Source organism: Gymnogyps californianus, chromosome 16, assembly GCF_018139145.2.
Source record: "Gymnogyps californianus isolate 813 chromosome 16, ASM1813914v2, whole genome shotgun sequence".
Taxonomy (NCBI): domain Eukaryota; kingdom Metazoa; phylum Chordata; class Aves; order Accipitriformes; family Cathartidae; genus Gymnogyps; species Gymnogyps californianus.
The window spans coordinates 7,525,426-7,813,783 of NC_059486.1; the positions used below are offsets into that span (position 1 = coordinate 7,525,426).

Below are 288,358 nucleotides of genomic sequence, written 5' to 3' on the forward strand. Positions count from 1 at the left end.
GTCCAGAACCTTCACTGATATTCAATGTCCTGTTTTTCACCCTCTGAAACTGCACATCCCTTTGTAACAGGCATGGTGAGAGGTGGGCTGTCACAGCCCCTTCCAAAGGTGCAGTGCACAGACTGAAAGTTGAAATCTCTGAGAAAGTGTTTTGAAGTAAGCCTCTCCCTTCCACGAGGTATTACAGGCAACATGTGATGTTGCTTCGGATTCCTGTGGCTAAGATATATTCAGCATTGAGAGCAGGCGCTAGGGATCGGGTCCCAGAGAAGAGGGCTTCCTCAACCAAAATGGCGGAGCAGGGCCCATGCTACACAGGTCAGTGAACTAGACCGGCACAAACAGCTTTAACACATGGTTTAACTGTGGTGGTACAGATATCTGCACAGGACAGCCTGTCAGAGCACCTCCGACGCTTCACAGCCTTCGGCAGCATTTCCTATGCCTGTGCCACATGCCAGCTGTTGATTAAACAAGGGCGATGCTGCTGACCTACTTCGGATGGGAGATGTGAGAGTTATTAATGCTTGTAATGTATTCTGGCAGCCTAAGGTAAAAGGCCTCAAACAATCAACAATTGATCAATTGATCAAAACAATACCACAGGGAACAAGGTCTTTCTCATTCAGAAGTGCTGGCTGTTGGCCTTTACTGAAGCACAGTAGTGACCCTGCCTGCTGCTGTATGTAGTGAGTGGTATGTGGTAAATACCACCATAGCCAAATCAGAGTTTGGGACAAAGAATCAGCTGCTTTTTCTTGGGGAGAGGGAGCTGGTGACAGAAAAAAGTTTCAGGCAGTCATGGTTCAGCTGGCTCCAGAGCAAGGGCCTGGCTCACAAGGGGGCAGCATCCAACAATTTTGTTTCAGAAACTGTCAATCATCTGGTCCACAGTTGAGGAGAAATGGCAGGAAATTAAAATACTCAAAAGACAGTTTTGTAGAACTAACATCACCTCCAATGTAGGTCTGATTAATGTTTTTCACTCTATTAATGTTTGAAAATACATGAAACAGGAATTAGTATCACTTTAGTAAATGGATTGATGACTTGTCCAGTATCACTGCTGTTAAAAAAAAAAAGAAAGCCAAACCCCTCTGTTGCCTCCTGCAGCACTAATCAATAAATCACTAGAAACACTCTTACCCACTGCAGCAGCAGTAGAAAGACATGACTAGAGCTTACTGAGAGGCTTTGGAATTAAAGAAGCCTCAAGCATATTCAGATACTAATCTTTTATGCTTTTCAGGTACATGCATGCAAAGTTGTTTTAGCTGTTCATTTTAGCCACTATCCTGAATTGAATCAGGCAGTGTTGAGCATGTGCTCTTCACACAGCATTTAGTTCAGATGCATAGGATCAAGGGTAGAATTAAATCTCCCCAAACACAAAACAAGTTTATGTGAAGAAGTGTCTCTGCAGCATTATGGTATTTTGCTAATAAGGAAAGGCCTTAAATGTAGCAAAGCTGTTGATAGAAAACATTACCTTGCAACAGCACCTACAGTGGCAATTTAGGAAAGAATTGATGATAAATTTGGAGTAACGCTTCTAAACTCTTTTAAGGATAGGATCTTGGCCAAGTGCCCATTGTAACAGCCACATCGTACACTAGCATTACTGATTGCTTTCATTATTTTAGAGCTCAGAGTCTAAGTGAACCACAGCCTACGCAGCAGTGATTAGATTGTAGCTTCTTTTAGATGTTTGTGTGTTCCTAAACACATCAGCACACCAGCACACCCTCTCTTTTCTAGCTTGAAAATGAGTCAGTTGCTTTCACTTGACATCCTTCTTAAGTCATCTGGGAACCAGAACTATCCATAGCTGCCGCTGTGCCACTGGCAGACCATGTGAAGCTGGGGTGTCACCAGCCCTCTGGCTGTATCTCACAGCTAATGATAAAGAACTGTGCAGTTCCACAGGCTAAGGCTTTCCCATAAGGACCGCCATCTTCAGAAGAAAGTACGAAGTCTGTGTAACGCCACTCTGCTTGTTCTTGCGCATTCTCACAAGCTTGATCATTGAGACCAGTAGAGGTATCAGCAATGAGGAGTAGGTTTTGCCCATGGTGGCAATATCAATAAGAGGAGTAGCCACTGATATTTGCTGCAGTCAGCACTGAGCAGGTGTGTCTGCACTACACTTCAAAAATCTTTCTCAGGGACCAGAGACAGATTGTGGTTATCAGGTGTGATTTCTAATGTGTCTTTGGCTCATATCCTATAGCTTTCTTCTCTCTTATTTTAATTCTTTTGTGGTTAGCATTAAGCTGATCAGAATAATTTTACATATATATACTATCTATATATCTCTCTTAATTTCTTTTAAGAAAGCAAGCATTAAGTCCTTTAGTGGCAAATACATTCTAGTATCAGGAATCATTTACATGAAGCGTTGTCTTTCTGCAGTGAAAGCATGTTTTTTCAAAACTTGGGATTAAAAAAAACTTCTTACAAGATAGCTATCAGACTTAACATCATATTTCCACAGAATTTTGTCAGTTGTAGCTAGTCATATGTAAAGTCATAAATTAACTTAATACATTAGATGTGGTTTGGTTTATTTCCAGGGGGAGATGTTTATTCAATGTACTGTAAACAGTGTGATATTAAAAGGGCAAAGGAGACACCACTGTAATATGTTTCAGAAATGTATATAAAACCATTCAACAAAAATAGGGGTTTTGCAAGGCATGAATTGGTTCTGTTAATGAGCAGACTTTCTCCTTCTGAATTTATTGTAAGGACAGCTTGGAATTCTGTACTTTTTTTCTTCATATGAAATGCCTTTTGTGACATTTATCAATGGCTTACTTAAATTCTTCCTCATGAAGACAACAAGGACCAAATACCTTTTCTACCTTCATTTTAGAAATACCTTCATTTTAGAAATTTTGACTTTTCAAACACATCTTCTTGTCTTTCCTGTTTTTCTGGCATGGTTTCCTTTATGTCTTATGTTCCCAGATTAGCGACCTGGCAGGGTAGGGGAGAGAAGAGACGTGTCAGGTAGATACCATCTTTGGAAGTCATCATATTGCTTCTTTTTTAGTGGGTGGGGTTATATCAAAAGTTGCATTTTGTGGCATGACCTAATTAATAATTTACAGCAGTGTCAGTGAACTGTACTGGATCACTGATTGAACGAAGAGGTGTCTGCATGAGGTAGGACTTTTTGGTTTCTTACCACATCTCTTGTGATTGATTGTACTTTTTTTTCTTTTTTTTTTCTTTTTCTTCTCTTGTTGTTCCTCTGCTAGCGTGTAGTGTGATGTCCTTAGCATTAAGGAGGAGGGAAAGAAAAAGCATGTGGAAGAAAGGCATGTCAAATGATGAATACAAAAGTGGAAATATTGACAAGTCCCTGACAATTGAGAGAACCATATCCCTGAGCTACAAAAAGGACAGAATAAATGGTAGCAGGGGAGGGGTGGTTACCAGTTTTTTTTCAAAGAAGGGTAAAGCCTTCTCAGGATTCAAATTGCTAAATATATGGATAGTATTCTAACGTAGGGGTTATGCTGACAAGTGAAGACCCTTGTTCGAAGACACAGATCCTAGGTAAACCAGAGAAGTATTTTTACCACTTTTATTTGAGGCTTACCTGACTTGTGTAGCATGAATTTTCTAATATTACTTTTTGTTGGATATTGCTTTACATTGGCATGAAGGAATCTGTGGCTGTTTGCTTACAATCAAACTCTGCTGTATTTTTCTGCATTTTTGATATCTGCTTTTAAGAGCTTTGACAAATCAATCTTTAGGAGAGTTAAAAGTCAAACTGCTAAGGGAAGAAAGTGACTAATTTTGGTTTATGGGATTGAGGTGGTGATCAGATTGCCATGTGAAGTCTACAAAGTTTACAACATTTTGTTAAGATGGGACAAATGTATCCCATTAACTAATAATTTTTTTAATGTAAAGTCTGTAAATGTATCTAAAACAACTACATTGAAAAAGCTAAGAAAAGTACATGCATCGCAGAATTACTCTAAATCAGGTCATAATTTAAATTCCATTTAAAAATATAATTCTAAAAGAAAACCAACTGTTCTAATATTTGCGAAGTGCCCCTAAAGAACATCTTGTTACAAAGAATACATCCTTCAGCTAACAGTGTTTCCTCTGCTGGAAACATTTGTGCATAAGTTCATAAACCAACAAAAATGGTTTAACATTTCAGCTTTGTTGCTATTTCTCCCTTTGTTTGCTTTTTTTTATTTTCAGAAATTTGTTTGAAAGTAGGACTCGTTGTTCAGAATTTAATCTATGCCATTTTATTCCTTCCTTCCTTAACACAGAATCTTCTGTTCATAGTTTGTCCTAAACAACTAATTGATTGCAAGTGAGGGAAAAAAACAGCAGAAACAGATGGAGCTTCAAGTAACACAAGTTCTTGACTTCATTCAAATGCTTCAACATATATTACCAAAAAAGTGAGGGAAGAAAAGACAGAAATATGTTAGACTTCACTGAGCTTCAAAGTTTTCATGAGGAGTTATAAAGTCTTTGAAAGCAGGAAGTTTTTTTCAGTCTACATGATAACCTTTTAAGATGCACAGTAAACACAAAATAGTCTCACTGCTTGTATAATCTCTTAAATGTTAGAGTACAACTTTGCTGGCCATCTTTATTCTCTTTTAGCTGTGTCCTATTTTAGATATCTCCAGGCAGTTTCCTGATTCATACATGAGTGGTGCTTCCTTTCTCAAAATTCCTTTTTTGCATGTTTCTCAGCAAGAGAAACTAATTTGACTGTTGAAAACAGCAAATTCACATAAAAGAAAATCCCTCCTGCTATTCTGAAAATGCAAGCTCAAAAGAATTTTCTTCCATTCAGTGTTTCACATGATCTGTGGGGTTTATGATAATGTGCTAGCTCTCCTGTCTCCCTTTGTTTAGGATTTTAAAAACCAGTCTTTGGCCAGGATCATTAGAAGAAGGGAATGCCATTTGTTGTTATGCCAGGCATGGATTTACTGAGAAAGCTTTAGCTCCGTGCTATGCACGGCAAGTGGTGATAGCACTGCCACGTTGCATCATGTGATTGCAGCTGTATAGCCTCCATTTGAGACTGGGAGCTCTGTACATGAGCAAGTCTACTCAAGTTTGTGCAGACAGATCTGAGCTTAACTCTGTCAACTGTCAGAGAGAGTTAGTCTGAACTAGCCAGTTACTCTGACCCGTTGCCATTCATATGATATTGCTCCCAATCTAAGACAACCTGAGCCCACATCTTTCCCATAGATGTGCCCTGTGAATGCAGTATCCTGATGTTCTGCAATACCAAATCAGTCTTTTAAGATCTTGTCTCTACATAAAAATTGTATTACAGCAATACATTTACAGCTCTCCACAGTTCTCTAACCTGGGTGTACTAATATCAGGGTAGATTTTTACTATCCAGACAAGGATAATTCATGTGAATAGCATATAAATGTATGCACTCTAGAGTTTGTAGCATTGTTATTATGTCAGTAAAAACCTACAGAAATATCCATACCTATATAGGCCCTGTCTTGGGCAAAAAGGTAAATTAAAGAAAGGCAGAAGCCAATGTCTAACAGCCTACCAAAGAAACTTCTCTTGGAGAAAAAAATACCCCATAATAACATATTACAAGATTTCAACTTTCTATTAACTTGGAAGCAACTTATGGACATTATCACACAGTTTGGGTCGTTTAACTAACTGAACCTCTGGCTTTATCTAATTTGCAGTTATTGCCATTCACCATTTTTACTTACATAATGAAATATCTAGACAACAGAAAGGGTTACTTTGCAGGCATAGCCTTTATGATACAAGTAAACAGTTGTGGGCAGGCAGAAGCAAGTTTGCTCCTCCCACGCTTCTAGCCTGAAGAATATGGTTCAGCTCAAAGTTAGAAGTCCTTTAGAAGCGTTGTCATGGAACGCTGCTCGATTTGTTAAGTCTTGGCACTAATTTATGCTGCTAAGCAGAAGCTGGGCTGATACCACCCACCAGTTCACAACTAGCTATAGTTAACTGCAAGGACATCTTCAAACAATAGCTGTATGCTTACAGAACCAGGTCAGTGCATAGAATAAGTTTTACTGTTTTAAGCTCTTTTCTTCACAGCCCAGCAGTAAAAGAAATTCTCAGTTAATTTTAACTGTGTGTGGCATCAGGGATCATGCAGACACAATCTGTCATGGTTTCACAACCAGCTTTTGACCAGGCAGGAAATTACTGTCAGTGAAGCTGGAGTGCAGTATTGCTTATTTCATTCTTTGTTCTGCTTGATGTCTGGATTACAAGAAAATATTTATTGAGCTAAAGCTCTGTTATACATGGAAGGGATACTTCAAAGTTTTTCTGTATTGACATTGAGTACTGTGCTATATTGCAGGGTCTTAGTTATGTTTTGTTTAGAGTTACTAAAACCACTTTGATCTTCACCTACATCTTTTTTCCACAATTCTTTATTCAAGTCATCCACTTAAAATTTTTTATTCTTCTCTTGTCATGCTCTCAGGTAGTCCCTAATTCTTTCAAGGACCTCCCCCCTCATGTGACAAAGCCTGTTTTCAGTTCTTCAGCTCCTGTTTCTGCCACATTTGATACAAACTCTCTCTTTGAATCTTTAAAAAGTTTCTAGGCTAGAGCTTCAAACACTCACTGACTAGGTCTGAGTTTTGTAGTGAGAATACAGCAGAGAACTACTACCACGTTGTGTTTGGGTTTTGGGTTTTCTTATTATTTTCTTTTATGGTGCAATTTAGTTGCAGCTTATAGACAGTCAAGCCAAGAACAAGGTTTATTGGAATAAGCCTCTTCTTTCATCTTAGAGCTGTTTGTAGCAGAATATTTTTCCAACTAGAAGCTATAGAAATTCAAATGTACTATTTATAATCTATTGATTGTGCTTCCTTCTGTAGTTGCTGTTAAGCAATTTGCTATACGTACCTCCCCTCCCTCCAGCAGCACTCTTTATTTAACCCACATGCCTAGGTCTTGTTTCTACGACTTCTGCACTGGCTGTAGCATGCCAAATTCATTCCTGGAGTTGCTTGATTGAACACAGTGCATTTACACTCAGCACAGATTTGGCTCATACCTGACTTTGTCAGCATTCACTGTGCTGTAACTAAGTAACAAGAACACTGTCATTAGGGGACAGATGAATAGCTTTCTCTAAGGTTATTAGAGCACTGAGTACCTTTAAGGAGTGCAGAAATCTGCGAAAGGAGGAGTTGGGGAAAAGGACACCGCTCCTTTTAGAGTCTGTGTAACAGAACTGATAAGCTATTCCTGTGATGTGATCGAATGTGACTGAATACTGCAGGCTCTTGGACTCTTATTCTATAAAATCCACATTAGAGCAGCACAGGAAAAGATCGGAGGGAACAGCTTCTGCTGTACTGAGAAAGGTACATATTTATATTTTCTTATTTCTCAGACTTGACATGATTTGTTATCTTAGATAATGTCACTATTTTAAACAGTGGTGAATCTGAAAGAAGCTGTGTTTTCCACATACTGACTGGTACTCATTGTCAGGAAGCCAGTCCATGGGCAGCAACAGCTTTCACAGAGAAAGAGTAGGACATATTTGTGTGTAATGCATTTGTACTGCATTGTAAACCTTGACAGTTGAAAGAAGTGAGATAACCCTGACTAAATTGAAAATGTAATATATGGCTATAAGTATGCTGGAATTTGGTACTCATTTGTATTCAAGAAAAAGCTGAACGCAAGTCAAGCTTCAGTTCAGTCATATTTGTCTGAATAGCTGCTTTTATAAATGTGTTGCTGCAGCTGTATTTTATGGGGGTTTTCATTCTCAAGAGAGAGTTCTGCTACAGCAAAATATCTGTGAAGAACAGACAAAAAGCTAGTACTTTTGCTTACTAGCCTTGTTGCTGCTTATAGAGTATCTTTCTGATGGCCTTTACAGGCATTCTTTACCTTCTGTCCTTTAAAAACAAACTCATATTTACCAATGCTGTCAACCACATAGCATATCAGTGATCTCCGTAAACAACCTTTACTTCATCTCTGCACTTGAACTTACTTTTTTCTGCTTACTCAGCCATGGACTCTGACAAAGCCCTCAGGTTCAGAATCTCATGCATTTGCGCAGCACTGCAGTATTTAAATGCAAAAGAAAAATTTCCTGATTTACAGCTTTAGTTTGCATCAGTGGAAAAGGAGTTTAACCACATTAACACTGCAAACAATTTACTTGTCACTCAAGTTTAGCAATATTTCTTAGCAGCCTGCAGCTGGTATCAGGTTTATCTCTGCCAGTCCCACACTGTTGTCTTTCAGCATTCCTTCAGGATCACTGGAATTAGAACTGACTGGGAATTTTCTGAAAAAACACAATTTTGGCAGCAGTCATCGAAACCAGATCTTAATGTGTGAGGCCATCCATACTAGTTTTGCTAAAACTCTCTCAGAACAGATTTCTCAGAAAGCAATTTCTAGCTAAAGTAAGAGACACTCTATGCCCACTCCAGCTACTTTTCTGGGGAAGGCATTCACTCAGGATTTGAGACCAAGGTCACATGCCCTGCTCTGTCTCAGTTAGGCTGCCTCTTCCCACACAGTGCTTTGGTTACCTGCTGTGCTGAGGTGGATCCCACCTTGCCTGGCCTGTTAGAGCTGTTCATTTCCATAGAAATAAGCCATCATTTCAGCAGCGATTTCCTTCCTACTCTTTCAGATCCCTCAGTGGGTGTCCTCACTACCAAGTTTCAGTCGTGCACTCCCCCTGGCCTGAAGAGCAGCTTGTGGAGAGCAGAAAGCTGTGCTGGGAGAGAGACAGATTTACACTAGATTAGCTGGTAGCCTTGGAAGCAGGGCAGGAGCATGCAGTGGGGATTTGGGACACTGAGGATTCAGCCCTTGATCTTTGTAATGTAAAGAGAGAATGTGAAATAGGTCTGTCACAGGTGGTTATGCTGAGGACAACTAGCCATTTTGGTCTTTCCTCTTCCAGCCCTTTCTCCCTACCTCCATTTGGGGCAAAATTATGCAACAGGAGCTTGTTTTACCCCCCTAGGGAACATGAAAATCTCAGCTGAGAAAACTTTTTACAGACCAGCTCCCAGTGTGCTGACAGGGCAGAGCACTTTCTACTTTTAGCAGTCCACTGCCTCCCAGGTGGGATTTGTACAATTCAGCTGAGCGACGCCAACCAGCCACTGGCCTCAAACACTAGTACAAATGCATCTAGAGTTCTGGAGGGGGAATAAAGACTATTAGAAACAAATGCTTCCTAGGGGTGCCTGAAAGGATCTTATTCCCGAAAAGCTGTCTTTGCTCAAGGCCCGGTAAAGTGCATTTCTTATCCTTGAAGAATTCTCTCACCCCAGGCTCTGGTTTTAATCATGCAGTGTGTTCACTAGGCCAGTCTGGATCAGAACGCTCCAGATCCATGCGGACCTGCTTGTTGAATGGAGATGAGGCCTGTGTGGCCAGTTTATTCTAAACCCCACTCCTCTTTATGGGGCACATAACCATTATATAAACCTTTTCCTTTGGGTGATAGCACTGAATACCACTTAGACAATGGCTACTGTGAAGGGAGTTTTAAGCGGGTAGCAATTATCCTAATTGAAATCTATCTGGGGAGAATGGATTTAAACAATCTTATGAAGTTTAGTTGATGGGGCTCCCTAGTAGGCAATAGGCACTTTTCTGTTCTTTTCCTTTCATTCAGTAAGAAGAAACCTGTATTTGTTTCCTTTCAACCTGAGAAGAGGGAAAAAGAAAAGACAAAATGCTGGGGAGAGGGGGAGCGGGGGGAGGCAGAATCAGAATTTTGCATTTATAGAAATCTGAATTTTTGTAGTCACGGTAGTGAAGCTAAATTGTAGTAATTTGAAAAAACCTAGGAAGAGGGAAATTTAGATTTCATGCAAGAAATAGTGAAAAATTATATAAAGTCTGTTCAGCTTGTTTTCATGATGTCAGTGGAAACTCTGAATGTCAAACTCCCAGACTAAGTTTCCATTGAAATACAAGCTATTCACATTTGGCAATATACTGATTATTCTTCACAGTGTTGCACTCGTTTGAAATGCATAAACAATAATGAAAGAATAGGAGGTAAAAAGATTTTTTTTGACCTTTAGAAGTACTAAAATATGAAGCTGTTGAATTGTGTTGCCTACAGCAACAGGATACAATATGTTTGGCAGAAGTTAGTTTAGACTTTCTGACCAAAATACTCTGCCTTTCTTGCTCTGGGAAAAGAGCAAGAAAAGCAAAATGCCACAAAACAGATTGCCTCATTCAAGACAGCATAGGACAAAGAGTCAGGAACTCCAGTCCCAGTCATGGCAAAGCACAGATCTCCTCTGGCCTAGTACAGAGCAACAGACATTGTTAAAATATGTGTAGAAGTGTGCTGACTCTTCTACATTGTTTTTGCAATGCTTCTTAAACAGCTAATATATCCTTACTAATATGCAAATCCTCTGCATACTTTAGTGCATGAGATACTTAAAGGCATAATTTCAGCAGAAGCTTTTAAAAAGTTTGAACTTAAACCTTTTTAACCCTTTTCTAAAAATAGGGGGTACACTTACCTCCTTCACACAGATACCTGTATGGGAGGGTTTAATCTGTTAATTTGTACGGCCTTTGTAAAAAAACTCTAGAAAATTGTTTGCATTATAACATTCTTCTCTCTGCAGACTTAGCAGCAGTGTCTCTGCAATGAGTTAGGCCCTGTTGTCCCCAGGCACTCTACTATTGTAGACCATTTCTATTATCCTCAATACCATCAGACCAATGGAGAGATTCTTTTGTGTAAAAAGGTTGAACGCTATAAATTTACCAAGCACTCCCCATTCACCAGGTTATGTGAGCTAATAAAGTCTAAATTAGATTCTAAACCCTTTAGCATCAGAATGCTAAAGTACTGTCTGGATGCTTGGAGACTTGTAATAAACTCTTACACAACCAACCAGTACTTGGCAGTTAGGCTAAATGCATGAAAAATTATACCAAGATTGGATGTAACATCATCTTTCCTCAAAGGCCTGATTTGTCAGCAGGCTGAAATCACTTAAGGAAAGTGTTTGAAGCACTGTTTGTCTCCACATTTTCCCTGTTGTTCATAAACTCAAGAATAATAATGTCACATAGGCATTTGCTGTCTTGGTATCCCAAAATTGATCTCTTTTGTTAATGCAGATAAAATCACTTTGCCTTTCCTCAGGTGTTAACCATATATCCACAGCAGGAACTTTTCTGACAAAGATTAATTCAGCTTTACAACACCTTGAAAGTTACAGAAGTAGCAGTGACTTTTACTTACTCTTGTGGCAACAAAGATGTAGGTAAGACAGCTCACCCAAGATCAGATCAGAAAAATACTGCCAAAATGAGACTCAAACCTAAGTCCCCTGACTCAGGATCACAATGTTTACTCTCATTCCAGTCCTGGAGAACAACAGTCTAATGTACATGCTGTCTTTGTAGAAGAGATTTTTTTGTGATTATGTTTAGGACTTCAGTACAAAGCAAAGCAATATCAGTTTATCCAAGCTAAAATTGTAATGAGCGGTTCTGTAATTAGGCTTATAAGGATTCACCTCTATTAGAAAAATGTTCTATCCAACAGTTTTCAACCTCCCAAGTATGTTAATACCTGTCATCTCTTATTTTTGCATCTGTAGGAAATGAGATCTTGTTAATTACTCATAAGATAATGAACTAAGCTTCAGAACAGTTAAATAATCGAATTTGGTACTTTTTTAATCTACTAAGTGTGAAACTCACTAAGGCATATGTCCTTATTAAAACTCAGAGCATTTAAAGGTGCTTACTTTCAACATGTGTATTTTTCTTCTCAGTAAATATCAGTTTTTAGCAGAGGGAGGTTGTTTTGGAATCTGAAACAGTAGCAATCAGTAGTTTAGATCAAATCTCCATACACCTTCCTCTAACAGTGTTGTGAAAACTTCATACAGTTTTTATGAAACACTGAGAAAAATCTCAGTTTGAATTCATTTGGTTACTCAGAGTTACCTTAAAAATTGATGTTACCAATTGTTCTAATCCTTATTTTTTCACTTCAGGGAATTCTAAGACCAATTGTTTTTTAACAGTACTTGGAAAAATTTACCAGAAGGACTGATAAACAGCATTAGTGAAAGATCCTTATTGTAACCTTTGGTGAAATGGCTGGAGTCACCTGTACAAGAATAAAGAACAGGATGTATTGTTTTGTGCTCCATCACACGACCATTTTTATGTTTGTAGAAAAACTAGAGATCATATAATAGTAGGGGGGTAGTGAATCCCCTAACTTAACAACTATTGCCATAATAATAGATCCCTAAGTCTGAGCCAGTCTCTTGAGGTTTCTTTTATAGCCATTGGAACGACTTGGGTATTTTATCTTCAAGGGCAGGTAAGTTGGGGCAGCAGATTCCCACAATTTGTGTTTACTTCTCTCTTAGAAAGTGTCTTTTAAAATCTCTGTAAGCTGAAACAGAGGTACTCCCATTCAAATGCTGATTGTTTGATTATGGTTTGCATCAGGGGAAAACTGCTGAACTGCGTTATGAAGTTATGATTTGGTCTTACAAAACCTGCCAAAATGAGTAAGATTAGATGCATAAGAAAATAACCCAGTGCTTTAGAAAGACTCATCATTGGTTTGACAGGTTGGGGCATGAAATTTGAATGTGTTTTCTTTTAAACTCTGTCTTCTCAAAAACAGATTTAGTGATATGTGTTATTCATTCCTTTCCATAATGTTATCCCTCCAGTTTTCTGTTTATTCTGTTGCAGAATTTTTCATTTTGCCTACTATTTTCCACTTCAAATTTTAGCTTTCAAAGAAAAGGCTCACTTTATCATGGTGTTGCTAATACACAGAAGAGGTTGCAGTGCTAACCTGTGTATTTGGAACCTCAGTACAAGCATTAAATAATAAGAGCAACTGCCTTGTAATACATGGTTATGGGAAACTTGACTATGTGCAAGTTCAGTTTTATTGCATATTTAATGAATCTCATGAATCCACATTAAAGCTAAAATTACAGTTGCATTTTCTAAAGCTGTCATAACATGACTGTCTCTTAGGTAGTGGTAGTTTTACATTGGTTGAATTACGGACTTAATTTTCATATCAAATATTTTCCAGCTAAGAATATGAAAGCAATTACCTATTTTGGTGCAGATTTTTTTTCCCTCTGGGTACATGACCATCACCGATGCATCTTGCTCTTGGCAGGCTGCTTTTACAGTCTACTGCTATCACTAAATTTATTTTCACATCTAAGACAGCAGAAATTAAGAGGCACAAACTTTGAAAAAGAAACTGTGTTTTAAGAAAGAAAAAAGGAAAAGAAGAGAAAAACAAGATATGCCTGTTTTGCTCCTTTTAAAAGTTACCTTCTCTGGAAAGTGGTTTTCAGGATAATTGCCTCCTAAAGGAGCTCTGCTAAGAACAACCCATACTGCCAGTTTATGAAGGTGCTGGGGTGTTATACAGCAATAATAATAATTAAAAAAACCCCAATAGTTGAAAAACATTCCTTAATACAGCAAAACCAAGTGAACTTGTCTAGGAATGGAAAAAAGCAGCATGTACTATATAGGTTGTTGCTACCCGTGAGCAATGTCTAAGGATCTGTGGAGGCAGGTGGGCTCTGCTGTTACGTATGGTAGCATTCATGTGGGACTCAGAAGTGCAAAGATCTAACTGAGGCACTGTAAGAAATGGATCCCTCTGAGCACTTGATCATAGGAATGGCCAAGCTGAATTGCTTCCTTGCTTAAGTTTTAGATCTAAGACCATCCCCAAATCACACACATTTGAGCTTAAATGTATAGCTTTTTTTGTCTTCTTGACAAATATGTTACACAAAAAGTGTAAACAAACCAGTGCTAAAAGCCACTCACCAGTCCAGATCCGAAGAAACACGAAGAGAAATGAAGGTCAGTATTTTGCCTTCAGAGGGGATTCTTGCATAAATTTGAAGCAATAAGATTTCATAGCTGAAGATCAAAAAATCTGTTTCCCAGGTGGCCCAGCAGAACTATTAGTTGTTGCCCTTCCAGACAAGCTAAAGGACTGTCAGCCTGCTCATGCTTTTGCATAAGGAATGGCTAGAAGAGACAGAAGGCTATCGCTGTCTGTGTGGTTCAGAAGCATATCCCACTTTACACCTTTTTGTCAAGCTAGTTGCATCTCAGCATCAGGATGTCACACTGCAGTACCTGCCATGGGTAGCAGCAGCCTAAATACAATCTATGCCTTTGAAAAGATAGGGCATGTACATCTCAAACAAGGCGTCTTTCTCTGCACAAAGTACACTCTGTTAGAAAACCAAAATCTTTAGAAGAATACTGATGTCCAAGTAAGGATGAGGGTGAAGTATTTGTTTGAGATCAGCTGAAGTTACTAAAAATCAGCAGGTCTAATCTGAATTGAGTGTTTTTCTCTGCTCTGGCTAACAGACACGATAAGAAATAGCATTTCATGGTCTGCAGACAATGAAGAAGCTGTCCTTCTTTAATACATGGGCTTTTGAGCGTGTGATGTCTTGTAATTTTGGTGTATAAAGCCTGTAGCAGCATGGGAAAATAAGACAATGGAAATCAGGTTTGCTGACATACCCTTCCATGCCTGGGAAGCAATGTGAAAATGGAGGGGCAGGATTGCACTGTCAAGCAGGTCCTTTTTGTTAAGGTATAAAAAGAAGTCTTCACAGTCTGTTCTCTGTCCAAAAAAGAAGTCTCAGCATTCCTGCAGGACAGGGAGTGTGGCTGAGTTAGCATACAGATGCTATCTCTCCCTGTTTTGAGCAATCTCACCAAATGGTCTCATATCTATACTAGGCAATAAAGGAGGAAAGCTGTTCCTTAAAAAATACACCACCTAATTTATCCTGCAGCTATCATCCATTCTTGCTGTCTGACAGATCTTTGAAGGGCAGCCCCAAACACGCTGGCAGAATCTCGTAGTGCCAAAGCAACAGCCTACAGCAAGTTCTACTGAGAGGATGCCAAAGTATCCATTGTAACCAGAGGATTATGTCTGGCAGTAGTCTGAAATAATTTTAAATGCCAACGGTCTTCAGTCCTAGAGGGACCTGAATATGGCTGGACTGTCACCAAGTGAGTCACTGGTATGCAGGCCTCATGCAGTTTCCCTTAGTCCAGAGGCAGGAAGGTTAGATACCTGCTGGCATCAGTAAATGGTTTCTGGGCTCCATCCATTCATTGCAGTTCAGAATAATTAATTCTCAACTATGTCAGTAATCCAAATCCATCAACAATGACCATACAATCAACTAAGCCATGAAAGCCAAGTGAAGACAAGCCAAGCGAAGCTAGAGAGATATTTTTCTGTTAAACCAATGATATATAGCCTAATCCAAGTTCTCAGTGGACAGATAATGTGGAACATCTTCTGCTCTTTCTAGTTGTTCTACATGAAGTCCCATCTGGAAGGTGCAGAACAATTGGGACTGATCAGTAGAACTACTAGAGCATAGAAGAGAAGAAGAAAAATTGACATCCAGGCCTTCGTGATACTGTTGAGGTAAAGAAGCAGGTTCTTATTAACTAGGAAACAAAATTCAGAAAGCCCAAGCAGCAAGATTTTCATGTGCTGATGATGCTGGCGAGCCCTGAAAGGAAATGTCTCAGGTCAGACTTTGCAAGGAAAGCATTAAAGTATTAACATTGGTGACTACTTAAAAGCAAGAGAAATAGACTTTTAACTGCTCCAAACAAATCATACTTGCTGTGCAACTAAGATAAGTGGATGGGTGAATGAACATCGGCTGTATGTAGGTTGAGCATATCTCCATGGAAACTCACTCATCTTCTGAACTCAAAATGTGTTCTGCATGATGATTCAAAATTTAAAGCAGTAGGATAGATTTTTCCCATGTGTAGTGTGTATGTGCCAAATCCCACTACAGAATGGAGGTCTGACCAGCCATAAAATTTAGGATTTTCCTAGGACAATTTGGGGGGAAACAAACGAAAAATGGAAACAAGAACAGGTAGGAAGAGATCTGAGGGAATATTTGGCTAATCATATAGCCCCTTTACCTCTGGTCTTGGGCAACTTAAGCAAAATTTTTGAGGATGTTGTAGCTCCTGTTGGAGAAATGGTTTTGCTGAACTCCAGGTAGGTGGAACATTAATACAAGTGCAAGTGTAAGCTGTTCACCATTTTTAGCAAGCTGGAAGAGAAAAAGACTTAATAGAAAGAATCAGAGACTAGAAAGAGTTGAGTGTCATGTTCTTAAAAATAACAGTTTAAAAACCAGCGCAACTCAAGCCAGCCTGCTGAGGTTAAGAAATTGGTTCCAAATCCTTTAGACCTGTGTTCAAATGCCTAATTAGACTTAAAGAACAAATGAACTTAGCATTCATTCATCCCAATACTAACTGGAGCACATTCCAATCTGTGCTCTCCTCCCAATGTGCAACTGTCAGCTCCCGCTTGTGGGAAGCAGAGGTGGAAAAGTGGAGGTATTATAAGCTACATCATCAGAAATGAGGTGTGTTTTGGGTTGTACGAGAGGAGCTTCATATGCAGAGAATCCTCAGGCAAATCACAACCCTTAGTTTGGCACCCTCTCAAAGGCTAAATCAATTCCTTAAAATTAAGAACCCTTTCTTTCTCAGATCTTTTGTGCTGTGACTCCTGCATGGAAGTAAATGCACCTTCCTGTATACTGGCTTGTCTGAAATCCATCAGAGTAAATGGCTTTGATGGGATTTATTGCTTGAGCTGTACAGGGTGACATGCATCCCATCTGCTGAGCTTTATGTTCAGATGCCCTAAACTCTCAAACAGAGAGGCACCTGCAGCTATGACACTGAATTTCAGGGGTAGAAAAGGCACAATCCCATCAGATAATTTGAGCTGGCACATCAGAGAAGTACAACGTGCCCTTTTGTTACATCTCTTCAATTTCATGAGCCTGGACTCTTCTCTGATTCAGGGATTCAGTTTTATGTTTTTATAACCAGTGAGAAAGCATCCCTACTTTATAAAAGGAAATGTATCTTTTGTTCTCAAAAGTACCAGATTGATGGCTCATGTCAAAAGTTTTATAAGCAGGAAAAAGGCTACTATCTTCTGTAAACCTTTCCACCTGGGTACCTCTGCTGCAGGCTCTGAAAGGAAGGAGGCAGGTCGAGTCCAACTGAAACATCAAGCTCAGCTTCTCTGCAGAGCATGCAAGAAGGGCGGGTGCTAGCAAAGAGGTCTGCATGCAAGGTAGTAACTTAGGACCTGCAGGCTGATTTGAAAAAGAATGTTACCTAACAGTGCCCAGTTTCTGCTGATATTGTGCTCAGAATTAAAGGGTGAGACGTTCCATGTTTTCTTACCAAGGCCAGCTTAGAAGTTTCCCAGTGCTCAGAAATTAGGAGAGTGGGATCACATGCAGGCTCTAATTTAAGATTTTTAAATCCTTTGAAAAACGGTTAGAACAGCTTTGATGCTGAGAGGCTCCTTGTGCAGCGGCATACTTGGAGCCAGGACTGAGCAGCTGTGTGGGGCAGGGACCAGAGCATTAAATAAAGCTACTTGTTGACTGCCTGTAAAATTGGCTTCTAAAGGGAGTGCCACAGAGCACCATCCATTACCAAGTGACAGAGAGTCATTCTCAGCTACTCTGGACAATATCATAATTAAACTCTGTGTGTTCCTGTTCAGTATGGTTAGTTGTGGGTTATTCAGCTTAATATTTACAAAAAAGATAGCTCTCTCCCGTGCCACCTTAACCCTGGGCTGTTTTTCTCTTTCCTTCCAGATGCTGGAGAGCTCTTCAGTCCTTTTGTTCATTGTCTTCCTCCTGCTTTTCATTTTGCTGCTCTTTGTGGTGCTCATCAGGAAAAACGGCACTGCTGCCCTTATCTGGAATGAAATAATCCGGGAGAAAATAACCAATTTCATCATGAGTCAGAGCAAAGAACAGAGGATTTTAAATTTCGTGCTGCAGAACGCAGTCCGAGGAGACCCCTGTAGTGTGCTGGACACTATAGATAAGTACTGCTCCCAGAAAGAGTGGGCCATGAATGTGGGTGATGAGAAAGGTAATTGCAGCATGGATCAGCACTTGAAAGATCCTTCAAGACTAGCATAGTACAGGACATCTTATTGTATTCACATGGTAACTTCCATCTGCTGCCAAAAAAAAAAAAAAATCCATGACAGCCTTGTGGTCAGCAGAGTAGTTCTGTAAACAGTAATGCATGCTTGTGTACATGTCTTTGAGGAGGGGTATACAGTGAGTAATCTAGGAAGTCATAGGACCAAATCTGGGTTTGTATGTTGTGTACATTGCAAGTGTGTAAGCAGAGGGTGACAATTTATGGGAAAAATCTAGGGTTGTGTTATACCTCAGTTCCTATACAGGGTGGCCTTAAGGCATAACTCATTATGTTAAGTACTTTCAGATCCTTAACTGAAAGACAGTAAATTAAAAAAAAAAAGTATTTTAGACTATATGAATTTTGTATACGCAAGCATAAGTTATAAGTTACTGTTGAGGGGAGAAATCCTACCCATGTAGTACCCAAAAGCAGCTATCACACATTGCTACTTAGCAAGTAAATCATCTTGTTCTTGCCTCCTAAAGGAAAATATGTGGACAAAACATTTTTTTCTTAGCTGCAGGAAAGTGACAGTCTTTCCAAAAAACTGTAATGGAAAAATGTTAACCTGATCCCTTATGAATTAGACACAAAAGTACCTCTTGCTGGGAAATTGCAGGGGAAATTTGCTTAGTCTGGGATTAACACAGCTAATGAAATATGACTGTAAGCATTGTAATAAAAATGCTTCTCTGTCATGGGTACCTTTTGTGGAACTAGCTCCTCTGCATACGAGGCTGGGGTGCTTAGGGCAACAGAACAGTAGGTAGTGGCTGAGTAGGAATTCTTAAAGCTCTAAACTTTGATCATTTGGGATTATATTCTTAAAAATTTCACTCTAGTTTTGCTCTGGCAAGATGACCTTTCCTCGGATAAGAGCCGTCAAAACTAATGCATCTTTAATTCCTAAGATTTTGAGAGTGACCACATGATCTCAAGATGCAAGCATCATCATCACACTATTCATAAACAAATGAGACCCAGGAAAATACCATGTAATGAAATGCATATATACATTGAAAAATTCCATGGCTCAGTGTAAAATCCCTTCAAATACTTTTTCAGATTAGTTACCTAGTTTCTAGCCATACAAGTAAGAGGAGACAGTTTTCTCACAAATAAATCCTTTTCTTCAGAAGGACTGAATGTAGTACACTGGCACTTCTTTTTGGGAACATTTTTTTGTTGTTAACAATTGACTAGTGTTTTCCATCCCACATATTCATCTAGGGAATCCAAATACTTTGCAACTTTATAACTAGACTTTTTCCCTTTAAAAACAAGTATTTAGGATAAGAAATGTTGTATCAGACTACTGCATGTAACGTTTGCAACAAACATGAGCACTCAAAATTCAGGAGTTGCATATTTCACAAATATGGCCAGTTGTCATGGTTTAACCCCAGTCAGCAACTAAGCACCATGCAGCCGTTTCCCCCTCCCCCCTCCCAGTGGGGTGAGGAGGAGGAAAGGAAAGAAAAAAAAAAGTAAAACTCATGGGTTGAGATAAGAACAGTTTAATAACTAAAGTAAAATAGAATACTAACAATAGTAATAATGAAATATAATAATAATAGTAATGAAAAGGAATACAACAGAAAAAGGAAGGGGGGGGAGAGAAAAAAAAACCAGTGATGCACAATGCAATTGCTCACCACCCGCTGACCGATGCTCAGTTAGTTCCTGAGCCGCGATCCGCGCCTCCCGGCCAACTCCCCCCTGTTTATATACTGGGCATGACGTTCCATGGTATGGAATACCCCTTTGGCTAGTTCAGGTCAGCTGCCCCGGCTATGCTCCCTCCCAGCTTCTTGTGCACCTGCTTGCTGGCAGAGCATGGGAAACTGAAAAGTCCTTGGCTTAAGATAAGCGCTACTTAGCAACAACTAAAACATTAGAGTGTTATCAACATTATTCTCACACTAAATCCAAAACACAGCACTGTACCAGCTACTAAAAAGAAAGTTAACTCTGTCCCAGCTGAAACCAGGACACCAGTTTTTGCAATAAGTTCTTGGAAAAAACCACTGCATTTTTCCCTTGTAACACTATAAATATTCTATTTAATTCAGGCACTTCCTTACTCAGAAATGGTTATATTGTGAAAGTAAGAAAGATTTTTTTTTTTAGTTAAAAGTTTGCATTTTGAAACTTAGAATGTCCATGATCAACTTGAGCACAGATAAGCCAATTTGCAAAGGATACAGTATATAATTTGACATCAACCCTTAATTTTTTGATGTCCTGAGCAACTGAGTACACAGACTTTGTAAGTTTCTTGTCACTAACTTGCTCTTCTGTATGTGAACCAGTTTGATTTTGTCAAAAGCTAACCTATTTCCATTTTATTCAGGTTTAATTCTAGACAAGACAGTGGAAGAGGTCAATCCTTCAGTTGCACTGGAGCTGGGAACATACTGTGGCTACTCAGCAGTTAGGATTGCTCGGCTACTGAAGGCAGGAGCTCGTCTTCTCACTGTGGAGTTCAACCCAGAATTTGCTGCTATAGCTAAACAGATGATTGAGTTTGCTGGAGTACAAGATAAGGTAAATACCATTTGTCTCTGGTTGGTAAGAGGAAGCAATAGACGGAGAGTGGGACTTTATCCATAGAAACAACAATAATAGGTTTAAATTTGTTTTTTACTTGTCAAGCAAGTACGACACCCTAAATGTTTGGGAACATGCAGAGTTTAACCATCAGGCTTGATAGCAGGAAAAAGCTACCAGTGTCCATGCAGAGGGCCAAGGTCGTCTGCTCTTTTGTATATACAGTGCAAGTGAGCTGAATTTGTTAGCATCAGTCAGGGCTCCAAGTACAATGCAGATTCAGCTGAGAGTCAGGGTAGAGTTTGAGGCTTGTCAAGATGTGTGTGTGACCAAAACAATCAGGGCTGTTCTCCAAAGTTCTTTGCTATGTGAGTCAGGATGAAGATTTGGAGGGGCAAGACCAGAAACAATCATATACATCCATATCTCCTTAACATTTTGAAAGCATTTAGACTTCATCTTCCAGTTTGGCCTCTTCACTATTCACTGGTTAGTACCGTAGACAGGCCATTTGCTGAGAGCTATTTTCAAAACCCATAGTGATTGTAAGAATAATACAGACCTGGAGGGACACTCCAGAGTCAGTTATTTCACTTATTATAGTCACAGGACATCAGCACACACAGTCCTTTTCATGAAATTAGTAACCACTATTGCAAAACTGGTTAAATTTACTGCCATTATTGAACTGCAAGACTGCCTCACAAATTCCTCCTCCTGATTATCAGAAGCCTTCCTATGATTTCTGTCTGACATTTATTCATAGACATTTTGTATTCTTTTTTTCCTTGCACCCACAGTCCTTATTAATTTAATTAGCTCCGTGCCTAGTTACAGTCCCTGACCTCTCACAGCAGTACAGCTGAGGAATTCACTACGTTACCTCCCAAAATCTAGACTAGAATATTGGTTTCCTCTGTATAAACTGAAAGGTTCAAATCAGTGTCAAGACTGAGTACAACAGAAAACTGAACCCTAGTCTAATTTGTTACAAAAGCTCACAAGAAGCAGTTGCATTATGTGCAATAGGCTTCAGATGAGATGTACTTACCCAAATCTAGTTGGTCACAACATATATACCTAAATTTTGTGCAGTCTGACTCTCTGTACAGTTGGTTGAGATGCAGGTATTTCCAGTCTATAATCCATCTCAGCCCAAGGCAGACATCGACAGCAGGTCAGGGGATTCATGCCCGAGAAGTGCCTGTCTATTCGACCAGACAACTCACTTCAACGTAGGTGATAAAACTAGAGGAAATAAATCCCACCATGAGATCTTCTAATGCGTTTCTTAACTTCTTGAAGAGAACCTCAAGTACTAGTGACATCTTAAATTGCACTTTCTCCTTCTGATTTAATCTCCTGATCAGCTATGAGTCATAAACCAGACAGATTTCCTTACCACTTTTTCCCTCCACTCACAGTATATGGCACTTGCTTAACAAATCAATGTGCAGCAGCTTCTTTCAGTTTAACAGTACTTATGCCAATAAACCTGTGAGGAAGATGTAATAGCCTCTGTCCTGCCTCCTCCCTCTACTGGCCATATCAATTTTACATCCTGTAGCCTCCAGCTTTATTCTAAACTAACTTGTTCTCTGTATTTTTTGCTTCCCTTGGACTACAAGATTCAACTGAGATGTAACTAAAAAAGTAATTAAAAGTACTGTTTTCAACAGGAGATTCCCATGTTTCCCATAAAGAATCACATTATCCAACAGAAATAACAGGTCACTTTTTCTGCTATTATTAAAAAAAAACCCCACAAAACCACCCAAACCTGTATTTTGGAACATAACTGAGCTGATTTGTCAAAAAGAAAAAAGTACGCTTGATCTAACTCTATGAAATAATTAAACTGGGGCAGTATTGAGCTATAAACAGGATCGCTGATGTCTGGCCACAATTTAAAATGAGCTAGAGGCATGTGCTTTTTCTTAAGGGTTCGCAATTCATCAGACGGATTTGCATTTCAGGTAAAACTCCTAGAAGGCCCTTCAGAGGAAATTATCCCCCAGCTGAAGAAAAAATATGAAGTGGATACTCTGGATTTTGTCTTCCTGGACCACTGGAAAGACAGATACGCACCGGACACCATCCTGCTTCAGGTCAGTTTGCACAATTCCAGTCTTAAAAGTAAAGTCGCAAATGCCTTGATGTCTGTGAGGCCTATATTCTTTATGAAGGACCTCATCCTCTGTAAAATGAAGAATGGCAGCCAAAATAGCAACCTTGCAAGAAAAGAGGATTTAGGGGACAGGATCCCAAACTTTTGTTAGGGACAACTGCCAACACTACATAGCTCAGGACTTGGCAAATACTGTTGAACCATTTTGTTTCCTGAACAAACGGGTCTGCAGTAGCAATCCTAGCTGGCGGAGTGCATGGTCTGGGTCTTACACTCCCTAGGAAGGAGTGTCTGCATGGTCACTAACCGGAACACTTGACCCAAAAACATCCTGATCCTGGGAGCAGGTGAGACTTAGGGCCTGCATATCTCAGCTCCACCTCTCCAGTTTCCTGAGTACCCCTTTTCTTGCCTGGGTCTGTGGTGCCAGCGGAGCCTTTTGATGAAATACTATTTTGGTAGCACAGCTGGGTACCATCTTTCTGTGAGTCTTTACTCCACCTAATTAATTGGCTGCAAAGGCCAAATTAAGTCAGGCACTTGCTAGGGAAGTGCTGTCTAACTATCTCCATCCCCAAATGTGGAAAAATTATACTAATTTCTTCCCAACCTGCCTTAACCATTACTGTTAGTACTACAAAACAAGTTGGCTGTAACAGCAGTAGGCAATGATAGGGGAGGTAACTACTACAGGACTTCTGGATAGGAAGGTATTTTCAGGTGTTAAATAACCGAGATGGACAACATCTGTATCTATCAACACAGCACATACAGATACTCTCCTAGCTTTGGAGCTGCAGGCTGATAAAATTTTCTACAACTGCCTACCTATTTGTATGGAAGTGTAATTTTTCAATTATTTTCTTCACAAAGAAATCCAGCTTTTTTGAGGCTGCCTCTTACATTGAGAACCTGCCAACTACTTCCTGACCCCTGCTTGAGGACTAAAACATTATTTTCTCATTCAGGCTCCCCTGTTTTTTAATTTCAGTCCTGTCCTCCAGATAGCTGTTTGAAAAGGAAATTTGTTTGGGGTTATGAACAGCCGGTATTGAATTTACACAGCAGTGGCTGAAGAAAATGTTCCCTACCTACAGTTATTTTGTACCCAGAGAATGTTTTCTTTTAAACTGGCTGTGTAAGGATGACTGATCTCTTTCCACTGGGAAGAGCTAGCACATCCTTATCAAGCTTAACCTTCACAACACAGACAAAACAAACAGGCAGTTTAGTTCCATCGTAGTGGTCAGTCTGATGCAACTGTGACACCAAGTTGCTTTGCTTAAAAAAAATTTATGAAATTAAGAGGAGAAAGATGAAGAAAAGATCCCCACATTTTCTCAGATGTTACAAACCTTCTAACATGCAATTTTGGCATGTATTGCAATATGAACAGTGAATATGAAATATGAATATAAAATATTCAGATGAAATATATATTGGAAGTGGCCCAGACAGCATTCCTTTTCATGCACTTCTAGAAAAGCCTGACATGAAGACCATCTGAAATCCTTATGACCAGTGGAAAATACAGCATGTTGTCACTTGTAGCCTTCTATAGGCTGTGCAATAGAAACAGACCGGAGGATATTTGCCATGTCTCTAAAATTGCTTCTACTGTGCTGACTGGTGTTCAGGCACCAGAGGCAAGAGCAGTAAGCTAAACAGCCTCCACAGCACACTCATCAATAGGACTTCTCTAATATACTGGGAGCGACAAAAAACACCCCATGTTTTGGCTACAACTGCTGCCTGTAACCACAAGATAACACCCAGCCTGATTAACTACAGACTGTTTTAGAACAGCTGGTAAGCTCAGATAAGCAACTTCTACTAGACAAAAATACCAGTAAAAATTAGGTTTGCAGCTTTACTAACGATAAACATTGCACTTGAAGTGAATACTGCAAGTTAGTTATGCCTTGTGGGAATTTGTCAGAGTGATCTTCATTGTGCACAAACCCTGCTTCATGCCCAACTCCTGAATAAAGTGGCAGGAAGTTGTACAAGATGAAAGGAAAACAAGTGCAGAAAATCTCTTTTGTTCATTTAGTGGTTTTGGAGTTTGACAGAGACTGGCCAAAGCAGACTGGTACATGCCAGTCTCTCAGGTGACCTTAAGAGCTGCTACAACATTTTAATGCCATATTAAAAAAGTTTTCAAACAGTAGGCAAGAGAACCAAAACAAAACCATCTTACTGATCACATAGACATAGTTGGAAACAATCTGAGCAGCAAACTGCACACCTCCACTGAACTTGATTTGCTATTTCAGAACCTGAATAACCCAACATGTTATCAGCATCTTTAATGTTCTACTGATTGTATTAACAGAAAAAGTCAGCATATTAAACATGACCACAAAGGATCGGAGAGTCACTCAGCTTCTCCCATGTCTTTTCTTCCCTCCACACCCGTAGTACAATGGGTTTTTGGATGCAGGCAGTTGAGTATGACATGGTTAACATGAAAGCACATTACATGCCAGCCAATGTCTGCTTAACAGCCACCATGAAGCAATTTCTCTTCTTTCTAGGAATGCAACTTGCTGAGGAAGGGCTCGGTTCTTCTGGCTGACAATATCATCTTCCCAGGAGCTCCAGAATTCCTTAGCTATATCCGCAACAACCCCCGTTTCCAATGCACTAACTACCCATCTCATCTGGAATATATGAAAGTGGAGGATGCTATGGAAAAGGCTGTGTTTTTGGGATAAAGAGAGCCATTAATACTCAACCTTTGTTTCAAATGATGTAAAAGCAACTGCACAGGTTAACTTGTCCATGCTTTATATTTTGGGTTTTTTTGTATTTTGGAGCCTGTAATTAAAGCAAGCGCTAGTGGAGATCATTTTAGACCAGGTGGAAACCAAGATCGGGAGTAAGTAGGGTAACTGCTCAAAGGTCTGTCCCATTGTTTCACATAATTCAGCAAACCCAAGGTGATGCACATTGCCTTGACCAACACATCATTGAACAACACAGTCTGTTATTTTGAGCTCAAACCCGAACGACCACAGTTTGGGCTTAGGGTGAGTTGGAGAAAGTCACTGCAACTTCTGAAGACTTGTGTCCCGGAGCTAAACTGATTAATCGTTATCAAGAGTGGAAAAAAGCATGTGTGTTGCAAGAAAGACCATTTCAGGAGTCCTCATTTTGCTAAATTACTAGCATGCCACTGAATGCAGTGAAGGCTCCTATTGTGATATCAGATACATTTTTGCATAGTGACTGCACAAGTTAATCAGCTCTATGTGAGACAAAAGGGCATGCACTGAAAGAAGAAAGACCCATGCAGTGATGAGAAAATAAAACTGAATTTTGCAGAAGACAAACAAATGAAATTATTAATCTGCCCATACAGAGGCAGGGAAAACTAAAGTAGTAAATAGATTAAAATAAACACAGTAACAGACAGATAACAAAAAGAGCAGGCTCTTTCCAAAAGAACACCAAAACTACATAATATCAGAGACCTTAAGAAGATGCTGTTTATCCCCTCATATTTACTTATCCCCTCATTATATTGTATATGCATAGTATGTGCTTTTTAGGGGCAGGGCAAGCTGCTTACTCTGAAGTGCTGTGTACGTTTAAGATGCTGTATAAAAATAAAGACCAGAGAGAATGGGTGTTACCAGGTGGGTCCTGCACACCCTGGGTTAACCTCAGTGCTGTTAACACTACGTGAATAGTGAGGGTTGTCACTGAGAAGATACAAAGCCAAATCTGAAGTCTCTAACTCACCTGAACAATGCAAAAATCCACTGGCATTTCCTGGTATGTCCTGCTGTGCTTATATAATGAGGCAATGGTCACATTTATAAATAAAAACTAAAAAACAATAGAGCAGGCATGTGACTTCCTTTGTTTCCCATGAATTCTGCACTGCACTTGGAACAGCCACAGAAAGATCCAACAGCTGAAAATCAGAATGAAAATCAGGGATAACCATTCTCATCCCTCCCATTATGGATTCTTTCAGACCCGTTATCAGCTTCTTCCTTTTATAGCCCACCTTACTGAAGTGGTATCTACCCTGGCCTGTGTGCTACAGCAAATCCATCTCCAGGACACCAATAATAAGCATAGCAAAGAATTGCCGCCAGTATAAAAGAAAACCAGAACAGGCTAAGGTGACAGAGTCAGTTTAGAAAAGGACCAAGCAAACCACAGTGACCCAGCCAGCTTGTAATGTGTGCACTTCACAGGGATTTGAGAAGGCAACATTACCAGAGTTTCTTTAACAATTTAAACTCTGTCACATTGAGAAAGACACAAGATTTACTATACTGGATTAGATTATGCAGAAGCAGCCACTTGTGACTCTTGTGCTGTCCTACGTAGGAGCAGACCCTGAGTTCTAACACTTCCATCTCACACTGTGAATGTCAATGATTTATTCTGTAAGCTTGCTTAGCAGCATGTCCTCTTGGTATTCAGGCTCAACTCAAAGTCACTAGGCCAAAGTCCTTCAGGTGATTCCAAGCAATTTTTGCAAAATTTGCAATAGAAAATAATCTTCAAGCCCATTTACTGGCATACACGAGTTTCTAGAGTACACTGGAAAATCTGGATACAAACAGTTGACCAGAAATTTCTCCTGTACACCTAAGGTCATGACTCCAAAGAATCCTCTTTTGTTTCTAGCTTTAAACACCTTTGCACCTAAACAGACACTCCTGCCATAGCAGGGCACTTAACACATACCGATAAACAAACCAAAGTCTCAGATACATGCTGAAGGATGTGTAAGAGTAAGCAGGTAGACTGTTCTCCACTTCACAAGAGAGGATCAGAAAAATTACATTCCTACTGCTAGTTAATGGCCAAAATTACCGTCCGAGAGACTGTCAGGAAAATTAGGGAAGGAGGGAACCTGTAGAGTTAGCATGGATATTTCAAAAGATGCATTAGTGAATAATGCATGTGTAATATATATGCAAATATAACAGGCACCTTTTAGTATAAAAAAGGTATTTTAATTCATTAGAAAGGATCTCCTCCATGGCAAATTGTAAAAATAAACACAGAGTATGTATCATCAGATTATTTACAGAATTCCATATGCAAGAAAAAATTTTCTACTTGACCACACTTCTGAAACGCTCTTAATTATTGGTGGCAAGGGATGAAAAAGAAAAAGCCTGACTCAGTTTGCATGACTGACAATTAGAAAAAAAGGCTTTTGGTCAGCTGAGCAAATATGATCTGGGGTCACTCACACATAACTCTGAAATCTCCCAGGAAGAAGAGTTACTTTTCAAAATAAAGTCATGCTTTGAATTCTGGAAGAAGCAAAAGGTAGGCAATGAATCTTCTAATTCAAATATATTCTAAAAACCTACTGAGTGTTACTGCAACATCAGCCTATCGCAATTAGAAGACACAACCTATTCTTCCACAGGTATGGAACTGTGCATCTGGAAGCATGTGTTTGAAGACTGCCCACTGAGAGCGTACCACTGATAGAAAGCTCCCAATGGAAAGAACTCCCCTAAAATAACACACAGCTTTCAGCCAATTCTCACAACTCACGTCACAAATGGTTGATCTCACCAAATACTGCTAATTGAGATCTATTCTCCAAAGGACAGCTGCTCTCTCAATTGTCTTAGTGATTCAGGCAACATGTGAAAGTGAGGTCTTGTTTCTGCCAGAGCCTCTGTTACCTCAAAGGGACACGATGGTGTCTTTGAAAATACTGAACTGAGTCCTTAAATCGGTGTACAGGAGAGGAGGAGGATGTACAAGGAAGTCAAACCCAGCACTAGTCCTTTTTGCTTCCTAATTTAATATCAAATTGAGCATAACAGCACCAATGTAGCAATCCTTACAGCATAAATTACTCAGAGCAAACAGCAGTCATCATACGTTCGTACAGGAGCTAGTGCTTCCTCCCATTGGTACGAGGAAGTGAAAAGCACCCCCCTGAAGAATTTTGAGCAATAAGTCAAGCATTAGATGCAGCGAAGAGAACATACAGAAACCCCTACAGGAGAAGCAAGGGAGAGACCACCGAGATCCCAACTCTCCCTCCAAAGGTGACACCCCCAGGGCAGTGATGCGTGCTTATTTGGTTGAGTAGTCAATCAATTAGGAATCAATTACAAGGTAGCTAGCTGTTATTCATGTTTGCTGTGCATGCATATTAAACGTAGTAAAAGAGTTTTAGTCTTCGTCTCTACAGCTCAGTTAACGGTCCCATTATAAAACAACGTCCCATTGTAAAAAATCCCCTATGTTAGCTCGTACCAGAATGAGATTCTGCCATTGCTGTGCTTCAGTGGCACAGAGACCTTCACAGTAAGACACTGGGGAAGAGACCCATGAGGACAGAATATTCCCCCAAGACACTGCTGAAACCTGAAACAGATGAGAGCTGTGATATTTCTTGCCCATTGTTACCAGGTTAACCTTTCACCTGCAGGACTCATTGCTTCCATTTGCCCAACCTGTGATAAGCTGGAAATGAAATCACTTTGACAGCTATAAAAGGTCAGTTGTAGAAACAACATATTTCTTTTAGCTCAGTACCTTACCTACAGCATTTGCTATTCATTGCCATATTAGTGCATCCACAAAGAAAAAATCAGATTCCTCATTGCAGCGGAACACCGATGATACCTAGGAGCAATATGCTAAGCCCAGGAGCCCCCATCTTACCACAGCACTTGTGAAACTAGATCCTCCAGCTGCATGAACAGAATCTGGAGATCATTTTACAAAACTCCTGGGGATGCATTCAGGACATCTGAAATAAGGAGGGAAGGCAAGCTGAAGATGACCTCCAAGTGCTGCAAGCATTCGGAAGTAAATGGAACCTTATAGTGCTGTGAATGGTATAATCAGGGATTAACATATGGTAAACTGTTACTGGCAATGATTCATCAACCTTTCACTCACAGAAAACCTGACCTCCACTCTATCTGTAAGACCTTGCAGAGCACTCATGTGAAGATTTACTGGGTTTTGTCATACTTCATGAAGGCATGGGGGTCACTACAATGCTTTTAGGTGCATCAGTCTCCCTCCTGATCTTACTAACACAGATGAACGTGCCAGGGAGAGGCAGTCCTCGAGAGAATTAAGATCTGTCGGTAACTGGCTGTTACTTAAGATACATGGCTGACTTTTCAGTATCGGGATTTTTCTCCCCCACACAGCAACAAATGTAAATTATTTGGCGCATCCCCAAAATAACAATTTCTCATGTCAACCAAACCTCATACATCGCTACAATAAACTTAAAGATTTTCTGTTATTCTTACACACTTGTATTTATGAGAATACTTGCACACATTTCAGAAATATGAAATCTTTGTAGAGTTACATGGATTTTATGACTAAAATGGGAAAGTTTAATAACTTCCCAAATGGAAAAGCCATCAGCAAGTTAGGCTTGTGGTCCTGAATGTGCAGGCCTTTGAACAGTGACGCAGATGTCTTTCCCACAGAAATACGCTTGTATATTAAAAAGGAAAAAAACCCCATTATCTACAGTCCAGGGTCCTTACAGGACTTTGTGCTACAACTCCAGCATATGGCAATGCATCAAAAATTTTCAGCTATACCAGTTTAAAGGATAGTCCAATTGCCCTCCTTACTACTGACCTTTTACTGAGTGCTGACCTGAGCTAGGGTTAAATAATCCCCTGCCACAGAAAACTGCTGTTGCAAAGCCAAAGAATATTTGAGATACCTGACGTAACAAAAAGATAACCAATGGCGCATGTATTCTTTCCAGGCACGGTTTATTGAAAACACACCAAATTGTTATCCTACATACCTGGTTTCTAACAAGCATTCTACTTGTCTGCATTATGGAAAGATCCTAGAATAATAATACATTCTGTCACGGTAACATTTGTTCTATGAAAAGCATAATCCACCTTTTTTTTCCTCTCCATACTTGTAAAATCAAACCGTTCTAAGTGTTTCAGTTTATAGTACAGTGTAAATACAATGCAAAATCCCACCAGTCTAAACTACAGAGAATGTTGAGCAGTATTACAGAAAACACATTGTTGATTTTTTTTTATTCTCCTACCATGAAAATTTTAAGGCACATGATAGTTACAAACACATTAGCTACTAATTACCAGTAAGCTTCTTAGTCTAGTTATTTTGTTTTTGTGAACAGTAAGAACCAGATTGGCAGGCCTTGTAGTATCTGCACTACCTTCCTCCTCATCTTGGACTTCAGAACATCCTCCCCTGATGTAAAACTTAAGACAGAAAAAAAAGGTTCATAATACCTTCCCCTTAAATGCACTAGATTAGTTAATGTACCAGTAAATCAGAGAATTTCTCTGTCAAAGATAAGGAAACACCAGATTTTAGGGCATCAAAACCCCCCATCAAATCAGAAATTTTGCGAGAAACTATGCCTATATAAACATCTTCAAAAACTGTGAGAGCATGACTCCACCCCAACAGCACAAAAATGCTGGCTGAAATTATTGGCACACTATAGTTTTCACTGAGCGGGCAGTCGGACAGCAGAAGAGGCTGTAACCACTCTCATGTGCCCATTTGCCTTCTGAAGCTTTGCTTACTCAAAGGGTTTAAGATGTGCGCCTCTCACAGGTAGCTGAGCCTATACACTCAACTTTAAGGCAAGTAACAGAAGGTAACTCACCACCTTCAATCTCATGGAACTACTTTAGGAGTAAAAACTGCTTTGCTGAGCATAAGCCTTGCATGCTAGAAAGCATTACTGAAAACTGCTCCTCAGAGTTGGTAAGAACATACTCATCTGCTGTAACAAACCTGCCACCCCCTGCTTTCTTGATGTGTCACTTAAAGCAAGTCAGTTCCTAGTCCCCAAGTCAGTCCCTTTTGTGATCTCTTGGCAACAGAGACAAGATTTGCTTTCCTGATACAGATGCATTCAGAATCAGCATGTCTGAGTGCACAAGAGTACAACTAGGATAGGCAGGTGTTTTGCCCAGAAGACACTGAAGATCAGGACCTGTGGCTGCCCAAGCTGTTCCGTGGGGAGCATTTCAAGCTGGCAAAACATCTTGAGTTGTCAAGTTACACTTATGGCTGAACTGCTACTTAACTCCAAGACAGAAACAAAACGTCCTAAAGCCTTGCCTTTCCACTTTCCTCCTCACATTCTGCAGACAGACCGACCAACCTGGGAAGCTGTAAGCACAAGTACAATTGCTCACACACTCAACAGTCAAACTTGATGCTTCTCCAGGGCAGTCTTGACACACAATGTTTTTTTTTAAACCTCCGCAGCTTAGTGAAGATGCTTGGGAGATGTGCAAGCCACCTCCCTGGGCAGAAAGTTCTGTAGTAATTACTTGCTATCAGAAGTCTCCCTCTCCCCTATGTTATCTCAGCCCTCGCTGGGCCAACAAATTTCCTCCTCTTCTTTAGCAGGAGTCTTGCAACACCCATTGCTTCTTTCCACAACCATCTCTCCCACTAGAACTTCTGCAGGTAGAAATCTCTTCTACCCCAGGCCTTTGCAGGCAGATTCCCTCCAGTTTTCACAGTGGAGCCAACAGGAAAAGAGGAGGTCACATACCTGAGCCCTAAAAAGCACTGCCTGCCTTTTAGCAGGAGACACTAGACCCTACTGCAGCTTTAGTCACACACACTGCCGCTTTCCCTTCTTTACATACAGTCCCTGCTGCCAAAATACAACAATTACGGGTTCATCCACCCACATCCCAGAACAGCTCAAACAGCCAGTCACACTTGTGCCAACAAGGGGAGAGGTAAGGGCAGGTGTGGGCACACATCCCAACAGCACTTTCCACAAGTGAGCTTGTGGCCATAGATAAAAAGGACATTAAATCACCAGACCTGGTTCAAAGTATCTTGCTTTGGACTTCAGCTGGTGGGCGGATAATACAAGGTAATAATCTCACATGCAAGTCACCCCCCAATCCATTTTCCTTCCTCAATATCCAAACAACAGTTTGGTGAGAAAAAAAAAAACCCACAGTAATGTAAATGATGAGTTATTGCTACACACTTGGGAATTTGTCATTATTGTAAGGCATGAGAAGGGCAGGGGTAAGACATGTGATTCCCAGGGGAAGTCTTGGCCCATGGACTTGGTATTTGACTTCTTAATATACCATCCTTTGCTTTTCTGTAGCAATAAACCATGTTGTCAGCTCACAACTACACTGGCTGCCACGAACACTTACCCCCAGGAAAACAAAGAACGGTTTGCTACAATGACCCTGGACAGCCAATGCCATCTAACCTGACAGGGAGGTTTGCTTATCACAGGATGCAGTTTAAATATGAAAAGGACTTTTGGGGGAAAGTGGGACAGGGTCGAAATTTGCTTCTCAAATACACCTTGGTGGTGTTAACCCACTAATGACAGAGACCAAAGTAGATTCCAATCTGAATTTTGAGTGTCCCTGTAGTGCCCCACTGAGAGCCATGGGATATCTGGGACAGGAGGTCATGGACATAATTGGCCCCTAGTCACTTCACTTCCCCTTTCCTGCAGTTTTCTCTGTTAACCTCTTGCTGGCTTTGAAATATCTGTACAATAACTAAATCACAAGTCTTAGCAGAGACTCCTTTCAACAGTCAGGTCTTTATTTTAAGTGAACTTTTGCTCAGACTCCTTTGGTAAATATATGGTTTGAAGTAGATCAGGGACAGACTGACAGCACGGCCCTTCTCTTACACTGTTCTAATCAGCTACAAAGCAGGTTCCATTGCTAATTACTGAACGTTTTTAAAAAAATCCTTTCATATACAAAAAGAATACACCAAGTACATAACCAAAAGTGATATAAAACTCTTCTGTGTAGCTTGGTTAAAAGGGTCTCCGCGTATTGGCAGAACAAGTATGAAAAGAGCACCATTGATATAATATACAGTCAGACTATGTATCTGGTTTCATTGCCACACTTTATGTCTACACAGAGAGAGACACTGCCCCGACACAGATAATCACAGATGCATCTCTTTGCTTCCCTTGATCCGCTGAGCATCTTTGGCCCAACAGGACTCTCATGCAGGTGAAAAAACAAACCTTTGCTATCTTAATTTGCTCCAAGCAACTTCGCCTTCCCCGGGATCCAGAAGTGACCACTGCAACATACGTGGAAGATGAGGGTCAAAACGGGAGGGTGCGAAGGAGTACATGTATCATCCAAATCACTGACAGCTTCTGGCATCAGTCTTTTTCCCTGAATCAACAAATGCTTCCCTCTCCTGCAAACTACTTTACATGGTTTTGTTAACCTATCCTCTGCACAACAATATATATATATAGATATATAGATTTTTTATTTATATATATGTATTCATGTCAAATTTTTAATATACTCAAGAAGATACAAAGCTCTTGGTACTTGCTTTTTTTTTTAAAGTTTTTAAATTTTTTTTTTACAAAAATTTTAGATGTTTACTATTACAGTAATATTTTCGGGGAGGTGAGGTTGTTGGATATTTCCCCTTTTTAATTACAAAGGAAACGGCAGGCACTGAAAACCACAAATGATGTTTGCTAGATTCAAAAATGTGCTTTCCAGTCACACCATTTTTAGGAGCTTGTTTAAAACTAAATGTGGCAATCAAAGAACAGTGGCAACCAAATAAAATCAGCAAAAGTCCTCTGATGCTACTAGTGAGACATTTGCTTCCTGTTCTCATCTGCTGCCCTCCCTTGACCAATGCCTGGAGAAAATCAGTGATCTGAAGTCATTTAGTTCACTGCATTACCAGACACCATATATGCAGAGTACGTTCTTGTGAGGTAAAAATTCCCCCTTACACAAAGCAGGCCTTGGCATCTTAGAGGAGAACTGTTGCACATGGGTGATTTTCACACCAAATGAAATATGTAATCTCAAAGCAAAACCAAAGGAACACTGAAATCATGATGATGATTTAAAAAAGGCCACACCAGTTCCCTTTGTGGCATTTTTCATCAGTATCTATAGCCCAAAGCAAACATGGATCCAACAGTGATAAATTTACCATCAAATATAAGTGACAGACCCATCTAAAATTTATAGCGTGTTCAAAATAAGACATCCTACAAAAAAGCTCCTATTTTCTTCCAATGTGTTAACAGCTATGGCAAAAGAAATTGTTAACCATCATCAATGCAACACTGGTACATTTAAAATGTAAAAGCTCCTTATTGCAATCTTTGAGAACAAGAAAATAAAAAGCCAGCCAACTCCATTTCTCAGCATAGATTTCTGAACCAGGGACACTGAAACCTTCAATAAACTGCTTTTCAGTATGTGGAAATAAAAACAGAGCCATTACAGAATTCAAAGGCAGAAGTATTGTACACCAGATTATAATGATAATACAGCACTGTGATTGATATAGCTTACTCTAAAAGCAGATTATACAGCTTGCATCAATTTTGTCATCTACTCTCCAGTTCATTTGACCAGTGTTTAATAGTTTTTGTTCTGCATTTTCTCCCTTCATTGAAATCCAATAAACCCACTCAACATTCCTGCACTTTCTGTGGAAATAATAAAGAAAACCTAAACATTCTTCAAAAAGCCTTTAAAAATGTTAGATTCACAGTTCAAAAGAAATCCCCCAAAACAAAAAACAAAACAGTGAGCCCCAAACCAGAAAAGTGCTATTATCTTCATGGCTACACCTATGATATTATTTCAAATATTCTGTAGTTTCTCTTTCACTTGTGAAGCTGTCTTCTTTGCTGCTGCACGACCTTCACTTCTCATACTTGGCACCATCCACACGTAAGAGTCACCTAAGAACGCAGCCAGCTAGATGGAAGCTTGGATTCTCTTTTCTTGCTTGCTTCTTGTAGGAGCGGGAGGGAGGGGGAGGTGGTGGCAATTTCTGGTGGGAATGTAACTGAGTTAAAAAGCAAATTGTCTCGCTGTAAGGCATGGTGCTCCGGGGTTGGCAATGGCAGTCAGTTGTGTTTTCTCCCCACATCCTCCTAGAATCTGCAGCCTGGTCAGTGATGCAGCGCCCTCCAAATTTGAATGGCAGTAGTGACTGATGAGATCCTCTGTGTCGATTCAATGTTTGTTTCTCCCCCTCAATTAAAAAAAATGTGGTTGGACTCTAGCCCTGCAAAATAAAGTCAAAACTGATTAATATCAGCAAGTAACATGACCTTGGTGATCTCCATCACCCAGTGGTAGGACAGTGACCGGAAACGCCAACCTATCCCCAATATATGGGTTCTTTGAAGGGTATGACTGGGAGAAAACGAGCACAGACTTCATTTTTCAAAGTCTGTACCCCACCTGTAAGCCTTCATTGCTCAGAGGAAGAGTGCAGGAGTGAAGCATATGGGTAGTACACACATATGTTTAGCCCAGCCCTTTGGCTGGGCCAACAAGGCTGATGACCCAGTGCTGGCCAGCTGTGGGAAGCCAAGGGTGCCAGGGTCTGCTCCATGGCTACATAAGAGCACCTAGCAGTGCTGAAAGACTGCTCTGGGCAGGTGCTTCCAACCCAGGAACAGAAACAATCTGTAAACACTTAGCACTCATACTAGACTCTTAAATGAAGAAGGGGCGGGGGGGGGGGGGGAAACGCAACACCACCACCCAAACACATACAGGAGTCTTCTCTCCCACTAATGCAAGTGTTTTCCACGTAGAATTATGGGAGTGAATGATGTTTTGGAATTTGGGCCTTAAAGGCCTATTGTCCACTCTGATGGGAAAGTTGCCCAGTGCCTTCACAACAGTCACTAAGATTTTCCTTTAGTCATAGCCAAGGGCACAAAACCTGCTGTTCCAAATGTAGCATCACATCTGATGGAGTGCCAGAAGGTATAACTGGGGTAGAGGGCTGTCTAGCAATTCAGCAGGAGACAGATTAGCAGTGGCAGGAGCAAAGAAAGGCCAGTGACATTACTGAGGAACTTGGCACATGGCGAAGGCAGAGAACTAGAAAGCGACAAAAAGACACCTTTCTTTAGCAACAGAAAAAAAAAAAAGGAATTGAGAAGCAGGAGTTGTGGGTCAATGTTTATTGTGTAATCAAAATCATCTCTCCTTGCAAAGTAACTTGTGTACAGCCAGCAGCTTTCCCGCAGGTGGGCAGGGCTGTGTAATTCATGGGAACCTCAGGGGACATCCATAAATAGCCAAGGATATGCTTTTCCTTAAGTCTCAGGCTAATCCTTATAATGAGCATGGGGGGGGGGGGGGGGGGAACGGTTGGGAGCAGGAACACACTACTCAAATTCATTCCCATGGCGTAACAGCAGAAATCTTTCACATTTCAGCTGACAACCAATCATTCCCGATATTAATTTTCTGTCTGGTTATTTGGCAGGTTATTTTTTAATCAAACAGTGGTGTCTGATTGCATTTCATTAAAGATACACTGAATAATATAAACACTGCTTTTTTTCAAATGCATTTTCATTTGTCTGAAAGGATGCAGTTAGCAGTTAGCCTTGAAGAGATTCCACAGTGATACGGATCATGCATGAGACAAGTTAATCACTAGCACCGATTACCATTAAAAGGACCTACCATGCATGCAAATTAGACCCAGGAGTCAACAGGTTGGGGTTTAATGTCACGGGCATCCACCAGATTCACCGAAGCCCTGTTACTCCTGTTAATGTTTTTCCTATTTGTGTCATTCTGCAGCACAGGGTGAGGAGTTAAAGGCAAAACAGAGCAGATTAATCAAATAAAACCACCAAACAAGTCAGCTTAAAGGAGCACAAGGGAAAATTAGTGGTAGAGAAAGAAACAAGATCAGCAAAGGCACAATACTGACAAAAGCATCTGCAACAGCCAAAAGGCTGCACTACCCTGCCATCATTACTCGCAGTTGTTGGCCACTCTTGAGTCTCAGAGCCATGGTTATCAAACAGTTCACAAGCCAGAAGACCCCACAGGTATATTTGTTTCACAGCATAGCGAGAAGGATGAGTAGCAGCTACTCAGCTCTGCCCAACTGAGGGCATGGCAGCGCATACCTTTGATGTGTACAACAGGCTGAATTCAGGTTACCCTCTGTCCTTAAAACCAAGAGGCAGCACAGGCTATGGGAGACACATTGTTGAGGTGAAATGTTTTTCCTCTTTTTCTCATGAAAGCAAAGCAGCTACTCACTGAACTCTGGGTTGTGCTTCACTTCAGACATACATTGGAGTTTGGGCTGCTTGATGTGATTTTGAGGGTTGCATCAGACTAATGAATTTTGAGTGGCAAAAATAACAAGTATTTGTTAATTTTCCTGCCTTAGCCTATTTTCCTTAGACATTTTCTGTCAAGCTCCTATTGATCAACATTCTTACATCACTTAGTGCATCCATTCCCACTGCATCCTTGCAAAACATATTAGAACTGTGATGAAGGAACTAGAAAGTTTATTTTGCTGACACTGGTTCAAGCAGGGCCATCTCTTGCCACACTGGAGCAGGGGGGCACACTGCATGACTTGAGTAATGAGCTCAGTTTTATCCGTTTCAAAAAAACAAATGGAGGAGCACAACCACCTCTACCAAAAAGTCTAACTGGGCAGCCTCCAACAGGGTGCAGCTATACCCAGAACTGGCAAACTGAAGAGAGTGATCTGTACTTAAAAAAATGTCCAGCTGGATTGAAGCCATTCTCCAGGGTATACCTTCACGGAAAGGCAAGACACAGCAGGAAATGCCTGACCAGGCAAGTTAGTATAGGCAGACTGATGCAGCAGGACATCTTCCTCATTCATGATCTATGGAAATATTTTCCTCCAAATCACATTTTTATTTCCCTTGTTCAATAATAGCGGGTTTTCCTTTCAATTGACTGAAATTTAATTGTTTCCACTCAACATGAATCACCTGGATTTTCTAATATTATCAGCAACATGCTGAAGGTTATTAAGGACAGCCTTCTGCAGACTAACAATAGTGTTTCCTACCACTGACTCTTGTTTCAATGAATCCTCCTCTTCCTCCCCTTCCTCCTTGAAATTACTTCCGCAGGGGAAAACACAAGCTTGTTTTGAGGCCAGGGAGAACTGATGGCCACAGCATTAATCGACTTTTTAAAAGGTCTACTGAAAAGGTACAGCAATGCAACAGAAATTACGCAGAGCCTACTATGCCACATTTGCACACAACCCACAATACAAAGAGGTTTGCGAAGTAAGATTTTTTTTTTAATTAGAAAGTTGTCTAAATTTGTTTTTAGAGGGCACACATATAACTATGCATGTCTTTCCCTCCCTCTCCATCTCCTTGGCCCACGCCCATAGTCCACCATGAGGACCGCAAATGAGTGTTGCAGAAACAAATACTGTTCACCATACTGCTGTACACAGACACACAAGATCACACCTACTTCTCGTGGTGAAAACAATAAAGCAGTGTGACAGTCTGAAGCAACTATTCTCGGAACAAAGTCTGAGCACAGTTATACACCTTAGGGCTAGGGAATGCTGCCTGGACAAGGGCGACAGAACAAACACTTTCTATTTTTACAACCTCATCCATTTACAAGAATACAGTGATTGCCTGCATTTGCTCCTGCACTGGAAAGCAGCATTTTGGTTTTGTTTCTAGGTAGCCAAGTGCTAAGTTACAAAATAGTGCCTTTATCTAAAAAACCCCCAAAACACAAACCCTTTACAGCCCCCTGGTGAGTAACTACCCTATATTTCTTGCTGAGGACACTAGGCTTCCTTTCTTTTAAAGGCACTAGCTAGCATTCAGCAGTAAGAGGAAGCTCACTTTTAAAGGTTCTTTCTCCGACGCATCCCCTGTGTTATCACTGGTCTTGTATTTGCGCTCCTTGTCCCGGTGATCGATGGTGGAGTACCCATCTGAGGAGAAATAACATGACAGTCAGACATGAAGCACAAATAAGAGCAGAAACAGAGCTGATGCAAGCAGAATTCTTCAGCAAAGAAACAGGAAAATAAACCATCACAACCCAAAGATGCTGGCAGCCTGCTTTTCACATGCGCTCCAGCTCTGAAATTTCATTTTTACCAGCTTAAAAGAAAACAGAAAAGCCCTCTTTTTGTATCACTGCCAGATGCTGGCACTCATTAGCAAGCAGCACTGTTTTCATCCCAGCCTGCTGCACTTTTTAGTGTGCCCAAGGAAAGCAGCAAGTTGTCATCTCGCGCCCTGTGGCTAATGAGCTCCAAATTCAGCCCAAATCTTGTGTTCCTTGCTTAGCAGCCTGATTAATTGGCTGTGTTCATTCTCTGAATGCTCTGCAGTACGTTCCCGCTCTTCCTGAGCCTGACTACTAGCAGGACATGACAATAATTTGGAAGAGTCCCCTTCAGAGCAGTGAGAAAAAGGGCTTGTCGAGTTGGAAGAAATCTTGATGCAAACCCTGCTGTGCTTGGACTGTCTTTCATTACAAAGTAGCATCTGTTGGTGCTTTTTCTCCTAACAACTAAGAAACAATATGAAAGCATGATGAACACAAAAGAAGAAAAGTGAGAGGGTTTTATAAAGAAATGGCTCTGATTATTTCAGAGCCTTTGCTTTGAATCATTGTCAGCCAATGCAAATCTTAATTTATTTTCCTCATGCATCAAATTTCCCTCATTATCAGTGACAAATAGATCCTCTCCTGCTCTGCTTTGACAGCATTGTAATCTGGAGTAAATGACACTCAAATTTATAGCTCCCTGTAGGCTTTTGTTTTCCCCTATGTAATCGAGGGATCATTAATGTTTTCATGTCCTGACAAACTGGGTTCTTAGAATACCACAAAAAGGTTTCACATAAACTGTCAAAATGCTCCTCTCTTGGTTTATTACTTGCCCACAACAGGTCATTAAGAAAAAATAAGTCATGTTTTTTGAGGGGTTCCGGTGGCATAAAGAGGTACTGTTGGCCCACATGACAAAAGCACACGCAGCTAAAGTGACTTCTACCACACACAGTCACAGAGCAGGGCCCTAAATGATGTTTATGCTGGCCACAACCAGGTTAGTTTTAAAAGAGCTGTAGTTTTCCTCTGTATCTCATGAATCAAAGTGCACACAGACCTGCAACAAGCACCTGAAGTAGCATATATTTATGACATCATGGATAGTAACAGATTACTTAACCACGCTGCCTAAAAATAACTAAAGAATTTTGGAGTTATACATGTAGTACACAGATCTTAAAGCATGAAAATAATTGCTACACAGAGCTTTACTTACAATTATTTGTTGACAATAAAGATGCCTAACATTCTTGGCTATTCCTTTCAAACAAAAAAGAAAAAAACCTAAAGCCTACCAGTTGCATCCAGCTACCCAGCTAGCATTTGTGGAGGAACGCCTGACCAATAATTCTTTTTCAAATGACAGGCATGAATACTGCTAGTAAGTCATATCCTAATCTAGAGATTCATCATTTATTTAGGAGTAAATAGTTCACATAGGTATGTATTTAAATGATGGAAACATGCTGACTCCCAAAAAAAAAAAATCAAACTCTCAACAACTAAGTGGTAGCTTTTTACAATCTAAGATTAATTATACTCACAATGATGTAACGGATCACTTTGCATTTTTGTAGTGCCATCATCATGGGTGATCCATAAAAATTTTTAAATGAATTGCCAAGATACAAAGGAAACCTTTAACCTACCCCCAGAAAGCAACAGCTACTAAGTGAAGTATGGCAGCTGCGATACTTCCCAGGGAGCAAGATCAGAAGGACTGTAATCACAAAAAATTAAAAGCACAACAGATCTTTAATACTACTAAAAAATTAAAAAAACATGCTTAGCCAAGACAGCAGCAACAGGAAGATCAAGCTTTTGCACAGTGACAGTAACGTAACAAAGAACGGTCAAGAACTTTGTTCTTCATATCTAAGTTCCAACATACTTTGCAATTCATACTGTCAGCCCACTGTTGTGCGGTCTGCATGCCAACGGTGCCGCACACATCAGCGCTCGTGGATTATGTGTTTCTAAAAAACACACACTGTGCTATGACTCTGTCAAGATAAGCAGCAGCAGAGATAGGAAGTTCATGATTTGACCCAATAAAATATCTCGACGGAGGCTGCATCAGAGAAGTAATACCTCAGTGCCCCAAGGACCACAGCTCTCCAAAGAAATTAGAAAGTACTGCTTCTCCCATGCTTCAGATTCATTCTAAAAAGTGATCAGAATTAACTCTGTTTCTGTGGCATAAAGGAGACCTATACAGATCTTACTGCTCCAAAGTATAAGTGCATTATTCTGAGTTAACACAATCCAATGTATAGACAAAAGTTATATTGGTCAATAGAGGAATGTCCCATTCTTGGCTTGTTTATTCCTCTCTCAACTTTCTGCTTGTCTTCTGTATTGCTTCACTGAATATCTCCCATTCACTCTGCAGCAACATTTCTATGTCATCACAGATTACAGGACCAAACGCCTGCTGAGTGTCAGTCCATTCGTGCCCTCACACAGCTCTCAACTTATAAAGATCAAACCTCCAGACCCATCAAAAAGGAGGAGGAGGAGGAGAAAGGAAAAGTTATGCCTGAAGATGAGCATGTAGGACAGGGGCATCTGAACTACGTGTCTCTGGTCTGAACAATTCTCAGCTCACAGATGCTCTTGTCCGACTGACTGTAGGTTAATTGAGGCACAGATACAGTTTTAGAGAACTCACAAATTTGGCATACAGCCTTGAGATCACAGTTTTGCTGCTTCTACAGCCAGCTGAGGGTCACAGCCACCCTCAGGCAGCACTGTGACAATAAGCATTGATGATCTTCAGATTACTCGGTGCAGAACCACTTGTCTGGAGCTGATGAGGTCTGACAGACCTCAGCTATCTCTGCACTGGGCTGTTGAGTGCATCCCACAGTAACTCATAATGCATGTTTTCTTCCATCTCCCAGGACATCCACACTGTACCCATTGCCCCAGACAACAGGAATCTGACTGGTCTAGTACTGCCAGCTGATGGGGAACATCTCTTTCTGCCTCCCTAGCCACGCTGATAGTCAATTTCCTTTATAGAGAAGGATGACCCCCACAGTATTAGCAAACAAGCTGAGATACCAATAGCAATTTTCTTTTTGCAATCTTGAAAAAGAGTCAGATGGGTTAACAGTAAAGGCCCAGGCACCAAGACAGCTGAACCCTGACAAAAAGAGGCAATAGATGAGCGGCAGACAGGCAGTGATGTTCTGGAACAAGCAGTCTTGTACACTGCAGGGGAGCAGGATGAACACTCCGGGCTGGAAGGACCTGGCTGAACGGATGGGTACCTCTAACGTGTGCGGCATGAAACTCACCGAGTTCTGCACCGGCACACTCTAATGTGTTTGAGGCAACTACAGTTCAGTACCAAAGCAGTACAGCAGAAAGATAACTATGCAACCTGGAAGCATCTGAATTAAATGAAATGGACAACGTAAAGCTGGAGACAGATAAGAATTCTCTAAAAGACAGTGAACAAAGTAGAAAGATCTTAGGACAAGTGAAGTCAGAAAGAGAGGAAGGCAAGGGAAAAACACACAACTGAAACCAGGGCACAGGACTTTCTGCAATAAAAAGAAATAAAAAGATAAGCTGGGATGCTAAACAACTTTCTCTGGTACTCTGTCATGCATTTTCTTTGCAAACGTAAGTGAGGTCAGTCTCTCCTGGAGGCTCAACATAGACTGGTGTGGAGTATGTGGGGATACAACCAAACTGCTTACTGGAGGTACAAACCCAGAGGACTGCATGTTGATGTTCTGCTCCATATATCTGCCAGTTCACTCCAGAGTGGAAAAAGAACAAAGTCTCCAGAAGACAACAGTCCACAATGAAGTTAAAATCAGAAAATATAGTCTAGAGCAGCTCCTCATGTAAGTATGCCCGTAAGACAAAAACATATGGCACTTGGAAGAGTCTGAAGGAAAGAGATGAAGTACTAAGATGTTATTCCAGTTCCTTGGAATTACGGATAGTAAGCTGGATAAATTAATTTAGTCCCTTCTCAGTTGACCTCTGAAACAGCACAAAGTTATAGTCATATTGGAGTTAAAAAGCACTCAAGAGCTGGGGTCAGGAAAACTTGACAGATTTCATCTTCTAATAGTGGTAAAAAGACTGGAGAACAGAACAACCCAGAGAATCTGCATGATGTTGTACATATGCTGTTAATTTGGATTTAATTTTGTACTCAGAGCTGTACCAGCAACTTCTGAAAGCGTAAGGCAACAATTAATATTGAGACTATAAACAATCAGCACTGCCCATACTGCAGCACCTGCTAGCACATAGCTATCCTGCCAGGCAATCTTTTCTGAAGTTATTTTCTTCCATTGTGAGAACAAATGTTTCAGTGTTCCCTTAGGCAAAATACATATGGACAGTTGATTCATGGCAGGTGGCATCTCATTTTTCTAAGAATACCAAAGGTAACATATACCTGTTATTTTAACTTCTGAACATGCTTGGCTTTCAGCTTCGTTCTAACTTCCTATTTTTTTCAGCGACAATCACAAACAGCAGTATATCGAACTGTTTGATTTGGAGGCATTAATATAAGTACTTAAATAAAAATAACGTCAACTGGAAGTAAAGCAAATTCCCAAGAGATCGCACAGCACCTTTATCTACCTCAGTAAAGAAAAAAACCCCTCTATGAGTCTTAAACTACAGAGCTTATCAATCTCAAAGCACTTCACTGACAGTAGGTGGCTGTTCTCAGTCTATACGAAAAGCCAGACCTGGCTAGATGCAGGTAAATGAAAGGTAGAGCCAGGAATATCATACATACTAGCTTATTTTTGGTGTTACCTACAGAAAACAAAGGCAGAACGGATTTAAACACAAGCGTTACATTGAAGTAAATTTTCAACTCTTTTTTTCCCTCTGAATCCCCAGACTTCCAGATCTGTAATAGGGAATGCAGCTGCCTCAAGGGCCAGAGACTAGAATGAAAGCTAGGTCAGTATATCTCCATTATATGCTTAAAGGAGTGGAGAAATTGGTGTGTACGCTCTACGTGTATTTAAAAAAAAAAAAAAAAGACAAAAAAAAAGACAACGACCAATCTTTTGTAAGGTAACATTCTGTTTTTAAATGTCAGCTTTATCCATCTGAAAGAATATCACCTAGAGAAATAGCTGAACTTTCCCATGAGTGACAGTGTGCTCTATTGAAACAGACAGAGGGTTTAATCTATGACTGAATTTACCTGGGCCAAGTTCATCCATAGGTATCATATCACGACTCCCAGCCTTCTCGTTATCTATAAAACAGAAACATTGAAATGACTTGAGTTACATTTGCTTTTCTCAACACCTGGTAGTTTTAAATTAGTCACAGGACCAGAGAGGTCCATAAAGTACTGAATGCAGAGACTATTGTAAAAAAAACCCAAACTATTCAACTGTTATCCATTCAGAAACGGAACTTCGATTCAAGCACGTGTAATCCTTCTATGTTCTGCTTTGGCACTGTAATATAGAACTCCCTCTCTCCAAGTGATAACAGAAACTGCAATTCTGCTTTTGACTACCTACCGCTATTAAGAAGCTTCTCTCTGGTCTCTCCAGAAGAGAAGAGAAAGAAAATAAGTAAGGGTGCAGCTTCACATGGCACACAATCCAATCTAGCAGCCTGCTGAGCCAACAGAAAGGTAACCCACAAAGAAAACGAGAAGTTTATTGTCAGATCAGCAAACTGACCCGAGTCATCCTCTGTCTGCATAATCTGCCAGATTTGATCAAAGACAGGGAAGGTGGAAACAGGCAAGGCAGCGTGGGGCTGTCTTTTCTGCAGTAATCTGCAGTTAAACCAGGTAAAGTGCAACATGGCAAACTCTGCTGTAGGAGGCTAAAGATTTCTGAAAAGAAATTTTGACATCCGAGTGTTAGAAATCAGAACCAGATTCAGACAAAGCAATCACAATGAAACTAAAGCTGGAGCTACACCAGTGTTGGTACAGCTGCATCAGGCCTGATGAACAAGCACAGGCAGGTTTAGCTAGCATTTGGATAAACCATCTCCAATGAAAAAAACTGCACAGCAGAGGAAGAAGCACTGCCAAAACAGGCACGTTTATCTAGAAAGGAAAAGACTCCAGTACTGAGTAGGGGTAAGGCCAAGCCCACTGCCTAGCTGAAGGCTAGATTTATTGATATATAACATCGTCAAACAAGGCTGTTCTCCTCTTTCAAAGTTCCAACTCACGTCTATGCCAAATTCTCCCAGGAAGATTTAACTGATTATGTTGCATACAAGTTGAGAAAACATCATCAGTAGTGTACATTTCACAAGGGAAGGAATGCTATCCGTATCCAGCTAATAGGATTGATCATTTTGGAACTGTGGGGTAAAAAGCAAAACATAAATAATACATTTTTACCCCCTCACTCCTGGCTCTATCACTCCCATACCACAGATGTGGCAAATTCAGAAAACAAGCAAACAAAGCACAATAGAAAAAGTGATAAAGAGCAGAACTGACCTTGACTTTTATCCACCAGAGGCAAAGTGCTGTCGTCGTAGCCAGACCTGCCAGCAGTACCTTTGGCACCCTTTGGAGTTGCAGAAACAGACTATGAGACAAAAATCACATAAATATGAAATGCTACTCAGGGAAATTGAACAAGAAAAATAAACAAACCAACAGTATGGAGAGAGGTTACACAATGCTGCTAAGCCCCCCTTCTGTTGATAATATGGCACTGGAGTATTTTTTATTCTCATATAGATTTGTTGGCAGAATATTTTTCCTGTTACCTAAATGGCAGCATTGTTGGTCTGTAAAAGGAGCTCAACCTTTCCACAAGGAAAGATGAGGAGGCTGCATGTCAAGAACAGGTGGCTGCCCTGCACTGCTAGATGGAATGTTTCAAATGAGAGACAACTGAGAAAAGACATGCTAATTCTTCCTCCAGTAAAGCATGGGCATTTGGCCTATACGAGGTGGCACAGCTCCAAAACCTAAAGAGCTACATTTCACAGACCACTGAAAAACATACCCAGCAAGTACCTGCATGATGCTGTGACTGAACAGATTACAATACATTGTTCTATCACCTAGAACAGAACCAAAGCCCGCAATCTATCAGACTGTAGTATTGGACTAAATTAGGACATCTTCCACTCAGGCATTTCCATAACTAACAACTAAATCTAAGACCCAGCATCTTTACCTGGAAGTGTGATTTGTTCCACCCATCCTTCTGCAGGGCATTTCGTAATTCTTTATAGCTCCAGATCATCTGAAGAACGTGAGATGCTGCTTTTGTTTCTCTGGGAGACTGGCTGATTTGCAAGATAAAATTAGAGCTTAAGTATCAAGCAATATAAGACTATTCATAGGTTGACTTCTTTGCACCAAAACAATATCCAGGAGATACCTAGTACTCCATACAGCTATTCTTTGAACCTATAAGCTATAGGATATATATGAAATCATTCAGTGACTTCTTCGTATCTGTAGGTATTTGCTGACAAAAAAAAAAAATCCAAACAAAGTTGTAAATCGTGCAGATTTCTGGGTTTTCACGTGTATTCCTGGGCAAGCACTGAGGCCAGAGTGACTCTTTTGTCTTGTAGCTGTCATTAACAAAAGACAGATGGATTCCATCCTGCCTGGATTTATTTAAAAAAAAAAAAAACCAAAAAAAAACCAAACAAAAAACCAAAACCAACCCCAAACCAAGTTCTAAGCCACTTTTCAGACCTTCACCCCAACTTACATACACTCCTCACAATTCAATGAAGTTGCTTCATGGTTTAGAATACCTTACAAAGCAATTTGGGTCAGCAAAAAATAAGCTATTTTTAAACAGAAAATTAAATTGTATCCATTCCTTACTAAGTCAGTACACAAGCATTCTCTATAAAATAATACTAGATTCTTGGTTGGCTCTCATATTTCATAACAATACAACCCAGCAAAGTCTTCACCTACTGTCCCAAAAGTTTGCTGAAGACACACCTATAAAGAAGCTCATGTCTAACTGGCTGAACTACACAAAACAAACTTTTCTCTGAAGCAGCCAGAACACTGTTTTCAACAGAACTGCAGAGTGAAAATTTGTCACTTCAAATCACCACCACCAGCCCTTCAGCCAGAATGATTACTGCACATCACTAACCATTTTACTTAAAAGAAACAGATTTCATCACTGGCATTCCAGGAATGGAACGCTGCCACAGGAAAAAGGCCTCCCACACTAAAAATAAAGATCATGGTTTCACTGCAAATGATGTCTGCTAAATGCATACATGGGGCTAAGATGTATCTGACAAGGAGAGAGCATGTCTTAACATGACTGAAGCGACTACTCAATTAACTTTTTTTTAATCAAGTAAACCTATTAAAGGTGCTGACTGTTTTTACTGTGTATATATTAATTGCTCTGAAATTAAAGGCTCTGAAAGGTTAGGATGCTTGAGAACTTTCACAAAGCAAAAACTGCTGTTCATAGCAGACATAGTGACATTTTCGTGTTTGCAGTGAGTTCTTATGCATTTGGCTTTCAACTGTCACTTACCTTGACTTGCTGATAGCTACCAGCTTCTGAATGCCCTGTGTCTGGATCAGAGACCTCGCATTTTCTGAGCTGTCAGTAATGATTTCATGGATGGTATTCAACACCGCAACCACTGTATCCTCTTCCAGGTTCTTTGCAGATCTCTGCTGCCTGCTGGGCAAATTTCTTACCAGTTCACCCATGGCATAACTACCTAGATAAGGGGAAAAGACACCATTAGTCAGCCCTAATAATCATTTCAGCTTCCTGTTCTGAATGATAAAACTCAAGGGTGTTTGCCTATGTCGAAAAACTTTATAACGCACGTGTTTTGAACCTCAAGACTGTAACTTAACAGTGTGTTTATCGTTCATTGTTTCAAGGTGATTGAGAGGTGATACCCAAGACAAAGTCCTTCATCACGAACACTAAAAGGTATTGAGGGGGAAAAAAAAAAAGCAATCTTTATTGAGAATTTTACAGCCAGCATCTATCATACTTCGCAATGCCTGAGGCAAAAAGCATCCAGTAGCTGCTGCTGCTGCCACATATTCATGCTAATACACACACGGCTTACTCAACTTAGCCTTGTAATAGGCCTTCTGGGGCAAGGTGTACAGCCATGCATTTATTAACCTTCCCCCAACAAAGGTAAGAATATTTCCTCCTGGGTGCCGTTAGCCTTCTCCATGTATACTACTGGAGAAAAAACAAGGAGTCTGGACTTTATCACTCCCAGGTGTCCGTCTGTACCATTTGCCTAGCTACACCTCTGAACTATTAAAAAAAAGAACCTGATGTATTAAGGCAGAATCCGACCTTGCTATTTGTTAGTATCAACTTCAATGATGGCCCTAAACGTGTGACCAGTATTTCCTGGCCTGACAAGGTTATAGTTTAAACAAATACATCAGTTAAATGTAGAGGCATCCAGAGGAAAACTCAACTCACAGCTGAATCTTTCAAGATTCCTGCTTATGGGCAGGTGAATGCTTATTTACCCCCTTGGATAGGAGCTAGGAGCACTGCTGAAGAACTAACTCAAAGAAGAGTAAGTTGTTTGGTGTCCAGCTTCTACAAGCACCTACCACACAAAAGGATGAGAAGGGAAGGAGGAAGTGAGAGAAAAAAGGGAGAGCTTTAGAGCACTTCCCCAGGTTAGCTCAGCATGCCAAGGGCAAGACTCCGACTCTAATCTAAAAAGCAGACCTAAGGAGCAACGTCTCTGTAACCACCATGCGTGACTAGGAGCACAAGTGCCATGTCACCCAGAGATAAGGAAGAGACAAGAAACCTCTTAACCCATCCAATCCTCTGTACACCTACACACGCTCCCCTCTCCTGCAAAAATCTACATCTGTTTTCACTCCTGAATTAGAGATTTCCCTCAAACCACAGCTTATTTGAATGGGCTGGAAATACACTCTGAGATGACAGCCCTCCACTTGGTGGCTACAGAGTAATCTTAGATACCATGGATGGAAACTGCAGACAAAATGAATCCTCAGCACAAGTGACAGAAAATGTGAGGTGTCTCAAGGGTATCCAAGATCGCAGCCTGGTTAGAAAAGTTCAGAAGATACCTATAAGATCTTTATTGCGACGATCCATGGAAAGGTTTCTCAGGGCAATTGACACAGCCCTCACAACCTTGTCAGAGTCGGACTGGAGCAGCTCCACAAGCACTGGTAAGCCTCTCTCCTTTCGCACTGTTGCACGGATGTACGTGGACCACTGATCAGAACACACAAGGGAAAAGAAACAACACAAAGTATTGAGAGTTCATATACCTGCCCTTTCCTTCCCTCTGGCATTTCTTTCAGTGCTGTAATTAATTTTTTTTTCCCTGCAAAGACTAGTTAGGTTGTGTGTGCTGATGCATCTATAACTTAACCCATCATTCAAGTTCATCAAGCACCCAGGAAGAAAGGATGTAGAAGTTCATCCTACAGCTTAGCAAGCTGCTGGGGAAAGAGGACAGAAATAGAAGGAAGGAGCATCATCTGCCAGCATCTGTTCTGTAAACACCTCAGTGTGAAAACACATCCTTCTGCATGAGGAAAAAAGAGGTCATTTGGAGGGAGCAGTAAAGCATCCAAAGCATCTGTTATCTTCCCCCACCTCCAATTTCACACTTTCATTCTGTTTCATGATTGATTTTAAAATAAATTGTATTCAAGACAGCTGTGAAACACCACCCTGCTGATCCTCAGGCTCCTGATCCGTCCCACTTTGCCATGTGGTTCTAAAAGTGATCAGGCATACCTTTGAGAGAACTGCCTGATTAGTGCTCAGGATGCTTCAGAGAGGATATCAGAGGACACTTTAGAGTCCAGTTTCCTGAGCAATCTGACAATCCAATGAATTAAGTATTCAGGACACTTAATCATCTAACAACAGGCTTTTCTGAATGGATGAAGCAATGGTTAAGTGGTTTAAGTGGTAAAACCTGCTCATGGTTAAATCGTCATGAGCTCAGTGACACTTCCACTATGTAAATATCATCTGTCCAGAAGATGCAAAACATCTTAAGTGGGCAAATAAGATGGGAATTTCTTTGGAGTTCCCACCTCCTTCATTTTTAAAGGAGATGTAAATGCCCAAAGTAACAGCACACTTATAATGGGACATAGCTTTGTTCTTTAATTACACAAAGGAAACAAAAGAGACTAAAGAGAAGACTGCACTCACCATCCAGTTGCCAGCACTGAGGTTCTGCAAAGCTCCCGCTGCAGCTTCCAGAGTGTTGAAGTTCTGACTTTCAGTGAGGATGGAGAGGTACAGTCGGACCACATCTGGCTGGTACAGTAATTCAAAGCCTGCAGGTGGAAGAAGAGGAAAACAGAAGCAAGAGAAGCAGAGGAGGCAACGTATGAATAACACATAACATACCTTTATTTAATCACATAAGACAACAGCCAAGAGAAAACTACACCACAGGAAGAAGGGCTTCTGCCACATCCAGAACATTTTATCCACAGTTGCTGAAAATGGTGCACACGGGAACTCATGTGCAGGACATTCATCTGGCCTGAAGGTCCCTTTGCTTCTCTTCAGGTTGACAATTCTTTTTGAAATCTGTGCTATGCTATATACTGCCTAGCAGGCTGAGTATATGCGTGTAATAACAAGGTGACAAGAGACAATTTTTGCCTGCAACAATTCTTACTTTGCATCTCTAGACTGGATTGCAAATTCACCTTGCACTCCCGTTTTCATTCAAATCTCTCTCAGTACTTTTACAGACACAAACAACAGGGCCAAAGAGAGCAAGCTACACAATAATATCAGCCACCCCCTTCTCACACCTAGGTGACAAAAGAAAGATGCAAGATGTCAAAGTGACTAGAATCCCCAACTGGTAGGGGCAGGGAGAAATGCTGACTCCAGTTCAAATATTAGGTAAAGAAATACACCAGCATCGTACCACACTGGGAGACTGCGACAGACACATATGTTAACTAAATATCCCGAGAGTCACTGTATCAGCTTTGCAGTTTAAGCATGACAGGAATGAGAACTATTCCCAGCTCTGCCAGGGATTTCCTTTTGTGATGCTGAGTAACTGACAGTAGCATCCGTGTCTTGACTTCCTCATCCATAGGATTAGGATTTATCCATCTACCCACATTAAAAAGGAGGTCTTAGGGAAGAACTCCATCATTCCAAGTTGTTGCATATTTTGAAGCCATTTTTATCTTTCTTCACTAAGTGTGGCATGACACACTGCATCAATGAGGGAAGAGTATGCAGGCATCCAGTTAAAGGACTTGCCAGACAAACAGGATCTCAAAGATCACGGTGCGGTTCAGATTATGTGACCAAAAAAACCCTAAATCCCCTACAGTGTTTTGGTTGAGTGCAGGAAGACACAAGCAACCTACGGTCAAGATAGACTCATCTACAGTGACTGTAGCTGGAAGATATTTCTGGATTGGTGGCTTTTGGGGTGTTTGCAATAAGTAAAGTTCAGCAGGCATTACCTAGGAAAGGATTTCTGGAAAAACGACATGAAAGAAAGCATAAAGGTGTGAATGAGCTTGGGCAAAGAGGAAATTTGAAGCTTGTTTTGAGAGCAGAAGAATTTTTTTTTTTAATTATTTATACACACGAAAAGAATGTTTTTCACATTACAAGATGCTGTCCTAGAAGTGTAGCATAATTCAAAGCAAGTTTTCCACTAGCAAGACAGGAAACCTACAAACACAAATCACTTCCTCTCTTCAGTACTTTCTCTTCAAAATCACTCATCTCTCATATACATATTTTTCAGCACATATCACAGATTATCGTATTTCAGGCACCTCAGATCAAACCTAGAAGCAAGAAAACTGAACAATGCTATCCTATCCAGTGGATATCCTACCAGTTTTTTTCTTTTTAAAACTCTCTGTTGCTAAAGGCTTTCTGAAATTAAAGGCTTACATTTCAAATCTGTCTGTCTCTCCATATTTTTCATACTAGTTATTGCGGTGGGGCTATGTGAGTCGATCTCAGAGCTCAGTACTTTAAACCTTGTATAACACTACCCATAAACACAGGCTACGTTAACCCTCTGGATATACAGGGCTTATTTATCCCATTGAAAGCAAGAAAACACACTTCATCAGCCAAGGGTTTCTTTGCTCCATACCAAAAAACTGATCTATGCATGAGGATCCACGAGCTCCCATGTGCTGGCTCATACTTTCCCTGCTCAGCTTCTCACGTGCATCCCAGCACTCCTGCATTCTTCTCAAACGACTGGATAGTTAATCTGCTCCAAATCTGTGACTGGTTTTAATGCCACCACTTGCATGCTACATGACACCCTACAGATACGTGCAAGCCGCAACAGATGGCAATCCCCAAAGGCATCCTGCCAATCCATACCACTTACTTTCCTCTTCTCCAATGTCGTCTCCTTGTGTTGGGATCATTGCCCTCTATACTGAATGCTGAGAAAAACTGTAGTTACTTAATACATGAAGCATGAACAGTTGTATAGCTTTTCTCCATTCCTCGAATAAGTTTGTGATTATCTGACCTCAGTATGACCTTCATATCACCTTTTTCCTCTGCCACTTCACAAGGTGAATTGGCAATCTAAGAACTCCTCAAGAAAAAACACCACTGCCTGATAAGCATGCAGTATTCCTTTCCTGAACACTAATACTTAAAAAATCTCTTAGGATAGCTTACTGGAATCTTGACACTGTGTTATCTTTTAAGGAAGCTTTGCTGAAATGTAAATCAGATGAGCAAAAGAGATGAAGGCAGGTTCATTAACAGATAATGTTCATACAGAACATTTACCGCTTCTGTATTTGAGCTCAGACTTGCCTGTGGTTCCATAATATGCAATTGTTCAGCCAGTCTTCTCTGATGGCTTTGTTTTAAAGTGCCTAGTTATAATTTCAGCATACTTGGAAACAGCCCCACACGTTCACCCTCTCCTGCAGTCTACAATGTGCCCTTTCTATCAGTCTGTACGTTCCTTTTTGGCTGGACGCTCTTCCTTCTTTGCAGCACCTCACTGTGTATCAATACTAAGATGCAACAACCCTCTCACCTCTGCTTACCTCCTGTGGACAGAGCTGCATTCCAGTCACGCACCTGCCACCCGCTTTCTGTCATTACTTCTCTTCATGCATGAAAGCCTCTCCTTTTTCCTACTTACTAATGTAAGAGCACCTCAAAAAAGTCTTCACCTTCTCTCTTCAATAACGCACAGCATTTCCTCTACCAATTACCGGTACATTCCTGCTTTGGGGCATAACCCCTTAGCTAGTTTCGTGGATGATTCCCACCTCACTCCATGCATCCCCACCTTCCAACTACATTTATGCCTCTGCCCTATTAGCATCTGTTTTAAACAGAGTTAGCAAGTGCTACACACCATACGTGAAACTCTGTCCTCCCACATGTCTCCCCTGCTCCCCTCAACTGCTGCATGCTTCCAGCACTGCAGCACTTGTGTCAGCCTGGTTATGCCACAAAAAGGCAGGCAGGAGTTGCTAAAACAAAGTATTATGAATGCCCCTCATGGACGGCTGCTCATTAGCAGAGATGAGAACCTAATAGTGAGAAAGTTACTACTGCACCGGAGGGTTTTTCCCTCATATGACAGCTGACACTTTTCATAAGCGTTATAGTCCCTTAAAAAGAAACAAACAAGTTTTGTATTTTCTCCATCTGCCTCCTGTCCTAATGAATCCAGCTCTGCTATTTATAGGATGCAATTTGTCTGAATTATTAAAAATTTCCTTCCAGTGTTGCGTGGAGGCCTTGCACATTTTTCCATGAAATGCTTCAAGCACATTCCTGGGAAGCACAGCTGGTCTCACCTCCATTAAGCACCTGCTTCTCTTCAAAACTGATTTCCTTAATTTCAAGATCATCTTAATTATTTTTTCAGGTAATGCTACTTTTGTGCAATATACGGCTAATTGCTTATATCCATTTTTTAAATGGAAATGAGAAAAGAGGGTCATTAGCGATAGGTAATATATCAAACGAGAAAAACATCCACTGTTTTTCTTTTTCTTTAAAAAGCTGTTTTAATTATAGCCCAGATTCAGCACTACCCTTAAAAAGATAATTTCTCCTGGAATAAATGAGACTTTTCCATTGGCTACGGATTTGTGCTGAGTTGCAATCTACACTGTTTCCTCCTGGAAAAGCATGGGGGAAAAGCAAAGTCATTTATTGCTTTTTTTCATTGCAGAAAGCAAAGTAAACAAATTCACTATATTAGCTTTTGCCCTTCAGAGAAACAGAAAATGCCTCAGACACTGATGTCATTGTGAGCGTCAGACATTTTACAGCATCTAAGCATTCCCTCCAGCTGATGACACGAATGTGTATACAAAGGAAGATCTTGCACATTAGACTCATCTTCACCAACATGCTGTAGTCTCATCTTTCTGAAAGAAAAGGAAGATGAGCTTCTTTGCAGCAGAGTTCCTCAAAATTGGCAAATGGATTAGTTCTGTGTGAAGTTCACGCTACCAGGAGGTGCCAAGTGGATTATCCTTCATTTGTCCACAGAACAGTGACAGCACAGACAGCAATTTCAATCCTGAATGGAAAACACCTGAAGAATTAACTGGGGCTGATTAGCCATCTCAATCCATTCAACCCTCAGTCCCTGTGCTGAGAACGATGCAGCAGTTCCTGGATTATCTCCTCCACAAACCTATTTGCTTTCATCTTGGCAATGCTGATCCTGTGCCTATACTTAGCTACATTCCGGCAATACTGCACCAGGTGCCTATCTCTGATACACCAGCTTAATCCCAAATTCAGACAACTCTCTTTGGAGCAAGGTTGCCAAATCTATTTCCTTTCACCACCCACCCCACTTAGGATTTATCCTCCCCCTACAGGCATGGGAAATTTTACACATGTGGATACTGGTCAGATGAGAGTTCTCCTACTGCTGTAGCAAAATGTGCTGCTTCATTTTCTATCCATACAAACACTCTCGGTTGCTGTTTAAAAAGAGAGGTAAATTTCATACGAAGCTGGAAGGACGCTGGCAACACTGTAGGAAAATGGAAAAAAAAAAATCACTAAAATGAACTCTGATAGCTACTCATTGTTGCAGTGTCCACAGGTATGTTTACATTAGTGTTTTGATTCGGACCACTTTTGAAGCAAATTTCCCACTTACTGCGCTTTGGTTCCCAACACAGCGAAGTCGCAGCACCACCTGGACTCCTTTGGGATGACACTAAACCAAGAGATGCACTCCAGGACCACACTGAGGGTCTGCCGACCAGGAATGGAAGCTCAAGGGCTGATCTGCTCGCCCTGAGTCACATTCACTGTGCTGGCCAATTCTGAGCGCAAGATGTGACAGCTACCGGCAGATGGAGCGAGAGGAGCCCAAACTGCAACTTCTCCACAAGGTCATATACTAACAGACTTTGTAGAATAAGAAAGCAGGTCCCTAAGCAACTAGGAAGCTATGAGCCAAAAGAAAAAAAAAAAAGTAAAGATAAAGAAAAAATAAAGAATCATGTCAGTGAAAGAAATGAACAATTTGATTCTGCAAGAAAGAAAAGCTCCACAGATCTTGGACTCCTGCCCTCTGCTGACAACAGGATGGTAACTTCATTACAGCCTGTGCAGTTCATTGTTTGCAAGTTAAACAGTTGTAAACCAGAGTTCAGAATTATTTGCGACAGAAAGGTTTTCAGAACATGTAAGCAGCAAATCAGTCCAGCAGTTCAACCCTCCCCTTCCAGGAACGCCTCGCCCCACAGTATGGTTTTATAGTAGACTACATGAAAAACTCCATAGAAGGCCGGGGGGAGGCAGCTGGTTACTTTTATAAAAACAGTAATCAGATCCTTAAAAAAAAACGACCCATCAGCTCCATGCCATTTGTATGCTGTGCTTCAGCACCCGGTGCACAAAGCAGCTTGAATGCCAACATAAACTTGCAAGATTCTTCTAATTGAAAGGCTTAACAGTAGCGAAAGCGCAGCCAGCTCCAACAGAGCCAAATGCTTGGCATAATCGATGGAGAATGCAGCTCGATGCAGATACATGTAGAATACTGAGTGTCATACAACAGAGGCATAGCAAACTTCTGCAAGGAATGAAGAAGAAATAATAGGTGGAAAGTTCTGAATAGTCCCTATAGCTTTCACGTCAAGGTACAGTACAAGTTAGGACAGGTATTACGCTTACTGCAGAGATGCAATCATGAATGCAGCATCCACCACTGAGCAGAAGCTCTGACAACAGACAGAACAGCCTTTGAATAGTATTGAAAAAAACAACCAGAATAATATGGGACACACGAGACTCAAATCAGGCTTGAGGGAATGTTTAAGACGAGATTTTCTATTTAGAAAATGAACACCATAGTGTGTGACCTTTCCAACGAATCTACTAAGTCACACACCAGTTCTAAAATTACGTAAACTCTTCCCAGCTTCCCATGTACTCTCACAATGAAAGAAGCAATGGCAGGCTAGTTAAAAAGGGAAGCAAGCAACCCCCCACCCCAAAGGATGTAACAGGAATGTTACCAGCACTACCAAACGTGGAGCTATGCAAAAAAAACAACACAAGGAGCTAGGCTGACTGCAGGGAAGACAGAAAGGCAGCAAGGAAAGGAAACGGGAGGGCAAGGCAGTGCAGGAGAAATAAGGATGCCTGGGAAAGCAAACTGTCTTTTGCTATTTCTATTATTCTTTACATTTCCCAAGCTCCACAAGCTGTCAAAGTAACTTCTCTTACAGAGAGTGCTTTCTAAGAGGTTGGTTATATTCCACTTCATATCCAAAGAATATGCAATTCAACAAAGAGATGACTCAATTAAACACAACGCATTTTGACCTTGTGTGAGTTCCAGCACTTGTTTTCTGTGAGCAGACATTTTAAAGCTAATACAGTTTTCCCTTTCCAAAGGACCTGCAAGCAGCGTTTCTCCCAACAGTGTTTGACACACTGCCCAATAACAAAGGCTTTTTTCAAGCATATGCAGCTAAGTCTCTTGGCAACTGGAGATGTTCCGTTAACAACCAATAAGTAGCAAAGGCTCTGGAGGACCAATACTTAATAAGGATCTGAAAGTTGCTGCAGATAACTAGAGCACTACCCAAGCTACTAGTTCAAAAGGGGAATGTGCTGTCCCCACAGGCCTGTTACTGAAGGGCAGGACATACCTGGCAGCCAGGCTGATGCAGAGAAGGGAGAGTTGCTACAGGTCTTCATCAAAAGGGAGAGGAGGCATGTGGGTGAATTGCAGCACATTTAAGCATTTGTAGGTCACCTTTGGCAGTGGTTTTTGTTTGTTACAAGCAACAACGCTTTGGACCCGAAGTTAACATTGAGCCCTTTGGCTGAATGATTAAAATGGATGGTTCATGTAAACAGCTTCCTTTACCGCAGTCCCAGAAGACTTGCATCTGACCTCGGAGACTTTAAGTACAGTACATGAAATGTTAACACTTGCTCCCTCACCAGTTTCTCTGATTCAAAGTTGTTTTTATTTACTTCACAGTGATAACTGAATGCATTTTCTTTTAAAGGGAACAGGACAATCATGTTATTCTAACAGCAAGTCTGTTTTGAAATGCAATTTGTATCTAAAAATTGAACAACATTCTCTCCCTCTCTCACACACACACACACAGAAGACACATTGGAGTCTCTGCTTTGTGAGCTACATATCAAACATGATCTGTTTGGAAGTACAGGTTCCCCTTTTCCCATAACCAGCTTACCACGGCATCACCACTGCAAAATCTCAAAATGGGACTTGGTTCAAAATCCTGGCTCACATATGCAAGTGAATAGGAAGCTAATTCACACCAAAGGTCTGCCAGCTCTGCAGGGTTTCACAGCATGACATTACTAGCCGTGCAAGGGTACTGTCCTCCTGGTAGCTCAGGCACACCTGAGACTCTAAGCTAGGAGTGAACACTCTTGTCTGGAGAAATTCTGTGTCTGCGGTAGTCTTACGGGTTGTCTCTTACTCGTCTCAACCACTAGAGTATTTCAAGACAAAGGACAGATTAGGCTTATCAGGCTGGTGATCTCACTGACAGTGGATCAATATGCCAGGAGAGCAGCAATGCAAATGCTCCTAGATGCGGGAAGTCTTGCCTGCTGCCTCCAGGGAAGCTTCTTCCTGAAGCTTTCAGGTTGGACACATGCCTCTAACAGCTGATACCAAACGGACACTGGGCACAGTGATGATGCGCATTGCACTGGGGACTTCTTAAACAGACAGCAATTTGGCCCACACATACAAGATCAATACCAAGCGTGCCATCAATCATGTTATGTTTCCCTGGGAGAGAAAACTTGAATTTCCAGATGCTGTCTGCTACATAACAGGAATATTAGAACAACAGTGGACAAGGTCAAATGTCCATGCTTATTCTTTTAGATCTCAGTGCTGCTGCGGCTACTATTGACCACGGGTGCTTCTGACACGTCTGTTCCTGTCTCTGCAAGGGTCCACAATTACACAACTGACTTGTTTACTTTCTCTTCTCTGAAAGGACCCAGATGGTAGCGCTTGGTGACCACTCACATGCCCTCAGGGGTGTCTCGTTGTGCATGGCACCAAACAGCTCTATTTTGTCACCCCTCCTTTTCAGCCACAGATAGCAATTGCAAGAACTGCACAATTCATGCTAGAAATAAGAACATTGCCCAGCCCGTCTGGCTTGTCTGGCTTCTGACATTTGGGCCAGTTACACCAGTAGAAAATGCGGCAGCTCAGGGAGGTGTCGACTTACTGTCCTCAGAGCTGCAAGCACAAGCCAAGAATATGTGGGGACACCACAATATCCAAATCCATAGCACAGCCAAAGATGGTTCTGTATTTGCAACTCTGGAAAGACGCAGTGACAAGGTGATGCTACAGAAAGCCTCATTTGATACAAGCGGGTGTGAAGATGGACCTCTCTTCTCAATGGGGAAAGCTTTTAAATGGAGGAATCTCTAGGCTGGAACTTGCTTACTCTCTGCCTTGGTAGGGCTTGCATTCGCTGCTTTTTGGAGCATATTGCAAGCCTTTTCCATTCAGCTAAGCTTTCCCAAAGGAACAAAAGAAACAGACGGCTGGCAAAGCTAATGAGGATTGGGAACTTGAGGAAAATTATTACTTTTCACATTATATAAACAAATGTGTTTTTACAACTGTACATTCATGTATACATGCCAGATCATGTGTGTTTTCAGAGACTTTTCCTTAAACTGAAAAAAAACCAAAACCAGGTAAAAACATTTTCCTTACAAAACCCACATACAGCTCAGTAAAGCATGCTACTGCTTTTCTGATCATAGCTGCCATGTGATGCAGCTGAACAGACCTGAGATCTGAGACACTCTTTTCACTGCCATTACTAGTGCAGATGACTAATTGTCCAGCCCAACCGTCGGAAGGTTTGAGCTTCCTGTATAAAATGTGTTTATTAAAGAGAGATACTCAGTGATTCCCTGAAGGAAAGCCCATTAAAAAAAAAAAAAAAAAAAAAAGACACCACAGCTACGTCCAGTAATAAAATACAATGTGTTGCTGTTAGTATCTTATCAACAAGTCCAAGAGCCTCATAACACAAAAATGTCTCAGAACTAGAGTCATCACTGAAAATCAACAGCACTGTTAAGGGACTCCTTCCTTCGACTTGTGGCTGCCTGAACCTACCATTTTCTTTCCTCTGGTCTTTTGTGTGTGTTTAACTAAAGATCATGTGTTCCAAATTGCCCTTTTTTGGCCTCAAGCCCCTGTAAAACTCAGCTTTGCAGTTCCAGATGCCAATCAGCTGCTTTGACTCCAGGAAGATAACAAGCTTTTAGCTTCCTCCCAGCTCAGTAGTAGAAACCTGTCTGCAGAGAAAAGCTTATTGCAAAAGGAATCATGCATTAGTCCTTGGGTCCAGATGCCACTTAAGTAAATTTATTTTATTAAAAAGATTCTGACATTGTTCAGAACTGTTTAGATGTTGAACAGCTTTATAAACTTACTGTCAGAAAACTCCAGCAAGTAGGGAAGCACAGAAGAGGGGAAGAAACACTACAGAAGACAGCTGCACAGCAAAATAAAAACACCTACTTGGCAATACTTATTTAGTTGAAATATCCACACATCCTCAGACATTAAGTACCGAGTTATGTAAGAAAGGCGGAAAAAGCACAGAAAACACTTTCTTACCTCTGCAGACCTCTTAAGTATCTTCCTTCCTGTCTCCAAGAGAGACTGTATGAAACGCACTGGATCATGAGGCTTGGTATGGTTCCACTAAGTGCCCTCCCCTGCTGTATGACTTGTATTGGACATAGCAGGCCAGTACATCAAAGCTCATAAGGGGCTGCGGAGTGGAAGAGAGGCCACAGTGCTATATAGTGCAAAGCTGTAAGATCCAGCATCAGGTAGGAACCAGCTGTCAGACTGGAGAGCTCTGCGCTTACCCACCCACGAAGTGGTACTCGCAGAGCTGGCAGCTAAGAAAAGGCAGCAGCCAGCGGTTCTGGCCGCCTGGCTGGTGTCGGGGGGGCAACTGCAGCAAGTGGCCACTGCTTTGCCTGGATGCAGCGGCCACACTCCTCCAGACCTCCATGGATGCTATTTCTCTCCACCAGGCCTGCGGTGAGTCAGGGTGTGGGGGGACCCACAGCACCTTGTGGGCTCAGCCCTCCCTCTGCCTTTATGCACTGGGGTGCTGGCACTGAGCCTTAACCAGCAAGGCAAACCCAAGTCCTCCATCACTTGGGAATTTACAGAAGCAGGACTGCTTTGTCAGGTATGGGACTATGGGGGTTTCCACTGACTGCACTTCAAAACACTGTCCTGCTGCTGAGGGACTTTCTGCTCTGGCTTGAAAGCCCGCACACTCCTGACAAGCATTTGGATGTATCAGCAATGGGCGCTGCTTAGAGCTGTGACAGACAAGGATCGACAGACAGTATTTCCACTCGGGCTGGCACCTGTCAGGTTCTCCCCTTCGCAGCCTGTCTGAGTTTTATCTTCAGTGCCAAGGGAAAAAACAACTTCAAGAAAAAACCCAAATCTTTCAGAGCTCATGCACACTGAACTACGCTGGGAAGTGAATTTGAAAGCTTCTTTCTGGGTTACTCATGCTTCACCGAGTCTACTTATACTTCCACTTCTCATCATGATTTTTATGTAAAGTCTCATAAATGGTCATAAGCCATTACACAGGTATTTGGTTATTCATATCAATTCAGTTGCTTGTTAGACGCCCATCTGCTTAAGGCAGTGAAGGGCAGCAGAACTCCACAGCTTAAATCCTTGAATAACAAGGAAGAACAAATCTGTCTATTCTCCAGTGGATCTACCCTCACGGAAACATCAAACACTTCAAAATACTTCCCAGTAGGAAGGAAATATTTGGATATAAACAACTAACCTTTTTTGGGGAAAGGTTATCAAAATCCAAGCTGAGAAGCAGCTAGCAGGTCCAGTCTTAGCCTATAGAAATGAAAGGTCAGTGATTCCTAATCACCAGGACCGATAACAGAAGCCTGTTTGGTTCATTACAAGCAGAGTCCTGCAATCTTGCCTTTATGAGCATTTTATAAGCAAGTGCCATATGGAAAGACTCCCTCATGTTATTAAATAATTTATTATACGCCAACCCAAACACTTCCTCCAATCCTGTTTGTGTCCTGAAATTGCTAATTAATTCCTCCTACAGCTTCCAAAGTCAGAAGTATGTTTCGATTCCTCTCTCCATTTCATGAAAGCTGCCACACGCACCCAAAAGCAGCCCAGTGCCTCTAATCTGTCTCAATTACAGTCACTATGCTGCTCCCAGGCAATTCAAGTATCTCCCAAGCATCCAAAAAAAGAATTCGATGTTTTCAATGTCAAATACATGTCAGGCCAGAGCAGAAACAGCACGAACAGGTGGTTTTCTTCAACTTCCCTAACAAAAAATGGACCTTGCAGCCCAGGTTTTCAAGGTACAGTATTTGGGTACTTAATTCTCATGGATTTCAGCAGAAGCTAGAACCCTTAATGCCTTCAAGAACAGAGATTTTCCACCTGTCCTCAAAGCACTGTATCCAGGCAGGGACTACAGATGGTGAGAGGCAAGAGAAGATGCTGCTGCTCCTCCCTGTTTTGTATTGGGATGCACTGGGACGTACCACCTTGAAGGCACAGAGTGAAGCGGTACTCTCCTCCTTTCTGCCAACCGTTCTCTGCAGCTTTTTAGAAAATCAGGAAAGTTTCTATTAAATGTAAACGTGTCTGCTGTTTGATACACTGACTGAATATCTGATAATCTCAGGCAGAACTGACACAAAACGAGCTTTCCCATAGAATTGTAGGTTTCCTGGAAACACGAACCTTGCTAGAAGACTTAAATTTGGACCAAAATGTGAGATAAGACAACATGATCTGGAGAGAAGTAGCTCTCTGAAGCCTTAGCTGGCCAAACACACACACATTTTACATCCAGAAATAAATCTATTTGCAAGTTTAAAAAAAAAAAAAAAGTAAAAAGATTGGGGCCCCAGCGTGTAGCAATGAATGAGATACTTAGTGGAAATGAACAGAGGAAGCACGGAGACATTTTTCAAGAGGCAACAGGGGAACATTACACAGCATCCAACTGCAGCCTGGCCCCATCTTTACCATCCTACAGGAATGGCCCGCGTTCACAAACCACCAGAAAGTCATATGAGAAATTTTACAACAAAGCCACAGCAGACACTACCTCAAAGCAACTCTGACAGCTTCTTTGAAACCACTTCATTGCCGTTAAAATAGTGAAAAGATCCCTAACCCAATAGCCACTTTGTTTAGGACGGTTTTCAATTTCAATGCAGCTTTCTTATGGTAATATTATGCAATTAAAAATTGAGCTTAAAACTACCCATGTAAAAGATTCTAATCAGAAGCTGACATTTACTGTGGAGGTTGTTCATGCCCATAGAAAACTCTGAAAAGGTCAGTATAAGTGTGAATAAGGTGAGATACTTCCTCAAGAGTATCAAAATTTCCATCGTGTTACAACCTATACCCATTTCTAATCCTTCATATATGCAGGGCAGTGTTATGAATGCCCTGATGGCTTCTCATGGGCCATCTGAGTCTGTAGCTGGATCTAGAAACAGGCCTCCAGACTCCAGTGAGAGGAGTGGCACCAAATTTTAAGCGTTTCAGGGAAGCTGGGATCCAGCCACAGAGAAAACTGCCAATACAGTTTAATTTCAATGGATTTAATCTCAGCATTGCTTTCAGCAAGCAGGTATGTAGGATTTGGGAAGGACTTGCTTGTTAGGGTTTAACTATTAAGCAAAACCTTGCAGAACCACCCAAATCTAAGTCACGCATGCCTTTACCAAGTCTGAAGTTTTAGACACTAGCACTAACCTGAAGGGAAGTACTCTCCTGGAAGCAGCACACATGTAATTGAATAAATGGGATTAAGTCTCATGCTCCTAACACTCACACTTTCTCATTCCTTGAGAAATCCCAAACACACTGCAATGCAGCTAACACCTCAGTCATCCTTGATGTTTCTCACCTCTCCTCTTACACATCTGCAAGTTGCTTTTTGTGCTCTGCAGTGATCACTAGCACGTTTTATGACACAATGCGCCAAGCATCCCCAAAAGGGGAGTGGGAAACCTGCATTTGCAAGGAATGCAGACTTCCAATTTCCCAAGTGTTTAAAGGTCATTAGGGACACTCCAGTTAAGGCAGATCCTTTCTCTAGATCTTACTCTTGTCCCCTCACATTTTGAATGAGTCTTTGGAGATGCTTTTCTTGCTCATCATTTTTAAGCTCTCAGCAGGACAAGATGCAATTATATGCTCAATCATGATTACAGATTTGCTGATTGCTATTTTAGAGGTCTCAAAACAAAACTCATTAAATATTCTTTCTGGCTTTGTACGAGAAGAACAAGAACAACTGATGTTTCCAAATGGAGTGGGCTTGCTACCTGGCTTGTTAGCATGAACCAGCAAGAAAGATATTGCTTTAGGAATCAGGAAACCTCATCTCTGTTCCCAGCTCTGCCACTGAAATGCCATGCAACTGCACAGCTCACTTCAGTCCGTGTCCCCCTTTCCCCTCCCACAGTATTTCTGTCTTGCCTATCTAGACTTGGCCTGTTCAAGTAGACTGTCACAGTGTGTCAGGTACTTACACTTTACGGGGGCTACTGGTAACAGAGAATAGAAAGTTGCTCTAAATGTCTCCTACAAAAGCAACAACATATTCAATAAAGTAAGGAGACCGCAAGGTGCGCAAAACATGACTGACCTGGACATGAGGTGGAAGGACTGCACTTCACCTATCCTCCTTCCAGACAAGCCTAATGTTTCCTAAACAGACAAATAATGTTTCATGCTATTACAGAGTTCCAGTTTTCCCTATGACCAAGACACAGAAAATTCAGGGCTGAAACTAATGGTCTGAGAGGCCCAAATAAAAATGCTCTCCTTTCTGCCACATACTGATCAACATTCACACTGATCACCTGGAAACGCCTGGGTCAGCAATCAAGCTCTCCGTGGGTTCAGAGCAATGAACAGTTGGATTGACATTGCTTTCTAAACCATGCAGAGGTAAGATTCCCCCCTCCTCCAGCTGACAGGTAAATTTAAGTGTCTGCTTTACAATGTAAAATGCCAGCCTCTCAGTTCAAGGTCATTTTTCTTCAATCCACAGTTAGAGGTATATGGCACATTAAGTCATATCATTCCCCTGTCATGTTGGAGAAGGGGGGAGCTTTTAAGCCTGTGCAGAGCACTCAGGGTTATAGAAATAAATATGGCTTTATATAGCAGCTTTCACATTCAAGATATCTCAAAGTGGTTTACAAAGTAATGAGTCAGATAATAGGACTGCAGCAGCTGTGTAGGTATACGCACTAGAAATTAATGCTGAGAAAACAGAAGTCTTAATTTTTTGATTCTCTATTTGCCTTTCTGCAAACCACGACTGCAGCTTCAGTCTGACTAATGAGCATCAGTGACTTCTGCAATTTAGAATGCACAGGTTATTTGACATTCCAGTTTATTTTAGTTTTCAGATTAACTCCATGATTAAAGCTCTCCATTAACTATAATAAACACTGTTCAAGCAAAAGTGGAAAACTTACTGCACGTACCTCCCCTGTCTTGGCTGCATTATAAGGAAGGTCTCCTTGCCTGATCTCTAGTACCTCAGTTTGCAATTAGTTCAGAATCACACAACTATTTCATTTTTATTCCCCTTTCTCTCTCCCATCATCAGCTGTTATAAGCGGACCCTCAAAGATTGATTAAGGTAGTGGTGTGAGGACTCCATGGTTTACTGTGCTGGCACCAGAGAAAGTACGTATTATAAGTAAAAATGTATTTGTCTTTTAAAAAAAGCCATAACGGGACACACACACACGACAATGACACACAGATGACCTAATTAAAAATAATAATAATAAAAAAAAAAAATCAATCAACCCGAGATTCACCAATTAAGATGCATTTTGCATATATGCTCCTTGCCCAGGTTCCATGGGCAAATGGGCTCTCTCATTTTTCTTCCCATCTGAGTCACCTAGCTAGCTGTCATGGATTAAGTTGTTTTGGAAAAACGTTGTCCCTAAAAAACAGAATGTGCTGGTTTTTTGCAGACTTTTTTTGGCTGACTTTGTAATCAGTTAACAAGAGTCACACACAACAACTAGATTGAAAGAGAGCGTGGGAGGTCACGTAGGCCAGCTTCCTGCTCAAAGCAGGCTCAATGCTGAATTTAGACCAAGTTATTTATGCCTTTGTCCAGTCAGGTCTTGAAACCCTTCAGTGACAGAAAACCCTTCAAAATCTCTCTGAGGAACCTGTTTCAATGCTTAATTAGAGGGCATTAGCCTGCATTTTTGTGGGCAAAAGAATACCAGACAGGACAGCCAGACTATCCCAGACAGACGCTTTAAGATTCGAGGGATGTCTGTCTAGCGCTGAGTTTTGAAAGCATCTGAGTCACGTAGGCCTCTGAGAAAGCTATCCACATTCCTATTACTCCTAAAGGCACAGCCTTCATAACACTCACCCAGAGCTGTAACTACTTCCTTTACTTATGCACACACTATTTCTGGAAATCTGGCAGGGGATTTAAGTCAACATTACACCATTTTTCTGCCTCAGCTGTTCTGAAACTTTCTGCTATTCTCTTAACTTGTCAAGTAGCTTCGTCAGCAGAACTTTGCTGCGGTACTTTTGATGGACACTAGAGACAACCATAACTTTGTGCAACAAGGTTTTTGTAATTGATTTTGACATGAAATTTCATCCTTAAATTCCAACAGAAGCTGAGTTTCTCTTCCTTGCACTTCATGATAATACTGGCTAGGCAATCAGGACAACTTTCTGATTCGAACCCTTCTTCAAAGTATCATCTCATTTCTTACACTTATGCTAAAAGGGGGTAAAAGTCTCTGAGCTTTCATTGGTATTGCTTCTTAAATGAAACTAAGTGGCACGGCAGAAATCTGACATAATGCAACAGGGATGGATGGATGGAGTGAGTTTTTCACTGCAGTGACTAAGTCCCAAGACTGAAGCAGTTAGTGTTACATGGGATAAGCACCTCCCCACCAGCTCCGGCTTTGATTCCTGGCAGACTTTCTTGGCACATTCTCATTTTATAAACAGTCCTTGAGCAGCATCTGTATAATGAGCTATGCTCTGTAGTAACAGGCATTCTATTTTAAAGTAACAATTAGAATTGCTTACAGAAAGAAATGCTAAATGAGACATGCAAAAACATATACACAAACCAAAGGGTGGGGAAAGAAGAGTATTAACCGTTCTTAGCTGGGGCAAACAGTACAGGGAAGGCTGTGAAAGGAAAAACATATGACTGACAACTATCACTTTCCGACATTAACTATTTTATCATCAGAAATGTTAGCCAAGTATAAAGGACATGAAGATCCAATCAGTGGTTGAAGGGTTAAGATCCTGCATTGCCAGAGAGTGCACGTTGCTATAACTAAAGTAAATGTTGTAGCTGGGCTGTAAAGCTTGCCAAGGTCTCAAGTTATGTATTGGTTTCTGTATATACGTATCTATACAGAGCATCATAAATAATACAGCTGAACTTCTCCATAAAAATACACAGTAAGTGTAATATGCATAGCAAGAATACAAAGCAATTAATAGTATTACATATTTCCAAAATACTCTCTACAACATGAACTCCTCAGTCCATTCACACAATATCCCATTGGGGCAAGGCACTACTATCCACCTTGAACAGAAATTATGTTTTTATTTAATTTTTCTATCACTGTGGTGCTAGCAACAGTTGTGATACACAATACTTTCACAGAATTTTGCTGTTTTTACAAATGTATCATGTACACTCCATCTGTGCTGGCTATCACAGCACCAGTGAAAATACCAGTAATTATTCTAGTGAAGGCAGTGGAAGCAGCAGACACTTCATGAAGGAGTTCACTATAGCCCCAGCATCTGAGTGCAATTAACTTGCCTACGGCCACTCAGCAGGTCAGTAGCAATGCTGCAACGTGAAAATGAGACTTTCTTACTTCCAGCTCTGTCTTGTGCTGAAGCTCCAGACCACTCCATCTCCTTAGTAGCTGCTGTAATTACCACGTGCTTGAGTGGAGTTCTTGCTGTTTAGTTTTTCATAGGCTACTTTATTATGCAAGTATATATAGGCTGTTCTAGTTTAAGGTGTTATTAACCACATGCATAAGTCTCATTTTCTGTGTGTTTATAACTTGACTGCAAATTCACATCAAGTTGGAAAGGGAATTTACCACCTGGGATTCTTGTCTTTTGAAGATACTGCTACTTATTATAATAGATCTATATTCTTGGGTGTCAGCCTCAGGCAAGAAGAAGCTGGAAGCCAACTACTGGAGTTGTTTTATAGTCCCATGAGAGCCACAGGTGGAAAGACCTAAAGGTGGAGAGGGAGAATCTTGTCTCCAGCTGCCAGCTTTTCCCCTCCACACACTGAGGAAGACTGAATGTTCAAGAATGCAAGAGAAGGATAAAGAGGAAGAATAGTTGTGGATATTCATTCAGTATTTCCAGGATAACTAAAGTACCTTAGAGGTGAGTCAGATTTTTATCATTCAGAAGGAAGAGTTTGAAACAATTTAGAAAGCAAGCTGTCTTCCTAACTCACCTTGCATGTGACCTCTAGCTGTTAAGACAGAGGTAGAAGACAAAGGGAAAAAGAGGAGCTCTACAGGCAAACAAATTATAGCACAGCCAAGAAGCGATGGACAAGAACAACCACCTTATGATTTCATGAAGAGCTTCATATTCTCTACTCTGTATAAATACAGAGCTGAATGGAATTCTTGTATCACTACAATCGCTCCTCCTGCCTCCCCGTCCCAGCAGTTGTTTCCCACTGCTCCCTCAGCTTCAACTTCAAAGCTACATAACCTAAAACTGAAAAAGACATTCACACTATGAAGTGTCCATACTGGGGGTGAGGAGGTGTTAGTGGCAGTTAACTATCACAGTTGAAATTTCTTCTCCAGTTTACATTGGTTATATATTCTCCATGTAGCAGAACTCTTCAAGTTTCCAATTCAAATCTTCCTGACACAAAAGTAAATCTTTCTTAACTGGGTAATTTATAGGATAGTCTAGTCACACAAACATTGTGCTTCCCCTTACTACAGCTGCAAGAGCTTTTCTGTTCCACAGATGTCGTACCAGGAATCTAGCCTGTCTCATCTGTAAATACAATTTTTGCCTGGATGTCCCTATGGACAAAGCAAGGGACCAGAAAGCACGGCTCAGAGCTGCAATGTCGAGGTATTCTCAGAAGCGAGCGTGCAATGATTTGACAAACATGGTAGCAATTACCAGAACGCAAAGCCAAAACTATTCTTCACATTCCTGAGCAGACAGATAACACCAGAGTAATAGGTGGTCCTGTAACGATCTCAAATTCCTCTCACATGATTTGGTGGAGTAACTAAACCCACACAGCAGAGCTGTGAGAGTCTCAGCAGCACTACTGTACACAGTTACTGTGTAGGGTTTCAGTCATATCATTAATATTTCTCCCAGAAAAATAATTGTTTCCTCACAGTCTCCAAAGTAAGAATGTTGTAGGATAGAATTGTATTAACAAGTGAAAAGAATTAGCAGCAGAATTCAGAAAGGTCATACACACTTGAGAAAAGCAAGGTTGAACTGCGAGTCCTTATCGATATTTGAATATTCCTGCAAAAATAACTGCTATGAATATACAACATTAAATGCCTACATGAATGCAAGTGACCACACCCACCAACGATGACAGTAAAACTACAGGTAAGGCAGACATGCATCTTCCACCTCAAGACAATGCTGATCCTAAGACAATGCATGCATACGTCAGTGGATAACAAATGTATCTAGTGGTTGACAAACACTGCCATACCTAGGTAACTACTGAACTACAAACATCACTTAAGTCACCTGTATGTCAAGAGAGAGCTAAAAGGATACAGCACTTGAAGAAAACCACATTTGGCCTACAAATGAATAGTAACATAACAAAAGAAGCAGAGCGTAAGAGAAAGTTGGACACTCAGTGATGTTCAGTGATACAACTTACCTCCCTCTTCAAAGGTTTGCTGACTCCTACACAACAGAGCACTTCATTTTATTAAATTCAGATTCTAGGAATATAATGCAATACAAAAGCATAACTGTACCCTTTACATGTCTGCCAAAGTCCTGTTGCAGCAGCATGCACCAAGATAAAAGCCCAAAAGACTTTGTCTAGTTCCTGTTGTTTAATGCATTGCATGACAATCTCTCACCATGGGTACCTGTGGGTAAAACACGCTATCTGGGGAAAATCTGCTGCTTTAACTGCTCAGCTAGTTCAACATCTGTTAAAAATAGGCAGGAGTTGTTTTGGTGTTTTAAACCTTATGCCACTGAGTTATGTAGAAGGATAGAAGTCGTTCCATGGACAACATCCTTCAAAGGCCAAGCTGTTCAAAGCTTACTACCTGCACAAAAGCAACAAGGAAGAAACAACCCTTAAGAATTGTGCTAATGATTTATTTTATGCAACACCTGTGCAGCAAGGTGAGCTTATCACAAGACAAGACTGTGAATCACTAACTACTAGGACTGCTTTAGCAAAGAAGTCCAGCAGCTCTGCATGGGTATGACACAAATCTACCATACAGAAATGACTGAACCTGGCAACAGGAACTGAGAATAGCTAGTGACAGGGAACACCGTGACAATGAAGCAGTGTTTATTCAACAGGTTTCAAAGCCAGCTGTCCCCGAAAAGTGCGGCAGACCCTTCTACTTGTTCCTTCTCCTGCCTTGTTGGCCTACATAAAACTTCTCAAGCAAGAACTGCAAAACATTTCCAATCAGGTACAATCCTACAGCAAGTTTCCTTTTAGGTACCCTGGAGTATGTACTGGGACTAGGCCTGAGACAGAAGTCAAAGAAAAAGTCACCACCACCCATCACTGCTCACCTCATCTAGGGTTTACAGAGAACTTGTGCTGTCTGTAAACTCTGTAAAAAAATCTCTGTAAAAAGAACAACACTCCTACTGGAATGATTTTCTGTTTTAAGGAAGTTTTATCAAGTTAATTATTGGTGACAGAATTTTGCACTCCATTTAAAATCCATGCTAAGTGAGTAACCATTAAACCCTCTCCATATCTGACTCATGCAAGAAATGCACGCATCATTAAAACACAGGTGTCACAGTGTATCAATATAGGTTACAACTCTTACAGGCTTATGCCAGTCTACTTGAAATGAAAATAATCGTTGTTCTATAATACACTTGGTATTAGTTCAAATTGCTTGAGTTGTCAAGTTAAGAACAACAAGAAGCTATTTCAGACTCATTCTTTTCATTGGAAGAAGGTATGTTAGGGCAGAAACAAGACAAAAGACATAATAGTACTCCTGGACCTCCAATTCACATTCCAGCTGCATCTCCCCACATGATTTTTCAAATCCTTCAGTTTCAGCCCTAAACTTACAATTTACGTTCTACATAATCAAATTTAACAGATCCATAAAGATCACAAATAAGAGTTCCCACCTGTAGAGCACAGCTCAGCGGGCCAGGAAGCAACCCACTGCTGTATTTCAACCCAGCACTGAACAAACCAGTGGCTCAACAAAAGAATTGCAGAAGATAATGATAATAAAAGCAGAGTATTCCAGAACAATTAGCAGTCAGCTATGGAAAAAGCGCGAATGCAAGAAAGGAAAAATCCACAGGTGCCTGCTCTAAATTCCTTGCAGATGTTGGGAAAAAGAATGTGAATTTACAGGTACCAGGCTGGAGAAAGTTTGGCAAGGGCAGGCTCCATATGGGAATTTTCCTATTCAAGGCAATAAATTTTCTCTGACTCAAAGCATTGGAAGACAGATGAGAAGTCTTTCACTGCTTTGTAAATTATGAAAAACACACGGGACCAAAATGAACACTCTGCTTAGTAAAGCAACAGAAATAAGAGATACTTAATAATTCTGATAGGAATTCTCAACAACGTGCATGAAATACTTAGAAGATGTTAACACAAGAACATGTTACTTGCTCTTACAGAGGAGATCTTCCCAGTCCCTCAATTTCCACTAGCAGGCACAGGAGGGGTGTGGATGGTTCCATTAATCAATCAGTTCTACTCACTTTTTCACAATACGACAATCAAAATTAATGATTGAAGGGAGCTGGAAAGGGCAGGTGAGTGCTTGAGTCAACTTGTAAAGATTTAAAGAAAGCAAATTAAAATGGCAGTGAAATGAGAACGGCAGCTAATCTTAATTACAAACCTAAAGTCAGAGTAAAGCTTCAGTGAAGTTTCTCCCCCCACTACATGTTGCCTTTAGCTGAAGACAAATTGACAGCATTTTTGTAATCTACTAAGTTAAAGTCATTACCCTGACAGTGCCAGGAAGTCTAATTTCCTGGAGCAGTAACACAAAGATTTATAAGTGAATTTAAACACTCACCTTCTGGAACAGAAAAATCTATCATCAGCATCAGGCTACATGGAAAGTGACTGAGGATTTCAGATAATGGAGAAAGAAGAAATTCACCTGCTGACAAGTTCATCCAAAATCTCATTCCCTACCTACATAGGCTACTGACCCAGGTAAGTGTACACACAGAGCTGAGCTTTCATATAAATTCAGCTTTTCTGTGAGGTCCCTGCTGCAACACAATAGACTTGTTCAACTATAAGCAGCTTTAGCAGTAGTTCAGTATTTCTGCTCGACTCTCTCCTAAACTTATGTTCCCATTAAAAGGGAAGTAAGCTTAAATAATCAAAATGGAAAAGATAAATTAATAACCACTTCAATAACTGATTTAAAGGAGAGAATGAGTTAGCTCATTCTCAGGCTGAAATGTACCTGCACATGTCTCCCTATGGCTGAAAACTTTCAACTCCCTAATGAGATAAACTGAAATCATAGCTGAACTTCAACACCCAAAGCACCTTAGAACATCTACTTTTATGCCATTAGATGTATGTGCGCATAAACAAGAAGTCATGAGATCTGCTTAAACCAAACAGCACAGAGGTCTGGATTTAATTAGGAATAACCTGCTGATTCCATATAAAAAGCTCTTGTGCTCTTCTGGACTTTCTCCTCCCATGTTCCAGCACTGATGAACAGAGGCGGACAATCCAACACCTTCACATCAGGAGGATTAAATGCTACAACCTTTACAACATCTTCAGAGATGTTGTAAATATCTGACACGTATCAATGCTGATTCTTTTCAGAAAACCTTATCGCACAGTCTGCCACCTGAGACACTGCTTTGCACTGCACAGATACGGTTAATCCTGATCTTCCCCCCAATGCATGAGCCTCCTGTCACTATTCCTGCTCAGAAATAAGGACTCTGCGAACAAAGCAAAGGAATCGTACTATGCTATGTATTTAATGTGTACACAGGAGAAATCAGCATTTGCACTGTGGTAGTGCAGAAGAGAACATGCTGCAGAGAAGACAGCCAACCGCACTATCAGTGACCTACTTTATATTGGGGATGGGATTTCAACAAGACTTCCCCCCCCCCCGCCCCGCAGCAGCAATTTTTGAAAGTACTAAATTTAGCAAGGTCCCGAGGACAGCATTCATAATTTTTTGTCAGTGCTGTCCCCTTCTCATATGGCTCTATACAAGCTCTTATCGCTTCCCCCCAAAATTTATCCCCTCTCTCTCTTTGACTGTCAGAAAAAAATATGCTCCTTTCAACAAAGAGGAAACAAGAAGCTTCTCTTCCACAATCTTTCCTCATGAGGACAGCAGTACTCTGGACACTGCCAGAGCATATATATATATATTTTTTTATATCAGATGAGACAGCTTCTGAAAGCACTGCAAGTTCTCCTGTCTGACATTATCCAGTTTACCACAGATAACAACCCTGAACTGGAAGCTTTCCCCTGCCAGAATGCCTAGCACATAAAATTATTAAAGGCTTAGAAATGGTTTCAGGGCTGCTCAAATGCTGTGCTGCAGCAAAATCTGATTTCCATTAGAAAACCAAGAGCAATTAGAAGAAAAGGAGACTAGTTCATCACTTTGAAAAAAAGAATTGCTTTCATTCATTCATTCATTCCTCTCCAGAACAAACAAATTCCAGGAAAAAAAAAATGCTAGCATTTAAACTAGGTAGTAACTCACAAGACCCTTTGGGTAGTTCAGGACATGAACGTGTTCCTAAGCTGTCTTGAACAAAGACTGAGAAAACCTCTGCCTCCCACACAGACACTAACCCGCCCCCACCCCCCAACTAGAAACTACAAAAGTTTCTGGTTTTATGATGTTCGGCTACAGGACAGGCAGAGATTCCTGCAATTAAAGTAATTTGGAGACCAAGCAAAGTTTCCAGAGATGACAGAAAATAGGCCTGAACTAGTTCACTTTCTAGTTCGCGGTTTTTCAAGCGAACGTAAGCACACTATCAATTAAGCTCAGTGATCATACCTAAGAATATTTTATAGGGAAATCATGATGCCAAGTTCTTGAAACCTCATCTTTAGATCCACCAGATAAGCACCATGGATGCTGACTATAAGGTTACAGGAAACCTAACACTACTGCATCCCAATATTTGTTAACTACCACAACGTTCATTTGCTGCATTGCATGAACAAATCTTATTACTGCAGTTTCATTTGCCCACAAAGATTCCAGCTGAAAACTCACTTTAATATGGCTTTAATAATACACGAAAGAGACTGATCTATAATTGTTGATTTTTGAAATAGCACTTCATTGTGTCACTCAAACTGAGTGCTTTTGATCATTAAAACTTGCATGATTTTTCAATCTTAGTAACGCGGTTCTGCATCAGCTGAGAGCTGATCTCATCAGAGCCAATTATACTCTATGGCACAGATCTGACCAGAGCTTTTAAGGGTTTTAAAACTGCAATTTTATTTTTCTTATCTTACTGAACAATTCAAAGTCCTAGCAGTCTTGTTAGAACCTTTAATATCCAGGAACTCTCATGTAAACTAGATGCTTAGCAGGAAACCACTAGTAAAAAAATGAACAAAAATGCATCACTGAATTTATTTTTTACTCTTAGCACTCAAGTGAATAGTTTCTCACGCCTTTTTCCATGTCAAAGGACTTCTTTCAAAATGCTGTGGGATTAATCTCCTGACCTAATCTAGCATGAGCTATGTAGTCAGACTAAAATCTATTCAGCTTAGATTAAATGGGGGTATCTTGAAATTATCAAACCAAATCTCTTCAAGAGTGTGTAATTTCTAGCAATTGAATATGATAATGAGCTGTGTATACTCAGAGAGACAGATATGTCTCCCATCAGTATGCCACAACAGTTCTACCATTAACAGAGCCACATGAAAGATTTTTATCTTATTTTAAGGAAAGTTATGCAAGATCCATTTCTTTGCAGAAATCCTTGATTTCCATCTTGTCCCTTTAATGGCACCTGCATTCCAATCACATTTAGAAAGGAATGAAAGTGCTAAAGCCCTTGCTATATTTTGCATTCCTTTCTTTTTCTGCATCCTTAAGACGTCTCCTTGCTCTGCAATGTAATCAGCACCCAGCCCTGAACTGATGGCATTAAAGTGAAGGTTGGTTAGGACAAGTTCCCTGCAGCTCTCCGAATGGATTGCATTGCACCTTCTAAGAGGTGCATTAGTATCTTGTGCAATAATGCACCAAATGAAAATTAGTGTTTAGACATTAGCCTAGAAACTGTACCTATTGTAAAGGGCGTCTGTAAATAGATTAGATCCATCTATATATTAGGATTAGTTTGCATATCATCAATCAGAGCTTCACTGCCCATGAATTTAAGTGAGAGTGCAGCACTTTACAGGTGTAATTACTATACCGTTACTGACTATCCATACATCTCTAAGGATGTTATATATGGCCTCTGTTGCTGCCCTCAGTTAACAGTAAGGAAACTGAAGCACAAATTAGTTGATTCAATCAAGGTCACTAAAGTAGCATAGTTCAGGTATCGCAAGTCCAAGGGTCTCTCCATTGAGTCACAGTCTCTTTATAGTCTCTGAAATTGTACAAGTGATGCAGGAAGAGTTTAAGATTTTCCTTCTGAAGAATACTCAGGTAGTTCTGGGTTTTCACAGATCATTAAGGTGAGGGTGCTGTGGGACAGCTTTTCCTGCAAGGCTAGGTTGGCAGGGTGGTATCGCAGCAGTTGCCATGACAATGGCTGAATCTTTGCAATGACATTGCACACACTTAATGAAAACCTGTGCAAGTCTCAAAACACCATCCAATGCTGTAAGAAGTCTGACGAGATCCCAAATCATCTCCTAATCTCCAGTTAAAAAAAAAAAAAAAAAAAAAAAAAAAAAAAAAAAAAAAAAAAAAAAAAAAAAAAAAAAGAGTACCACGCATGCAGGAAGGGAATGCAGATTGTTTGTGAAAGATTTCACCTCTGCCAGAGCTGAAATACAAAAGCACAATGCAGAAGAATTTTTCTGTGAACCTCCCGATTCTGGAAAACTACAAGTACTACTCACTACAGACAGGTAGCAATACAGTATTCAGGAGAAGACTGACTATCAGTAAATACAAAAAAATTGAACTCATTCCTTGCCGTCACTCTCCAATTCGTTGAAACACTGAAGAACTACAGAGATGCCAGGGAAGGGAAAAGGTTAGTGATAAGTACACTCACCTAATGCATTTCATAACTCCTTACATTCATGTCTAGTGCAGGTGATTTGCAAAAGGAGTTGTCAAGGAAGACAGCATGCACTCACCCCTCTATGGGGTTACAATCACCTAACACCAAATCAGATGGGCTCCTACAAGATTCCACCATTCAGCAGCTTTATATAAAAGCCAGTTATATCCAGTATTGAATACTAGATAACAACAAGCACTGACACATCCATTATTTCAATTAACTGAATACAAAAGAAAGAGATCAGCCTGATAGGCTCACATCTCAAGTCCCTTTAAGAGCCTCCAGCTCCCAGGCTACTTGTTACTTCCAAAAGCACAAACATTAGCATTACCTTTTGCTGCTTCAGACCGCTTAGGCAAATCAAGTGTATCAAAATTCCTGTCCAAATCTCCATTCTTCTTTCCTGTGCAAAAAAATAAGACAACAGTTGGAAAAGACTGTCAGCATACTGACAGGTAGTTACTGTCATGTGCATCTATAAGATGAGAGAAGATACAGACTCAGAATATAAATCACAGACTATTACCCATATTTGTACATATCTGACTTGCAATCCAGCTGCATAGCTGTGGTTTTAGCATGAGCAACTTACAGACAAAAATCCGTGCTACTTTCAGGTTGATCCTCAAACATGCTTAGCACTAGCATTTCAGTGGGTCTTAAGAGTGCTTAAAATCTTGGAAAATTGTGCCATTCCCTTCTTGGCAAAGCTATGCCCCTCTCTCAGAAGCCCAGTATTTACTTTTTATTCTCACAGAGAAATTTTGACCTGAAGCTTAGCTGAAGCAGAAACTGAGCAGCAGAGGAAAAAACAACAGGCTTGCTTTGCAGCCTCTATTCTCATGGCAACTATCAGGCAGGAAGGCCTAGATTTAATATATTGTACAGACAGCAGCCAACGACTTAACCTTGAATTGCCCTTCAATCAATAAAGTGCCATTTTGACTATTTATTAGAAACTAATGGAAGTAATTCCATACTTTTGCTAAGAGTTTCAAACCATTACATCAGCTTTAATTTACACAATCCTTCATAGAAAGCAGAACAAAGTATGGACTTTAGTTTTAGTTAGGTTGGGAATTCAAGGTTATGTAAACAGCTGGGGAAGGAAGGGTTAATTTTCATCCCCTCTTCTCCCCCCAAGGAGAGAGACTGCCTTGGCTAAGCCCACATGGATGCTTTGGGATAAGCAGGCACCTTGCCATCAGAGAAGTACCAACAGCAGAGAGAGAGGAAGTGCAGGAATCCGCATGGCTTCTGAGGACAGCAGTGTACAATTCAGCTTTCCCAAATTATTTTGAGGGGGGAAAATCAAGTTATTTAGTCCCTCTCCCTCAAGAGGGGGGAAGGCAGGGGCGATGGGATGAATTCAGAACACCACAATTTAGGCTGCCAGAGGTGGCTTCTGAACAGGGACTCTACCAGGCTGTTAATGGAGATTTACAGGAAGGGCTGAAAGCTCCACCAGTCAGGATGCTTAAAAGCAAACAGGAAAATGGTCCTTGAAAATGTAACGTGGAGATTAGTCTGACTCTTGACTGGGAATAGGTCATAAAATGGGAAAGGCCAGTCCCTGCCATGTTATAGCAGGGAGCCAGTACAGCTTCTGCACAGTGAATTCAATGGACCACTCTACTTTTCCTCTTGACAAAAGGATAAACATATGCAGTACTATACAGAGAAGAAATAGAGCTTTTAAATACCAATATTAATATTTAGAAATAACATCAAGAGGGAAACCCCCCCCCTCAAGGTAGTATTCCATCCCTTCTCTTTCTTTGGAAATATCACACACCTTTGTTTTGAAATGCCAACACAGAATACCAGCCAACTTTAACTACTGTGCAAAAACAAAACATGCATCTAGAAGTTCTGTTCATCTGAAGTAATTTGCCTGAAGTATAAAAAAGCTCATCTAAGCTGCCAAAAGGTCATGCAGCCAGGTACCATGCCACTCCTTTGAAAGGTATCTTTTTTAAAGAAAGGGACAGGAATTAGCTGCACTTTGCAGCCCTCCATCAAGTTTTCGCTCCATGAAAGAACAAAAAACATGTTGCTTTGGGAACCAAATACCAGAAAGAAAAAATGCTGTGCATCACCAAAGGACATTGCATTTCATAATGGCAGCTGAACCCAGTTACTGGCTGCAAACCCTTGTTGACCCTTGGAGCACTGACAGGAAAAGGCAGAGCGGGGGGGGAGCACTGAAGGAGCGAAGTCAGTGTTCAGGAAAGATTACAGACTTAAAGCAGACCAATAGATGTAACTCCATCTTATCTACAAGTAGGACAAACTGTTTTTTCACATGACCCCGAATTTCATGTCTCTGGCATTAGCTACTTCAAACCTCAGAACATTTACTAGGAGAGCCAGACCTTATTCAACACAACTACTCATTTCAGAAGTTCTCTCTATAATTTAAAGGTTGGGCTTTGGTACTTCTATTAGTCCTGCAGAACTGAGATGGCACAGTAAGAGTTCCCTTCTTTCTAGTGCAATTTTTAGTAAGCAGTATGTATTTGTGCGCAACTTTTTAAGGAAGAGATTGTCCAAGGAGAGCAGTGTTGGCTGCTACATCTTTTGAGCTGGCAATGCAGAAGCAGCCACCTATTTGCTAAACCATCTTTCATTAAGACAGCACACTCCACCTGTGCTCTGTGATCTTCAGTCACTGTCTCCCAATTTCTGGGCCAGATAGCAAATACTGGCCATCTTCTATGAAGCCTTTGCTAGTTTGTCTCTCAGCCCTCTGAGAAACTAAGCCACCTCACAGGCAAAACCACGTCTGTTCAAACCAGAAGCTGCCAGCTGTTTACGAACAGAAGCAATTCAGAACACAGAGCTCTGACCAAGGGGATTTCAACTCTACAAATTACTTGCTTAATCAAGTTGAGCAAGGGCCAGGTTCAGAAACACCCGAAGCACCTACATTTTCCAGGGCTTTCCTATAGAGAGAAGGTGACCAAGCTGTAAGAAGACTCCAAAAGAAATCCATCTAGAAGGTAAAGGTTTCAATCTGTGGCCCAGCTGGTATTTTTCCCATTTTGTTTTCACAGAACCCACAAATATCAGTTTGGAGTTCCTAAAAAGGTGAGCAAATTCAGCAAGTTCAAGAGCCTACCAATTACAAACCTCTCAGCCATCCCCTGGCCTGACCGATATAAGAGAAAACCAGCTTCACTGCCAGCTTCTGTAGCTCTGAACAGCCCCCTCTGTCACTCAAGCCTGTCAGTAATGCTAGTGCTGAAATGACCACACTAGCAGTAGAAAAGAAGTTTAAGACCCTGGTTTTCTACATTTCAATTTCTGCCCTTCTATGCATCTCCCTGCTCTCCAAGTTTTCCAGCCCGAGGTATGCCAGAGAAAAGACAACGCTGTTGGATCAGAAGCACGGCTCCAAACTTTGCCAAGAGACAGACAGCTTTGAACATGCCTGCTGACAGGTCTGTTTTATGAGACCTGGTTGTAGGAATTGGCACAATACTCTGGTTTGGGAAAACTGCCTGACATGAGACTTGCTTGTGCAAGATGGAATTTACAGTCTCTGAAACAGTGGGATTAAAATTCTTTCCCTCTCCCGCCCCACTACTTTTCATTATGTAAGAAACAACCAAAACATGACCTTCGGCATTTTCAATCTGTCAGAAACTCAGTACGGACTTTGAAGTGTGACCCAGCGTTATTAACCACTAATGTTGTTGTTGATCTTCCTCAAATGTCGTTTTGCTTTACTGGATAATCAAAACAGCTATTCAGCTAGACCATTTTTGCTGAAGGATTAAATCCCAAATGCTTTCTTTCCAGTTTAAAAAAAAAAAAAAGTTGAAGGGAAAGAGATGCTTCATAACAATCTCCCCTCGCCCCCCAACAGTCAATACACCCACTGAGCCAGACTGCAGTGGAGCAACAGAAAGCAAGGGCTGAGCTCTGTCTTGCCAGCATGCCCATCCTCCACAGCCTTACCAGTCACAGTCTGAAAGCAGTGTCTCGCAGAACACAACTGAGCACCATTTGTTGGGCGGAGCAATTAGGTTTGGTTGTTTTGGGTTTGTTTTGTTTTTTTTTTTCCCCCCAACATTTCTGCTTTGGCTCAACCCTCCAGAACCCATTGATCTGAAGGCAAGTGTCACAAACTGAAAGTGACCCTGCCTTTACACCCAAATCAGTCTCAGGAACACACTGAAGTCTCCAGGGCACTCACAGCTTAACAACCTCCCAGCCAAGAAGCGAGGGAGGCAAACTTTAGCCTCAGCCTTGTGTATTCCAATTGCAATTTTACTTACTGTGCTGGGATGAGAAACTAGAGGGCATATCCCCCGAGGCGTTTACTGGGGGTAGCATCATCTAGCTAGTCTGAGCACCAGTAATAAAGATGTAGCAGCCCAGGCATGCGTGCCCAAGCAGACAAAATACGAAGGATCCCTGAGCATACACATCCAACCTGCTGAGTCTTCATGGCTACTGCTACCCAGACCAGCTAGCAAAGCCGTACTTTGATATGACAGGGTTGGTGAGGCAACTCACACACTTAGGCGTTCCCTGTCTCATGGGGTTATCAGGCCAGTTGCAAATCAATTCCCTTACTGCAGTTACACCAGGAATGACTAAAACCTTGTCTTTTCTGTTCTCAGTGGTGGAAGACCAAACTGCAAATGCTCACTCAATTAGAGAATTTCCATGCCTACTGAAATGAACAGGAGGATGCACTGGGAGAGCAGAGGAGAAGGTGAATGAACAAGACCTTGATCTCAGCTCTTAGCTTTGCATGTAAAAGCTGAACAAAGCATATTATGGTGATGATGAAAAGAAAGTATTGCAAAGACTCACCTTGATTGAACCACTCCTCTAATTACCAGAAAAGCAGCAAAAGAAAAACAAAAATTTACAGGAAGGAAGAAAATACAAAGGAACAGTCACAAAAAGGCAGAATTTCACAGAACAGGTTCAAAACCTATTACAAGACTACTACAGAACTTGCATCAATTAAAAAACCAAACCAAAACAAGATATTCAGCTTTCTCCCTTTTGTTCCTGCTGAAAAAAACCAATCTTTCTCTGCACAGCTTTTTTTTCTTCCTCTTTTCATTAAATGAAAAGGTGCTCACAGAATTGAAGCAACAGAAGGATGACTAGCCCTTTGCAGAGGTGTTTGAAATGCTATGATCAATGAGCATGAAATAAAATAAAATAAACATGGAAACACTGCAAGATTAAGTGAACAAGAGGGGGAGAGAATTGATCTATTTTAAAGTCCTAGACTGAGAAAATTAAGGCAGGTTCAGACCAGGTATTGACATAAATTTAATAGTGAGAAAAGGAAGCTTCTCTTTACGATTTTAAAAGCACATTTATTAATGGATTTTTATTTTTTAAACATAACAGTTGCCTGTCCCCCTCTATTCTTCTGATCTACATACTACCAGCTGCAAGCTCAGCATTATTACCAGTTGATTTCCCTCTAGAGAACAGCACACTTTAAAAAGAACACTGCAAAAAGCGGGGAAAAGTATGTTAAAATATACTTTGGAAATTGTCATTTCCTGCTGAACACACAGAGCCAAACCCAAGCTGTCACTGAGCACCAGCATTGCTTGCTGAAATCCGTGGGTTCATCCTCAGTGTCAGATGATTTTGAGACCGATTTGTCCAAAAAGACATGATCAGATGCTTTAGCTGATAAACAGAAACTATCAGGGTGTACAGACACGGAGGGTATATACAGGTTGGCCCCAGAGGGAACAGGCAGACACTTGGCAAAGGACAGCCACCTGAGAGCGCTCTCTCTTCACTGTCATCAAGAGGAGGATGACAGTTCTCAATCAGCACGCTCCCCTCCTCCCACAGTGCACACTCATAGCTTTTATGTCTAAAAATGTTTTCACTGACTGTGTTGCTCTCAAGCAGCAAAACAACAGGGACTGCAAGTAGCAGGGAACAGGCTCGAGTCAGCACATGTTCAAGGTTTCCAAAGGGTATCACACTGAAGTTTTAGTCATTCACCATGAGAACTGGCTGGCCAGGCAGGTAAAATTCATTCTTCAGTTTTTCCCCCAGTCATTAAAAGACTCCCATCAATTTTTTATTTTATTTTTTTTTTAAACACAGTTTAAAGCTAGTTGATGACAGACTAGTCTGCAAAAGCAAGTTCACATTGTGATGACTTCCCTAGCACATATGGAAACACGTAACATTTTAATAACATGTACAGGCCAGATCAAAGGAAGGGTAACGTGCAGCACAGTCTGTCAAGCTCAAACAATTCCATATTGGCTCTTCAGGACCAAAACCCTCCTTAGACCCGGCTATAAATAGTAAGCCAGGATGTGAGTACACATGAATGAGGAGAATGGAGCCTAGACAGAAAATGGAGTTAATTATCTCTGAATTGAGTCTAGAATAGTCATTTCTCTAAAACAACAAAGAAAATGGATATAATTTGAGTGTCTCTTTCTAAAGGAAAAATGGAAGGGGGGTTACTGAGACTATTAAACCTCTCTTGTAATGAAACTCATTTGCAACACTCATGCCCCACAGGAGAGAACAGGTCTAAAAGTGACTGACAATTAAAAGCTACAAAATCATGTTTGCAATTTAAATTACTGAAAGAGTGACAGAATTAGAAGGTTGTATGTTTTGGTTGCGAGTGCGAGGGCAGGCTTTTAGTTTGTTTTCAAATGTGAGAGACTAGAGGCATGGAAGACATACAGACAGGACTATGATGCACGGGGATGAACGCATGCTGGCCTGGCATCCAGAGGCTGTGACACATGCTATGCAGCCAAGCAAGTGGACTAAGCATAGATTTGACAGATGCAAGAACACAGCAACGCAGAGGAGAGGCAGAGCACATCCACCTTTGTCCAACAGCAGTGTTGTCTGTCAGCATGCACAACTCCTATTTAAAGCCAAACAAAACTATAGCAATCATGGAAAAAATACCCATATATCTAGTAGTAATGCAACAAGGGAGATGAATGCATGCCACGACACTACAAACATGTACCTCCACAAACTGCATCATTCTAAACCAGCATGACGAATGTGCTTGCAAGAGCAGGCCTACACAGCAAAATTTACCCCCAAATCCATGTCCAGTTCTGAGCTCTATGCAACACGTACCTTTAGCTTTTTTTCCACCAAAACAACCAGCATCGTCTTTCTTCTTCTTCTGAGAGCCTCCTGTGCTTGTAGTCTGACTGGCATCCAGTTCTTGGTACTTATCAGCTCCGGGGATCTCTTTGTGGACATGATAGGAAAGGTTCCGCATGATGCACACACAGTTCTCCACAGACTGTTACAGAGAAATTTATGTTACAGTAAGTATTGCACCCTCTTATTTGCAAACCATTATATTATACAGTGGAGGGTTTGGGGGAATTTAAAAAAGCCCACCTGCCCCAGGAAAAGAATGTAGCTTTCAAGGAAGATTTAGTCAAGACCCCTTAAATTAAGGTTCGTTCTTGTTCTAAAACCAGTTTTATTCTTCCAAAAGTGAAGCGCTTCATAAATAGTACCCATTCAAAATGAAAACTCTCTAATCAAAAATACCACCTGATCTTACATAAAGAATACAATTCACCAAAAGATCAAACACACCGCGGAAAATGATCGTATAAGGATCTTATTTTAATACAAGCGTCTCTCATGCTTCCAGTCTTTACAATCCCCAAGGGGCCCATTTTATTAAATCTTCTCTGGGTCAAAACCTAGGCCTTGTGAGGATTTCAATGAGAACACATGTTGTCCTGTAGTAATAGCTAATCCATAGCACATCAGGTTCTGACAAGAGCAATGCTCTGTAGGTTGCAATGGAAACCACCAGGTGGTTACAAAATCCACTTCCAAAATTCTCTGATTAAGTGACAGGGCTTTGTAATTCCCTTGTACAGTCCATCACATGGCGGGACTCAAAAAGAATAAAATAACGACGCTTTACACGCCTTATTGGTGTTATAAAGCAATAGTATGCTCTTTCTTTTTTAAAGAGGTTAAACTTATGATATTCCTTATGCATATAAATACGCTTTTAAGCGCCACAGGATGAGATGATGATAAAAACAGATTAATCAAAATCTGCACCTAAAAAAAGAAAGCCACAATGAAAGTGTTGCAGGTCTGAAGACATATCTTAATGTCTAAGTACTATAAGTCTTTAGAGATGGTGCTGAATAAAGTCATTAAAATGGGAACTGGCTCCTTTGCTGGTATTGTGCAAAGCACAATACAATGGGACTCAATTCTGATTTGGAGACTGCCCTTATAAATGTCAATTAAGTAATGCAGAACAATAGCAATAACGTCACTGACAAGAATAAGGACTACTCTCCCCACCTATCACAACCACTTGCCTTCGCTCACCTCATCAGCCACACAAGTTAACAAAGCAGCATCATGCTGATACCCCATCAGTAGTACCATGGATATCATGACAGAGATGAGAGGAAGATAATTACTACATTTTCTGAGGCAAGCATAATCCCCTTCTGCTACTAGCAAACAGAAGTCAGATCCCAGTGCAACACTTCAGCCTACATTAATGGAAACATCCATTAAGTTTTAATACTTAAGTTCACCTTATTGTCTGTATCCTTCTTGCCAACTGCAGACTGTAGAGCATGAAGGAGGGCATCCACCAAGCCATCACACTCTCTTAGTCTTCTGCGTGCTTCTGCTCCATCTGAACTTACATTCCTAACCGGAGAGATTTAAAAGAAAATTCAGCCCTCTAACCTTCACCATAAAGTTGAAGGTGCGTCGATTTATACTACAATTATTAAGAACTCATTACCTCGGATGAACAATTTGGAGGCAAAGTAGTCTGACAAACCTATTAAATCTCAGTAAAACATGGGCAATGCACATCTGCAACTCCCTGAATCTGAACGAAAAGTGGAACGCAGTCACAGAGGTGCCTACAAACACATTTTTCTGAGTTGCTGGTGAGTCCAGTGATATACCTTAAAGTGGACAGGAGTTTTCAGAGCAAACAATATGCAAACCAAAATTTTAATTTCAAAGCCAGAACTTTTAATCTGAAAAATATTTTCACCACCTTAAGAAAAACATGCAAAATCACAAGACTGCTCAACAGTATTCATGGCCACAGAAATTGAAAAATGAAAAAGATTAAAAACAGGTGTACAATAAGCTATATTTTATTTAATCAATCTGTATATAAAATTGTTCTTTACTTTCTTTGGCCCCCATCTGCTCCAACGAAGTTCAGATGGGAGTGACCATGTACAACTGCTGTCTCCTTGACTGCTCAAAGGTTCTCCAGATCTGTTCTGTATCCCCAGCTTTCTGACTGGAAGTTACTGCCACCCAGTTTAAATCCCACGTTTTGACATTTAAAGCCCACCTTTCAACACTGTGTACAGCAGATTCAGCACAAAGCCTGGATCAGTCACATTTAGAAAGTAAAAGAGGACAGTCAGTATGTTTATATGGCTTTAAATTTCTCAAAACATTGCACAAGAGAATGGCACAGGTAGAAGATGCAAGACAGAGCAATAAAAGGCTACTCGGAGTTGTTAAAGTTGCACGTATCACTGACCGTGGAAATTGTTAGAGGAGAGCTATGAACTCAGCCTCACTTGTCCAGCGAGCATGCACGCTACATACTGAAGCGCCAGCCTTGCATAAGCATCAACCTGCCATTACCCAATAAATAAATAAAATTCAAGTCAATTTTCTAAATGCTGCCCTTCCCCCCCCCCCCCCCCCCCCCCCCTTCTCTTTTTATTTTTGTTTTTCTTTTTTTGGGGGTGGAATGAATTGACAAAATGATTCTTAATAGTGCCCGCCGGCAAAACCTATACGGAAGGTTCTCAAAGCTGAAATGCACTAATTTCGACAACACCACAGCCAACCTTTCAGCTTTCAGGGTCTTTGAACTCCACAAACCTGTGTACGGTTAGCTCTCAAAAGCTCAGGACACAATCATTACCTTCTGCTATCAGGATCATGCAGCCAATTTTTCTTTTTAACTAACTAGAGGGACTGTCAATCTCCAAGTAATTAACAAATCAATCACGGTTCCCTCCCATGTCCCCCCATCACCCAGGCAGGCTGGTATGTTAATTGGATGACTAGGAAAAAAATACATTTTCTCAGAGACCTCTCAAAATCTGAAAGACACTTAATTGTGAGCTAGTTGCTGTAACAGCACATTAACTTTCAATTAAGAACGCAAATGAAATGCACAGATAAATGAATCCTTTCCCTAAATCCTAACATACAGCCTCACCTCTAGCAATGGCTGATACAAGGCAGGTAAAGTGGATATTAAAATATGATTCCACAGGATATATGGAAGAGAGAATTCTACATGCTGTTTTTCCATCTCCAGTTGTACTAATACGTTTTTATCAAAAGCCCAAATGTGAATTTTAATGTAAAGTCTTTATGAAACTGAAATTAGAATTCAAATTCTCTGTGATACCTTTCAGGGGTTACAACAATAAACGATAGCAGCTCCATCTCCAAGCACATCTATTAAAGTGGAGCATTACTTATTAAGCTTGAGGGTGACAGAAATACACCAAAAATGGTCTTATCTGGAGCTGTGTATCACATTTCTTATTCCCTCATTAAGTCTTAGAAAAAGAGAGATAAAATACATAAGGAGCACACTTGCAGACTTCAAAAAATAAATAAATCAAATTTTGCCAAAAAAAAATGCCTTCATACCTTTCTTGCCCCATGGCCCATTCATAAGAGAATTTTCTATGGTCCATTTGTGCTACCACACTTGTAGCACATTTGTTTTACTGCTTTGGTTATCAACAGCATCACAGTATTTTGTATCCTGCTTTCGTATTTCTTGATCTGTATCAGGATTAATATTAAGGTAGACGTTGATAAGGTTATAATTGAAAAAGAAACTATAAAAGTGCATCAGTAAGAGTGTGGCTTGCTGATATCGCTTGCTGTATCTTCCACTATAGAAAAATTTACTGAAAATTAATGCCTCAGGAAAAAATTCCCACATATATCACACATAAATAAGCATGAAAACTCTGCAGGATCAAATTAATAGCTAATTAATGCTATGAATAAGTTATCCAGACATCAAACTTTGCAGTTCTAATGTAACTAACACATCAGAAAATGTATCCTTATAAGCATCTCATGCAGAAACATCTGCTCTATAAATACCCAACACTCTCGGGATATCTGCTAGTCCTCCCTCCTTGGGTAATGAGATTCCTGCAGCCCATGGGATTTATCTAACATGGAACAACAAAACCCATTTCTTTGTCTGTAACTATAACCCAGACCTACTGGAGAGCTCAGCTCACATTCTTCTCCACAGAAGTCTAGGCAACACATATCTCAAAGACTAAGCCCAGGGAGTTCAGCACCTTCTTCACAGAGCCTGCTCTTTCTGCTGCACCAACACTGCAAAAGGTAGTGAAGATCTCCCAATTCCCACGGGAATATTTGCATTTCAGATACATGCACAAGTACGCCAAACATCCCTAAGCACTAAGCAAAGGTGGGCATGGTGAAAATGAAGACAGTATGCTTTGGGTAAGTTCTCATCTGGCAATCCCAGGAGAAGTGCTCCCAGGGTTGGTTTCCATGATCCAGAGCAACCTTCAAAAGCTCCTGCAACCCAAGAAAATGCCAGGTTGCATTTCTGCCTTGGGGTGTTAAGACTCTATACTATCTACTTCCTTGAAAAACATCACCTGGTAGTCATCAGTCCAATTCACATCTTGGGTCTTCAGGAGGGACTGTAGCATGGAGATAAAAGTGATTACATGGACAAGAGAGCTAGTGCTAGTATTGGTCATTAAAAAGGACAGAAACTGCAATGGAATAGCCAACCTGATATCGCATCCACTGACCGGAGTCAGGAAAAATCTCTTCCAACTTCACATCTGCACTGGAATCGTTCTTGATGCATCCTACAGATCTATTACACATTATGGAATGAAAGACATAACTAAATCACGTTCCAAAGGAAACTTTCAAAGCAAAGTTTCTAAACACCCTTCTTTCAAGAGTGATGAAAATCAACAAATAGGCGACAGATTCCAGCAGATATTAACAGAGGATTTGTAGTCATCTCACACAGGGTGACACCCCACAGAAGGAATGTAAAGCCTTGCCCAGGGCAGAAACTTCCTGAAATTCATGCAACAGATAGATATGCAACATATAGCAACCAGACTTGGATAGAGAGTTTTGCTTTTCACTGAACTTCTCTACACATTAGACAAGCATCGTTTTATATCAGAAGAAAATTAATTCTTCAGTGGATGGAGTGTTTGATACAAGACACCGAATAGAAAAGAAAGCCAAAACCCTAGCTGAGATGCTTGTTAACTCTGTTATTTAGGAGCTTGGATGCCATGCAACAACAGGGATGGCCCAAAGATTTTGGAATTAAACACATTATCTCAGTGACTTGCTTGCAGGGGCAGTTTAATATCAAGATAGAAGTCAAAGATACTTTTTAAGTTTGAACAACTTGAAACAGGAACTCTGCAGGGCTTTTGAGGCACTGATGATGGGCATAATCCTGTTATAAATGAAAATAAGGTTGACTGCCTGTTCAAATGGGTGGGAATGGGGAGGAGGAACTACCTGAACTATATTTACACAAAACAGTGATGAATGATACCTGCCATTCATCTCTGGCATTCTGTACAGTCTGCTTCCCTTACCTTGTCTCTTCACCCTGAGAGATGCCTCTGCTGCTTTCCCTGACTTTCCCCACTTTTCAACACCTTTCCAAGAGTCCATTAAATGAAAAAATGTATTTTAAAAACAACAATAGTATCTTTGTCACATCACACTGCCAAGGGTAACAGAAAGCTTCACAGCGTGCTTACTGTAAATATATACAATACACTCAAAAGAGCAACTCTAGGAGCAAGACATGGAATTACTGTCCATATTACTCAAAGTACATAGGAAGGAAACCAACTGTATGATTTTATGTAAAACAGTAAAGCACGAACGTCATTCCAGAGATTTTAAATCCCCAGCCTTTAGCTGGAAAAAGCAACCTGGATTCTTCCTCAAATTCTTGGAGTCCAGACTGTAGACAGGACTAGTGAAAGAGGATTTGTAAGGATGTTCAAATATATGCTTTCCCTGGGAAAAAAAAACAGAGGAGCACTAAGTAAATGTTAAATAAAAGTAAATACCTACCAGCATAGAAACACATCAAGGTAGGAATCCAGTCTGTTGGTATTAAAGACTTCAGAAAATGGTCGGGAATGTGCTGAGAAATCTGTTCATCCTTTAGATAAGGTTATCATTATCACCAAATAGTCTTCTTAATAATATGCAAGTCTGAACGTAACATTTACATCTGCAGAACAGAGCTGGTATTCATCACCTCTAGGATAGGTGAGCTGTTACTACTATCTGTGCCACACACCAAAATTATCCTCAAGAGAAAAGATTTAAAAGTAATTAAATGCATGGCACTTAATTTGCACTATGTCAATGCAAATCATGTAGCAATGCCCCACTGTGCTCTCCCTAACAATGTGAAAGATAAAGTGGAGACGTGGGGAGCTTTTGCTTTTTTGTTTTTTGGTTTTTTTTTAATGATAAAGAGAAACTTGAAGATACAAGCATCGAAGAGTCATGTTTTTTCTCTGAACATTAAAACTAGTATTTCCAAGACTATTACTGTGCCTGCCACCTGGCTGGAAAGGCCCATCAGTTGTTATCCCACAGCGCTGCAGATGAAGCTGAACGCCAGAGGTTAGAGTATTACTGAACACTTACCATCCTCCTTCAGTTCAGCAGGTGTAAAAAGCACTTTGTTTAGAGACCCAGCTTGGGATGAAGACAACAGGTTGGGGACTTTGTTTTTTATATAAATAGAAAGCTGAACTGGAAATTTTTAAGATATCCTCCTAGTAACATTTCCACCTTTCTCTGGAAGAAGCGTGGATGAGAGCTGAAGCTGAGACAGTGATCAGCTCTTTTCAACAGCCTCTTCGTGCACACTGCAGGGTCTCAGATTACAATAGTAAAAAGTAGGATTCATTTGGGCAAACAACCCTCTAATAGCTATTTTTGTATTGCCAGGCTAAAAAGTAACGTTGGCTCCAATACAGTCTGTCTCAGCACTGCTGAGGAAGATCAGGATACCTGTGATCCTTACAAGCCAGAGAGCTACAAACAGCTGGGGTTTCCTGGTGGGTTGAGTGAGTGGCAATTCACCAGTGGGCCGAGTTACGGCAATGCTGCGGTGGAGCTGACAGGCAGTACGTACACCTTGCTAGACGTTGACTAACACCGTTACTGAGGCTTCACTGTCCACACAGTGAGTTTTATATACGTCAGCTGATAAAAAACTACAAGGTTCTCACAAGTCTAATTTAAATATATTAGTTGTTCTATCCAGCTACTCTGACAGTCAGAACCCTTGCTATAAAAGCACCCTTCCACATCCACACTTTGCTTCACTATTAAGAAATTTTTATTTGGATGTCAGCCAAAGGAGATTGATAAATAATAATTGCAGTAAATGTACTCTATTTCCAAGCATATTTCTAGGTACTGAATGTCCCAAAGGAGGAATATACAGCATTTTAAAATCATTCCATCATTTCATGCAGAAATAGAATGAATCCCATACTTCAGTTCACATGAAATATCAGAAAGTTTAATTGGTATTAAGTTCATTGTTCTGAAAATAAGAGAGAAAAAGAAAGAAGCTGCCTGTGACACAAAGACAGCCTGATCCAGGCAGCACTGGTCAAAGAGCCCTGTACAACACAATGGAGTTTGGCAGCAGACAGCTGAATCAGAAATTAAGCAACAAATATGGTAAAGAAAACAGGAAGAAGCCAAAGTCCGAATGAAATGAACAGAAAGGGGAGCTCTACTGATGGTGACGTTAGGTAGGGAGCAGCTGTTCAACTGAGAAAAGGTGTATCAGATCTGGGCAGGAGATCCCACTGGAGACTTCTGCTCCACTTAAGCATCCGCTTACCAGCTAGACCCAAGAGAGAAGCAGTGGAGCAGCCCTGGTTGCCTTGCATGTAAAACCCTTCCAGCTATTTAAATAAAGGGATTGGTTTTGTTTAGTTGGTCAAATGCTCAAAAGAGGACATACCAAAAGCCACCCCTGAAAAAGGGCTTCACAAGCTTAGCCTGTGCTCCAGCGACACTGGCATAGAGCAAGAGATCTACAAAGCACACTGTCACATGTCTCATTCATGTCAGCACTGTCTGTAAGAGCTCCCTGCAATAAGCAGGGGCTCAACAGCCAGCAGTACAGTTTAACAAGGTACAGATGTCAAGTCCATCCTTTGTTATTTGTGGCTTTCTATATCCAAAACATCGTGTAATGCCTTTTCAGCAAAATGCTGACTGGTTACCTCCTGCATGACCTACCCGGAGGGCCTTAGCTTGCTCTCCTGTAATGTAAAATGATGCAGAAACACACTACACAAGAATTCCATGATGCCCAGCGGCTACTTAGCTTCCAAACTATTCCAGCCTCTGCTTGGAGGAAAGGCTAAGGGGCTTTGCTTCCTTTATCACACATGCTTGCTGCAATGTGAAAAGAATCTCAAAAATACAAAAATGAGGCGGTATTTATCTAATAAAGGATCATGGCTCACATGCCTTCCAAAGCAAACTACGTCCATTACAGTGACTGCAGTGAGCTTTGTTTCAGTCTTGCTCTTCATCCCACCACAGCGACAGACGTTTTTGTAGATTCCCTTCACTGACAGCCAAGGGAGAAGGGACCTAGATTCATTCCTAAGTAATGACAGAAGGCAATAAGCAAGTGCACAACTTTAAATTTATACTTCAGATTTGACTGTAAAGCATTAAGGTTGCATGTAACTAGGTTATGTCTCTGCTGCTAAAATCTATGCATAATTTATTTATATTACAAGCTAAACATCAGGAACTGTCAGGAGGAACCCTAACAGCTCCTTACTAGCACGAATTAAACGCTCTGCTCATCATATAAGCCCCAGGACAGCCATATGCTGTGATCCTGCACAGGATCAGTAAGCTAATTAAGAAACTGCCTTCACTCACTCCTCTCTATTGTGTGGGTTTTTAATTTGAGTTTGTTTTTTTCCAGTCTGGGTTGGGCAGATAAGCTTCTCCCTTTTCCGTGCTGTTTGCTGCCTCCAAAGTGAAGATTCACAGGCAAATTTCCATTTGGTTTTTCTCTCTTTCTAAAACTACTCCTTCGCTCAAAGTCCAGTTCAAAAGTACCTGTTGCACAACAAAACACCGACAGTATCATTAGCTCCAGTTTCTGGAGCAGCAATCTTCCAAAGGCTGTACCCAGTATGAAAACAATACGAGTGCACCAGCCTCCAAGCACGGTGGGTGGGTGGACAGAGACATGGCAGCATCTGCCCTCATCTCCTCTGGGTGGGACAGGGAAGTGCTAAGCTTTGTAAGAAGTCCTGTTCAGGCCTCCTTGGTTAAACAACTGCCCTACAAAAGCATACAAAAGGACTACTTGAACTATGACAGGGGAGCACACCGATTAAGAGGAAAAGTCAACCAAATGACTTTGACAAAGAATCCTTTTTGGAGTGGGGAAGAAACATAGCTGCTGCAAGGAGGGCTCTGTTCTAGTGCTAGACTCGTGAAGCTCAATTACTAATTTGCTGCTGATAAAAAAGAGAAAATAAAAGCCAGCACCTGAAAACTCACATTTACGTTATCTTCTCTGTCCTGCCATGCTTCAATAAGCAAAGTTCCCCTGACACCAAAGGCAGCTCGGCTGGCAGCACTGTAGCAGCATCACCTGAGCTTCACCTCCTGCGCCCTGCTCTTCACTAGACACTGCTTCCAGGTCAAAGATTTGCACTTAAGTGCCTTCTTACTTCAGTCAGTTGGAGATGAAGGCTGCCTCAAGTACATGAGAGCGCAGGTAGGACAAATATTATGTGACTGTCACCGATACTATCATCATGCCTGCAGGATTTAAAGATGGATAGAGCTCAAAGGTAATTCACTTTGAAAGCTCTAAATTCCCAAGTGCTTTTCTTCAGAGAAAAGCCATATATTAATCGTTAATAAGAAAGGAGAGCATAAGCACCTGACTTTGACAGCCTTTCTTCCTTTCTTTTCTCAAATTCAGCATGCAGATGGGAAGAAAAAATGGACACACCAGTATCACCGAGACACACATACAGTAATTTCCAGGGTGCAAAGAGAGAACTTTTCTGCCAAAACAAGACCACAGATTCTGTTTGACAAACTTTCTTTACCTCCATGTGTCTCACAGACGCACACACTCCTGCTACAAACAGTGCGTGCTGTAGGTGTTTGCATGCATACATATATTCACAAGCATATAAAGACGTTCGGACTCGAGGAATGAATCCATTACCATTAAGCAGTGTTACGTATGACTGAAGCACTGTAAGTTACATCTGCAGGACAAGATGTACATGCATGTACCTTAATGCTCTCTGTCCTCCTTAGAAAAAGCCTTAAAACATTCTCATACAAAAACTCTATTTGGCACATCCTAAGTATTAATGATTTACTATCAAGCTCCTGCAATTCTCTTTCCTCTGAAGCACGTAGAAGTAACAGGAGCCTGCAGATACTTATACATCATGTCTCATCCTGGTGGAGTATGTTTTCAGCTCTGAATCTACCGAGTCCTTATCTCATGTCTTCAAACATCATATCTCACACTTACCATAACTCTTACGTTTTGATTCCACGGGACCGAACTCTTAATTTATACCTACAGGAGGAGGTGCTTATTCCCAGTTGTTGTCTCTAGGATCAACCACTTCAAAATCCTTGAACTACTGGTATTTACCAACCTCAGGGGAAAGTAAGGACAGAGGTGCCAATCTCATGTTAAAGACAGGAAAGTGAACATCAGTGACTGAAGTCCAGATCCACTCAGGCACTTAGGAGCGTGTATCTCACCAAAACCAGAAGGAGATAGGGCTATTAAAAATTAGACCACAAAAAGGTTTATACCATTAATCTTGCCTGTAATTATGTCAGAATAGTAGCAGGACAGCAATTAAATCCATACTTCTGAAGTCTCTTGTTGCAGCTCTAGCCACCAGGTTGTCCCTTCTCTTCTCAGGAGCTGATGTTGGACAAGCTGTTATGTGCAATTTTGATCTGAAGAATGCATGTTTTTAGTGGAAGTCAAGTGGGTGCAGTTTGTTTGTGTTTGTACACCCACGGCCAGGTCTCTGAACCCTGAGGCAATTTGTGAATGCGAATTTCTGTGTACTTGGAGAATTGACAAGAAATGCTGCAACTACAGATGGTACCCTGGAAAAAGGAGCACTTTGCATCTGTTTGCTATGCAAATTAATTCATTTAACATTTGTTGACAGCAGGTCAGTTTAGCACAGGAATCAGGCTAGAAAGTTGGCAATTTAGGAACTAAGTTCTACTCTGTCCTCTTAGAAGTGAAAAAATCCAAGGGAGAATTAGAAGTAATTAGGCAGAAAACAGCAATTAAGCCCAGAATGAATTTCATTTTTAAACCATTAAAATCCTTGCTGCTTCCAGAGAACTAGGAATCAGGGTGGATATCTACACAGAAAACAAAAAAGATAACGTGACTGCAGCAGTGCTTTCTGACCCACAGATGCGGCACTTCCCCTCTAAAGCAGAGGGGCACCTTAGGAGAAGCCTGGAGACACAGCAAACAAAGGTCTCTGGCACTGCCTGGGTGCACATGAGCTAGCCTTAGGTCCATCAATCCCACAAGCAATTCAACTTGTACTCTTCTCCTAAAGCACCTTAATGTCTGGGTCAAAGTTGTAGGAAGGATCATGAAATGGCCTTGTTAAGATACACCAAATCATTACATTGTTTAAACTGGAGGAGAGTACAATTTAAAAATGAATGCTTCCGGATTGCAAATCCCAGTAGGGATTTAGGGGTTTAAATAAAAAAAACAAAACAAAACAAAAACCAAAAACCAAACCAACTCCCCCCAGTAACTAGAAGAGACATTCTCCACATATCTAAGAATAAAATACAATGCAAACACATGAAACTTGTACTCCAAATGACATAAAGGAACATCTGTGCATATTTAATGATTCTTCTAGCAAATGTCTTCCTTACTTCTTCCCCAGTCCTACTTTTCCATAACCAAAAATCCACTTAATTTCAGTAAATCAATCTTTGCTTTCTTTTTTACTGTTCCTTTCCAGATTTCCATCATACCTATTTCTCTCAACAGGTTCAACAGAATATAATACCACCTTTATTTTATAAAATTGCACCCAAGGCAGCATCTATCACAAGGCTCATGACCATTTTAAGTAGTCAAATTATTATAGATCTTGCAGATCCATTCATCATATTGGGTCTGCCCCTAGAAACAAAACACAGCAATGTAAGAGGAAACATCTTTTTCCTGATCTCAGCATAAGAATGGAGACAAAATTATCATCACCTGTACTAGTTTCTGAAAACTTTGGTGTTTCTTGGTAAAGACTACAGAAGAAGCATGCAATAAATTACATTACCAGATCATAGTTCGCAAATTGGCTGTGCTGCCAAGTCTTTATTTTGCAAAGGGGAATACAGGATTCTCAAAACATTTGAAGAGAATTTTTGGCAAGTCAAGTAGAGAGTGGGATGGCACACAGAACTTACTCATCATGTTCCAGATGATATCAGGATTCAAAAGATCCCTACAACAGCCACAGTCATGGGAGAAGGCTTAACTTTAGAAGGAGCCCTTAAAATAAACACTGGTCTCCGAAGTCAATATAAACCTTAACCAGTTGCCTTTTCTTCCTCTGAGTTTTACTGGCTACGTATACATTGTCAGTTAGCTATGGTAGTTTGGTATGGACATCAATAAGTATCACAGGTAATCCCAGAGTTATTTAACTCATGGCAAAAGAGACAGTATTTGAATGGCTTTCTTGACGATAACAAACTTTGCACAGTTTCTCTGACTTCCAGCTTGTAAATGACCAGGTCCAATGTTATTCAGTATCACGCACAGGGCTTTCTCAAACAGCAGCTCAGACAGATCCATTCTCCTGAGCGCAAGTCCTTTGGCCATACAGACTAAAATCAACATTGAGCATCACAGATGGATTTTCGTTACTTCAGAAAGTGGGTAGAAGTCAGGGCTATACAAAGCCAGTAAGCTACCTTAGCTTTGGGTAAGGGGCAAAAAAGTGCATGGATCATGCCTCTTATCTTGCAAAGTTAATTCCCAAGTAAAGTGACTCTGGTGCAGGTTCAGATGTCTGCTAAGATATTGACCCCAATTACTGACCCCTACGCTAAAGCATCCTTCCATCCCATATACACCTGCAGCACTGCACTATCTGTGCTGCTAATACCAGATGTTAATCCACCCTTAGGCACATGCAGGCCAAGTTGACTATGTAGGATACGATTCACCCTGCCCTACTTAGACCTGGACATACACCAGCACCTGAACTCCCCAAAGCAAGGAGGGAGAGACTTACAAATTACACAGGGAAAAAAAGGTATTGTTGACAGGATAGGACTGGAAAGGAAAATGGGATGGATCAGGATTTGAAGAAGAGGTAAAGGCAAATAAGTGTTGGGTTTGTTTTTTTTTAAATTACTTGTTTTCAATTATTTTGATATAAGTGTTTCCAAGGCTCCACTTTATCAAAGGAGAGACCTAGATTAAGAACAAAGTAAAGATGAGAAAAGCAGTGTAAAAAAAAAAGGGGGGGCAAATAATTAACTGGCAGTTCACACTGTGAATCACTGAGTTTGAAACAGACTCGCCCACATCTGTTGATAAACTTCATTAACTGAAAAAAAAGATACTGAAATGAATGCCGTCCTGCATGCATAACGCCTGTCTTCTGCTTAGACATCTAAACTGCAAGGACATCTGAAACCTCTGAAGTTCAAAGATTCTCTCAGTTGTTTTGGAAGACAACGCAGCACACACCTGAGGCTCTCTTCCAAAGCGGACAAAGGAGGCTGGCACACCATCAAGAGGACTAACCTCCCAATTAAATACCAAATTGGTAAATCGTTTGTAGTCTGCAATAAGCTCCCTTCATGGAAAATTGAATTTCTAGGACCAGCTACTGTGTCAACAAGAGAAGAGTAGGCAAAGGGGTTTTTAAACACTGATGTCTGTCAGACAGATGGTTGCAACAATTTGTTCTCTGCTGGTGTTAACTATCTTATCTTGCTGGTGCTTTTAAGGATGAGCTGCAGAGGATTTCAACAAACAATGCAAAATTATTTCCAACAGTAGTAATGATAATTACTTTTGATATGTCCATTTTTATCCCTAGATCTGCAAGTGCTCTACAAAAGGTATGTAGTATCACTGACATTGTAACAAGAAGTACGATCAACTGAAAGACAGCTCATATCTCACCTACTCCTGCATCTTTGTCTGTTGTCCTGGACTCACTTTATCTCACTGCAAGAAGTAAGGAGACAGCAAGACAGTTTTCTTCCCTTCCTATGCAAGAGGTTGCTCTCTCCACGGCACAACAGAGACATGGACAAACTACCTTTTTCAGATTACCTTTCCCTGCTAACTTGCCATCATGTCTCCATTTACCTTAAGCAACTACTTTCAAACATGAAATCACCTTGCCCCACATCCGACTGAAGCTTCAAATTTTCCAAAAGGAAGCACATAGTCCCACATGACTATGACAGCAGAGACTACAGATGAAAGGACTGAAATACATTTTCCCCCTTCAACAACAGAAGCAGTCACCGTTCACTGGCTGCTGTCCTGATGCACCTGAAGTGCATCAGGATCACTTTTAATTACTAGAAGTTCAAATTCTTTAACTAACGTATCTCAGTATTACTATGCTCCACACCCCTCTTCATTAGCCTTAAGAATACAATGTCCAAAGTGGCACAAGCTTTTGCGTGTCCTGTAAAACCAGTACCTTTAAAATTAAAAAAAACCCAACCAAAGAAAGAACAAACAACCCCCCCCCCCCCCAGCTATCCTGGAATGTAGAAATTCAAGTGGATCCACATACTAATAAAAATTTATGATGTGGATTAGGCTAGTCTACTAATGATCAATTTATTGTCTACACTTACTGGAGAATCTCATATTCATTGAGATAATCCTTTTATCCCCCACCATGACTAATTTTCTCTTGCAGAACACCATTAGAAAATGAGACACTAGTAAGTAAAAACCTATGATGCCTGGAGCCTACTTAAAGGTTCTTAGTTTCCAGTGGGACTGCAAATAATTTCAGTAATGGGCCCTTTCAGAACACTTTTCATTACTTTCTTCATTTGGGAAGTTACTCAGGGGAATAGTTATTGCAATCTAGAGACCACAAGCCCAAGAAACAGAAATGAACCAACTTCCGAAGATGCATTAATCAGTAGAAATCTGACAGAAGTATACTTCAGAGCAACAGAAGGTACGATGCCAAATCTTTATTAGTTTTGTTCAAACTAATTGACTTCATCATAAAGCTGAAGAACCTAACAGGGCACCTCCACTCTTTTATCTCAAAGAAAAGCAAAATGAAAGACTCTGTGTTTAGGGAACATTGGTTCTTCAGGTTTTTCAGACTGCATTAGGACTCCTCCTGACCCCAGCTTCTAGCATCTACTGTCCTACTCTCAAAGTGCTCTCAGAAATGCAAATACAATTTCTAACCAGAAAAGGCTCCTTTGCAAGGAATATTAGAAATAGGTTTCTAAATGGTCAGTAATTCAGGTTCTTAACTAATTTCCCATAAGTCCTTAGTCACTTTAGCTTAAAACAGGAGTGTGTCCACAAAAGTGTTTGTGGCTAAAAATGGATCCATGTTTCAGGCTCAGTGTAATTCCATGAAACCAGTTCGCCAGCACCTGCAGAAAAACGCCTTTTGATAGGAGAAGGCCTAAAACCAAGAAGGGAGTTGTTTGAAAACACACTTTTCAAGTAAATAAAAACAGCACCATCAAGGGAAGCACAGAAGGTACTAAAAATTTGTAGAAACAGCCCACGGATCACAGTACAATAGACAAATGAAAGTGTGATTCTCAGTACTTGCAGCACAGTTTGCATTGCAAAATGGCTTTTTTTGTGCTTAGCTTGGCAGTTAACCTTACCTGGGTCACTCTCCATTGTATTATACACCGCCCTATATAGATCCACTCCCCCCAATGTGGATAAATGACCTACTCTTCACACTAACCCCACTGGACAGACCTACGTTGACAAGTCCTACAACAAGAGAGTCTGTGGCAGGCAAATACCTCCAAGCATTACTATTGTGGCCACTGAAATGGGGATCTCTCTGCAAAAATGAAAGATATATGATACTTTGTTTTGAATCAAAATAATTTTAACAAAATCCTAAACACAGGACGTGGTGAACAGATTAATACTTCACAGTTCTGCCTTACCGTAAGCAACCAGAAGTGTTCTTGAAGACAGTTGTCCACTCAGCATCACGAGGCTTAGAGTCCTCATTTGGCTCACTCTCCCAGCCTGAATGGGGTATAATCACCTCATTGGTAAGTGTCTGCAGACCATGGTTGATGATGACCATCTTCAGGGGCTCATAGGAGGATAAGTTCCACAGGGTCCCTGCAGGAGAAACACTGATTGTTAAATAACAAGAGAATAACTACTATTTAAAATCTCTAAATTAAATAGAATCACTAGATTCACAGAGAATCACTAGAAGGTTAAATAATAAAACTAAACGAAAAGGCAAAACCACTTGATGAGACGCCAGACTAGCACATAGCTTAGGGAAAATTCCACAGTCGCTGCAACAGAAACATTTCCAAAAGCATGGAAGCACTTTTATTAAGACATGGGTATTGTTGAAGTCATCAAGTCCTACAACAGAGTACGTAAATGTGATGTGCTGTTGGAGATTAATAGGATTTTTCTGCTATATACAAATTTTGTTACACTTTTAAGTCTAGCTATGCCTCAAAAAGTAAGAATTCATCCAGTCCAACAGACAAGTATATTGAGCAAGTCTTAAAAGCAGGGATGAATTTATGAAGGATCATTGATCTTACGCTTATACTCTGCACAAGACAATATTTCATTCAAGACTCCTCTCTTATTTACTTTCACATTTTCCTGTCGCAGGCAGTATCTGTGTTCAGATCACCTGGTGTCACAAGCATATGATTCCTTGAAGAAGCTGGAGAACCAAAACTCCTCTGTCTTTCCATTTGTACCTCAATTATGAGCCAAAGTAGATAGAAGTCAAACATCAAAACAACATAACAGAGAACAGCCTTACAACTGTGAAAATACCCAGTCTTAGATAAGCGATACAACTTCCCAGCAGGCTTGTATCAGTGTCCTGACAGTTACTGCTCATTAGGTTAGGACTAAAACAGGACATTCACTTCAGAGATAATTTCTGCATAGGCCCAGCCTGGTAACATTTGAGAACTATCAGTAACAACACCTGGAAGGAGCCAGATGCACACTTTTGATCTCCAAGGAAAAGTGTGAAGACTAGCAAAATTTCAGAGAGACTGAACGGAAAAGCTAGGTTCCCCAGAACACACAGGAAATCGTTCCTAAGTTGATACAGTATTAACCTGAGGCTCCCTGTGTTACTACAACTGTGAACTTGTGCATATTACAGTGCAAATTGTAGTTACCTCTTAGCATACATTTCTAAAGCAAAACACAAAAGAACAGTAAAAGTGCAACCTTTTGTTTCAGTCCCCTTCAATCACTCCAAGTTTTAAAACCTACAATTTTCAAACTTTAAAAATGACTGGAAAAAGATTTTGGATCTCTTACTTTTATCACACAGTCTAACACACACATGGACTTGCTGGACGCTGTCAGTCAACAGAAAGCATGTAGTAGTGAGGGAGTCTGCAACTGTGCAATGATCCAGCATGCCGGAGAACCGCCAGAGCCACCACACCTACCTCCAAACGAGCGAAGGCAGGTATCTTGTGGGAACTCTCCTTCACACTCAGGCTTTCACTGCTACAAGTTAGAAGTGTCAAATGCCAAACGTCCTATTTTAATATCAGAGTATTATCCATATAGGGTCACGACAGGTACCAGGCCAGGATGGGAATTTTATCTCCATTTGAGTAGTGACTCACACTTACATGATAACCTCAAAGGCTGATGATTAGCAGAGCCTCAGAAGTCAAGTGCCATGTTGTCTCCTATTCAAACTGATCTTTACAAAATCCAGGCATCTGTTCAGACTCAGGAGACCATGTTAATTAATAAAGAAACTCTTAGGCAGACAAGAGAATGAACACCATAATGTTTCTTTCAGTCTTTTTCTAAAACCATACAAAAATACCGCTTTTTTGGCTTATTCCCCTTGCCATTCATAGACAACACACTGTATGAGATTTTTATAACCTACTTTTTTTAGCTTTCAAACAAGACTGTATAGGTGAAATATGAATTAAATTTTCTCTTTGTACTCATTACAATAAACCACCCTTTGTCATTGCAAGACACCAAACAATGGACAATAAGAAAAAAAACCCAAAACCAAGCAGAAAATGCTAATTGGCCCCATTTTGTTGTGGAAGAAAGCCTTTACCTCTCATAACATTGGCTCAAAAATATACATCATACAAGTAACAAAGGCAAGTCAATATTTATAATAAGACTATAAAAACTGACATATAAGCTACCCAATTAATTTTAAATACTTCACTAGACAGTCTTTCTTTAGTTATTGTACACCAATTCCTTAAGCATATCAGAGTCACTGATATAAAAATAATAATTACAATTAAATCCCTAAATGCATTGCTGGCGCAGTACTTCAAAATTCAAATGCAAAATCCAAACATCCAGCACTGAACGAGATGGATAAATCCCAGGAAATTATACAAGATAATAATCTCTGGAGCAAGCCTCGATTCAAACTGAGAACAGTGGGTGCAGAATACCCTAGTTCAGGAGGGTTGTGTCAGGGTTCCCTCACAGAATCATAAATGGAGCATTTTCTATTTGCAGGGGTCAAAAAAACACTATTAGGAAAAGATGGCATCAACTGAGGAACCTAGTACAGCGTTCGTAAGGATCCTGCATTTCTGTTCTTTTGTAACTGCAAAATATTGCAACTGGAAGCAATGTGGAGATTCAAAATCATCTGTGTGTGGAAGAGCTAAGTTTTAAAATCTGACAACCCTTCAATTTTAAGAGCTCTTTCCTTAAATGCACATACGTCTTTTGCACCTGAAATGAGATTCTGCCTTTTCCCCTTTCCTGGAGTGACATACCGTGTTATCTGTATAGTGGAACTACAAAGGCAAATTTCACTGCTTAAGAAGAATCAGGCAGACATATAATTAAAAAGCCAAAAACCTATAAAATTTCCAATAGCTCTAATATTACAGGATTGTACAAAAGTTTCCCATTACTCAAATCTTTTGCTTGTTTTAAGACTTATGAGATTTGTGTCTAGATTTCAATACTTTCAACGCCAATGTGTAAAATAAAATCTTTACCTCCAAACTCCCTCTTCTCCTATATTCTCATTCACCAGTAGTTATTTCAAGAGACTAAATGCAACTGGGATTCAGTAGTATTCTAACTGGACTGCAACACTGACAACAGCACTAACCTGCCAATCTACCACACACAAGTCAGCTTTGCTGATGCTAGTAACCCCATCCAGACCAAGAGAACTACCTGCCCCTACAAAAGGATCTCTTGCACATACTCATCCAGAATTTTTATTAAAAGGCTGACTGCAATTTATGCAATAAACCATTTAGGGCAAACATTTTGACTGTCGATCTTATTGAGTGGCTACCAGACAATGGTGACTGGAGTTAAACAGAATGCCTTTCCCTCCATCCCCTTTGAAGAAAAAAACCCCAACAGTTTACAAGCTTTACAATTTCTCGTCTGCCTCCCATCTCTCAAATGTTTCATAGAAAACACCAACACACCGTGAAGAAGAATAAAAGACAGTCTTACTATAAAAAAATAGCACAACTCTTCAAATTATTAAAAAATGTCAAACCACTTAAATTTATAATATTCTCCTTGACGGTTGCATGAGGAAAACCAAAAGAATCCCTCTGTTGAACAGCATTCAGTGAAGGAAAATGCGCAGCACTTAACAGAAATGTAGCCCAAGATAAACAGGGATGAGGGAATCCTGTGGTTCCAAAGACAGAGAAAAAAATTCAGATTCAATGTTGACTTCATTGGGAAAATATTCCACAAGAAAGGATACAGAAAATAAACAGTGAAAATACATTTTTCTTATTCAAAATTATGAAACAAAAGAGGTCTAAATCCCAGCATCCTTTCAGCTCTTGAGAAAACAAATTCCATGGAAAAAGACACTGATAGTGACAGCCACAGAAACTTTAAAAAAAAAAGCGAACAAATTCAGATCAGACTGTAGGTTTTAGCAGTGTAAGAGAAAATCTGAGTTTAAAAAAAAAATTAAATCCTTGTAAATTTGACATCCATCTTTAAAAATCATCCCCTGTCTCTATTAGCATAACACACTAATGATCTAACAAGCTGGAAACACTGTTTTTACAACTAAGTTTAATCAATTCGAATGATTAGCACTCAAGAGAAATCAAGTCACTAACACAGCAGCATAATGGAAATGAAGTTACCTACATTTTCCATGCACTTTCACTACAACTATTGGCCTTTTTGACCACAGATTGCATGAATTTTAGGACTAGAGAAAGAAGATGAACTATTGCTTTTCAGAAGACGATCACAATCATGATCAATCTTTATTTCATTCATAAATACTATTTGTAATATACTTATATATTTCTAACTACAACCATTACCTCTACTCTTTCAGCATGTTAAGCAGGGAAAATAGCTACAAGTTCTTATTTCAAAAGTACTGATTATTGTAAAAATATATTAAAAATTACTATAAGCTATAAACATAGCTATATGATTTATGTAATATTAAAAGTGATTAGGGCCACAGTCAAAATTTCCTGAATCTCTGCCTCCTTAGAGTTGTGGAAAGATTTTTAAAGAAATTGTGGCAGAATACATACATGCTATTATCTTCTGAAATCCAAGGGAAATCTTTTCCAGCTGCGCTCGCTTACTTGCAAAAATCCAATGTCACCAAGAAATTAGAAGAAGCTGTTTAATTCTTTATCTATGGTCCACACCAAATCATTTACCATTTGGAAAAATAAAGTGCTCTGCGTTACATTCACTGAGGACTTCTTGTTACACGTTGGTCTTGTATGCATTTTTTTGACAGACTTGTTTGTTATCATTCTAAGTCCTGAAGATTGGAGTTGTGCTTCTTCAAGTTAAGTAGTGGTCAAGTTGAGAACCTCAACATGAATACTGTCATAGAATACACCATGAAAAGGGACCTTCTTCTGACAAGCCTTCTAATAGAAAATGGAAGGAGTAAGCTCATCTGTAATCAGAAAGCTCAAGACAGCATGGTAGTTCGAAGAGAAGTTAGTGTCTGATCAGCTGACAGGATCTTAGCATACATAAATGCCCAGAAGGTATGAATTCTGAGCAAGTTGATCAATCTGCAAGTTTCTATTATAGTATCAGATCAAAATATTTCCTCTGCAGAGCATTTTGAAGGTCAATCATTTTTCAATTAAAACCAGTTTGGCAACATACAGTATCAGGAAAATCATGTTCTGCACCACTTAAAATCAGTGCAATGTCGTTAAACAACAAAATTACTTTCAATGTTCTCACAAAGAACAAAATTATTCATTAAAGCTACTAACTTCTGATTGCTTTTCAAAGAATGTAATAGAATTTTGGTCTTGCATATCTGATGGGAACATTTCCTCCACAAAAAACCCTTATCACTCAAGATACAACTTTTGCAGCTTTCCCAATCAAAACAGACTTAATTCCTTATCAGCTTAATCCTCATTTCTTGCCATTTCTCAAGAAAATGATCCACTGAAAGTTCAGCAGTACAGTTCCAAGACTGGAATGGGATGCAAGGAAGAATTTTGTGGAATATTTCTCATCACATCTCTACTCATGATTTACTTATGGACACTAACAGTTAAATCAAGCTTTCCTCAGTGCAGTAGATGGGAGACATTTTGTAACTCCACACTTTAAAAAGAAAGAAAAGTGAAATCTGTGGTATTTTATGAAGGGATCTTGAGTTTTGAAGGTATTTTTTACACGCTTCACGTATCTATCTTACCTTGAGGGACATCATGTTTTAGTGCCATTTGCAGATATATCAAGAACATCTGGTAAAACAGAGATGGCATTAACCCAGAGAAGGTTTTAAAATTCTGCTAAAGCCAGTGCTATCTGAAAGAAAAAAAACTACAGACTTGCTTGATCTGGCAGTAGTGTTGTATCAGTATGCTCAGCCTGCTTCCAAAACTGCATGTCAATACGTTTGTCTAACTTGCCTTCTCCGAAACATATATTCTGGGAAGTAGTCAAGTGAACGCACTTCTGACACATGAAGTCTCACTCATTCAGCACTGAGCATCACACATCCGATTCCTCCCTCATGCTCCCTTGCCACTGCATCTACCTCTTATGCTTTTTTAACATATTGGTGTGGCTTTTTTCCCACTCCATTAAGCCACTGACTAGACCCAACTGGCTGGCCTGATTCATACTGTTCCGGGCAGCTGTGGCTGCTGTGTCAGATCACCAAGTAAATGAGAGGTCATGCAGCTGTACTAAAGCCAAGGACTGACTCCCAAATTAGATGAGAATGATGCTCTCTTTTGCCAGAAAGCATCCTTTCCAGCTGCAAATAACGTGTCTTACTGTATGCTCCCATGTACCTCCTGTCCTGCAGGCAGGCAGTGTCCCACACCCAGAGAAGCAAAATGTCAAGACTGGAAGTGCTCTTGAATTCGGACATCTGAATTATTTAAATTTCTTTAAATTACTTAAGTCTCTTTGGAAAGCAGGATTATTTTATCATTTCTCCACATCTGGGATGACCAGCTGATGATTACTATTCAGCTTTTGAAAAGCAGCCAGTATCTAGTTAAAGAAATATTAAACCACAGAAAAGCCAACGTGTCATACCAAACTTGAATTTGCAGCCTGTTAAAAGAAATAAACAAGCAAACCCTGTATGCTGTTATGCTGTTGTCTTTTCTTCCTTTTTTTTTTTTGTATTGCTGCAGAAGTCCCTAGAGATTTCACTCCAGACAGAATGAAAAACTTTCATGGCAAAGGTAGACTTTGGTTTATCACTAGGGATAAGTACACAGGTAGGAAGTCAAGATTTCTACCACAAGAACATCGGAATTGTGATCTGAATTTTTGAGGCTGCAAAACACAGTCCTTTTGTAGCAGCCCTGGCTGAATGCTCCCTCTGCACTTCAGGTTGGCTCTTGTTTCTCTCTGCTGACTTTTGGAGCTCGTTTTTCAAATGGACAATTCCACATTATCAGCTGAGGCTTTGAACACTGACTGCAAGTACACCAGCATCAGTCACAGAGGCATTGCTGGAATACTCTTCTCTATCTTGACGCTTGAATGTCTCACACCGGATCTGGTGATATCATTTTAGAAGTGGAATGAAATTATTCCTGGTTAGGTGGAGATTAAATGCACATCATCTGTTGCTGGACATCTGTTTAGGTTAATGCCCTCAGTATTGCTGGTGTTTCTCAGCAAGGGGAAATAAAGAGCTTTAAATAACAAAACCCGAAGTGGAATAAAAATACTACATTTAATTAGCAGGAGCTACTGTCAAATAAAATGCATTTGAACTGTAAAACTAATTAATCAACTGGAAACCAAAGCAATCGCCATTTAGAGTGAAAAGGGAAAACATCCAGTTTGTTTTTGCCATCCCAGAAGTGACTGATTACCACTTCACATTATCATGATATTCCTTCAAAGTAAATTATAGGCTGGCTTCTCCTTTCTTGAATCTAAAGAAATAAATTCATTCCTTCTCAGCACTTCAGAAATGAGTTTTGAATAAACTAGAACAGCAGATAAACAGATACTCTTTATTTAAAAAAAAAAAAAAATTAAGTCAGCCATCATACTAAATGAGTGCAACAAATGGAATATAAATACAACCTACAGAGTTTCCCTGTTAAGAGACAAAGCACAGACAGAAATCAAAGCACAACCAACACACGCAACTTAGAGGTTCTCTGACAAAACAGACAGCTCTCCTTTACCAGCTCACTGGAAAAGGACTGGAAAAATATCCCTGCTAGTTTCTACACTGTATATTTAGACTTAGTTTGCTCAATATCCTATAATGGCTGGGGAAGACGAGTCGGAACACCCAAGGCCACTGTTCATCTCAGAGAATTATGATTACCAGTAAAAACTTGGAGAGCTGCTATAATTTTTTTCGAGGTGATCATAGAATTATGATGTTTACTTCTAATGGCTTAATCCATGTTTGCACTAGGGTCTGCCTGGAGAATCCAACGCTGATAAGGTAGCTAAACAGTTTCAGCCCTGTACCCATTTTCGCACTCACAAAACTTTCTGAAAAATTCTGTTCTGGCACTGAAATTCATTGCAACTGCCCTGGTCTCCATCCAAACATCCCCTGCTGCTTCTGAGAAAAGAAAGGGAAATCTATTTCACTCCTCATGAGTTATGGTAGACTGAAGAACAATATATTTCTCCTTAGCTTAAGAGCTGACATACTTTTCCACCCTTTTCCACTTAATGGCTGAACTTTGAAACTTGGCATATACTTTATCACTCTTTTTGGACAATGTCCAAGACTAAGTTCAAATAAAAACCAGGTTGAATAACGGATTTAAGTGATTGAAAACTCCCTGCAAAGTGTGCACGAACTCAGTAACTTCAAAATGTAATTCTCCCTTTGCCGATTATTACAACAAGCAAACCCCGTGTCCAGAGCATCTCAACAGCAGACTCCTTAAAATCTGAGTTTTCCAGCCCAGAAGTGCTGCAACTTTATATACAGCCTCAGAGTCCCCAGCACTGGGGGCTGGAAGTGTTCCTGAGGAGACTGACTGTTCTATCAATATGAAGTAGTGGGGACATGGCAGCAGGACTGTTTTATAAGAGATTAACAAGGAAAGTTTTAGATTAGCATATCTTACCTCATGATTATAACACGCTGAGGGCAAGCGCACTACAAATTACCTGTCAATGAAGTTGCTATAACTCATATAAGCTTCAGTAACTCAACCACATGCAGTTGCATGCTACATCCAAGAAGCATCATCCATCTCAGCAGACAGGGAAACCCGAGTGTGCTACATACACAGACGATCTCGATTTCCTCCTGAAGGCCACGTTTGCCTTCGGCTTTCTCACACCACAAACGTGGTGCAGCTAAAGAAACAGCTGCAGCCAGTGATCTAAATTCTCCTTCAGTGCTCTAATCTCCAGAAATTCTTGTTCCTGAAGCTGAAAGGACTCCTCTAAAGAATAATTCGTTAAAGAAACTACAGACACTGACCTGTAATTAGCTCTCTGACTTCCATGTCATTTGTTTTTCGCAATAGTCTGATCAATGCAGGGATCCCATCACAGTTCTTTATAGCCACCTTGTTTTCATTATCCTTCCCATAGGAGATGTTTCTGAGAGCCCCACAGGCTTTACGATGGACCTCCGGCTTTGGATGATCAAGTAGGCCCACCAGGATAGGTATCCCTTTCAGATGCCTCACATCTTTTTTGATTTTATCATTCTCGTAGCACAAGTGCTGCAAGTAGGCTGCGGCGTTAGACTTGACTGGATCAATAGGGTGGCTGAGCATGGCAATTACTTCAGGGAGGTCAGGGTCCCTCCACCTGGGGTCCTTACGAATGCTGTCAATAGAGGGGGAGCGCTTCCCCAGACGGTCAATACTAGCCATGCTTCCTCTCTCTGGCTGTGCCAGCGGTGCTGCGTAGCCACCATGAAGGTAAGGTATCCTCTCTTCAACCATCTCTGTCTCGATGGGGTCATCGTAGCCCCTGTAAGAAGCAACAGTCCCAAGAGAAAGAAAGGGAAAAAAAAAAAAAGGCACATTTAAACACTCTGTACCTCTGAGTCAGTATGGAGATCTCAGCTATCAGCAAACCTTTTAATATCACAAATATCATTAGGGGCAGCATATTTACACTTTCAAATAATTTGTTTGTAGTAACTTGAAAATTAACCATAGCTGAGTACTCAGCAGTGATGGGACTACAGCACAGTATTTGTTTGGCTAGCAATGAAACGATGACAGGAACTGCAAGTCATCAAACAGATTGCTTTCATTTTGGTCACTCAGCAAAACAATTACAATAGAGCTGGATTACATTTAGTAGGAAACACTGAGCTTCATTAATGCCGCTACTTCTGCAACAAACCAAAACTCTAATTAAAGGCATTCGAGGCCTAGGCAGAGACCACAGACACTCTTCAGCAAGTCTGAGAAGTTCCACTACGTTTCCATGTTGACGCTCACACAAGTATACTGAACTCATCAATACACATAACAATGTCAAAGATGATGGAAAACCTAAGTCCTGAATTCAGGCATGTAATAAAAGTCTATCTTGTACAGAATCATTTGGAATACAGGCAAGAGGCGATGGTCAAGAGACCTGGGTCCAACTTTTAACACCAGCGTAATTTGCTGGACATCCAAAACAAGTCCAGTACTCTGAGCTTTCCTCCCCAGATCAGGAACTAACCTGGACGTTAGACACTCTTAAGATCATTTACAGCAGCAGAATGAATGGCATCCATCTCGTTGTGCCGTAATTCACTGTGTGTAACTGAAGTTAGGTCAGTCACAATCAGCTAACACACCTATTTAGGTATTACTGTCCTAGTTTACACAAAGGGCAAAGTTACAACCAACACAGTCGAAAATACTCTAACACAGTACATTGTCACACTACAGATGTCCATATTCTTTAAAAAAAATTAAAAAAAAATCATTATATGACAAATATTTCTTTTTCTTTAACAACCACCACTGCAACCACAATCTCTAACCTTCAGGAAAAAATCCCCACCCCGATCATTTCCTACAACTATCTGCTAAAGACAGAACATTTCTGCAAGAGATTTGTAAGGAAAGGCATTTACAACTTCAGAATTTGTTTTTGAGATTCACTACTATACTTCATCCCTTATTCAAAGTGACACCTTTCATCCTCCAGAACACACGTAGTTCACGCAGGGGAGCTTCAGTGCATGTGAGGTACACCCATCTGTGAGATAATACTTAAGTCCTTAGGAAGAAGCACAGAAGGAAACCTGAAGCTTGCACACAGTGACCCACTGGTCACAAATTCTTCGATTTTATATGTGAATAAGCCCATAGGGCAATAAGGCAACTTGTACCTAACAGTCATGAACTCCCACAAACACTTTCAACTTTGCAATCTATCCTCTCTCAGACTTTGCCCCAAAGGCTCACACCAGCTCGCTAATCTGGCTGAGAAGGATGAAGAGCTGAGGTGACCCACTGGGGAGCTGAACCAAAATTCCAGTTAATCCCACTGTTTTAAACCTCAAGTCTAGAAGATTTCTCTTCTTCATCCTTCCTTCCCTAATACTACTCTTAATAGATGTTAACATAAACTGACTTAAAAAAACCAAACCAAACCAAAAAACACCCCACAAAAACAAAACAAACAAAAAACCCCAAAACAACCAAACCAAAAAAACCCCCACAAAACAAAACAGCAGCAGATTTTTGCCTTCCTGTTTTTTCCTGGACAGATTAGCTACTATCTCAGTATTGTAGTTATCTCAGTCAAGCAAGTAGTTTTAATTGCTACAAAATGATTCTTGAAAACTTTCATTTTAAGCACTGACTGATGTTACTGAACAATTTCTGATGTCATGCTGAAGGAAGTATAGACCATTAGAACTCAGAAAGAAAATGGAGCTTGCTGTTATCCTAAAGGGACTGCTAATTAAACTAGACTCTGGAGAGAAGAGCAACCGGAGGTGGAGACTGAACTTAGTCTTGTACAATTAACGCTTTTAATGTTAAAAGCACCTCTACTGACTTTCAGTTGCTTTAATTGCTATTCTAAACCATAAACTGAATGAAAGGATACAAATGGGCCAGTATCCAAAACTCAGAATGAATCTGAAGAAATCCTTTTATTGACAGTTATTTGTGTATGTATAATTCAGTACTTGCTCCACACAGTAATTTACAATGTCTGGTGGACAGCCGTTGTATTTTCTGTTACAGAACAAAGCTGTTTCCATCATTCCAAGAAGAAAGTAACAACATTGAAAAGATTTACTTTTGTGCATCTACACAGGGCAGAAGTAATAACAAAACTCCTTCACTACTCCTCAAACAAAATTCTGGTTTTACATATGCAAATTTGGGACAAACAGCATTAAGACTACAAAAAACCTCATTTCTCAAACTCATCCATGTTAAATTCTTATTGACTGCATAAAAGAAAAGTAGCAGAAGATTAATTTTAATAATTGTCCTCTGCACAGCTCTTGCTTGCTTGACTTGGTAACTTGCAGTTCAGCATGCCTCAGTCTTGTGAGCTGCCCACAAGATAACTGTACACCACCTCAGTTACACCTGCACAATTAAGTTTCTCTCTCCTCCTCATCCATGCAAATACACAAAGATAACTATTGTCTTGGGATGCAGTTTGTTTGCATTATTTCCACGAAGCCTTCCAAACAGAACCACACAGATGGGCCCATCTTCCTCATGCTGTATCCTCTCTCCTGTGCCACACAAAGCTCCTTGGTTTCATTACGTTTGCCCAAAATAAAACTTCAGTTAGGACTTTCAATTGAAACACTGTCATGACAAGAGAGAGCACCACATAACTCTTGTACCAACAAAACTAGTGATTGACAATTTAAAAAAGTAATTAAATATGAATGCGAATACTTGAAGTAAAGAATCAGTCATTAAAAAAAAAAAAAAAAAAAGACTATCGCATCCCAACTTGCTACTTATTCTAACAAAGGTTTTTTTAAAAAAAGGGTTTTTTCTTCCATTGTTCCAATACAAAGCTACTGATGCACCAAAGACAGCCAATAGGCTTTGATGATCCCTCGCTGATGAAATCCCCAGGACAGAGAGCTGGGGTAGAACAGGATATGGGAAGATGCCGAGTGTTTCATGCTGCAGGGAAGACGTTGCATTCCTGAGTGCCGTGGGTATGGAGAGCTGCAGGTGGTTTAGGATGAATGATGCAGGTGGTGGTGGGGAGGGTGGCATTGCTTAGAACCCACCAGCTCCTGCTCCATGGTGAAGCGGTGACCACAGCACATACTGCTGGCCCCATCCCCACAGCAGAAGCAAAGCATCCTCAAGGAAACAGACCCTGAACCATAAGTGACTTTTAACAACTGTTGGCATTTTCATACAGTCCCATTCTTACACGAACCATTCACTTATAACTCTCTTCCTGCCAATCTCAACCTGATTCCGCTGGACCATCTCCTTAGTGAAAAAATAGGATTGCACATCTAAGACGACCATTTTAGTACACAAAGACAGCTACTTTGAAACAAGACAGTGTCTCTCAAGTATCTGTAGCGAAAGGATGAACACAAGAAACACTTTTGCCGAAATAAGCCCATGCAGGTCAGATCCAACATACCTCTGCAGGATGAAACAGTGTCAAGAGCCACTGGTTAATGCACCAGTAGCAAAACCCAATGACTTTACCTGGCAGCAAAGATAATACCTGGATACTTGACCCTTCAAGACCCTCAATAATTACTTAGAAACTCTGAGATCCTGGTATGAACTTAAGAGCTGTACAAGAAAGCTCAGCGAATGCAAGTATCGCACCAATTCAGATTCACATGACTAAATACAGTGATCAAGTCTGGAGAAGGTAAAAGAAACAAAAAAGGAAAAAAACTGCAAACAAGCCACACTGTAATTAAAGGAAAAGAATCCTGAAATATTTTACAAGGGAAGCTCTAAATATCAGCTCTGCCATTGCTTAACAGCATTGAAGGGAAGCAGTTTACCAAAATAGATCATCTGCAGAGGAGCGAAATAACTGATCAGGCAGTGTAATGCAGAACTACCACAATGCCTTTGACTGCCTTGGCAGACAGAGATCCCCACACTCTGTGCGACTGAGGATGGTCTGGCCCAGGTCAAGTCCCATCTCCCATCCTTTAACAGGGGACTTGGGTGCCAGAGAAGTGCAGACTAGGCAAAGAGTGAAGAAGTCAAAAGCAAGTACCTACCAGGCAGTGAAACACACCCAGTTTCTGAAAACAAATGAGTAAAATCAGCAACATGTTTACACAGAGAGAGAGTAAAGAAATCATCTTTCTGAGTCGGACTGGTGGGGGCCAAATGCCATTTTTCACTTTCACACCAGCAGAGCAGCTACATTGGAAAGGAAAGCTACTTGACACAGGAGGAGGACTAATGAGAGCTTCAGGAGATACAGTCATTTGCGCTCAGGAGGCCAAGAGCTCTTTACTCTCAGGACTGAAGAGATCTGGTAGTATGCCAGAGTTGCTGACTACAAGCATCTTGTCTTCCATCTGTTTGTAGCAAGGCAGCTGAGTTTTAGGATGCCGTGGGTCTCACTAATCACCTGTCTCAGGGAATTGATCAAAACACATTCTAGCATATATAAAAACTGGGAGAGAACTTGTGGATTTATCTTCCTTGTGGCTTCAACATAGGCACATTTGAGTAAACAGGTGAAGGATTTACACATTTAATCCTCAACAATTTATACAAGTGTTACATTCATCACAGTTTGCAGCTGGTGTCTGCTTAGGATAAAAGACCAGAAAGGCTTAGTAGGGAACTTTGTGCCAAACATTGAAGAGGAAATCTAAAGACTTTGCAGAACGAGGTCCTACTTTTGCCAGCCTCTGTTCCCTGATAGGAGGATGCGCAAGAGGATTCAAAAATGGACTCAATCCTCTGCTGAGACAAGTCTGAGTTATGGGCCATATGGTTAAAACACGGAAATCCCCTTGACTGGAACCACCTAAAAGCTGCTAATGGATGAGCTGACTCAGGTTGCCGCCTGCCATATAAAACTCCGCCATACGTCAGTCTTCTGCTACCAGAAGATCAACAAACTCAGATCAAATTCACTCTAAGAAGGAGCCTCAGAAAAAACCAAATCTTTTCCAAACTGACTGAATTTTTTGCTTCACCCCGTTCTGCCCAGGCATGTCCATACACTCCTGCCCCAAACTAGACAACATCCCAATGTTGCCTACATCCTGGTATTACACTCATGGTTGGTCATTAAAGCAAAGAGGCCTATCTACAGCGATAGCTATCGCCCCAGCCTTAAGGATGCCTGCATTGGCGCTGCTGTGAGACCACACTTGAAATGGGTGAAGTTAGGCCAGAAGTGCTGACTGAAAGTTTATCTACAAATATAAGCCTTTATATTCTAGATTGAAAAAAGACACCAGAAGTAGAATGTGACTAACATGTATGTGATACCAACATTCTCGCACTGTCTATACATAACAGAAACAAAAGAGACCTAGTGTTACAGTTATTTAATCTAAAGTCGGGCTTGCTTCCCGGTAATAATAATTTGGACCATGAAGTGACCACCAAATACAGTCTCAGTCTCTTAGATCAGGCTTCTGCTGTAGAAAATGTAACAGCAGAAAACTGTTTTGTTGTTGATTTAGTCAACGTTAAAAATGCATATCCTGTCTAGTCTGGAATAGTAACACTGGCAATAACTGCTCCAGAGTTTTTAGGGAAAAGAAGTCCCATAAATGCTAGTACAAGTGCAAACTGTAGTGATCCACTCTGGAAAGAAATTACCACAGAAGCAAGAAACGAGAAGTTGAACAGAAGATAATTTAAAAAAATAAGATGAATTATGACTTGCCATTTTTTCCTCCTCATTGGTGTTAACTTCAATTTAATGATTAAAAAAAATAGTCAAATAATAGTAGGGATTTTTTTGTGAATGAAAAATATTCAGTACTTCCTGCTTCTCTTTTGAAAAGGACTGTATATAAAACACCTAGCAACACCATAAGACTACATATTTTTAAAGACTATAATAAAAACCCCTCCTAATTTAATAAAGGCAATCTACCAAATGAAGAAAAAAGGGCATAAAACCAATTAAAGATGTGTAAATACCTTCACAAGTAAATTTGAGTAATATTAAATCAGTATTATACACCCCAAATGCCTTCTCTCACCCCAATTTATTATGCAATCTGACTTAAACAAAACCAGAGCACATGCTGAGGAAAAGAACATTAAGTGCCAGGTATTCTTCTTGCAGAAAATAATATATCTTATAGCAGAGACTCAGCATAAAAGAAAACAAGAAACAAACCCAACCACAAGCACTGAAGAGCCAACAGAGGGAATATTTGCTTTTGTGCACTTATCTGGATTTGTAGATGTTTGTGAGGAGGCACATTTTTCCCCATTTTAAAATGAAATATAAGTAGCTTAAAACGAGGCTGGTGATGACAGCAGGAAAGCACAACAGATATTTATCTCTGTGATCAAATGGAACAGGCAAGGGATGGAAAGAACAATCTGTACTTGTAATCCCCTTGACTAGGATCCCTCCAGACACAGCTGGGTTGCCTCTTTATCACATAGGGGGTGAGACTCACTACCACAGATTCAGATGAGAAACCTCCATTCAGTCCTCTCAGAACAGCATCAAAACTAGGAACTGACAGTAAGGAACCTTATTCTACCTTTGAACTATTAACAAATGAGTTGTTAACAGGCAGCACTTACTGGGAAGAAAATGAGAGAATAACTTAAGTTTCTGCAGCGAGTTAGCCAACAGAAGAATTCTGTTCCCAACACGATGAAGACGCCCAAGCTGAAAGTCGGTGCGATATAGCAAAGCTTCTAACAGTGTTGTTATTATACCTACTCTACACATACAAACTTTTTGAAATCAAAAGTGCCATCAATTTATCACATTCATTTAATCATTTTCACAAGGAATAACTTATTTTAAAAAAACTAGAGAGGAATAATCAAGTAGTAATTACCCTCATCTAGTACAAAGCACTATTTGTAGTCTTTTGTTTCTTGCAGATCAGTAGCATATCTGAAATGCAGGTTTATTGAATTGTTCAAGTATTTCTTTGAAATGTCAAAAAGTAACTACTTATAAAGAGGCCCTCATACAATCTTCTTATGTTCTCACCAGCTAAAGTTTGCTGCCACAGTCAGGCTAATTACTTGTCAAGCCTCTTGATCATATTAAATATGGAAAAAACTCACAACAAAAGAAACGCAAAACAAAAATTGTGAATTGGTCCTATCCAAACTGCAAGGAACAATAAATCAAAAGAATGTTTAAAAAAAAAAAAAGACAACCAACAAACTTTAAAAATGCAAATGGGTATATTCTAAGAATACACTTAATTATTCATTGTGCATATAGTTTGAAAAAATGTTAATAAAAATTTAAAAGCACTGCTGCCTGACTGTTTTTAATGAGAACTGTAAACTTGCTTAGATGCAGGGGAGCACCAATTAAAGTCTGACAGATTAATCAGTATTTCAGCACCCACTGGCTGCAGGTATTCCCTTTAGCCCCATGAAACGTTGATGTGGTTCCACTGGTTGGTAAGCTTGCAAGATCAAAGATGTCACAAGGGACTTAAAGGGGGTTCTGGGAGATATGCCTTAATACCTTTTCTCTCTTTTTTTTTTTTAAATATAGATGAGCATTTGCAGGTGCTTGATTCCATTTAGCTTTAAAATGAACTTCCAGGAATGTGAAGGAAGACAGAGCTATGAAAGTATGAATGAAACCATGAGTGACATAACATCTCCAAGTAGGAGCGCTCCAAGACAAGAGAGCGAAAAAGCCTACCCAAATCCCACTGACAACTACTGCTGATGAAGTGAAGCCTTTGGTCAGAAGTATTAAGTCTAAAGACCACTTACACACATAGAAGCAGGTGGGTTCCAGACTCTCTTTACAGCTCTGGAAACTACTCTAAACTAAAAGGAAAATAATGAGACCTAAATCCATATCAAAACATGAATCACGAGGATATGACTTCATGCAGGCACACGCAAAAGTTTGTACAGTGCTTGGAAAACAGAGTATACAAGCTTTTCAGGTTCATACTCAGAAGATGACTTTCAGCTGAGTAATAAGACTCTCTTCCCAAGCTTCCCCCCCCCCCCCCCCCCAAATGCAAGAGCTGATAGCTGCGAGCCCAGCATAAACAACTAATATCAGAAAATATGGCATGAAATAGAATATCCCTTGGAAAGGGGACTGAACCAGAAGTAATTTGTGACTGGTCACTTTAGTTACCTTAAGTGCTACACAGATGCTCTTATCTCCCCTTTCTATAGGCACAGGACAAAATAATGATCTGGTCTTACAAAATGTTGAAGTACTTCAGTGATCAGCACAACCTGGTCATGCAGCTGAGGGTGTGTGGTTAGCACAGGATCAGCAGCTGAGGCTGTCAAACACCTCACAAGACAGCTTTTATACAACAAGGCATCCCTTCACCACCAGGTATCAGCTCATCTGCAACCCCAACCAGCTGTTCGAAACTTTTGTTTGGCAGATGTGCACATAACCAGACCTGTCAGAAGTCTCACAGATTACAAACCCCTCTTTTCACCTTGCTAGTGTGGGATGGCTCTGGGACAACACAATACAGTCACAACTCTTTTTTTAGGAAGAGGAAGAAAAGTAACTTAGCCCTCTTCTACAAGATCATCTCTTTCTTTCTAAGTTCAACCTAAACTAAGCAGCCCAGAAACACAGTGAAAGGGTTCTTGAGCACTACCCTCACTCCCTTCTGTATTTCATGTGTGTTTTGCAGTCATTTATGGGCTAATGAAATGATGGGTTCTACCTGTTTTTCTGTCAAGTAATTCCAGAATTTACCAGACCATTAAGAGTTCAGATGTACATGTTCAAATAAGCAAAACAGCTACAGATTAGCACTGTAAAAAACAAATGGGTTTTACCTTCCTTTGTGAGGTCTTCCTCTCTCCGACACACCTGCAGATGTCCTCCGGTTCACAGTAGAGTAATCAGGATCCAGTTCATATCCTTCATCATCTACTCCAAGGCTGCGGTTATCATCTTCCAGTCCATAGGGCTCTGGCTGGAAGCGTTCTGGCTGGGAGCGGTTCAAGTCAACATTGCTACCCACTGGCACCTGAGGCTGAGCAACAGGACCGTAGTTATCCCTTCTGCTTGGCAAAGTGAAGCTACCATCATCTGGCCTATAACTGTTTCCTGGCACGTAGGCGTAGCGAGGACGGTAGTTGACACCACGAGACAAGCTGCCATAGTTATCAGATAGATCCCATAACCGTCATGACTGATATATGGGCGATACTGGCCTTCGTGGCTTTCAGGATAAGAATCGTTGTAGCTGTTGTAAGATCTGGTTAACGTGGATGACGCTTGTGGTGTGATGTACCGCTCCCCATTCTTCATGTACCTTCTGTCTATTGAATCAGTGTAGCTGCCCATGGGAGATGAGCCATCCATTGATGGCAGACCATCAGGCCCAAGTGGCACCTGACGCACTGTTCTGGTGGTGACTGTTTTGACCATTTTGGTAACCTGTGAAGAAGTAGTGAATAAATATGTTAATTTTCTCCTTGCTGCACAATGTAATGAGACACATGGGGAGCTAGAACAGTAAAACAGGGAGAGAGCACCACAAAGCATACTACAGTGACGTGCCTGTTGAATAGAAGCACTGGTGTACTCATGAGTTCACCTATTAGGTTTAGGATTTAATAGTGGGAAAATATTTCTATAAAAAGCTGAAAAGACAGGTCATAGAGCCACAGTTAAGTGCACTCTGGGGCTCTTACTACCAAATCAAAAACACTGCAGCCATGTGACAGTGTGTGGGAGCATTGCAAAGTCATTACACCAGTTCAAATTTGCCCAAAATGTTTCCAGGAGGCATCTTCCCTAGAGCAGACTTTACAATGTTGAGGAGCCACAGCCTGTCCTCCCACAATTAGCATAAACACCACACCACATTCTCTAGTTTGACAGAAACACAGTTATATGCTCCTGCCTGATCTGGATCAAGTTTGCACCACTGTGTAACTTGACGGAGCTCAAATTTGGCAGTAATATTTAGGAAACCATGATCTCAAACAGAAAAGTTTTGGGCTTCAAGCTTTTAGACAGCACAACTACTTTCTCTTTTAAGATATGCTTACATTCGACCATCACCGTACAAGCCCAACAGGTAGTTGTTGTCATTCCATTATTTTGCTAACAAATTTGCAATAACGAACACTTAACGCCACACAGCTTTTGCAATTGCAACTACCCTAAACATAGGGGGCTAAACATGCTTGTTTAAAACATTAAAGACAAATCTGTACACAAATACACCTTTATCTTTTCTTCCTATAAATCACATTTCATTTCAACACGGATAGAATTAGACTATTTCACATAACTGACAAAAACTGGAAATGGTAAGCGTCCAGAGGGCACTTGTGTTCAGGGTTTCTTGCTAAAGGGTAAGAACAAAGACTCCTCATGAGTTTCCAAGAACGTTCTGCCTTCATGGGAAAGGTCTGGTAATCTGCGTAAGACAGTGCCAGACAAAAGCCACTACTATTTACAAACTAGCAAAGGACCTTCTGTTTTGGCTGATATCTGGGGTCCATCAAATTCTGTACTGTCTTCCAGAGTGACCAGCAAAAGCTCTTTTGGGGAGAATACAAAGTCCAGCAGAAGCCAATCTATCCTATGTTACCCTAACCCTAATAAAGTTACTTTAACCTATAAAAAGTTACCCTAACCCTAGTAAATGCTGATTTTCAGCCCTTTGTAAAAAAACCCAACCAAGCAACAAAACAACACACTCAAAGATATGAGAGAGAATCAATCCACCACAGAGTATTACACACAGGGAGGCAAGGAACACAAAACAAAATTGTTAAGCGATATTTTGGGTTTCTGAAGTATTACAGAACTAAATAAGCATCAGTAAATGACGCTTTTCTTCAGGTAAGCTGCAGAATGAAATGCGTACATCAAGAAAAACAGTAACTATAACATGTATTCCTGGATTGCCCAGTGGCTCTGAAGTCCAAATAGATATTTTAACCTATAGCCTCTGATTTAAACATTTAGATTGGCACCAGATTAGCCAAGCTACTACTAAAACAAAAGAATTAGAGTACATCTCTTGAAGCGGCTCCAGACATGTCCTCTAGCCAGATGTTTTCACACAGAAACCCCAAATAGAAAAAAAAAAAAAAAAAAAAAAAATCACCCAAACAGCATTTCTTTTCCCAGAGACATCTGTGAGCAAATGATACTTCAGCCTAATGAAGTAATGAAATCCTGCAAGACTGAAAGCAGCACAAATGGCTCTCCACCAGCAGCATAATTAAACGGCATCATGATGCTGAATAAAGCATAGCCAGGTACCAACATGACCTTAGTATCTAATTTGGGCCAGAGCTGAAAGGGATTCCCTTTCCTGATGTTTACTTGCTAAGATGCTAGCTTCCATGCCTCCAAATCTTCTTTTTTCCCTTTAAAAGCACACATTTTAATAACTAAAGGAAACTAGAAACTAAACATGTATTTCATGACATAGAATCCAACAGTGGTTTTTGCTTATTACCTGCGCACAATACTTCTACTTTCCACTCAGTTATCAGCATGACTACTGTCATGGCATTTATAAAACTAGACAGCATTTAGAGAAGAAAAAGAGCTGGCATAGCTTACAGTAGCTCTTTGTGAAGTGGATATACACAATGCAACACAGCTCAGTATTCTCCTGCTGAAGTCTGAAACAATAGTTTTATTCAAAGTAGCATGTTCATAAGTGATCTTCTAAGAGCAGAAAAAGCAACATTTCTCAGGCCTGAAATATGCGAGTTTTGCAAAGCAATGACAAAACTGGACACAAAGTGCTGGGCCTTTGCATTCTTGAATTTGGGAACCAGTAACGGGAATAACAGGAAGTAAGGTAGCATTTCAACAATTTGATGAATCAGAAATTGATACTTTTGCCCAGGAAGGAACAAAGAGGCCGCTTTCTAGATGCCAAGAAGAGCACTTGCATAACCTTACACAGCCCTTTCTTTCAGCACTATTCAAAAGGAGCCAGATATCTTAAATCTAACTCCGAGTTTTGCTTCTCAAGACATATGTTGCCATGCATGCATAGTTTGTCATGTGTGATTTTTCACAAAGTTGTCAAGATTAGACAATGCAAGATACCTAACATACCACATCTGACTGCAGCAATAACACGAAAGAAGGCACTAGCTTTGAGCTGCAGGATCCTTGGACAAAGGCTTTGCAGAGGAGGCATCGCTGCTGTATGTCTTCACCCAGCACTCCCACTGCCAATTCTGGACTCCTGCTCGTTTTTGACCGTTTAATTTTTTTTTTTTTTTTTTTTTTTGAGAATCATTGTTACTGTCTAACAGGATGAGATAACAGAATGCAGAAATGTTATGGCAAGGACAACTGTCTACCAATATTCAGTACATGTACACAAAAAAGACAAAGCAGAATTTCAGAACACTTTGAAAATCAATTCCTAGACAATTTGTGACCTACCAGTTACACTTAATGAGTTTTTCCACCATGCTCTGGCACTCTACAGAGTATTTTTTTTTTTTTTTTTTTTAATATGACCAACACAGAATGCAGGAGATTAATTTGCAGTTTTTTCCCAATTTGCCTTATTTTCCTGTCTTCGAGACTAGCATAGACAAGTTTTCAATGGCTGTGGCTAGTCAAAAAGACACACTTAGTGTCAGCCAGCACATGTAAGAGCAAGTTTACAATGTCAGCACAGCTTCACCTCTGTTATTTTCTGAATGCTGCCCCTATTAATGAGTGGAAAGAATCAGGGCAATCAAAACCCCCTTGTCAGACACATAAAAAGGAACATTTCACTCAAGCATTAAAGTACACATTTCCCATAGCATAAAAACATTCAATAATGCTAAAGGTGTTATGGTGGGGCAATCAAACTGAGTCTTTTTATATTTTCAGAGAGAGGGAGTATTTGCATTCATGCCTCATTTATCAGGGGTAGGCATTGAGATAGAAGATTTATCAGGTGATAAACAGACCGTGTTGCCTACAGGACAGTAAAGGGAAGATTTTCGGAAGCAATTAGCCAGCACACAGAGGAAGGTCCATTTATTAGGTTTCCAAGCAAAAAAAAAAAAAACCCAAACAAACCAACAAACCAAACATCTTTATTTCAGGAAATCCAGCTCAAGGGAATGTTTCATTTATATTTCTTAAAAGAACACAGGCAGTCTTCAGCAGCTGACAGCACAGTAATCTTCTCCCCCAACATTTTTGTGGTTTCCTTAATACTGATGCATTAGCCAGAGAGAACAAAGCTATTCCAAATGGGAGTCCCAACAGACTGTCTTATCCGAGAGATGCACCCAATCTTGAGAAAGATTTATTAGCATGAACTCCTCGCTACAAATATGCTCTAATGAAAAATTTAGAGATATAAGTTACTTTGAGAAAGTGTAATTTGACTTCCTCTGTTTACATTCCATCTCTAAAGAAAACCTGTTTAAAGAGGTTTTTTTAGCCCGATTACAAATCAAAGGTGCTCAATTGTTTCAATGCTACAATCTCAGAGTACCAGACAAAAGCTTCAGATTACTGCCCTATGAAGAGGTTGTCTGAGTATGCTTAAAATATATTTGCAATTCTTTCTTCTCTGTAAACTATATTAAGGTTTCAACCACAGTAAAAAAAGAAAAAGTCCCAATATGCCAACTTATTCAGGCTCTCTGCAACCAAAATCCTATGAGACAGCAAGTTAGTGCTTCCATTGCTGCTCCCCCCATACCCCAGAATATAAGTACATTTCAGGTTTACTGACCTTACCGTTGTTCTCCCCCCAGACAGCAATTATTTTGTTAAATAATTCCCCTACAGGCCCCATAATAATGTTTTCACTAATTCTATTTCTGGAAATACATTTGACAAGAGAACAAAGGAAATAGTCACACATTTGAAGCAGCTTCTGTATTTTTCTGTCCCTCATCCTTATATTTGTCTTGAAGGATGGGAGAACAGACATGAAAATATCCAGCGATTGGACTTACTGGATGCATGTGCAGATGGTACAAGTAGATCCCTCAAAGTGCAGTGCTCAGACACAAGAAGAGAAAAGACAGTACTGAGATTTCAGCTGAAGTGGGCTATCATGGTCAAATGCAGTCATCTTAACCAGTACCTATAATTTTGCCTTCCATTTCATTACTGAGGCTGGTTTTGTTTTGCCTTTTTTTTTTTTATAAATTAAGTACATTATAAAAGCTGACAGGGCTAAAAATTTTGTTGAAACTGTGTCATAAAACAAAAAACAGATGAGAAGGAATGCATGAGGATAAAAGCATTCTGACATTTCTGAGAGCTTATTTTTGAACTATGGACTGTAAAAATTAATCAGCCCAAGCAGGTTGAAGCTATTACCTTTCTATTAAATGCTGTGTAAGAACTCGCTCCGTAGGTTTTCAAAACAACAGCTCAAATTTCTCCCCTTCAATTTTAAGCTTAATGTTTCACATTTTGAAAGGGCCCTCAACTTCGGCTGAAATCCATTCCTGCTCTATTACCTAACTCCCTTCAATTTTCTGCATCTCAGGGTACCTGGCATCGCCACAAGCGAAGAGTTTCGGTCACGAGCACTTTCCCATTGCTGGTGCTAGGAAGTGGGAGCAGCAGTTAATCACTGTTGGGAAAGATCTGGCCCTGCTGGGTATTAGAAAGCACAAGGCAAATGGATGGACTACAAATTAAACAACTTCGTATACAGATTGATTTCACAGTTTGTTATCATAAAATGTCATTTTCAATGAATAAAAGTGACCTAAATCTCTCCAATCTTTTAGCATTTCAAAGATAAAAATAAAAGGTGCCTGAAGAAGGAAAACGGCAAACACAAACACACATGCATCTAATTTGCTTTACTGAGTTCTCTTGAGCCACTTAGAAACAGGCTCCCTTTAACACATGGCAGTGTTCCAGCCGACAGGCAAGAAGTGGTAGTCTCTCCCCAAGGTGACTTTCACTGTTTTAGCATGATAGGTATTTGGCTTCCAGAGAGATTATAGAGTTGAAATGAAGTATTATCTGCTACATCTTCTGTGCAGTGAATGTTATGTAGGGACTTAGTATAGTACTAAGAGAATAACAGTTTGGGGAAAATTACTCAGAGAGATCTCATTTTGAAAAGGCAGATGTTCTCTATTTAAAATATGTCAAATATTAAATTCTATTATGCCTCCTCCTGCTTCACTGCTACAGGCATCTTCAAAGACATGGGGAACAGCATAGCAAAACTGTCAATGTTTCTAGATTAAGGTTGTTTACTTAATACACTATTGAAGAGAATAACCTCTATAAATTATGGTTTTGAAACAATGGGGGAAGGGGGAATAAAGGAACAGCAGCATACAGGAGCATTCATGTTTACAGCTTTAGCTATGCTTCATTTCAAGAGGAGGAATTTCAAAAGCATCACTCTCCAGCAAGCTAAAGATTCATACAATTTAGCAAAAATAAATGACAAATTTCTTCTGAAGAATCCAAAAACGCATACTAAATGGCATTAGGTTGACTAATCCCCAACATAAGCTATCCAGCAAAGAAAGCATACATTTGGAAAACATCTCTGGTCTCTCTGGCTCTTAAAAAAACATGACCTGCGTTATTTACTCTGTCAGAGGAAGCATCTTGTGCTGCCACTTTCTTTGCAAGACAAATATGCTGGAGATTGTGACTGGCACTTTCCACTAGAGCCTTCTAGTTACAGAGGTAACAAAAATAGGTTCTAAACCCTTCCTCAAAGAAGCCTAGAGCAAGCACAGCAATGTAGAGCATAAAGACCTTTATTTGCATGTTGTGCTAACTACCTTGACTTAACTGATCGCTCAAAGTAAAAAAGCTGAGCATAAACCTAACCCCCTAACATTTCATGAACAGTGTGACCATCTCAACTTTAAACATTACCCTTAAGTAACAGATTAGATATTACTGAAAATAGATGTGAGGATTCCCACCATAGGAAATGTTGCTCTTTTACAAGGATAAGAAGTACCTGCACACTAAAAGCAAGGCCAGATTCATGTGGGGTTTTTGGTTGGTTGGTTTTGGGTTTTTTTTTTTTTTGGTTGGGTTTTTTGTTGTTGTTGGTTTTCATTTTTGTTTGTTTTTTTTGTTTTGTTCGAGTTTTTTTGTTTTGTTCTTAGATTGTTGTTTTTGTTTGGGTTTTTTTAGGGTTTTTTTAGTTTTTTTTCTTTTTTTTTTCCCTTTTCTTTTAAATCTGGTAGGGAACAGGCAGAGACACAGAACGGCAGTTTCTGGGCTCAACAAAGATCCTACTACCGCACAGTGCAGGCCCAGCAGACATGTGTTTGCATCTCTCATACCAGAGAAATGCTTTCCTTCACTGTCCTCATCCGAGCAGCAAGGTCAGAATTTTGCCACTGCACAGAGGTACCATGAAACTTAATTTTCTCTGTAAGGCTCTCACATATAATAGTATGACCTATGAACGCACTACGATGATACCTATTAGAAGTGATAGTAAGTCGATGCCAATTAACTCCAGGACACTTAACTGATGCTACTAAACCGCAATGACAACAGTTTTCATTTTCACATTCCCTACCAAAACAAAAAGCAAATTGAAGACCGACATGATTAAAAAATAAAAATAAAATCTGACGTCAGATTCATATCTAAGAGTTGTTAAATCTATGCCATATTATCACAGCAAGGAAAAGTCAAAACAAACCCATTTCAAGAGACAACCACGACCTCAGCAAAGTCACAGCACCTCTTCTGACAGAGTTACGGCTAAGCCAACCCCATCTGTGTTTTGACATTTCAGAATCACTTCTCTCAACAACTGAATTTTTATTAATTATTTTTTTAAGAGTTAGTCTTTTTAGCAATGAAATACTAGGAAACACCTCCAGATAGTATGTAAGTTGAAGTTAGTAGCATTATTTGAAACAATGTAAATGCAGAGCAAGACAGCTATGCACCCTCCCCCCATTCTGGACACACTTCAGTGCCTGGGATGAACTACAGTAAGAGAAGAAAGCCTTGCTCTTTGAAATGAGAAGTAGCTCTAGGGTTGCTGGTTTTTTAATTTTCTTTTCTCATATGCAGATACAATGCCTGTTTTGGAGCTGCCACTGTCCTTTTCTGTGGGAACATGGAAAAATAGCAGGTACACCACATACAGGAGAAAAATCACACCTTTTATGCTATGACAAACATGCAGCTTTATCAGTGGCATGACTATTTTATCCCATGTGGTCCCGTTATCTAGGGACCACTGCATGGCCTCTCTATTTTTAGTTGTAGCTATCATTTTATTCCCTTGCATAGCTGCACTTACAATCTCCTAAAACTATGCACTACTATTAGTGCACATAAAAAGGTGTCCATCACAACTGCAATTTTATCCCTTCCTTCCTGTAAATAATAGCTGTTGTTGCTGCCACTAGAAAGAAAACAGCATTTCTTTCAAATAAGTCACAGACTAAATACATTAGGTTATTTGAAGAGCTAATCAAAATGTGCGTTTTTTGTTTGTCTGTTTTATTTTTATTTTAAGACCTTCATCTCCTTTCAACAATGAGAAAATGGGTCAGTTGTATTTATCTTCTAACTAATTGCAACAAATATTAAACCAGATACTCAGTTTATAGTAATGTATGCATGCCCACTGACCTCAGGAAATCAACGTTCATCTACTCCAACCTGAGGATCTGATGTTCTGAACAGATCTCTCAGATGACTGCAATTCTGGAACACCAGTAAAAATAAACACTGATTTATGCAGTGACCTCTGTTCAACTACTTTTAACACAGACAGCAGTTGGACAGACTTTTTTAATCAGTGCTGTTTAGAAGTTTTTAAAAAGGGAATCACCCTTAATCTTTCACAAGACCAAAACCTAACAAAGATTTCAGCTCAGCTTCCAAGACCCAAATGACAAGGTGTATCAATGTTCCAGTGGTACTGGAAAGCATGCAAGGCAGCCATGAACATACAGCACCTGCTCAACAGAGACTGCAAAATTATCTTACACAAGGGGAAAAAAAAAGACATCAGAAAAATTAGAACATATGCAACACCTGTAACCCAGCCGAACCTGAGGTACAGGTCATTTGAGAACACACCCAGCTTTCCCCATGCATCAGGAGTAAAATTCCATTCATAAGATTGTTGCAGAACTTCAATGCTATGGTGTTACTTAAATAGGATGTTTCTTGTTCTAAAGGACAAATGCATAATCCCATATTGTTATTATAGATCGTAACTAATTCGAAGACATATTTTCAAGCACATTTTCCCCAGCTGCAAAAGTAATTTACTCCAAGCCGTACCAACTCATCTAATTCTCGTATCACCGTATGTGTTTGCAGGGCAATGCTGTGAACTGCTTCAGTAAAATAAAGTGAATCTTAAAAGAATAAACAGTCTGGGAAGGGGTTCTAGTGTTTTTGTTTGCTTAACCTGGATAATTTCTACTGTTCAGTTCACAACTCCATGAACAGCTGTATCAGCACAGCTGATAGGAAGCAAACCAGACTTAAGAGGTGAAACTGAAAAAGCCCTGAACTCAGCTTTGCTGGCAAACAGAACATTCAAAATCACTGAGGATCACAACAGCATGATTGTCATCACTCATGCTACTCCCTGCTATTTTTATTTTGTGATTAGGTGGTACTTTGCCATTTTCCTCATTGGTTATTAACCTCTCACCTTGGTTTCAGTTCTCCTTGTAGTTCCATCTTCAGAAGTGACAACAGACACATGGGAAGTGGGAGTGCCTGGGTCTTCCTCTACAGTAACTGTCTCTTCCACCATTTCTTGAGGCTCTTGCATCATTGCTATTGATGTCTGGTTACTGGGGCTTTGTTCCTAAAGAAGCAGGTGAAAAAAAAGTTAACTTTTCACTTCTACTATCATGGAGCAACTATTCTATTGATTTCAGCTTTCTCAATTGAAAAACACATTTTACCCAACAACTTGCAAGTAGAGATTCAGAGAAAGAAGTATTTTCTGTCTCAGAAAAGCATGCTGCAACTATGCTGGTATGACTGGGCTCAGCTCAGTAAACAGAAATCATGTGAAGCATCTATCAAGGACTTCATATTTATACACATTAACAGACTACTACCTTATATTTAAACCTGCTTTAAGCTTTCTCTTCAATGCCCAGTGTAGGAGGAGTGAAATTTTTGTCTGTAAAAACACTCATTCAGTTCTGCAGTGAACAGGACCATTGGCTTTCAGAGCAGTTAATCTTACACACCATTAAAAGTTTATTTCCATTTGATAAAATACACTCAGTTGCAGACTACAGAAGGCTATAAAACATCAAGACCTACTATTAAACTGACACCTTTCTCAAACTGTCCAAAGCAATTATAATTTAAAAAAACGGATACCTGGAGATTAATAGCTGAATTATGTGAAATGCTACCCTTCTGACATCTTGCCTTCGCTAAGTCCTTAATATCTAACTGGCTATAAGCTTATTTAGAATTTATAACAGATAGACAACATAAAGAAACATTAAATAGAAAAAAAGTAGATCAAAGGCCAGTTCTTGCAGGGATACCGCCCAAAGAGAATGCTTCTGCTTCTCGCCAGCACTAACGTCTGAACTTTCGTTTTTCTTACACAATTGTGTGTCTCAGCACAGAAATGAGAGAAGCTCCCCTTGGGTAGATGAATGTATTTCAGAAGTTTCACAGCAAGTGGCCAATAAAGAACCAGCTTACATACTGAGAAATAAGACTTTTCCCCAGTATTATGAATCCTCAACTATGTAAAATGAAAAGACAGACCATTTCATTATAAGCCCTGAAGGTATTGGGCTACGCAGGCCTCAAAGTCAAAGCAGGGCTTCTGTTTGCACATCTTGTCAAACAGGCACACAAAGAACACCCTTTATTAAGGAATATATATACACACACAGAGACACAAATATACACACACAGACACACTTTTTTTTCATATTAAAAAAAAAGAAAGGAATGACACAGAGCCCTAAATTGCAAAGTGAACACACTTTCCCTAAAGAAAACACCGTGGGCAAATTCAGTATACCTTTTCACATCACAGGAAAACAAAATGATTGGGATGAAACTGTTGCAATGCAGGTGCTGAGTCTAATTACATAAAGGTTTAAATAGTCTTTACCTGTGAGCAGCTTCATCACCAGGGAACTACAACATTTGATTTAGAAAAACTGCATTTCATCCCAACAATGAACTTTGGATTGCCCCTTTTGCTGTGCCTTGTTTTGTGCAAGCCCTGAAGAACAGTATCCTTCCGAGTGACCTTATGCTGCTGAGCAGGAGCAGGGTACTGTGGTCTCATTAAGCTCCAGAGTGAAAAGTGTCATTTAACCCTTGTGTGATCCGTAATTTCCTTTGAAACAAGCTGAGATGCCCCCGTTCAGTTTCCTTTATTTACAGCTGTATTCTGACATTCTGGAACTTGGACTTCAGTAAGGAAGCCACTTTCTATTTTCAGGTAAGCGCTAATATTAACCAAGACCATGACAATAAGCCTCAGGTAATCATCTCAGTCAAAATCCAACATGGACAGCCTTCAAAGATAACACATGCTGGACCACCAGAGGCGATATAAGCATGCACTACTTCCATTTCTATTGAAACCACAGAATAACTCAGGCTGCAGGACCAATCAACGAGAATAAGGCTTCTGAAATCCTAAAGAAAAATCACTCCTTCCAGTCTGCAGTACTTAATCATTATTGCCAACAACTTGTGATACGCACCGAATCCTTTATGGTAGAGTTCAGATGTCACATTGTGTCTTCTGCCCACAGCTTCAGAAGGGAAACTAGCTCCTGGGACAAATATATTAATCCCTTCACATTTTTCTTGAAGATACTATATTCTAATTGCAACTCCCTTTTCCCCACCCCACAGTAAAGCTTCCCTCTAAACGGAAGAATTTACACAATATTGCAATACAGTAAAGACTCAGAACTTCTATTCATCTTCATGCAACTTCAGTCTTGCCAACAGCAAAGAGACCAGTTACATGTAGAGATTTTTTCCTTTACACCTTGTCCCTGTAAACCTCCTTGTCATCTCCAAGGCATCGTATGCCAAAACTGCTTCAAGGTGGGACCTTCTCACTCCTCTCACACACATACGTACGTACACACACCTCATCCACCATCCTCATTTCTAGCTGCATCTTGAGGTGACTGCATGAATTTACATTTCTTCATTCCCCTCTAGATTCTTCAGAGGCAAACTCTGCTTTGTGATAATAAATCTGAGGAGATGGAAGGTGGAACAAAATATTTTGCTCTTTGAGCTTTTGCAAAACTTTTTCTTTATGAAAAAAATAAAGTCTCCCTTTGTATGCAGACTGCCTGTGGGCAAAGGAAAACTTTAAAGCTGGACACTTAAAAAATGAGCAAATTGCAAACTAGAGCATATTGACTTTAAATGAGCACTGTGCTAGTTTTTATCCTCTGGCTGCTTCTGAAATGAAGATTCAAGGAGATACGGTACAGATCTGCATTCCTACAAGAGAAAACTATTGTTAGCAAGAGACTGTCCTAAGCATCAGAAAGAATAACAGCTTGCAAAGTTCAAGGTAGATATCCCAACACAGACAGCTAACCAGACTGCATCTTCTTGCGTCTTCCTTCTTATGTGAGCTACTGAGGAATGCAGTGAGCAAAGAGGACAGCATATGATCCAGCTTACTCCCTGAATTAGCTAAAGGAGATGGTTCTTTGGTCTCCAAAACCAGTACTTTCTCCATATCTCTAACTTGGAGTTGTCACAAGCTAACATTAATGTAGAAAAGATGCAAAGATTGTTACCTGTTTTTCGTTTCCATCATTAAGGATTTCAGGTCATCACAAACTGCAGAAACTGGGACACATTACCCCTTTCAACCACCTTCCTCTGTGCTCAGCTTCTAAGTCACTATTTAGGACACTCTTTTGCTAAATACATCTCAGCATCTCAGATTCCAAACATTTGGCAGGTAAGCCTAATTATTCAAAGTAAACCACAAGTTGCCAGAGAGCTGGAACATGACACTCCTAATGAATAATCCTACCAGTAGTGCCCTGCCTGCTAGAAATAGGTAATTCCAGTTCAGAACAACACACACTCATTCGTTTACCTTGCTGGGAGCTTTCAAAGCAAAAGCAGCCAGACAATTCCTCTTTTCCTATCACACTGGCCAAGACCCTGTGGTCCTTCCCCTACTGTCAAATAAGAGGGTGTTCCCCAGCACAAGAGGGATCTGCCATGCCACAGCAATCACTATCGTCAGCTGAGCATCTGGGAAGACCAAATCTAAAGGGAGCTTCTTTCCAGTCATCTTCAATGGGAGACTGTCAGGATCCTTGACAGTTCCAGCAGGCTGGCTCCCTCCTCCTCCAGGGACCCTCCCTTTGAAACACGCCAGGCACAACAGCCAAACTACAGAAATCGTGCCACAGGGAGCATCTAGGACCAGCAGCTCCCTGAGGGACGTGGTGCTGAGGGGGATCCTTTGGATGGCTGGGCAGGGGCCTCTCTGGCTGGGGCCTACTTCCACAGCACCCAAGCGAGGCAAGCAGGACAGACCTGAGACAGCAGCCAGGTCCAACCAAGAGGCAATATCACGGTGATGAGGGAGGCTCAAGGTCAACCTGGGAAGCAAATCTGCAAGTCACGGTTAGGATCGGTCCAGTGATAGCCAGGCAGGTCCACAGTGACAAGGCAGGTCTGAGGTCAGGCTGGGAAGTCAGTCTGCAGGTCAGGGTCTGGATCAATTGGGTCCGTGGCGAGGCACAGGCATGGCTGTAACTCAGCTGGAGACCAGTACTCCTCCAGCATAGCCCAAGCATGGACTGAGGGCTCCAGGCTGAGCTTAAAACAGAGCTCCCATGTCTCTGGGCAGAAGTCCCATGTGAAGCTGGTCAGGGCCACTGAGGTCAGTCAGGGCCCTGAGGGATCCCCACAGCCCCTCTAAAACAGCAGCAGGAGTTCTCTTGCAATAAACACACACATTTCAAGGTGATATCCCCCCAAAATTGCTAAGCATTACCCATGAGGTCCCTTTCAAATAATAATCTTTGTCTCCTTCCAAGAAGATTACAAAACACCACCAAATTACAAGAACAGATTCCAATCCAGTTATTGCATATGCTAGCAGTAGTCATGGCTTTTCTCCCTGCTTTTTTGACTACCAAATGAATCCTATCCTGTTGATCTGTGCTTGCATCTCCAGCGTGCTTTAAAAAAGCCAAGCTACTTAAAAAGCAAAACAACAATCAATTTATACCCAGTCTGTAAAAGTTAAGTGCAGATGAAACAGCTAAAGACCTTGTAAAATAAGCAAGAATCATAAAATAACAGTAATTCTTGTTTTGTTAAAAAAAAAAAAAAAAAAAAAAAGAGTAATTTACCATTTAGGGCACATATCTCCTAGGGCTTATTTTGCATTAGAATACTACAGCTTCTATAATCATCACCATTTCAATTCCTAGAGTTGTATTTCCATCAAAGTAGCTATTTTATATCTTTTTTAATAAAAGAATAACCTCCCCCAGGAGGATCAGACATCCTACTTTAAGACAGTAAACAAAGTTCTTTATTCTCTGCCTATGAAACAATTTTAAACAGTCTGGAAATAATATAAAATTGCAGGAGATTATTACTTCCACTAAAACAGTCCCTCTTCAAAAACACTGAAAACATGTACATTGAATCATCATTCTCCCAGAGATACCCTTTGTTCAGTAGATTGCAATGCAGGCTATTCAGGCTACTGCTTACTCCAGGCTACTGTCAGATACCAAATTGGAAGGTTTTTGCAAAGCACAAAGGCTGGATTCTACACCAGTGGACATACTTGTCCTCAGTCAACCCCAGCACAGACAAAGCTCAAGTATATCAACTCCTGTGAAACACACTACAAGTCTGTCCATAATTAATGGCATTGGACAACAATGCTAATTGAATTAAACGTGGATTCTCTCTCTCCTCCTCCTCCTCTTTGTTTTAATTACTTACTAAAGCTTCAATCTCTGCAAAGCATGAGATTATTTATAAGTGCAAAGCAGGCAAACATTGGTTTTGTCAGAGTCAAGTCTCAGGGTGACATTCTGTCCCACTGGTCTCCTTCTAACTTAGGTCTGCACTTCCAGCTCAGTCATGTCCTCAAGCTGTTATTTGTTCAAGGCACGTGGAGGAGAAAGGAAGACAAGAGAGGCAAGTCTGCAGGAACACACCAATCGAAAAAGTCTATCTTGAGATCTGCATCAGATTGGTATCCCAATGGGATGTCAAAGAGGAAAAAAATCACTGCTGGAGTTTGTTGAACTTGGTGTTATTTGTGGCAGATCTTTCTCCAGTAAAAGATCCAGCTCCCCAGCAGCTGAAGACTCTCAAATCTGATTACTATCACATCCTCCTGCCTTGTCAGAGCCCCCTTTCTTTCCCTGCTGTGCTCTCTGCCCTGGATTTGTCCAGAGAGCTTTCCGTGCATCTCAGTAGTGCAACAGCTGGAATCCAAGCTAACCCACACATGCACATCACTGAACCTGTATCATCTGAGAGGCAGCCATACAGGAGACTGTATTACTCTTTTTAGATTGTGCTTCAGGAACAGAGAAACAGGTAAGCCCTACTACTGCAAGGCAGGGCACCTTCTGGAAGAACATGGAGGCCTCACGGTCAAGGACTGCCACATGCTGCACTCCTCCAGTTCAAAAAAATGCAGCAAGGTCCAGGTCTTCAGCACCAAGCACAGGTGTTCAGTCACACCTATCCAAACTCTTCACTATCAGGGGAAACACTGCTGCACAGCTGGGATCAAATGATGACAGGTTCAGGCAAAATGGCTCTGGAACAACGAAAAGCACACAGACCAGCCCGTACTGAAACCTATGCAGTATACAATGCTGGAAGGACAGTTTGCAAGATAGACAATGATTTTTAAGATGGGAATATATAAATATCTACTTTGCTGCAGATAAACTGATCTCCATTTAGTAAGCCTACTTCTCTGGTTAAATGTCATATGAAACAAAATGTGGTTTTTATGTATGTAAATATATATATGTGTCTATATACACAATGGATTCAGCTCACTTCACTGTGAACCCAAACACATTAACCTATGACAAGCTTCAAGCTCTCTGTTAGAGCTCTCACACAAGCTCTACCCTAAGGCTGGTCAGTTCAGAACATAAGGAAAATGTTAGCCCTAAATGAAAGCAGGCTGTCCTGGCATGGGGTACCAAAATGAACTCAGCCACAGACCACAATGCACTAACTGTTTCCTGAACACTTACACACTTCCTTTGTCCTTTAGAAACACACACGACAAGCGACTAACAAATAATGCCAAGAGCTTTTAAAGCACCAAGGTTAAAAAGGAACATTTCAGCAACTGAAAAAACCCCTCAACTACAGAAGTTTTGAAAAGCCACAAAGAGCAGCTATTTTTGCAAGCAGGCATGGTAATTCACCATCTGAAGGCATCACACCTTTCAGGGAAAGCAAGAGGCGGAGGTGAAGGAGAAGGAATCAAAACCCAGACAAGGCCTGTAGTAGTAATATTCATCCCTCAAGTACTGCAGGACACACTAGGGTTCTGTTCAGCCACGCGGTAACTGCCCATCACAGGGAAATCTACAGTGCTTGCCCAACGGTCAACAAAGAGGGCTTTTATGCTATTTTAAACAATCTGAAGTGTCTCAGTTAATGGAAGACCGGGCAATTGGCCCTCAACTATTTCTAATTGACTGGAATGATGGATGAAGCTAAAGGGAAAGCTGACCCACTGAACTTTTCCATACAAAGCTAGAAAACTGAAGGAGATTGTAAACAGTTTATAAGAACGAGAAGTGGGAGAGGCAGAATCCCAGAGGCTTTGCTCCTCTCAACCTGCTGTTGTTTCAGACTAAGGAAAACAAAGAGCTTCAACTCAGAGCAACAAACAACAAAAAATACAGGGGAAGGCCTAAACAAATAGGCTATTTTTCCCATGCTCTCCTCCCTTTTCTTCAGTAGCTACTTAGCTCTGCCATGCAAGCGGGTCCTTTGAATCAGAAAGGGCAATTTGTCACTTTGACAAGACATCTCTCAGGGCTCTGTATTGCCTTGCCCCGCTTTTCAGATTGACTGGGTGTTAACCAAAGATGTCAAGACATTACATCTCAGTCAACTTCAACAGATGTGATAATATATACTTAAAACTTAGGTGTTAATCAGTCCCACTACACTAAAGGTAATGCTCAGCAAATCACACGTGCCCATTGATTTTCAGAACAAAACCATCACTAGTAGCTTTTGTACTGCAAAAGGGCAATACTACTGCAATGTGATAGAGCAGTCTGCTGACCTGACCTGAACAGCTCCTAGGAGGGAAGATGAGAACACACATCTTCCAGGTAGGGAAATGGATGCATAATAGGTTCAAATTCACAGCACCTATCTTGAGGCAGCTTAGCGAGGTATCTAAATGCACAATAACTTAATTCTTCCTCTTTAGTCAAAAAGAAGAATAGAAGCTTCAGAGAACAGTTCAGATCTTGCACAGACTAAATCACCTCCTTGGACACATCCAGCTCTTGCCACTGATTCTGCAGGGAAATGACATCAAGCACTTCAAGAAAGCATTACAGCTGGGGGATGAATTCAGGCCTCAGGGCCCCAATGGAACAAGTCTGTGGTAGAACCCAGAACTGGACGAGGGTATCACAATTCAACATTCATTCCCTTAAGTGACAAGCCCTTTTTCTTCCCCAGTGGTTCAGCAAGATCAAGTAGTAAAATAGAAGCATAAGCCATTATTTTTAATATGAAAATGATAAAGGCAAAAAAAGAAAGAACACCCGGCACACACAGTGTTAGGGCTAGCCCTATTCCTCTTAGCTGTCAACAGCATAGCTAGTATTTATCTGGAAAGTTTGCCCATTAGGAAACCATACTAAATGAGAAGGAAATGACTGTTTCTCACCAAGATTTGTACAGAGAGTTCACTGTGATTTGCCAAACTACCTCCCAAAGACAAACACAATGCAAATCTGCATGCCTAATCTTTGACCAAACCCAGAGCAGATCCGACTTGCTTCCTTTCTGGAGTCTTTCAGATGAACTAAACAAGGCTGAATTAGGGAGATTTTTAGCGGGATGAGGTTACATCATGGATCACAATTTTCCAGCAAGCTTTTTCCTTCATCTCCACCTGCTGCCTCTACAATGCTGGCATTAAGGGTGGTGTGGGATGACTCATTAGTACATTCCTTTCCGCAAGACAGGCATTCAGCTTTCATTTCTTCTTGGCCCCACAGAGTTCGGGTCATAAATTAAACTGATGCATGTACTACTAGATATCAAGTCCACAAACTTACATGCACATAGGAGTCAGAAGTACAAGCTAGGTCCTTCATCTAAAACAGAAAAAAGAACTGTCAGTTTAGCAGAGTACAGCAGCAAGTTTCTTTATGCAGTCTGTGTGTCCCAGACTCTTCTACCCCAGCCACTTAAACACATCACTACTGTGTTAAACCAAAACCTGCCAGACCCAGCCTGTCAGTTCTAGGCTAACACATGCACACCTACTTGCACTGCTACAAAACTACCTTAGAGAACTGCTTTTGAACTTCAAGGCAGATGTAAACCATCTCTGCATTCTCTGAGTTACAGTCAAGACTGAACATTATTTGGGTGTCCTAGCAGCCATATCAGATCAGTGTTAAATTTAACTAATCTCCTCACCCACCCACAATCTTGCCTGTAGATCCGAACTATGCAACAAAAATGCTTTTTGTGACAAAACACACTGCCGCAACACAAAAAGCATAAAAAAAACCCCAAACCTTTTATAATCTTTAGGGAGACAGAACAAATGGATCACTGATGAATTTTTAAGCCTGTATTCCAAGAAAACCATTTCTTAAATAAATTATTTCTCATTCTAGGGAATAAAAAGTGATAGACAATAAAACTAATCACCCGTCTCATAAGGAATGTGCTTCCCAATGTCTCTCACTATTAAGCACCAAAGCAGGTTTGCTTGGCACCAAGACAGCAGGACTGCTTCAGTCCAAACAGCTCCCCAAGAGATTACCCATGTTAAATCACATTCCACTTCTTCCCTCTGCACCTCGCCCCCTTCCCTCCCAGCCCCACACCAAAGCCACTCTCTAAATAAAACATAGCAGGAAACGTGTGAACGGCCTCTAACAGAAGCCCAGCTCTCAATATTATGTAACCCCAGAGAGCAAAAATGTGGCAGCAGGAAAGAAACTGTGTGGGAGGTCTCTGGATGACTACAAGTCCATTTGAACACCAAAAGACACAAACAAGCCAACAAAGCCAGAGGCCGCTCCATCTGCTGTAAATCTTCCAAATGGAAGAGATTCCAGCAGAAAGACAATTTTCCCAAGTGCGATGCAGTTACTGTGCTATTTCAACTACCCGAGAGAGTTCACCAATGGCTTTTTTTTTTTTTTTGGTCTCTCCAGTAGTCCGTTTACTTCACACATTCTCTGTTTATTTCGTAAGACTGAGCTTACAACCCCTACTTGTACATGGACAGTCCTCACACAGACTGGAAAGACAGCAGGTAGACTTGCTAAAGCCAGTGTTAAACTAGCAATAAACTGTAGAAAGAGAAGGAAAAAAAAAAAAAGATGAAAGAGCACTTGGATATTAGGGAAAATGCTGAGCAAGAACATTTCACCATCTCTATTTGGCATCTGCACGGTCACTACTAGGACAGCCTGTTCAGCTCTCATATCCACAGCTGTGTAAGGATGTGGATACACTGCAGTGGGCTCAGAGCACAGAACAGCTGAAGAGAAGGATCAGAAAGGTCTCTCAGCCAGCCCTAAGGTCCAAGCTATTCACCTCAAACAGAAGGTCAAGGGGCGATTTGATTACAGTTCAAGTGCTTAAAGGTATAATGGAAAGTTGATAGAGAACCCTTCAGCCTCACAGATAAAGGTTTAACTAGTCCCAACGTCAGGAAGCTGAGGGCTGACAAGACACACGCGTTTTGTTTTAATTTTTAGACAGCAAGTGTGAGTGGTGCAAGTAAGAAAAACTTACATGCTAAAACTTTGCTAACCACTTAACAGGTTGGACCTATTTATTTTTAAGAAACATGTTCCTATTTAATCAGAAACCTGATAACAGAGGGGTGCTCATCTGCATGCACACAACTACTCCTACTTGACTGCTACACTGCTCTGAAGATTTTTCAGTCTAAGAACAAATTATTTAAAGCTTGTGATGGACTCCCCCCAGCTCACCCCCAGCAAATTATACTTAAATGCAATAAAGAGATTTTTGTCAGCCAGGGAAGGGCCTAATCAAGGTTCTCTGTTCAGCAATGGTTTTGACTTAACGAGTTCCCTCTCCTCCCACCAGTAAGTGATGGCAAATCCCCTTCTCAGCTGGGCCAGCAGTACTTCAAGTAAGGCCAAGTTGCAAACCAGAGCATTGTGTCAATTCAACTGAGAATCCACCATCACCAAGGAGTGAGTCTGTCCCATCCCCCAACCTTTGCTATATACAGCACAGCTCCCAAAACCTGTTGTGCCAGCGTAACTGAGATGGCGTAATAGTAGGAACCAGTGACTGAAGGGGGGAAAAAAGAAGAGATGAGCACCATTTATCCAGGCACTGTCACCTAGAAAATTCATGGGAAACCACTGGGTCCATTCAGTGTATAATGAGAATGCTAAATATCGACAGTCAGGCCATTTAGCAAGGACTGCTATTACTGCATGATGAGCATGAACTTCACAAAGGAAAAGTCATTTAAACTAAGGTGGAAGTCATTTGCCCAGAGGTAAATATCTTCACTAGTAAAATAGCTCTCAATTTCTTAGTTAAACGTGTTTGGCTTTTTTTCATTTTACATCAGCTCTGGCTAAGTGTTCCACATGCTTGCTGGAAATATGCATCTTTCTGTGACCACTCCTATTGGCACTGTGTATACAATTAGCACTTCTGGATTAAAGCATTTGAATGGTAAAATCCAATCACATTTACCAACCACCCATTTTTTTTACATAGTATCTTTTTTATTATTATTTCTGATGTGCTTTTGTTTGGCACTTCACAATGGAATTCAAATACGATAAAGATTAAGACAAGACGCAGCCCTAGAGCCAGCAATCTAAGTCACTTTCAAACAGGTTCTCAGAGAGCTTGTCAGAGAGCCATTTTTCAATTAAACACACACAGATAACAACAAGAGATCATACAGGATGAAATTAAGGACTTGCTATTAACGAGCATCAGTCAGAAAACTAAATTCATGCTCTGAATGCTGTGCTTCCCTACAGTTGGCAAGACAAGCTGCAAGACTGCTGTTTCAACCCAGGGATAGGACAGCTGTGTTTCACTCCCACTCCTTGTTGTGGTTTTATGCCAGGAAAGGGAATCTTTAATTTTTCCAGAGGAGCCCTGCCAAGCTGAGGCTGCAAATAGGATATGGTGTGTTAGTAAACTTCTAGCCAGCTTGCTCATATCCTGGCCAGAACTCTTCAAAGTGCCCAATTCCGTACATACATGCTGGTAGCAGTGACTACCTCACTTTCATGCTAGTCTCCTGTGTTAGACACCCTTTGTTATTTAGGATTGTTCAGGACATGCCATTTTCATCTGTTCTGGCAGAATATGCGGCATCCAGATACTCAGCCTTGCCTTCTCTCATTTATATAAAAAGAAACTGCTTCTATAAGACCCACCTCCACTCCTAAAATTTTGGCAGAAATAAACTGGTTCTTACAGTGAAACTCCCATAAGTGTATTAGAGGAGCAAAGTTCTCTGTAAAGCATTAGCAGTCCTTGTATCATCTATACACACAGCTGTCTTTCTCAGAGTTCAAATTAAGCTGTTTTATTTTTCTTCCAACTCTTCACAAAGAATCAAAGAGTAAACAGCCAGTCATCCCACCCACTTTTTTTTAAATTTAGCAGCAGCGAGCCCACCACCAGTGATGAACACCCTGCCATAAACACTGTTCCTGCCTCCAGGACTCACCCTGAGCACAGCACTCGAAACGTCCTCAGAAATACACACTAGCAGGGTTCATTCTCCTTTGGTTTTCAGCTTTTGGGTTTACCCTGTTTCTAAGCATGGGTTTATGAAAGGCAGGTCCTGCTTGACTAACCTGATCTCCTTCTATGACAAGGTGACCCGCTTAGTGGATGAGGGAAAGGCTGTGGATGTTGTCTACCTAGACTTTAGTAAAGCCTTTGACACCCTTTCCCACAGCACTCTCCTGGAGAAACTGGCTGCTCATGGCTTGGACAGGCGTACTCTTCACTGGGTAAAAATCTGGCTGGATGGCCAGGCCCAGAGAGTTGTGGTGAATGGAATTAAATCCAGTTGGCAGCCAGTCACAAGTGGTATTCTCCAGGGCTCAGTACTGGGGTCAGTTCTGTTTAATATCAATGAGTGCGTGCACCCTCAGTAAGTTTGCAGATCACACCAAGTTGGGCGGGAGTGTTGATCTGCTTGAGGGTAGGAAGGCTCTACAGAGGTATCTGGACAGGCTGGATCGATGGGCCGAGGCCAATTGTATGAGGTTCAGCAAGGCTCAGTGCTGGGTCAGACAAGACCCTGCACTTGGGTCACAACAACCCCATGCAATGCTGCAGGCTTGGGGAAGAGTGGCTGGAAATCTGCCCGGCAGAAAAGGACCTGGGGGTGTTGGTCGACAGCTGGCTGAATATGAGCCAGCAGCGTGCCCAAGAAGGCCAATGGCATCCTGGCTTGTATCAGAAATAGTGTGGCCAGCAGGACTAAGGAAGTGCTTGTCCCCCTGTACTCAGCACTGGTGAGGCCGCACCTCAAATACTGTGTGCAGTTTTGGGCCCCTCACTACAAGACAGACCTTGAGGTGCTGGAGCGTGTCCAAAGAAGGGCAACGAAGCTGGTGAAGGGTCTAGAGCACAAGTCTTATGAGGAGCGGCTGAGGGAACTGTTTAGCCTGGAGAAAAGGAGGCTCAGGGGAGACCTTATTGCTCTCCACAGCTACCTGAAAGGAGGTTGTAAGCGAGGGGGGTGTCAGTCTCTTCTCCCAAGTAACAAGCGATAGCACAAGAGGAAATGGCCTCAAGTTGCACCAGGGGAGGTTTAGATTGGATATTAGGAAAAATTTCTTCACTGAAAGAATTGTCAAGCATTGGAACAGGCTGCCCAGGGAAGAGGTTGAGTCACCATCCCTGGAGGTATGTAAAAGACATGTAGATGTGGCCCTTAGGGACATGGTTTAGCGGTGGACTTGGCAGTGCTAGTTAATGGTTGGACTCTATGATCTTAAAGGTCTTTTCCAACCTAAACGATTCTATGATTCTAAGAGAATGGTGCCTTTTAATCCCTTCCCAGAGTCCCCAGCAGCACAAGAATATCTCCAAAAAGATGCTGCTGAACCCGTGAGTCAGGTTTGCTGATCTGGACTAACCCGTCATTCATAATGATATTCTTAACAAATGAGGACGTCCTCAAGAACAGTCCGACAGAAATCCATAACATTCCACAGCTCAACTTTTTAAATCAGGGAGTACAATAGTTACCAACACATAAAACGTAAGTATGGAAGAGAGCAAGTTTGGCAGAAAGTTGCAAAAGCAATGCTGGGAGCCAGAAGCATACCAGGAAAAGATGGGCAGAGGAGAAAAGCATTACAAAATGCATGAGTCTACCCAGGGAGGGGAAAAACAAAATAATAAAGCATGGCAGGGAAAGGGGAGGGGGAGAACAGGAAAAAATGAGAAAAGACAGAGTCCATAAATGGGCAGAGTAAGTGTCATGTGAAAGCCAAATCAGTGGCTTTCACATGAAAAAAAAGCGGTAGGAAAAAGGGAAGAGAGGGGAAGAATGAGAGAAATATTTCAGTCTTTAATTTCATCATGTTAACACTGCTTTAGTTCACCATATAAATCTTTTGACGAATAGTAGTGCTCTCTACACATGGCAGTACATTAAGATTCTTTTTTAAGGCTTTCCAAACAACGCAATGTCATTCTTTGGCTTTTTATGTGGTTTGCCTAGGCTATGTTTTTGTTGCTAAGCTCTCATTAGATGCTTATCTTGTACTGGTACTTACTGACAGGGAAGAGATTATAAAATACAAGAAACCTGAACACAAGCCCAGCATTTGATTTTACACAAGCAAACACTCACACGCAACAGTCCGATGCCTTGCTTGTGACTTAGTGATACTGCTGTATACATTCACGATGAACTGATTGTGCATGAACTGTTCCATACCAGCGTGTGAGCAATTCATTTAGGAAAGGACAGAAAGGGTCTTTTTGAGACCCTCCCAGAGAGCACAACTCCAGATGTATCACGACCCATCTCCCACATCAAAAGCTCATGTGCCAGCCACACCATTTTCAGCCTCCCAGCAGGGTGGCTCGCTGCATCTGACACATGAGCTCAGGATCGGGGAGGAGTACTGCCCTAAGCCACAAATACCGGGGAGGTGCAAGAACAACACAACACAAAGACGGAGCCAAATTAATAAATCTTGCTTACAAGGGATGAGAGTTAGCAGGTCAGGAAGAGCAAATGTAACAGTCTAGCTATCTGGGTGGAAGACAAGAGATACCCATCCTGAACAGCAAATTCTGTCAAACACCAATGAACACTTCACACCCCACAGGCGGAAAACTAGCCTGATTCTACACTTTATTCAATTATCCATGTCAACAGTGACCAAACACATCACTATTTACAGCTTCCCACCATTTATCAGTTCACACATGCAGAAATTAAATCAACTTCTCAATAAGGAATCATCAGCAACTCTGATCACAGAAAAAAACCTCAGAAAAATATTTTTGCCAAGAAGTTTAAACTGAGTACAGCTCCATTTAGATAACTAAAGGAAACCGAAGGATAACTGTATCATTCACTTAACAAAAGCCACCCAACATATTATAACAGGCTCTTAGTATTCATCTAAAATGCGTTTGGAAACCCAGAAAATATACCAGATAACGTGCTCTGTATACCCTCAGCAGTAGATGTTACAGCTATTCTTAATCCTAGCTTTGTAAACCTTGTAGACATAATGCATTGTGTTTTTGGATCCATAATATTTTGCAAAGCACTGCAGTTTGCTGGCTTATAAACATGCCCCGCCAGCTCACTGGGTAGAAAGATTTCTGCTGACTTCATGTATCATTTCAGTTGCACTCATCGGATTAATAATTTTCCCTGCTAAGGATATAGGCTGCAAGTACTAAGTAGAAAAGGTTACACATGTGCCTGAAAAAGACTGGCGACATTTTGATAGGTGATATTTGACTATACCAATAAAGACATTAAACATAAGTTGTACTAATGAAAACCAGGGTCCTTCATTAAAAAGTGAAAAGCACATAACCCAGAAGTGACTGAATACTGCACAGCACTGCTTAGAGCATTGAAACATGTTCTGAAATAACCAAATAATTTCTTATTTCCTATTTGCTATTTATAGGTGTATTCAGAGAGTTTTTCCTTGAGAAAGGGAAACAGGGCATGCAGCAGCTGTTCTCTCATACTAATTTATACACGACCACAGATATTAAAACATTAGTAAAAGATGCTTTATTCTCAACTAATTAATTTCAAAAATCTCAAACTTTTTGGCAAGCTGCTGAAGTAAGTCCTTCTCTAATCCAGATATCTGCTGCTTTTTAGAAGATGAGACATTTAAACTCAGAGCTCTCTACTTCCTCTGACCTATCGTGAGCAGCCGTGACTGTACAGAAGTGGCACAACTGCAGAAGGTACGCTGGGGAAGGCACAATACAAGGCTACTACTGGGAAATATACCTCTTCATACAGTATTTGTGTCCAGCCCTACTGCCTGCATTCATTCTGCCACTCATTTACAATACAGGAAAACAGTCAGATTCACAATTAATTTTATCTGCAAGAGAAGGTTAAGTTGTCCTGTATTAATGATGTTCTGAAAATCCCCAAAGAAAAGCTGACAGCGAAAGCCACATAAATACATACAGCGAACAAGCACTGAAGAGGCACTTCACTATTTCTTCCGTGAAGTTCAAATAGGATATTCAAATTTCAAATATTTTTGGAATTTTACTGCTTTTAAAAAGACATAATTGATAAAATTGCTTTGTCATCATAAATGCATTTTATGCCCATAACTTCTCCAAGAGGAGGCGAGATCATCAGATAAGCCTCTGTATTCTTTGCAGACTTTCATGAAGAAATTTCTTCTCTTTTTCACATAGTTGCACACATACCACAAGAAATAAGGTAATTTTTTAATGGAGAATATTTCATGTAATGAGAAGAACCCAAGAAACCATAAAAGGAGACTAACTTAAGCATTTCTGATTCAATCCTCTAACAGTAAGGTCATATCTCAGCACACTGCCAATTCTGAAGCACTGCCATATTTTGGAATGAAGGTGATTTTCCATCATAGAGTATTTGCATTCCAATAATAAGTTTCTATCTTTATACTCAGCAGGAAGTAAAGCAAATATCAATACAAAACCACGTAATTAGTCTAATGGAATTTTACACAGTTAAAAAAAACCTTCAGAACAAATCGCTGAGTGAATTGCTTCAAGAACATTACCTTCACACCTGCAGCAACACCACAGCAGAAGAAACCATCAGTGAAATCCACTGCTTATAGCATTAAGCAGCATTTTGCAGTTTCAGCAGTCAAGCAAGTTCAAATGCTCAGTAGCAAGTAGCTTTTGTAAACCATTTATATCTTGTTACTACTAAAAAAGTTTCACAAGAGAATGAATTCATTGTCAGGACCAGATGCAGGGATTTTAAGATGTTCACCATCAATCACCATACTACAACACAAGCATCAGTTTACTATTCTCTCTCTTGAAGCTATATGATCTTGATGACAGACCAATGGACTTTTTTCTAAAAGAAGGTAAATTAAATGGAGGCTTGTAATTCAGCTGAATTGCCCTGCAGTGTCTATTAACTATTCAGTCTACAATGCTCAAGTCAGTGCAGTACCACATACAGATGCAAACAAAGCTGTTTCATATTAAGAGGAAGGCACTGAGAATACACTGCCCATTCATGCAGCAGCTCTTTTTCACAAGTGTATGTATATGCTTCAATACATAAAATAGCTATATTCAGAGCTGATAATTCCACATGCACACCACCGATGAAGTGTGCTTCTCAAGACAAAGAAACCATAGACTGCCGGGAGCTGGCTAGACTCAGCTAAGCAGTCCACAGGGCAACAGTGAAAACAGGCATGTGTTGACATCAGTTATACGTGAGAACACTGGTGGCTGAGAGACAGCTTAAGCATTAACTGCAGTCTGCTTTTCGAAAAGCCTGGCAGCAGTAGTCTAGAGGAGGCAGTCCCCAGCCTACCAAGAGAAATAACAAGTGACAATTCAGGAAAGCATGTTCACTATCCATTCATGCATGCACGCAATCTTGGGCCAAACAGCGGATGTGCTAAAAGGTTTTCCCCAGAGGAAAAGTGTTTATTAATTAATATCTACTGAATTAATTGGTTCCCCATATGCTCTGCTATGCTTCTAAGACTGCAGCCCTATCAATATTACTGAAATGTGTCAGGTATGGTGGCTACCCAGGAAGTTCATCAGGACACTTCAGTCAATCCAAAAATCTAATTTACGTTTTTCTTTTCACCAAATTCAAACTGGGTCCATCTATGTAGAAGTCATGGAAAATGCATTTAAAATCTCCAACCCATAATCACTTAAAAAAAAGAAAAAAGCCAGCACATGCTCTTACTTCAGACACAAGTGTGGCATGTATAGTAGAAAAATAGAAGGAAGATGCTGATCTGAGGCCATTGGCTCATCTACTGGCCCATTACCTGCAGTAACCCCGGTGCTCCTTTCACATACTTACCGTTACACTCCTTACATCAACCTATTCCTAGTAGCTGGTGCCACTACTACCAAACTAATCTTTACATCCACCATATCCTCTCCTCCTCCTCCCTTTCATCAGTGCAGGAAAGGTATTTTTGGATTCTGACTACATCTGGCACAACCCTGTACAGTGACATCATTTTTCCAATGCTATCGATCTCAATGAGAGACTTTATTCATCACATGTCAGTGTCAGCTGGCAGGGTCCACAACTCTGGTCACTCCTGGTATAGCAGTCATCCTTCACCAGCCTGTCCGTATAAGCTCAGGCTGTAGTAGCAGAGGAAGGAGAGCAGTCCTACAACCATCCTCTTGTAAACACATGCTAGCACAGGTTGTGCATTCTCATCCATAAGGACAAATTACTCACCAAGACATTCCTCCTCCACTGCAATGCCACCTCTCCCAAACCCCCTGGATGCACCTACACAGTGCGCAGGCCAGCAAAACCTTCTGTCAGATTAAAAGGGAGGACGAGCACTCATTATGGCAGGGTCTCTAGCAGATTCAAAGGCCTCTGATGTTTATTTAATCCAGGTCTTCAATTTCAGCATTCCCTCACGTACGCAATACCCACTTAGTCCGATTCAGAAACTTGAATATGAACAACTATAATTACCACACCCAGTGGGGAACCCAGACTGCAGCAACAGCATCTGTGATGCAGACAAAGCTAGCTGCCCCGGCTCCCTTTCAGAAATATTCTGAAGTCGACTTCTACAGTAGAAAAGCACTGTCCCAGCTAAATTAAAATACTGCGTTCCAAGGTTTTACTATTGTACCACCAGTACAACACCACACTGCCTACTGCAAGGTGAACAGGCCCAAGGACAAGTCTTTTGACCATTGTTTAGACAGAAACTGCTCTTGCAACATCAGACAGGTCTTGGGTGCAGCCGTAATACCATACTTAAGAACTCAAGAAAATGAAGCTGAAAACAGCCTAGCTGTAGAACTTCAACAAGACAATTCTGCTGCAGGAAATGGTTAAAGCATGCCACAAAAGAAACATTGATCAATATACACAGGTGTGATTGTAACGTATTCAAAACTAGCTTCCTAAGGGGGAAGATGCCACCAGGTCATGCTGGTAAGAAACAGAAGGGGCTGCAGAGAGGCTTAAAATCACATTCCTAAATCAGAGATCTTGCTAGTAATAATTTCTTTACAAGTACATAATAACTAGAATAAAAATTAAAGCTACCTTCAGAGAATAACATTTGCTGTGAGGCAGACTGCAAATGAGAGTCAGCAGGATCTACGCTACCTGTCTGACAAACATATTTTCATTTTATACTGCACATTTGACAAGCAAGACTTTTGAAGTGATCCGTATAAAACATGAGTGCACAATGCAGTGGTTAGGAATGCAGCAAATGAAAAAGGTGGGAAGACTCCTCCTGTCTGGGAGAGTTGTTTCTGAAAGATTTGCAACATGCCACTTGGAACTAGGTACAGCACTTCATCTTTCTGAGAGATGGCAAATCTCTCAAAGCTATGAACCGCTCCTCTTTAATTCAGAATATCTGCCCCATCCAATGATTAAATCCTTTGACATTTCATTTAGGAGGAGGTATTTCTCTTCCAGATGCTAGTAAAAAGCATATGACAGCAAAAATGATAAATGTTCACTTTCCAGCCACTGATACAGCATAAGCCTAAACATAGGATTTGAAGAAGCAGTAACCACAGTACCCACAACATCATGTCAATATAACCTCAATAACCTCCTTGTGTACAGACTGAGCTGTTCCTAGAGGCACCTATTTGCTCTTCAAGGATTCAGGCTTGAGGGGATCTTTTCTATGCACTTAATTTTGTTTTGGTTCACTACCCTGCATGCAGACATGGAAGACTTCCTAACACATTTGCTGTCCACCTGGAAGACATTAATGATTAATTTCCAAGGAAATCAAATATAGACAGCTCTTGGGCTTTCCTCTGTTTCTTCATTGCTTGCTTTGAAGAAAAAAGAACAGAAACATCATGTAGAATCCACCTAGAGATATTAAAAAATTGCAGTATTTTTCAGTCTCTGCACAATAGCTGGGGAGTCAAAGGTTTTAATCAAAAACCATGGATTAGGAGAAATGATTTCAAGTACATGAAGAGCATGCCAGATCAAATCTTGTCTTCTGTCATATGAGGTAACCATTATACAATGGATTAATTTGCAAACTTTATTTTAACCGGGTTTTATATAAATCAGACTAGGTGAAAAGATGCGAAGATGTGATTTGTACTGCCAGCTTCACCCCTAAGAGCACAGACACTGAGGAGCGAGTGAGGACTTACACGAGGTCCATGCTGAAGGAGGCTCTACATGCAGAGACAATTCAGTTGGTGGTGAAAGATTACATTCACCATGACTCCCCCGCCCAGTCCTTTAAAAGACGTCATGTTCATTCTTTCATGTCTGCAGTGCAGCTCTGGAAAATGGCTAAGCATAGCCCAAAAGGCAACTGATAACAGAAGCAACACACGCTCGCTTCATTAAGTGCCAGTTCAGACCCTTACAGACAGCTCTTGCTCTAAAGGTATTTCAGAGGAGCCAACTAGCACACCACGAGAAACTAATGCATCTCAACTGCTGAAACATGAAAGCATCTGACAAAGGGAGGGGGGAAATACCAATTAGGGATTGGTGAAAAGGGACAAAGCCACAGCTACATTTTCATTTGTCTATAAATCCACAGTTTGTGCAGTCAGTGGAACCAAGCCATTTGATTTAGATTTACCTCACCTATCAGTCTCTCTGCTCTTGAAAATACTGTTCAAGTTTTTCAAGACAGAGTTAAAAGGAACTTCCTGCAAACATCTCCCCAGACAAAAAGTGCTAGTGACTTCTTGCAAGATATAAATATACCAAAAACTCTCAAAAAGTTTCTGACTCTAGCTTTTCCTTTCACAGTACAGGTTGTCAGATGAGTTCTTGATGTCTTTTGTAGTTGTACATTACCTGGAGACTGACTGTAGGAAAGATACAGCTACAGCTTCTCAGAGTAACTCCCAATGCAAATACTCTGTCCTGAAGGAAAAACAATGCTCTTTTGAAATAAAATTAAAGCACTAGTAAAGCAGAGCAATTACTCTGGAGTGAAGCCACTTTTAATAATAATAGAATCCATGCAAGGACAACTGTAATGTATAAAGTTTACACTGGAATAGACTACACAGACCAGCACAGGTATCCTAACACGCCTTTCTATGTCCAAATTCACAGGATTTTTTCCTCAGTATAAAGGCTTGCAACACGAATTCAGGAGAATATACGGGAAAATCTTTGACAATTTCATATATAGAACACAGAACACGTCGAAGTACAAAGACAAAAAAAATGAAGAAGCAGCTCTATGGAGTGTGCTTAAATGCTTTGTTTCCTGCCTGAAATTTGCCTCCTGATGGAGTGATGCGCGATGACAAGTGACAAAAGTGTTTTTCCCATCCAGTTACAATTCTAGATCTCCGAGATGTTCTGGGAACAGTGGTAGGTAACAGTCTTAGCAAAAAATAGCTGGATGACTAGGGAATGCAACGTACCAAATCGCTGAACTGTTTTAGTAAGGAAAGGCCAGATGAACGCACACACATAGCACGCAAAAGAAGACAGGGAAATAAAATTGCCTTGATTCATCTGATTTAACATTGCTGAAGAACAATTCACAGCTAGGGATTTACTAATAACATTCTCCCAAGACAGGCTTCGCATGACAGCTGCATTTTGCCTCTCTGGTAACACCTTTAAAAAGAAAACCAAACCACACAGAGTACATACGGCAGCATCCACTCCCAGTACTGGTCTGTGCAGTCACAGTCAACTTCCTAAGTCTTTTTCCTTTTGTTATTTTAAAAAAAAAAAAAAGAAAAGAAAAGAAGAGAGGAAAAGGTCGCATCTGTGACATACCTTAAAGTATCAAAAACTCAGTCAGCTTTTGCAGTAATCTGAATCACTCCTCTGAATCCCCCTGCATTTTCTCACAAAATACATGAGTCTTGCACAGATAGGATGCTCTATTGCAACAGATAAAGAGAAAATCTGCAGAATTGAGGTCAGGGTTTTACACCACTGGTAACTGCTATTCTTTTTCATTGGGAGAGGCAGTGGGCTACACATGGTGTGTGTAAAAGAATGAAAGCTGAAGCAAACAGCTTGCAAGTCTTGTTAAATTATCTGTACTGAGTAAGAATCATAAAAGCCACGCAACATATAAAGAGACTGTTAGGTTCGGTTAAGCCCACATACACTGATCAACAAAAGACATTAGAATACTGCCAGAAGTCCCGGCATGAAAGATCTCCAGTTTAAGATCCAGTCACCAGGTGTGAAGTATTTGGAGTCCTACAGCTGACGAGGGGTTACAAGAAGAATCCATGAGCATTCTAGCGTAAGCAACTCTGCTGACTGATGGCTCAGGCCTAAAAACTAGTTGAGGGAAAAGTAACAGCAGCTCAGAGAATGGCAAAAACATAGACCAGCTTCCACGTATACGCTAGTAGTACCAGGAATACTGTGTTACAGACATAATCTAATTAGACAGTAAGTCATATAACAACATTTGATGAACTGATGATCTCTACTGCTGTATCAAAGAACATGAGAATTTTTTGACATTTAAGAAAACCAAGAAAGTATTTTCAGAAGTTGCATGTGAGTCACTTAGAGTCTCTGATGTTCCCCCTCTAAAGGAAGCAGACCGTTGTGCTGTCTTTCCAGTGCAAGCCACATTGCATTTTCTGTTTGTGGTGTTTATTCACTAAAAAGAAAGGGGAAAAAAAATCCTTTTTGCTAGGGCGCAGCTAATGGTAGAATGAACTACCTCAATTCATCTAAATAAAGTCAGCTCTAAAACCTGCAATAACCATTTAAGTGCCTACTTTGTTAATTATTTAACCGTTTATCTAATTTATTATGAGAATCTAAATAATAAGCTCATTCAGCATAAGCTGAGATCAGAGACATTGAAGACACCGGTTCAGACCATCTAACCTTCTGCTCATTGTGGGTCTGTCCCCTGCAGCCTCACCCAGCGGCTTTACTGGGTTTCTGACCCCCTTGAGACTGAATCATTCCACAGCTCAATACAGCACAGCTTTATGAAAGCCTCCTCTGTCTCTTCTAACATCAGTTCCTCCATAGCCTTCGTGTGGACTTTTGGGATGGTTACCTCCAATTTTCCAATTTTATTTCAGGAAAAAAGGTCGCCTTCCAGCATGAACAGGGACAACATTCCCCAAGGGAGAGAACATGTGAATTGCTAAATTATTAATCCACTTTCCTTTTGCTCACCTGTTGCTTTTGAATTATTTTGCATACAGCTGCAACAACAACTGTTCCTCTGAAAATCAGCATTTCTATAAATACATAGTACAGCTCACTTGGGAAACAAGTGCAACACACCTTCGAGAGGGCATGAGGAATTGCAGCTGCACCTCCTACATGCCCTCCATTATATCCTCCATCCACTCCCTTTCGAAAAGGCATGGTACTTGTAATTTCCTTCAGAAAAAGACAAAGTGCATTTCACCTTTCTATGCTTCATTTCAGTTTGGCATTTATATAGCTCAGAAGATAACTACACCTTTTCTGGCAATTTTAACATATTATTAAGTGTGCCTCAAATTGGGTTACTTTCACCTTTCTTGGAGGTGGTTATTGAAGTTAGCACACGTACTGGCCCGACAGGTTGTATTAGCAGTTCAAACACTGTTCTCTTCCACTCCTGAGGAGTGATCTAATCTTCAGGTAGAGTGCAATAGCTAGAGCCTTGGAGAAAAATAAAAACAGGGAAGTGACTGCGAGCTTTTTACCTGGTGGACAAGCCCATGACAACTTCACTCCAACTGGCAAAACACAACTGGAAGAAATCAAAACAAAGCCCCAGCCACGTTTGAGTTCCTACTAAGGGAGTGGTGTTTTCCTCAAGTATTTCCAAACAGCGGTCAGTGTGGGTGGGTGTGGGGAGTCAAAGCCTTCAGTACAAACTGTTTATTTAAATAACTCCTTCTAATTGTCCTTCCTCGTATAGCAGTTTTTAGCCATGGAATCACTTGTGCTCTGAGAAGGGGTGAATATGTACCATTGTGACTACAATTATAGCAGTAACTAACACCAATCTCTCCATTATCTGAAATAAAAGCTTCTTAAGCTAATAATGAATTAAAGCATTAAAAAGCAGTGAAACTGATTTTCCATTAGGAAGAGTATAGGAACTGCCAAATGGTTTACTCTTGACCGTTTACTAAGCACCTGAAATGATGCAGATCATTACTTCCAGCAGGCACCAAGGATGTTAACCTGAAGATCTACACAGGAGGCAAAAACCGATATTGTAATATAGCCACAAAAATGCAACCGTACAATGTATGCAAGCTTTACATAAAACAATACGCTCTTCTGAGAAGTTACAGTGTGTGAGAGAGCAAAAAGACTTAAATCTGGCCAAATATTGTTAGGACAGCCAGGGCGAATTTACACAGCACACCAAATGCCAATTAAAAATGTTAAACAAAAGCCAACCATCTTGGTCTGTAAATTTTTGCCTCCCAACTGCTGTGTAGGCACATTATTTAGAGCAGCTGTGTTATTAAAAAAACAGCTCTTATGCACACACACACAATTCTGCGTAGACCTTTGACCTTGCAGTGAAGGACTTAGCGTATGTTTAAGCCAGCAGAACCTACTTGACTAGTGTCCCAGATTTAGCAGTGAGAGGAAAATTAATCTACAGCATAACTCTATTAAATGAATGTGGCTTCATTTAAGTCAAGAGCCAAGTCTGGCTCATGCAGCCAATGCACAATTAAGTATCAGGCGAGCAAAGCGTTGGAAGGAAGAGAAATTTCTCAATTGAATGTTATAAACTGGGATAAATAAACCACAGTGACAAGGGGCATCTTTGAATTACAACTCCATCACACTTAAGCCATAGATTCTCAGCCACTTCACAAAACTGAGAAAAAATGCAATGACTTCCCATTTTGCAGATGGGCAGCGGCACGTTGAATGCTACGTCAGCAGCAGCAGTTAGAGTCGAGCTCTTCCCTTTTGACCCACTCCTATACCCCAGGAACCATTCTTACCTCTCCAAAAACTAATTTTTCACAAACTCATGGGGTTTACTTTCAGTCTATCTCTTAACATCTCATTTAAAAGATCTTTTCACAATCTCAAACAGCCTAACTCAGGCCAATACCACAGAAGCTACCCTAAAATGAAAAGCCCAACCTGAGCAGAAAGCTCAGTGATGCAGGACACCTTTCATCAGGAAGCCTCATTTAGCTATCACCTACACTGGCATGTCTCAGGCACAGCTCTGCTAAATCCATGTCATTGCAACAGCACAAACGAAGGAACACATTGCTTCTGCTAGGATAAAGCCGTCAGAAGAAAACAAAAGCCATAGGGAAAAAAAAAATATATTCAACCGGAAGCTTTTATAATTTTTTCCTTGAGTGTTATACTACTCCCCCCACCTCTGAAATGGTTCAGGAACTCACACAAACACATTAAAAACCCCATATTTGAAAAGACAGAAGCATATAACAGAGTTTGTCCTGGAGGCACAAAACAGAACTGGGTCAGAAAACTGGGTAACATTTGACTTGCTCAGGCCAACACAATCAGGCAAAAAATGAAGTTTTGATTGGATTATGGCCACGCTGGCTTGAAACAGTTATCTCTACACTGACTTCAGTACTACATGCCTTGAGCAATGACACTATCATGTTCCACATTTTGAAGAGGATGTGCTTGGTTTCATCCCTTCACGTTTGCACATCCACAGTGTCCCTTCTTCACCCATCAGCAAAGAGGAAAAACCTTTCATAACCTTTTCCTGAGCTTAACTAAAAATCACCTGGTACTTGTCAACAGAAGCAAGAGCAGAGCAGACAAATGCCATCTTAGAGCAGGCACTTGAACCTCCTCTTCTGCAACACCCGAGTGCCTATGTAGGTATTGCCATTCATGTTACACCATGCACTGAATATGAACGGAGCCCCGAGCTTCCTGCTTCTTGCCATTTAAATGAATCCATTTTAAATACCACAAGTATCTTAATATGAGATGACTTCCAGAATGGTTAACCCTGCACTGTTTTACCTATTCCAAAATTTACACTGCTTATCTGCTTCTAGAAAGAGTTCCAGGGGTAGAAGTTTTCAGGTCTGTTCCTATCCACCATTTCTCTGTAATGGGCTTTCTAGTCCCTCTTTTTTTGTTTATTTTTCTCTCCCATACGAGGAAAGGAGGCAAGATTTATTCCCCCAAAATTGTTGAATCAAGACAGCTGAATAGAGAAAAAATAGCAGTGGGAGGGTAGCAAAAGTGGATAAACATGGAGGTGAAAGCACAAGGGTGGGACCCCACTGGGAGCCAGCATAAGAGCTATTAACACCACGCAGTGAAAACCATGTTTAGACAAACCCTGAGGATACACATCTGGATGGTATTGACAGAAGTGACCTTGCTACAAAGTAGGGACAGCAACAGCTCTCCAATACTGCAGATGTCCCAAGCAAACAAAGGCCAGGTTTTCATTCGCATTGTATAACTTGAAATAATTCAACCACCTTCCAATAATATTTTACAGTTCACAATCACTGTTTTCTCTACATCCCGAGAAGTTCAAAATCAGCATTCATTTTAAAGGCTAATTACTTCATAGAAGAGGAAACTGAGGCACAGGCTATCAACAGATTATCCCCCAGCGTTTCAGTGCCTGCAGTTATGCTGAGCTTATCTGACATGCTAGTTGTCGGCAACAGCAAGTAAGTCTCAAGTGCATCAGTGTCTGACAAACAGACTCCTGTCTCTCCCATCACCCAAAGACGAAACTCCAGTTCTTTAACTTTTCAGGCTACTTGAAGAGTTAGGCTGATAAAGTTTATTCTTTTTGTGTGGCAGATTTTGTGAAATGTCCCACAAATGGAAGGTTGTCTCTGGAATTCATTTATCAGGAATTTCAGCAATGCTCTACACAGACGTTGCATATCACTTGAGGCTCCTGCTAAAATGCAAAATGTTGTTGGACTCAAATATGAAGGATTAACTCCACAGGACTTTAAACTGCAGAACTTCCATGAACATTGACAGCAATTCCCTCTCATGGCAGTGAGAATATACCAGAATTAAACTGTGAAATGACCAAAGCAAAAAACTCTACAGTCCTCTGAAGTTCACTTGGCATGATGTGCCTGGCTAGGGTCCTGAAGCCTTTCCTCATCTTGTCCTCTTCCCCTCATACTTTTTTTCCTTCCATTTAGCTACAATTCAGATGTTTTTGCTAAACTTTTCTTAAGCGTTCCCCCATGCCAAAAGCACTCGCTGTCCTCAGCGATCTAGTCACTTTTCTTAAATTCTCAACATCAGCTACCATTTCTGTAGCGGTTCTAATCTCCTTCGATATTTTCAAACAGCATTCTCTCTCTGCTTCTTTATTGCTCGTTCTACCTTAGCATTTGATGCCCAACATCCATCTCCTTCAGTATGTGCCTGAAGCACTCAGCCTCCCATTTAGTTAACTCTGAAAAGCCAGCTCTTTGACCAATACATCAGCATGAGCTATTTCTTCCTCCCTTCTCACAACCACCTTTTATAACCATCAAATACAGTTCACAGGAGCTCTGCCTGAGAGTTTTTATTACCAGCCCCTTTCAATCAAAGGCATTGGGCCAAAATAAACGATCTCACTTGTTAGTCCTACAACCTACTGCCCATCACAGCCATTCTTAGCATACATGGGTCTACTTTGCACTGTGTTCTAGGGATTGCTCATTTTAAGAGAGGTATAGGGAACAGGACGCTGAAGCAGGACACCTGACTCCACCAGTGGCATAATGGAGAGCCTGGGGAACAGGGATGTATAGCGACTAACCCAATGGCATCCATCTATAGAGGCAAATATATATGTTTATCTTCTTTACAAGGAGCTTTATGACTTGTAAGTGTTCAAGTTCATGTTATTTGTAGAGTCTCGGTTCCAATTCCACAAAGCCTAACCTCAATTTTTGCCTGAAGTTGCTCTGTTAATAGCAGCTTCTTTCCTCCTGGGAAGTACCAACACAATCATCTCCCAGATTCTTTAATATGGGCTAACAACAAAGTAAGGCAAAAAGCAAGCAACAAAGGAGACAACAATCCAGCTCAGAAAAGTTCTTAGCTTTTAGTTGGCAAGCAAGTGAAAACTCCACATCTACAAACGTAGATCAAGTATTTCAGAAACACTCCCTGTCCCACATTTCTTATTCCTACATAGTGAGAGAAGCCTTTTCCACTGAATCAAAGTCCTGCAGTTCCATCTCAACAGTAGTAGTATTCTCCTCTTGCAGATCATCCATGTGCTTTTTAAAAACCTTTTTCTCAGAAAAATAAAAAAAAGTTCTTCTCCAGTCTCCAAACTTAAGCCAGCTCTACATACATCCATAGGTCAAATCTCAAACCCTGGTATTTCTTTACATTGACATGAAGAAAAGCGTGGCTGTTGTAACAAGTACAAAGCCTAAAGAATTCTCCCAGTCACACGAACATAAGTCCTGCTTAGATGAACAGTTGGAAAACACAGCATCACTCTGTAGATTTTCTAGTCTTACAGCCAATTTCGACTGTCTGTTGTACACGCGCTTACACGCTTCCCTTATGAAGTCTCTTTAGTTCTTTTTGTAGCTCACCAGCTCACTCCTGCCTTTACTTTATAGTGATCCTTCTGGGGAAAACTACTCTTTCTTCTTTGCGTCCTTGCTGCTGATTTCTGTGTTAATTAATCAATAGACGTGGTTCACTATAAGCAATCATTCCTTGTTACTACGCGGCTCACCACGGCACGGGTCTCACCATCTGCTGCGCTGGTGAGGCTGGCTTGTGCAACAGGATCTGCTGGCATGCTGCAAGGCAGGCAGCCAAATAGCTGCTGGCCTAACATCATCATCATCCTTCTCCCTTAAAAATACCACATCCTTCTCCCACAAAAACAGAGCAACTGTTCTCCAACTGAGCCATCCAAATCACTCTACTACCTTAGCATGAAGATACATCCCAAGCTTCGAAACAAAACGATTTTGCGTTTTAAGGATGTCAGGGGTTTCATACAGAAACCTACCCAAATATTACCCTGTGTTGTCAGAAAGCCAAGCACAGAACAGCAGTCAGTCTGACAGACTAACAGGCCAGTACCAGTTGTCTACAGCAAAGAGCCATTTTGTTGGTCAAAAGGGTGGCTTTACAAATAAGTTCTTTATGTAGTGGTTGAATGATACCCATAAAACTTCTTTGATTTGATGCTAATTTGATGCAGATGACATCAGTCACTAGGTAGCCCTAGTTTTACTGGCTTGATTTTTTTTTCAAGCTTAAAATTTTTCTTTCTAGTTTATTGGGCAACATTTTCAAAAGCACCTAAGTTCTGCTGACACCTAGTATTTCTTCCACCAGTGTAAGCAGATGCGTGTCTGGAAAGAATACAATCCTTTACAGTACAAAAGCATTCTTTTGCTTGCAACAAGCAAACAAAGAAACCTTACAGTAACAAGAGATTTCATCTCCTATGCGCAGGAAAGCATGAATAGGACAACCATGGTCTAAGGAGGTGATAAAAGATGGAGCAAAGCGTTTTGGAACCAGCTTCCACAACAGCAGCCTATAGTGACTTGTTCGCACAAGCAAACATGTGGCTGGCACCCAGCAGCGTGAGAGTAAGAATGGCTTGTGCTTCAGCCAGCTGCTTTACGAACATATCCACCAGCAAACCACTTACTAAAACACATAATAATCTTTTGATGTTCTTAACCCCATAGGGGCCAGATTTCTCAATATGGAGAAATGCATTTCTCAATGCAAAAATAGTACAGAGGACAATTACCTTAACATGGTTGAATCAAGATGATACAGTATGAAAGTCATATACCCTGGATGTTTTGTCCTATAGCAACACAAAGTATTTTCCATCAGGACAAGGACAGTCTTTCAGTAGCAAAGTAAGATTTCAAGGGAAAAAAAATTATGTTTTTCTGTTTCTAAAAAAAAAAAAAAAAGCATTTACAGATATTCTTTTGAAAAAGGACAGTTGAGACCCATCCTGTTATCTACTTCAGAGACCTTTAAAGGACATTTTGTAATTTCAAGTCAAAGCATATCAGTCTATCATGAGGATGGAAGAGGAAGGAAAGGGGAAAACAGTTTAATTTCCCCTGCTCATGTGAACGTGCATCAAGTGAGCCTTTCAATAACCTCATAAAGTTATTTTCTGTCTGTCTTGCACATTTTAGGATGCATTTAGAATTTATTGACTTGACCTGGTCATACAGTTGATAACATATCTTGCTGTTGGTATGACAAGTAGGGAAAATAAAATTAAAGCTGATCTGTGGAAACTGGCAGGCTTACTTTTAAATGGAGCTTAAAACCAAACCAAAACAAAAAAAAATCTCTGACCTCTCTTTGGAAAGTACACTCTTAAACACCTCCAAATTAGCCATGTTTCCTCTACAGTAGTTTCTTAAACAAGAAATGGGCTCCAAACCACTCCTGACGGTAGACACGAGATTGAGCTCTTCAAGGCTAGTCACTTGCCCTTTCCTCCTACAGTTCAACACAGCCAGTAGAACCTTCATTTACAGGAGAAGCTTCATTTCAGAATTACTAACTGAAAGAAGCCTAGTATTTCATGTCCTTCCTATGTCAGTTTGACTCTGCCTTATTTATTACCTCCCTCTTAAACAAAGTCCCAGTATTTTGTTTGGGGGTGAGGAGGGAGATATTAATTTACCGGGGGAGGTGGGGGTGGTTTAAGCCAAGAAGAGTCTGTAAAGCATGGATGCATGGTCTCTGGCTTTCTATTACACAACAATTCATCCTTTCCCCAATCCTTCCCCATCACACAGCCAGCATGCTGGCAACTTTCTCACCATGATTTTTGCAATGACAGCTTTGCATGGCAAGGGACCACGCCACTAGCTGCCACTGAAAAGTCATCCGCACCTCTTAGGGAAGCTCAGTACTCGCTTGAATTACTTGTAACTCTGGTGGTTCTACAGAAGAGCTTCAAAAACAAAAACTTAAGTTCTCTCAAGGCTCAAGTGCAGAAAGTATATTAAGAGACATGAGATGCTTCAATTTCTTTGTGCTTTTTTAACTCTTCAAACTTAGGTCAACTTCTCTTCTGGACCTGGGTCATTTCTGAACCCCCAGGTTACCGACATAGCACACCAACCAGCACACACAAGCAGATCCCAACCTGGAGAGAAGATAAGGGTACAAGAAAATCCAGACATGCTGTTCAGTCTCCCTAGCTTACGTCTGGAGTAAGTCACCCGAATTTGATTGTGTTTCAAGAGAAAAACTAGAACACCCAGTGACTTTTTTTTTTAATTTAGTTTTGAATATGCTTGTGAGAAGGGGCTGGGGAAGGAGGAAGAAGCCTCATGTTGCAATGGGAAGCTTTTTGCCTCACAGCTAGAGAGAAAGCAATCCAACCATTTACAAAAAAATAAACACAGCAGAAAACAAAAATAGCCAAAAGCTCTTGGAAATGATCAAGCATAGTGTTACCTTGCACTCTACCTCTTGATTAAGGAAGAGGTTTGGGATGCTTCAAAGTGTACAAAATTTTATTGAAAAAGCCACCACCTCAGCATTGACAACAGAACAGCAAAGCCTGCTCCGGGTTCAGTGCTGAAAGGTACCAACCTCAACAGCCTGTCCCCAGAGGATTATCTTTGTAGCCTCCTATTCAGTGCTGTTTAACACACTACAGCACATATTTTAGCTGCTAATTCAACTCTCCAGTCAAAACACACAAGAGAAGCAAGTGGATCATTTCTCCCCAGACCTTGATTTTAAACCTACAATCATTTATTTATACACAACAGCGTTCACACATTCATCTCCAGCAGCCTCTGAAACACAAAGCTCAGTAACCTAACACGGTTAGCATGAGCCTAGATTCATAGATTGAAGTAGGGCCCATTAAAAAAAAAAAAAAAGGCAATAAACTACAAAGGGAGATGATTACGTTTCAAGGCACATAGCAAGTCTCTCCTACTGATCACTGTGCCAGTTTTTCAACTGAGCCACAACTGAAAAGCCAATTTAATAAATACATCTCATTTCAACAGGCAGGACACCACCAGGCACCAAGAGATGTTGCAGCTCAGCAGAAACACAATGCAGTGATCATTGGGCGGGTATAATAGAGGGATTATTTTACAATTACAGCAACAATGAAAAAGCAATTTATACAGTAACACACTGATGTACTGGCAAGCGCCTGTCCAAAGGGATTAAATAAAAGTCTGACAGAGACTATAGACAGAAGAATGTCTTTAGCAAAAGGTTTATGAACTTCCCTAGATAGTCATATTTCTGTGCAGTGTCCCTTAAAGACAGTATTTTGCATTTAGATTTTTTAGATAACAGAGGCACAATGCACAAGTAAGAAATAAAGACCACTTAGAGAATTCTTATTTATTTAAAGAAAAGCATACGTGAAAAGGATAGGTCACTTTTCATTGCTTCAGAACGCATACTTCCGTAGCCCCCCAAATATCTTTATTTCTTGGGTTCCTTGACCATTTTTAACCCCAGAGGTGACACTGGTAGTTCTTGGGAAGTTCCTGCTGCAGCAGTGGCTCTGATAGACTATCTCAGAAGCCCTTAGCAGGGAATACTAAGAAGCGACTGTGAGAGACGACAGCTAGCCAGGAACACTGTGCGGATGAAGAGAACGGTTCGCAATGTCCCATGTTGCTGAAGCAACACCCCCAGTATCCTCTGAAAAAGATCTGCTTAACAGAAACAACTTGCAAGAATAACCTGCAGGTAGATCAGGCACCCTTCCAGAGCAGGGAAAATCCAACGGGGGGGGGGAAGTGTGTTTCAGAAGAGAAATTCGGGTAGTTCAAAGGGAGGGCAGATGAACATTTTTACAAACCACAGAGCTTTTAGCTCTGGTTGATTTATTAAATGGGTCGTCCTCTTTTTACTATCACTTCAGGCAACAGCTGAATTATTCAATGAGCTCCAGCTGACTATGTTGTTTCTAAAACACTTGGGCCACCTCTGGGGGAGGAAGATAGAAGGTGAGGGGGAATAAAAACACGTTTAAAAGTTAAAGAATTTAACAGAAGTGGGTCCTATCCATTTACGAGAAGTCTCAGAAGCAGGGAGGGAGGAAGTATTCCTGTAAGCCTTCTGCTAAGGAAAGTTGTACCACATAGGCACTGCCATGAACTGGAGATGTGCAGCTCATCTGTAAAGCTAGCAAAATGAAGACAGCCTTGTCTCTCTAATACTAGTACAAGGGTGATAACCCTTCTGCTGCTCCTACAGAACAGCGATATATGGCTTCAACCTTAGGGATACCAACCATGTGTTTAGAAATAAACACATGCTTTTCCCCTGGAAGTTTCCTGTCCCTAACAGAACAGTCATAAGAATTTCTCATGCAGTCCAGTGGAGCGAAAAGCTGTTTTCGGACAGTCCTTCAGAGCTTAGAAGATGCAGCACTTTTTTGCCAGCCCAAACCAGAGTGACTCTAACTGGACAGGGAGAACAAGAATGAAGCCAGTCTCTAAGTGAGGCAAATACCAAACCATCAGGCTAATAAAAATAACATTCCCCTAAACACACGATTTCTGATGGATCACCAATTTCAGGACTCAACTTCATAGTGGCATTTAATTAATGAAAACACTGCTTGATGCTCATGTGATCAGCGGCTAGTTTCCAGATTTCAGCAGTAGCAGAAGCAGTTGACCATGAAGTAGTAGAACAGGTCTTGCAAAACTCTTCCTGACCTAGCGAAGAAGAGGCATTTGCTCCAGAAAAAAGCATCTTGGTAGAAGAAAGCCTGTTGACAGCAGGGAATCCTGCTATCATTTGTGCCTACTCAGTAATCAGAGCTGGTTGCAGGAAAACACAGGAATCAATCAGCATGTCAAGACAAAACCAAATTAAGCCATACATAAAAAAAATATAATCAGAAATGCGAAGGGCCTGGCAGCAACTCACTGAAGCCAGACACACACACAGTTCTACACTACACTAAAAAAAAAAAAAAAAAAAACCAAAACAAAACCCCAAACCAAAGAAACCCCAAAACCTGTCAATAATTTACTGCCTTATACCATATTTTACTACTGCTGCCAGAGAGCAGTTCCCTTGCAAACTAGATACTTCAAATAAATACTTGAACTAGATACTTCAAAATAAAACTCAAGTTATTCATGGCTTCTTTCATCTTTAAAGATTATAGACTATGTGCCTATAAATTTCTTGTAAAGACACAATCAGAGCATTCTGACCTGAGTAAATGACAGGATTCCACATACCAACTAGTTCTCAAATATAAAGATTAAAACCAGAATGCAGCATTGACAGCTAATAAGCACTTTGGACCTTTATAAGGATTTAATGTTTTCTTCTTAGCATCTGTGAGAAACTATTATACACAAAGATCCTTCCAGACTGCTCCCATTTCTCAACATCACTGCCCCTGGAATGATCATTTATATCTACTCAAAGTAATCCTAAAGAGATATAAATGCTACAGCTAACTATATAAATACTGATACCTGCCTTCCTGAGATGTAAACAGATGTAAGGCAATAGCAAAGGCTGCTCAAAGACAGACAAGGTTCAGATGTTTGTCACTTACCTCCTCTGGCCTGGTTTTCTGCTCAGCAGTTAGTCTGCAGAGCAGCAAGGACTGGCATTATCATGCCATCTCACAGACTGACAAAAACTCAGTCCAGAAATTCAAAGGCTACATAAGGCTACCTTTCAACTACAAGTCTGGGGTTGCCTTTTTTTTTTTTTTTTTAAACACAGAAGTCATATGCATATGGAAATGATGTGACAAAAGAATGCTGAGTTTTCTAAATAGCTGATAATCTTGATGAACGAGAAAGTTTCCCAGTTTCCTTTTAAAGTCACTCAGTCTTTCTAGGAATCATGACTTTATGTCTTTAGTCTTAAACTAAATATCTGAGTTATTTAAAGTCTGCAAATAACTATAATGCCAGACAAAGACATCTAAAAGTCAATGAAGGAAGCAAGTATTTCTCAAGAGCATGTAAAAATGGTAAAAGCCAACAAAACTAAGAGTCAGAGACAATTAACAGGGGCCCAGACCCGGACCCTATAATCTGCTGGCCCTACCAAGTACCACGGACCAAACACCAGAGACTGGTTATCAAATTACCTCTCTTTGCCCTCAGGTTAGATGGAGAAGTAATAGTTTATAGTCACTGGATTTACCTCCCATGAAGAATTCCCATTCCTTTTAATTTTTGTCTTGAACCAAAACACTCCATCCCAACTGTTGCATTGTCTTGGGAACCTGATTTGCTTCTTCCTGCTATATCCTACACATTTTTGATTACAAAACAGGCAAGATCCTTTTCCAGAAATCTTTTTGTCTTTTCTTCCTGTGTCTTGATCTTACTAAAAGTTCTTCCTAGCCTTTTCTTTGGTAGCCATTTATCTTATGTACAGATGAAATCTGTCCATTCCAGCAAATCCAGGCTTTCTCATTACTGCAGAAATAGCATCGATGCAGGAATTCTAAAAATGTGGTTTTAGTTTGTGCATGCTCATTAGGATAACTATTAATGCAGTGTAAGAATTAATCTTTACAATGATTTCAAAAGGATACTTTAATAGGCTTTATGTAAAAAAAAGTTGTTCAAGTTTCTGAACCACCTATGCAAACCAATCAAATATGCCTTTTTTTTCTTTTTAAATTAAGAACATAGTCTTTTTGTTGTATTCCAGTAAAGCTGCTTCATTGTAACCACGCATATTGTACAATGCCAATTTTCAGACTCTAGTGTCATTGGGAAATTCTCACTCGAGTAACTTCCATTCAGTCCTAGCCAAGAGCATTAGAATATGTATTAAGCTGACATGCCATTACCCAGAAAACAGCACCCTAACTAATCCATTTCAAACAATCAATGAAGTTGATTATACAGACCCAAAATTCAATACTGAGGACCCACCTTTGAAGTAATCTAGAATACCATCACTGGGAGAAAATTATTCACTTAGGCTACCTTCTCTTAAGGTTAAGTTATTTTTGCCTTTTTTTCTTTTAAATAAGCAAACAAAAATCATGACAGAAATTACGCAAGACAGAAAAGGGGCTTATGTAAAGTAAATAATGCCTTCTGTTTGCAACAAGCTGAGAGCATTTGGTAAGCATTTCTCTCCCTCCCCCCCCCCCCCCCCTTTTTTTTTTTAAGAGCAACCCTTCCAGTTAACATATCAACTTTTAGAAGAGATTTGCAGGTGAGTAATAACTCCCTTCTTGGTGTGGCCACTCTCATGGCACCACTGAGCATGAAAATTGATAGGACGTGGTGCAAATTTGACAGCAAGCAGTTCAGACACCAAATGCTGCCTAAACTTGCACACTTTTTTTATCTTAACTTTTTGGAACACCAGGTACATAGAGAAGAGCAATGCAAGCTTAAGACACACCAATCAGTAAGTTTAATGCAACTTAAGATGATTTATAGAGAGTTTCTATTCAAATAATTCTACCTTTCTCAGACTTTGAGAAACATCACTCCATCACACAACCTTGCAACAGCCCCCCCAAAAGATGTCTTGCATTAATCAAACTATGCAGCACCAGCAGATTATCCTCTTCCAGAATGGACTGCTTAACAGGTTTTTAGTGACAAAGAGCATAGGGGTAAGAATCTGTTCAAGATGAGTAACCTCTCCGTCCATATCCTCTCTACAGACCCATTCCCTCAACAAGTCATAGGTGGTCACATTTCTCCTGACAGTCAGCAGAGGAAGAAGGCCATGAGATCCCCCGACGAGGGAAGTAAGTGCTCCAGGGAGAAAGTGCCTCACATCAGCCTGGGAACAGAGGAAGTTGCCTGCAAAAGCGACTGACAACCAAAGAGGAACTGTCAGGATCTGCTTGCAGGGTTAGCTTCTGTACCTATAATTTCTACAGCATTCACGCTTCTGTCTACTCTTTCAAACTGTACCTTTCAGGTAACGAAGGACTCCAAGCTGCCAAGGGACACGAGAGCTACATCTGATTGTGCAAACAAAGCTACATACGTTAGCACTCTGATGTACACATACTACCAAATAAACTAGAAAAATGGACAGAGTACAGAGGTACCATGGTATTCAAACGAGATCTTTCAAACAGAAAATCTAACCAGCAGCAGTCAGGACAGCAATCTGACACCACCGCCAACAAGGTACTTTAAAACACTGTGCAGGAACTGTTCATGAGAGCAGTCTCCCAAGTCTTCACCAGCATTCAGGTGATAACACAGCAGCTTACAAAGAAGGTTTGCTCTCAAAGAGTTTCATACAAGACGGTGTGCCACCTGCTGCCCTGCCGGGGAGGGACTGTGAAACCTCCTTTTAAGGCCAGCCTAACTTCCAGCTTTTGAGTGTGTACCCTTCCCCTGCTTCCCACGAAGTCTCCAGCCTTTTTGATGATTACCAAGGTAGTCAGTAGCAGTAAACAAGATTCACCTTCTCCTTACTCCAGCAATCATGGACCCTTCTTATACCGAGGGAGGAGATGAGGAAAGCCAGGAACAGTAACCAGATGAGACTGGCCAAAGACACAGCAACGCTCACAAGCAAGGCCTGAGACCCAGCTTGGACAAGGGCAGCCTGAGGAGGAAGCAGAAATCTAAGGGAAGAACAGATGAAGGAGAAGCAGAATAAGGAGTGGCCAAAAGACAGAGGAATAATTCTGAGGGGAACGAGGGAAGTCTGATGGTTTGGAGAGGATGAGTATTTTTTTTTTTTTTATCTGCCAGGGAGAGATGGATTTGGAGAAAGCAGGTAGAAGGCCTTGCTGTACAGAAGCATCACCCATTTATCTACAAATTTCTCTCATGTATTTTTTTACTATCCAGCAGAAACAGGTCAGACATCGTATGGATGTGCAAAAATTCCTTATGTCTGTACTTTGTGGGCAGTATTTACTACATATGTTTCACTTGCCATGTCTCTTACCACCTAGTGAATACACAGGGAAAAGCATCTGGAAGCATCACTGTTGCTGGCAACACAGATACAGCTAAAGATCCAATCTTCAGCCCTAGAGCCATGCACATCTGCCTAAGAGCATGCGCCTTCCTGGCACATCGCCTGCTTTCATCTAAGCCCACAGAAGGCAGGTATTACTTATTTTGCCAAAACGTTCAGAGACATTTAATCTGCCCAAGGACTGTCTACTTGCCTCCCTACAGGGGAGGGGAGAGAAATTAATCATTATAAAGAAAGAACAAGAAACTCCTATAGCTCCTTTTCCTCTCTGCTCTGTGAGGAACGTGCCCAGCTGAAGAGATTCCAGCAGAAGCAAACACCCTGAGTCTTTAGAGATAACATGAAGGGGGAGTGAACAGGGGCACACCTCTCCTGGTCTAGATCCCTGAACGGGGCAAGACTTTACAGGATGTCCAAATATACCTTTTCTCTTTATATTGCTACTTCGTTATCTAAGAATTCTAGAATGTTATCTAGGATTTAAATCGGCAGACTTATTACTTTTATCATCTCAGATTTTGCACGTAAAAGTCTTGAAAATCGTGTCACTCACTGGGAAAGAGAGCAATTTTTGTTAATTTATCCCAAACTTCAGAGAATAACTTTTTCCTGATATTCTCCTCTCATAGAGGTAGTCAACAAACACACAGGATGCCAAATTAGTTCCCCACAGCTGTGCTAACAGACTTTTCTGTAAGGAGCACGCCAGAGCAGGGTTCCCCAAGACAAGAGCCAGTACCAAACCCTTATTTAGCCTGATGACGGGTTCTCACAGCTTGTACTGACTCTTGGCAGCAAGAGGAGCTCTACCCTTAAGTATGTGTGGACTTTTTACTCATTTTTCAATTTAATAAAAACAAGGCATACAATACGGAAGGTGGAAAGAGGGAGAACAAATCAGAAAGCCTAGGATCCTTTTTTCAGATTCTTTCTCTAGAAAAACAAATAAAACCAGGGAGTCTTATGGCACAGGAGGTTCTAAGTGTTCTTTGTAGACCTTCCAAGCACAAGAAAGAAAAACAAAGACATTAATCCAGGCAGTAACAATGCCAATGACCACATTCCAAAAGCCATGGTGCACAGTTAAGGTACCTCACTGCTACATCAACATCATGCTATATCCTCTTCATGGCAGATGAGAAATGTGGAGTTCAAATTATTCAAAACCACTGGAATGGAAATCTCACATTAATTCCAGGAAAAAGCAAAAAAAGTCTTAACATTTTTCCACTTGATTGGCATCTGTCACATTTAAAGGAAGACAAAACAATCCTTTCTGTTCCCTTAAAGTCTGGAAATTTCACAGGGAGCACTTCCCCAGCAATGATCCTCCTACACTTGGTTAACTAGTTTGCTGCCATTCCAAATGCCCCTGGAAACATCAGCAGGATCCACATACCACAATTAAAAGCTGGTGTGTACTCAACCACACTGCTGAACTACCAAATGTTTGTCCTCCAATTACTGTACAACAACTCCCTCTGCAAAAATGCCCCTCCAGCACTGCATTCTCTGATTGGCAATAGTTTCGGAAGTTTGCAAGAGTTGTAACTAAATGTATCACTTTCTGAACCAAAATAGTGAAGTTTTTCTAGACATAGTACAATCAATTTAGCTCTCTTACTTATAAAAGCTTTTTAAACCAGTCTTCAAGGCTCTCCCGTCACTCCAACTATCTTTTATTGGATAAAAGTAGATCCTAGGAACTTAATTTATATCCTTCTGTCACAACTGCCTCCTGTCTTCATCTCCCACACTCAGACCTGCTCAGACATTACCATTAACTGAGACCTCATCTTCAATAAAATCCACAGCATAAAAATGCAGAAATAGGTAACTCAGAAGAGGGGGGTCACAACCACACACAGAATTTGCATCAACACGTAGACCACTTATGGCAAAATAACGGTACACAAATATGCTCAGCCTTCTCTACAGCGCTCTACAAATCATTGCTCCGACTCACGGTTCGTGAGGCTCACACAAAATGCCTATTCCAGAAAGAGCACAGAGTAGGACTTTGGAAGAGGCAGGCAAAGGAAAAAAGTCAACTACTTCTAGATATTAAGCTATGCAGCTAGCACAGAGAGTGCACCCACTACAGCAAAAGAGATGTCTTCCATTTTCCTGCTGTTACCGAACTCTTGTATTTTATCATTATCACAATTCCAGGTTATTTCAAAAGATCCTGCTGCTATTCCCTTCCACAGTAATCTCTAAATAAAAAAAAGTACTAATGACAAGAGAACTGCATCCTGCCTCTGTAGGCTTACAGCAATTCTGATCCAATTTCAGCTTTAGTTAATTTGAGACATTTCTGAACAGAAAGGAAGATTGATCATTCACACAGAGTTAAGGGTTTCCAGCCTGAACTCATACTGACCCCATGGCTAAAGCACCCACGCTGGCCTCACAGGCCCTATACTTCAATGAGAGCCCATTAAAGCCTACTGAGGAGATGGGCCATGGAACAGCCTGGTGAGGACAAAATAGGCTCAACATGATAGATGCCCAAAACCATTAAAGATGCAATGAAAAATGTGACTTGGGAACTTTTTGGTTAAAACAACCATCCTTTTCTGACTCAAAAAGTCTAACAGATATCCTACAAGACAGGTGCAATGCAATGTTTTATCCTATGATGAGGATACACTGTCAATGTACAAGAACAAAAAAACCAGCATTTGGCCTTAAATCATCGCTCCCATGGATTTGAATGAAACTCCTAATGTCAGTAACACTACTTCAGAGCTGAAAACTTAAGACTAATCTCCTCTTAATTCTTACTGACACTAAAAATAAAAGTAGTACTTAGCTTGAATTTTTTGTCTTTGCTTCCAACTACACCTCACAACCCTGTTTTCCAGTCTGCTTTAGTAGAAGTGAATCCAGATTTAAAATTCTTTTTATCATTCTCTAAAAGAGTATGTAAAACATTCAATTTTAATTTGGTAGGGAGGGAATCCTGACATGGGCACATGCTGGTTATCCATATTCAAGGAAAAAAAAAAATTTCCACGTTATACTTTAAGGCACCGATGACATGCACCTTCACAGAAGTCACTCAATGATTAAACTTACTGATCAAGAGTGAAGCATGAACCTTATCAAGTATGCGGTTTTATTTTAATTGCCATCTAGATGAAAGGAAGTGAAATATGAGAAGGATGTCTACATTTCACACCTTTTCCCTGGAAGTCCAAAGTGTTCAAAGCATCTGTTTCTTATTCCGCTGGACCAGAAAGGAATTTCAATGTCCTGTAAGAAATCATAATTAAAATATATCTCCTGCAGTTTTTCCAATTTAGTAATTTAGTCTTCCTACCTTGCTGCTCTTTCACACACCTACAAACAGTTATTGACGTTTCACATGCCCGTGAATTAGTCATGTTCTCTCTCCATTTGTACCATGCAGGGAAGAAAAAAAAGAAGCAACACCAGGGCTATTTTGCCTCATGGGGTTGCATGAGATGAGCAGCTCAGAAGCACAGGCAGGCATGCCCCTTCCTTCAGGGTGCACAGAGCCTCAGAAAAGAGAGATGAATTAGCCCCTGGAGGTGCTTATTCCTTTCTGCTAACTAAGGAGCCCCTCAAGGCTTCCCAACAGACACAAAACACCTACCTACCATTCAGAGGTTCTGAATTCAGTGATTCAAGCCCCACCCATCCACATTTCTTTCTACACAGTGTTCAAAATTTTGGTCCTTTTCTCTAACTAAAGAAATTCCAAAGTGCAGAAGTGAAGGCCTTTTTATGATTCTCAAAAAGGAAGCGCTAAAAGTAAGGTTGTTTGCAGTTTCTCTAAAGGATCCTTGTAACTGCACCAAGAGAACTACGGAACAAAAACCTAACCACATTTCACAATCAATTTATTTACATTAGATTTCCCTGAACAAACAACATTCAAATGGAAACCATAAGCAATCTACTTGAAAAGACAACAGGCAGCAGTGAACTATAACATCTCCTAAAAGCTAAAGTGGATATGGCTTGCAACCGTTCTCCTTTGAGCTGGTCACTTGAACAGAGGGGTTCTGGAAACAAACAAAATACTCTCAAAATCAGTATTCTGTTTGCTCCAAGCTGCATGAAATACATGCATCCTTCTAAATCAGCAGATTGGTTTTAACAGCATCATCTGAGCTTAAGGCATGCACACTAGTTTTTTGTTTGGTTTTTTCTTTAAATAGGCTATGCCTGGAATTTTTCAGCATTTTGGCATGCTCACAGCATTGTTTTCCAATGTTTCAGACCAAAGGTTATTGTTTAAAAACAGTATCTAAAGATATGCCAAAGTGTTTTCACTTCAAGAAGTTTCACTTCAAGTTTCACTTTCAGTTCAACAAGGGGAAGCACAAAGTCCTGCACCTGGGGAGGAACAACCCCAGGCACCAATACATGCTGGGGGTCACCCAGCTGGAAAGCAGCTTGGCAGAAAAGGATGGGGGGCCCTGGTGGACACCAAGTGGAATGCAAGTCAGCAACATGCTCTTGCAGCAAAAAAGGTGAATGGTATCCTGGGCTGCATTAGGTAAAGTACTGCCAGCAGGTCAAGGGAGGTGATCCTTCACCTCCACTCAGCACTGGTGAGGCCACCCCTGAAGTGCTGTGTCCAGTTCTGGGCTCCTCAGAACAAGAGAGACATGGACATACTGGAGAGAGCCCAACGAAGGGCCACGAAGATGATTAAGGGAATGGAGTAGCTCTCATATGAGGAAAGGCTGAGAGAGCTGGGACTGTTCAGCCTGGAGAAGAGAAGGATCAGAGGGGATCTTACCAATGTAAATAAATACCTGAAGGGAGGGTGCAGAGATGACAGAGCCAGGCTCTTTCTAGCGGTGCCCAGTGACAGGACAAGAGGGAATCAGCACAAACTGAAACACAGGAGGTTCTGTCTGAGCATCAGCAAACACTTTTTCACTGAGAGGGTGACTGAGCACTGGCACAGATTGCCCAGGGAGGTTGCGGACTCTCCATCCTTGGAGATATTCAAAAGCTGTCTGGACGTGGTCCTGGGCAACCGGTTCTAGGTGGCTCTGCTTGAGCAGGCGGGTTGGACCAGATGACCTCCAGAGGTCCCTTCCAACCTCAACCACTTGGTGTTCTGTTGTTCCATTTTAGCCACCAAAATATATCCTACTGCTTTTGAAATTATAAATCTGCATTCCAGTTCCTCTCTCGACACTCCCCACCTAAAGAAAGCCAACAGAAAAAAAAAAAAAAACAAAACCAAAACCTCAAAGCCTTTCTGAATTGCCTCCCCCACATTCAAATTTGTAGCAGCTATAAATGCATGCATAGTAATTATCATCTTTACTTGGGGCTAAATAAACAGACTTCAGTCAACACTGCTGTCTTACTGTGACACAAAAGACCATGAGTTTCCTTTTGCTCATCAGACAGGCAAATATAGATATAAAAATAAGACTGGAATGCTTTAGAACAGTTTGTCTTCCAGATATCTACTCAATCCACAACATGTCTATCCAAATAATTAAGTTAATAAACCATAATCTGAAGTGATACAGATTAAAACAAGAAATTCACTTGAAAACCTGTTCCACACAGTTTAAAGCATATCTCTACTCTTTCTATATACTTTCAGGTATGGTCTGAAAGTTAGACTTCTGAAACGCCAGAAGTACGGAGGTTTTCCCTCAGATAACCCCAAAGTTATGTTCCCTTATTTCCTCATTGCAGAGCACAGCATCCAGGAACTGCAACGTGCTTACCTTTATCTCAATAACAAAGTGTTGACAATCCCTCCAAAATGCACTCCCTGGGGTGAAACAGCAAAAAGATCTTTCAAAATTATATTTTGCAGTTGACCAGAAAAGTGGAGATGTCCTTAAAGCAGACATATCCTTAAAGCCTGCCTATTCTTTCTCATCTCTACTCTCCCCAGCTGTACCAGATGGCCTAGCAAAGCTGTCTCTGCACACCTTTGGACTACTGTGATCCTGCTAACATGACTGCTTTAAGAAGCCAAAGCATGCAAACATACACTCCACAAACTCTCTTTTAAAAAAGCTCCTTGAAATCCAGCTCTTCATCAATCATCATTATAAACCCTCTCCACTCTCTGCCTGTGTGACCTGACTTATTTAGAGAACAGGTTTCTGTGGTTCCCATCCTGCAAATCAGTCCCCTTAAATCAGGCACCTTTTAATCACATGGTCCCAACTGTGGGTTAAGAGGCATGTTCTCATGTATGTTCTTTACATCTGCAATATATTCTCAATATTGTAACAAATACCTGCTCTCTGTCACACTTCTGTGCTTGTTTAACCTTTACATCATTGTTGTCTAGAATTAATTCCATATAATTTCTAACAGGCTGTCTCCATGGTATTGACACGTTGCCCCATATTATTACATGTTGACATTCACAGCCACTTCATGAGAAAAAAAGGTCCTCAATTAGATTCTGAATCAGTAGCCATAGTATGCTATAACATGCTTCTCACTAAATTGATCCTTGCTATTGTCAGACACAAAAATGCAACTGATACATTGCACACAATCTTCACTCATCACATTTCAATTAAACTTCTCTAACAAGGAAAGACTGAATTCAAGACTGACACCATTATCATTTTCAGATGGCTAAAAGTTGAACTCAGCACCAGCAAAAATAGCTTGCTGTGCCATCAACACCCTCCTTTTAACAGCCTCCTGCTCTTTTTTTGGTAGCAACTCACTGACCCCAAAGCAAAAAACCCCAAAGATAACACAGAGCCTGGATCTAGTCTGACAGTTTATAGTGTTTAAGCCACCTACAAGGCCTTTTGGAGTGTAAAGATAATGCAACATCAAGCAAAAGGAATTTCCTCAAAACATCTCATTCCTCAAAACACCCTAAACAGCATTACCATGTTCCCAGCATGCTTCTGACATCACCTTTTCCACTCAGTAGTGATTTCAAAGCATACCAAATGGTGGTGGTTACCACTGGGTATCTATTGCAAAGTCCAGAAGAAAACTGAGGAAGCGCTTCTTCAAATACTCCATCATTCTATTTCACCCCTTAAGAGAGAGCCCAGAAATATCTTGCCACTGCTACTGATTCGTTTGCTTTCCAAAGACAACTCAGCAGGAGGTATAGCTGACTCTCCTGAAGAGTCACACTAGTCCCATGGTCATTCCTCAGACATCATCACTGAATCTGAGGAACAGCAGAGCCTCCAGGCCCCAGTGCTATGAAGCACTTATGTACTCATGTGGATGACTTCCAGTTCCGGAAAACTAAAGCTAGCTGAAATTTTCAAACGCATATTACAACAAGCCAGGCATCCAGTAGCTCCCAAACTTTCTTGACAGCTGACAGCTAGCCTTCTGCACTTAAAAAAGTCCAATGAGTTAAAGGAAGAAATATCTGGCTGTTTGTATTGTCCCTCCAAAATAAGGAGTACCAGCTACAGAGGTTTATTTTCTATTACTTCAACAGACAGCTAAATATAGTAAAATGGTGATTATTTAGCACATCTTTAAAGCAACAATTTCCCTCCCAATTAATTTCCAGTTCCTCAGATTAATTATCTACTCAAATTTTCTTGATGCACACACTGCAAGAAGCCGAACACATTTCCTGTAAATTAAATTGCCTTCAGAGATAATGATGCTCCTAAAAGAACTTTGACTAAGCAAAGAGTCAAAAATCCCTTCCACTGAATCTGCCTGGATGGGTAGAAGGCAGAAAACAATGTCTCCGGACAGTGAAACTCCGGAGCTTGAACCCAAGCAATAAGCTGCTTTCTCTTGCCCTCAGGGTAATGACCCTAACATAATAACAAGAAGTAGTTCTGGCCCAAATAAGAACGAAACTCAACCAAAAAAAAAAATCTGGGATAATCGCTATTGCTCGCAACTTCAACCACTGTGGACCTGTACTCAGATGTCTTAACGTCTACTGAGCCTGCAGATGGTCCAGACCTATTTCTGTCATGTTTACTGACAAAGCTCCTATAAATTTCTGTAATACCTGATTGGAAACTTCAGGAGAAAAGTGGAAAGCAGACCCCCTGCAGATAGATCAAGTACTTCCTTCTCTGTGTCAGACCAGGAGTACCAAAAGAGCAGTTGCAACTGTACGCTGTTGCACTCAGGAGCAGGAAGAAGAAAACATGTACACCTTTCCCCACCCAGAGCCAGGAAAAGATTCATTCCAACAGCTCCTTTTTTTTTCTTGGCATTTCTTTATTCTCCTACTCTGTGGCCTGATCCTAGAAGGGGAAGTGCTCTGAACTCCTAGGAACAAAGCAAGAGAGTTGCCCAAGCTCAGTACCTGTCAACCCCCCTTTATTAAGAACAGCAGTTGTATTAAAACCATTTAGTGGAACAGAAATCACTGTCTTTAAAGGGAGGTGAACAGCACCAGCGCCACTTCTTCCCTGTGCAGAGGAAAGGGAACAAAGCTCCTCTATTTGGTGGAGCACCCACCTCTGTGTGGTGTTACAAAGGTGCCAACGGCTCACTGCTGGACTCTGCCCTATTCAAACTGCAAGTGCAACCAAAGCTCAGTTCCCCTATCTAGTTTCTTACCACATTTCTTACGGATTGTTTTGTTGTTGTTGAGTGTTGGAGTCTAGTTCTGTGGTCGTATGCCTGAAACATTACCACCGTACACTGACTGCTGTGCAGAGGCTTTCCTTTCACAGCATCTACTCCTCACCCAGTTGCGACAGGACTCGCACTGAGGCAGTGTCTAAAACCTGCCTTCATATTTTATCTTACTGGCATGAACTTGCATGGCTATTGCCTCATGTCAGAGGCATGAGGGGACAGGAGACACCCTCCTTTACAGATACAAGATTACTTCAGCATTGTACAGTCAGAATACAAGGGGGAAAAAAGTTTCTTACTACTCAAAGCTCTATCCTTTGAGCGCAACAAAGGGGAGCTTTCAGAACAGAGCATGTCTAAAATCAAATATCTGCTAGAAGCTTACACATTTCAAGCCTGTCTAGATTACTAACTTGGTATAAATGGAAATGCACAATCAGACAACAGAAAGAAGGCAGGGTTAGCATACTATACACTGATCTTATAAAATATTTAAGTAAAGCATATGACCATTGATAATATGCACTTTGACTGAACAATACGCTGCATATAAACAACGGGGTTTTTTTCCCCAGACCTTTAGCATATGGGTAATCTGTAGGGGAGGGAGGAAAGAAGGAGAGAAAGTTTAAGAAAAAAACCAAACCACATACACAGGGACACACTCCAAATTTTTGTGGTACAGCCCCTGTAAAGTGTATTTGTAATATTATGCACATTCTAGTTTAGAAACAGATATATGTACACACTAATACATTCTGAAACCTTTAGGTTTTTGAGGAAACATACACAAGAAGAATGACTCTGCTGAGAACAAAGCGCTCATACTTACCTCCTGTGAGCAACTTCAGCAGGTTGTGTTCTGCACTGAAGCTGGACAAAACCAAACAAGTCCATGCTTTAATAATTGATAAAGCCCCCGCCCCAGCTAAGGCAGGCAGTCAGCTGTGCAAAAGTATAAACATGCTAAATTACAGTATTTTTAATTCACCTGCTTGAAATTCAAACAAAGATGCGTTTTTCAAAACGAAGCGGAATACCAAGAGATGACCAGGTAACAGAACTAAATTTAGCTTCTCTTCTTCTGAATCACACACTCTGTCAGATCACAGTAGCTATTCCTGAAATGACCCACGGACAAAGCCTAGGTAGACTCCCTTCCTGCTCCAAACCCCAGACCAGAAAAAACCCAGAAGAACTAAGCCAGTAGTGATAATTTCTACTAAGAAACACCCAGAGATGGTCATTATTTGCATGCCTTACTATTACTCTAAACGGACTGAAATCAGGCAAAAGCAAGTTCTACAGGACCTCATACAGCACACCAGAAGTAAAATTCACTTGCTTACCAACCAGGTAGCAGTGGAAAGCTTGCATCCAGGAAATATTCCAGGTATGGGTACATGACAGATCAAGATTCATGGAAAGATGTGATGGAGACTATAGGCTCTAGCTACGAGTTTATGAAATTGTCAGCCTAGGGACAGGCATTTCATAAGTAGGAAGCAGGAAAAGTGGCCATGAACCATGCCCTTGGTTCCAGCCATCACTTGGAACACTGTATTGAACTGCACTGTTTCTACATTACAGCTGACCCACCAGCTGCAAAGATAAAAACAGGGAGCTTTGTCTCCTTTTATCTAGGAGCATTCAACTCTTATCAGAAAACAGCCATAAAACAGGCTACTGGTTTTTTGTGGTAAGTGAGGAACTCTACACAAGGAGCAACGCTCAGGCTTACTAGGAGGGGTAACACACACAACAGCTTACTTCAACTTTGATAAAGTAGTAACAACAATACAAAACCACTTCCTACGTTAAATAACAACACATCCTATTTATGCTCAGAGGGGAAAAAATAAACACTTAATTAAGAATGCACGATACCATGCCCTTTTTCCTACTTAGTCTACCTACGTTACCACTGATCAATTTTTCTGGAAAAGGTGAACAGTGGGTATTTTCTAAAAAAGCTAAAGCCTTGAGAGGACTTCAGTTATTGTCTTTAAGACTGAGAGTGACCCTTCGTAAACTGAAACATTCTTGTACAGATGCAATAAGTCTGATCATCACCATCCAAACACTACATGGTTTCTGTGATGGAGCTGATGTTATGCAAAAATCCAAGAGATAATAAAGACTCTGTTCTCCAAAATCACAGCTACTACACCTTGTATGTTAGCAAAATACTGTACCAGCTAAAACAGCTATGAAGACAAAGAAGACAAACAACAGAAAATATAAAAATATAACTAGAAACAAATTCTACTCTGAAAATGTGTATTCTCAAGGCATTTAGACCTGTAACACTAACCCTATCCATTATAAACTGGAACAGCAGTCAAAGTCTACACTGCAATGAAACTTTCAATGTTCCAGATTTGCCTGCAGTTGTCCTCATCTGCTCGTCTACAGATCAAGAACAAATTAAAACACAAGTTGATGTTCTGAAGCACAAGTTTTCCACTATATATGTGACTATTGTATGCATTTAGGCTCTTTGCCGTTTGCAAAGTGTTTCTTTAAACAGATGTCCATCAGAAACAAAACACAGACAAAAGCTATAAGAAAACTGATTAAGTTCTGGGATAATCCCAATACTGGACAATCATACAGTTTATTTGGAAAATGCAATCAATACTGGAGACATAAAATATTAAAAAAATATTTTAGGCAGGTATCTCTACTCCTCATAACTACTACAGGATGGAGCTGCACAGTTCTGCTGCTATTACTGGGTTTATAACTAACTAGATTTGAATTAAACCGAGAAGAGGAATGAAAAATTGACATTACACTAGAACAAGTTTTTGCTTGAGTTTCCCCCCCGCCCCCAATAAAGTTGAAACATTGATGCCATTTTTATAACAATAAAATAATTACTCTTCTGTTACTGACGTTGCACAGGATACCCCTGTCACCAAGGCAAGGGGCTAACACTTCCATGAAAGCATCACTTTTACCTGTTCAACGTCGGGGGGGCGCGGGGACAGACAGAGAGAGAGAGGGGAAAAAAAGGGTTAGGTCACTAAGCTGAAATCCCCGGAGGTGACCAACACCTTATTTAGGGAAAGATTCATTCAAATTTCATCAACCTATTGAGTGAATAAGGTAAGCAGAAAGGATGCTGGTATCAAAAGGGAAATTAATGATGACCTGAATTTAAAACACAGAAATCGCCCACACAGAGACACACTGACTCACAAACATCTCTGCACGGTAAGGATTCGTAAGAGAAGGTTGCATTCTGGGACATGTCAATTAAAATTAAGAATGAAATAACTCTGTGCAACGATGCTGAATGGCATTTTCTCTCAAGAGACCACAAGTTCAAATTGAGATTTCAGCTGTGCAATCAGATTTCCATTCTTAACTCTTTCATTTCCAATGCAATTGATGAGCTCATGACAGTCTTCCCTTTCCTTCAATTCTCAACTAAATCCAAAGACATTTTAGAGAGACCTGTACCTGCCTGAAGCCCAAAGTCCAGACTGTGACAGTACTTCTACCAGAATTAACGAGACATGAGTTCTGCCAGAAAGCCAGCTCTAAATTGCTATGAGTGCTATCTGAACTGAATCTAGAATTTCAGGGACCAGTAAAAAAACAAAATTGAAAAGTGGCATTGTAACAACAGACTGAAGTGCACTGCTCAACTAGTCAAACTGCAACAATTTTGAGAAATTTATCCTCAACCGTTGCCAGGGTCAATATTTACTTTATTTTGTCCAATGGAGAAGTCGGCCTTCATCACCTCGCATCACCTCCCATACACTAACCGTGTGTGCAGTCTGATCCCAACCATGCTTCACAACAAAGTTCACAGCCTGCGTCCATTCTGGATGAAACCAGGAGCCCACACGATCCTATGGGCATTCATACTGCATTCCCACCACCGTTATGAGAAACACAATACAGCAGAACCACAAAACAGTATTTCTACTTGAGCTATACTGTGTGAAGCGCCAAACAAAGCCATCTCGACATTTTTCCTCAGGAGAACATGGAGTTGAATTTTAAGAGGGAGGAAAAGTACCTTTTCACAATTTGCTAGCCACCCAAAAATATAGTCTTTGTAATCCACAGGAAACATTAAAAACCAACATAGTTTAAGTGGTGTGTTTCCATCATTACCTTAAATTTTAAAGGCATCTTTAAAAAGCATTTATCTACAGTTTACACCCAGTGGAAAGCTAATTCACCCTGTCCCTTTAAAAGAAAACTGTGGATTTTAGAAGAATAAAACAAAACACTTAAGGGAATTTTAAATACAGGAAGGAGGGATAAGAGCATGGGGGAAGAACCCAACAGTCTTTGTAAATATTTTTGTGACTCCAGTTGCCAAAACAGTATCCACATAATGTACCTCGGCCAAGTTTCTTTGAACACAAGAAAATTCAAAGAGCAACAATTCATGAAACGCATCCACACATTTGCAGTATATTTATACAAGCATACACAGCACTTCAGCTGCTGTGGACACGACTCCTCCTTTACTATCTTGATGTACGTGGCAGATGCTGATTTTACTAGTGTCTCTTTTTCTGGAAAGCCTCTGGAATCCAGCCAAGCTTGGGATGGGTGTTACACAATATTTGCTATGCCTCTTGGTAGAGGCAGCAAAGGAAGAAAATTACGTTTTATTTGAGTACTGAAAAGTTTGCGTTGGCACTGTTAAGCTGAAATTTTAAAGCGTCAGCTTTGTGAAAGAAAGAAAAAGAAAATCTGATCCCATGTAACTGAAATACAAAGATGATTTTGACTGGAGTCTCAAAAACCAAGAAGCAGAAAAACTTCCTGGATTAACAGTGTGTCACACTAGATTTAAAGCAACTTGCAGGCAGATGTTTCAGTTCCTATTTACACACCAAAACCAGCAGCTAGATTTTCAAAATTGTTTAGTGGATTGACGCAGCATTTTTTAATTAATCTCTAATCATATTCGGAGTTGGTGTATATTAGCTTGAAAGGTTTGAAAGTCTGTCCCTCATTTTTGGTTGCCTGTATAGCAGCAGTTTTCTCTTTGAAGATTTGGCCCTTGAAGAAATGGTAGGAAAGAATACATTTTTAAATCCAACATATTAAAAAGAGCCATAACATTTTCAACAATGGAACTGTACAACATTTTCCCTCTCATTTCACGTTCTCATACAGTTAATGGAAAATACTTATTTTTGTATGTTAAAATACAGAAGCTGCAACTGCAAATACAAAGGTCTGTCTGTCACTATTACACAAATAACGAATTAGCACTTCTTTGCACCTCCTTGTACTGTTACAGCCAAGAGAGAAGGGTATAGTGTCACCTTCTGTTTGCTTCATGTTTACTGAATGTTATCCAAGGAAGTGGTGTGGTGTTTTTTTTTTTTTTTGCTATCTCCTACATCTAAAATGATTGATGGCTGCTGTTTTTGATGTAATTACAAATGGCTCTTCCCTCCAGAAATAACCTGCTAAAAAGAATATTGTACCTTAGAAGCAAAGTACTATCCTTAAAAATTGCCAACGGTACGCACTAATACGTAGCCCTGGTATTACTATGCCACTAGCTGGTGTCTTGACTGTCACTGACAGATGAAAAGCTGAATAAGAAAGAGAAAAGAAATGGGATGTGATAAGATCACATCATAAAATACAAGATAAATGTGTCGCCATGACCAGGATGCATTCTAACCTCAGGTAATAAAACAACATGTCATGGTAGAAAGAGGAAGAATGACCCAGGTGAGATGAAATTGCTAAGGACAAATGCAAAATGTTCCTCATCTAGCATACATTTACATACATTTACTAACATTTACATATGCTAATATGAGAAATACAATTTTTTAAAACTCTTGTAAACATACCATAGTCCATTCCTTTTGGGCAAAGAGGAGAATGAAGAACTGGGAAATACAATAAACTTATTAAAAAGCATGGGGGAGGGGGGAAGAAAAAAGAAAAAAGAAAAAAAAAAAAGATGGGAGCTGCAGCATCAGGTTCCGACACTCTTATTGCTAGGACACCATCACCCTGCAGAAGTGAATTAATGCCATAACTAGCAGACTTCAGAAAGTTTCCATGTATTTTATTAAATATCTACTAACTTGTCTGCCAGTGCTAGAAGGCAAGGACAGGCTTTCCACATTCTGGATCATTCATTCTGTGGATCTGGATCCACATTCCAATCATTCAACTGATTCATTGAAATTTCATCCAGAAAACTGTGTGCTTAACTTCACCCAACCACCAGTGTTAGTTGGCATCCAATCCCATCGTCCAAGCTTGCTGCCTCCCTTGCTGGGGAGGGAGACAAAACTTTGTTTCTCCTCCTATTCGCAAACCAGCCATAGGGCTTGTCTGTAACAGCATATCAACTATGCAAAGCGCTTCTGAAGCCCTTATCATGGCAACATAGGTTTCAACGCACATGTAAACCAAGGCATTATGCATGTCTTGAATTCTTACGTTTTGGGAATGTTTTAAGTATTGCCATGCTGATGCCACAGCAAGGTGAGAAGGTTACAATCCCACACCCATCAGGAACAGGGCAGTCAAGTGCTGCTTTAGGAGGGGCTTTCACCTGCTCACTTTCTTTACCCAAACGAGCAACAAGTGAGAACACCCAGAGGGAAATATCTCACCCATGAAGTCCAATCACCTCTTTCATGAGCATACAAGAATCACATAACTCTCATAAGATATGAAGACCACTTCTCCTCAAATATCAAGATATGACTGTATTTATAAGATCTAGTAGCAAAAAAAGGAAAAGGCAACTAGACGGTAAAGAATTTCTTTTGCAGCACACCAGCTAATTTCAATATATTACCAACTCAACAGAAAACAACTAAGGCATGATAATGCACAAGCCAAGCAGCATTTAGGGGAAGTAATGAAACCATATAGCTTTTGAAGTTACCAGCACAGAAATAACCATTCCCTTTTCATTAAAGTAAATTCTTAACATCATTAGTTACTCTTAAAAAAACCAAACAAACCTCTGTCAGCAATCCAGGAGTTCAAGGGGACATCTCATGGCCACATGCCGTGAAAGCAGCGAGAGTTAGATTTTACAATAGTAAGCAGCATCAACACACACTTTATAAATAAAATCTACAATTTCCAAAGTCATTTTTTACTTTCACAGCATCTGGCATTTAAGTTGAAATCTTTTACAACCCAGGAAAAGAGTATTTATAACTGTTCCCTCATTAGAGCATCATAAAAAGTGATCTATAAAAAGTTGCACTCTTAAGCTAGTGAAAACCGTATCTAGGATTCATCAGAGACTTAAAATGGCAGAGAAATCACCAAGACAGCCCAGCTGGGCAACACTGGTCTCCCAAAACATATTTCTGGTTTTACAGATGAGCTGATAACCAATGTAATTGAGGCCACTAGCATAAAGCATCTGCTGGATTAAGTTTAAATGGTAATACATTCCTCCTAATTTAATGTATATGAACAATAGGAGAATTATTCTGGTCACCATTGCTACCATTAGGAAGAAGGTTTAAGAAGGACAAAACACTAACAGAAGTCAGCAAGGTGACTGGGAGTAAACGATGTACTTGGGAGAACATCAGCATGACCTGATGCAGAACCAGAGCAGTTGCTCTACAGAATTTATGCCAATATGAGACAGTGGTGCCATGAAAGGGCTTCTAGTCACCATTTCAATTTAAAGAATTAGCCTGGTTTACCAGTGATTAACAAGGTTTCAGGAAGGTGTTGATGGAAAAATCCAGCCACCTGCATAATCTGTTCTATAAGTCATTTTGTCCATTCAAAGCAAAATAATTTGTTTTGCATTATCGTAACGCAGTACCGTGTGAGGTACAATATGTAGTCTTATACACTGGTTTCCTTATCAAACCTTTCTCCACAGCTACTTGGAATTTAACATACTTTCAATAGCCGGTATTAAACTCCTTAATCAAGTAACTCCATCTCATTCAAATTTGGAAAGCTCTCATCTCTGCATAACGTTCTGGTATAAACACTGGTTTATGTCTTTGTTAAATGTATCACAAAACAAACCAGCTACAGCCCACATGCTGCCATGCCTGGAAGCCAAAAGGGCCTTTATTCCCATAACACTGAATTCCCCTGAGAATCATATCATCAAAAGGGAGGGATGCAAATAGCTTCAGATGCAAAACTTGCTAAAATAATTTGAAAGAGTTTACAAATCAAACAGCAGAATAATCCTGATCACACACAGGAACTGTTTACATCTCAGGTCTCTACCATCCATAAACAAATTGTGCTGCATATCTTTTATCAGCTCCTTAATGAATTACAAGTTTGTAAGTTGAAAAGTCTTCTGAATGTACCGGATGATTCTGATCAGTCTTACACTACACAAAGCTCCAGAGTAATGCTACTTAAATTAAATCATCTTCTGATCTCCTCCATGTATATATTTTAATACATATATATACACACACACACATGAAAATACATTCTCTACAGTATAAAAATAAGCCCTCACATTCCGGTTTCATTTCAGGCTTTCAGGAATATCTCTTTCTCTGAACATTACAATAGTCTAGCTGTGAAAGTTTTACTAAAAATACAAGTTCAGAGCTGTGCCAAGTGATTTAGCTTGCGGAGGCAGAAATTCCCAAGCTCAAAAATTCTCCAGGCATACTTAGAACAGTTTTCACTTTATTTTTTGAATGCCAAAGAGAAGTGTTGTGATGCTAAGGATAGATGTGTGGGATTAGCCAAAAGGGAAAACTCACGCATTTCAATTTCCTGCTGTAAGCAGGTGTGGGCTTGACTCATCAAAGAGGCAGAGAACACCACTGAAAGTCATGAATTTTCACATTACTGCAGTATACAGGGAGCACTGAGTCCATGGAATCACCACCCCTAAGTAAGACAGAAGAGCTCTTGCCCACCCATTTGTAGATACAAAAGATTACGGTTCCTCAGAGAAAGTGAGATTTTAGCCTCTGCGTGCTCATCAAGCTTCTCTCAGGTACAGTTACAGTTGTTCACTGTTTAGGCATGCAGACAAATGCATTAAAAAAAAAATAATCCCAAAGCCTGGCTGCAACCTAATGAGATATGTGAGACACAAAGGACACTGTGAAATTTAAAACTATCAAAGTCTTGAGTTTCGGTTTTCCTTCTATCCAAGAACGTGAAATACGCTCTCTCTAGTCTCAGGATTTATTTCAGAGACTTCATTTACTCTTAAACCTCTCCTCTTGCTATCTGTTCCATGGTTTGGACACAGGGCGGAATCATCAAGTCCCTCTCATCCTTAAAAGGAAAAACAAAACCAAAGAAAACCTACTAACACAATCCTACATTCCATTTCTCACTAGAAACAAAGCCTTTGAACATAAACTAAGCATCACCTCTGCTATCCTAACCTTATGACTATTAAAGCTACTGCAATATTAATTTCCTTCTTTTACCTCCTGCAGTATAAAAAAGCCTGTGCAATGCTATGAAGAAAACAGAGGCTAATATGAAATTATGAGGAAGACTCCTATTAACAAAAATACCTTGGAAGGCAGAGTTAAACAGAAGAAAGTTCCCATCCACTATCAACCCTCATATGCAACCTTAACTTTTTCTGCTGTTCTTCCACAAAGTCACTCTTGGGCACAGCTGAGCTTTGCTGGACATCAGTCACACAGAAGATGCTACTGAAACAACAGTGGTTTTCAAAAACATGAAGAACAGGGTCTTCTTAATGCTCCCCTCTGTCCTTGGGAAGGTCTGACCAAACAAAATGTACACAGAGCTCCCAGGCCAAGTCATTTGAGATATGAAACCCCTGTATTGTCTTGATGTTGTTTCACTAGCAAGAGTAGTTACATGAGATCCTATGCACAGGCTTCCGTTCGTTCCTTGCCCTTTTCTTTCTCCCACTAACCTACATAATACAGAGCCGCTTCTCCTCCCTGCTTCAGCCCCAGGAGGAAGGTACAGCTCTTCCAAGGGCCTCAGATAGCCTGGTTCAAGATGTCATTCCTCTTTTCCTAAAGCATGTAGGGTTTGCTCCAGTTTTTAACCCGGATCAATTCACTGGTCTTCTCCACAGAATGGTCCTGAAAACGTGTTTTTGCATAACCAAGAGGGCAACCTGTTGCATAATTTGGGAAACCAACAGCCAGCAGCAGAAAAGGATAGGATCTTCTTAACCCAGTGAAGCTGAAGCTCCCATCTCACACAATCATACCCACAAATGTTTCCAGAAAGGAGAACAAGCAGTGATGGAGTCCGAAATTTTAGTTTCCTTAATTAAATCCACGTTATCTTAGAAGTGTTAATTCTGTGTCTCAGAGTGGTATCTTGGGGGGTGAGGGGAGGGAGTAACACCTCCTTAAATTAGCATAGGCATTTCAGAAGTTTCAGGGTGGGAAGAAGCAGTAAGTGAAATACATTATGGTATGTTCCATACACCTTTATGGCACACTTCAAATGAAACAGGAGCTTTTTAGAAGTTTCCCTGCATATAGTTGCACAATTTTGCTATCGCAGAGGAAATTAACTTAGAATAACTGAGGAACAGATGCAGGAACAGGTAAAGACACACTGAGAACATGCTACAATCCTCATATACAGAGAAATGCCTTATTATTTAACACCCAAATATAGAGACAACTATTTTCACCCAGTGGCCCTGACCCTACTCCTACTGAAGTCAGTAGCAAAACCTTAATTTAATGGCAGAAGTGAACTCCTCAGAGAAGAGTGTTTGAGATTAAATGTTTGCGAACAGCCTTGTTAGAAATGTCCAGCCCGTGCAGTTTCAAATGCGACTCTTCAAATGCTTTTTCCCCCCTCTGTTTTATCTTCCATAATGAGTATTTCTACATTATGAAAGATGTTGAGTGTACATACTTTAAAAAACAACAACCAACAAAACGTTTATTTGTAGTAATTGGTGTGTAACTTAAGCAAAAAATGCAGACAGCCTGATTCTCCCTGTACACCAGCTCACCTCACTACCTTTGGGACAGGTGGTTAAGCAACACAGCCTCAGGAAGCACAATCGCTGGAATGCTTTAATTGGTATGTCTATTGCCGTTACAAAGCTGTATACACACAGACACACAAACTGGACGTTATAAACCCTCATATCCCAACAGCTCCAACAGCACTTTTAGAAGAACACCGTTCTTGCAACAGCATTTTCAGAAACAGAACACTTCCATTCTCACAACCTATACATTGTGTCCTGCTGCAGCTCTAGAGCATCCTAGTCATGGTGAAGGACCCCACTGTGCAAGCCCCTGTATCGAGAGGTAAAGGCATATCCCCACACCCGAGTTCCGAAGTTCTGCACTCGAGTTAAGCAGTAACTGCCTAAAGAGTTACAACTTCCACCCTCCTGCACGGAATTACTGCCTCTGTGGCAGAGCTAGCAGAAGGGAACGCGTGCCTCCACTCAGTTGCTCCAGCACGTAGTTCAACATCTCGGTTACCGAGTACCAACACGCATTCCCCTTGCCCAGCTCTGCTACAGAGGTCACAACTGCTGGCAAAGGGTTTACTTTGGGGGAGCAGGGAGGAGTCAACATTGTAGACTGCTGCATCTCTTCACTCCAAGGGAGTAGAGCACATTAGACCTGTTTCAGGCCTATTATATATGAGAATCCATGGGTGAAGCCGTATAGAGATCCATGTTAAAAATTAAGCTTCCTTCTTACTTGGTTTTTCTACTATGACTTGCCCAACTGTTTGGAAAACAACGATGCTTTTGCATTCTGCACCTTTGTGAACATTTCTTCCACAAGATTCCCGTCACTGGTACAGACTCATATCAGGTATGTCACTAATGCATTAACCACTTTTTCATCCTGCCAGATCCAAGATTTCATACTCTCTCATGTCAGTATCATCCTCTAGCGAAACACTTCAGGGACAAAGTGCTGAGGAAGGGCAGCCTTACTGAGTTCGGTGCCTGAATTAGGAATGTTAGCAAACTATTTTCTGAAGCAGGAATAACACAGAACTGAAGAGTTTTTGCCAAAAGTCACTTTAAGTGACTCCTTTCCCCTTCACAACTTCATGGCCCTGAGGCAAGCCACCACTTAAGGTTTCAGATCCAGATCAAAGCTGTATGTCATATAGTGACCAAACGTATTTTAACAGTTCCAGACTTCAAGATCCTTCTGAATTTCATAAACTCTTTACTTTTAGGCCACTGCAGAACGTCAGACTGCAGATACTCAGCACAAATTTCAGCAGTCTTCATCCCTCATCAGCAGGAAGGGGAATGGCCAAGACAGAACACCAAGAAGGTGACACCTGCCCTGCACGCTCGTGACTATAAGAATAGTTTTTCAGCATGTTTCTTCTACCAGTGCTCCCAGGTACAATGCTGCTTTTGTGGCCCAAAACTTCAGGAAGCATGACTATTCCCAGTAGAAGCCAAAAGCATAGATAGAAGTTACTCTTGGTTCTTTTTAATTACAATTTCATAACTGTCTTTATCTAAACACATTAGGTCTTCAGTTAATGTGGCAGAAGTCTATTCTAGTTCTCTCTCCCATTCATCTGCATGGATTGTTTAGACTTGCCATTCACCTCGAAGTCATTTATCCATTTGGCTTAGTTTTACTTAATTGTGATCATTAAAGCTAAAAGATTACTTTCTAGAGGCCCTGTAACTGCACAATAAATTTCTCTGACAACTCACTGTTTAAAACTACTGCCTTTCATTAAGCAAAGCATTCTCTAATACGCTGTTATGGTATCAGACTGATAGAAAAAGACCTCGGAATGAATCAAGAACCCTTCCTCCATCAGAAAAGACAAAATAACGTATCTCTGTCTGATCCTCAGCTATGAGAGGCACCATGAAAATTAAAACCATGAGATTTTTTTGTTTTGATATGGAAGAAGAATTTCCAAGTTAACTGAAACGCATGACCTAAAGTGATTAACTATAATCTTCCACTCTCACTCAAGCTTTTCCTCCTATCAAAATATAAAACCCAGAAGACAAGAACACAGCTCTACTGCACATGTCAAAAGACATTAAACACACCTTTTTTTACAGTTAGCATTCTGCTCCTTACCTCCAGTTTTTTTCTTCAAGTATTGAAAAAATACCAAAAACAAAAATCCTAAAGAGCTGCTAACTGTATCTCTCTACCTAAAAATCAACAACCCATTGCATGTAATTTGACAGGTATAGTAACTTCAGGTCAGGCAGTATGAACAGGAGCACATACTCTTCCTCCCTACAAAGTCCACAGGTAATGTGACACACAAACAAGCACCCAAACAAAACCAGGATTCGGTCACCTCTAGCAGGCAGGGCAGCGATGACAGGGATTGCCTACAGACAAAGAAATGATCACTCCAGGGCCCAGCTGCAAGGGCTACTTTCCCCTCAAGGGAACCAACATCCTATTTGCATCAAGAAATGATTCAGCCTCCTACTACTGAGCCGGACAAGTCGAACACAGCATGATTAAACCGAACTGAAGCACCTCTAACAATTCCAGTGCACTGACCCTAAACAAATTCACAGACATATTATCAGTGATGTATTAGAGTTGCATTTTCTTATCCTAAAATACTGTTTTAAATTAAAAAGGCAAAGAAAAAAAAGGAGGGTTAAGAAAAAGATAACACCTCATCCTAGTTTGAGGAGCAGCTCTACCCTGCTGCCACCTGAATTTATAGGGTTTCCTGAGGCTTACAAGGTAGATGAAGGAGGTTAACAAGGTAAGCATCTATAGATTACAGGAGTCGACATGATCTCTATTTATTTAAATCTAGTCTGCAACACCCAATGACACTCCAAGGTAACGAATAATATTTGAAGTCTTTTCGCACAGAGCTGTAAATCCATTATAATTATTAAGACCACAGCCAAGAGGGCTTTTTTTTTTTAAGATAACATTTAGAGTGAAAAATTGAAGTTATTTCCCTGGTATGTTCAACAACAAAATCAAAGAGAAAGCAATGGAAAACTGTATGGGAAATGCAAACATTTAACAAAAGCACAATGGCAAAGCTTTCTTTTTTAAAAGCACCATTTCTAGCTGTTCATGTCAAAGAGTTCCCTAGATTTATCGAGCAGGACGAGAAGGTCAAAGAAAACAATGGCTTGCTTTTTTGGGTGTTTCACCAGTTAACACAACAGAGACAAAAGCAAAATCTCTCTCGAATGCTCTGTTAGAAAGAGCAGCTCAGCTCTTGCTCTTAGTTCTCAGCTAAGGAATGAAAACACAAGTAAACAAACCCTTCCGCCCCCTGACAGCTTTCTCCTTTCCGCACAGCCAGGACCACCGCACACGCGGACGCACACAACCGCCAGCGCCCGAAGGGAAGGACACAAGTTTAGCACTAACCTGTGTGAGTTCCGCAGGCATTTATGCAAGGTGCCAGTTTTACAGTCCCTAGCAGAGAATGCCTCCAGCTTCCTGCAAACCCTCTGTGGACCCAGCCTTCTGCTCTGACAGCCTCCAGACTATCTTTCCTCCGTGAAGCTCGCTCCTTTTGTAACCTGACCAGCAACCTCGCCGCTCGAGAGCCCCTCCGCAGCCTCCCTACAGACAGAGCCCATGCAGGGAAAAGAGACCCCCAACCAACGCCGCTCCGATGGCAGAAGAAACCCGGCCGGCGGCTCCCGCAAGGGACGCGTCGCTTTCACATGGCTCTCCCCTCCGCTGCCCCGGCGCCCGGGAGGCTCCGTCCCGGGGGGCGGAACTGACGGGCAGCCGCAGCCGGAGCGGGCTGGGGCGCGGCCACGCCCGGCGCGCCGGGGGAGCGGGGAGCGCCCGGCTGCTTCGGCTTCTCGGCTGGAAACGCAGGCTGCTGGCTGGGGGGGAGCGAGCGAGCCGGCGCGCAGCAGGCGCAGGCGGAGGCGCTGCAGCGGAGAAGCCTCTCTCCGTGCCCGGCGCCGCCGTGCGGTCCCTCCGGCCGGGCGCGGGAGGGCGGCGGCCCGCGGGCGAGGTGGGCACCCACCGGCTGCGCGGCCGGAGGCCCCGGGGCTCCCACGCTTCCCGGCCCGCCTCCCCGGATCTCTCCTGCTGGATTATAAAGACAAAGCGGGAAAATGTCACTAAGCAAAACGAATGTTACCAGCGTCTCTTAAAACGCTAACCTGCTGCTTAGGGAGGCAGAAAGCCCTTCAGATGCCGTCTGCACTGAAAGCGCAGTTGCCTCGTGAATTATAGGGAGGTCTAACAAGAAGCACAAGAAAAGAAATCCGCTTGCTTGTTTACTTACTTTTTGCACTTCACTTCGAGATTAATGCCGTTCCTAATACACCAACACCAGGGAAAGATAACCTTCCATCACAGCCTCCTCCCTTTTCCATCTTCCACAGATGCAGTGAGACTTACAAAGTACAACTGGCCTCATTTTTTAAAACCATTCACCTGCCCACAAACCTGTCCCACATTCATTAAAAGATTGTCTTGATAAATTACTCATTACCAAAATGAATGCCAGATGTGCTATACCTTACATCCACCACATTCTGCAACAAAAACTGGGACTTCACAGCATGATTTTCATGTCTGTTTATTGCTAGTAAATTGGAAGTACCCAGCTTTTAATGTTCAGTCTTTGAACAGGCAGCCAGGCTGCGAACCTCCATGAAATCCCTGGGAAGGAGGAGAGCCTCCCATACTTCTTATTCTAAGATCTGATCCTTCTTTCTGCCTTTTCCAAGAAATTGCAGAAAGGGTATGTATTAATAAATATACTAAGACATCAAGTCTTATAAAAAAGAGACCTAGGTAGGTAGGTGTAAACCAACCTTAACTAAACCTGAAGACTTTTTCCCCCTGGACCCACCACAGGGGCAGGAGGGCATGCTTACCCAGCGCTGGAACTAAAGCCTTGCCCGTCAGATGTAAGCAGTTAACCAGGTCTGAGAGGCAGCCGGCTAAGTCCTCCCCCCAGTGCTAAATAACCAGCACTGCTTGCAGTCACCAGCCAAGGGGTAATGGTTGGTTTTCCTCTTCTGTACTAGGTTCCTGCAGCAAACCAAAGCAATAAATAAATCCACCACTGTAACAGCTGGTGGCTAAACAATGGTAATTAGGGACTGAAAGCTACTGGAATCAAATTAGAGACTATCCCTGGAAAACGGGGATAGTCAGAAACAGCAAGACCAGCTAGAAAGCAGAAAGGAAGGTACATTACAATTCAATCTTCTTTAATTATCCAGAATAGGCGCCTTTGCACAAAAGTGTCTTTTCATCCCAGCTTCAGGTTCCCTGAAAATTCTAAAACATGCTTCCAGTGTCAATGTAATTAACATGTTAATTAATATCAATCCTACCAGATCAACGTGAAAAGGTGGCATCTCCTATACTGACATTTAAGACCAGAAGGAATGTTTCAGACCTATTTAATCCTAATTTCAGCCCTCCTGAAATTCAGCTGCCAATGTCAGCATTCCAGCTGAATCTTAGAGCTAAGGCTTTGTATTTTAGGGGCAGAGAATAGGGTAGAACCACGTTACGCAACTCTGATCCTAATTTGTTTAAAAATAAATGCCGTAAAGGTTGACAAGGACAATGGTAGATGTTCCACAAGGTTTAGCTAAAGCAAAGTATTTGCTTCACTGGAGGGAAAAAAATATGCTCTGAGTCTATCTACAGTGGAATAATTTAGAGGCAACTGGTAGTGGCTGTTAATAAAATACTTAAAGGCCAAAGCAAAGCAAAAGGGACGCATTTTGTATGAGACTCCTCTACTTTTATACAGCGCTTTCCCCCCCTTCTCCTTCTCCAACTTTTCTTCAGTTAACAAACTAGCTCAACTTTTGTTGCGGCCATGCTGGCATAGAAAAGTACCATTCAATTTAGGCATGCACATGGACGTGTGCCAGATCTTTATACACTGTCAAAGAAAAAAACGTTATAAAGTCTATATCCATAGGGCACTGAAGTAGCTACCTTTGCACGCAAAACAATGAAACTGAAAACCTTCCTGGATGGTCTTGCCAATTCTTACTCACATAAGTCTCTCATGTTGTAAACCCACAGGTATTTGTGCAAGCCACGCAAGATGAGCGTTGCTGAATTTTGAAGTCTCACCTTCTGGAGTCAGATTGTTATTTAAAAACATAATTTTCCTTTCAAAAATATAATATATGCTTGTAGGCCTTCTGGTTGTAAAGTAAATTTTGAAAACGTTTTGACTCAAAGCCAAAGTTTGTTTTTGGTTTGTTTTTTTTTTAAAAAAGGCAAAATACATCTCAAGTCCCCTTATTTCTTAGCCGCTTACAATATTTTACCCGCTCATATAATTCTGAATGCAGGGATTTGGCAATGCTGAATTAAAAGAACTAATTACCTAAATAAGAGTTATGGATCAGATACCTAAGGTTATACTGAACTTCCAAATTCTGGCAACAATCACTCTATCCATTAGTATCAGACTGCTGACTACATCACAACCTCCTCCCTCCCCCTCCTTTTTTTTTAAAATGAACCTTAATTTCTTAATCTGTCACATTTTTCCCAGCTGCAAAAGTAGGGTGAAAACCTTCTTTCTTCTCTCTGAGAAATTAAAAATTTATAAATAGGAAGGGATTTAATTCTCTGGAAGATGGAGTAGTATAGTATCTGGGCCAAGCTCTCTTTTTTTTTTTTTTTCATTTTCTCCCATTACCCTTAAAAAATTCTCCATCACTACTGCTGCACTATAGATTGATCTGCTCTCAGAGGCAGTAAAAATGAAATGGTTTACAGCTCTGCCTGGAAATATAACATATGGCTTCAGTGATATGTAACTTCCATAAACCCAACAGAGCAAGAAGGCACAAGATGAATCAAGAATCCCAGCTAACCATACAGGCAAAAGCACCACAATCACCCATGGCAACTCTCAGAATTAGACAGCCTATATTCATATAGGTGCTTCCATGCCAAGGATATTTTATTGTTGTTATGTGAATTTCATGCAGCAAATAAACAAGATGAGAGAACTAAAGAACAGTACACCATGATGTGTCAGTGTGCCCTACTGTAATGATTTTAATACAGACAAATGAAAACAGAACATTCTCTCTCCAAAATACATTCTGAAATCTTTTCCTGTTACCATTTCCATCATTTTAAAATATATTTGAAAAGTTACATGAGCCCTTTCAAAGCATCTGTACTTGCTCCAAAATGGTTGCATGACTCTAGTAGGACAAATCCACCAGGATATTTCTAACATTTCCATCAACATGGTTTTGACAATCTTTTTGCTTTCACACTGCAAGGTTAGAAATGGAGACGAAGCCAGATTGCCTCAATCGGGGAGTAGTTGCATATAAATGGAGGATGATTTTATGTTTAATCTTTATTTAAGAATCCAGTACTAAAGAAGAGGTCTAAAGGATCACAAGGCTGAAGAACAATATGGCAAAGAGGGAGCAGACACTTTCTGTAGAGGGACACCATTAGGCATTTCAGTAAGTTCAGGGGATTTTCATTTGTATACAAACACAGCTTCCATCTTGCTACATCTAATATCAGTCAACTCCATTTCATCCAAGTTGTCATATGACAGGATGAGGACAAGGACAGGCTGGTGACAGCACTGCTTACATTAGAAATAAAGGACAGAGGAAGCTACGTGTCACTGCATATAGGTCGCAGTTGAATGAATGACCTATGTTTCTTCCCAGCAGCTTCATTTAGATAAGTATCAACTACATTTTATGGGATAAAAATAGAAAAATCTCCTCCAGTTTAAGAAAAAGAAATTAAAATAGCATTACCTTTATAACAGAATGACAACAGCAAGGAAAACAAATCAAATTTAAGGTTGGTACTGTGACCATAATTTCACGCTGTAGTTATTGGAAAGGAAAACAAAGACACTCAAATGCCGGAAAGAAAGACCCAGTATTAACCACTTTTCATTTCTTACATTTTGTTTTGGGTTTTGGATTTTCCAGAAGATTTGTGCTGTATTTCAAGCTGCACATTACAATTGCTTGCTCAGAAGACACCAGCTTAACATGTCATTCTCTCATCCAGAGGGCAAAAATGTGCTTTGCCATTATGTACTGGATTGATAGCTGTCTGTACGATCAACTGATTATTATGGTAATTACTGTCCTCCTCAAACCAAAACCTGAAGCTGTTTTGGATTTTCTTCTGAAGAGAGAATTAAGGTCTCTGTGTATGAAATTTTATTCCAGAGCAAGTTTCTTGTATTTGAAATACTTACTAAATGAAAATAAGCAAAAAGGAAGAAGAGCTAATCGAGATGTGTTAGAAACATGGAGACTATAGTTCTTTTCAGTCTTTAACTACAGCATTCTAAAAATGCCAGTCTGCCAGCAGCTAAAGATACATTTTAGATTAAGTCCCTAAAATGAACTCTGACAGTATTCTACAGCATTTCCCAGTCACCACAACTATGGTTAAAAAATACTCTCTTCAGCTAGTAATTTGGTAGCTTAAAAAGTGAAGCAGTTTTGGGTTTTGTTTTTTTTTTTTTTTTTTTTAAATATATATATAAAAACTAAACTGTGACATTTATTTAAATCAAAGGCTTTAATTATAGTTGGCACGCAGCCTCAGGCTGCCCACGGCCATCTTTGGCCATTCTGTTCTCAGTCACACCGATGACTTCAGTGAATTACTCCACATTTGTGACAAAGCAAGTGAGAGCATAATGTGAACCATTAACAAGATGGCCTAAACTAGCAAAAGGCTCAGTAATTTATCAATGTCATCATAACCCAACATTCATTTTGGGCTCTTACAGCATTAGTTCACAAGAGCTTATAGATACTAGAGACAGCTGAAACGGAATTGTAGAAAATTTTTGGTTTTAAAAGCCAGGTTGAGCCCTTCAGGTCCAAAGCTCAAAGGGCTCAAGGGAAGAGGAAATTGCCTGTTTGCCTGCTTGTTGGTTTTGAAGTTTCTGCAAAACATTCTTGCGGCTACACATGGATCTGCAAGGGTAGAGGCTTACAAAGACCAACCGACTCCTGTGCAATGCCTTGTAGGGATAAAGGTCTGCCTCGCTGGTACGTGTACGGATCAAGGCCTGTATTAGTAACAAAATCTTTTCATAAAATTGAGAGATATAGTGCAAAAAGGTTTTGTGAAGGTTTAAAATCTTTCTTCCTGAACATCCCAGTTGAACTAGTACAGTACTATGCTTGGGAACGAAAATGTAGGAGAATTAAAAATCTTAAAAAGCCAGTACAATTAATCATGTTCTGCTGTCTGAGCTGAGAAATAAACAAGCAGCAGAACATGAAAAATAAATCACAACTTTAAAATGTAAGATGTTTTCATGTTAAGTATCAAGAAGCAAATGTGGTAAATGTGACTAGAAAGTTGTTTTTAAAAAAAATCCTGTTAAACCTGATATTACTCTTTAATGTTTACATTTGAATGTTCACGTTTTAAGACATTTTTAATAATTACTTGCAGTTATACTTACTGATCTTGCAACACTCAGAGATGTCATGCAAAGAACAACCTAGATGCCTGTTTACATAATAAGGTACACACAGCAAGCAGAATTTATTTTTAATGTGTTTCTCTTATATGTACTTCTAGAAGAAAACATAGTTCTATTAGTAAAGCAATGTAAAATCATGGAAAATTGTTATGAAACTATGAATTTGTCATTCAAATTAAATAATTTTAATTTAAACCTGGCACAGTTCCAGGCCAGAAAGGTTAACAGTTGTGGAAAAATATTCTTTCATAAATCTTGGCAAACAAAATAAGAAAATCCTTGCCTTTCAGTTGCTTCCAAAACCTCATTTAATAAAAATTCACACAAAACAACAGAAGTTGAGACTTTTCAAGGCAAATGAAACTGCAAAAATATTTCTGAGATGCTTAGGGTAAATGTGGTCATTGCTTTGCACTATTACAATCATTAGCATAAACCAGTTGCTGTCCTGCTGACAAACATTAGATTGCACTCTGGAATTTAGCAGTTACCATATAAAGTTGCAGAGCACATACTTAAGAGATGAAGCATGAGACATGACAGTGAGGTACTGTTGATGATAGAGAGAAAAGTGAGATTTCTGCAAAGGCATGCATCTTTGAGCTAAAAGACGTATTTTCAACCCACACATGTAAATCTATAAAATAGTATGTAATTAAATTTTGAAAAAACAACTAATTGTGTTGGAAAGAATAAAATAATTCTTTCCTTACCAGACAGAGGGTCAGTTTCTCAGTTGCTGGGTTCCCTTTTTTTAATTTTTTAATGAATCCTTTGGGATCTACTTTTTAAACTAGATTTGCTGACAAAGTTTTATACAAACACTTCTCAGATAACGCATCAGATTTTGAGTGGATTCTGCTGCATGCCAGCAGATCTGAGCCCCAAATAACTCTAATAAGTGGGGTTTAGGTGGCTCACTTATCAAATAAATCCCTTCTGGAAAGCACTTCACAGCTTCTGATGCAGCTGGTCAAATCTTCTTAGTTGTTGCTGAAATTGATGCTAATATTCCCATTCACTTTTGTATCCATGTTTTTACCATCTAAGGCCTTAAATGAAAACTGAAGAATAATCATAGGGGAGAGGCTATAACAAGACATAGAAGAACCAGGAAATGTAAATTCTTGCAGGAATATTACTTGAGTCCATCTTTCAGAGGCTCTCATACGATTCATGCCATGATGCTTGTTGCACAAACTCTCTTTTTTTGTTAGCCTTGTGCTATCGCGTTCCTCCTGCAATACAGGAAGCAGGTTCTAGGATGTCTTTTGGAATTTGGGTAATCCCAGGAGAAAGGCAAACAGCAGGAGCTCTTTGAGCTCACAGTGGTGCAACATGCCATACAGTCACTTTGGAAAGTCTCTATTTGAAACACCTGCAGTAATTCCAAGAGAGCTACTGCTCTGGCTGAATTCCTGTAAGGTGCAGGCTGGCTTAGGAACACTGTCTGAAGCCATCTGCAGTACTTTGGCCCTGAGAAACATCAGTTCCTTGCTTCCAGTTTCCACTGTTGCTGAGCTATCAGCAAAAGATCCTGACTCTCACTGTAAACTAGGAGTTGATGCTTTCACAGAGATGGGACAATGTCCATAAAAAAGTCAGCAAAAGCTCCAACCTCCAAGCTAAACTCAACTATTATCGCCTCCAATGCAGCAGAAGCCAGAGACGGGATCATACCTCATGCATGGGGAACACGTCTGCCTGAAAAGTAGCTGAGTAACGGCTTCTGGTCCAGTTCCTAACTGTGCTGGGATTCATAGGTGCTGCAAATATCTCTCAGCTCACACTGAATTCTGATCTAAGAACTCATTCTCCCATGGGAATCATATTCCCAAATCTCCCCCCTCCTTCCCCCCCGGAACCTTTGAATAGTTGCACATATGCAGAAGCTGAAACCTGACCCAGGTCATTCCTAGAAATTCAATAAGACTACTCATACGTACTGAATTTACAGGATCAGGCTGATGGCATAGCTAGTGCATGTGTAACTGCACAGTGATCTGTAGGCCAAAAGAACCCAAGAGCTGAATTACAGAGATAGGGGAGCTGAGAGCCGGGGCACCAGCAGCTGGCTGGAGAACAGGCACAATATGACTCCCACACCAAACCGTACTGTACCCCTGAATCAGAACTTGCATTTCTATGGTTTCAACTGGTTTTATAAAGGAATTAGGACTATCCCTACAAATTCTTTCAACATTTTGCAATCTGCTCGGTACTAGGAGAAGTAGAACATGCATGGGTTAACTACCGATGAGTTTTCTTCTGGGTATTTGGCATTGTAACAGGAAATAGTACTGTAACACAGGGGAGCTGTCATGAACCGACAGCATTGTTGTGTGTACCTGACCTTACCTGTAAGGCAAAAAAAAAAAAAAAAAGTCATTTTCCACGCTGTCAGTCCCTTAATATGAGCACAAATATGTTATATAACAAAGGAAGCCAAGAGGCACTACAAACTAGAACTAATTACATAAAACTTTACATGCAAAGATGGAACTGCATTCTGTATGAGATGGAGAGAGGAAAAAAGGTAAGCCAATGACTCAGTGCAGCTCAGAACCCATTTTTGGTTCTTCTCAGCATATGTTCAAACATATATACAATATTATTGCACCCATGTTCTTACTATCAAAGCACTGGAAACAGTCTCTATATTCTAACAGTCTGTACTATGTCAGTGTGGAGCAGAGAATCTTAAATAAAAGTAATGAAATACAGACAGAAGAGCTATTGTTGCCCTAACTGTAACTCAGAAAGGTTAACTTGACGGTATTTTCTTAGAAAAGCAATTTGAGCTAATCTTGTATTTTTTTTAATTCTTGCCATGTGTTCTGGCGTGCTGTAGAGTTCACCTTTTACTTGAAACTGACCCTCAATTCACAAAATGTCATTTTTGGCAGAAGTCACAGGTACCGCACATTAACATAAAGACTGAAGACTATTGGTGCTTAATTATGGCTACAAAATACCTGCCTAAAAAAATAAAAAAAAGGAAAATGTGTTTGTTAGTTTTTAAACAGGTGTTATTTCTCTGGAACATAAGCTGAAATATAAATGATCCAAATTGTAACTATGAAAATATTCTGTAGCTTTTTTCCATAAGCTGATTTTCTTTGAACAGCTATAATCACATTTGCAAAGTGAAGAAAAAACAAATTTTATTAACTTGGTTGATTACTGACATTTCAAGATGGCCTTTTGGGGTATTATTTGTTGGGAGGGGGTTTGCAGGTCTTTTTTAGCGAGGGTGTTAATAGAAAAAAACCCCAAACAAACCAGTATGTGATTTCTTTTAAGTTTCTTCATTCCCACTTACCTCTCTGCCTTCCTTTCAACTCTATTTTGTTAATACCTTGGTTAAACACAAAGTTACTATTGCAACAGAACTATATATCAATTTATGAAAAAGCATGGTCAAACATATGTCAGACTTGGAGAAACATATGAAAAAAGCTCTTACCAGTTATAGAGGTAGGACACTAATTAAATACGATAGAGAATTTTGAGCCTGTGTTTATTACCATACCTCTTAACAAATGAATAATCACAGTAGCAATAAAAAAAGACTGACTCAAAAACCTCATCACTTAAATTATTTAAGTTGTTTCTTTCTGATTTGTATTTAAACAATTTATTATTGTGTGTATTTCCTCAGTTCAGAAGCAACAGCTTTTGCATTGCTCTAACTCCACCACTTTCAGGATGGCCATGCATAAAGGGGAACAACCCACTTACTTACACAAGGACTTACACAAGATGCATTTGTAACACTGTAACTTACCATACCTGGCATCACACTAATTATATTCTTCAGTTTCAAGAAAAACAGAGAGAGAAAAAAAAATCCAAATCTGTAGTGAAATAGTGAAGCTACTACAAAATGACTGTAGAGCAGGCCTCAGTGAATCATTAATAAGCCTTTATAAATGTCATAATTACAAGCCCTATTTCAGAGAAGTCTGTCTCAATCACGTCTAAGGGACCAAATTATTGTGCACGGTATTACAAAAGGTACAAACAAGCCCAGTTCTGCCTCCAACACCATATTCATGGCACGTTAGCTACTGCAATTGCACAATCATGCACAGGGCTGGCTTTACAAGTGAGAAGCTTGTATAAGAATGTATATTACTGGGTGTAATAGCTACATAAATATGAGATATTAAGCTATTCTCATCGGTATCACATCATGCTGATTCAGCTTGGTTTGATTATTAGAAATTTCAGCCCATACAATGCACTTGCACACTTCACCATTAAGAATCTCAGCAAGCCTGATTCTTACATGGTGTGAAAAAGCACAACAGATTGACAGGATGAAACCTTTGAAGCTGCTGGCCTAACGCTGAGTCAAAAATTGATCAGTGAAGCTGGCTGGATTGAAGTTTAAAGTCAAAACAGGATTCAAAACTTGTATTTTGCTTTCGAAAACGAAGCTATTTTATCACTCCTTTTAGGGGAAGAAACTAGTCACTAAAACTGATTTAACAGAGTTGCAGTCATAGGTCTCTTGACACATGTTATTGACTGACAGACCTCTAGAAAGCATACCACAAACCCTATAGCCACTGTTCAGTCACTATTTACTCCTCGGCAGTCTTTACCAATTCTGTTGCATCAGGACTGTAACAGAGCTTCCTTCTTATGGGAACTACTGTTCAATGTGTAAAAAGTATTCCACGAAGTACAGCAGAATTCTATAAAACTTGCAACAAGACTACCAATTTAATACCACTAGGTTTTAAACAAAAATATCATTCTAAGAAAAAAAAAATGCACACCAGAGTGAATTTATGCCGACAGGCTTTTTTAATAACAGGCTTTGTAAAAAGCATGTGGGAATATCTACATGATACTAACATATATGCGCACACACACTCTCCATTTTGGGTTTAATCTATTCTAGTACCTCCTTAGCCAAATGTACCAGGTGATATATCTAAAAAAACAAACATAAAAATACCCCAACAAACCCACCACAAGGAACCTAAAAGAATGGAAATAACAGTCAAATGAAATACATTTTTAATTATTGGATGATTTTGTCAATGCAAAGACTTCTCAGATCAACTTATGTTACTTCTTACAGGCATAAGAGTCAATCTGATAAGTAAGACTCTACACCAGCTGCGCTGATTTCTGTTATTTATACCATGAGAGATTTGGCAACTCCCACAGCTTTCCTACCTGTAAGAAGGGGGATAGTATCTACCTTTTTTATAACGTGAACCCCTCTCAAATCCCTATAGGTCACTGCAAAATCACTTAAGTCAAAGTATTGTTACAGTGTATTTGTTGGCAAAAGAGGTTTATTGAATGCTGTACTTTATTTTGGTTATGAAACATTAACAGGAATGGAAATTGTCAATGTGTACCAATGGGGAAACAATCTTTGAATGCAAACATTGTTGTTCAGCTCCCCAGCTGATCAAGACTTGACAGAGCTTCTCTGAAACCCATGGAGCCATGCCAATTTAAACCAACTCAGGATATAGCCTTGTGTTTAGTAAGTTTCACATGTCTGATGTTTTAATAAAAGTAAAAAAAAAAAGAGAATATTCTTTATTATTAAAAAGTTATGCTCTGAATGGTTAGCCATCCAGTGATAATATTGCAGCTTTGTGCATTCAGGCTGCTATAGTACATACCCTACACATGCACTTTCATATCTTCTCCCCGTCCAACTTTAGTTCCCACTGTGAAGAGCAGCAGAAGGCTGATTTGAAAAAAGTTAAATAGAACCAGGTAGATTAAACTAAATACCTCACACATGAAGAGTATTAAGATTTATCAAGCTTGTAAAAAACATTATCAACCAGATATTTTAACACGTAGAAAGACACATTATAGGTGCTACTCAGCAGTGACTTAGCTTATTGGACTATGCCTGCATTGGTAAACTGATAAAAAGGCAAAGACTGCCAAGACTCCCACAGCTTGGGATACTGTAACAACCAAAAAAATATTTTTTTACATTCTTTACTGCAAAAATTAGAGAAGGAAACATAAATACACATTGACAGCTCTGCTCTGTTTTAGTACAACCAGATTTTCACTTTCAGAAACAAATAGCAATGGCCAGCCATGTGGCTCCCACCACTCAAAGCCAGAGTAGGGAACAGAGTCAAGAACATCCTTAAAAACTGGAAGTATTTTTAGGAGATTTTTGTTAACCACATAAAAGCTCTATGATTAGAATGTCATTGAATGTTACATTTTTCAGAGTAATGCAAAGGTTTTCATTGAGTAACTAATGACCTTTTGTCCAGAGGGTTCTTAGTCCGGAAGACCACTTTATTTGACCACTTCAAAATCCGCAGTAATGCATGTATAACGTTGCACATCTTCCAGAAGTTCTAGATTTGAAACACCCTAATTCATGTCACTGGCTGTACACTCAGCAACAAACTCTAATTGAAGCCACCCTTAACACTGGGGGAGCTACATAGGGCAGAAGTTACATTTACCCACCTGTTCAACAGCATTAACCACACACAGCACTTTTGTCCCTCTTCACCAGAAACTGTGCTGGTTAAAGCTAGCTGCCCGTATGCCAGTAGCTCATTATTGCCTCTTGCAGGAAGGAGAGATGGGTACAAAACCTCTGCACAGCCTGAAGGTTTGGCAGGCACTGCCTTCTACAATGGACTATGAAAACACGAATGCTTTGGCCACCACCTCAATAGAAGACTCTCACTAATATTAATGGGAGACATTTCAGCAACATTTAGGACCTCTTATTGTGAGGACAGTATCTCCCAGAAACCCCTCCTCTGGGAAAAATTCCCGTTAAAGAATAATCTCAGCTATTTCTAATTAATAACTGAACAAACCATTAATGATTTGTTTAGATTGTCCAAGTAATCAACTTCTCCCTTTAACAACTTTAAGATACTTTTTAGAAAAATCCCCCACACTTTCTTAATGTAAAATTAAGAGGTCTATGCACATGTTTTTTGGCAATTACAGCACATCCTTGACCTCATTTGCAGATCTGATTTTTCTTGTCAGGTACCAAAAGACACAATGCCATATACACTCCCAGCAAATGTCAACAAGTGCATCACAGTTCACATGTTCCATTCGAGTATTCTAAATTCACACTGAACAGGCAGAACTCACCAGTAAGTGATGTGAAGGAAGTGGCTAAATGGGCTGCCAAGGACAAGGAGCTGTTTTTATGGAATGAGTTTAAAGTTGGTATTTAAAAAAAAAAAAAAAAAAAAGAGCGGCCAGCAAAAAAATCCAAAATGAATTAATTAGAATCGATATTTGCGTAAGACCTTGATTTTGTCTTTTGAGGACTTCAGAAAACTGTTACACTTCTGGCACATTGCCTATATACTATTTTTCCTTTTCTAAAATTAAAAAAAAAAAACAACCAAAAACCTTAATTTTCTTTTCTAAGAAGGGAATAAGTTTGGGAGCGTATATTACAAAAAAGTACTGAGACAGACTCTGTTAACAAAGCCCTGGCTATACACACTTCCCTAACAAATCCCTCTGACAGATTCCACCTTGACAATCCAACAACATGGAAAACTGATGCCTGGTGATCATTAAAGACTATGCGGCATTCTCATAAAATGGAGGTAACCCTCATTTTTTTGCCCAAATTCTACTCAGAATAACTAGATTACATATAATCACCTATGCAACTTACAAATGGAAAAGCTACTACTTATTTTGTAATATTACTTACACAAAAGGTTGAATAGGGTGATAAGCAGAAATCAGTCAGTCCTCACTGAAACACAGCTTCAGAGATAGTTGCATTTCACTATAGTGCGTGAGCAATCCTTACAGACAGCAGACTATAGAGTGTCTTTTGCTTTGTGTACTCTTAACAATGAAATGCAATGTATAATAATAAAGATGAAATCATTACATATTCTGCATAAGACTGAATGTACAGCTTTCATCCTTCATTTCAACACTATTTAATTAATTCTAGTAAGTCAAGGAGGAATTTGGCTCTGAGTACATTTAATGAAAATTCACAGAAATAACCTTACATTAATTCTTAACTGTGCATATTTAGCTATTCAGCCATTTTATTTCATATACAAGCTACTCTAAAAACCTCAACACTAATTATTTATGAACTAAAGCTCCCCTCGCCCAGTGGCAATCAGCTGAGTGTACACAGATTCAGTCTGGGGTCACTTACAGGGGCTCTTTCTCCATAAGAGTCATGTAGACCCCCGTAACTTAAAACTCTTTTATTCAGTTTTCTTGGAAGTGGTTAGACCTTAAGCCGTAACACTGCAGAAAACTCATGCTTCATCAGTTTTGTGGATAAGGAATTTCATTCTGGAGCTATTAATCAGGCACTTCGCACAAAGTCATTCAGAAAAAGTGAAGGTGAACTTGTCCTTTTTCTATTAAAAAAATATGTAACCACATCTTCCCTTTCCCCAGCCCAGCTGCTAGTCAGAGGATAACAACCTACAGCTCCTACCAGCTACTGTCAGACTTTTAGCCTAACCAGTGCAGGCTGCTCCTTTCACATGAAGTCCCATATTCAAGCATCTACACGTACAGAAACACGGCAGCTGCTAATAGAAAAGCTGTGCTAACATAATATAATGTAAAGTCTGCCTGAATACAGCTCAATGCAAGTATAATTGTAAAACAGTCTGGTGTAATTGGGAAACAACTTTTAGAATCCCCATAGCCTGGAGTTTCTCTCTGAATTGAACAATGTTTTCTTAGGAAACAGACCTTCACAAACAGTACTATTGCTTCTGCATGACTTACCTTGCATGTTAGAGTGATTTGCGGGCTTAAGTAATTTAAAGATGTAAGTAGTTTATCATTGCACATTTAAACAGTTAAAGAACACATATCAAGCAAAAAAATATTTGGAAATCTAAGGCTACCACAAAGCCAGTTTGCATCATTAAAATAAAGTCTATCAATTCTATAAACATGAGAAACAAATTATGAAGCCCTCCCTACACAAACAATAAGACTTTGCAGGAGGGAAATCCCTGCTTTTCATGCTGTTCCGTCTATTCAAAGTCCAACTATTTCTAATGGAAATTTTATTTGCCATGGAGATTATGATTCAGCCTTCTTTTTCAATCACCAGCACATCACCATACTTACAGCAAGTGCATAGACTTAGAGGAGGGTGTGAAGATCTCTCTTTAGGGTTTAATACTCAAGGATGCATACATTTTTAGAAGTATCCCATGAGCTAAGAGGAAGTAAGAGCAACTTCTAAGCCAAGGCTCTGAAGTCTGAGCTACCAAATTAATCGATGAAGCATACCAACTCTGGGGTGTCAGACGACAAGCTACGGAATGAAATGCTGACGACAAACAAGATGCACCTGACTTTCCGGAATGGGAAATTCTGGTATAGGTGAACTCTAGCAACAGGTAAAATGAGCAGGCTGTTACCTGCAGTACAAGCTGCTGCCAGGCGGTTGCCAGTGGCTGACCATTGCCAATGTTGCAAATGCTCATTCGGTCTGCTGGCTGACTGGCACGCTCAAGTTGCAAGGAGACATTGCGCCGCTCTTCCTCAAGTGCACGGGTAAGCCGCTCGAAACGAGCTTCTTGCTCTTTAACAGATGCTAAAATGCTGGCAGCAGACCTGATATCATAGTCATCCATGATTGTTTTCAAATGCTCCTGCCTGTTAACTGACCAGGGCAAATGGAAAGGGTTAGGTAAAGGGGTGGGGAGGGCACAGGTCAGAGGTTAAAAATAAAAATGCACATTGTTAGTCACCCCACTAAAATATTGTTCACTATAAGAAGCAAACTGCAATGCTCTTTGAAAAGACTTCCTTTCCATCCATTTGATTTTAAATTAAAAGTAATTCATCCAAGGCTTCCCTGTTCAAAAAAGAAAAAACCCACATGCTCACCTTGGAGAGAATTTATATTTAATTCCTTTGATCTTTTTGCTAAAATTGCTCTGACAAGGGTTTTCATCCCTCTTGCAAAGCTAATTTCACTGTGCAAATAATAATGTACTTAAAAGAAATATATAAAAAAAGATATGGCTTCGGAGGGAATGAGGAGCACAATCTTTCTCACTATAGACACCTGGAATTTTTGTCTTTAACAGCATAAGTTTAACATTTTTAAAGACAGAAACTTCACAGTACAAGAGAACAGTTGTGTTCATTTTTCCCAAGTGAGTGGACCCGCCCCCCCCAATTTAGCAGACAGTAGCTGAAAACAGTTTTCATTTTTAAATTATAGGAGTACACTGTAATATGGAAAATATTTTTAAATGCAGACAGGGCAATTGCAGTTGAAATGTGCTTGATGATTTCAGCATGGTAGCCAACGAAAGTCCTTCATGCAGCTGTTCGCTAATAATGCAAATGAAAAAGCCAAAATCAAACATCTTCCATGGAAAACATATAGGACTGCTTGTCTCTCAATGCAGGAAAAAGAACAACTCAGAAACCAGCTAGATGAGATATATCTTCTGCCTTACGTCTTCTCTAGCAGGGTTATGAAGTATTCCATTTAAAACCCTATCTCCATCTGTATGGTGCATGCAGCAAAACACCCCACTGATTCCACAGATCTATAATGTGAACATAATTTAAAATGTTTTCATAAGAGTATAAAATCCGCAACATAATATAACCTTAAATGGTGGCTTCAACAGAACCCTTTCACTAAAGCTAAACAAGTAACTAGTTTACTACTGTTTACTACTAAACTACTTAGAGCACCTCTGAGATGAGCAGAGGCAGAATTTTCTCCAGCTCCTGTAATTCAAGAACAATTCATATTCTGCGCTGAGAGCTAAGTCCCTAGAAATTGTCCCTTGATGTGCAAATAGTGAGTGGTTCTTCCTGCTGCCAGAGATTCTTTGTTTTCCATCTATCAACAAGGATTTCCATGAGCACTGATAGTACCAAACCCTGGTTGCCTGAAGCTTTCCATATCATTGTTCAGTGCCTTTAGGTGATGCACGCTCTCGACTCATGTGTTTTCCATGACTGTTAGATTTATCAGGTCTCTCTCCTGTGCTGATTCTTTGGTAGCTAGTGATAATGTGGTCATAAACTGTTATGTTCCCAAAAGAGGGATATTAGTAGGTACTAAGCTGCATGTTTTCACACAGTTTGTTGGAAACTCTTAAGTAGGCGCAAGGTCTCCCTTCTTTTGTCATACGTGGTTGAAATCATCCAACAGGCCCAAAAGACACTGGGGCAGAAGTAACAGACCCAAACCCAATGACATACACCTTGATTTCATGAGAAATAACCTGCCAGTAGCTCTGTGGTTCATTGTTAACTCCTAGGGAGTTCCTGTTGAAAGGAATCAGGGTGATATGAAATCCCATTGGAAACAGTGTAAGGATTACTATGTATTAATCTCATAATGTTTACATCTAACCATGATTTAAGCCTTTCATGTTTTCAGACCAGTAAGCAGAAGTGACTTTTCTCATTTATGCATTGATTTAACTTCTATTGAGATCCTGAAAGAAAACCAAAAACCACCGAAGGGTTTTCCAGATGTCACAAACTAGTCAAATACAGACCAAGCTGTCAACTTCAGAGACCTTCCACTCTGAACCTTGTTTTGCTAGATTATGAAAAGTCTATAAAACCTTCAGAGAGTATGTTGGTTTCTGCAAAGGAGAATCACAACCATCTAAAAGGATAGTGTGACTCACGGGAAGTCTGTATGATGCAGGACAGGACTGCGTGACTCACCTGCTACGTCTCAGCATGATTTAGCCCTGGCACAGCTACACATAAACACAGCCAGACTTTCTGGACCTAAGCTGGCTCATGTGCAGCCAACTTGCACGTTTCTGCTTTTGTGCTTCCCTGCTTTGCACAGATGGAGACAGCTCTGTTTGTTGTCTTTCCTCCTAGTGCAGACATGCTCACAGACTCCTTAGAGGGAGTGTGAAAGAAGTGGGACTTCACAGACTCAGGCACTAGTCATATTTTGGGAAGAACATAGATGGGGGTTGGGGTGGGGGGCATTTCTAACTATATATTCTTAAAGACAGCTACCTGGTTTCTAATTATCACTGCCCTTATGCTAGAGCAGAGGAACAGCCTGATTGACACACAGATGCAAATACACCTCAGATGAGGGGATGTTCCAGGCCCAAGAAAAAAAAAAAAGAGTCTGGATGGGTCAGGGATTAATGAATGGAGACAGGCTCCTTAGAGGTGCTGCAGAGCAGGAACTCAGGTTTCCTCAATCGCTCCCCGCAGGGGTCCATCTTTCAGGCAATTCACTGTCTACAGCTAAAACAACTCCTTCTCACATGCGACTATGATATGACATAGCCGTTATCTTTTGGGGGCCCAAGAGGCTGGATACTTCTATGGACTAATTTCAAAAAGTGAATCAAGTAGGGATGTAGGAAGAAGATGACAAGATGTAAACTACAGTAACTAAATTTAAAAAAACAGATTCCCTTTAGAATATATAATGCAAGTTTCTGTTCTAAGGAAAAGCATTACCAATAGCAGCATGACAAATTGAGAAGCACCTCCTCTAATACAGATTCTGAAGCAGTAATAGCTTTAATAATAAAAGTCATAGTTGATGACTGAGCTGGTATATAACTTTAAAGTCACATTCTGCGAATGTGACAAAGATCCCATTCAGAAAATCGTTAATGAGGTATAAGCCCTTGATGCCACACATGAGAGAACCTAGAAAATTTGGGTTCTATAAATGGTACAAATCTCTAGAGAGCTACAGAGATCTCCATGCAGAAAATATGTTAACCTCCTTACAACCATAAATATTGTGCTTCTTTTCTCTGTGCAAAGAAAAACACAGGCAGAAAATAAACTGTGTAAATTTTCAGATGTACAATTAGTGACCATAAAAATCCTAATTGCTATGCAGAAACACAGCAGGACCAATAACTGCCTTTTAAGAACTGTTCGACAAAGACAGACTCCTGTATTTCAAATGTTTTATTAGCAGATAAATTCTTGCTTGCTGTTGATTGCACTCCCAATTATTTACCCAGGGTTTCAACAATTTACATTATCAGCAGTCTAGACTAGAGGAGAAAAATAAAAGTACTGACTCATGAGTTAGTTACTCAGGCTGCCACTTGCAATTTGCTACCATTTGTAAATAAATTAAAGTGCACATTGAAAAGGGTATAAATAAATGAAAATATTAGACCTATAGCAGCCAGGTAAAGATTATTCCTTAGGCTGCACTTCTAAACACAGCAAACAGTTGCCTACAGAGTGTCAAAGGCTACGCTGACAGCAGCAAATCTCTCTCCTGCCTACGTGACTCTAAATATATTAGTGTTGCATTAGAGTTAGAGCAAAGTAAGAGGATCTGTTTTTTCTGACTGTTCATATGAAGAACTAATGCAGCAAATGGCCTCCTGTAAGTCAATACAGCTTAAGTGCTCAATAGCGATGAAAATCACCCCCCAAAAAGGGTGTCCTACGCACTAATACCCCAGCTCATGCCCAAGTTTGAAGGCTCTTGGAAACATTGACATGCCTAGGGTCACTTGGTACTCTGCAAAAAAAGTGAGTTAACTCTGCACACTAATTTTGCTAATACAGGATGTAGCTGATAATCAAGAGTTTTTAAAGAGCCCTTGAGATTAAGGGGGGTCAAGTTCTATGAGATTTGGGCACCTAAATCCTAATAGTCCTGGAGAACCTCAAATCCACTGCACTTTTCAAAGTATTCTGCCTGCCTAAGGCAATTGGGTACTTGAGTGAGCTGTGTTTGAAGAGAGCAGTGTCCACCAGTCAGCTACAGAACATCACAGAGGCATCTCTCAGCAGGAGGGGAAGTGGCTCTCGGGGCACACAGGAGATTTCCCAGGTCCAATAGTCTGAATGCTGAGCATAGCTGTCCCACTATTGCTCTCTCCCAGCCCAATTCAAGTCCACTAGGTCCTGCTGACAAGAGATGGTACTATGATGAGCCACAGGAAGCTTGTACATACAGCAATTCAGCAGCTGTAGGAGCAAACATGAAGGCCTGTGAGCATGCATGGAAACAGTAGCTATGTGCTTCTACAGGGAAGAAAACCATCTGAATAAAAGCAAAAATGGGGCTTAAATAATCTATGGAACTGAAGCGTAACGCATGCTAATTATATTTTCACCCTGAAGTGCCACAAGAGATGAGTAGCATAAAATGACTGTTATCCCCCATGCAATATCGGAGAACATGCAGAGAAAACCAAGCAATACACACCTAGTGGATGACGGGGCTCTGAATGTTAGAGCTGCTGTGACATCACCCACTAAGACTAGAAAAGTATAGACACAAGCAGGAGAGCAGCCTCAAGCAGAACCAGCTACAAGAGAGAGGAAAGAGAAGACAGAGTTAGTTAATAAGGTATTACAGCCTCTTCTGTACACAGTCATCTCCCAGGTTCTCCTCACTATGTTGTATAAATTATTTATTATACTGTTTTCCTCCTAACTTGGAGGAAAAACAAACAATATTCAGAGAAGCCAATCCTGAGACTCCTAAGGAAAAAAAAAACCTGGTTAATCTGATTTGTTATCAGTGATCAATACTTGCATATTCCTGTGAGACTTACTGTTAATGTCCTAAATCAGGGAAAACTCTGGACTGGAATGAGGATTTTGAATGTTACAAAACTGGATATTGTAGCCAAACATTTTAAAACACAGAAACCTAACATGACGCTCTCAGAAATGAGAATAATTACTTAGGCACGCAACTTGAGGCCCCATGTCTGATGTATGAACAAATGGCTCAAGATCGTTTCATAGATACCTGTTAGAGAGGGTACATTCATTTCTAAAAGATGCACACTGCACAATAGCTTACAGCCACTTTGTTTGTTCTACCTGTCTGTAATCTAATCCTATGTGAAACCCAAGTGAAAGTAGTTTTGGGATATTACGTTGTCTGTGTAGCTCTGTAAATCTCTGATCTGTTTTGTCTTAAAACATTTAGCGCCAAAACTTCTCTGGGTCAGCGACTGCAAATTTAGAACCTGTTTTTGCTGGAGAATGTACAGAACAGAATCCATTTCGCAAAGGCATGGTTCTGTGAAGCAGTATATCCAGTTTTGAGCTACTACCACATCAAAAATGCTGCAACCACATGGCATGAAATGCAGAGCCAGTACAAACTCACTTTGCTGGTTCAAATGTTTCAGAACACTTTCAGAGAGTAATTTTGCCCCAGCAGATTTTATGCTTGACCAGGTACTGTCTGCCTTCCTGAAGCCAGCATAAACACAATTCTTGTGTTTCAGCCAAATTACCAGAAATATGATCCTTTCTTTGCATGGATCCGATCTCAAAGGGCATGGAACCATCATGCCAGAAAACTCGTTTTTCTTAAACTAACAGAAGTAAATTCTATGCTCTAAACTTACTAGATATAACAAAACCATGCAAAGATATGAGCAAAGATGAAAGTCAGGAGGTGGAGTGAGGGAAAGACTAATTCTCAAGTAAATGATCAGAGGGAAAAATTAAGCATAATTCAGTTTCTACAGACAAAAGAGCAACACTTTGGAAAATAAAATAAAATAAATATATATTACACATAACAAACTCCAAGTAAACTGCTTCTCAGACCTTATGGCGAAATCTATCTTGAGCCTGGCTCCTCTCGTTGCTGCTCTGGTTGACTGAGTTCTAATTTGACCCTTACGTGACAATCTCCACCAATGAATAGCAATGAGGAATTCACAAAGAAAGCTATTTCAACATAGTTCTCTCATAGGCACAGACAGACATACTGTGTTGGTGTCAAAAGAAACAAACAAAAAAAAGCTTGTCAGGGTTTTTTTGTTCCTTTGGACAGAAGCAGTCTGTGAAACAAGGCTTAAACTAGGGAAGGAACAAGGGCAGAGGAAATGCTAACAGGAAAACTCCTTGAGAAGAAACTTTGGATCTTAAGGACATAGCAACGAACACTGCAGCTCACCAGTTCTATTATTGCAGAAAAATGTGTAATATCTGAGGTTTTACATCAGTAGGAAATTTCATCCAATCATCCAACAGGAGTCATTTTGTAGAAATAAATTCATTCTGCAAATAAATTTGCAGAATATCGTACTACAATCTGGGTTTGGCAACACCAACAAAAGAATCCAGACATACATACGTCTTTGTACGTGCAATACAATTCCAACACTTCACTCACTACAGAACTGGCTCTGGTCAGTAGCACCATAGCATCTCCAATCTTACCATAATGGTTCCCAGTCCATTTAAAAATTAATACCTTAATTAGCCTCTTAGTTAAAAGCACTGAAATCATATTGTATTAACTTACAAAAGGTACAGTTCTCGGCAAAAAAGAATACAGAATTTTCTTGTATCTAATACAATCTCTTCTGTGGATTAATCAGTGCATGTTTAAATGACACCAGTCGTCTTTCTACAGCTTCCCTTCAGTAATGATTCCTCCCTTCAGCAGCTTGCTACGAGGAATTTTTTGGGTTTTCCTTCCAAAATTTCATGCAGTGATTTCAGGGCTTGGTGATACAGTGTGCCTACATAGCTTTAATTATACTGTAGCTCTGTTTCCCTAATAAGATACATTTCAATTGCTATACTGTACTCCCAAATGGAAAGGAAAATAAATTAGAGCAATACAGAACACCTTTCTAACAACTGCATGCATATAATAGCATAAATAATTCAGTAATGCATTAAACTTCAATTTGAAATATTTTTACAAGGGCAATTTTTAAAGTAAATGTTTTAGCCTATGATTACTTTTACCCAATGTAAAAAATTTCCATTTCTCCTTGAAATTTGTCATTTATAGACCAGAACAGTGTAACAGCACCTTTCTAAAGCAGAGCTCTTGCTCTCCAGGACCTAAGAACTTGTCTACACTGAGTAAGCTGAACTCTTCCGTCACAGAGCACTCGTTATGCCACACTTCCTTCAAAGATCAGTGTTTGTGTTAATTAAGCATAAAACAGCACAGCAAAGTGGCATCATGTTACTTCACACCTACTAAGTGTCCACACTAAGGTTTAATGGGGTATGTGATAGTCTATAAATTCACACTGTGCCCTATAAATTCTCTGTGTAAACAAACACTCCCCATATATTTTCAAATGAGTGTCTAGGCGGAATAGTTTTTTTTTAAAATCTTGTAAATATCAAAAGACTGAACAAGGTAGAGATGGCTGAATTCTGACTTCAGTATACGTCTGCTGAATTTGAATGTTACAGTTAGAATCCCTTGCTATTGTTCCATCTCAGTAAGTGTTGATTCTGTCAACTCAGCCACGACCATGAAAATATTAGCATCATTAATACTTCATTCCCTAAATAAAGAGAATCACTGTTTTGCACAACTTAACTTCTATTTATCTACTTTAGTTGGGTAGCATTTGGAAGACAGCACTTCCCTCGCTCCCCCCACCCAGTATCAAGAAGCCAAGTCTGAAGTAACCAGCTGAGCTGAATGATGTACACAAATCTCATGGAAAAATTCAGAGTATTTTGATGATTTCAGCAATTCCATTTGCTTAATACTGTACATTATAATGAACAGGCCTATGTTTACATATCCCCAGAAACTTTTATATTTTCCTTTATATTTTTTGTTTTTCTGTAGAAATAAAATGCAACTTGGAAGTTAAAGCTAGAATGAACAAGATCATACTTTGCTATCTCTTTTGGAATATGAATAGTAAATTTGCTGCTTCTCAAACCTCTGACACCTTTTCTTGTGCCTTGGAACCTTCCAAACATGACTGCTACCAGCCTGATTAGTTCATAGGCTGATCACTTTAACACCCTAGAACACGTCGTTGCATCCTAAAGCTGCTGCATGTCATTGATTTTTCAAAGGTCTCCCCCACTGAAATCAATAAGGAGTTCTACTTAAAACCAGATTGCACTTTGTGGTCCGTTTCTGATTCATATATATTCAGGTTTCCAAATATTCTCATAGCTGCTTTTAGCAGAAGCTATATGTACCAAGCTTCACCGCTTCCTCTGACCCCAATCTGATTCTCACTGACATCAATAGACGCTTTAGCCACTGTGCTTCCGCTGCGAGCAGAAACAGACAATCCGTGCAAACTTTTCTTGAGTAGAAAATTCCACTACAACCATTTTACTAGAATACTGTCTTCCAAGCAGCTAGGAAAAAAAACCTCAAGCAGCTTATGTAAATGCTAGATAGTATCAGGCATTAAATTAACTATCAAGGCATTGTTGTCTGCATAGGGTTGTATGGATGGACTGGGTCTGATCTCATTTTCGACAGAAATATTTCCTTTCTGTAGAGGCTACCTTGCAAGCAGAGCCACCAAAAATCAATACGGCTATTCTTAGAACAGGGCTATTTCAATGAGAGAGAAGGATAAAGATCAAAAGCAGCATAGTTCATAACTTCACTCCCTAGTTCTTCCCCTAGTATTTTAAAGCTTGGCTTCATTAATACACAATCCAATTTGGCCACAAATAAGCCAATCACATGAACAAACTGTTATAACCTTACGCAATTACTTCCACAGAATACTTAAAAGATTTCACTAAACAATACAAGTATCCTTATTTTTCTTGGCTTCTAGATGTTTTGAGTTTTGGTAAAAGGGCTTCCATTTTAAGAGAAAAGCTACTGACAGGAATGCAGTCTGAAACTGTCTGTACGTGGGGAACTACAGCTGAGAACAGCCATATTATTTACAAGCATTAAATCTCCATTTCACAAAACGCAGGAACAAGAGAGTCAGTGGGTAGGCAGCAATTTCCATAGCCAGACCAGTTTCTCACTGGCAAAATGGAATAACTGAAATATTACAGCAAGGCTGGAAAATCCTGCAGATGGTCATAATAATTCTTTCATAGAGGATACTATTGTGCTATCTTCTAACAGATAAAATAAATAACACAATGGCAAGCAACAAAGATCAGGTCAGCTATGCAGTTAGGTAGACCAACAGCCTGCTTCATCTATTCCAAATGCTACAGTAACAGTGTCAGTAGACAGTGTATTTAAACTAACTACCATTAGTTAGAAAATCGTCATTTCACTACACAGTTTGAGAGGGAAAAAATCCAGCTGGGACGCCACAGAACAGTGAGGGTTTAAGCTCAGCAACAGATGTGTCAAATGACTTATCCCAACCATGAGGAGTTAATTGATGCTATAGATAGTACTCTGCAGACAAAAAAAAAAAAAAAAAAAATCCACTTAATTCTTGTATCCAAAGCACACAGTCTAGCTTTGCTTATCAGTAAAACTATTTTCCTTTAAAGAAGTGGGCTTGGGTGTTTTACATGTAGATTAACACAGAGAGATAATTTGATTTCAGGCTATTGAGAGATTTCCTTCCTTTTATGTTTCAGAAGAACAGGGCTGCATGCAGCTAAATGAGATACGTAGATTACAGTAGAAGAAAGGCTAATAAAACTGCGTAGCTACATTCCTGAGTAATAACGAATGTTTTTTAATTCTAGGGCTCCAATCTCAGGGTTTATGAGGGCATTTCCAATTACTACTTTTAAGATTAATGCAAATAAATGCATCAAAAGGAAATAGATCTTTTAACCCATCTGAATCAAATACTTAATATCTCCCATAGCATTTTATGCCAATAAACAAACTGGCATTGCTAGGGGAAAAAAAAAAAAAAAATCACAGTTCTGAAGTGTTCAGAGCAAGTGTCTTCCCTGTGGTTTTCTTACTGCTTTCAGGAGAAAAAACCAACCAAAAAACCCTCTCCTGTTTTTCTAAATGTGTGTCTTGTTTAACTCTCACAGTCATATCTAGCGGGTTGTGTGGCTGCTCTATTGCTCCACCAGGGAACTGAAAACATTAGCATAAACAGGAAAGAAAAAATTTCAATATTCATGTTTAATTCTTGAAGCTACTAAATCAAATGAATTAGCTGCTTACTAACCAATCCTATTGCATTACTCTCCCATACTTCAACCTCTCTCATTAAAAACAACCAGATTTCGACCTTACATTGCTTTAAACCAGGAACAGTATCAACGAAGAGGAGATTAAAGCAATACAAAAAGAGGAAGAAACAGAATGAGACCCACTAGCTCTAATTCTCCCCAGTAACATCTGTCTCATTCTAAATCAAGTATTTTTTTCACCAAGCTAAATTTGGAAGACTGAGGCACAAAGTAAACCTACTCCGTTAGACTAAAACTATAAATCTGCTTTCTGCAATTGTATGTGCAGATTCAAAGATGGCAGTGATAGACCCTTCACTGTTTCAGCATCTGTAAATTTAAAATGCAATCCAAGTTCATTTTACCCTTGTAAGTTTAGGATGCAATCCAAGTTTGTGATGATTAACACCACAGCTTTTTAGTGTTACAAGGCAAACATGCATTTGAGAACTAATAAATAATATCTGAGCAAAATAAAAGTATTTAGCTCATCTGATGTCTTGAATAATCATCCAGTTCATGCATAAACATATAAAGGCAGGAAAAACAGATACATTTTAATGACAGTCTCCGAGAGACTCATCATTCCATATGACGGATTTTGGCACATCTCTCAACAGAACAGTCTTTGTTACACATTGCAAAAACGTCCTGCTCCAGAGTGTTGCTGGCTGTTTGAGGGGCAGAAACAATGTCACAAGAACTGCCAATTTAACTTCTCTGTTTTCAGGTGCAAGACATTGCTGAATCTTTAAAGCAGAAATCTTTTATCACTCAGAAGCATTTTCGATTCAATTAGCCAAGCATATTGGATTCTTTGGGGTTAAACTGACAGTCAAAATAGCCTTCAGAGAATGATGTTCAGGACAAGTCTCGTTCATATCATTGGGTAAATCAAGATGCCATAGTAACCCCATTGATTAGTCCAGACTCAAGCGGTCTTTACTCATTTAGATCTTCACTTGCATGAAACAGAAATGCAGTGCTGTGCTTAGTCTGCTGTTACATTCATACATTTATCAAAACTTATTTTTATTACATTACTGCAAGTAGCAGTTTTCACAACTAAGATTCATATCTTTCTTATAAGAGCTTTTTATTCATTGGCTTGTAGCTCCATCAAAATTTAAACATTTGGGCTGAAGCTTTCCCTGGTAGATCTTTCCTTCAGGCTGAATTTCTCTTTTAGGAAATCTTCAGCTAGAATAATTTGACTGTTTCTCATATCAGTTAGGGAAGTTTTTGTGCAAGTTTCTTCCATTAGTGGCTTCGGAGACACGGTCAAGCAGCTTGATATCCGTCAGCAACCCTACGGCTGCCAGCACAGCACAGGGATATGATGTCTCCCTTCTGCTCTGTATGCAGCTGAAAGGGTGGCACAGGTCACCAAAACCTTGGAACTGGCATCATACCAACACCCATACCCAGCCTCCAGGGATTCCCCCTTTTCCCTATCCCTCTTTCCCTGCCTATGAAACCTGTTCTGAATTTGAACTTATCATAAGCCTCCATTTCGACTGGACAACTACCACATTTAAACTACGTCTTCTGTGCTGAGGTTGACCCTGATCTGAAAATCAGTAGGAACTGGGGAAAGTATTGGATTTAGGGGGTCACTATCAATTGTCTTTTGGACAGATCATTTTCTTCCAGATAGCTATAGTTAGACACTGACCTCATCCCTTCCACAGCTATACTACTTTTGTATCTTTGACTAAATTTTAATGCTTTTTGTAGCTTGTATCGCCCATCAATATTATTTCTTCTTTCCAGGAATGCACTTATCACTAGTGCCTAATTACAGATATTTGGAAGCAGAAATATTTCTTCCAGATCACTGAAGATCTGCTCCAAGAACCAACTTTTTATTCAAACATCCTTTTTTAATAACTATTCTGCCGATAACTGTGCTGAGTGGGAAAAATAATAATTTTGCTTTAACTGTCTAGCCATTTCAAATGTTTAAAACAAATTTCCTCTATTATATCACAATGAAAATCCTGCACTGTATAAATAGGAATGTATTCCAGCTATAATAAACACTTATATAGTCTTAATGAGTTAAAAGTAACAGAGGTAAGTAGCAAACAATTCAGACAGTAAATGCAATGTAAACTCTGTTGAGAATCCTTCCTACTAACAGCTCTGAAACTTTAAATGGGCTACATACACTTTCCGTTTTGACATATATAAAAGGAACAATTTTTAATCAAAAAATAATCAAATGAAAATGGAAAGAACTTTATAAAAATCAGTAACATGATACTTGTTATTGAGAGGATTATTTTCAAAGAATGCTTGGCTAAAACTATAGTCTACCTACATTGAGAAAAATAAAGCAGTACACAGAAAGGAGTAATATTTCAGGAAAACAAACAACAGAGTACTTCAATATTTAATCCCATTATTCACCACCAAGCCCCCGGATTTAAAACTGACACACCAAAGTACTGAGGTGAATTCACAGCAGCTGAAAGTGGTTGTGGTCATCCTCCAAGCAACCAGAAGACTGGCCTTTTGATCTCAAGAAAGGTTAAGACATAGCTGGCAGGGAAGGAATGGAGAGAGGAAGACACATCATAAGACTATGACTCTTACTGCAGAAAGAGGTGGGATGCAAGACATAACGATAGCCTTTAATCTAGCTTGTTCAGGTACAGAAAAACCTTAGGAAAGCACGAGCACAAGCTGAGAACAGGATAGGAAGGGAATGCTTAGTCCATCTGCTGTAAATGTGGCCGTAGGAAGAAGTCACACAGTAAGAGACACTCCTGCTCTGTCAGGGGTAGAATGAAACTAAATGAGGATTTCCATGGTAGAAGGACAAGGGAAACATGGATCAGAAATGGTGTGAAGTCACAAAAGAGAAAATTGTCATCCCTGTTTTCCTCAGCTAACACTTGAATTTTGCCCTCACCAGTGCCTCAGCTCTCAACACAATATAGAATTACAGAGGTTCCTGTCCTAGTTCCACAGTTTTAAGATTTATCATGGGTATTTCCCTTCTTTCTGCCCCTCAACCATTCTACCACTATTTTAAAACAAATTTTAGTAGGCCTTCAATAGCATGCAAACTAATGAACTTCTGAGAGATGTAAAGATAATTTAAAAAAATTAAAAGGACAATGATTTAAGAACATACATAATGACAAAGCAGCAAAATACTCAAGAGACTTGGTGAGCAACTGCAGAGACACAATACCTTTTATAGTGTTCTTTTCTTGTAGTGGCTTTAAGACAGAAATTCTCCCTTGGTTCGATGGTAACTCTGTCAGAGAAACAAAGACACATAACAAAAAAGACATTTTTATTCCATCTAGGGGAATTAGGAAGAGGGGATTATTTTTAAATAATTGATAACATTTACATAATACAGTGGAAATCTATTAGTTGTATCCCCCCTTGGTTGCCCTTCCCTTCCTGAGTCATGCTGGTGTACAAAAAAGTGTTACTTCTGGCATCTATTCCACCATCACCTGAAACCCCAAGAAAATCCCAAAGAAGCGGAGTATTGAAAGTAAACTCCATTGGAAGAGCTCGTTTGGCTAACTAGCTATTCCAATCCTCTTGATTTCTGTCCCAGTGCCACCCATATGTGTATATATCAAACATTTCCAAACTTAGAATTTAATCCAATATATATTTAATTCCCCATTGATTCATAAATTTAAAAGCCAAAAATGTTTCCTTCATAAGCATACACCATAGCATTTTCAGTCATCCAGGTCTAAATACCATCTAGTGACTCTAAAAATGTCAGCTGTGGCTACATAAATACACCTCATCCCGTTTGACATTTTTTCTTTTAGCAGCAGGAAATAAGAGAAATTAGGGCAGGAAGACATTCACCTTTGAAATTCACCAGAAAGAACTCAACATTTTTCAACATCTCATTTTTTGTTGGAGTTTCAGGTAGTGTTACCATTACAGCATTTCGTACCCTAGAAGTTTCTCATACAGATAACAAGCAGGACCCTTTGTCTCAGATTCCCAGTCTCCTCCTCTCTTTCTGAGACCAAGAACATTTCAAGTAGATGATTGCTGCAGATCATCCTTGCTTAGTTCCACTCAGGCTAAAGTTTACCCATAAAACAGACATGCCACTACCCTTCCACTTCCAGCCTGCAACATGGTTTCATCATTAGACCCTTCCCCTCCGCTCCTCCTTTGGCTGGAAGATACAGTAAGGCCAAATAAATATATCAGTGATCAGTAAGGAAAAACACTTCAACCCTGCAGACTCACTGTGACCAAACAGGTGCTAAAACAAAATTATACATCTCTGATGTAGGATGAGGGCTTCTTTGAAGCCTAATTTCTTTTAGCTCTTGTCTCATAACAGGAATATGACTACCTCCTCTAAGTAGGCTAATTTTATGTATTTTATTAAAATATTCTCCATTTTTAAGCCAGAAATAATTCATGATTTATGTTTAGTGTCACCTGGAGCAGACAAAAACTACTGAAAAAATACTTTGCTTGATCCTTCCTTCCTCCTTTTCCACCTGTATTTTTTCTTTTAGTTGATTCAGAGTCAAGAAGACAAGCAACCTAAGGCATTTGTCTTGACTTGGGACATCCTGGGTAAGACCCAGATCCACTATAGCCTTCATGTATGGCTGTGGGCTATTTAACCTTTTTTTATCATATAATCTGGGAAGAAACTGCATTTTCCTACTTCACAAGATCTCATAAAAATATATATATATAAAATATCATGAGGTATCAGGTACTTCAGAAAAGAAACACCCACACTATTACTGGTGGTCTTCTAGTGATAATCACATTTGTACAGTCTGAAATTTAGTGTTGATTATCAAGAAAAAACTACTTGTCTTTTCAATACAAATCTAATTGTTTCATTTTATTCTTTAAGCAGAATTTTTTGTTAAAACATTCAATACCTTGTGCAACCAGAAAGTTTAGCAAAAAGATAAGATAAGAGTAGATGATCAAGGCAAGTCTAGAGGAGGCTGCATTGCCAATACAACACATCCACACTGTGGATAAAACAAAGAGATGGGTCAGCAGGAGTTGTGACAGTAATTCAAAACCACATGGGCTACCTCCTCTTGCAAGACGGGCACTATTCTACCTAGTCTTGTGAGTGACAGTCCCTAATGTGCTGTCTGGGTTATGGCAAACAACTGGATCAGCTAATGCTGACAGACCATGCCATTCTCATCATATTCACATGGGTGCAGTCTAACCAACATTGGGAAACCAAGTGTTGGTTTATATTGGCTGATGCCAGCTGAGAGCTTGAGCCCAAAATCCTGGGAAGCCTGGAGCTTGCTGAGGCTCATGGCTATACTGCAAAGTCCCTTTTTCAGCCCTTGGTTGCTGTCCATTTGATAACATGACCCATACTGCAGGGGAGAGGGAGAGGGGGAAAAACCCACCAGCTTGGACCACATGACATTTAATAAAACACCTGTACTTCATTACAAAAATGCTGCTTCATTTCAGTGATATACTTTTATCACTGATTTTAATCAAGTATCTTACAGCTCTCAGATGAGAAAGGTGGAGAAAAACCTGTAATGCCTTTTCAAATTGCTTGTTATCTCTCACGTGTAACTAATTACCCCAGTCACACTGTTAGAGATTCTGAGCAGTTTTATGTTCGCTCGCCAACAAACGACTAAAAAAAATGAAATTAGACAATTAGTCTCTAGCTATAATAACTAAGATAAACATTTTCCGAATAAGGAACTTAACAGAACATCAAGACAGTGACACTGCAAAATGCACGGGAAAGTAAAGCATCTATCAGCAAACAATTTCTTGCCATTCAGCGAGTTGCACAATTGTATCCCAACCACCAGTTTGTTCTTTTCCTACTTCAGTGAACATAATTAGTTATTAAAACTTCTTTCTAATGTGGTGAGAATGTGAGTGGCTTATTGGACTATAGGAAAGCGTAGGGACAAATTTTGATGCTGCACCATCGCAAGTGTATACAGCAGTGACAGATCAGTATTTTTTACACAAACAGCATGATGGAGAGTACTGTAGAAATCTGTCCTACCATTCGTTTTTCTTAATGTCTTATTTTGCATCATCCACTAGGCTTGGACTGTGCTGGTAATCCTCTCATCATACCTTCTTGGTCCCTTACTCAAAAAGCTTCTGAACATGCACCCAGTTCTTGAAAATTATTACTGCGCAGTCAGTTGTGTGAGAAGCAGTCTTCAGATAGGTAAAGCATGGGTAAATCCACTGAACTCAGTGGACTTGTTGGCCTTGGTTCACGCTGCGCTAGCCTGCTTATTAGTGATGTGGAGACAGCGTTACACAAAACCACTAATGAAATACATTCTGTGGCACTGACCGGATTCCTCGCCTGTGCATAGAAATACGTGCAATTAAAACTGCCAAGTGTGAGGCAAGTAGTAAAGTCCAAAATAAGTGAGAGAGAGAATAAAATAGTGTGGATAGACAAGCAGACTACTTTTCAATGCAGCTGCAATACTACTATAAGCACATATTGCAAAATCTTGCCAAGGGCATGAATGGAAAGCCTGTATCTTTGGCTCCTTCTGTCACACAAATGAGCTTCTCTCTGGCATTTCTGGCACTAAAATAACTAATAAAGAATTTGGATGATGTAGTTTATTTGGTAACAGAAAAACTACCTGCTGATTCATAGCTACAGCCCTCACCGCACACTTACAACCCAAAATCAACCTTAAGGAACTAATGTTTCTCTTTGCTTACAGCAGTGTATTGCAGACAGCACAACTTCAGTTAACAGGAGTTACACCAATGGAAAAGACACCAGTGGAAAAGAGCTCAGTTGGTCCCAAGTTAAATTTCTCTGTCCATGTTTTGTCCGTATTGATTGCAAGAAGCTCATACCCGCCAATCGTACGTATTCCTCGGCAGGGGCTTTGTCACACACAAATCACCAGAAGTATAGGCAGAGCTGAATAGTATTCTTTGAGCTGTATTTTGCATCTGCTGTGATTTACTTTTCTTAACCAAGAGACAAGGAGGTGAGGAGAAGGAATTTTTTTCCCTAAGCTCCTTCTTCCTTCACCTTATATCCTTATTTGCTAAACTGCTATTTTATTTCACAGAGAAACGCAGGATATTCTGACTGACAACGTAGTTCTGCTTTTATGGAAGATATCAGATGGCAAACATGAGGTATCTACATTATACAACTCAGTATGTGGGTATATACTCTGTCACAACTTGCATCAAAACATATGAAACAGTCATGGGAAATGAGGTTTCTCCACTTGAAGATGTGATGCAAACACAGCTACCACACGACACACTTAACAGCAGCAACACTGTACACTCATTATAAGGCTTTCCATCAAAAGAGGCGGACTACAAGCTGTTTGATATTCTAATATTTACAATTATCTTTAGAAATTTATTTAAAACAGCATTATTTTTGTGTTACTTATGAGCTTCGAGTTCCCTTATAAACTCCTACTCATTCTTAATTATAATGTAAATCAGCATGTTAACATCAAGCAAGCAACCATTAACTAAACCAGCGGATACAAAGGCAGACAAAGTTCGGACAGAAGCAGTGGCAAAATGCCCAGAAAGTTACAAAACCCCTCTGAACAGCTCAGTCAACATGGATAGATACACAGACCTTTCAAAATACATGCTCTGGGTAATAGCAGTTACTGCCAATAAATTTTATATAAATATTACAAAAGCAGTAAAGAGCCCATGCATCAGTACACAGACATGTCATAGATAAGAACTGTGGCTTTTTAAAATGTCAGGACTGAAAATGTACAACAGCCTATAAAATGTTACTCAAGTCATTACATGCTAACAGTGATGTAAATCATTTATTAAGGAAATGATGGCTGAACTAACTTCGGCAAACTAGATGCACCTATTTCCTCAACTATGTTAATGTGTTGATAAAGACATAGCATGTTAAAAGAAAAGTATGAAATATAGAACTACAAAAGCCAACATATAGTGATTCACTTCAATGTGCTATGATACAAGCAAGTAAAATTAAAGCTAATCCTTTCTACTGAAGGAAATGTCACAGACTTCTGTGCATTTGGTAAATTAGTATTTATAAGAAGCCCAGACAGTTTAGTGTTTTTAATACAGGGCTAGGATTTTCTCCTAAACATCAAACAGAAAAGTTGCATTAAAACTGCAGTTTCTTGATTGCTACAAACCTAAATGACACTATTTCTAAGATTTGTTTTCCATCATGTCATACAGATTAGCAACTGTACACAAGTGGGAGATCTGCAAAATCCACCAAGTAGCCATGAATTATACATTCGTAACTCTTTAAAGTTAATGCATAATAATCTTCCTATCAAGAGCCTGCTGACAGCTGCTAGTACTACTTCTCTAATATTTCTCATTACAAACATAGACATCTAGGAATGGAAAAACAAGCAGGTATACAGAGAATCTAACACCACACAGGTGCACATATATATTACACGTATATGTAGTAAGTGAGACTTTGCCAACAACAGTGTCAAGAATTTACATAGCAATAAAATTGTAGCTGAACACCTTTTATAAAAAATGTAACGTAAAATTTTATAGCCTAATGTGCGTAAGAATTCATCACACCCAATTAAATTAAAACACAGCACTTGATCACCTTTTATGCAAATTTTGAAAAGGAATTTTGTGATATTATATGCTAATATGGAGTTTCATTTAATTTAGCTGATGAATTACCTAATTTTGTTTTCCAGTATACTAAGGATATCCCTATTGAACATGATAGTTTTTCATGGGGTAACCAAAGTCACCTTATATGTATTACAGAAACGGGATAAATTTATTCATTTTAAATGGGAGGCAAAGGTGACCTTCCAAATATTTATAATGAAATTTAATCTTGAAAAAAAGAAGAAAAAAAATAAAATCCTGGTTTTAGTGATAATACAACATTAGTGCCAGTAAAGTTCACAACAACTGCGGGAAACTGGTTGCAGCTGGTTATATTCTCCAGGGGAGAAATTCCTCTCATAAAGCAAGCCAGACCCAGTTCTGTAATGGCTTCCATGACTGTTCAGCCTCGATAGAAATTGCACAGTTAGGCCTATAACTGCTGCTTAAAAACCCCAAGACAACAGCACTGAAGTTACTGACTGAACACCAAAAGTCTCTTAATGTGCTTTTGTTTCTTGTTCCTAGAAGTTGTGTGTGCGTGAGTATATGATTACCCAAAAATCAAATCTTTATCATCATCTTCATTTCATAGCTCTGAAGGGCCACTGCAGGATTCAGTGGTTTTAGCTGAACTACTGCTAGGTTCATATGCCTCAGCTCAACTCTTGCTAGGCAAGAATGAGAGATACTGGCCTACAATATGCTTATAGTGCGAGTAGGGCCTTCCAGAGCGTTAAGCAAACACAAGCAATAATGGACAACGCGAGAAGAACAGCAACTGCTGGTGACAGTGTTATGTGGAAGATAAAACTTTAGGTTCCTGATTGTAAACAAAATTCCAGATTATTTTTGTAATCAAGGTTGAATCACCCACCTGAATCACCCACCATATACAAATTTCAGTAAGTAACAACTCCCAAATGAATATTTTTACTTTGCAAGGACTGGCAGTGAAAAATCATTCTTCTTTCAAATATATTTGCTGAAGAATGTTACACTTAATACAGATTTTGACACAAAGAGTCAATCAGTAAGATTAATTTACCATTATGTAAGATCTGAGTATAGGTTTAATTTCTTTTCTTACAGCTTACACTTCCCCCCCAACATTACATTATACACCAACTTCTTCAACTCCAAACATAAGCTTAACATTAAACCAATAAACTTGAATCTGTGTAAGAATTACTTTAGATTTGAAAAACATGCTTTGCAGAAGAGCTGTTTTCTAAATAAAACAGCAGTTTCTAGTTACTAGTAGTAGTAATTGTATTCCTGTTAATTAATAACTATATTATACAGTGAATTTATATGATGAAATTTAATTTTAACATTTCCAAGTGATATAAATACCATTAAAGTGGTTTTAAAAACATGAATGTTCAGTGCAGCCATCCCCAACCATAAACATCATGAAAAGCCAAATGATCTTTGCTTATTGAAGACTTTTAACTTCAGCGTTACACAGCTTCCTAACCAATCAAGAAGTCCAATTAACAGTCTGGAGGGTGACAAATGGCTTCCGAGCTTGATTTCCTAATTCAAGGTTATTGCCCCTGTGCAGGGGACCAGCAGGCTCCAGCCTAAACAGAGTAGAAGGACAGAAGACACCAAAGGAGACCAGGAGAGAAAATAAGAAAGGAGGAATCTCAAAAGTAAGGGAGAGAAGAGGAAAGAAGCAAATTGTTTTATTTGTGGGTGAATAGCCAAGTTCAGCACTGACTGCAAGACACAAAATACAGCAGACTCCAGCTGTGAAATTAGCCAAGGGTTTGTATTTTAATTTCTTGAGGCGACCTATTCAATTCACTGTCATATTTAATTGAAATAGTAGACGAAAAGAACTGAGAAATTAAGCTCTCCCATTTGGCCCCTATTTGAAAATGTTTTGATGAAGAGGAGAAAGGTCTTGCCTGAAAAAAAAGGGGAGTTTAATACATGTGTGTCATGGCTACTCTACCGGATTTTAAACTCATTTACTGTACAGTCAAACTATAAAGTTAAGAGTGTCTTTAAATAACTCCTTCAGCATGGACTTCCCAAAGGAAGAATTTTTAGAAGTAAACTATAAAAAAAAAAAATCTTTGTTGACAATTTTAATTCAAAAAAGAAAACTGCAATTTACAATTAATATCTTACTGTACTCCTACAACATAGATTAGCTGCTATAAAACAGCACAATGCTGTAAGAGTTTCATTATGATTACAATAACCAGAAGCACTCTGCAGTCAACATTGTCAGATGTTTCTGTGTTGATCTGACATCATTCTAGCATGTTAATTATGCTGCGCTGACTGCCAGTGGCTAACATCTACTGGCTTGGCAATTAAGCTGGCAAGGTCTCAACTCTGAACAAAAGGCAGCTACCAGATATTTTGTCAAGCTAGGAAACTTCTTACTGAAAATATGTACTTGAAAAATGTCCAGTTCTTTCTGAGCACACTCTCTGTGCCCAAATGGAAGAAGAAAACCAGCCTGAAAGAAAGCTTAACAACTAACAATATTTTGTCAATAAAATTATAGGGTTGCCTAGCTTAACTTTAAGAACTGTATTTTCTCCATAAATCTGCATTCATACTGAACAGTCTTACTAGTTTATGCTGACAACTAGAATACTTAAAGCAGTCACTATTACAATGGTACCTAACCCCTGTAACTGGCATAAAACCGTCTACCATAGATAGACAGATTACCATTACAGGCTAACAAAGTTGAAAGAAAGGAATGTAAAATACAGGTAAGATTGGAGAAATCACACAGAGAATGACAGTTAGCTGAAGGTCAGAGCCATGAGTGAGAAGCCAATCTCCTGAATCTCAAAACTAATCCTTAACACGTAAGGGATGCCTTCCTCTCGTCCTTAGGAAAGACAGACAATTGAAAGAGGCCTCAGTCACACCTCCAACTTTTACAGTTATTTACATGAAGCAGGATTTTTTTTTTTTTTTTTTTAAATTTTTTTTTAAACAAGAACTCAGAAAACTAGCTGGAAACAACTAGAAGTCCCGTAGCAAACCTGCAGAATCCATAGCACTCTCGTGGACGGTAGGAGATGCACACATCTTCCAGAAAACTGATCAACTGGATGCATGTGTATGCAGCTAAGCCTAATGAGCATTCCCAAACTAACAAACTACATACAGATGGTCACGAAATCAAAAGGTACAAGTAGTCAGATTATTAGATGTGCTGGCATTTTATTTTATATTATTTTATGTTCCACAGAAGCATTGATTTTACTAACGAGGTTTTGGCTAGAAGAAATTGCAAGGATGCGAAACTGTACCTGGGTGACAGAGAGTGTAGCATGTCCGTTTGACCTACACAAAAATTATGTATATTCTATTTAATTGCATAACAATGTTTCCATTTGGTTTTGTTGAAAAATAATTTAATAAGTTCTATTTATTAATGATGACCTGAAGGGAGAAGTTCACATGAAGAGAAAAAGTAGGATCTCTCCTCAGTCATGCACACAAAACAGTGTTACATTAGCACAGATTAAGATCACTAATATAAATTGCTTCGATAAAGCAAAGTGAAAGTTAAAGGTGAAGTACTGTAGCAATTTAAAATGAAGAACAATTGCCAGGGAAAGATATTGCTCTATGAATGTAAAAGAGATGGCTAGGAAGAATATCTAAGGATAGAAGAAATCAATCATTTGTAGTTGTTACAGATCAGAGATTAGTAACCTTTCCTGGCAAACTGGGAATTCGTACACAAAGCAGAGATAGCTTACTGAAGAAGGAAATACGAAGAATATTTGTATTCTAAGTCCCAGAACTCTTACAAGATGTATGCTTCATTTTAATACACTCAGGCCACCGAGTCCTATTACTTAGGCTATTTCAACTTACTCAAAATACTTGGCTACAGTTTTTTCAATTCCCAGGACAAACAAAGGCAGCTAAAATGTGCAGTATTAGCTTCCAGAAGTATGTGTTTCCACATTTGCAAAAAGGTTATGTAAGTACCTACAATCTTATGTTAATTGAAGCACGGTAAATACATATATTTCTTAACATAGCTTGTTTCCTAGTACTTTCAGTTCGTAGGTTTAAGGATCGTAGAATCATAACAGTTTGTTTGGTTTAATCTGGTCTTTAAACACTAAAAAAGAGTTCAGCCTCTTCTTCTAAAAGGATTAAAACGTGAAAGCAGTAGGAATTTGGTTCTCCAGACACTTCTGAAGCAAAATTATTTCCTTTGCCATACTGTTTCCTTTTTTATGGTGACTGCTCTCATCTCTTTTTCATGTATTACCGTAGCTCTTCTGATATAGAAAATTCATTACAGTCCTACTGTAAAGAAGTTGAAACAACTTCTTAGACCCCCATGGTTTTATATTTAAGGCCAATGAAGGGAGATTGAATTAAATCATATTCCTAAAACTCTGACATCTTGCTAATTTCAAGCAACTTGTTTCTTTTTCTAAGAATACTGGGGGGGATGTGCTAGAGAAAACCTAAACAAGAACGAGTGTTAGGATTCTGAGAGAGTAAAACAAGCCAGTATTTAAAAAAAAAAAAAAAGAAAAGAAAAAGGAAGAAAAAAAAAGTAATTTATTTCAATAGTTGCCTATTTTTTAAAACCTGCCGACTCAGACCACTAGAAATTTGGCAATTACAGTAAACTAGTTAATCTAGTTCAGTGACAGCTTGACCTCAGAGTCCCAAATACTGCATTTTGTTACTAGTGGAGACACAAACAAGAGACCAAAGATGTCTTTGAAAGGCCAAATTAACCAACTAAATACAGCAGTGGTAGTATTGAAGAGTACAGCACATGCTAGAAAGCCTACCAATGAAACATGCTGACACCAAATAAATTTGTGAGTGGGAAGAACACAGAAGCACTGGCAAGGAAAGGTGCTCAAGAGAGCCACATTTCCACTGTAAACAGAAGCAGCAGTGCCAAGTGTGAACTGGCATCGGAAGCGTGTGCCAAAGTGCGTTTGGAGCTAAAACCAGGGAACTGTCAGTATGCCTGTCAGTAGTGCCTGAATCACTGTATGTATCCCTCTCAGTGTATGCGTTTCATGTGGCTGCTGTGATAACTTGCCTAGATAAATATTAGAAGGTATGAAGTAGCAATGGACTAATTAATATTAATTAATATTTTTGATACCTGATTTAGTGACTGCAGAGACCTTTCTTTGTGGCTAGGCAGAGGAAAAACAAGCAGAAAAAAAATACATGCGAGCAGGGAAACAAGGAAAATAAGGTTCACAGTGAAGAAAGCACACACTGAGTCTGTCCTACAGAGCTACCACTTGGTCAGGAAAGGGAATAGGTAATTAATAGAAGAGAAATAAACAGGTAAAGAATTCACATGCATTTGCACCATGCTATAGTTCCTGCTATTCATGTTGATAGTAGGGATTAATACACATTCCTGGTAAGATTAGTAAGTGTGGAACCGCATTGCTTTTAAAATTTGTATGTTTATCAGTATACATTTGATATACTTGTTGAATCAGTTTCTCAGTACCACATAACCTACCCCCTTTTGCTCCCAAAACAGAGAGAAATAAAAAGAGAACAAAACAGGTCAGAGAAACTAACAGTGGCATAGCATTTGAAAGTGTGGATACACCGTGCTGCACTCTTGATCTCTCTGGTCTCACATGTAATTGAGATATCGTGCCTTACAGAACCTTTTTGTCGAAGCACACTGCTCATTACAGTTCAAGCTCACAGGAAAGGAGCAGGCAGAACGGGGAGTAAAATGACATGGGAAACCACAAAGCAGTAAAAAAGCTGGCAGATCTAATTTTAGTTCTGCCAGCCTGGACAGTGTCCTCTTAACAAGCACCAAGTGTGATAAAACTGATGAATGTCAAAAATACAGAAGCAATAACTCTATCACACAAGTCTTATTTGCATCTTAAATATTTATAATCTTCACATTTAAGAGACAGAATATGGCTGCACATCCGTTCTTTTCATCTGAACGCATGCCTTTTAATGTAAGCAGCTAAGCAACTGCAAATACTACAGTCACGACACTTCTGTGGGACTTTGCAAGCCACCTTCCAGTCTGACTCCATCATTAGAAGGCTGTGGCAGACCATGAATGTTCAGATGCTAGTTTTCTCCTCTCATTATATTATTCCTCCTGAATGATTCAGTGATGTCTCTGGTTTCTGTGGCATCTGTCCTGCAGCAAAGGATTGATGAGGCCAAAAATAGTGGTCTCAAAAAACCTCAGCTTGACTAGTTATTTATCAGAAAAAGAAAATATATTTCATACAAGTACCTTGGAAACCAGCAAGATATTTTGATTTCCAGTCACAACAGTGTCACAGGCTATAGGTGCTTCTCAGATCTCAAAACATACAGAAATGAAATGGATCCTATGAATGTAGTATCAGATATAATGACACTGTATCAGCCTTGCAAAATTGCACAAAAATAAACTTGGCTGTGACTTGCTAGAATAATTGTAATGAACGAACAAATAATATTTTACTTGATGTCAAAAAAACGTAATCGCCCTGAGTACGCTGAAAAAAAAATTCGCAAAGCTTCTATATATTAAGCTGCTCATATAATGCTAATACAACTCCACGATAAAATAAAACAAGCTGCTATTCCCTCTAGGCCTCACCTAAGTCTTACTTTTTCGGTCCCTTAGAAAGGGAGACAGACTTTTCCGTGTGTCCAGAGGCCACTCAGACACTATAAGAAAGCACAGAAGCAAATATACTCTCTACCGAAACGCTGCTATTAACTTACTTTGATTAACAGTACCAGAGTTTTAATAACATAAAGTGAATTTTATGTTATTAAATAAAATTTAATCGTCCACAAAAATTTCCGTAAATTTTTGTAAATTTTGGTAAAGCTATAGCATATATTTTCTTAGAGTTGGTATACGCATAACCTTATTATTAAAAAACCTAATAGTCTCTCCAACTGTTAACCACACACAGCTCCGTATGAAGGCAATAGGAAATTAGATTGTCCAAGAACTACATAATTTCACTCTAGGTGTTAATTAAAAGAAATCACTAAACCCACGGAGGTTTAAATCAGTAAGAGACTAAAAGTCCACATTTAGGTGGGATCAAAATCCAAGGCTAAGGCCACAATAAATTTTAGTATTACTCTGCTGTGTTCACTGGTGTTGAGACCTACAAATTGTAATACCTTTGCTGGTGCCAGTCACAATCTAACATTCTTTTAATGAAAACTTGTTTAAGAATATGGCTGAGCTTTCATTAGGTCTCTGCGATTTACAGTTTTGAAGGGCAGATTTTAACTGCATGTGTGTCAATCATAAACCCATCCAATTGTCATGGAAACACACAGGCATTCCAATGAAGAGTCAAATGATTAACTTGGCTGCTGGAACAAAAGTTTTATTGCTGCAATTTACTGAAACTGTCTGGTTTGCATATATTAAGCTGAATGGAATCACAGTAATGGGCATGCTGCTGGACACAGTGCTCTGCCAAGACTTTAAATGGATTTGATACTTAAATTCTTTGTAGAAAACATGCATTATTCTGATTGTATTTAAGCTAGCAGGATGTTATAGGGTATACTTCAATTCTGTAAGACTCCCATGTTTTTGTCTGCCCTCAAACATGACTAATTAGGTTAATTGGGTCAATCAAGAATTTAAGACATAAGCAAGGCATATCATGCTTGATATACTGCTTTGACAAGTAAACAACGTGATTCTTATAATAGCAATTAACGTGATATCCCTATATCTTTGACCGGCGATTTTCGGAGCAGTCGTAATAGTTAGGTCAGAATTACTTTTCCAAATCAAGAAACCCACTTACTTGGCTACCATTCCTCAAAAATCTGCCTTGTGATGTGTAATTATGGCTATTCTCACAACAAGATGCATGTTGCCTCTGAGGCACTGCACTGCTACTAGCATTGTTTTGCAGACTGGGAGATAAAACAAAGAGAAACTCAGACCCAAGTTCACCAAGTTCTTTAGGTACCTAAATCCTCACTGATTGTTGAGGAGTTAGGACTAACTCATCTAAAGTAAAACAGAAAACCAAGTAACGTAGAAAACGTACAGGAAGCCTATAAGCTTCCTTATAGGTCTTCCTAGATCTTCCTATTTTCTTCTTTTTTTTTTCCTAAGTCTTTCAGTTCTTAAATCACTGCCCTGAACTCCAGCCATTCTTCCCCTTCTTACAAACCTATGCACATAGGTTATGTCTCCTGTTTTGCTATCCATGCTTTGATTGGGTTATCCATTTTTTCATCAATATTGTGAATAAATTACAGAAGGAGCACGTACTGTTTAGAAACTGATGAGCACATACTAGTCAGCAACTGAAATTAAAAAAGCCATGTTCCTTATTTATACACGTTCACCATGAAGCACATACAAAAAAGCAGGCATGTTCCTTGCTGCACATGGATTGCACAGAGTACGTGTCTGTCAGCTGCAACGCCACGTGAACCTTCAAATCCTAAACAAATGTTTTGGCCCCTGAAAAAGAGATCTGTAAAAGCAGTGGTCTGCTATCAAAAGCCCACCCTTTTAATAGGCTGCAGTTATTGACACTTTTCAAAGTAATTCAAAGCACAAATGTCAGGAGGATGCCTGGTCCTTAATATCTGTAATGACATAATCATGCAAAAAGAAATTATTTAGACTGACTCTGACTGTGAGCTCAGTTTCAGGAGCTGGCTGTTGTAGTAAGTATATATAATTAAATATATTAATTTATATGTGTATGTAATCTGGATACAACAGAGACACCACAAACACAGAATTCTAGCGTTTGTTTTTACATCTTCATTTCTCAGCTGCACCTAAGTCCATACTTGTGAAAGACTAAGAAGAGGAATTTGAATAATGTGCAGTAACTTTTATTCATACATGTCAAAAGGGTGGCATCCGCCCCTCTCCCAAAATGTTAAGAAGAAAGAAAACTGTATTATAGAGAAGACTGTATACAGTGGCAAATAGCAACTCCAGATTCCAGCTGTATTGAACTGAAGGTATGATTAATATATTTATTAATCCCTTTTAACCCCTTTCTGAAATCAGTCAGTTATGCCAGAAGCAAAAAGACCAAGTAAAGTGATCTGACATCTTGCTACATTCCAAACTGACAATTTGGAAAGATAATTAACTCACTGAATTCTTTGTCACAGTCCTCTTCACAACCTGCACAGGCTGCTTCAACTCTAAGGTTTCAAATCCCTACGAAAACTCAAAATACTGTCTGATGTCGAAAAAACAAGTTCTGATGTCAAAAAAACAGGTATGCTGAATATACAAAAAGCAAAAGAAATTTTTGTAATTCCATTAATCAGAAAGAACTTAATGAAATACCACCATTAACATCATAATGCAAGTATTTTACATTTATAGATCTTTTTCAACTTGAGACTTGAATGTATTTTCCAAGGGAAGTAAAGTTATCAGTAGTAATTCCTTTTGGAGACAAACCATAATGTATCCAAGGTAAAATGCACAGCAAAACCTGGGATTAGAAATAATTTTTTACTTTCATATCCATATTCCTAGTCTTTGATCACCATGCTGAGTCCTAAGAATGGGGTAGCTCAAAAGGGAACTGAAAAAATTCCATTAAAATTCAAACCTGTAGATAACAGTACATATTTCCACATGCATTTATGATTTCCTGCACACACAAATCGGTGTGTTCAAACATCTTTGAAGCCATTTGCAGAGCCTCTGTGAAAATGTAGTAGCCATACTCCTCATTAACTGTAGTTTCAATGCATGTGAGTGCCAAGAGACTGAAGCAGTAACTAGGCCTGCTGCATGCACTGGCTGAACAATGAAACTGAATCTGAAGATTTTAACCTCTTCATTTTTAGCGTAACTATGGCAGATAAACACACAGGCTTACACACACTAATGAGTATGCTTCAAATTATAACTACTGCTGAAATCTTACGTAATTTTAGAAGAGGAAGAGTTTTTTTCATGCAGTTTCTACGTATCTTTAAACTCAGCTATTTCACTTCAATGTATATAATATTATTTTTAATTCATACACTAACTTCAATGATTTTTCATATCACAGCAATGAAAAAGATCACATCAGCTCATCTGCTGTAAAATTAGACAATCTTAAGTGGCCATAAAAGAATTAGACTGCAGAAACTATCCAAGGTAAATCTGGAAAACTGGGAATAGAAGAAAAGGATGAAGATTTTGTTTATTGGAACAATGTAACACAGCAGCATATAACTAGACCAAATACTTTATCCAGTACAGAAACAGGCATGGGTTGGGTTGTGGGGGTTGGTTTGTTGGGGTTTTTTTGGGGGAAGGGGGGGTGGGGGGTGTGGGGCGCAGTGTTCCTTCAGGTCTTTTTGGTCTGAGGTTTGACTGTTTTTTAAAAAAAACTGACAGAGCAGTTTCATTCCTTTCTTGAAAGCACACTGAAGCAATAATAAAACTCACCATAGAGCGAATGTATGAAGAAGAGTCTGGTGTGTTGCTCTTCATAATTAAGTCAGCCACAGTATTTCCCCTCTGTTGATATACCACCTGTACTGCATGTTATAAAACTATTTTGCAATAAGTCTCAATAAAAATGACCCTTTTTTTGTGTGTCTGTGTCCAATGTACACATAAGGGTTTGATGGAAACAACAGCAGTGATAAACAGCTACCCACGTACATAATCAAGACAGTTGTAACTAAAGGTAGGATCAGATACAGTCACTCAGTTATGGAAGAGTAATATTGGAGTAAAATAAAAGCAACCAGAACTGTCAAGCTGTATCTGAAACTGTGGGACTTCGAAAAATCACAGTTAAATGGAAATAATTAAACTAATTTTAGGGGGTAGAGGAATACTTTTTCATGATTTAAATATCCCCAAGTGAATATCTGATGATTTTATGTTTCCATTTCATTAAAGAGGATGCAGTTAAATCAAATGAGGTAAACTGGGTACAGTGTTCATCTTGAATCATATCTAGTAATATAAGTTACCCAGTCATAACCCTGAAATTTCATTCCCCTGCCATAGCTCTACTAAGTTTTTACATCTAATGTAAAATTGTGTAACCTTCACATTATTCCTTCTCTATGTAAAACCGCTCTTCTGAGTCCAATTGAGAAAGAAATCAGATCATTAAAAAAATCCTCTTTATCCAGAAACACATGAACAAAGCTAAAAATGTCACTCTAAGCGATGTGTTTTCCTTTCAGTTTATTATACCAATTTACTCAGAATCGCTCACCATCAGCAGCCCTTGCACTTAAATTTCTCCACTCTTTATTAATACACGTACTGCCCAAGACAACAGGTACTAGTGAAGATTCTCATTACACAGAGAACTATTCCCCTTTGTACTTGAAATTTAGAAACAAATGTATAGACTGTGTCAAAATTTACTCTGAAGAACAAAGCTATGACAGTTAACATGTTTTATTAAATAATGAGAAAAGAATGGATGCAGAATTGCACCCTGTACTCACGCCATTAGTTCTGCTGGAGCTGGGAAAACTGGCCACATGAGTGCTACTGCTCTGAAGCCATGGTTTGGGGGGTGTGAAATTTCATGCTACAATATCTAAAAATATGTAGAAGCTGGAACAAATTCAACATCAGTGCAAGTCTACTGAAGTATAAGGGTGGCCTTAAATATTTCAGCTATTCCAATACTCCGGACTCCTACTCTCTAACAGTGGCCAATAGTTGATGCCAAGGAAAAGTACAAACAGAGACAAACTTACAGTAGTACTTTCTCAGGATAATGTTACACACAGAAGGAATGTAGGCTGCTATCCTGGATAATGAATCTAGATGTTCTAACACAGCAGAAGTATCTATAGTACAGCCCAAATACTACAGAACTGCATAGGAAGAGTTTTCTGAACTCCTTGCAACATGGTGCAATACAGTGGTGTGCCGTCAGATCCCTGAACGTGGAATCTTTCAGTCAAAAGATCTCTTTTGCAAGGAAAGGCAGGGAATTAATTATACAATCCACAATGGATTGCAATTTACAAATTTGGGGGATGCTTCTGAACACTGGAGTATGGAAGGTATTAGTTTTCTGCATATTTCCTCTATTGCATTATACTAGTTTTCTCATGGAGAAATTGGCAAAGTGACTTCGGATTTATCCTTCCTCCATTCCACCACAACAAGGTTGAGCCCAGAGCTCCCTCTTTTTTTCTTCTTAATCTTCTTCTCAGTATTGTGTCATTAGCTCCCATGACAACCTGAGAAGCACAGAGTTTTCAAAGAGAAACTTAAGGCACATTTTGGAGTATACTATATTTTTAGTAAGCTAAACAGAGCTAAGCCATATGGTCCTACATTTCAATGTGATGTAATCTAAAACTACTTTTTATTTTTATTTATTTTTTACAAGCTAAGACAGTCCTAGTCTTTACAGTATTTTGCACTTCAGATGGGTCTTCTAAAGCTGTATGTTTTGCCTGCAACCAGCTTTTGATAATTTGTTCCGGATGTTCTCCAGGACAAGAAAGAAATTGCTGCACTGCAATCTCAGACATCACCTGGGACTTTCATAAGGCAACAGAAACAAAGTTCTAAACGTATCCCTGACTGCTGCACACTTCACCATGGATGAAACTAATCTAAGACGCTCCCCTGTAATATGTCTCTATATTGAACTGAGTCCTTCTGCTTCTGTAAATACAGAAGAACCAAGTTTAATTAAGCTGACACAGAGAGATTAAGTTTGGATCTCAACTCCTAGCCTTCATGGTAACTTCAAAATATTAAACACTCAGTTATAAATCCCTGTCTCTAAGACCTAAATGCAGTAGTGGTCCATGACTGGGTGCTACATCAGAAGTGCTACAAAAAAAAGCAAACAACAAAAAACTCCGTAAAATTCATCTAGCACTTTTTGGGGCATTCAATAACAATTTCAAATCTTCGTACCTATTTTTAAAAACAAAATGACTGAAGGGAGATTAAAAAAAAACAACTCATCTTGATTTTTGTGTGCTAAATCACCTGTTTTTTCAATATATGTAATCTATTGAAATCTTAGGCAGTGTCCAAGATATAGCGGTCCAAGCAGGTAAATGTTTGAAAACTATGAGCTTCTGTTCCATTTTTGCCTGTCATTTAAAACTTTGCTTGCTAACTGTTTATTCTGACTCTCTAGAATTGGGATAATTCAGAAATTTAATGCAACAGTCCTTGCAAAATCTTGTTTGATAGACAGTACTTTGAAGATACAAAAAACCCCGATTTAACGACTAGAATTGTCTAGTAGTGAATACGCTACGGCTATAGAAACAGGCAGCAAATGCCTAAAGCAGAATTTCACTTGTTTGGATTGTTTACTAGAGAGATTTAATTGACACACCAGCAGGTTATTTTGCTGATTGCACTGCCTGTACTCTGGTTCCGCTCACAGATGAATCACTGATGTTCAAATCTTGTTACCTGCCTCTGTGGCTTCAAAACATCTGACTGTGCAATTATTATTTTATCCCTTTTCATTTGGTAAGCTAGCTGCATTATGCACAATATTGTCATGAAGAGATATTATCTCCTCTTTTAGCAATTCAATACACCTTATAATTAAGAATTATTTATTAATATCCCTGTACCTGTCAAGCCATTAACCCCACACAACACAAATGAAATTAGATCTCCCAGGAACCCTGTTAAGATAGAGCAGGATCAAGATTAAAGACTCTTGCAGCTAATCTTAAGGCTTCTCTTTTATGGTGGTCACTTAACATTTTTTGGGCAAACTGCCATGAGGAATGTCAGCCCGTAAGAGCAAGCAACCTACCTTAGGAACTGGAAAAATGTCAAGCCTTTCTTTGGTCTAGTGCCTGAAACTGCTCCAGCTCTGGAGTTACCCAGCGGTGTATGGCAGCAGGCAGGACAGCAGTGGGAGACATTGCCTGCTCTGGATAACACGTGCCCTCTCCTGGCAGATCCAAGCAATATTCTCGGATGGCTGGTGCCTGCCTGGATGAAGAAAAACTAGTCCCTCTGCTAGTAATACCAACGCACAATAATTTTTGTTATTACTTTTCTTAGTAAACATTCATGTACAATGAACTGTTCTCAATGTGGTAGAAAATACACTGAATACGTATACTCCAAATAACCTGGCATTTTTTTAATAGGTCTGGCCTTAGAGTACACACAGGAAAAGAACAGGACAGCTAGGAGATACTAGTCTTAGTCATCAAAATGTCCATTAGAGGACCAAGATAGAGGAAAAAAAACCTTGTCTTGGTTTTAATATTTTTAGTTAATGATGGGCATTACTCCATAGGGTTCATATGCCCCCCCCCGCTGAAGAAGTGAAGTAAGAATTTCTATTATTTAATTCAGTATCCATTTAGCTCAACTGAAGGACTGTCTCCATAAAATTCATGCTACTCTATTTCTTTATAAAATTCTGCCACTCATGAGCAGACAAAAAAGCAAAAGCAGGTTAGGACAGAAGGGATGCTGTTTAATATTAAACAGCATAGGTTTAATCGATTAGTGCCTTGAAGTAGGTTCTACTGAGCAGCCCAGTAAATCTGGGTAGAGCTGCTTTGAAACTACCCTCCTTTGAGAAAGGGACTTACAGAGTGTCAGCAGAACTTGTATTATGCTTTTTAACCTTACAATTACAGCAGGTTTAGAATAATTGCCTCAAAATATTTTATGGGACTCTTTATTTATGCAATTTAATTGTTCTCAGTAGTTTTCATGCTATTTCCACTTCCTTAAGTATTCAGGCAAACAATTTTTCCAAGAGAATGTTTACAGAAATGCTAACACCAAGTAAAAATTAAAAACATATTTGGAAAGGCAAGTTTTGAGTCATTAACAAATTATATATGATGCATGAATCTTATGGCTCACACACCTCATCAAGTCCCAACCAGCTTGAATTCTGAATATTAAAAATAGGTTGTGATTATGGAATAGAAATAGACAGATGCTAAGAAAAGAGAAATTGATACAGGTAAATAAGCACTACCTGATATGAAAAGTAAATGTCCCGTCACTGTTAAGAAACATCTAAGGCAAAGAGATCGAACTGGCTTGTGAAATATTGGACTTTGAGACAATAATATGAAGACACCTCCTAGAAGAAATAAAGGAATGAAAGTCCTCAGACAAAGGACAGATGCGTTTGTGTCTCCTGATCATAGTGCTGGATAAAACGCTTTTCAGTGCCAAAAATTGTGCAAGTCCACTTTAATCTGATAATGAAGTCTTAATACCCAGAACTGATACCTTTCTTGAGTCAGGAAGTAAGACACTGGCAGAACAGCCTGTGTCTGGACTAACCAGGAAGGAGTGGCTTTGAGGTTTCTAAGATTTCTCTGAAGATTAAAGCAGAGACTTTAGCAAAGAGATCCAAGCAAAGATTTTTAAAGATCTCTACAAGTGGAAGTACAAGGGAAATGGGCAAAATATGAAACGCACATTGTAAGTATAACAGAAAAATTTATCTATTTCTCTGTTGGTTGAACTGCTCTGCAATATTTTAAGACTATATTTTCTTCCTTCAGGTGCAGGAACTGTAAACAGGCATGAATTCTACCTATCACAGTTCCTTAATAGATCTTCCACAATCTCAAGCGTACTGCAGTCCCTCTGATTTCCTCTCTCCTGCATCCTTTCAGCATTTTCCCAAGGACATTGCCCGTGCTTGCGCGTTTTCCCATCTGGAATTACAGCAAGTAAACATAAACAGGAAATTAATCCACTCCCGCAGAGGAACGTGTTGCTCTGAGATCAGCAGGACAAGAACTGATTCCTGGCAGATGCTGGAACCCTGTTCACTTGACACACAGCAAGTACCACTGTTAACACACAATAATGCTTCATTATGAGGTTTTGAAGTGTTATTGCTTTTTCCAATCCACACAATTCTTGTTCTGTGTCCCTTTTTTCCTCCCTTTACTTTCCATAGAGTACCAGAACTAACTCAGTAACATTTTTTCTTGATCCAGATTATTTTCGGGTTCTGTACCACCCATCCATTTCACCAAATCTGGAGGATTACAATCTTTTCCCCAGCTTATTTTCCCCAAGGAAAAATGAAAATGACAAAACATTTCTTGCCTCATCTATTCCCCATTGGTGCAGAGCTCTACAGTTAAAATGCTCTTCAGAGCCAAAAGCTTGGGCATGACTGAACTTTAAACAAGCTAAACATCAATTGTTTTGATTTATAGACCCAGGAGACCAAGTCAATCACAAAAGACTAAAGTAAAATTAATTTGCCATTCAGAGCTGTCTATAAGACATGCCTAGCCTGAAAAATATAAAAAATTGGTATTAAGTAGATTGTGTAATTGCTTCCATTGGACAAAATGGCTTAAAATTCCATCTTCATAGTGGTCATATATCTAGAACATCCCTTGCTCCATCCAGGCATTAAATCTAGGATTTCCCCCCCCCCATGCCACGCCATTGAGTACTACTGACTTAGACGAACACTTAATATACAGCATCTCAAGCTGCACCAGACTTATGATATCTCTATAACTGGCCTAACTGACTAACTCTGGCATCTGTTCGGGAGGCACAGCATAAGGCAAGTTCATCAGTTCAAACCTTGCTTATAAATAGATGGTGCAGATGCATTTCAGAGTAGGTACTGTAGACATTTTATTTTCCATTTGAGAACTTCGCATCTTTTAGGTAATGCACATACATAAATACAGAACATTAACATAACAGCTTAAGAGAGGCAATCTGGTATATTTTAAGCTACACAAGAATTTGCAGTTTTATGAAGGCATCAAAACAGTTGTTAGATTCAGCTGCAGGTTAAAACACAGTGCGCGATTTTCATTTCTGTGATACGTTGGATGTTAAGTTCATGTGGCATGTAGATCAAAAGGTAAACTGTTAAGAATGAGTAACCATTGTCAGGCAACATGCAGCACAGCACAACTGGCAATCTTCCCATTAGCAAAGTCGCTTGGGAAGGGTTGTCTATCATTCACGCCACAGGTATCTAGCTTTCAGCCACTCAGACAAGTTCCTACATCACAAACAACAAATTCACTTCCCAAAACTAAATTGTCTCATAAATTCCAGTCATTCAATACTGTAATTGTGTTTCTGTGGCTTAGATTGTGGCAACAGGGAATGAAGCAAGCAGGAAGAGAAGGCTAACTGTAAAAGGTAAAGTTCCCTTTTATACCGAAATCTTTTTGTTATGAATAATGGACCCAGAAAGGAAGGACAACTATTGATGAATCAGTGATAGAATAAAAATTTAATCATTTGCTGAGGTCATTTAGCCTGTCAGTACTAAAATAAAGCTTCTAATTTAGTTCTTCACAGAAGAAGTTCCCTGCTGTTAACAACTTCACAATGAATTTTCAGCATTTAACTTCAAATCAAAATCAGTACTGTAGCTTAATACTTCTCTCTCAGGTACTAAGTCAAACACAAAGCTCAAATTCTGGACAGAAAGCATCACCAGCTATTTACAGTTTAGGCAATTTCTTTGTACAGATAATAAATCAAAGTACATACCTCAATCCAGCAACTGAAGTCTGATTACAGAAATATCTTAAATATTAGTTCATGTGCTCAGTGGAGTGCTGCTCCAAACAACATCTACATCAATCTAAATCAAGTATCCAGTTTATAGATATTATTTTAGGTGCCTTTTGCTTCTGTTTTAGGAGGTGTAATGAGAACAGTGGTCACAATGATACTTAAAAAGAAAAAAAAAAATACAGCTAGGTTTCTGCAGTGACACAGAACACAATCAATCTGCTAACACCTGACACCTGATAAGTTCACAGTGTCCATAAAATGTATTACTATGTGTACGTGTTAGAAACATTCATAGTCTTGGCTCCTTAGTCTCCTATAAAAAAGGAGAGTGGAATCGCTCTCCTGAGATGCATAAACAGATTTTGTTTTCATCCAGGAAAACCTCCATCTTTCTCTTTGCAACAGAAAGTTCTCCCACCTCAACTTGCTCTTCTTTGCAGCTTCAATATAACAGTATGATTCATGGCTTTGTGGATAGTGCAGTAAGTTTACATCACTAGACACACAAAAAATCCCAATCCCACAGCAAGTAAGAATTTCTGAGAGCTATTTACAGCTTGTAAGACAAAAGAAACTGAGATGCATTTATATTAAACAAGTGTATCTTTTCCTTCTTTCTTATGGGTTCCATAAAAGATATTTTATTTCACTCCCTATATTCTATGCTTATGTATAACGCCAGTTCCATAAGCCCTGACTCAAAGAGAATAACTTCTACTAGCCAAAGAAATCAGCCCTGCCTATGCTCTGGGAGATTTGCCAAAGAAAAACAAGCTCCATGGTAAAGGTCATTAGGAATAAGAGACATTCTTTACGCTGTGCTGAGTACAGAGACTAAACCACTTCTTTTGGTTTAGTCTTCTTAGGAAGTATGCAGGTAGGGGACGAGCAAGCATTAATTCCAGACTCTTCCACTCCTGCTTTTCTAAGTATATGCAGGGAATCATCCATTTTGACCTGCTTTTCTTTTGTTTTTGATGTCATGCACTACAAACCCCAGCATTATGCTTACTAGGACAAATCTATTGTACTGTGCTGGAAATCCTCTCTAATAGTGTGGGGGATGCTAGCAGTAAGGGCAGTAAGTCAGTTGGCTGCTGTTATCATCAATCAAGCATGAAGGCTCTGCTATTCTGCAGCCTGAATTCTTTATCTAACTGATTAGTCATACAGGCCAACTGTATTACAGTATTGCTTCCCAACTCCCATTACAGAACTCCTCCATTTGGAGTATTAAAAAACCCAGCTGATGAGCTCAATGTTGCATGAAACTTGCTTTGGAGAGGAAGGAGAGGAAGCAAGGCAGCAGAGGACAGAGAGGAAGAGATACAATCCCCTTATCCCCACAGATCTTCATGCAAAAAGGAAGTGAGTGAAAGCTTGCAAATCAGTTCAAAGAAAATAAAGCAACAAGAGGCCACCAAAACAAACACCAGAAAGGTGTTTTAAGGTTCAGAGTGAATTAAATATGCAAAGAAATTAAGCATAGCAAGGAAACAATCTTACTGGCAGAATTAGCATTTCTTTTCCTGTTTGTTATACAACTGAGAAAGGCGTTTCACAGGAAGAGTATCAGTAACAAAACTAGGTTGCATTTGCTTTTTGCTATGCTCAGGGAGGTTTTCTATTTCAATAGCCCTCCTAAGAAAAAGAAACAGACCCCTTAAAAAACATTCCCCTGTTATTTTCTGGATCACGTTCTGTACTGTTCCCCATAGAGACCTTATGTCAAAGGTGGCCTCTTTTGACTTCATAGAAAAGTTACTAGTCAGCTATTTCTCCCATCCAAGAAAAAGAAAAACACCTTGCTCAAGAATCTGATTTCTGGACTGTAATCTCTTTCACTCTTTTCCCATACACCCCTACACATGCATGCATGCCTGCTTGCCAGTAAAGCATTAATTCAGGGGCTTGACAAGAAGCTCACATTTTAGCCCAGAATCGCCCTTCTTTCTGCTTTCTTGACCTACACAAACCTGTTTTATATGCTTATGCAGTTTCTACTGCATTTTTCTTTTTCCACTGAAAGTCACACTTGGTTACAAAAACCTTTGAACATAACAAAGTCCAAGTGTATCACAGCCAACAACTTAATCTAAAGGATGAGCATTTACCATAATGATCTCCACATTGTACAGCAGACAGGCACTTATAAAATAAGATGCTTTACCCATAAATGTCTACCTTTGGATAAATGTCTCTCATCTTACATCCTCGCCAAGCAAAATTTTTTGATGTAGAATTACATCCATCTTGTCTTAAAAGTAGCGTTACCAATCCAGAGATGTCTGTTTCCTTTCCTTCCAGCACCTGGCACCACTCTCCTGTTTTAGAGCTTTCGCATACCCTGGAAGTCCTAGTCACTTCTCCATAAACAGTTGTACGCTAAGTGACTCTCAAAGAGCTTTTCTCTCCAGTGCAACGTATAGAGAGCCAGATATTATACACCACACCAAGTGTCTCTTCTGCTGTTTAAAATATTCCATTCTCACCATACCTGCTGGTTTCAATATTCAGAAGTTAAAGCACTGCTGAGCAGGCACCCAGTGGGATTTCAAAGCAGAATGTAAAGAGGAATTACTTAGGAAAAAAAGCCTGCAATGATAGTGTCCTGCAATCAGAAAATGCTCCAGCTGCAAAGCCCTCTTCCACCCAATGCTGAGGATACGAGAGAAACAAGAAAAAACACAGACAGGCCTGCCCTTCCATCCTGGTCAGATAAACCTACAAAATACACGTTCACAGAATTGACTGTAGCATGTGCCAGATAAATAAAAACAAATCCAAGTACAATCACTATCAATATGCAAGACAAATAAAACAAGCATGCTCTGTATGTGGATATTCTGTAGGAGATTGCTCTGCTGTCTTCTATCATACTTTGATACAGACAAAGACAATTGCAAAACAGAAATAGGAATATTTTGTACTTTATATTCTTTATAACAGGAGCTGACTTTTTTCAGTTTAATATGCATCCACAGAGACCTAACCACAACTGTCATCATAGCTAGATTTTTCTCTAGTGAGTTTCTTGGGAAAGGACTGACTTAATTTTCCTCATTTGTACTGTGCCAAGCACAGTACGGTCTTAGTCCCAATTGAGGCCTCCAGGCACTGTCACAATGTAGTTACCAGGCAAGCAAGCTGATGTGCTCAGTGCAAAATTCCTCACTTTTAGTAGGCAGCTTGAAAGATGTGAGGATAACGCACTGCAACAGTGGTAAACATGACTTGATTGTACTTTTAAAATAAAGCTGCTTACTCCTGCTTTTAGTGCTTACTCCTCCATTCTCTCTTCTGCGTCTGTTACTACCTCTACCTGGGGATATAGTTTACATTTATTATTTGTTCCAAAAGGTGCTTAGCTTACCCCAGGAATAGCATAAAATAAGAACTATGTGCAGTGGGACAGAGGGTTAAAATGACCCTTTTTTTCTTTCTCCTTTTTTTTTTCTTTGCTAGCATTGCTGTATAAAAAGACTGCAACATTTATTTCTCAGCCAGTAATGACAGGGTAAGTGTCAGACGTAACCCAAAAAGTTCCACTAGAGCTCTCTGCAGCTTAAATCCCTGTTAAATTTATTCATATTTGATTCCACCCTCAGAAAGCCAGCCCTCTTTGGTCTTTCATTGTTTATATTAGATATAGTGAGTCATGGAAATAAAGTGACATGAAACCAGATTTACGCTAAAGAAATCATCCCACATCTTTTCAGATTCTCTTTCCTGCTATTTCCGTAGCATGCCTCCTGTTGAGTCTGTGAGATTGATTACCCAAGCAAGGGCTAAGCGTTTAGTCTTGACTCTAGTTATTTAGCTGCTCACATTCTCATCTTAGCATGCCAATTTAGAGGAAACAGATGCATTATCTATCAGTTACAGAATCTGAAGGAGTGTATACAGGACTATCTATCTGACCTGTGCCTATAAACAACAAAGTGACAGTAATGGTAAGCAAAGATAATAATCTAAAAGCACCATTAGTTTCCTCTTCTATGTTTGCATAAGTTATGAATACCCTAGAAGACACGGCTATCTCTCTGCATATAAGAGGTCAAGGGCAATCAAATGCCTAACTTTAGCACCTTGGGCACTATGAATGCCGAGCAGAACATATCTTCCGAAAACTGAAATTGCTGTGTTTAAGGTAGCAGGTTGGGCATAGACGATAAGAAGGAACACATCCTATAAACACATCCTGCTTTGCAGTTTTGTGATCACTACTTTTTCCAATCAAACACTATTTCTAATCTAGTCTCCCTACTATGCCAAAAGAGAAAGGTGACTAGTACTTTTGGTGACTAAATGAATTGGGTGACTATGCAGCTGACAGAGGAAGTTATCTTTTGCAAGTAAGATCCTTCTGCAATACTCCAGATTTGGAAATCAGTATCAAGTATTCTATTTATATTCTTGTCTTCACTACAAAATTGTTCAACCACATGAGGCAGACCCAAATATTCTATACATTTAGAAGAATGCCAGATTTAGCATAGCAACTTGCATGCAACAGCTTACATGCTTTCACTTGGCCACACAGTCAAAAACTCTGGCATGTGAAAACACATTAGAAACATAGAATCACAGAATCATTTAGGTTGGAAAAGACCGTTAAGGTCATTGAGTCCAACCATAAACCTACCATTGCCAAGTCCACCACTAAACCATGTCCCTAAGCACCACATCTACACGTCTTTTAAATACCTCCAGCGACGGTGACTCAACCAGTTCCCCGGGCAGCCTGTTCCAATGCTTGACAACCCTTTCGGTGAAGAAATTTTTCCTAATATCCAATCTAAACCTCCCCGGCACAATTTGAGGCTATGTCCTCTTGTCCTATCGCTTGTTACTTCAGAGAAGAGACTGACACCCATCTTGCTACAACCTCCTTTCAGGTAGTTGTAGGGAGCGGTAAGGTCTCCTTTTCTCCAAACTAAACAACCCCTGTTCCCTCAGCCGCTCCTCATAGGACTTGTTCTCTAGACCCTTCACCAGCTTCAGACTGACAGGCCTGTAGTTCCCTGGATCCTCCTTCCAGCCCTTCTTGTAGATGGGCAGCACATTTGCTAACCTCCAGTCAACTGGGACCTCCCCAGTATGCTGGGTGAGATAAACCCTGACAAATGAGGAAAACATTAGATAGGAATTACTCAGTGGAGGTGTGTTTAACCCATGAAGAGCTCAAATCAAGAAAATGTCTTTGCTAGCTAACACAATATCCTCAGCCAGTATTTGAAAGCTACACTGCAAGGCCAGTAAAAAATGCAGGGAAGTTCCCTTCCTTTGTTCATCCAGCTGCCCCAAGTGGTATCAAAAAAAATTTGGACCCCATCTTTGATATGCTTCATACTATTTATAGTATTGATATCAAGCAAATATCGAGTCACAGCTGTCCAACATTTGCCATTCTTAATTTCATATAACCATAAGGTCACCATGGATTTACTGTATCTTCACCAGCAAAAGACCAGAGTTGCCTCATAATGTTCTATACACTTAAACATTAAAATTTATAGCTTTCAGAAAACTTATGCCCAGCTAGTAAACTTCAACTTCTTTTATCCTATACAGCAGAAATGATTACTGTGCATATCTTCCATCAAACATACTAATGATGTGATTAGAAATAGAGACCACTTTAATTTTTGCAGTAGCTACAACCGCAAATGCAGACAGGTGTTCTGCATAAAGTAGATCTACAGTAATCTTCCAAACTGCAACTTTCATCTTGCTCCATGCATTCTGCATGTATCAGCTTTAATAGCACCTGATCTCAATTCTTTCTTTTAAATTTAACTAGCATCTCCATCCATCATTATTCAAATTAATTTTTAGAGTGATTCTACTTCTCACACTTTTGCATGTTGTTCCTAATGACCCTAACATAAAGATTTTTAAACTAAAAGTTTAAAAATGGCCTACTCAACATTTATAATACTTTTTAGCTATGATGCCATGAAAAACTCCTAGTTGTTTTAGCATACCAGTTTGCAATGACTTTACTTGCTAGTTATCTTTTTGTGTGTGTGTGATCTGAAACCTTTCCACTGGAAATTCTGTTCCCAGGAGCCACAGCCCCCTGCCTGGTCAATCTGCAATGGTAAGAATCACAACTTACACCCATAGTAACTATCATACCAACTATTACTGTTGTGTTTCAAGACAGAACATATTCAAGCTAGCACTGTATGTTAGCCATGGAGAGTGTGAGCGCTCAGTATTTGAAGGTGGTTTTTCCCTCGCTGTTTAGCTCAAGCTAAAAGGGTTACAGTTTATGATTTATGACTGAGTCAAACCTAACAAAGCTTCAAACTACTCACATGTGCCCAGTCTTACAAGGATGTCGTAAAAGGTTTAAAGACACTGCTTTGAGCAGGGGTTGGACCAGATGACCTCCAAAAGTCCCCTCCAACATAAATTATTCAGTGATTCTAAGACAAAACACAGTCTGGTTTCCAAAGCCTTCAAAAAGGACCCACACCTTTAGGCTTTATTCCTCTGAATTTTCAGGAGGTCAAATACTGACAGAAATCAGGCATTAGCAATTCCTTTGAAGTCAATGGAAATTACAGCCCCTCACCCCTTCAGTGGGTTTTGGCTTAGAGATTTTAGTGTGACTACTAACATGAAGACAGACTTTGGTGTAAAAATTCTGGTGTAACTTCTTTTACTCTATCCTTCCCATCCCAGCATGCATTCATGCATACAGTCTCCATCACCAAATCAGACATGCTTTTTCACCCTATTGATCTGCCTTACAAACACTTCCTTTTACTACTAACCAGCAGAATCAGAGCACAGGAACATGACAAGCACTCTTAAAGGCTCACTGGCTTACCTCTACATCACTCCACATTCCTATTCACCTACAAAGCCAAGAGTTATTAATCGTGGGATAATCTCAAAGCTATTCACCTTCATGGAAAAGAGCTAGTACACTCTACTAATTACAGTTTTATCAGGAGGCTGGGAACATTTTTACTCGCAACTAGCACAAATACTGATCTCTTTAAATGTAAAAGACAGAAAGAGCTCCCCCTGCTTTTCAATACACAACATCTGCTGTTGTGAAGCTTTATTTTAAAGCCAGATATGTAAAGGCAAAATAAGATAACAAGCAGTTTCAGCATTGTTAATTCCATGCCTAGGCTGCATAAAGTCCGAGCTGATCATTCCAAATTAACTTACCTTACTGCAACAGCAGCGTATGGTAGTTAATACAACACAGCAAGCAGGAGGAGTCCTTCCTGATAGCTTTTAACTGATATGACAATATGTAATTAACTTAAATGAAATCTGTTTGCAAGTCACAAAGCACAGTATGTATTTCCAAAGTATTTTTGCAATTACAGTGCACAAATAACACATTCTAGTTCAATTTCCACTGCTATACTTTTATCAGATTTCTGTATGGAAATTCCATCCAGAGTGAATACTGCTCCATGCTGGCCACAGCACAATACCCTCACAGTTACTACTGCCTGTAGCTGCAAGGGATGGAGATCAAGACCAACAGAGAGACGGGAGATGTCTATTCAAAATAATTCTAGCATTAATAGAGGCAACAAAGGATCCTCTCTCTCTGGACTCACTAGGATCTACATCACTGAGACAAAGAGTATGTTGCCATCTTCTCAGACAAATTGCTCCCATGAAAGACGCTGCTGCTTTGGAAACTCCACAGGAGAAGGTAGTTAATCTCTGGCTCTCACTTAGGCGTTGTTTATTTGCTCAGAACAGGACTTAATGTGGCAAGTGTGAGCAAGCTTGTGCTTTAGGAGTAGCTGGGAATTGTTAACCGGTTCCCTCTTATTTTCTTCTTTATTTGTTACAAAACACCTAAGAGATCAACTTCATTCATTACTTGTAATTGTTCCATCTATTGTGACACAAGAAATAAAATTTGAAAATAAATTGAGAAGTTCCATTCTGCTGCTGCTTCTGTAAGTATTCTAGGCGAGACAGAAAAAATATAGTGTAGCTTCTTGCAGCTAAATTCCTCTGAATCGCAGAAGAAGGATGGACTTTGTATCAGATGATGCGAGTTTTTATCACTGGCACTGTTACTGATTGCCTTTATGGCTTCATTTTTACTTCTGTACGTTAGTTCTCTTATTTATAAAATGAGAACACCATCCTTACAGTTCTAGCTCAACTGTGTAAAAGTAGTTAGAAACGAAATTTACTTTGATTTCTATTGCAGCTAATTATTTTTTAAAATACAGTACTTTCTACTTTCCTGAAAGAATTAAGAGTAAAGAAGCTAACAAGCCATGAATGGTGCTAAAGCTCTGTGTATGCACCAGACCCCAAACATAATTTGCTCCTGAGTGTACTACAAAATCAAATAGTCTTCTGACCATACTATGAAATGGTAATGTTCTAACATCATGTTTGATTTACTTATTTAATAATAATGCAATCAATGGACAAACAAAATGTTACTGTTTGTGTTTTTTCCAGGAAAGGAAACACAGGAAGCAATTGCCAATGATCTCATTAGCCATGTTTAGTTACAGTCCTTCAGATATAGCCCTAAACAATCTTCAGGGACAGTAAATAACCATTTTTTTGGTCATTATCTATGAGTGGGGGAAAATCCTAGACATGTAAAGCAAGTTCTGGAACAAGTTTTCAAACCCCAGTTCTTGAATCAATAAAGATAATGCAAAAAAGCCCAGAAAAACAGTAAAACAACAAAATATGGATCTGGGAAAAATGTCAAGTGCTTTCTTTGTATTTTCAGTGCATAATTAATGCTATGCAGAACTTCCTCTGCAGCTGGGATACACTGTGACATCTCTGAAGGGGTAATCATGGGAATTGAGGTTTTTATTAAGTCTCTTTAAGAAGTATTGTAATGAAACAAGAAAATTTAAAGGTTGAAGGATCTGAACATGAATTAAACATTACCCTTAACTCTGATGTAAAATAAAAATGTTTGTTCTTGCTGTTGATTTCACCTACTACTGCATGAAAGGTGAAGGCTGAACATATATCGCTCTTGTTTTTATTTGGCTGTAAGTCTTGATGCAATAGGTACACCTACCCACATGTACAATACTTGTTTATTAAGCTCCCATATCAATTCATACCACTTTCATGGGGGCAGCTTATACTGAAGTGATGGAGGAAAATGTTCTAACAGTACCTCACTGCAGAATGTCCCCCTGAATGCTTCGCTATTTCACGATCTTCAATCACCTTCACAGTGACTTCAGGCTTTCAAATAAGCAATTCTTTAATCCTCCTAAACACAATCACTTCCATTTCCACTTGTCTATTTCAGACCTATACAAACCAGGGGAATTACAGCTTGTGACCTCCTGACCAGTAGATAATGCAACATGGTCCATGATTAGGGGTTGTGTTATACCACAATACAGATACAATTACCAGCACTAACAATGTTAGTTATTCCACAGCATTTGTGCTTGAGTGTACATTAGCTACAGAATCTTTTTGTCTGATTTATTCTTTTCCAGTTATATAATTTTCTATTAAAATCAGATTTTCTTTCAGACATGAATGAAGTTACGTTCTCAGGTAGGTGGGCTCAACTGAGAGGCACCTCAAGCTTCAGATGCTCTAAGACAGGTGAAATAGCAGTACATCAAATGGAGCTGAAATTCCTTTTTAAACTACCCCAGGGGAAACCGGTGAAGCCCAACAGAGATCCCACGAGATCTGAATGGTCAGTAGACTCAGTCAAAAAGACCAGTTCTACAACCTATGCGAGAGATCAATTAATCAAGAAAATGTGTGGCATTTCTAAGCCAAGGCATTCGTGTTAGAGCCCTTTCAACCATTTGCCTTTAAGACTGTAGAATCATGAAACTCATGAAGGAGGAAAGGCAAGGACACCTACAGAATCTGTAAATGACAATAGGAGGAACCAGCCAATTAGCGTATTGGTACAGTGATCTAAATTACAGCTAAGCCTGCAGAGGCTATAAAGGATGCTATATCGTAAGTCACTAATGACTCATGGAGATAGGAACAAGATAGCCTGGTAGAAATCCTGAGAGGCAATAGCCAGGATGTACTGAGATGATATGAAAAACACAAGACAAATTGCATCCACATCTCGCTTCAATAGCCTGCTTCTCAGCAGAAGAGACTCCCTTTGCCCTTCCTTTCTCTCGCCTCGACACTTCTAAATGTCCTACAGCTTTGTAAACCCTTGGGAGCCCTGTGTTAACACAGCTCCCTGTACCATCCCTCATGCAGATGGCATTCCCTTCATACATCCATCAAAACCGTCCCTGCAGGGAAATGCTTCTGAGGGACAGGGAGCACTTTCCAGCTTTTCTTGGAGCTAGCAACTGGCTCTGCAGCAAGAATATATTCTTTTGATTAAGACAAAAACTCGCGTACTGAGCTGACCAGGTTTTGATTTGTTCCTCTGGCATATCATTATAGCTGCAGATAGACAACTATTTCAAAGAGGCATAGAAACAATTATGTGCTTGGTATGCGAGTCCCAAAAGCATCTATTGCTATAATTTTCTTTGTCACACATCAGCTTTTACTGTAACGAGACCCTGAGTTAGAGGAAGGGGAAAAAAAAAAGAAAAAAATATCTATAAGGGTCATTGAAACTCTGCTATGGCCAGATGAAGTACCAGACTTCACTGGCAGCAGGTGTCATACCAATTAAACAATAAAACACTACCTGTGAAACCCAATCTGCAGTCAACACAATGGTCATTGTTCTGCTTACACTTAATTCTATGAAATCATTCATTTTCGTGGGTGACCTTCAGAATATATATTTTACCTGAAACACAGTGAAGGCGGCTGTGCACACAGGTAGGACTCTGCAATCAGCAGCAGTGAATCACTAGGTACTTGAAGAGAGAGAATTATGGTTAAAAGTGAAAAATAAAGACCACAGATTTGTAGGGATTATTTTATTCTTGCTAAGCCCCCTCCATTTTTCAGATCCACTTGAATTTCCCCTGAGTTCTAGATCTTCAATCCAATAAAAAAGTCACTGTGGAACCCCTACAACTCTCCAGTGGATGATCCCTTCAAAGCATGATACAGTTATTGCCCAGTCACTAAATGCAACCATCTATTCATGCAAGCACTAATACATGCAATTGCCATATGCATAAACCTCTCTCATCCATTACATTGTAACACTGAGGCACCAGGACAATATGAAGAATTTCATTTACATTTCTAGGGTATATTCAGTGACAATGAAAGCACTGGCGTAATATTCCAATGATCCACAAGTAGGACCTAGCACTTCTGATGGTAAAGACTGACAACTATTGTATGTGTGGTACCAGGAAGAGTGAAGGAAGGAGTTGACTATAGGTAGATTCCAGCAATAAAAAAAAGGGGACTTGTATTTCATTCCATTTTTAAAAAGACATTGGCAGGAAATTCTGATCAAAAGCTCCACATTTTACCTTCTTGCAAATATTTTCTTCTTATAAAACCCATGTCTACATTTACCACTGAGAAATTAATGAAAAGCAGTTCTAAAGAACATAGAGATACATACGAAGCCCCTGCATTCCCTCTTCACTCACATCAATGCTGTTTTCTGGAGGGCAGTCTGTTCTACCCATGCTCAAGCCACCTGGAAGCCATACAGCCATAACTATGCATCCAGGCTAAAGCTTGGGTTCAGCTGCACTCAGGAAGTTGCATTAGCAAGGCTCAGTGCCATGCTAAACATGTCTGCAAAGATTCCAGATAGGAACTGGTGCCACCCAGCTGGCTCCGCCATAAAAACAACATATAGACTTGCCTTAAGAAGCCTGTGCAGCAAGCAGTACGCTACTAATGTTATAGATTATGACCATGCACAAAACAAGCTACAAATAAAAGCCATGTTAATTTTGAGTCCCATGCTTGTTTCAGTAGAACATCAGTATATGACTGATTTCAAGCTTTACTGGAAATGCAGGAAAATCACAAACCCTTCTGACAAGCAGAACAAAGCAGAGGCTTGGCCCTCCAAAGAGGGTCTGAATATGTATGTTTCAAGAGACTCTAGAAGGAAATAAGGTGACAACACATGGAGAATCCTTCTCAAAAATTATGTCCAAAATGGTATGGAGGAAAAGTTTGAGAGTTAAAAATAATGGGCAGTAAGATAACTTAAGTGAATGATAATGTTCTTACACTTATATTTTCATTCCAGAGGATCCAAATGTAAACAACTTGTGATCTACAAAAAGCAAGAATGTAGATACTGTCTTGTTAAAGTGATCACAGCAAGCTAACACTTCAGGCAGCATTACCTGATCTGGAGATGAAGTAAAGCTATACGTTTCCACTACAGATATCAGCTTCACTCTATGCAAAACTGTCACTGACAGTATCAGGAAGACAACTGAATAAGATTTCCCACCCCTGTAAAAGAATCAGGGTTACTGGCAGAGTAGCTCTGTGAGGATTCTTTGCAGAATTAATCTCTGTCTCTCATTTCAATACTGTAAGTTTAAAACCAACCTGGGACTTTTTATGCATTTCTGCATAAAATATAGAGAGAGGAAGAGACCAGATTCTGGAAAGATAACAATGCACTTTTTTATTGAGGAAATGACTGTTTATTTCTGTTAGTACAGTAACAGAGGTGCATTATATACCACTGTCCATTTATCTACTTTCTAACTACAGTATTCAACCACTTGAAAAAAAAAAAAAAAAAGAGCAGGTAAGCAAGGTAAGCACAATTTTTAATATTCAAATGAGTATATTAACTGAGTGTAATCATTCTTATCTCCCTGTATGAATAAGGTGAGTAACAGCCGGAAATTTACCTTGTACTAGAAAAGTAACTCCTCATTCTGTGAAATAGCTTCTTCTAAATGCAAGTGAAGGATAAGCCAATAATCAGCAATTCATCTGACATGCTAGCTATCTTGCAGTCAGTGATCCTACAGCAGATTTTGAAACAGAAGACATATCAAGCCTAGCGTCACAAACAAATCCCAACATAGATCATTATACAGCAACTACGCCATATACTCAATGGTAGTCAACCCCCAATGACTGCCAGTGGGCACGGAACCTTAATCTTTAGCATCAAAGCACCATCACTGGTTCACTTGACTTAAATGAGTAATTCTTTTAGCTGGAACTGGTAGCAGTCTCTTCTTTGCTAGTCAGATCAGCCAACTGAGAAATCACAAGACAGGCTTCACCAACATGTTACACCTCTAGTAGTTCCAACTGGAAAGAGTATCCTTGTTTCCTGCCCTAAGCCACAGCGCAGTCCTGCTGTTAAACAGCTTCTACGTTTCACCCAAAGTTCGTTGCACTTCAGCTGCAAATCAATGATTGCTCTGCATGTTTTATGTATTACAGGGTTTTAAAAAAAAAAAAAAGAAAAAAGTAAAAAATTACAGAAATGGACTCAGTACCCTCATCAAATTTTGCCAATAAAAAGTTGTGTTTCCTCATTTAATTCTGCTTACTATGAAATGACTAGTTTCCTACAATGCTACTAATGTAACCTACCAGCAGCACTCCAGTAAATTCTACACCACCTGGATGGCCACAAAGCAAAAGTAAGGTTTTAAACATTTCTGTATTTTATAAGCTGATTAAGCTCTAATTACAATTTTTTTTACAGTAGTCATTAAAGGTTGGATTTTTATAAGCCAAGAATTCTCACGTCATAGGTCACAGTCACTCAGTAAATTATAGGATAAGCACCTTAAGTGATTATGCATGCATGCAAATGTCCATATTATTTTTAAAGATATTGGTGCAATTAATCAGACCAATATAATCTGAATCCCTTTAAAATGTAGTGACTGAAATACTTCAGATTTTGAGACAGGAATTTGTCTGTGTAACTGAATTTAACCTGTATGCATATATTTACACACAATATAGACACTACATATTTCTCATATTCATAAACAGCCCAGTGAGATAATCTTAAATGGTAGTATTTTTTTTACTAAATGATTTGACAATCAAGTATTTACATGAAACCAAGATAAGGATATAAACCTTTAAAAATTTTGCATGATTACTCATTTTACATCAAATGCTGAAGTCAGAAATCAGATAGGTGACTTTACCAGAAAAAATATTTTCACAATTACAATTTATCAAATACCTCTTAGGTCACTAGGATTTGCATTCATTTGTTCATTTCCCAGATTACATGCATAATTATTTCTTAGCTCTTTTCTAAAAAGATATTTTAGATCATATGAGTAGAAGAAATGAAGACTACTCTGCAACAAAGAAGGAACTGCAGGAAAGCAACAACAAAAAATCGAAGGAAATACACAGGTAATCCAAACCCTTAAAGGGATGATCACTGCTTACCTTAAGAGTTGTGTGCCAATGATAATGTCCTAACAGGTTACATCTGTGTAACTGTGTACAGAATTGGCAGGAGTTCCCTAAAAATGAAGTTACTATTTCAGTAACAGAAACAGAAGGCACCGAACTTAAAAGTCATACATCCAGCTCAGACTTCGCAGGCAGAGGTCCCAAGCCACCAGACCTATACCTCATCCACTCCACAGACCACTGGTAACACCCTGGCCTTATGTAAATAAAGACTGTCCAAGAGGGGAAGGGCTTTCATGACCAAGGGATTTTCCTGAAGTAGGGATTTTTCTTCACAACAGTGAGTGGATTGATTATACTAAAAATGTAACACCAGTTTGGTTATAATGAACCTGTCTTTAAATCAATCTTCAAAGGAGCTTGCAGTATCAACCTGCAGTACTTTTGTTCTCTTATAATCTCTTCAGTACAGTTTCTTCCTATTCTTGAAATACCTAGTATTATCCAACAGGATCACAATGTCTGTATATAGATCATTCTCTGAAAGTTATGAGCTCCCGAATAAATTATTCTGTAACAGAATTAGCTATTGCAGCCTAAATAGGACACTAATCTTAATTGAATAAAACCTGTGTAAAGAATAAATTTACACTGTCCCAAGCGGCTCAGAAGCACTGCATCCCAGACACTCAGGTTCAGCAAGTAGCCACTAAATCCACCACTGCTACCGAAGAATTTGTCAGGCATTCACAATGTACAACAGTAATAAAGCACCTAAAGATACAAGTATGCAGGTTCTGGAATTTACTAAAAGACCCAATAGAGAGCTGCCCCCCATTCTCTAAGTCAATGAGCATTAGACTCCTAATTTACATCAGTGGCTTGAAAAATCTCACTGGATACCTACCTGTATCTTTCAATCCCTAAATATCCTTGCAAAACCAGCTCACTATTTTATATCCTAGCTTTCCATTGATGGTGCTACTTTACAAGGTATTTTCCCTCCACCCCATATTACTGCTGCCCGACAACAAGCCGTTAACATCTAATATCCACTACCCTGCCCTCATTGTCATAGGTTTGTCCTAAGGCTTTCGTGTCTGCAGATGAACTTCACCAATGTTCATACTCCAGGACTGCTGAAAAGCTACGCATTGTAAGGCATCAACCCTGTCATACGAATCATACAGGACTTTGACCTCCAGGGGACTTAGGACGAAAAAAGAAAAAACCCAAAACCACACCCACCCATGACAAATCCAATACTACATTTTCAGTAATGTTGCCTGATATTAGTAAAGACAGTATAACAATTGGACCACGACTGTAGGGAACAAAGAATTCATCAAGTGCTGCAGGCAGCTTCAAGAATGGGTAGCAGCCTTTACAAATTAGAGGACGAGCTAAATCTTGTTTAAAATGGCTCTTTAGACATTAAAAACCTGTACCTAGTATCTGCAATATATTGTTAGCAGTAGTTCTTCTACTAGTGCAACTGTTTTAGATGTAGTATACCAGAAAGAAAAGATCATTTTCAAGAATGGAGTTTCAGCATATGGTTCGCACAGCCATCACATTCAGCAGCATCTCATACTGTAGTACTATGTACTGGAGACCAGAAGTCCACATCCAACCACAAGCTGAACAAGAGGAATACAAAAGCTTTCTGAAGCAAATACTGGTTTAGAAAACCTGCACATTCATTTTTTCATTTGTCTCTACGTATTTACATAAAAATGGTAAATACATGTTTCCATGTACCTGTTTGAATTAAATAAAGAAATTAAAGGGGGAAAAAAAAAAAATCAAGTGGAATCGACAGCAGAATATCACAGGCCTTATACCAGCCTTATTTAACAATTACATTTAGAAATTGATGAAAAAACCTTACCAGAGCCACAAGCTCAGTAGCTATAGCAACGTGCTTAGCTTCTCAGAAGAACCAAATAAGATAACCTGCCCTAAAATAGATGCAAAATAGCTGTCATTGCACATGTGTAGTTTCAGAGACAGAACACAACCATAGAAATGAAATTTTTTCGAATGCACAATGCTCTGTTTTACAGAAGTCAAAAAGCTACCCTACAGGCAGTGCGTGAGAATTGAGTTTAATTCCTTTACTCTCAGTGTTTTAAAAGCTAAATCATTTATCTCAAAGCTTAATTTGCCTTTCAAGAAATTAGACTTCACTAGAAATCATTATCTGTTTTCCCCCCTTCTTCTTACAATTCAAAGGCAGCATCTGTTAAAGAGCAAAAATGAACCACTTTCCCCTCATTACACAAAGAGTAAAAAGTCATCCCAAGTTCACATTACTTCAGAAGGTAATTTCTGTTCATCAGAACAATTTGGTATGTGTTCATTCCTTCGCATCCAGTTTTGCAGGCTAATTTCCTCAAATATTTAGACTTAATTTGGTTTGTAGCCATTACCTGTGATCATGTTACAGAAATTGCATGTTTCTTTAAGTTAGTATTCCATGTCAGTACTGCTAAAAATATTCTCTGGGTTGTACCTTTGTTATGCTGTGTGATCATATATTCCTCATAAAGCATTATAATCACCAAGAAAAACAAAACCCAGCAGTTCCCAGAACCCTTACGGGCCATTGATCTGATCCATATTCTGGTGTCCAGGAGAAGCTGTCTTGCTCAGGCATTCCCCTGCTGCAGGAGAAAAGAAGGTAGCTTGTCTCTGCCCTCCATCAAACGGGTGTTTCAGAGCAGCAGCTGAAGCTCCATAGGAAGGCTACCAACAGCACCTGCATCCTGAATCATTAGATGGGTGACAACTGGCCTGAGTTGCACCACAGGGCCTCATTGCTGCAAATAGCCTGGCTTATGTCAACTGCTCTTTTTACAACATGAAGAGCGACTACTTCAGAATTATTTAAGTACAATACATAGGGAGAAGAACAGCTACCGGTACATCACCAGGAACCACCTCTGGAGCGCAGCTGTTCTTTATGAACTAGAACAAAAGCTATCCTGCCTCTGCCCAAGGACCCCTCTCTTCTTCTGCACCTTGGTGAGCAGTATGCTTCACAGAACCCCACTCTTGAAAGAATTTCTCCAGTAGCTTTCTGGGAACAACACTGCTCCAGTTTGTTTGTTTGGAATTTTTTTTTTTTTTTTTAAAACCTCCCTGTGCTACAATTAAGACTGCAAAAAAGAGAAGGCACAGACATTAATTTTGCACTGCAAGGGACCAAGTCAAGTCAATTAACAATGAAGTATTAATACTGCAAGCCAGTGTTTAATTTGTGGTCTTATTAACAGAAGAAAAAGGAGTTATAAACAAGTCAACTAGCAACAAAAATGTCAGTGCTAACTCGGAATTTGAGCTTAACAAAAAAATCTCAATAATCAAATAACAGCAAAACAACAGATTTTAGGAGAACTAAAATAAACATAAGCATTCTATTTTTTAAACAAAAAGTTTTTAAAGCGTAAACAGTGGCTTCTTGTGATGGGCTCTTCCCTTATTCTGCTTATTCTGCTTCTGTTCATAGATGAGTAGAATACAGATTCTGCAGACGTAGCTTTCTCCTGAATTATAAGTATGATAATCCTTATCTACATCTACCTTTGTAAAAGTTTATAGATACTATAACTTAAGAAGAAAAAGAATTAATAGAAGTGAGCACAGGTTACAAAGAATGCTCTACCCATTCTGGTAAGCACATGGATTCTTTTTTTGTTTTCAGTTTTCACATCTTTCATTTTCTCTGACACAAAGTAAAAGTTTATCTGAAAAAGAACATTTGTTTTGTTTCTTTAAATCTGATTGTAGGTAAGAGCAGAGCATACATCAAGCTCAAAATAAAAATCCTCTAACTGGAAATAGAGGGGCAGTAATTATTTTTTCTGAATAGCTTTTTCTTCAGCTTTAAAGTAGTACCAAAACTATTGTTCCATTGCTGTAAAGTAACAGATTTACACATATCAAGCAATAATTTACACTAGCATTATGGAAGTCCAAAACAAGCATATCATGGAGCATGTTTACAGCATGACACCCAGAAATCTAAACCTGAAATTTCCATGCCTTTAATAGAAGCAATGTAGCTCACTCCAGAAATTCAACTTATTGCTCTGAATTTCACGATTAGCAGTATTTAGTTAAAAAAAAAAAGTAATTTTAAAAGTTCTCAATTTATCTTCCATATGAACTTAGACTTGCTCAATCCTTGACACTCAGGGTACAATCCTGTAATATGGAAATACAAAACAATGTAGTGAAGACTGTTTCATCCCTTTGGAAACAAAGAACAGAGAACAGTCAAGCAAAGACTGGAATTAAATAGCATTATAATAGGCCATTTCACTCCACTGGTAGGAGTTTGGGCTTAATTACCCAGCAGTTTGGATTCCAGTGTGTAGTTTTCCTTTCACTAAAGCAGCATACATAACTACGCTTCAGTACAAGGCCTCCAAGTATTGAAGGATAATCCCTGATAGCTAGAAAAGAAGGGACACTTGAGTCACTGCTGAATATAATCCACATACATAATTCCACATACATCCAAGAGTTCCCATCCCATCTTGGATTTGATTAAATGCTTTCATTTGGTTCATCCAAGTTAAAGAATTACATGAAAGTTTATTGTTCATTTGGACAGCTCATTTTATAGTGTTAGACATAAACACTAGGAGAGGGATGCAAATTTATTATGAGCAAGGAGGAAACTATGTCCAATTACTTGCAACTATCGCTCTCTACGCCCAAATTTGTTTAACCCAACTATTCCAGTTAGGTCAGCTGACTGTTAAAAGAAATGTTTAATAGTGCAGATTGGCAGTATTGCCACAGTGAAAATGGTGGTTAATGCCAACCATAAATTAGGCAAAAGCCCTTTTAACGTCACGATTGATTTTTAATTACAAAATTAATTTATCAGGACTGAAGGTACCAATAAAGTTTCCATTGTTGGCATTACAGTTGTGGAACTAGCAGAAGCCTTCTGAGCACCTGGTCTTAGCAGACAAGTAGTCCCAACCCTTGCAGAATTCCAGTGGAAGCAAACAGTTTTGGATTTAATGTTGAATAACTCACTGACAGCACGGGTTCAGAAAACCCACTGTTTATAATGGACCATTATCTTCTGAGGATGTATGATTGCTACAATCTGTCTGCTAGCATCAGCCATGAACATGGTCTCTTTTTTGATAGAAATCCAGTATTCTCAAAAGAAGCCTTTTCCTGCTTGGCTCTGTTATGTCTTTAACAGAGAAATATATTGCAACTCACAGGGAGTTGCGTGGCCGATAATCTGCCTAACAGAAGTAGGGGCCCATGCGCTTTGAACCACACATACAGCAGATCTAACATTTCCATGAGCATCAGTGTTTGCTTAGTTGCTGTACATACACTGCTCATATCAATGCACATGTGGAAAATCCAGTGTGCTATGACAAAGCATTGGGTATTGGGAAGGAAGATGAAGCACATATGTAAGAGCAGTGGACATATTTAGGTTTTCCAAATGTCAGGAAGTTCACAAATGCAGATGCAAAATCCTCTTTAAGAAAGACTTACCACGATTTTAATTAGATATTTGCTGAAAGTGAATAATGCTGATAACTACAGTATTTGAGCATTTTCATGCAACGGTCAGCAAAAACTATCCTATTTTCATAATGCACAAAGAAATAAGAGAGTCAATTTTATTATCAAGGTTAATATACACTTTCTGTTACATGCAACAGTAACATTGAGATCAAAAGATAAAAAGGTGGTATATGATTAAAAAGATTTTTTTCCTTTTTTTTTTTTTTTTTCCCCAGGAGTTGGAGGTAGTACATGTTATCCAAGACTGACATAAGTAGTCTCACGTGACTCCTTGGCTGTTGCAGAAAAACCCTGCAACCAAATCTGCTTTTGGATAACTTCAAACATTAGCACTATATTTGAAAGTTCTCGACTACATGTCAAATACAGCAGATTTAATTTCATCAGCACTGAGCGAACACAGGAAGTACCTTCATTTCCCACTTAGATTACAAACCATATCTTTGGCAATATTTGAAGCTCCCTTCTCTTTAAAAGAAGCATTAGGATTCAGTGACCTGCGCTTTGGGAAAACCGTGGGTGGGTTTCCAGTGAAAAACACGAATAATTTCAAAGCATTTACAAGTTTACTTTCCACTTCAGTTTTCCCAGGGGGATGAGAAAAGGGGATTTTTAAGACAAAAGCTACGCGTCCATAATACTAAATGGTTTCAGCATCTTAAACTGTAGTGATGTTTCAGCTGAATTAAGGATGCACAGCTACAAAGTTTTAAAGGTTTTTAAAGACCTTTGTATAGTCTTCAAAGATCTTTGTGTCCCAAATTCCTACAGACTTCAGAAAGTCATGATTTGGCTCTCCAGTTTTCTGTAAGGAGCTTTATAGGAAACAAATTATTTATATGAGTCTCAGGAGCATTGGTGAAAAAAGTATTAATCTTGAACAAATATGTTTTTTCCATCCCTCACTTAACACCTCTCCATCAATGTCAGCAGTATCACAATTGATCTAATTTCATGTCAGTCACTCCAACTATTATTCAAAGATTTTTCTCACATATACTTCCTCAAGTGGGAATCTGGGCAAGGAAGTCTTTGGGATTTTTTTTAAATATCAAAAAACAAAGAATGACAAGAACTCACGCTCATGATCCATTTTAATACCCTAATACACAGATGAGAAAAGAGATAGATATATATATATATATATATATATTCTTGACCCCCCTCAAATAGCTCCCCTCCCCCCCCCCCGGTATATTTGGTATACATAACAATTAAAAGGGAAATAGAATCAACTGTTTAAAAGAGAATGACAAGAGACTATCATGTAGTCTATTAACTCCAAGTATTTCATAAACTGCTAAGCTCAGCTCCCAGCACTGGATAAGTTTTTATAAAAAAGGAAGGGGGAAGAAGCATCAGGTGAAAACTCTTACCATGCTCTTTTTCTAGGAGCACATTGAATTTGTCAGCTGGAGAAAACGGTTCTTTAATTGTAAACAAGTAAAACTAAACAAGCCTGAAGAAAAATAAGAAAGCCAGGCTTAACTCAGAAGTTGCTCATCCTCTGTATTCTTGTGTTGGGTTTGTGTAGCAAGGGAGGGGCTACAGGGGTGGCTCCTGTGAGAAGCTGCTAGAAGCTTCCCCTGCTCCAAGTCTGACCCGCTGCTGGCCAAGGCCAAGCCCATCAGCGACAGTGGCAGTGCCTCTGTGACAGCATATTTAAGAAGGGGAAAAGGACTGCTGAAAAAAAAAAACCAAAACCTGCAGCAGAGAGAGGAGTGGGATGTGAGAGAAACAACCATGCAGACACCAAGGTCAGTGAAGAAGGAGAGGGAGGAGGTGTGCCGGAGCAGAGATTCCCCTGCAGCCTGTGGTGAGAGGGCAGGCTGTCCCCAGCAGCCCGTGGAGGTAACGGCAGAGCAGAGATTCCCCTGCAGCCCGTGGAGGTAACGGCAGAGCAGAGATTCCCCTGCAGCCCGTGGAGGTAACGGCAGAGCAGAGATTCCCCTGCAGCCCGTGGAGGTAACGGCAGAGCAGAGATTCCCCTGCAGCCCGTGGAGGTAACGGCAGAGCAGAGATTCCCCTGCAGCCCGTGGAGGACCCCACGCCGGAGCAGGTGGCTGGGCCCAAAGCAGGCCGTGACTCCGTGGGAAAGCCCATGCTGGAGCAGTTCATGGAGGACTGCAACTCATGGAAAGGACTCACATTGGAGAAGCTCATGGAGGGCTGATGCCCATGAGAGGGACCCGACGACGCTGCAGCAGGGGAAGAGTGTGAGGTGTCCTCCCCCCGAGGAGGAAGGAGCGGCAGAAACAGCGTGTGATGAACTGACCACAACCCCCATTCCCGCCCCTCTGCACTGCTGCGGGGGGAGGAGGTAGAGGAATCGGGAGCAAAGCTGAGCCCGGGAAGAAGTGAGGGGTGGGGGGAAGGTGTGTTTTTAAGACATGGTTCTATTTCTCATTATCCTACTCTGATTTGATTGGTAACAAATTAAGTTGATTTCTTTTTCCCAAATTGAGTCTGGTTTGCCTCTGACCATAATTGGTGAATGATCCCTCCCTGTCCTTGTCTCAACTCATGAGCTTTTCATTATATCTTCTGCTTCCCGTCCCACCAAGGGGGAGGAGTAGAGCGAGCGGCTGCGTGGTGCTTTTTTGCTGGCTGGGCCTAAACCACGACAATTCTTCAGTATAAGTTTAAGCAAAAGACAAATTCAAACAGTGCTGTGTTAAGTATAAGCATGCACTTATTCTCTCTCCAGTGCAAGATCCAATGAAGGCATCAAATGATGTCTGATCTCTAGCAATAGCTAAGAAAATGAGACATAACTAAGACAATTACATCAGCAGAACTGTAAACTGAATTTTTAAAATTAGTTATCACATGGAGACAGGCATGGACCATGAGGAAGGCTCTACAGAAACTTGTACCAGTCAGGACCCCACTTTCAAGTAAGCTCTTTTGTTTATGGTGTTTTGGGAGCAGGGAAAAAAGGAATAGGAACACAAAAAACTGACATCCTACTCCAGGTGTCAAAACACTTTTATGGCTTGTGTGGGGTCAAGTTCCAAAACATCAGGGAAACTGCACTGGATCAGGTCTGTGTAAGTAGAACTTCACAGGTTAGCATGACTCTGGTTACAGCACATTCACGTTGTCTCTCCTATTCTTTATTGCTCCATGAATCAGACACAGTATGTCAACAGGACACTGGTCTACCTGGTTATCTGCATCAGCACATAAGGAATGGTCAGTAGACAGTTGCATTGCATCAGAAATGTGTAAGATACAGACCCAATTGCTGCACAGTCATGAGGAGTGAGGAAACAAATTAATTGATCTCTCGTGTAATACTTAACAAGCCCAACTGTAGTTACTAAATCATGCTATAGTTTGAAATGTCATATCCAAAGTGCAAACAACAAGCACTTGTTATTTTAATACTCACAAGAAGGCGTGGGGCTGGAATACACTGCTGCAGTAGCCAACAGCAGAAGGATGAAGATGTGTATGACAGTCATTCCCTTCTACTTAACTCAGCTGATTAACCTTTACAGATGCCTCTCAAAGTAGAACTTCCCCACAAACCTCTTCGGTGTCAACTAAGAGTTTTTGTCTTTTTCATTTTTTTCTAACCACAGATAGGTCTAACAATCTAGTGCAGCCCCTGTGATACAGCCAGGGTCACAGTGGCATGGGAACAAAGGCCAGGAACTGGCTTCCTGGAGCCAGCTTCATCATCAAGGAAAACTTGATATACACCTGGAGCACTAAAAACCTGTTAAGAGAAACACTGAGATTGACTTAAGTGCCTTAACAGTGGTCTTTATGAAAGCACGAGAATCTTCAATACTGAAGAACGGCCATGGATTTCTACCTCAAAACCACTTTTGGTAAGCTCTGCATCTCACTGTTTAGCCCTTCTGTAAGCTACTGGATATATGTCAGAAACAGTATTCTAGATGAGCTGCCAAATGATACAGCATAGCTACATTAATCAGTTCCGGTTTGCCTAATTCAGTCTAAATGCAATCTGAGGTTGTGACACACTTTCAGCTGGGAGAAAAAACAAGACCAACCTGGAATTCCTGAAAGACTGATTAACCTTCCAGAGAGTCTGGCCCCAACTAAGCACAAATCAATAGGGGTTTAAAAAAGAAATATGAACCTGTAAAATTAAATCAATGGGTCTTTGGAAGAGTACTGTTGAAAGTAAGTTTATATTTTCTAAGTAAATGTACTGTTTCCATGGATCTGATAATTTTGAATTTACTGTTTCCTTTACAGTTAGTGGGTTTATGACAAAAATCTCAATTACATGAGTGAAAATGTAGCTTCTTTTGCAGATCCAGCATATGTGTTCACAAAGATACTAATGACAGCCATACAAGAACAACAGGCTGTCCATACCTCGGTACGTTTGACATGATATATTTTTACAAGTTAGGAAAAATTTAAGACCATTCTTCCTAAATGTAGAGCACAGACAACCAAGTACAAGGACAGTTAATTTTTTTAATGTATTTTTCATATAGAGTACTTAGTCCGATTGAAATCTTCACAATTAAACAAGGAGGCTATTTTCTGCAAATCTTAATCTGTTTATCAGTTAAATATGATCCCTCTTGTTAGAAACTTGACAGATAACCAGGCCCTGTAATTTTACAATCTTTACTAACATATTCTACAGCCAAAGACAGATTATCTTATGCTTCATGTTAAAAATAGATTTGTACGATATTAATCTTTCAATTGTGCTACACCACAGATCTCACTGCTGACCTTGCCATTATTACAATAACATGTCAGTCCTCTGACTTTCTCCCTGCTGAGAGTCCAACTGTGTAAACTGTTTTGTTCAAAACATACTGCTGAGAGGAAAAAGGCACACTTTTCCCTCCACAAGCTAATAGGCAAATGCACTCCAGAGCAGTTACTCAAATGTCTAAACAGTATTTCTTCTAGGGATGCATTGTGTAGAATTAAATTTTCAGCAAATTAACATCAAGCATTGGTTGTACCTTCAGCAATTCCTACATAGTTTTTATCCTCACAGTAGGCAAGGACTTGGCGTAGTCTTCTCTTCCTGTTCAATACGGCCCTCTCTCTTAGCCAAGCAAATGCTTCTTCGTAATAAATCAGTTTACATTGTTAAACATATTCGTTTCATTTTAATCAGACTACAGTTTTTTTCCACCAAAACTAATAGTGTAATCTTAAAGTTTAGATCAAAAGACCAACTGCAAATTCTCCAATCTCTTGTGGAATACTGTCTATCTTCATAAAACTTTTCATTTAAAATGCTATTGAAAGCATTTTAAAATGGTTTCACAGATCATTTCCCTTGGTTTCATAGACAAGGAGCAGTTTGCAAGAGTCTGTCCAGAAACCACTGCTCTCAGATCAGTACCCATCAAAATTTGAAAGTTTAAGAAACCAGTTATTCAAGAAAATGATTCCAGGGTCCAGTAAAACTAAACAGGGCTGATTTTGGTCTAGATTTAATGTGAAATCTTCTACTGCAGATTTTAAAAGCCTATGTATGATCTGGCTTAATCAGGTCCTCTCCTTAACAATAGGAAAACACACAAAAAAGGTGTTTATATCTAGCACATAGTGCTTTCTCATTTGAGTTGCTTAGAGGAAGGAATTCATACATGATTTTTAGGACTCTACAGGTTTCTTAAGAGAAGTATGAGCTTGTATTTTCAATTAATTTACTGAATATGCACTATTACTATGTAAAACTAATTCTTCTCTGTAATGACTGACCAAATAAATCTTAACAGCTGAATTTGCAAATCAGTTTCTTTATGTCAACAGCTTTGTCATGTCAATAAATACAGCACTAAGCTAGGAGCAAGGATTATTAGCCATCTTCTGCTGTCACTTACCTGAGTATAGCTACATAACTTGCCTGAAACCATCAGGCAAGATTTACACTCAGCAGTCAAGAACAAAAAAGACCTAATGTATCTTAGCTGTCATCAGGTAAATGAGGAGAATCTAACATGTCGGGGGGGGGGGGGGGGGGGGGAGAAAAATTCCCTTTTGAATCACAGGAATATAATCTGTAATCTTAAAAGTTTACAGTAAAGTAGCCAGCAAACCTTGAGAAAGTAACTTTGAATTCTGAATTAGTAAGGTGATTTCATCAAAGCTTACTATCCTACAAACTGACATAGTTAAACATAATTGCTGGCTCTCAGCTGTGCTTAAATGGATGGGTTCCAACAGCATGCTGTCATCTTACCAGTGAAATTAAAGCATCTCACCTCTGGCAATGTAGACCATTGTGATACTCATGACAAGATGTGAACTGTTTCCTCAACATCATGTAAACAGGTTTTAGCATGGACGTGTCAAAGTCTCACACTGAAACAGCATCAGAACAAACTTTTGTATTTTAGTCTCCTGTGGCAAGTTAAGAGTTAATACTGTTCTGGAAAAAAGCCACAAAACTGAAAAATACTCCATTTTAAATAGCCTTAATCTGTCAGCAGTAGACAAAGTCAAAATTCATTTTCATCTACAAATGTCTTTCAGATTCTGTAAGTACCATACTATGTACATAAGCTATCGTACCTGTCGTAGCAAGAGCTGGTATTTTAATATTCATGTGATTCCTTACTTTTATGTTCCAATGGTATTGCCTTGAAGGCAGATGAAGTAAAACACATAAGTATCTCGAATAAAACCTTCTCCACAGGTAGAAGGTAGTACCATTACTTAATACGTAGTGCTAAAGCAACATGCTATGTCCTACAGAGAAGATAAAGATGTTGAGCCAATGCAGTAGATCTCATAGTTTATGGGTACAAAGAAAAGCTCAGCACAGTGCTTACTACTGTGACTAGTTCTTTTGAATTCAATGAAATCCTTTGGAAGAGTAAGCAGTGTGCTCACTGTAAGTACAGAGCATTACTTTAACACTTGATATAATGAAACATTGAAATAGAAAGATGAAAAGAATAGAGGCATACATAGTGTGCTAGGAAACAAGCTGTCTTCCCAAGTTGCATATTATAAATATATGTGTATTTCTGAATTTATATAATCATAGTTATAATTCCTCGTTATAATTCCTCAATAAACGCATGCTTAGCAGGACTTGCAAGAGGGGTGCAAATCAAGTAAAAAAGACAGACAGTGTAAGTACTTAAAGGCTTTGGGCATTTATATCTGAAACTGAAGAAAAAGAAAGGAGCATCCCAAGCTCATTCTCTTTTTAGTACTTAAAGCAGGAAACCAACACCTGTAATAAAGCAAATTTAACTGAAAAATTTTCAGCCATTATAAAGCTGTACTTCAGATTGGGAAACTTCAAGCAGAGTTACACAGGAGAAAGAACAACTAGCTGTAAAGCATGTCTGCTAAGGAGTGGAAAATCTTTGAAGAAACCAACTAGAGTTTCTGGGTTCTGTCTCAGGTAATTTACCTTCAGATTAATGAGTGTGCCAGAAAAGACAGAGCTGCAGCAAGGCACCTAAGGGACTCTTCCAGGATACAATCATATTTAGACTGGCTTATGAATACACAGAGAGTAAACATCATATGTACAACCCACACACATTACTGAAGAATTCTAATGATTTTATGCTTGTACAGCCCTCACCAGGATCCTAGTTGTGAGTGTTAAGGAGAAAAAACCCTAACTTTGACTGCCGGATGGACATGACGTGCCTCACTGGGACCCTGGGTGCTTCTGACAATCTGCCTGTACTGTCTACCTGCTTCTTAACAACTATTTTCTCTAAGTCAAATGCAGCCAGGTATTTAAGGTCAGCTGTCTATTTCAAAAAGATAACTGTCCATCTGCTCAAGCAGCTGAGTAACTTGACTGTGTATGACCTGCTAGGTATACTGTTTTATCATTACAATACCAAAGAAAGAAACAGAGAGGTGTCAAAAGACCTTTGTTAGTGCTATTCAAACAACACATCTGAGCAATGATGTTTACTTTCAGAATAATAATTCGAGACTGGAGAATCAGTGTCGCACTGATACCAGAAAAACGCAAACATAATGTTCTTTAAATTAAAAAAAAAAAAAAAAAAGAGAGAGAGAGGCTAAATACTTAATTTCTAGTAAAGGACGTTAATCTTATTTGCAATCTTTATTTTTGGTCAAAAGTGATCATCAATTCAGAAGATCTGAAATATAAGTTAAGTTTATTCAACAAGCTGGAGCATTGCTGGAAAGAAAAGCAGCACTGCTATCACTACCCTGTGGCTGACCACCCACAGATCCATGCAACTTGCAGCCGTACCATACTGAAATTTGCTATCAGATCATTCTGTGTGTCTTCAGGTTAGAAGTGGCCAATTTACTTTTCTAAGATCAGAAGACACAGATAAGTGAACAGTTTCTAACACAGAGGATCGGAGCTCCTTATCACACTTACTTACACCTGCTCCCTCTATACATATCAAAACGAAGCCATGTCAGTACAACACTGATACACATTGTTCATCGTCAGCACTGTTTAATGATTCCACTTCAATGTTGGCTGTCAGCCATCAAGCCAAAATGGAAAACACGCTAAACATTTTTATTCTAGTAATACTATTGTGTACTTTTCTCTTCCTGGTGCACAAACATCTAATTAATTATGGCTATAGTACACAACAACAATGAAAGACAATTTAGAGTAGTTTTATTTGCCCTTAAATTCCTCAGTTTATTTGGAAAGGAAACTGGAATTGATATTTTCAGTTATACTTTCCAAAAATAGTACATTGTATCAAGTATGTTCTGCACATTAAATAAAAACATGTTCAATTTATTTTAAATTAATTCACTGTTCAGTGGCTGAAGGCCTCTTTCCAGAAAGTAGAGCTGTATACATAAAATGCATAACAGAAAGATTATTCTATTTATTAAGTTAAAGGTTGGGGTAACTTTTGAACATTTATTATAAAAAAGTATGTACCTTATAGCTATTTTCCACTATGCTCTAGAAAAGTCAAGTGCTTTGGTAAAATCAGAATTCACCTACAGGTGATAGGAAAACCTATCACCTATCCTGTAAAAACATAATTCAAAATGAATTAATACTTCACATCCTGACTTTTTTCTAGCTAAAAGGAATAGAAGTAGTGCCAATGTTCTTACTTTGAATGAAAAAAAGTTTGTTCCATGTAACATTAAAGTGTTTTATGATGTAATAATACGTATATAAGTTACAGCAATGTGCAGTTTTAGATTGAGAAATTAGGTGATCTGGTGCAGTTTCAGTGGGATACTTAGTGATGTACCTAAATCCCATCTAATGTTAGTAGAACTAGAGTACGTGCCTGAAGTTAGGCACATACTTTAACTGAAAAAGGGTATTCAAACACAAGTACAAGAATGTCAAACCCGAAATATTTACCCATACCCTATATATACCCTCCTGTGATAGGCTCTCTTCCAATATCTCTATTGAGTAAACTGGCACAGAATTATAAAATGACACTTGAAATTTTTCATACAACTTCTCATGCTTACACAAGCACAAATCTGAAAGCAGAACTTGTTTCTTAGATCTCACCAAGACATGAAATCTGTTCCCAGAAGACTTCTTGCAGCATATGGTTGGATGACTTCTCTGGCAAAGCATCTTTGCACTGCTACTGTAACTTCCAGCAGAGATTTCATTCCCTTGACTAGGGACACACAATCAAGCCACCGTCCTTCCTGCTCATTCAATAAAGCAATTCCTTTGCACAGCTGACCAGTCCTTACCACATTAACCATAACCAGTAATCCTAGAGCTGGGGTCATAGCAGTAGAATGAAGCACAACTACCCAAATACTAAGTGCAAACGTAGGTATCTGTGCATTGCACAACTGGCCCTAGCCTTCGATTAGCAAGCATACCAGCCAACTTCTGGTGCCCGGTTAGCACAGAGACAGGCACGTGTCAGTTAGGAGACAGAACAATTTCTCTCTAATTGCTGCCTCCCAACACATCATCACTGAACTTTAAACTGGAAGAGAAGATAGGAGGAAGTATTGACCAGTCACCTGTTCTCGACTGGCAAGCACCAGCATAGCCTCCCAGCAACACCATGGCCCAGATCAGTGTTCCTTCCCAGCTCTGTTGCTCCTGGAGAATAACCTGCTTGACTTTCTGCAAGTAAGGAGCAGAAACATAGTGTCAGAGGCACCTACACATCTCCCAGCTACTAAGTAGCACACAGGCCGGACACACTCCCTTAGAGGCTGGCTCTTCCAACATCTTGCTCCCACAGACTTTCCCAGCACAGTCAGAATGGACGGTAGAGGAGTGCTGTCAAGGTGAAATTATTTGCATGGCTTGGTTCGTGTTGAGAGGGGAGAGAAGGCCTAATTGCTGGTGCAAACACACCCTAAGGCTTTGTTCATAGCACCTCGCCGTGAGCAAGAGCAAGTCCTGTCTAGCAAGTAATTAATACCCTAAGGGAAACCGCAGTGGACTCCGTCACAGTTCTGCCCTGTATTTCCCTCATTAACACCAACTTCCACTGACTTTCAGGGAGTGGATAAGTAGTTCCAATATTCCCATATTTGTTTGAGACAAAGAACCAACAGTAAATTCTCACTTATGCCTGGCTAGACATAATTAAGAATTGTGCACATAAACTAAGACTCAGGTCACCTAGCCAAGATAAGATGCTTTTGGATTCCAGCATTATGGAACTTTCTGCCTTAAACAGTAATAGAAAAGCCAAATGGAATTTGTTTTATTTCAACTAAAGTTTCACAGAAAACAACTCAAACACTCATATCTGCATTGGATTACAGCTGCTTCAAAAACTGAGAAACAGTTTGACATGTGCAATTGTATCAAATCACTATCAATTAATTTGGACAGTGTGCAGGGTGGGAGTTTTAAAAGAGGCCAAACCCTGATCTTTACTGGGTCAAGAAACTTTCTGAGAATCCTAAACCCCATCAAGAGAGAAACCCAAGACCTTTTTTTGTAGCTTTACATCTTCAACATAATGCATAAAATAAGACTAGCCCTAGACCTTAACTTGCTCCATGAGACAACAAACACAACAGTGTTAATTAGACAGTTTACGTATATGTGGGTTGACACAGGCATTCTTGGGTTAGGTCTGGTCCAGCGATAGCAGACAAAGGATTAAATCATAAACAGATAACAGACTTGTACTAATGGCAAACCATTTCCAGTGGATTTCTGAACAACTTTTCCGTATAACCTGCTCCTTCAGTTTAAGCATAATATGTAGTTATACAATTACAGACTAAATTGTAAATTAAATTTATTTGCCATAAAATCATATATGGATATTTCTAACCAAAGTAAGTTGTTGTTATTATGATAAAACTGGAATATGTGAAGTTAGTCTTTATAAGAAGTTTTATACTACTTTGCTTCATTGCTAGTTAGCAATTTTGTTTGGAAAAGATCAACTCAAAAAATAAAAGCCTGCAACGTGTACAATTATGTGTCTTATTTAAAAATTTTACCTCCATTGCAGTTGTGCGCACATCCAAAGCATTTATTACATAACAAATCCCTGAGTTCTCTTACATAACAAATCCCTGAATCCCAATCACATTAGCTACGTACTACGCATATTTTTTCCACATAACTGCACACCTGACATTTGCAAAATCTGGCTGAACATATTTCATCTTATATCCCTATTTATTTAAAAATACATACTGCTTTTCAATATTCACATTATCATTAATTCTTCAAAATACACTTTTCTGTTTCCTCACTCATTTTTTTGTTATGCCTAATTTAAATCAGTTTCTAAATCTGCTGTGTAGATCATCTTGTTTATGACATTCATATATACGTGCTCACACATATGTGATTAATGCATTCTAGAGAAAATAACAAAAATCTTAGCGTAAAATTACTTATGAATCTCCTGAAACGCCGTGAGCCAGTTACATTTATTTTTACATATTATATATTTGTATGTATGTACACACACTCTTTCACCATGGCAAAGATACTATTACAAATGAAGAGTACGAAGAAACCCATCCTTTTATGCTGTCCACCTAAAACATATTGCTGTCTGCCAAATGGAACTTAGTCATTAAACACCAATTAATTTAATGTCACTGACTTTGACTGCAGGTTGTGCAGGCTGCAAGTAAGCACATGTTCGTAAAAATATCACATTTACAGATAAGAAAGTTCCAGAATATATATACATATATATTTATTACATACCAGATTTGCTGAGGAAAATGGTTTGGGGTTTATATTTAAGTTGCCTAGCCATAGCTTCTAAAACAGGAAAGAATTGCCAAACTGCCTTCATTCGTTTCACCTCTAACTCTTCCCCATGTGCTTATCTGCCACACATACTAAACAAGGCAAGATGTAAAGTCTTTTTTGGTGGCACTTTCACTGCATTACGTGATTACATACTATCATATGTATCATGGGTAGCAATACAATTCTCAGGTTTATAGGAAGTATGCATTCTTTAAGCTTTCACTGTTCACAACATAATTCTAAGCTGAAAAAAAGTTGCATATAATTCTTGTGCATTTTTTTCCAAAAGAAAAGCGCTAAATGAATATTAAGAGCAACTGTAACAACAGACACATCATGAACCAGTAGAATTGTACCGTGCGGCTTCACTAGAACTCTGCAGCAATGAGTCACACAAACTAGATAGAAACATAGAATCATTTAGTTTGGAAAAGACCTTTAAGATCTTAGAGTTCAACCATAAACCTAACACTGCCAAGTCCACCACTAAACCATGTCCTTAAGTGCCACATCTACACAGCTTTTGAATACCTCTAGGGATGTATAAATCTATTTCCTAGACAGGAAAGAGGTTTGTGTATCATCCAGAGCAGGACAGTATGTGGTCATTTTCCACTGGCACCATCTGCTTTAAGAGACTCCAGCCTTTTTGTTCCCTACACCCACCCCACCCCACCCCACCCCCGCCCCCTTTACTATACTTTAATTCATATTACACATAGTGGCAGACAACTACAAAACAGAAGCAGAATTGGTCTTTGGTCCAAAAGGTATACAGAATAAAGACAGACAAATGTATGACAGAGCCCTACAATTCACCAAATTCAAGAACAATAATTCTTACCACACCTCTCAGCAAAGATTTAATGATTGAGCTGTAGAAAGGCCTGATACTATGAAGACTTCATTAATTCTATGGAATACCACATCATAAAAGAAGAATGATAAATAATTAAATTACATTTGTGAAAATAAATAGACCATAGAATATTTTGTGATGGTGTGTCCTTGATTATTTATGGTGTTGGTTCACTTACTTTCTGGGAGTCTTACTTACTAGTATGAAACATCCATGTATCAAAACCTTGTGCAATTTGTCCAACAAGGGGTTTGTACTCAACATGAGCTAGCACTATCATTTTGCATCTTATGACTACTCTTTTCAGACTCTAATACTCTGACCCCAAAATGTAAACTTTAACGTCAATTTAAGGGCACAACCAGATCCTCAATATCAGCTGGGATAAGAATATACACTGGCAATATTTTAAGAGGAAGAAAAATTGGTTTTGGAAATAATGCCATAACACAAAGTCATAATCGTAGCACCAGCTTCAATAACGTCACACACACTACAAAATTGGATCTCATGAATCACACTGTAGCTTACTGCATAATCATATCATCATGCATCAAAATAATGTAATATAAACTTAGGCCATAACTTAAGTACTGCAGCAGGTCCCCTCTACCACCAAACAGTATGACCTTCATAACAGGGTTCGAAAATGACCAGCCAGACACACCAAACAATTTTTGAAGCAGGCGACTATGAACAGAACACTGTAAATCTAGATAGTAAGTTATGCACAAACACTTATCTTTAAAACATCATTAGGGTGATTTTTTTATTCAATAGGGGAAATTAATGTTTTGATTTGCTTTTCTTTCCTGTGAAATATAATAAACACACACACACATTCTTAAGGAAAATTATAAAGCAGGTAGGGGAAAAGCAACATGTTAATTACAGGCTCACAGAGTCAATTATTTATACACAATTACAAAATTCCAGAAATTAAGCTGAGCATTGCCATATGGAAGAGTCAAACCTGTTCTCAAACAAAGTTATGTTCCACGTATTGTTACACTAATGGCTACAGTCTCAATAGCAGAAGCTTATGTCTCTCTGTTGTTGACACTGTGATATATATAACCATCCACCTTTTCAAAGCAGCTACCAGATATGGAGGGTTCAAATCAGGAAGCTACAAAGCACCTATCTGAAGTCAGTAAAAATTCTTCACTAGCAATGTTCTATAGCTTATTGTATCATGTCCAAGCATTCGGAGACTGGTTCTTTTCTTCACTTCCCTTATGCCCACCCAAAATATATCGCATGTTCAACTGAGGCATAAAATAAAGCTGAAAACTCCTTCAGTGAATTGCAGGCATAGAAATAGATATAGCACAATTTGGCTGCTGTCCAACTCAGGAACAAAAGACGTGCTTGACTTAAAATACAAAATTCAAACACTGTTAAACTTCAGGAAAGTTTCAGTCCTATCCCCACAACTTTAACATAGTCAGTAGCCTTATGATTTAAACATGATTTAATTCTAAGATCTGCTTAACTGCAGACAGCTTCAGAGTATTGGAAAATCAGTAATTTAATACTACTTTAAAAAAAAAAAAAGACAAGTCTTCTCTGGCAAAAGACTTTTAAGTCATTGCGTAATACAGTGTTCAAAAAAGGAAGAGGAAGACCATGCTTCTGTTACATAATTAAAACAATACTATAAGCAAACTTCTCTGCAATTTTAATAGGACAATAGTAAAAGACCTAAGAAGCAGTCATTCAGGAACACATTCTTAGCATAGTCCTTTCTCAAGGCCTTCAGAGTTTATTTTTATGTAAATTTGCAAAGAAAACTAAGCACTAGAGTACACATGGGAAAAAAAAGCAGAGATTAAACTAAATCTAGAAAATTTAGAATGCATATAATAGAGAACTGATTACAAGTTTCAGTTGGTAGCGAGTACAACAAGCAAAATAAAGCAATTGGATGTTAAACTTAAATTTGCACTGATTATAGGAGGTGTATTTTTCTAAATACCTCAGTGGCTAAACATAAACTGTACTTATTCAAATATCTTACATTTTAGCATGTGATGATTGTCCTATTCTTTCTAAAGGTAGCATTATAAGCCAAGTTAAGTTAGAGGAAGATTGGTACACTGCAACATAATTTCAACACCATCCTGTAGCTAAATTTGTCTCTTACACGAGTCTAAATCACGAGCTCTTTGAAGCAAATGGACAGCACAGTACATTGAAAGAGTAGAAAAATGTAGCCTTCCAAACAAATGCTAACAGAATGCAGTTTAAACTACCTAAGGCAAAAACATGATATACATTTATATATCATATGTTATCACCAAGAAAAAAAACACTTACAAATTTAAATTGGTAACACAAAGTACTAAATTTAAGAATATTCATCCACTTTTGAAAAGCAGCCTTTCAGAGCTAGTGATAAGGGGAGACAGGCATACAATTGCTTCTAAACAATAGTAAAAAGGAACTATAGCTTTAGGACAGAATACAGAGACTATATTTTGAATTCAAACTCAGAACGTGTAAGCTACAGTTTGAACCTGGTCAATCCCAACAGGCTGAACACCCCTACTGTTGTATCAAGTCCCAACAGAATTATAATAAAAATATATTTCTCATATACCACTTCCACAGACAAGGACTGCCAGTATTCTACAAACTTAAATACATAAGATCTTTTAAATATTATTAAAGGACCCATTTAGCCATCAATGCTATCCCTCTTCATATTTTTCTCCTGTTTAAAAAAAGTGTCATTAAAGGCTCACACAGCATAAATGAAATGTGTAATGCTGCAGGAAATCAACAGAAGAGCTAGGCATAGAATGTAGACCTCCTGGTACTAAATCATTTCTCTCACTCACCAGACCATGTCTCTGATTTCAGCAAGTTACATTTTATACTCCTAGCTAGTCACTAAGCTTTAAATGAAAATCCCAAACATTTGTAAATTCCTTGGGCAGTCAGGTTCCTCCATGGAATGCTCCAAGGCTACCAGAGCAGTCTGACAAGTGCACTCTAGGAACAGAAGTTTAACAGGGTGGATGCACACTGCAGGAATTAAAGGGTGGACTGAACACAGGAAAATTCAAAAACTCAAAATGCCTGGATACCAGTTCAATCACAGCAAGTGAATGCACATCAGTATAATGCAGCCAGACACCGCCCCCGAGATCCAGGCTAATATTTACAAAGATACCAAGCCAGACTTACCCAGCCCAGCCCCCATTTCCTAAATACACCATCTCAAACCTTCCCACTCACCTCTCTCTGCCTCTGGGAGCTCCCCATACCAACAGCCTCAGCAGTTTCTGGCTAAGAATCTTGTGCCCCAGAGTCTGCAATTGTTCTCAGTCACTGCTAAATCATATGCTAGGCTCTAGCCACAAGCTACCAACCCTTCACAAAGCTAAGCAGTCTGAACAGGCTGGTTAAGAAGGCAAGTTCAAAAGACTCTGGCTTGCTCCTCAGTAAAAACTCCACCTTTGCAAAGTCTTTAGTTATAAGCAGTCCAAAGAAAGCATTTAAATGCTTTTAAATCAGACTTTCAGAGGCATTTAACACAATATTTGCAGTAATTCCCCCTGAATCGCTGCTTCATTGAGAGAGACAAATTAAAGTTTATCTAGTTCTAGAAGTTCTTCTGATAACTTTGGTGACTTAGAAGTGCCCGAGGTTCTACATTTTAATTGGGTAACCATTGGACATCATCCAGAAGACTCAGTTTAACACACCTTGAATATTTAGCATTAAGTGGACATTACAAGGAAGCTGGACTAGCAGCTGTTCCTCTTCTCCCCAGTCTACTACAGGATGGAAGTACAAGGCCTGAGTACTGTTACACACTAGCATTACAAAATCTAAATGTCTGCTCCAATAAAGCCTTCTCTATAAGTGCATTTTAGCTACCAACATAAGGTGGCAAAAATTGCAGGAGGCATAGTTTGCCCTTGCTTGAAACTAGATAAAACTCTCCCATGCTACAAATCAGTTTACACTAATGTAAGCTGGAATCTCAAGGTAGATGCAGCTTGATTATCTTCAAACAATTTAAATTAACAAGTTCTGTAACTTATCCCATCTTGTGCATTTGTGATAATCTTGTAGATCCAGCTTTTCTGTTAGGTACCATTTACACATACCAAGGGTTGTTTAGAATGAATCTTCAGTACAAAGTCTCTGCTCAATTACACCACTCCGGCTTCTCTTATCTCAATAATAACATGAGAGAAAGCCCAGGACCAAACACTGGAGTTCTGGTGAGGTTTTTTTGTTTGGGTTTTTTTGTCTGTTTTTTGTTTGTTTGTTTCTTTTCTAAGAGTAAGTCAATTTACTTTAAGAACATGTAAAAGATTAATGGTGCATCAGTAATAATATTTTGCTTTTCCATGTACTTAACCCTACGTATCTTTCTTTGGACAGTAAGTTGCATTACCCACAAAAATCAGGACCTTGAAACTCCAGATAGACATTGTATTACTGTCACTTATCCAGAAAAATCTATACCAGCATCAGAAAAGGGCTAGTGTTTTCTGAGATGGGGGAAGATGAGAAAAGCAAGAGGAGGATTGATCAAACAGCAAAAAAGCATTCAAAACCAGAAACAGTCTCTGAGAAAAATTAAGTACACACAGCCTTGGTATCACATTGGGTTGGGGCAGGGGAGGGGATATCGTTGTGGTTGAAAACTAAAGAGTTTCCTCAAGTTTTAGAGCAAGGAAGAATGATTATTCCCTGAAATTCGAGGATTATTCTCCCTAAGAAACTGTCAATTAGCATAACTTTGAACCCAGCAAAACTCTTTCTGACTACCAGATGTAACTATGGCAACAAGACCCAGGAACCTACAATAAATATGATACAGTGTCAATAACCCAGTCTTTTTCATGTAAATAGATAAAGCACAAGGAAGACAGAAGAACATTTCCAGTGCTTTAGATTCAATTTTTAGATCTCTTCAATGCTAGGAATGTTAGCACATTCCAATGACTAGTAAAATAAAGAGTAAGAGAAAACCAAAGGGAAAGAAAACAACACATCTCTCATGGAAAAACTATTCACAATTTAAGAAAGAATAAGACCACATTTATGGACTTTTTCCATTAAACCTGTGAAATTCTATAAACAGATATAATCTCTATTAAGTTCTGTAAATAGGTTTGAAATTGTTTCAGAACACCTACTCAGTTTAATGAATAAGTGAGATCTTTCTAGTGGAATTTTTAAGTCAATCCTAAAAATAAAATAAACAGAACAGAAAGCTTTCTAATTCTCTTATTTGGCTACATCTCCCACTTGCATCTGTAAAGGTATGGTATTTTCATATATAGGAATGTTAAGTCAGAGCTTTATACAAAAGCATTTACAACCATGAATCACTGCCTAAACATAAAATTACGTTCCTTCCCCCATTCAGCATAGTATGGGAAGTTCATGGAAAAGCATAACACACTTCCTTCCCCACAACTTAGAAACGGCTGATAGATGGCACAACAAATGCATCACCATCCAGAGGGTATTTGGATCTTGGAATATTTAAAAAACAATGGCTTCCTATCACCTAAAGCCTCCCTTCTCTGAAAACTAAAATAACACACTACAGCAAAAAAAACACATGTCCTCTCACTAGAAATATAATGCACATATAAGAGCACAAGGCATGCAAAGTGTTGTCAAGAAGTTAAGCCCTAAACCAGAAAACACAGAATGATGTTGTGGGATTGAACATGGGGACAGGCATAAAGCTAGAAACTAATGAGGAAGCCGGAGTGAAACGAACAGGGAAAAGACTCTTAAAGAAAAGTAAAAATGGAACACAAAAATTCAGGAAGAAAAGGGACTGATGATGGAATGACAAATCCTAGACAAGATGCAGAAATGACACCAGGGAAATGAAGGTTCATTACAAACAAGAGAGTTGTGAGCTGAAAAGCTATAAAGCCACTGCCTACCAAAAGGATCCTAATCCAAATGCCACTTCTGCCTCCCTGTATCTCTCTCCAATTGTGCCCAGCTATGAATAGCTTACTCCCTCCTATCCAAATATAAATAGCTTGAAGCCACAGTACTAAATCCCAGCAAGAGCTTCAGATGCATGCTGGCCTGGGGTAACTGAATGAAGACAATAAAGATGATTCCATCTCTATATAGATGGGTCTTCAGGATAGTCAGTCACTTGTCACCCTCTTGCTGACCGCAAAGATTTGCTAAAGCATCTTTGCATTCAGTAACATCCTAAAAGGGACCATTAGAGTTGTGTATTGCCTCCATTTAATTGCTGCATTATTTTTCCCCTAGGTCAAATATTCCTTTAGGGTATGGATTTCCTGATGCAAGTCAAAGCATGCATAATATACTGTCTTAATATTAACCACCCATTCATGATGCGTATTTTCAGAGACAGTATAAAAAGCATAGAAGCTAAAAAAAAAAAAGTTAAAAACTTCACAGCACTACATCAAAAGAGCCTAAGGTTAGATCTGAAAAAAGCCTCACTTGTTGAAATACATATAGTTTAACATTTTTACATTTCTTGCTATTCAATGACCTATTTTCTTACAGTGAAGCAGATTATCAATAGCTGAAAGCACATCTGTACTTATGTTCTGCTCATTTATGTTGGCTCTGCAGGCACTACATCCTGGACCATGACCTCATCAGAACTCAGTCTATGTGGTTTCAGCTTCACACCATACTTGGACAGACCTGAACTAAGTTGCCTTGAGAATTCAGGTGTCATTCTCCCCACCTAGTCAATAGCAGCTGTCCATTCCAGACATTCTAGTCGACAAAGATCCCACTGCACGAACAACCAACCAACCTCCCTCACCCAAAACAGCAGCACACAACAAACAACAAACCCAAAACCCCCACCAACACACACCTCCCCCCCCCAATGTCTAAGCTCAAATATCCTACTTAAAACTACAGGCTGAGAAAAGTTAACTGGAGATAATATACTACTTCATTTTATGTCCTAACTCAGGCTGTGTGAATAATTAATTTCTCGGTTCAGCAGATCGAACTGAATTTGAAACAGCTCCTTCCCTTGCTCAAATCCTCTCAAAATTTCATTTTGACATGACATGTTCCATTTCAGTCTTGTAACAAAAGCTGTGAAATGAAGGCCAGATTCACAAAATGGAGTGGAGAAAGAGCAGTTCCCTTTTATCGAAAAGCTCCATGTTCCTCCACCTTCCCTTGTCCCTGTGACTCTACAAGATAGCTAAGGCAATGCAACAGCTACCTAGTGGTGAAAGGAGCCATCCTGACCTCCCTTCCTGTGCTCCCACTGTGCAACACAGGTAGCAGCGAAGGAAGCAGGAGAGACCTCTTTGGCAGCACTACCTATTAGGTTAGCTTAGATCTTTCACAAAACTGATCTCTCCATGATCAAGTGCTGCATTCAAAGCGAACCTTCTCCAATGAAGAGACCAAAGGAGACTTACCTTAGAAGCAAGCAGTTAAGACATCTTTCTGAACTCAAGTCTCCTGCCACTGAAATCTAGTCTTCAGTTAATTCAAAAAGAAGATTTGAAGCAAGCTGGGACATTTTAGTTATCTTGGAACAACAGCAACAGAAGAAACTGGGCCTGGCCTGGGCCAGGAAAGCTTGCAGTAAGCATTTGACTGAGATGTAAGAGGTATGATTTACAGTCTCAGTGCTGAATCAGGTTTCCCACATCCTGGGCAGTACTCTAATCAGTATGCTTTTGGATAAAAGGAAAAGGATGTCTCATTTTCTCTGGTTTGTAAATCTAAACTCAGTATTTTGCTTAGCTGAAACTATCCAACTTTTTTTGCAAATTGTTTCAGAACCTATGAAATGTCATTTTTTAAGAAATCTTGCTATTTGCCAAAAACATTCCCTGAATTGTTAACATCCTGCATATTAAGCATCATTCCTGCCCCACATTTCACTTGTGGATGAAATGTCCACTTCTATAGGAACAAGAGAGCTACAAACTGAGATCATGTGTTTTCAGGACATGCTGCACTTTCCACTAAGAAACGACAAAGTAGGAAAAGTCACTTCTCATATGGAGGAGGAAGGAGGAACCAGGACAAAACTGGAACACCAGAACAGTAATTGAAAACTTCCTGCTTTTGCCCAGATGCTAAGTCAAGTGATAGCGCTCAGAGCTGCCAGGGCAGCTGACAAACACCAAGTCTAGATGAATGCATAAGAGTTCTTTTTTTAAACTTGTTCATGGGGCTTTTGAATTCCCCCACAACTTCTTGAATCTATTTTTGTCAGTAAATGAATAAAAACATTAAAGGGAAGAAAGAGAAAGCACATTTCATGAAAGGACTGACGAATACGTTATGAGCGGAATACCCACTGGACTCTGTAAAAATACCTAAATCCTCATACATCTCATACACCTGAATTGACTTGTTAAATTAAAAAGAAAATTGTGCTCCTAACTTTCTGAGGTAATAACTCTATTACTCAAATAATATCTGTGTTCCTTGTAAGACCAAGTCATTCATCCAAGGTCACAGTCTATGTCTCTTGACATCAGATTATACTTTAATTGTGACAGTTAACTTGTCTAAATTTAAAGGTGAACCATGCCAGTAGAAACTCAGAACTAGGAGCTGCAGCATTACCAAGAGACAAGATACAGATTGTAGCTCACTGATGGTCTCTGGCTCTAGGAGTCAGAAGCATTTTACACATCCTTCTCTTAAGGTGCCATGAGTCCCGCATCCCACCCCTCCCACATTTCATTCAAAATCTGCTTGCCTGTCATGAGATTTAACCTCTGTAGTACACTACATGTCCATTAAACACAATTAAGTTATGAAGAATTTGCAATTAATACAGATCCTTTTCTCCAGTACAGCATATGGAAACAAATAGGCTATTTCTGATGAGCAATAACAACTATAAAATTAAAACTAAGAACTGTTCCACACTTATTTCAGGTTTTTATTTATGATGCTCAAGTTGATTATCTACACCCTAACAGCAGTGTTCAGGACAACAAAGAATGCAGTTTTCCTTTATAAATTGCTACTTCTGCTTAATTTTTAAAGAAACTCCTTCAACAGCCTACTACGTAGCTTATGAACAGTTAAGGCAAGTACTATCAGGTTTTGCCAAATTAGATACTGAATTTATTAATAATTTACTGTAACTTTTAGTACCATCATTAAAAATAGCTCTCCCGTGAGCTTTTAGTCCATATCAGATACTGTGGTAATTATCCGCAGAATCTAAATCATTACAATAAAAACAAAATAACCAGACTGAGCAGAAGCAAAGCCAAATTTTAATCTTCGTGAGTAACATTTCTCACTTTCATGCAAATCCCCGCATGTATATTGAAGGCCATTGAAACAGAGCTAGTTAATTAGAGATGCTAGTAAAATTAAGAAAAGTATCCATGCAAAAAGTGAGGAAAAAGAGCCATCTCTAAGCCTCTCTTTCCACATGAAAGATTTTAAATCACCTCCCTTGCTTTCTTTATAATGCCTCCTGTTTTTTTTTTTTTTTTTTCTCTCTACACTGCCCCCACCTACATACAATCACTATGGAAAATAAGCTCATTATAGTGCAGCATGGATAAGCAACTGCAGTCAGAAATGAATCAATTGATCCAAAGCTTCATATTAGCGGCCGCCATTTGCATCACGAGGAAAGTGTGATGGCATTCCTTATAGACAGTAACCTATACTGAGAAGAGATCCAGATTTGTCTTGATGAGTTTATGCTACCAGAACAAATGTTGTTTTTCCCCCGTCTTCCAGGTCATCTTGCCAGGATTCCCTGCTACAACATATTAATCTTAATTACTATGGTTATACTAGAGTCTTTTATTTCTACATTAAAACTAGTTACATGAGAAGTGTGGTTGAGGACTTCATAATCATAAAAGTCAAACTCATCGGTATCTATACACCTGTCTTCTCTCCAGGAAGTGTTAGCACAGTTACCCCCTATTTTAAGTCGTTTTGGCTTTGTCTATATAGATGTAACCGACAAGCAGCCTCTTTGCATTTCTTCATATTTAATTTTGTCAAAGAATCTGGACATGACTCAGCTGAAGTCAACAGAAGATCACAATTAATATGATTTTGTCTCAAGTTTGTCATATGAGATTTGTGTTGCCGTAACAGAGATTTATGCAGTAATAAAATTGTACTATCATTAAACTTTCTACAGCATATCAGTTACAGGGATTACACAAACCATCTCATATGGGGGAAAAGCAAAAACTGCTATACAAACATTTCTAGATGGTAAGCATTTTAATACAATTTGTAGTTCTTTTAAATAGACAATGCCCATCTCATTTATTGTGTTTTCATGCAGCATTCTGTGTAAATCAAGAAAAATGTGGACCTTCACTTCTTGAGATATGATCAATACATTCAATTTGTTATGTAACAAGTATCTGGAAAGAGGGAAAAAATATTTACCTATGAGTGACACTGAAAATTAACATGAATAATTTGTATCTCTTAAAACTAATTTTTTGTAGCCTTTAAAATGCTCTAACAGATTTTCTGTATTTATACTTACATCCCAAAGAATTCCGAAAAGAGGTTCACAAATTATGTTTTCAGTATATCTTTGCATATCTCCTCTCATTTAAAATATATGCTGTTTCAGACCTTGGCAAAGTCAAATGATAGAAATATACGGAGAGGTATCAGAGCATTAAAAAAAAAAAAAGAAGCAGCCTTTAAGGTAAGTTTAATAGGCATCTTTAGTGCTCTTAAAAATCACCCCTGTATACAGCCTCATCTAACAATAAACTCATGTAATTCATTTTCATTGGACTTGTGTCCAACAAAATCCAGCCCAAAGTTATTATAAAAGCTCACATTTGACCAAAATTTGTCTGAGGTATATTCTATTCCAACAACATGATTATATGGAAAGTTTACTTGTTTGTCTGTTTTCCTCACTTATGCTGCTGTTACAGCACAAAACCAGCAGTCCTGCCCCGTAACTAATCTTATCAGACTGTACAAACAAAAGAGAAACACATACTTTAGTAAGAAAACAGATCATGATCTCTTTCATAAATTTATTGCAGAGACACAAAAAAAAAATTCATCCTCTGATCCCAAGTTTAGACAGTGATTTTTGTGACAGGTTGACCATTATGAGCAAAGCATATTTTGCAATCTGGCATACTTCCTATCTAGAATTAGCAAAAAGGAGACTGCAATCCAGAAAGGGACAAGTGTAAGGGGAAAGGGAGATCATATTTAAAATTCCTTGCATTCCACTGGAATAGTTACCCAGCCTTTAGAAATTGTTGAGCCTCTGGAAGATAGTTTAAACCAAAATTCCCAAAGGGATTAAGAGAAATGGGAGGGGAGCCAGCAAACTGAAGACAAGTTTTACGTACCAAACATTCTCTTCAATAATTTGCAAGGCATGAAATTGCCTCATATATTATTTGGCTTTGGTCCAAAGCAAGTCTAATTTGCCAGTTCCAGAGAAAAGCAAATCAATGTATACAAAAGTGACACATGTAATGCATATATTTCATAGACTTCAGGATTAAAATACTTAATTGCTTTCTTAGGAAAATACATTAAACACCATGTTAGTAAGCCTTTTATTTTCAGGCAGGTATGTAATTTGCTTCCTTCGCAGAGCCCTACGTAAGACATCATATACTATCCTTCCCATTTCATGTTTCAAGTCACTTGCACAATCCTGCATGTCCTCTAATTTCCATAAAAATTCCATATACAGAAAGCACAAAGTAACAGACACTAAAGGAATAAAGTATCTTCATTGCATCATTTTGGCCGATCATAGTGCAGCACCACTACTACAGTACATCAATTCAACTAATGTATAAACCAACACCAGTATTTAGATTAAACTTCTTTCCTGTGCGTCCTTAGCTTCTCAACATGAGTACTCTACTTTTAGGGACTGATTCGACCATCAACATATCAGGGAGGAAATAACATCAGGGAAAGCACTGAAGAGAAAACATGCTACTTAGTGAGCCAACTGTGGTATGTGGAAACAAGCAATGCCATCTTTGTAGCATTTCCAAAAGATGCTGCTATTAACTACTCTAAATACAGTCCTACTCCATTGGTTTTCTACTCTGAAAAGTGTCTAAAAATCACATGGGATTTCATATTTACTGCTTCAAATTGCCAAAGCAAAATTTGCTTAATTTGCAAACCAAAAGATTGGTTCTTACAGCTAACTTAACAAATTCCATCTAGAGTTATGGCAAAGCCATTTCTGATTCATATACTATCATAATAAATTTTTATACATATATCATCTTTATCCATAAAATATCCATATAAAATAAATACCTAGCGAAAATGTGCTTCCTTAAAAGAAACATCACTCACAGTTTAGAAGACAAGTATCAAATTATTACTATTGGAAAAAAACCTGACAGATCTTCTCTTTCGAAGATACTAATTTTATAACAGAACAAATGATTCCTTAACTTAAAAGTTAAGATCTTGAATCATTCACAAAACAATCATCATGCTCCCCTTGCATTTTGTTTAGTGTGCAGGCTGTACTTGCAATTATTTGCAGAACAGACATTCATGTTATTCCAAGCATAAGGCATTATCAATGCAAACAAACTTTAATATCCCTCTCAAATTACATTTGCTATAGCATAAAAATCAAAATACTCACTGTACGGTGAAGGACTTTAGTTCAACCAGTGAGGACAGATGCACCAAACAAGTCCGTAACATTTTGGCTCAACATGTAGGTAAAATTAGCAGACTAAGATATATGCTATATTGCTGGACAGGTGCAAGGATAAAGGTAGGGCTGAGAAAAGCAATTTATACAGCATAGCTAGTTTTCCTAGTACACCAGTCAGCATGCAAAGCAATTCCAGAGAACAGGAGTGTCTAAGTGGTCTGCTAGCAGCATGCAGTTTACTGAATAATTGCTGTGGATCTAAGGCTCTCCCACTCACCCATTCCTAACCTAAGGGCTCATCAGATGTATAGTGCAAACTTGGGTAGCAATAGGCTGTTCCCTGAAAAATATCATGCTACTGTAAAAGATGTTAGTGAAAAGAACGAACCCACTTTCAACTCACTTCCTTCATGCTCTGAAGAGGCCTTCAGCAACGCTGGTGGCCAAAAGCAGGATGAAATCTGGCCAAGAAATACTTACTGTTAGTCTGCAACACACAAGTTAGACCAAAAGCAATACTGCAGGCACAGTCACATAGATTTCATTTATAACAAATCACAACCAAATATTTTCTACGAGTTCTTTTTTTATTTAATACTGCTTGCCTTTTTTTTTTTTTTTAACAAATCAAATTACAGCATTACAAGGTTACAATATCAAGGGTATGTCGAGGCACAGGGGCTTGCAAAAGTGAATCTCTTGTGATTTCTGCATGAAAAAGAAGTGCTGCAGTTTCCCCAAACATAAAAGTCCTTTACACTACCTACTTAAGAAAATACCCCACAAGGTACCAGAAGAAAACTAAAGGCCATTGCTATTGTAAAATTAATCAGGATATATTTTCTCATTTGCTACCAGGTAAGGGAATTCTCCTCTTTGTAATGATTATCTTGAGCACCTCTTTAATTTCCTTTTCAATGTTTTTTGGCAGAAGTCCTTACAGATGAAAGGCACAGAGAGCACATAAAAACCTTACAGATGCAAGACACGGAGAACACATAAAAGACAGAAAAACATGCATTTCGAAGTGTAACCACATATCTTTAAACAATCTATCTGCCAATTTTAAATTAAATACATGAAGACCTTACAACAAATTGATGAAAGGAATAAAAAACAAGTGGAAATCAGATTTCATTCATTGGTCCAAAACAGTTCTATT

General features: G+C 39.7%; 2 protein-coding genes across 3 annotated transcripts; one reads left to right on the top strand and one right to left on the bottom strand.

Moving 5' to 3' along the window:
• The first annotated feature begins 5,918 nt into the window (after positions 1–5,918).
• On the top strand, positions 5,919–25,671 carry COMT (catechol-O-methyltransferase). Of its 2 annotated transcripts, none has more exons than XM_050906502.1 (5): positions 5,919–6,057; positions 17,778–18,060; positions 20,474–20,667; positions 22,647–22,778; positions 25,336–25,671. In XM_050906502.1, the coding sequence occupies exons 2-5, from the start codon at positions 17,778–17,780 to the stop codon at positions 25,513–25,515; spliced, it is 789 nt and encodes a 262-aa protein (XP_050762459.1). In that variant the 5' UTR covers positions 5,919–6,057; the 3' UTR covers positions 25,516–25,671. The 2 variants fall into 2 exon arrangements, with proteins under 2 accessions (XP_050762459.1, XP_050762460.1); XM_050906503.1 differs by lacking the exon at positions 5,919–6,057 and adding an exon at positions 7,269–7,397.
• An 8,007-nt stretch (positions 25,672–33,678) lies between these two features.
• Positions 33,679–205,288, bottom strand: ARVCF (ARVCF delta catenin family member). The gene is given in 19 exon segments (XM_050907019.1): positions 33,679–35,863; positions 37,288–37,401; positions 39,486–39,577; positions 44,906–44,959; positions 46,181–46,271; positions 46,872–46,983; positions 48,222–48,414; positions 49,784–49,934; positions 50,892–51,019; positions 77,195–77,266; positions 81,691–81,708; positions 83,983–84,154; positions 85,437–85,554; positions 100,213–100,396; positions 109,209–109,708; positions 118,675–119,020; positions 119,023–119,281; positions 128,484–128,642; positions 205,073–205,288. Coding segments are annotated over 18 exon segments (2,967 nt in total). The 3' UTR covers positions 33,679–35,863; positions 37,288–37,299.
• Between the last annotated feature and the right edge of the window lie 83,070 nt (positions 205,289–288,358).

Coding starts and splice junctions, on each gene's coding strand:
- COMT (XM_050906502.1), top strand. CDS start 17,778: ATGCTGGAGAGCTCTTCAGTCCTTTTGTTCATTGTCTTCCTCCTGCTT. Junction 18,061..20,473: donor GAATGTGGGTGATGAGAAAG/GTAATTGCAGCA, acceptor CATTTTATTCAG/GTTTAATTCTAGACAAGACA. Junction 20,668..22,646: donor TTGCTGGAGTACAAGATAAG/GTAAATACCATT, acceptor TTTGCATTTCAG/GTAAAACTCCTAGAAGGCCC.